Genomic DNA, 276,480 nt, shown 5'->3' on the forward strand with positions numbered 1-276,480 from the left:
AATTCAGGGGGATGAGAGGAGGGGGGAAGGCAGCACAATTTGTAGAAGTGCAGAATAGAGAATATAGAAAAGCAGGATTTTTATTTTTTTTGTAGTCTGACATCAGTGCATCCATAAGAGAAAAGTACACAAACCTCATGGCTGTGTAGCAGAAGAGTATTTATTTGGGTTGGTTTTTTGTTTGTTTGCTTGTTTTGTACTGTAATTATTGAGTAATTCTAATAATGTGTTTTAACATTTGGCTTGCCTTGAAATCCTTCATTATCTCTGCCTTATAGCACTAATGACATTTATGATAATTTTGCATAGGCTTAAAAATATGGTTTCTGAGCATTCTGGCTTTTTTTTTGGAGAGCTGGCAAAATATTCTATCTGGCTTGTTCTTTCCAGTAGTTTTACGGAAATGTGTTTAAAGGTGCACATTGACCTTAATGAAACACAAGAATCCACTTGTCTAGTTAAAAAGATTTGTGTCTGGCGTTACTAAAACTCCTACAGTGTAGTCTTTCATATACGTGCACAATTGTGGCGTCACTGCTCTCTGTAGGATACACCAATATTCTTTGGATTCCTACCATGCTTCTGCAGTATGTATACTTCTCAAATCATGCTCAGGTGCTCGTTCCCTGCACTTGGTTGATAATGCTAAATCTTAAGCAGATTTGAGGCTTGATTTGAACAAAACCAGTGTCATAAATCTTTTGAATAACAACAACAACACTACTACTAGTAATTATTTTTAATGGCATACTTGCAATATTTGCATATAGGAACAAAAGAGCTGAGAATGCTTATGATGAATGATGAGAACATGGACACTAGATGTGGGAAAAATGGGAAAGAGAAAAGGATTTGGAAGACCTATATATGGGGCTTGAATCTTAACTAACGTAGTGATCTTACCTTAGTTACTAGAGGCAAGCTCTGTGAAAGGACCTGAGAGGAACTTGGATGTCTAAGGCTGAAGACACAGTGTTTACCCAGTCTCTTAAGCTTGCATTTGTTTGGTGCTTGTGTCTAGAACAACTGCTGTTCTCCTGCCAAACACATTTGAAATCCAAAACTAAGCATCTGTATTTCTGAATTTAGTTGCTGGTTTGCATTAATAAACAGGTGTCCACTTTCTACATATTTTATGCAGTAACACTAACATTAGAGACTGAATCTCTTGGGAAATGCATACCAAGATGCAGTGCAGTCTTCGACAGTGTCATCCCAATAGCTCTTACTTTCTAGGAGACAAACATGTTGACAACCTAGAGGTAAGCCTCTGCTCTTGAAAACGAGGTGTCACCTTTTTGCATCTGTTTACTCCTTTGCCAGCTGACGATTCCTGTGCTTCTGAGGTATGTGGTGTAAAACTTGCTTTCAAAGTAAAGGCTAACTGGTCTTGTGAGTTTGAAGATAGATTCTGATGGATTAGATCTACCTCCAAATATGATCATCAGCATCTAAACCCTTCTACGAGAAGTCTCCTCGAGCCTGCCTGCTTTGGGTGAGATACTTAGCTGATCCATTTTAACAGCAGATTTGTTCAGAATCACCCCTGAACAAGGAACAAAACAAAACAAAATGAATTTGCTATACCAAATCTGCAATGTGCAAAAGCCATTCAAAATGTTAGATAATGAGCATTTCATGTGTGCCTATCAAATCAGAGTGGTTATACTCTACATAATATTAGTAGGTCTCAGAACCTATTATTAACAATAACATTAACAGTATTATCTTTTCCTTTTACTATACTCTTTTCTTCAGCTGTATTATTTTGCTAAAAAGTGGCAAAATCAGTTTTTAACTGCTGTACTGTTCCTACTCGGTGGAGTAAAGAAAATTTAGACACTGTGACATTAGCCCCAGATTTCAATTACAGTTCTAACAAGCTTGTAAAAATTCCCCTTAGCACATGTAAATGAATAGAACTTGGCTGCACTGTGCACCCACCACTAGTGCCCACATGGTTCGGGTTACATGGCCCAGAAGCCTTCTGATGTTTGCATCTAGTAGTCATTCAGATCAAAACCAATTCACAGCATATCCAAACACTGCTGCATTCTCATTTCAGAGTGGTGAGAACAGCCTGTACAGGAGTATAGAGAGTGGAAATTTGGCTGGCACATCAAGACAAAATACACTTCAATTACAAAGACAGAAAGAAAAATTGTCAGGATTTTAAAATATCTGTGCAGATGTTTTCTTGTCTCTCTTCTTGTCTCTGCTACCTTAGATAGAACCCCATTTCACAAACCAAATGGACTTTAATTCCTGGACTCCCCCAAACCTCTCCTTCCCCATCCCCCCCTTCCCAGAAAGGAAAGCAATATAATCCCTTAGAAATATCCAGATTCTTTGGCATTAGAACACATGGTTGGATTCTCAATTACTCCAAATCAGTGCTACTTCATTGATTTCATTAAACTTTGCTGGCATACACTGAATATGCCCCCTGCTGTTAAATACTGAAGGAAAATATCTGCCCTAAAGGAATGAATATGTTTGAAAGAAACTGAGCTGGATGATTTTCATACTTGTAAAATACAGAGCTATTCTGGCTGTGTTATGCTTCTCTCAAACATTTGTCCCACTGGTACAGCTGAGGCACTAGATCAGAGATGATGCCTTTTAGCAGCACTGCAAAGCATAGAAGACTTGCTCAGTTTTCAGTCAAACCTATAAATTTACAGATCCACAATTGCATAGTAGGCTTTGGTTTGCTAACAGCTGCTGGTCCCAAAATCTTTTGTGGTTAGTTGCTGCTGTATTTTCTCATGGTGTATCTGCAAATGCTTGGGAGAGAGGATGAGTCAGCAGCAGAATAACTTTAAAGTGGTCATCGACTTTGTTCTCCACAACAAGGGACGTGCCCTAGGTCAAATTTCTTATTTCAGCTGGTTGAACTTCTGAATAAGCTGAAGAATGTTAGCTCTAAAAAGTTTACAGTTCAAAGAATTTCTCTCCACTCCTCTGGTAGGCAGTCTTAGTGTGTCTTTTGAATACACACAGATCAGGGAAATCTCCTTATTTTCTTGCTTATCAAAGCGTTACTCTACGTTGCTATCCAGCTTCTAAGTTTATAATACACAAGTAACTATTTGCCCCTACAGTCACTGAAATTCTTTGCACTCAAAAATTCAAAATCTGTCATACACAATACGGCTTTTTTTTAAAGGGGAAAGTTTAATAGTTTTTAAAAATAAAGTACTACTGGGCTTTGTAAAGATCAACATTTTTAATGAAAGATAAGAACACATGCAAAGAGATAAACATTTTAAAAGTTTAAAAAAATGGGTACTCATCCTGCATAGGCAGCATGAGTATTCTTGATTCTTGATTACTTGCACCAAATGTGTATTTCTTAATACTGAATGCATTATTTCTGCCACAAACTGTTAAAATTCTCAAGAAACTGGAAAGTTTCTGTTGAGAATGTCTCCAGTAAATACAAAAAAGAAAGCAAGAATGAGATGGCCTTGGAATTCTGTCTGAAGAACCAGAGACCAGTTCAGGACCAAATTTTAAGTGGTGCAGTTGTACATACCACAACCATATCACTGTTTGGAGGTCTGCCATAGCTGCTCTCAAGAAAATGGCAGACAGTATTTCTCATTTGTTCTTTACCTTACCTAGAATATACCTTGTTAAGGAAATCCACATAACTTAGTGTCAAATGCAGATAAAATTTGGCCGCAGTGGCAAAACACAACAGTGCTCTTGTAATTTATTTCTCTGATTTGTCAGTGAACACTTAGCTGATCCAAGAAAAGTTAACTACTAAAATATAAAATTCTGTAGCTGATGTTTCTCAACACCACTTGCTGTTCTCTACAGTACAGGATCAGCAGGTTTGAGCATCAGTTTCTGAGTCTGGGAAAGTTACGCAGTTCTCTTTGTAAAGACTGACATGTCAGCAGTGAATGTGCCAGTGGGGAGTGGGTGGGAGGAGAAACAGCCCTATAATTACAGAGATCACTGAAACATTGTCTGGTCCAACTACAGCTGTTTTGGGGTTTTTATTTTACAATATGCTATTCCATAGTAAATGATGCTAACACTCCTCTCCCACAGTAGGTCAGGGAGGTTTGTAAGTGGATATGATCCAGGTGTTTGGATGTTGAGAGACGAGGACCACAACAGAACTTAGCTGGCTTCATGTCTGGGGTGGCTCTGGTGACAGCTATGTTGCCACAGCCCCCAAGTAAAGGCACAGCCAGGGTTGATGGCATGAAGTGCTGTCAGAGCTGCACGACAGCTCAGATGGTAAAGCCAAGCTGTGAGAGCTGTCACGTCTCTTCAGAGGCCACGCTGATGGGAAATGGTCAATCAGGAGGATGTGTCTCAGTGCTGGGCTGTGTTATATGCTGCCAAACCTTTGTTGTGTGGACCCCGTGTTGTGTGTTACTGATGAACGAGATGATGTGGGAATTGTTCCATCTGCTCTCTTCATACTTTTGCCAATCGGTGTAACAGGTTTGGTTTTGGCTATGAAGTATCACAGTGTTGTACCTCACAGTAATGGAGTGTACTCGTGCAGCTATGATTTCATTAGCCCACAGCCCTGTTTCTATTGAGTAATGGCTAAATCCACTAGTACTAGAAGTAGTTTTTGTCAAGTGCAGGAAGTAGTTTGAGGAAAAATTAGCAAACCTCTACTTTGGAGCTTCTTGGACTTTATTGTCAGATACTGCCATCAGAGGCTGGGACTCCTAGTTGTTTGTGTGTGTCTCAGGATCTGTCATGTACCTGTCTGCATGTTTTCTCGATTGTAATCCAGTCAAAAGCAAGAATTTTAAGGCAATATGTGGTTTTTCAAGGGCACATATTAGATTCTGGTCAACATCTGGTTAATGTTTGTTATTAAAAGCTTTTTTCTGTCTGGCATTAGAGAAGACACAAATAGAAAGCCCATGTTTTTGTAACTAAAAGCACTATGGACAACTTTACAAAAGCTTATACAGCTAGCTGGCTTATGTTGTGTTTCAGCTATATTTGGTAACACAGTAGAATGCTTTTGGAAGAGATATTAGATGCTGAAATAGTGATTCCAAATATAAATGAGGTCCCTGAGGCATGAATGTAATGTCTTCCTTATAACTTTAAATTGTTTTTTTATAGCTAAAACTAGTATGTCTAGTGGCTAATTATAATGTAGCCTGATGTTATGCCCAACCACCTCCTTTTCTGTCTTTTTCGCATGCACCACTTAACCTCCTAGGCCTTCATTTCATAACGGATTAAGTGCATTGGAGTATTACTAAACAAAAAACCCTAAAAACAAACAAAACAATCAAAAAAGAGCAAAAGCTTTGCATAACAGGAGTAGATTTTAACATGGTCTTAAATGTGTGATGAGGCATTTTGCTGAATCCTAATGTTTTTTCCTCTCTGGACCATCCTGGAAATATAATAATATGGTTCTAAGAAAAGAAAAAACCCAAGGTTACTTACAAAGAGAAGTTATTTATGCTTTTTCTAATTCAGCAAAAACAAATGAAATTAACATTTCAAGTCTGAAATTGATTTCTTGGATACTATGACACATAGGATGGAAAAGTACAGCACTTGGGAGAGTTTGGATGTGTTTTCTATATTCTAATTGGAGATACTGTTCCACTGGATTAAAAAAAAAATCTAACTAAAAAATAAGCCATTTTTACCTGATCAAACTAAATGGGAATTGTAGCACTTACCCTTTTAATCTGGTCTGGCTTTGTGAAGAATAGTGTTTAACACGTGTTGGAGTGATACTGAGATGGCCAGGCTGAAAAAGTCAATAACTGGCTGGTTCTTCTGCACTTTGGTGGAGGACAGATTGCCATCCAGTGAGTGTAAAAGGTGGGGGCATAAAAAATCTTGGAATGAGATTCAGGATTATTCTATGTTCACTTGAATCATGGTTTTAAAACGTTAAGATTTTTGCTAAGAGTAGAGGTAGTTTCCATGACCAAGACGTAAGTTAGGTAGGTAAATGGTAGGTTAATAATTACTAGATGCTTAGGCTAGAGCTAATTGGTATAATTATCTGCTATTATAAATGTACGTACAGAAGAACGTAAAATAAGTAAACCGTTAATCATGAAGCACGGGGCCTTGGATCGTGCCAGAGGGTCACCGAGTCCTGATGAAGACTCCCCTGACTTCATCCTTCGAGACCACTGACCCATTTCGAGACCACCAACCCAATTCAAGAGAAGAACTGTGCACGTGTGAAGGACTGATGGGCTCATTTTAATATGGGGTGGGGATGGGAGGTGCTGGGGTTATGCAGATGTATTGTATGTGAGATCTTGGGCAATAAATAGATGGCAAAGAACCTTGTTCAGGGCGGTCACACCTTTCAGAGGTGACTCCTGTGCCACCCGCCGGTGGATAAACATACCACTTTGTAACTTTAATTAGTTAGAGGGTCTTTGTCCGTGATTATACCGGTTTTTTCAACGATTCACACTAACTTGTGGGTGAGGAGAATAGGAAGGGCTCATTTGTTTCTTTCAAACAAAGTAGGGATCTGCAAGCTTCCATGAGAGATCTTTCTTCTCTATTTGGGATAAAACATGTAGTTCCATGCAGCATACAGAAAGAGTATCAATTAGTTTTGCAAAAACACTGCAAACATTTCAGTGGTGAGGGTAGGATGAGGTGGTTTGGCTGTTGCTGTCTTTTCTACCTGTTAAGATGGGAGCTATGAAAACACTGCTGATGGTAAAGGAGTCTGTCATTCTCAGAGAGGTTTTAAAGGAAACTGAGCTAAAAACATGAAGATTTTCAGCTTCATGAATGAGAATCTTTTGTCCTCATTTAGAAACCTCCTCAACCAGTGCTGTTCATGCAGGCACTCTGCTGATGTGCAGATTAGCTGTAGAATGTCTTGCTCAGGTTTTGGGGGACTTTATTTTTGGGTAACAGGATAACATATGACTGGACATTTGTAATCTACTTGGCAGCACAAATTGCATGGAATAATCAATTAGTGTAACAAGTGGTCTTGTTCTTTTAAACAACAAGAAGGAATATCTTCAGCTTGGTAGGTTTGTGAGTCACAGAATCATAGAATAGTTTGGATTGGGAGGGATCTTAAAGACCATCTTGTTCCAACCTCCTGCCATGGACACAGATATCTTCCACTAGACCAGGTTGCTCAAAGCCCCATCCAGTCTGGCCTGAATATCTACAATGACTTTGGTTATATCTCAGAACAGTATGAAAAAGAAAACAAGACTCTAATTTCCTCATATGTTCACAAAATTTATGCCTGTAGGGTGCAAATAAAAAATATCCTGAAAATATTAGCTTGTGTTGCTTTAAAAGCTTGACCCCTCCCTGGGCCCCATTTAATAGGCTCTATCTCTTCATTATTGGTTGCCTCCATCAGAGGCTTAACCAATACTCCTAATTAAGAAATCCATGGCCGACAAAATCCCACAGCTCTGAGATTAGTTCTGTGAATTCAAAGAAACAGTTAAAGCTATGAAGGATGTTGCAACTGGATGCAGCTTTACAGCCAAAAAGAGTTATAAAACATTTTACAGAGTACTGCTGCTAAAAATAGTTATGCATTGAGTTGAGAAAATGCAGAGAGACTGGATAAGGTCAGTAAGCACAACATTATGCAGTTCTTATAATGGAGGAAATTGACCTATCCTGCTGTCTTCTGGATGAGGCCTTTCTCGTTTTCTCCTTCTTATCACATTTAGTTATCTGTTGTGCTCCTTCCCTTTACTCCCTGGGCTCTTTTCTGTAGGATTGCAGCTTGTTCTTTCTCTTGCATCATTGTCATCAGGCAATGTGTTATAAGTAGAATTGCTTAACATGTCCTTATCAGCTTGTTTATTTACATATATTTTACAGCTTTTGAACATAAATGCACAGTACCACAAAAAATGCCTCTGTTTTTGCAAAGCACTTGCATATTCCAGCAAATGACAGTCTGGCTGTTTTTTGTAAATTTCAGTTAATTAATTTGAAAAATTACATGAAATACAGAGTTAATGTCAAACCTGGGTTTGTTTTGGGATTTTTTAAAATGAAACATTTACATCTTCTTGGAAACTCCCCCAACCTTTCCCAATCTACATCCTTTTAAGTTTCCCATGAACAAAATTATTGACAACTCCCCTAATAAAAGAGAATCCTGTTCCAGATGGGATTTAAATCCTGTATCTATCCAGCAATTCACTTTTTGCAGGTGCAGTCCTCTTTCTACTTTAGGGCCTAAAAGCGCTTCCACAGATGATGACAGTAACTATGTAGTAGGATGTAGTAGGAGATGTTTCCCTAGGAGTGTGCCAATATGGGAAGCTATTAACCTCCTTTAAAGATGGGAGACCTGACATTTGGAGGGGAAAAACTAAGTTATTTGGCAAGTCTTAAAAGAAACTTGTAGCATGTCCTCTGAATCTCAGTTCATGGGGGCACTCTTTCCCTGAGTAACCTAAATATTCTATGGCATTAGCACTCTATTCCCCTGCTAGATTTTTTTCTCCTTCTTCATTTCACTTGGAAAATAATCTTGGACCGAAAACTTTTGGGAACAGAAGCTGTCATCTCCCTTTATTCTCTGAAATGGCTGGCATGCTCTTAGTTGTAGGAAATTAAGGTTTAAACATATCCTTTTTTTCTTGTTTGTATAATGTCTAAATCCCTTTCCTTTCCTTTCCTTTCCTTTCCTTTCCTTTCCTTTCCTTTCCTTTCCTTTCCTTTCCTTTCCTTTCCTTTCCTTTCCTTTCCTTTCCTTTCCTTTCCTTTCCTTTCCTTTCCTTTCCTTTCCTTTCCTTTCCTTTCCTTTCCTTTCCTTTCCTTTCCTTTCCTTTCCTTTCCTTTCCTTTCCTTTCCTTTCCTTTCCTTTCCTTTCCTTTCCTTTCCTTTCCTTTCCTTTCCTTTCCTTTCCTTTCCTTTCCTTTCCTTTCCTTTCCTTTCCTTTCCTTTCCTTTCCTTTCCTTTCCTTTCCTTTCCTTTCCTTTCCTTTCCTTTCCTTTCCTTTCCTTTCCTTTCCTTTCCTTTCCTTTCCTTTCCTTTCCTTTCCTTTCCTTTCCTTTCCTTTCCTTTCCTCTCCTCTCCTCTCCTCTCCTCTCCTCTCCTCTCCTCTCCTCTCCTCTCCTCTCCTTTCTTCTTGTGGGCATCATGTGATGTTAGCATCCTTAAACATTCATATTCCAATGGATTTAATGAGTGCTTGGGAGCCAGATGGCATGCCATATTTTTTTTCAAAACGTTTTAAAGCACATGACAGACAATTCATGTTGACAGGAGTGCTTTGCTGAGGTGTCTGTAAAGCAAATGTGTTACTTGTTACTATTAGAGCAGAATAATTGTTTATGAAATGCACCCTCAAATTCAACAATGATTCAATGAAGTAAACAGAAATAAACTGTGCTATGTAAACACTGCATATTCTACAGAGATGTTACCCACTTGTCTAAGATAGTCTGAGTGACGCAGTGTGGTATTACACAACGATAGTTACTGGCATCCAAATTTAGGCAATTTTGTATGAAAATCTCCAGTCTGTGGGCAGTATTAAGGAAAAGACTATGGCTGGAGTTGATAAAGATTCCTCTTTTTCATGTTAGATGGTAAGAGAGATGCATTCTTCTTTTGTCTACTAGGAAGAGAGAAAACCACAAAGGCATTATCCATATAGAAGGAAAATAGATAAAAGCAATGGACTTTTCTATCCTAGTTAAAATTGGTTGAAGTTGTAGGTTCAGCTTAAAAAGTCATGTCTAATGATCTTCATGCTGCAGAAAGCCAGCCTGGAGTAGAAGCCAGATATCTGGTTTTTGGAATATAGCAAAGTCTTTGATAACTGCATGATCTTCATGTATCCATCTTTTCTGGTTTAGCAGCTATACTGTGAAAATTAGGCAGTAAATACTCACTGGAATACTCTGCACCTCTCGTTTTTTCTTTTAAAATTTGCTAAACATGGACAAATCTACTTCATTCCTGAATTTTATTCATTTTTTTTTTCAGTGCTTTCATAACTGACATTTCTGGCAAATGTAGAGTTCCCTAAGAAAACAAACTAGCCAACCAAATACAAAAAACCCAAAACAAAACCAAACCCAAAACAAACAAAACAAACAAACAATGGTATATGAGGTTTACATTCATCAAAAAAACTTGCATAGGGAGTGTTTCTTTTGTCAATAAAAAAGAACACGATGTGTAGAAACTGAATAAAGAGAAGCTGAATTGTGACTGGAAGGAGAGCTTGTGTACAGCAGGCTGGAGATAATCCACCCTTGTAATGTGCAGTATACAGTATATTCTCTATGTTCAGGATAGAAAAAGTACAGAAGGTTTAGGAAAGTACAGAGGATAAAACCATAGAAGTATATTTAATATATATATAGAAATTTATATATATATATATAAAGAAATCAAACCAGGCCCTTGTATCACCCCTACAGCTGTATCAGCCTGTATTGTATAGCTTTGAATCAGAATTTTTGTTCATCACTTTTGATGGTAAAATACACACGTTCTAGACTGATCTGAATTGCTCTTTTCCCCCTTCTTCAACTGTATTTCCCATAAAGTTAATGTATGGGATTAATAACAAAATTACCTTCTGGAGTTTAGGGATAGTAGCTTGTGCAATCCTGGGTTTCTGCAAACCACACTATTAACTGTGTGTTGCTAGGCAGGAGTGGGTATCAGACTTCCTATGGGGAGCTCAGAAAATGTTTGACTTCTAGTACAAATCTCTTCATAAACTCTGCTCTTACAAATCAAAACTTATATGAGGGTTGATTTTAAAAGCCCAGCTGTTGAAATAAGGTAGGTATGCATTTTATATAAGCAAACATTACTTATATGACAGTCTGGTGTGAACAATAGCTGATTTTTTCCAAGGATGCTAATCTCTCCTGATAATTATTGAAAGAAATTATTCACTGTGATAGATAAATTTAAAAATGATGTAAGCAATCATCTGAAAATACCTCTTTTCATCTTTAATTACCTAATTCTTACCTCATTAAGCCAGCTCATCGGGTATTATTATGATTGACTACTTTATTAGAAGGACACACAACAGTCAGGGCTTCTGTATGTCACAAGAAGATGAAGTCTTCAGCTGCACAGTTAAGTACATGAGTGAGATGAAAATGACAGCGAAGTATTTCCGCATTGTTTAGGACAATCTGATAAGGAAATTGAATGTTGGGAGTTCCTTGAAAACTGTAACAAGCTGTAAAGAATATTGGTTTTGACATTCTCTGAAGATAAAGGAGGTGAGCAGTCTATGAGATGTGAATGATTGTCACTAGCACTATCACAGTTGCCGTTTATTATGGAGTGTGTTCAGCAGTCATTGCTGGCAGATCATCAGCTGAAGTTTTGCCAGTGTAAGTCCTTATGTTTAGGATCACAGCTATTTGCAGTTATGGAGGGATGACTACACAGTCCCTTGACTTGCTGCTTTCTGTCACTAAGTGGATGTGCTACATTAAATTGGTATTCCTGGATTTGTGCCTCATTAGGGCTACCCTTGAAAACAGATTCACAGTCACATAATGAATTTATGCTAAAACAGGTGAGGCAATAAGAACAGCTAGTGCTTGTGGATTTGCCTGCAGTTTCCTGCTTTAAACAGCTTTTGGGTTCTTCATAAATGTTATGAATATCAAAATAGGTATTTGGGGGAATCACTGAAGTATTTCACTTCCATATATCTCAGATGTGTGCTGGGATCCTGGGTGCTAATTAGTGTCTTTATGAAAAAAAATTTTGCTTTGTTTTGCTTTCTATAAGTCCTTAGAACTTCTCATGAGAAGGGAGGTGAAGGATCAACTCTTGTTACTTATTAACTATGTTTTTCTATTCCTCCAACACAGGCCTTTAGCTGAATTTTCTTACCCTAATGAGTTCAGTCCAAATCACTCGGTCAAATGTTTGTCTTTATTCCCCTGCTTCTTTATGACACTTCTCCTAACATCCCACCTCCCTCCCCCTCCTCAGCAAAGCAAGGAATTTACTGACTGTAAATATGAGTAGATGCAGTAAATTTTCAGAAGATTGCATCACAGGACCAAAGTGGCAACAATTTGGATTTGCCCATACCATCGGTGAAAATTCAAAACCTGAGACTATGATTAGTGATGTACTATGGCAGGAAAAGCTTGACACTTGCTCCATCATAACAAGAAGGAAATTTTGTCTGATTAAATAAAACATTTTTTTCTGTTAATCCTAATGTTGAGAGCAGTTTTTTTGTATGTTTTGGAGCAAAAACCTTTGCTAATGAATACTTCTCAAAAATATGCTTTTTTTCCCACCAGCAATCGTGGTATTAGTTAAACAAATTTTTACAAGATAAATTAATTATTGAAATGATTTGCTGTGAATCTTACTTTGCAGCTCATATAAATGTGTAGTGAATGGGAATATGGATGAGATGATGAAAGGCACAATGGGGAAGTTAAGGACGTTGTTCATGTGTAAAATAAAAGCAAATTATGCAAGACCTTGAGTAGACGTTTATAAATGTTTTTTAGCTATTTTTAAGCGCTGTTCCCAAGACTACTTCATTTAACTACTGAGTATATTAGATATAATTAAAAGTAAATTGCCTCTAAGAGAACAGGGGGAGAGTTATTTACTCAGGAGTACCCAAACACTTCTGCAAAACTCTTGGATGTTATTGTACCAGACTACCAGTGATATTCTTAATGCTTATGAAATACGCAATACACCAAAAAAAATCCTTTCTACACAAAATGGTCTGTGAAGACTGCTAGGAGCAACATATTCTTCCATGGTGGTGTCAGTTTTGACTGTTTTCCAGATTGCCTTACTGGGAGAGGCTGACTGCTCTGTGTGATGCACTTTGCAGCTTGAAAAACTGTCTGTCGAAGAGGCGCTGTACAGAAAGTGGTGAGTTTATTCCCTGGATGGCTGAGCTGGTTATTTCTTCCCTGTTCCTAGTCCTGGTTTGGGGACTTAGGAGCTAAATGCTGATACAGTCTGTGGCATGTGGAATGGGATGCATGGAGGGAAGTAAGAAATTTCAGGACATGCTGAGATCCTAGATTTCACCTCTTTAGTCCAAAGTCCACTGATACACAGTAGGAGTGTCCAGCGTCTGTGATCAGACAGGAGTTGTGGACAGAGTCTGAATGTACGACAAATGTTTCTTGAAGATAGCTTTGCAGGGGTTGGTTGATGTCTGGATTGTTTCATTTTAACGTGTCAGGTGCCTCGGGGCAGCACTGGGAGTGAAGTGTTCCATTTTAGTAGTAGATGAAGCAGCAATAATACAGGCTCCTCTCTATTCCCTTCATGGTGTGCCTGACTTCTCACTGGGAGCAGCAGCAGTTCAGTGACCGTGCTAACTCAAACATGGGCCTCACACTGACGTGTGAAATAATCCTGGTTGTAGTGGGAAAACCTGTTCAGCCAGGAGGATATGAAAACATTAGGTAATTTGCCAAGGTTCTGATAACTTTGTTTTGTTCTGGGTTTTGGTGCTGTGTTTTGTTTTAGAGTTTTCACAGAGCTTTTATACTTTTCACAGAGGTACCAGGAAGAAATTTCTTAAGAGGAAGAAGTTTTCAATTTTTTGAAAAGGTACCTAACCTGTATAAAACCACTTCATGTTGGCATGATAAAAGTTCACTGTTATCACACAAGAACAAATATTGCAGAGACTTTGCACGGTCTAGAAAAACAAAACAGATTGCAGTGTCATAAAAAAAAATCACTTAAGAGCAATAGTGTGGCAATTTGGCCACTTAAGTATCTGAACTAGTGTGGTTGGGAAAAGTCTGCCAAGTGGCAAAATACTGGGAGGAGAGGGGTGGGTTTTTTTCTGTCATACAATTAGGCAGTTGGATTTTTCCTCGGCAGTTTATCTCAGCTTTATGTCACTTGCCTAGAAGGCTGAGGCCATATCAAAGGTATTTGGGAATTGCAACATAAAACTTGTTCTTAATTTATATATTGTGTATGTATGTATATAGCATATATATATATATATATATATATATATATATATGTATAAAATTAGTAACTAGACCAGATTTTTCCCAAGGTAAATGACAAGTGCATTCCTGAAGAAAGAGGAACAAAAAGAGACAGCAGCCCCAGTGCTGAGCTGTCCCGGAAAAGTGGAAAATGATGAGGAGCCCTGAGAGCTCACCTAAAACGAGGCACCTAGTCCACTTACACTCCTTTTTTACAGGAAGAAATGCATGGCAGTGTGCTGACCGTGTGACCTGCCACTGAGTTATCATTTGACCTGGAAAGAAGGAAACCTCTTAAGGTCTTCCCTGGCTTAATTCTGTTCTAAGCTTACGACTCTTGTATCCCAGATACATGCCCCCATCATCAGATTTGCTTAAGCTAGGGAGGAGGTCATGTTTAATACGCCAGTTGAAAAGCAAAATAGTTTCTTGAATGTTGATTTTAACTGATGCTTAATCCCCGAGGTTTTACATTTCTTGACAGTAATCATCCAACTCGAGTGTCAAATCTCCTTGGCCCACTTTAATTTTTTCTTCTTGTTCCTCTAAACTGAAACCACTTCAGACTGATGGCTATGACAAGCTTGTTCAGTGGTGAAAAAATGTAGTGACCATGTTTCCAGTAAGGGAGGAGACATGACAGCAGGTTTTCTTGGAGCCAAGTGCTCCAACCAGCAGGCTTCAGTTTAAAACAGGACTGAGCACATGTGCAGCTTGTTCTCCAGTTGCTTTGTCCCAGGCCTTACACAAAACCCACGTAATGTGGGAGGTATGCTTTCATAAGCAGTACAGGGAACAGTATGAAAATGCTGCTGGACATTAGAGCAGCATTGCTCTTTCATGTGTGACTCTTGGCAGAAATTTAAGAGGCCACAGATTCAGGCACCAGTGTGGTTAATGATTAACTCAAGTTCCTCTGTAAATCTTGCCTTAAATCAAAACCCTGGAGGAATTTTCAGGGGATCTGTTACAGTGGTCCCTGTTTTGTGCTATTCTGCTTTGACTTGTGTTTTGTGCTTTTAGATACATTAAATATCCTTTCCTCTTTGAGAATATTCTGTTTTTTCCCACAATAATAGAGAAATTCTTACTTGAAAGAAGTATCTTGGTTGTGTGGGAGAATGATTAAAAAATTAAGAAAGGAATAAATTACTAAATAAACTAACTAAATAAATAACTAAAAATAAATAATAAGGAAGAGTATTTTTAATGCCTGAATGCTTTAGGCTTGAGGAAACACAGCTGCATCATTTTGTACATTGTGGCCAGGTTCCAAATGTGTGCATATATGGTCACACAGACAGACATACAAGAACTATTATCTTATATTTTCACATTAATAGTAAGCCAGGCATAATAATGACCAGTACTGAACTAGCTGTTACAGATCTGGTCATGATAGATGGAACAGGTCTATCAGATCAAGTTCTTTTATCAGCTACTGTTCCCCCAAAAGGGGGATGATACTGATCTGTCTCTTGCACTCCACTAGCTTTAATGGGAAATCAGTGTGAATAAACTGGCTTAGATGAACTCTGGCTTAATCTGATCTCATGATTTAACCAGGCATCTGGAAAAAGAAGGCTAATGTCACTCTGGCCAATGAATGAACACATATCTTGTTTTAAACACTAAGTTAATGAACAAGAATTAAATAGAATCTTGTCTGAGCCTTTGAAAAGGATATTTTACTTTGTCAACTATAACACACTTTAAAACCCCCACTGAACTCATGCTTACTCTGTGTCAGCAAAATCCTAACAGTACAGGACAGATTAGCCTTTCTTCAACTTTCTTACAAGGGCAGGTCAGCTGTATGGATAAGGACACAGGTCAGAAACAGGTAAAGTTATAATTACTTACAAATTTTTTCACTTAAAATCTGCCTGCTGCCGTCCTTATACAATATGATCCTCATAGTTATTTTCTCTGTAGTATACACATCTTCAGAAAACATAACTAAGGATAATTTTTTTCCCTCTGTGTTACTTTGCTTCTAAGCTTCACTTGAAGAAAAAGCTATCCTGGTCCTTAATTATGCTAGGTACCAGAAGTCTTGGTCAGAGACTATTCTAAGTCTCATCTGTCAGTGCCTTTGCATCACTGGGACCTCCACACTTTCAGAATATGGCATGCTCTGAAATGGCATTGTATCACAAATCTCATTCACTCTTTTGAAAAGAGGCACTTGCAATCTAAATATATAAAAATTCTCATAACAGCTTTTTTTCAAAATTTTATTCTTCTTACAGACGCTCACCTGTTTGCCAGTGCCTAAATCTGCTTTTTCTTCTATATGCAAAGAATAATCTGTGGAAGAACAGTCCCACATGCATAGGACTAACGAAATTAAATGCTCTACAGCTCCCCAGAAACACTTATTCTGAAAAACACCTTTCAAGTCAAAAGCAGGAAGCGTATGAATTTACAATCCCACTCTCATAGAAACTCCAGCAGGATTTCAACATATAAGTCCATGGAAAATAATAATAACAATTAATAACAATAAAAACAATAGTAATTTTTCTCAAAAAAAAATCTGAAGTGTACTCTTGTATAAAATTGTGATAGCTTTTATTAATGCTCCTCAGGGGTTAAAATTTACTCAGTGTGTGACTTTTAATTAAGAGTCCACAGAAATCCCTCAAGCACATCATCAGACATAGATCATAGCTGTAAACAGCATTACTCTTAAACCAGAATAGGATTTTTTAATGTTAGTTTAATTGCATATCATGAAGTTTGCTTTGGTTCCTGATCAGGAATTCCCACACACGCTTCTGTATTTTGGGTTTATTTACCGTAACATGTTTGAAATTTAACTCTTCTGGTACAGTGATGCCTCATACAAATCCTTGGGATTTTGGGGCAAGGATACGTGAAAATGAGAGAAACAAAATCCTGATTCATCTAATTGTTTGTGTCTATATATGAAGCACCTTTTTGATCACGAAAGGGGGTAACAAGGGGAGGACTGAGGGCTTCAGCTCCAGGCCGGACGATGCGAAATGGAGTTTCCAGGCGGCAAGCGTAAGGTGAAAGCAGAGGGGCCTCCCGTGGGCGAGCGCAGAGGAGTCTGGTGGTAAGCGCGGGGCCTGAGCCCCCTCAGCAGCCCCGGGCCCGCCGCAGAGCCAGGGGAGCAGAGCCAGGGGAGCAGAGCCAGGGGAGCAGCCCCGGGCCCTCAGCAGCCCCGGGCCCGCCGCAGAGCCAGGGGAGCAGAGCCAGGGGAGCAGAGCCAGGGGAGCAGAGCCAGGGGAGCGGCCCCGGGCCCTCAGCAGCGGCCGCTGGCCCCGGCGGTGACGTCACGCGGCTCCCCGTGACGCCTGCGCTCAGCGCGGAGCGGAACCGGCCTGGCTGGGGAGGGAACCGCGCTCCGTGAGGGAAGCGAGGCAGCGGCCGGGAGGTACCGGAGCGCACGTGGAACACGCACGTTCTTCCGTTCTGCTCCTGTGCCCGCGGCGGGGCGGCAGCCCGCGCCTGGCGAGGGGGACACGCAGGGACAGCACGGAGCGGCCGCGCTGCCACCGTGGCACCCGCGGCGCGCTGCGCGTCCCCGCGTCCCTGGCGGGCGCGGCCTGCGCCGCTTCCCGCTGTCCGTGCTGAGGGCTCCACCTGCAGCCGGGCCCGAGCGGGAGCCCAGCTCGGCCGCGCCGCCGGCACGCACGGAGGACGGAAGGAGGGAGGCGCTGGGCTGGGCCGGGCACGGCTGCGGGAACCCCGCTCGCCCTTGTTTAAAGGGCTCTCCTTGGGCTGGCAGCCGAGCGCCGTGGGGCGGTGCCATTGGAGCCCCGGGGTCAGGCGTTGAAGAGTTGGCTCTGAAAGAAGAGCAATGGTGATATGGGTGTCTGCATGTGCCTCTTACTCCAGATATACCTGGTTTTCCCTTCCATTTTTATCCAGGGAACAGCGGGTCATTACTCCTGCTGCAGCTTTTTTCTCCCAAGTCCGTACAGCGTTTCTGTGTTAAAGCACCAAGGGTCTATTACTGCGTTGCAGGTAGGCCCTGTGTCCTACCTGTGAATGCCTGGTTAATGAACAAGGGGCTTTCTCTGCTTCGAAACTTGCCAGGGAAGGCAGACGCGTGGGTTGATTTTAGGCACTTGTGAATACTTTGTTAGGGGAAAGAACAGACCGCCTGCTTGTCCAAACTCTGTTACAGAAGAGCAAAATCATCATGCCACTCTATGAGTTGGTGGTGGCCTGGTACACTTAGTACCATGTGCTGTTGTGATTATCACTCATCCAGAAGGGTTTAATAGACTTCAGTGAGGCCAAAGGTAGGTCTGAGGACTCGGATCCTCTTCAGCGAGGTACTGAATAGCTTCCATATGTGTAGGAGTAACTGAATAGACCTGAAAGAGGATACAGGTAGAGAGTGAAACAGTAAGGGGAAGGTATGAGGAGAAATGCATAGAATTATCTAATCAGAAAGCAAATTAGGAACAAAAGGAAGTACTTTCCCACAAATAATAAAATTCGTTGCCTCAGGATGAAGACAGTGCAATTGGGTTCAAAAATGATTTATTCAAATGCATGGAAAAAAGATTCATTATTATTGCTTGAATTCTGTCTCTGTCTCCTCAGGAAATCCCAAAACAGCTGATTGGTTTCTAGAGCTTTCAGAATAAAAGATCATTCTACAGAAGTACTTTCTTTGTGTACTCTGTTCTAAACATCGAAGCTAGCTACTTCAGAATCATTTTGTATTTCAAAGACCTTTTTTTCCTCCTGCAAAAGCAGAAACAAGAAAACCCCAGACTAGTGGTAAAACACAGTCTGATAGTATTAAATCAGTATTAATACAAATTTCAAATTGCACTCTGTAACATTTGTACTGGTGGTGTCTGACACAGATGCTTTTGATGCAGCGAGACTTTGAGGCTAAATGACTTCAGCACAAGAATAGTGGTTGCAAGGACAGTATAATTACAAACAGTACATCAGCTTTGAATAAGCAGCTGAACAGTACATTATGTTCTGTAGGTGCATAAATCACATAATTCATCAATTGAGTAAGAGTTACCATAACTCTGGTATTGGAATGCTAGATGATCTGCATGATTTTTTTTTAACTAGTTCAGAAATATTTAAGAATTAACTTTCATTTGTAGAAGTGGTGTCTAATTTAGTTCAACTCTTTATTTTGAATAAGAAATTAATATAAATGAATAAAAACCAAATCACTAATTCTATAACCTGCTATTACAAACTGCTACAAACAAGTAAAGTCTGTGATGTTGACAAGAGCAGTAGTTAATGTCTTGCTGTACTGGATATGCAGTTGATGGTTTATTTTGCAATTTGTGAATTATTTTGAAGATGGGCAAGGTCTGTGCTGTTTTTGGAGGATCCCGGGGGATAGGCAGAGCTGTGGCAGAGCTCCTGGCAGAGAAGGGCTGCCGCCTGGCCATCATTGCTAGGAATCTGGACGTGGCGCAGAGCACTGCCCGTAACCTTGGTGGTACGTATGCTGCTGTGCAGTTACCTCCTCGCTGCTCCCTGCTTAGGTGACTTGTGAAAATAGCCAGCTGTTAAAAACCCCTCATTGTTTAACTAGATGAAAGGGAAAATAAAGGCTGAGATTATTAAAAAACAGCTATATTGGTACGATTTTGTTTTCTCAATAGTCATTGAGAAAGTAGGTTACCTGTTTTATGTGTGTGATGGGAATTTTAAGATGAATGGAATTGTTTGGGGTCACAACAGAGGTGGTGTGAATTGAGACATCCTCAACTCCTGCAAAAGCCCGAATTGAGACCAGTCTGCTCATGCTGAACTTCTGATTTCAAAAAGCAAAAAAATAAAACAAGGAATTGTCACATAACTAGTGAATACAACACTTGAAATTTGTCTTTATTTAATTGTCTGGGGATTAAATAGGTTCCTTAAATTATAACTAGTTCAACATATGTTTTGCAACTGAGTTGATACGTTCTGAAAAAGGTTTATGAATTAAATACAGCTTTTACTGTTTATTTTGACAATATATGTATTTCTTTACAGCAGGACATCTGGCACTTAGCTGTGATGTATCCAAGGAACAAGAAGTCCAAAGGACTTTTGAAGAGATGCAGAGGAATTTGGGTCCTATTAACTACTTGGTTAATGCAGCTGGGATCAACAGGTTGGTTACTCCTTACAAGACTGTAGGTAATTCTAGATGAAGGCAGCTCACTGTAAGGTGCTCTGGCCCTTTGTGCTTAGTAAGTGTTGTTAATGAGCACCTGAAAGCAATATTAAGTGCTTGCCAATATTTTGTTCCTGGTGGTAGTAGAATGCTAACAGATGATGCAGCTTTCACTGTAGTTTCTGCATTCTGAGTTTTGAGTTCCCCCTCTATTATTTCTTCCATTTTTTTCTCCCAGAATGGTCTAAAACAGTGCTTGATACCACTCTGCAAAAGAGGTTCTGTGGCCAGAAGCATGGCTAACATGTTTTTTGCTATGTGTAGTCCCTGCAGTGTTGTCATTTTGAATGCTCAAATGTATTGAGCCCCATTAATATTCTGTCCAGCGGTATTTTTTTTATGAATAAACACAATCAGGGGGTTGTTAAGTGAATTCTTTAGGTTTTTTTTTTGTTTGTCAGGGACGGTTTGTTAGTGAGAACCAAGACTGAAGATATGATAGCCCAGATTCACACTAACCTTTTGGGAACAATGTTGACATGCAAAGCTGCTGTAAAGGTCATGATTCAACAAAAGGGAGGTGCCATTGTCAATATAGGTAAGTTGCTTGTGTAAGCCAGTGGAGTTCTGTACTAGTGTTCTAGAAATGTTTAGCAGGTGTAACATATTACACTGCTTGCTACAATTTACTTAATTCCTTGTCTATGTATTTTGACATTTTATATTTAGCATTTCTTTATGAATAGTTATTCTTTTGTGTAATTTCTGCAACTTCTAGAGTAATATTAAACACCTCAGAGTTTATCTTTTATTGGAAAAATAACTTTGCTATTCTTAACCAATTCTTTCAATATCTAGATCTACCAGCTACTGCTATTAACTAAGAATTGATAGGTACAGTCAGTTCCTTCCTTCCTTCCTTCCTTCCTTCCTTCCTTCCTTCCTTCCTTCCTTCCTTCCTTCCTTCCTTCCTTCCTTCCTTCCTTCCTTCCTTCCTTCCTTCCTTCCTTCCTTCCTTCCTTCCTTCCTCTCCTGGTGCCTGTCAGTCAACATAGATACATGGATTGTACAAAAATCACAGCTAATTGGGAGATTTGCTTATCCTAGCAGGCTAAAGTGCATAAAGTTATGCATATTTTGCTCTTTTCTTGTGATTTCATTTTTCATTCCAAGTTTAAAATTAAAATGATAAAACTAGTACAACGTTTCAAGTTACCCATTTAACCTTCTCTTTGATGTTTCTTTATTTTAGGGAGTATTGTAGGACTTAAAGGCAACGCTGGTCAAAGTGTGTATAGTGCTACCAAAGCAGGATTAGTTGGATTTTCACGCTCTCTTGCTAAAGAAGTAGCAAAAAAGCAAATTCGAGTCAACGTTGTTGCTCCAGGTTAGTTTTATAGGAATTCCTGCATCCTTGATTGTTGCAATTCACTAAGACTGTGGATATTTTTTGTACTCGGAAAGTAGCTTAAGACAAATTTCTATTATTTTCTTCAGTTTGGTAAGTAAATATTTTTAATATCTTTTGTTGGTTTGTTTAAAGTATAATACATTCTTTTACAAAATCTTCAGGCTTTTTAAGGGAACAGTGAGAAATTTGGAAGAGTGAGTCTACCTATTCCTCTATTCATTATTACATAATAATTGTCTTTTTTTATTTTATTTCCTTCTTCAAAACTTGCCGTCCTTGCAGATGGAAGGATTAAATCTAATTAGAGATAAAGCTACCCTTGTCTCCGGCTAGAGAATGTTTGTTTGTTATTAGGGAAACATGACAGACCATGAGAAAGCTGTCAAAAAGCACCCCTGTCTCCCTGTAATAAAAGGAGGGAGTCCTGAAAGTTATTTCTGTGAGTAAAGGCAGTGATTTCGTAAGATAATCAAGTTCAAGTGAACTGCCACGCATAAGGAAAAATCCCTTCTGTATTTTCTGAATTTTTCCACTCATAATGGTGTGCACTGCTGCTCACCTTCTACTACCTCTGATGCCTTTCAGAGTTCTACATGAATCTGTTCAGCTTGTGAACTAGGCAGGAAAAATACTTTTATTCTTTAGTGAGTTGAGCAGCTCATCCACAACCATCATAAAAGGGCAGCGTTTTACAGTAGAAAGCAAAAGAGAGACTTTCCCTTCTTGATGGCAGCTAGAAAGCAGGTAAGATCAGCTCTTTATAAAGCTGCAGTGTGTGTAGAGTTGTGCAACAGTGGGAAAGCCAAATCTCAGATAATGGAAAATTGTTAAAAAAGGTCCTTTAAAAATGTCGAGCAATATTTTTCAAATTAGTGCCCTGATAGAAACTATAAATCGCTCCCCCCCATTTTGAATTTGGGAGCAGGGGAGGGACATTTTTTTCAGGTACTGCCAGAAGTTCTAAAATATAATGCAAACACTTTAAACTCTGAGAGGGATTCTTGCCAGACATTTTGTGCTCGTATTTTAATTGAGAACATTGTGGTGAAATGAGTATATTTTGTCTTTCAGAAAAGTGATACTAAATACAGTTTTTTGGACTGAATTTTGGTTACCTTTTCTTGTTTGAGTGTTTGGCTTTGTTTGGGTTTTTTTAATGGACTTCTATAGATCTCTGCATTTTGGTTATTGCATCATTGCTTCCAAAACAGAAAGGTATTTTCTTGGTTAGATGAAAAAGTGGTCTTGGCTATCAAATGATGTGGGCTGCTTTGGGAGACTTTGAAGAATGGTAGCTGGTGCTGAACCTGGTAATAGATTTCACTTTGTAAGATTCAGTGGGAAATCCACTCAATAAATTTAGTTGAAGATTAGGTAACTCTTCATATATCTCTCTGCTCTTAGGCTTTATTCACACAGAGATGACAGCTCATCTGGAAGAAGATCAGTTGAAGAAATCAATTCTCCTTGGAAGATTTGGAGAGCCTCATGAAGTTGCACAAGCTGTTGTTTTTCTTCTAGAATCCACATACGTTACAGGGAGTGTTTTGGTTGTAGATGGAGGCTTGCAGCTTATGCCCTAAGTACTACCTTGAATAAATGACTGCTTTAATGTCGTGATGGTAATATATAAATATATACTAAATAAAGGGAGAGGGTTGGAAATTGTTTGATGATTGATGTACATAATTGATTTGGTCTTGTTTAGTCACAGGAGAAATTCAGCAGCAGTGAAGTGCAACGTGTGTGTTTAGCTGCCTGAAAGAGTCTGTTTGGTATTACAAAGTCTGTGTATGAAACAATTTGAAAAAGATCTGGTTTTGATACGGTGATAGCTTTAGAAATGTGCTGATAAGTTTTTAAAGCACTGTATTTTTATAAAGTCTTGTTTTCTAATTTGGGATAGAATGAGAATTTATTTGAATTATCATGTTACACAAAGGTTAATAAAGTGCAGAGACATGTTTATTGGGTGGCAGGTATGATTGCATCAAGTTTTTCAAGTAGGGCAAAGATTGTGAACTGCATAGTTTTGTATTCTTATCAGTTAGTCCCTACAAAGTAGCAAGGAGTTTCTTTTGAGCTTTGTTTGTTTGTACCTAATACTACAAAGCTAGGAACTTCTAGATCTTCAGCATACCTGAATTGCCTTTAGAAGATTTAATTATATGCAATGTGTTTTTATAAAGACAAAGCCTGCTTGGTTCCATTACTGAATGTATGTACGGCACTCACTCAATCCAGTGGCTCTTATGTGTGCCCATTGAAGGACTGCTGCAGCACTGCAGCTGCTAATCCTGTCATATTCTCAGCTTGAGCTGCACATGCACCGCTGAACACTACAGCTGCAGACCTTGCTGTGTAAGACACTTTGCAAGGACTCAGTAGATGTTTAGAGCATTTATCACTTCCAGAGCAGGAAGTCAAGGTGTTTTGTGTTTTGCTCTGTATCTTCATGAACACTCGGTTCAGCTGTTAAGTTGATGCTCCCTCATATATATGTATAGTCAATGAAATAGCCATTTTATTTTGTTCCAAGCAAGTTTTGAAGCAGAGGAATTACTCTGCTGTAAATGATTCTGAGTGTTCCTGTCTTGCTGAAAACTTACCAAATGTTTGACCTCAGGCTTTTCTATTGAGTTCAAGTAACTTCTGGTAATTGATGTTTTTATTGTCTCTGAAGAAAACTATGAATGTGGTTCAGGACCTTCACTTCTTAGCTCTGTTGTTCATTGCATCATGATCCAGATGTTGATTCAGCTTTTGAAATTACTTCCCATCTTGGCACACACCACAGTAGAGAAAGAAGAGATCTTGCTGATGATAACTGAGTCTTTAAAGTTGAAGATTTTCTTCATTTGTGCAGCTGAGAAGTTTTGTCTTTATGCCAGTAAACAGTGCATGTTCAAGCTTCTTGCAGGTATGTATTGAGAAATAATACAAGGCGTACTTGTATGATCATGAGATTTTACAGTTGGTTGTGCTACTCACTTTGGAATTTAAAATGCTGCTTGAAGTAATCCTTCCAGGAGTCCTTGCCTTCCTATTATTGTTGTTAAGTGTCATATGTGTCTTTGCACCAAAAATATAATTGCTAATTATGTTTTTCCTTGATAGAAAGAGTTGGCTAGAGATTTTTTCCAAGTGATTTTTTTCCAAGGGCACTGAAGGTGAGGAAGGACAGCTGGTACATTTTCACTAGTCAAGTAGGAATATGTCAGTGACTTGGCTGCTGCCCATACCCGTCCTTGGTATTTTACAAACAAACCCTGTGTGACAGGTCTTGACTAAAAGCCAAACCTAAGAAACTAGAAATAATTCTCTTTTAGTGAGTTCTGACCCTAATTATTATTATTATACTTTTGTTTATTTGTTTGTTTTGTTTGTGTTTTGGTGAGGGACCTGTTAAGTAAGTTATTAGCAATATAATTTTTAGTTTACAATTGCAATTAAAACCTGAAATAAAGCTGTCAGAAGAATCTCAGCATACAACAAAGTAATTTCTTTAAAAAGTTCCAGTACATACTATGTTTTTATTATTGCTGTTGCCATAGGGGCAGACTGAAGTACCTTTAAATCATACTTTTAAAAAGCTTTTCCCCGCCTTTTCTTTGAACTGGTAAATTAGAACTGAAAACTGGTTAACATAATCCTGTTTCTGTCTGGCCTGTTATGATGTCTTGGACAGGGAAAGCAGAGAATGTGCAGGGTAGGCAACAGATCAGGTGTGTGTCCTTAGAAAACTCTGGTACTTCCAGCTGTTTGTGACTGGGATCTTTGAACCCACCAATGGGTAGCTCTGGCTGAGACCTGCAGGCACTAAAAACAGCCCTCTGGTGCTTTCTCTGTTTTGCTTTTGAATTTTTAGACCTCTATCTTATCCTGCCTGCCTTAATTGTTGCTGTTTTGTACTGAAGAGTCATATTTCTTTTAATTGCTTGCTACTGGAGAGCTCTTTTGTATCTTAAATTGTATTTGTTGAACTTCGCTTTGCTTTTCCAGTTTCTCAAGGAAGGAGCAACAGGTAAAACTTCTTGCAGAATTCACTGTGGATCTATTTTAAAAAATTTAATTGCTTTATGTTTTGTTCTATATTGTTTCCAAAAATGATGCCTAAGAGTTTTGCTTTTTCCTAACCTTTGCACTTCTATTTTCAGAACAATAACTCAGTCATGAGTAATTAATGGTCAACTTGGAGTCCATTGCCATATATATCTTCAAAAGTCTGAATTTTTGTATTTTTTTCAGCATAAATTTTTCTCAAATGTCTACAATGAGATTTAATTTGCTGGTTTTAACACCTATTTCCTCGGTGAAATGTTTCTGCAATTTTTAAATTCCTCAATGCCTTTGTTACTTTGTGTAACTTAATGTTACTCTGTGTATACACTGTGGCATTCAGAAACTGCTGCCTCAGAACCCTTAGAAATCAGTTGTACTTTTCTGCCCCAAGAGAGGAACTGAGGTGTTTTATTGGCACTGCACATCCCTAGGGGAGAACAATTGCTGATTCATACCCTTTGTCTTCTATCTTTAAACAAGTTACTGATATGACAACTTCTTTTGGCAGCACAACATCTTAATAGTTTTTGGCAAGTGAATGCCTTTTAGAATTTCAAGCATGCACCATTATTAGATCTCTGTACTCTCATCTCTTTTAAGTTATTCTTTAGAAGAACTCTAAAATGTTTATCAAACACAACTTTACTTTGCAAAAGCAACTCTGTATGTTTATCCTATCATTTTCTTGGCTTTAGAACAAATTCTGGCACTTTGATATGTACAGAAAAATATATTTAGTCTTTAGTTCCCTGGATCCCTCTGGAATCTCTTCTTAAAAAGCAAGAGATCTTCCACTCACTAAAATCACAAAAACTTACTGTCCCATTTGCCAGCTTCCAGTCACTTGATAATGAGGCAGGTTTCACTCAGAAGTTTCACAATGGAGTTCCTTGGTTTCTTTTAGAACAGTGGGGTGAAAGCCTCCATCATCCCCCCGTTTGTTGCTTTTTCCTCTATAACCTGTCCTGATGTTTTGCTCCGGGGAGGAAAACCTTCAACAAGTTGCCTATAAAGCTTCTCCTTGAGTTCCTGCATGGTACCAGACACTGATCATAGGGATTTGTTCAGAGTCTGGGGATTTTTTTCCTCAGTGATCTTTCCTTCCCTGAGCACTTTGCTTTTTACTTTGATAATCTGCTTGCCTTCTTCAGGCACGGTTCCTGTTTCTCAAGTGCTGGTCAGTGTCAATGCACTTTTACAGTTTATTCATCATTATTCACTCTGACTTGGCTGTAAATGTTACATTCAGTGACTGATTCCATTTGACTCCTAAAGCTAGATTGCTGGTTTGGCAAAGGTTAATGTTTAAATGCTAGGAGCTTCCCCCTCCCCACAAAAATAAGTTTAATTTGATGTATGTATGCTTCTTAATTTTGACTTGTCTTTTTGGCTTCATTTTAATATTTTCTTGTTATATGTTGCTTTTTTTAAATGAAAGTTTGTGGTAGTGGACTTCTGTCTTTATTAATAAAGTTGATCAATAGATTTGCAGAAATAAAAGTCACCGTTAAAAAAATCACTATTTGAAAATAGCATTTTGGCTCAGGCCTAATATGGTTGGGGTGACCTCAGCCAGAGCTGGGTGGCCCTGATTGGCTGCATGAAAAAGAATATATTAAAAAAATGATCTTGGCCTCTTCAGTGTGACATTTATCCGATGTACTCATGATTGCTGTCTGTCATCACAGTTACATTGCTGGCCTTAGATGTCATAGCTCTGGCCACCATCTTAGTGGTGTGAGTACCAATATCATCTTATAACAGAGTTTACCTTGCTAGGTTTGGAAATTAAATCCATATTTGATTGGATGATTTAAAACGTTGATATTTATGATTCTTCTGTATATTTTGTATCAATATCTTACTTTTTTATCTTACTTCCATCCTATTTCTGGTATGTCTGTTGTGTCCTTGATGAAAAGCAGACATTCAGGCTTTACATCTTGTGCTGCTGGCATTTATGCCAAGTTGCATATAAATGTTTGGGGTATTTTGCATATGGGTGTTTGTGAATCAGACTGTGCACTTGACTAACTTACAATGATTTTTCAATTGAATTTTGAAAACTTCAGTCCACTATCTTATTAGACATGGTTTCTGTGATTCCATTCCTGATGGAAGTGAATGTGCTCTTACCCATCTGTTGTTTCTTCACCCACTATATTGCTTAAAACTCTTCTATAAGCTCTTAAACACCAGCATCTTTTTGCCTTTTTTTTTCTCTTTAAGAGTAGAGTATTTATGGATTCCCACTACTCCATGTTTCTGCAGTTTCTAATGAATCTGTAGCTCTCTTCGTACAAATGTTTTTTCAGGCATGCATTGAAACTTTTCCTCATCCACCCAGTTTTGGGAGCATTTAAAGAAAGCTGCAGCACAAGTCTAATGTTTAACTTTGTGTTTTATTCCAGATCTTTTCTTGTGCCCCACCCCACGTCACTGGTTTTTACATGGCCTTTCACTACCACCACAGAATTTCTAAAGAGACTATCAAGGCATGTTTTGAGGGTGGCTGCTTTTGCAGCTGTCATTTAATTCAGCATGCAGTCCTGTTTTACAGCAATCCCCTTTCTGACTCACCCATAATGATTGCTTTGAGTTTTTACTGACCTGGTTCCTGCTTCAGAGATGATATCCTTGCTAAAAAAGGTTATGTACTGCAGTATTTACTCATTTCTGTGACCTGCCTTGTCACTGCCAAGTTAGGAAACCTAAATTGTTCCTCTGTTGGGTTTGAGTCAATTCAAAGTTCATAGGTAGTGTGATTTGCATATTCTGGGGTTTAGTTGAAGCACATTGTAGACCTAGAAAGTTAGTGGTTTTGTATGTCTTCTCTGCATTTTTCTAATGTTTGGGAAGATAATGGATTACTCTTGTTCATCTTTTGTCCTAGGTAGGTCGTTGGAGCCTTACTTCTGCTTATCTCTAAAGAAATATGTTTTTAACTTAGAATTTGTTGTAGTGAGCTTACTGTCTTAACACAAACAGTCTTCTTTTGCAACTGAGGCATCTGTTGCAATTGATGGGCTGGATGAGCTCTGAGCAACCTGGTCTAGAGTGACGTGTCCCTGCCCATGACAGGGGGCTTGGAACTGTACAATCTTTAGGGTTCCTTCCAACCCAAGCTATCTGTGATTCTGTGATTATGGTCAGTAAAAGTTTGTAGTAGGATGCATGAAATTTCATAAGATGGTTTGGGTTTGGGATTTTTAAAAAATATTGCATCTGTAAGGAGGAGCTCTGGTGGGGAACAGCTTTTGCAGACTATGGTAAGAGAAGTGTGCAGTGTTGGCTGAGTTGATGCATGCTGAGTGAGTTAGGGTTGTATCCCATGAAGAGATTTCACTGTGGCCTCCTGAGGGCAGTCTATCCTAAGGCATTATTGTGGTGGTAATGACTTGGTGAGTGAAACTGTATTGTTTTAGGGAAGCGGAGTTGCCTGTGTAGATGCAAAGATGATGGCTGGCATCCCTGTTACTGGTTTTGTAAAATCCTGTTCCATATATCCTGAGCTGCTGAGGGTTGTAAGGCATGATTTTTAAAGATGGGAAGGATTTCATACTGAGATTAGAAACTTGGATAGAAAGTGGATATCTTAGCCTGCAAAATCTTTGTTGTATTATTACCTGCAGTTAAAGCATTCATTGTAATGATTATTTATTGCTGTAAGACAAATTTTACTACTTTGATGTGTTGCACAGTGTGAGGTTGTATTGCTTGAACCCTGAAACGTATATTGCCTGTTGCAATTATGTGACTTTTTAATGAAGAAATGAACTCTTCAAGGCCAGGTGCACCCACTTGATTCAGTTAATCAATGTTTGAAAAGACAGGTCAAGTGTAGTTGTGGAGAGAAGTCACTAGGTGTGCTTAGTGCTTGAAAAAGTAAGAACTCTTCTAAGTCCCAAGTTATATTTGATTTTCACACACACATTGTGTTCAATTTCAGATCATATGCTAAAGGCTTTTTGCTAAAGATCCGTTTTTAAGTAAAAAAATTCTACCCGTGCACTTTGCCGGAAGTCTTTGGATCAGCATGACTGTAATCACAACTGTTTTGGTATTTTAATGTTTTTTATGTTAACAGCTAGTCTCTGTTAAGGTCTAGGGTATGTTTTTTTCATTGTATATAGCAAAACTGGCAGTTTGAACATGTCAGTATCAAACGCAGTGAAACAACACCCAAGTAAAAGCCACCAAAGCTTCCATGGTATCATTACACACACATTAGGGCAGTGTCAGTAGGAGCATGGGGGGCAGATGTCACTGAACAAGTGGTGTTGTGTAGATGTTCCTCAACATTTCCCAGGCCGCTGGCTGATGGTACTGAGGTGCCCTTGCATGTGTAGCGTGCTGATGGGTTTGAAATTGCTGCATGATCTTGAATAATTTGTTTAAGACTAACTGCAGACTGATTATATGGTATTGCTGAAGGTTGTTAGTGAAGCAGTTTGATGCTTTGTGAATTCTAACTTGCAGATCTCTTAGCTGGTATTTCTAATGCTGAATGCACTACATGCATGTTCTGCATGAACTTCGTGTTCCAGCTCTGTGCTGGAGGCTGTGCTGTCAACACCTGGATGCTGATGACCTGTTAAAAGCTCTCAGTTGCAGTGTTTTAATTCTGCTCCTCTCTATATGACCTTTTATCCTACTTTTTCAGACATTTGGTAAATTTCTACTGAAAACTTCCTGCAGCTTCAGAGAAAAGAAGGAATACAGTAATTTCTTGTGTTTTGTTCAGATGTCATTTAGTGTGCATGTATGATTTTTGATGGTGAGATGTCCCTGCCAGCAGCAGACTGGAACTGCATTTATTCTTTGCAGGCTCTTGTAGCTCTGTTGTTGGAATGCATATGTAGAACAGAGAGCAACTGTAATTTTTAAGAGTTCAACATAATTTTCAGGGCATCAATATGGAGATGTCCTTAATTTGCAATAGATTACAGGTGTGTTGCCTGTTGTATAGAAAGTCTTATTTTCAGCACCTTTTGCAGTAGCTCAGAAAGGTCCTTTTGGCAGTCTGGGTTTTCTACTCTCAGTTCTCTACAAATACTCTGTGATGTCTGGGCCAAGACTTGTCCAAAAAAGCTTGACAATATGTTTTCCTGAAACAGTTGTTAAACATACAGGAGAAAAATTTTACCATAATCCATTTGGTGTGTAGAGCTCCTTCTGTAGGTGTTGTAATCATTTTGTGCAATGGCCAGGTACTGTTATGTTTTTGTGCTTTCTTGTTCTGCAGCTGTTTCTGGAACATTTATGCTACTACAGAACTAGAAAGTAATAGCAGTTACAAGACTTGGCCAGTCCCCAGGGTTACCTATTACACTGCAGTTGCTCTATAAAGCACAAAATTTCTCCTTCTAGGTGGTGTTGAGCTGGAGTTCGTCTCCATCTGTGTGGCTGCTGAAATCATTGCTGTGCAGGTACTGCTGCTCGTTGTCTGGCTTCTTTGCTCTAGACGTGACTGAGCATTATGTTCCAAACACATTTTTACTAGAGATGCAGTGCAGTATTAGATTTTTTTATGAGTTAATCACTTCTGTTAAAGAATGCAAAGTGACTTAACTTTGAGTTAGAGTTGCAAGTTTTAAGACAAGTCAAAGATACTGTGTGCTGTCTGGAATACATTGTAAATTCTTCGGGGCAGGAACTGTATTTCCATCTGCCTGATATGTCTTATGGGTTCGTATTTCTGTTCAAACAGAAAATCTGTGCGGAGGCTGTTTCTTTTAGTTCAGGAGAATGAGATAAATGTCAGTAAATTCTACCCCTTGCATGTACATTTGAATGGTGAGGGAATGAATTAGCCGACCTGCGTAATCCAAGCAGGCATTTCTAGTCCATACACGAATATATCTGTAGTGCATGGTGTGGGTTTGGCAGCTGGGTCATGCAGTCAGAGAATGCAGCTCATCCCCTCAGCATCATGGCATGTTGGATAATGTGAGCTCATGAAGTACTTACATATGAAATCTGTTTGGGCTACTTGCAGAGGTGAGGATGTAGTGGTGCAGATGTGGGGGATCAAGGCATTTCTTAGCATACACCCTAAGTGAATTAAAATAGACTTTGAAAGCGGTGATACAGAATACAGTGAAGATTCAAGTTGGACTGGTTTTGATCCCCAACCACCAGTTAGCTGTGATGGAAGCAAATTGTGAATGTTTAATTGTTGCTGTTGCCTTAAAGCTGTAGGATAAGGGCACTGTGTGCTAAGGTACACCACCAGCTGAACAACCTTCATGCATGTGGAATTTTGCACCTCACTGTTGGTATTCTTCACAGAGCTTTCTGTCGTCACCCTGATCATTGTTGCATCGAGTCATTGATTGCTACGAATATGCTTGAACTGATCAGCTTCCTAAATAATTTGAAGTTTTCCCATACCTAAATTGGAAGTCTTGCAAAAAGTCAAGGCTCCTTTTTTTTAGTCTTAAAAAATGACAGAAGTACGCTCTCAGGTCACACTATCTATCTTTGGACTGTGTTGAAGGAGATTAAACTTCTGAAAGTTACTTTGGTGCTTCCAAGAATTTTTGCCTTCTGGCTTGAGAAGTTAATTTGCTTATTGCCACGCTTCTATCTCTGACTTTGTAAGCCCAAACAGTCCCAGTAACTAAGTAACAGCACAGCTGAATGTTTTCATAAAAACAATGTTGCTGCTTAGAGATGTGATTTACTACTTAAGTGTGTCTGTACATATATACAGAGGCAAAAAGTGATGATGACCTCATCTTCAACAAGCTCAAAAAGCAGTCTCGGTTTTTTAGTGCCAAAGCCAAAAGTACTGTGAGCAGACACAACTCCAGTGACTTCAGTTGCAATATAGCCATTAATGTCAGTGCTCACTTAATTGCTGACATAAGCCTGTTTGTAGTGATCAATGCCTTGAAATATAAACCCCAAAGAAAAAATGGATAACCATGCATCTTTCCTGGTATCTTCATATTAAAAAAAAAAGTAGGAGAAAGTGGTTAATAGTCAGGATTTTGTAAGTAAATCTGACTTTTTTTAAAAAAAATTCTGATATTGTCTTGTTATCAGGCTCTTATGTGAATTTAACAGTGCTCAGACCATGCCTTTTACTTAGAATCAGTTAAAAGTGGCAACATATTGCAATTATTAGAAATACAAAACAGACCTGCGTATTTTCTAACCTATGAAAAAAAAAGTATCTTCTAGTTCTTCTATTTGGCAAAAGTATCTCAGAATTTATGAGTAATGTTACTCTGTTCTGTTCAAACAAGATTCTAGGTCTGATAAATTCTAATAGTTTTTAGATGCTGCGTTTATGCCTTATTTAATCTGTATTCATAATATTTAAAATTTCCAAATCTTACACTTGAATGCTTGTACCAAAACAGTTATTAATCTTTACCAGAAAGAAAACTTTCTATTTGTGTAATATTTATTGATGTTAAACCCACATTATATCAGCACAACAGTCCAAAGTAATGATAATACATTTTTATAAATACAAATAAAAGGTGGCAAAATAATGCTAGTGAAGCTAAACAAAAAAGTAAATTAGCATGTCACAGTTGAGGAAAATTTGGCAAAAGATATGACATACTTCTAGAATAAAATCAGATTATTCCCACCTGACAGACTATGATGTTAATCTAGATCAACCATCCCCATTACTAGTCATATCCTGCACCAGAATAGTACTACCTTGTGTGCTAAAGTTTATTAGTCACTAAAAAACAAAACAAACTTCGTGTACTTACAAAGCAATACACGTATAGCAGTAATGCAATATATGGTGTACACAATTACAAAATTAAAAAAAAACAAACAACAAACCAACCCCTAAGTACAGGACTTCTGAATAAATGAACTGAGATAAAAGATTTCAACACTTTTATTATAAATAATGAAAGATGCCATATATGTGCTTCATATAAGGAATACAGTGTTTTCCTTTCCTAGCAAAGTATTGTAGCTCGTACCATCAAACACTCATTTTCCTTGTCAGGCCTAGTAATTCTTCCATCCATCCATTCTCCCTCCCTCCCCTTCAACTGAAATTCATTTGGTTCTATTTTAAAACTACCTAGTCAGGTGTGACTTAAGTGGGGCTCCACTTCCAAGTGGATTTGCCTTGTGTTCTGTAAATAGCCTTCAGGCTCTTCACCTATGGTGCACAGACTCTACCCCTCAAAAGAGTTGACATTTGCCTGCAGTCAGGAGAAGGAAAAAATAAAATCTACCAGAGATGTGTTATGTTAAGAAGACAAAGCAAAAAGCAAATTGGATTTTTTTGCCTATCTTCATTTTCTACTTCCTTGGATTTGCAAACCTATCGCCTGTGGTGTATACATGTCATTTATATCCATATTGCAGTTTCAACCCATTTTTCACTTACTATACATTTCTAAAATCCTCATACATATTACACAAGCTTTAAACAGTCAAACATCCCATACATACACTCCCTAGTTTTCAGCTCACCTTAGAATTTCAGAATCTTGAATGGGAGTATTACAAGATTACACACTGCTGTCCAGCAATCCAGAGAGTTTCAACCTCTTGCCCAGTCCCCCTCTCACCCCTTGCAGTAACTCACTGCAGTGGTTTATACCATCAGCATTTTTTCCCATCTAATTACCAATGTGTAATCTGGAGTAGATTGTTACTATGTGTCAACTCTTGGTTGTCCTGCAGAAATATAATTGCCTCTGCTTAGACTGCCATCGCTATATGTTTGTAAATAAGCCTCCTCTGAGATGGCAAAAAGGAAAAACACGAATTGAAAATTAGGGTGTCAATGTCCATACTAACAGCATTGAAAGAAAGATTTTTTTTTTCCATTGTTGAACAGAAAGCAGTTTGCAGAGATACAGCGTTTGCTTACATTTCTTTTTCTTGTCCCTTTCTGTTTTATTCTTATAGTATTGCACATGTTCATCATAGCTGTCAGAATGTGTAGCCATTTTGGAACTGCTGATAATCCTTGAAGAAAACATCTTGCACCATTAAGACTGTGTAGCATCTACTTACTGCTTGCAAAGGTATGTAGTGAAAAATCTTTCTCTCTGATGCATTTTGGCCTCTATGAAAAGGGTTATGAAGCAACATAGGTTAAGGAACTGGTGAGTGTGATTTGTTGTGCAATGTGTACATTTCTATTAATAATCTATCTATTATTCTAATTTGGTATAATGAATAAGGAATATACGGTTACTGTGTTTGTTGTTTATCTTTTGTACATGAAGGTGTCTGCCCTTGCATAAAGTGACATAGGAGTATCATTGGTCAAGGCAATGGCTTTCAGTGTTTCTGCTTTGAAAGAAAATGATGGAAGTGGCAGCTGAATCTACAGATCATCGCTCTCTACCAGGCCAGGCTGCATTGTCAGGTGGACTGGATTGGCTTCCGGCTGGAAAGCTGCTTTGATGTCTAGTCCTTGGTCACAGAGAGCAGCGTATCGGCTGGCTGAGGGCCGCACCTTCTTTGGCTTGGTCTGCTGAGGGGGTTGTTGCCACTGAGCTGTAGATTAAAAAGGAAAGAAAAAGTGTTAGCCTTCCTGAGCTGTGCACATAAGTGTGCCAGATGCTCAGTCAACCCTTTGTGAAGGAGACAGTAATTTCTGAGAAGCAGAAAGTCATTGTATCAAAGGTAAATTTGTTTAATTTCTTGGCATTGTTGTTTTGTTTCACCTTCAAATGTGGTAAGTAAATACTACAGTCTGTGTTACTTTTTGGCATTGTTTTCTACATTTCCTTGTGCCACTGAGAAAGGTGACAGCAAGGAGGTTGTTTCGGTGCACTCCTATTACAGTAACAGGCCCGTTCTAGGGTTAATTGTTGCATATAAAAGGAAATTATGTGGTTGCCTTTGCTGCCCCTTGTATGCTGAAGAATGCTGAGCCAAATCTCTTAATCACAATTCCCACTTCCAGCACCATCCCAGAAATCATCCTTTATCTCTCTCCCCTTCCCCCTCCCCCTTAATTCTTGCTATGAGAAGACTGGTAAGAGATACTTCTTTAAGTAAAGATTCACTATATATGGGGATGCTTTGGAACAAACTGAGTAATTAAGCAGAAAGCCATAAAAACACTCTACTACACTTCTGGTAGCTGTCACAGGTGTATTACAGACTAATGTACAAAAGAATCCAAAAGGTTAGGGAAGTGCCAACAAAACAATAGTAATAATGATCCACAAAAATCATATGATCATGCCGTTATCTGTTGTTAATTAGCTATATTTAATGTACTAAGCAAAAACAGAAAGCATGCAGGCTTGTTTTTCTTTAGGTATCTGAAAGATGATGAAATATACTTTGAGAGAGCATTTGTTGTCTTGAAGTGGATGCTTACTATTGAGGAGAAACTATAAACAAAAGAAAGAGAGACCAATGTAAACCATTCTGTGAATAACCCAAAACTTACAGAACTGTTGCTTTTGGGGGAATTAATATGATAATGAAAATTGAAACCACTTACTATAAACATCCAACCTGGCAGTGCAAGACACAATCCCAGCCTCATTTTTAGCTGAAACAGTGTACCAGCCAGCATCCTCCTTTGTAGCTCCCTGAATAAGCAGGCAAATGTAGCCGTAGTTATCCTGGTGCATGCTAATCAAAAGAAAAGTAGAAAATTACTATTTAAATCACAAGCCAGTGTAGGGTATTTTAAGGTGGCATTATAAACTGACCCAATTTTAGTTACAGATAGATTATAGTCTAACTTTAATTCAAATTTTAATTAAAATGGAACTTCCTCTGAAATTAGCAGGTAGAAAATAAAGCCTTGAACATGCTTGACAATTTGGCAGTTTAAAATCCCATATTCAAAACTAAAGAAAAAACACATGAAGTAACTTTTCTGTAATTATGGATTAAGACATCTGGAGTAGCAGGAACACCAGATCTTACCCAGACTTTTTGTGGAAAAGATAAAGAAACTCGAGGAAGATCTTAAAGTATAAAATACTGAATCTTAGTTGCTTAACTGTACAGCAGAATTATGAATCAGAATTTCTGCTGAAAAGCATGGAATGTTCCTTTGGAACCTTGATTTTCACTAGCAAATTTCTGTAGTCTTGATTCAGGCAGAGAAAAACTAGTTCTCTTGCTCAGAGTGCAAAGGTAGTTGTGTAGGTCTAATGATGGAAAACAAGTAACATTTAATTTCTGGTTCAGCCACCAGGCTGGCTGCAAGTTTGAGTAAATGTCATAAATTATTACAATCACTAGTTAATATTTATGAGATGCCCTTTACACAGAATGTTCATGTGACCTTTTAGGTTTTTATTTGTTTTACAGGATAAATCATCACTGAATTTACACATGGGGAGATTATTCTAAGTCAGTCTAACCTCACTCGGTCAGTGTTGTACGTGAGTGACTCATTCTCTTTCTTCCAAAATATCTGAGGAGATGGCTCCCCTGAGATTCGACACTCCAGTCTCACTGGGAATCCCTCAGTCACACCTGTGTTTTGTAGCTTCTCTATAAACACAGGTGCTTTTTGTATTTCCTTAGCTGTGAAAATAAAGATTGCAGTTATGTTGACATTTGTCTATGAGAACATAGCCTTTCTTTCAGCAGTGTGCTAAAAAACAATTACGAAAGACCTAAGTGGCAGGAAGTGTAAGTGTTGTCTTCATTAATCACAAAGTTCAGTCCTGGTTCCTCTGAAGAAAACAGTCCCATCATTATTTTAACAGGAGGAAAAGTGAGTGCTAAAAAGCTGATTTTTTTCCTAAAATAATTGAAATGTAGAGCATGACAACTAGATAAACTGGCTGCACTATGCTTGGTTAAAAGTGCTCCCCCCTGTTCCACAAACGTATGGACTTTTAACTGAAGAAGGAACTGCTGTACCAGAAGTCTGCAGTGGGATTAGCCTGATGTGCTGTGAAATCCACAAGGCATTCCCACTGGCTGCCCAGGGGTAGATGTGGGTCTGCAAAAATTGTCATTACAAAGCAACATCCAGGGCAGTAGTCTGGTTTGTGGCCTCAAGGTCAGCAGCCCCCTTTTCCTGACTGTGCACACAGGCATTACATGCCAGTCAGCTTCTGCCACAACATAACATGAATAGCTCACCTATAAATATACCATACTTCTGCCAGGTTTCCTTTTCTTACCCTCCACCCCCAACCTGTCATTTGACATCATTCATGTTTCCTTTTCTCATGCTATCCTGCCAGTGCTCAATCTGAAAGCTTAGCATGAAGATGTTACCTGCAACAGTGAGCTCCAGGCTGAATGAATTTTCACCAGCTCGATTGCTGGCAATGCACGTGTAGATTCCAGCATCTCTGCCTGTGACTGGTTCTATGATCAAGGAGTGCACCCCATTCTCACGCACCAACATTTTGTGAGAGCTGTCAGGGCGAATTGGTCTGCCATTAAGTTGCCAGCTTAAGTCTGGAGTAGGTAATCCACTGACCTTGAGTGTAAAGAGAACAGTGGGAAATTACTTTAGCCACATGAAACACTGGAGGAGTCCTGACTTGTTACTTCAGGGAAGTGTGGTTTGGTTTGCTACTGCAAGTGTACCTAAAGAGTTAAAGATCTATTTCTGTCCTGAGTTATACATTGAGTCAGTTGTAGTAATTTACTTACTTTCTGGCCAGCTCCCTGAATTCCATGATGTCTTATGGGCACAACTGAAAAAAGATCAGTGTGTAGATAGGCTAGAAGCTAAATAATAATATATTGCAAAACAAAAGGCAGGGTGACACCTTTTGTTTTCTTTCATTGCTTTCAGGTGGAATGAAGAGATACTCCTTTATAGATTAACTTTTTGTTGGAAAACTTGCAGACAAAAAGATGTTGGCTGACTAACTACTGACCTCCAAAGTTGCATTCCACTGAGGAGTGCCCTAGTGACTGCACCACCTACACTAGTTAATACTCGGTCTGTGTGGACAAGTACTGCACTCTTGAAAGCTGTACCACTTGCTGTGGGGACTGCTTCAGAGCAAACAGTTTCTCCCAAATAGGTCAGCATAAAGTAAACAGAAGTCACTCAAGCCTGAATTATTTCAGCAGAGTCATAAATCAGGTTTATAGTGTTTGAAACTTTTAACAGGAGTTCAAAACTCAAGTAGTAAAAGGACTTAAAATATAGAAACACATTGTCTTTACAGGGTGTGCTGCTTCCCTCCACACCCCAGCATAGTTGAATTCTATAAATCAGTTTACTGTGAGCTCTAAGATTTGCCCGAAGCACTTTCATTGAAGAGGAGGCAAACTCGTATTGTCCACTTACTCACTCTTAGGCAATGAGATAAATTACCCTACTAACAGGCTCCGAAACTGCCAATAGGCAAAATTGCTTTGAAAAGAAACCAATGTGGTTTTTGAGTCAGCTGATGTTATCAAAAGGCTGCTGCTACCCTTTGCATGACACTTGCCTTGCAGTCCATCCTGCATAGTTTTCCTTCTTGAACAGTCAGGTCTCCAGGAGCCTGCAGAAAATGAGGCCGGAAGAATCGTTCCTGAATTGGTTCATTTTCATCACCACTGTCCCTTGATCGAGATCGTGGTCTTAAAATAACATAAAATAAAGGTACATTATTTTTTTTCTCTGCTAAATCAGAATAACTATAATCACTTATAAGGCTAGTTTAAATTTTAAACCACTTCTTTGACCTACACTGTAATCACCCCATATTTACACACAAGTACTGGTAGCATTTGGCCCAGACCAAGTGAATTATGACACTGCAGTTACTTAATTACTTTCATTTAATTCACATGTTGTGACAAACTGTGACCTATAAAACAATATTGCTATAGAATAATAGCTTGTAATATTAATTAATTTTATGAATTATAGTATTTTGTTTAGTCTTTAAATCACTGAAATACAAATAAAACAAGTTGGCAGGCCTTGGCATGTAGCTTCAGTGCCCCATTTTTAATGTCCTGTGTATCTAATCCCCTCACTGCTGCTGATTACACCAGAAAGTACATGGACTGTTCATTAATCATGGCTCCCTTTCAGCAAATAACAGCAACTAAAAGCTAACTCATCTCAGTTGACAAGAGACCTTTCACATCAGACTTATCTTCTCCTGTTCTGCACTCATGAAGACTGTACAGAAAATTCTGGTATTGAATTGCTGTGAATATATTTATCCCTCATTTAACAGGTTTTGTGTATGAGATACTCTTGAATATTTTCAATGCCACCAAACTGTGGAATTGAAACAATGAGAATTTCAATTGTGAGCAATAGGAAGAATAACTTTGGTTGCTGGTTTTGGGTTTTTTTTGTTTAATAAAGACAAAAGAGTTACATAAATAATATAAAGGAAAGAAAAATATCTCCTGTCCCTATGCACAGTATCAATCACCTTAAGGCTTCCATGATATCATTATTCAATTTTCAGCATTGGCTATTCTTGCCTGTTAATTTAATCCATCATATCTTTTTCTAAGTGGTTCCTCATTTAACAAGATTTTTGTTTCCATTGAAATCAGATTGTTCCATTTGTGTGATTTAGTAATCAAAGAATCTTGAAACAAAATTTTATATCCATTTTTGTCCTTGCCTAATCAGCTCCAGTGGGTTCCATTCTGGAGCCAGCTGCTGCCTAACAGTAACATCCTGTGTAAAGAAGAGGAGCTACTCAAGTATCCTCCAAAGACCACTTTTATCAATGAGACATTACAATGAAATTCTCTTCTCAGAATCCCACATTCTGTTAACTTTTGTCAGTGTTTCTGATTTGGCCGCTGTTTGCAGTGTCCATGCTGCAGTGTAGGTGCCCATATGCATCTTCTACTGCCCAAGGTCACTTCTCCAGGTTAAAGTAATTTACAACAAAAAAGAGCAAAACCCTCAATAGTGACATTTGGAAAACAAGATGCTGTACTACTGAATGGAAGATAAACACTCCAGCTGCATCCTCTGCTCCTCTGAGGCTGCAGTTAATTAGAGTTGCTTGAGTTTGATTTATTTTTCTCTGCTCTGTTTTTGCCCTTTTCTCTGCTATTGCTGTGTTTGAATTGGCCAGGCATCACCTGTGCTACAGTATTCTCTCTTATTAATGGTTCACTGTTGACTTCTTAAGGATCATCACAGTTTTCTGGCAGCTTTAACTAGAGGCAAATGGGGGTCTGAGGGGGCTTGTGTAGATATCCAGTCCATACTGCTTAATAATGTAGGACTGGATATTGAAATGGGAAACACAGACTGACATCCCTGCACACACTAAGAGCTCATGTAACTCTTCAGGTGGCTTCATCCACGTCTGATGCACCTCACAGTTTTTGCCACTTGAACTAAAGCTGCTTCAGTAAGGTCCAACATTGCAGCTCATAAGCACCTCTGAGCTTTATCTAGTGAGCTCCTGATCAGTTTTGGAGACATAGGTGCCTTGTGCAGGTAGATGGGATGGAAAATGGAGAGCAGTAAGGAAAAAATGTACTGATAATCATTTGGTAATTAGTTCTGCAAGACCAAACTAGAAATTATGGTATCTTGTCAAGTGAGTGCTGTACAGTGCAAGCAACTTGGGCAAAATCTGCCTCCACATTATTGATAAGCATCCTGTTGATAAGATGCCAACAAAGTACAAGTAGCTGGTGCTTCATAAGGTTTTGTGAAGCTGAGCCAAACAGGTGAACTGGCACCACGGGAGTGTGAAAGGCACCATCTCATTGCTGCAGCTGCAGGAAAAGGCAGCACTGGTCAGAACTGGAAGGAGTGTGTGTGTGGGAATTTATGCTAAATAAAATGGAAAACAAAGAAGTTAAGAATTTGTGACCACAGATGTTGCATTTCTTTTTACCTATTTGTAGGTTTACCCTAAAATCAGACTTTTTTTAAGCCTCTGCCTTAAGAGGTGAAACGAGGGTAATTTCAATTCTAAAACATTTTGTGGTTTTAAACAAATAATGAAATGAGTAGAGCCAAGTAGCCTCACATGTCTAGGAATGACAAATTGCAACAGACTGGAATAACTCTTGGATTCATTGTGGGCTCTTTGGAGTTGCAATACGGACATCACATTGTGGAGATTCGTTTCAGCAGAAGTGACATCATGTACTAAACGTGGCCAGGGGAGACTCCACGGGTTGATACAGTACAATGCACTGGGAATTTCAGTGAGCAAGAAGATGAAGACTTTAGACTGACCATATGGTAATGATCACTAATTTGGAATAAAGGAGATTAAGTTGAAATTATTCCCCTAATTGAGAGCAGGGTGATAGGAATGTTTAACTTTTAAATCTTCTTTAAATCTCATGCATTTTAAGGTTTATTTGGGACTCTGGCTGTCATGCTTAGGTGACACAATATTTGTTGAAGACCTTGTCATCTAAGGGATTGAGTCCAAGCTTTGTACACATCAGAAAATTCAAAAGTGGCCACCCACATCAAGGATGCTAGGAAAGTGATGTTTTTCAGCTAAGCAAATTTCAGAAAAATACATTAAAATAGAACCCAAGAGTTCTGCCAGAACACATTTTTTAAGAGATTAAATATACTTCAGGAAAAAGCATGTCAACAGTAACAAGTCATAAAGTTCATTAAACTAATAATTACACTTGTAATAAAAGAAGCAAACAAACGGTTTTGTTACTGTCAAGCAGAAAAGCTTACAGAAATATTACTTATCAAAAGTCAATGGCAATAGACATGACAAATACGATAGTACATGGGGGAACAGTAATTTGGGATATTACATTAGAAAAGCCAATGGCAGCAGTCTGTCTTAGGAAGGTTTTATGTGCTCCCATTTCATCAGTCTCCAGTGGCAGGAGTGAGAACTCTCACTAAACAGGGATTCTGTGCTGAATGCTTACAGAAACTGCTCTTCCAGAGCAAAGATAATGGGATAAGCCCTTCATATGGTTATTTTACAGGAAATAAGAATCCCCAATAATTGCCCTAATTTTAATTAAACTGCTCTACAGAAATCCCTTATTTCTAATTCATTACCCACTGGACATCCAATCCAAAGCGTTAGCAGCTGCTTGAGTGCCTATCTCCATTAGAAAATAAAATACCAGCCAGAAGTGGCCTTGGACATTGTATGCATTTGGAAAGATTGAAAAGAGCCTCCTCCGTTATTACCCTAGGGTTCTGTCCATCACAGAAAGACAGACACACATATTTGGTCCTTCAGGAACTGCAGGAGCTGCTTGATGCTTTCACCCCTACCTACCTTCCCACTGTCTTTGCTTTTAAAGGTCTTTTTCCCCTTTGTCACCCTGTGTGCACTCACTTATTCAGCTGAAACCTGATTCTTCATGGCAGCTTTTCCCTTCAGGGGTTAACATGGACTTTCCATTTTTACCCATAATCTGAAGACCCTAAGTGCATTAATGACTGGACAGGCTACACCAGTTGGTCCCAGCCTTTTCTGTGCTATTCTCACAGTGCAGCCTGGCAGGATATTCCTCGCCAGAGGCACTCTGAGCTTTGGGCTTAACACAAAGAGTGACACACTGCAGAGGGAGCTAATGGCCATCTCACAGAAATGCTGGGAAAAGCTTTCAGGGTTGCAGTTTGTTCTGTGCAGGAATACGATTGGCAAGATCTTTTAACCAACCACCCTCACTTCCTAACACTTTATAGCTACCAGAAGGGAGAAGAGACCCTGTTTTACACGCAGTAGTTCTACATTACATACTAGTACCGGTACTAACTGTTACAGAAATCCTTTCCTGGTTTTACACTGACCATGTACTTTCATGTACTCTGTATATTAGTTGGGCAATATTGAGATTCTATGGCTGTTGGAACCATTAAGCAAAGCACATGCTTCATTATAGCAGAATCCAGGAAGCAGAGCCCTCACACTCCCAGAACTGAAAACAGTTCTGGTAACTAAAATCAATTTTTTGGTATCATCTAAGGCTGTCTAAGCTGTGCTAAACAGCCTCATAAATGCTTTGGACAAAGAAAAAGAAAATTATTTGAAGGGAAAATTCCCTTCTATGGTCCAAAAATATAACCCATAGCTTCATATGGGAATAATTGTAAACTCACCAAAGATAAGTTTAATACTTTATTTCTGACTCATAATTCCTTATAAGAACCTGAACTGAAATACTAAATACTGAAATACTAAAATATTTCTAATGTAAATCTGATAAACCTCTTTGGCATGCAGTTATTAAATGAACACTTACTAGAAGCTGCAGAAGATGGAGGTTCCTGGGAGAATCCTAATCACATGAAATATTTTTAAAAACCTACGTGACAAGAGCCTTCCCAACAGGTGATAGTGCAATTTGAGATACAGAGTAACTAGTGAACACCACAGAGAAAGGAGGAGGACACAGGGAAATTGAAAGAAATTTGAAAGTCACGTCATTTCAGGGGTTGCTTATACTTCTGAGTGTGCAAGTTCTGCAACAATTTTCAGACAGCAGAAGTCACATTTCTTCCTGAATGCCATGCTTTTAACTTATCTGCTTACCTCGCATTCTTTACCTTACCACAGTTATTTTTCAAAATTCATATTATTAAAAGAAAAAATAAAAGCATCAAATACCTTCTTATGTGAGGCTGACCTGAAGGTGACCAAGGACTGCGGCCTCTTTGATTTACAGCTTGAACCATCAGCCTGCCTGTGCAACTTACTCTGCCCTGTTAGGATGAGAGAAAGAAGGAACATTAAAAGACTTAAAATGTGTAATAATAAGTGTTCAACCTGATCTGTTGTTTTTGCCTACCCGTTTTATCAGCTTCCAATCTAACACAGAGCAGACTGGAATGACTGTGACTATAATACATTCATGGTTTTTGGGTTTTTTTGAAGACTATTAATACCACTGCCAGTCAAGTTCTTATTGACTGTTATTGATAGGGGCAGGAGGCGTCTCTGTGTGTGTCAAGGGGGCAGAATGACAAGTTCCAGGTCCTGCAGATGGCCCATGGTGAGTGTTGGCAGTTAACAACAGAGTTGTTGCGTCCAAAGTGGATTGATCTACTTGATCTGGTGGGCCCACAGCTCAAAAAACCCCTCATTAATGTGAAAGCCAAAAAGAATTTGACAGGTACTGAACAGGTCCTCTCTGCAGAGTGAATCTGGTTTGAGGAATTGCACTGAAAAGGCACAGCTGTGCTGGTGATATTGGTGGTTATTTTCAATGAATGGTAAGTTTAACATGGCTCTGGTGTATTTGGTCTCCTTTTTTCTTTAACTTTGTGTTTTAGAAGACAGGTTCTCCACCACAAACACTAGTCCTAACAGATGTGGAATGGGACTGCCCTGTAAGGGCTAAAAGCATCTGGTGGTCCTAATAAATAGCAGCTTTACCCCCTGGGCTGGTAGCAGTAAGGCAAAATCCACATCAGCTTTGAAGTGTATTTCAGCTGTAAGCTGTGAGCTCCACACACAAGTCTGTCAGCATAAAAAGTGACAAATATTTTTATCACCGTACTTGCAGGGTTGCAAATAGCAGTTCTTTAAGAACTATCCAAAGCCCATCAAAAACCAATTTCACCAGGCTTACAAGCAGCCTTCAAATAGCAACAACTTTTGTGTTCATTTAGAAATGAAGTTTGTGTCCTACTTCTATTCCCATGACCCATTTAGTCTGCAAGTAAAATCCCTGCACTAAAATAAGCCATTGTGCAAGACCCACAGCAATCCCTTATGTAAAAGCTTTATTTTTCCCCTTATGTTACAAGACTATTAAAGACATCTGGAACAAATGAATTTCTATTTTGGGTACCACTACATATTAATATTTTTCTGATGAATACACATAGTTTGAGATAATTTCTGCATATCTCAATACATGATGGTGGAAACACAAATGGAAACACAAAGGGCAATAAAGAACTTGGATAGGGAAGATTAAGCAGGAAGCCAAAGATTTTGGAAAAGTCACAGGATGAAGAGGAAGGAAGCAATGAGTGGGAAGTAATTAATGAGACAATGTCCTAGAAACTAAGGAGACTCCAGCCTGAGGACTGTGGGTGTGTAATGCAAAGAAGCAGAGAGAATGGAATAAAAAGAAAGAAGGTGAAAATTAGAACTTGATGCAAGCCCATACAGTTCATAGAAAGAGCTCAGTTAAGGGATATGACCTCTAACTAAAGGCCTAAATCAGGCAAGGTTTTGTGTTTGTCTAGGCCCAAGGTCCATTTGCTCTGGATTAACTTCTATGGCAAATTTTACAACAAACCCCAGTGGTGTGTCAGAACTTTAATTCCAGCTCGCTGCACTTTACACCATGGGCAATGGAGCCTGCCGTGTTAACTACCATGGATGATCTCCAGGCTCTGTCAACAAGGCCTTTTACACACATAAACCCTATTATGTTAGCCCAGGTCATGAGATGGCATAAACTGGCAGAGCTTTAATGAACTGAATCCTTTGCTTTAATAAAACCAATTTCTATCAGCTGAGAACATGCCTTTTACTTTAGAGTTTGGTGATTCCAATGGCAATGACCAAACACAGCAGCAACAAATATCTACCAGTCCATCAGAGCTCTGATGTCAGTTCCCTTATATTTACGTACTTTGCTTTCTTAAGGAAAGGTTGCCAAATTTGCCTAAGTTTGTGATAGCTTTGAGCCGTGGACAACTTTCCATTAGAATTGAGAAGACTTTGCCAAAATTATTTCCACTCAGGATGACTTAAAAGAATTGGAATCCAGATTTCTGAGTGTGAAAGGTTAGTACATTAACTCACAGCCCTTCTTTGCCTCCATTGTACTGTTAAATGCATAGTAAAAGCAAGCAAATAGTGGAATAGATAAGTATATTTGCTTGGGAATTACACTGTAAAAAGGAGGATGCTTCTGGTTCTTCTCCAAAGAGGGGAAAAAAGCACAAGCACAGAATTTTATCATTTAACAAAGCTGCTTTTTCAAGCTCCAACCTGGGAACCACCCAAACTCAGCTCATTTTAGTACATCCAAAAACCCACTAACAAAGTAGTGCCATCAATGACCAGAACTGGTAACCTGGGTCACTGTTGTGTCATTGATTGAGCATTATCCAGAGCAACAAATGTTCCAAAGTAGGCTGTAAATATTCAGGGACAGAGCACAGTGCCCAAACACAAAGGCAGTTTGTTCAAGTTCTCTAACACTTCAGATCACACAGTAACACTGCACAGTGAAACTCTGTGCATGCACTGAGACACTTAGAAGAAGATGAACAGGAACCATTTCTTACCTTGAGTATGCATATATTTTTAAACCTGTTGTGAAATTTCACAGTTTAAATGCTACCAATGTCATCTATGCGTAAAAGCTCCCAGCTTGAGCAATTCCAGGGCCTTATGCTGTTTCATTAGTATTTCTTTTACTTATATATGTAGAAATAATAATTAAACCACCTATGTTTAAACACTGCAGTTCGTAGACTCTACCCAAAAGCTGCTCTGTGTGTGCTCCCCATGTGTACAACCCCTTATATTCACAAGCCCTCTGCAGTATGAGCAGGACTGACAAGCTGAAGAGCGAGACAAAAAAGGCAGTGTCGTGCTGAGTAACTTAGCAACGTGCACAACAGAGCACAACACTCCTGCTTAGATTAAACTCGGCCTCCGTGATACAGTTTGTTACTCTGCAGTGTGATTCTGCTTGCAGGCCTAGTCTTGGCAAGATATTTGGCACTACAGAAGAGAATAATTCATTACATCCCAAAAGTTATGTTACTACTTTGGTTTCTCACATGCAACTCTTTCCCCTCAGTTTGCTGTGGTATAGGAAAAGTGAATTGAAAAAGCTACTTAAATGGGATGAGTGACCTGTAAATTTGGCTATGTCTAAAGAACTAGTGGGTTTCTGCTGTGTACCTCAACCCTTGTATTAAATCTGCAAAGAAAAAATGGCATTGCTAAACCAGTAACACTCTGTGTTTCAGAAAAGCACTGTTTAGAATCAACATAGGATACCATTCTGCTACATAATAATGCTAGATTTTTTTTGCCTTACAGACTTGCAATCTGCCTAATGTAAGCATGTCGAGGTGTAATATACTCCCACTCATTTCAAAAAATTGGCCTCAGTCAGTGAGTAGGGTAAACAAAAGAAAGTTAAATCACTGCACTGGATTACTTCTGCTGGTAAACTGGATTTTTTTCTCCCTTTATGTGCTATCCATGCTCAGTTACAATACTGAGATGCTATCAGCTGAAACAACTAGGGAAGATAAATTAAAAAATTACACCACTCCCCCCTGAAACCTCAAACCACAGGAAAAACACTGCTGTTGAGTTGCTAATCTCTTGGAGATAGAAAGGTTCCACCCTACTGATGCAAGATGAAAACAGAAATCTAACTTGCATACTTTACAGTGACTTCATCATTTAATTAAATCATGCATATGTGAGATGAGATAGTTTTCTGAAGATTTATGTCCAGAAGGATGTTTGCTCTGGAGCCAAACCTACCTGTGGGTTAGCAGCCATAATAGTGTAATTCCCATCATCATCCAGGGTGGAGGCTGCAGTATGCAGTGAGCAAGTTCCATCAGGTTCTCTTTGAATTCGGTAGTGATCACTTCGTTTAGAAATTTGCTTGCCATCTTTAAACCAATAAATCTGCAGGAAAAAAACATGGCACAGCTGGTAAGACGTGGGTGCCCATTGCCATAATTTCTCATTTAATAGCACTAATGAAATTAACTGCTGAAAAACCATCCAGTAAATAGTAAAACAAAACTGCTTTGATCAACTCCTCATTCTGTGAGCCACTTTCATTAACAGATACAAGAGTATCTGTGGACCAAAGAGAAATAACAGCCTGAACATTTTCCAACAAAACATACAGGTGCATAAGGGCTGAACATTTCAAGAACTGAAACTAAATGTCATTACAAAGAAAAGATTACTCATTTCAGAGATTACTGATTTTACATTTATTTTGCTTAAATCTGCAAAAGTTGCAGAAAAATTGGAGAATGCTTTTGCTCTCTATTCAGAAAATAAAAACAAAAAAACCGAGATAATGATAGGCTTAATTAATTCAATGATGAATAAAATAGAAGCTATGATCTCACTGTTGAAACACCCGTTTTGTCTCATATCTATTATGCTGACTGGACTGGACCAAACTGCCAGAGGGGATAGAGCTGCTCCCGCTGGCAGTGAGCAGCTGAGTGTGTGGAGGGGCCAGCTCAGTGTAATGACAGGATTTAAACAATGTCACCCAGGTGTGACAGGCCAGCTATGCAAGTGGACAGCTCTGCAAAGTAATAGGAAATGCTTCAAAGCAAAGCAGCACATCGACATCCGTTCATAACTGCATGCCAACACCAGCACAGAACAGTTACACTGGCCATCAAACAGAGGGCTTTTCCAGTACTTTTGATACATAATTTTATTCTCTGGCTGACCCAAGATATACTTTCAGTGAGCCAAAAAAATGATGTATGCAGGATAATATCTTACATGTAATCCATGAATTACACACAAAAAATTTGTATTTTTAGTGTCTCAAACTTGAAGGGGGAAAAAAATTGACCTAGCTTTCAGGACTTTTTTTTTATATTATAATAATAAAGTAAAATCCCAAACTGATATCTGCTGGATCAAAAGTAAATGTTGTATATTCATGAACACACACAGAGGAATATCTGAAAAATGTTATACTAGGAAGGCTGTACTCAGCTGCCCGAACCTATATTTAAGTAGAACATTATTTACTTGTCATTTCCAAAATGTGTACTACACAGAACATCAATTGTGTTCAGCATTTGAGACACTTGTGCAGGTACCCACACCATTTTTATGAGGCCAACTCCTTCAAAGTACAATTATATTTGTCCTGGTCCTGCTGGAACTATTTGGCATGAGGAAAACACACACATTTTGCTCAGCCTCATTCTTGAAGTGGGAATTTAGGTCTTAAGAGTGAGGAAAGGGTGCTGGCTCTCTAGTAAAAAATGAAGTGACAGAGCAATGTGCAATTCCATTCCTGATAGAGTTTAATCTGCTGGGTTCCTCATATGTGCCAACATTTCAAAGCTTGAATTCATTCACTAGGGGAAAAATTAAAGGTATACTTTCAAATTTCACAAAAAACAATGGAGATCCTTTTGGTGAAAATGAGTGGAAATTTTCCTTTAAAATTTATTACTGTGTATGATTTTTATATTAACAAGCATTATGCGTAAGTTGAAATGATTTCATTTCCTCAATAGCTGGTTATACTTGTTTCCCATTTTGTCTGTCAGCAGCCTTGCCGAGACTCTGTGGCCCGAACAAAAGATTTAGTCGTCTTCTTGTCTGCTGACAGAGCACTTACTGGAGATGGAAGAGATATTTGATCACTTATATACACATGCTAATGGGTGCTGAAACAACATTGCTGCAAAAAATGAGTTTTAACTTGCATGCTTTACATGTGTCATAATATTGCTTGGAAATCTACTGCATTAAGTAGTAACTATTTAGTAACAGTACACTTATCAGAAATATCAGGAGACATGCATGGAAATACACACAAATATTAACTGAACCAGCTATCCAAACATCATGTATATGTTGTCCAAAATTTATTTCAACTAAGTTTAAAAGCATTGGCATCCCGTATGAGCAGTAAATTCTTTATATTACCTTTATCTGACATGGAGTTAATAAGTAAAACACTACCACTGCAGAAGACAATGGCCCTTGCACTGAAGTATTTTCTTTCTAGGATAACTTTTAATAAATGTACCATTAACCTACATGAGCACTGAACACTGCATCTGGATTGTTTTTATTTGCACCAGATTTTCAGAAACCAGTGCGTAATAACTAGGAATACAATGGTATACATAGTACAAAGAGGAGTTTGATCTTGGGCAGCACAAGCATTTGTAATCACCAAGAATTATATTCAGCCAAGTGAAGAGTGAGCAGTATGAGATTTATGTAATATTTGTGTCTCAATTAACCTCTTGCATGGCATTGTCTTAATTCTGAAGAGAAATAATCCCTTAAAAAGAAGTCTTCCATAGTCCCTCCTGTAGCACCATAGGTTTTTCATTTTGATGAGAAAATAGTTTTACATTACACCGAAGGTTATAACAAAAAGTAGGCTTAGATTTAAAAAGTCATATATATGAAGCCAGATTTTGCACATCAGTATTCAATTTACATGGCATGTTCAGGGGAAAAAAATAATCAAGCCCATAACTCTGCTTAGGAAAATCCCTTGTAATGAATGCCAGATTTTAGAAACACTACAGTCCTTCCCAAAGCCATTCCTTGGCAGACCTGACAGAATACTTAGAAGGGAGGAGCTTCAAGTTAGTAAATTATTTCCAGCTTTTCGTTTGCCAAAGTAAAAAATGTATTCACAAGCAACACTTCCAGCTTCAACAAATTAGAGCAGAAGGGCAGCCCTCAGCCATTGAGCTTTTCAAAATTGTTGTCTTGGAATGCTCTGGCAGATGAGGGGGAGACACGGCCTTGGACATTTGTGAAGCCTGGCTAATAAGTAGCCCTACAACAGGACTGATATTGGTTCCATCCCAAGCAACTTAACAAATTACACAAAGCATCTGCAAGTGAATGGAAAAAAGAGCCAGAGCTCCAGGTGCAAGAGCAAATCACTTCTTAATGTGCACACTTTGACACTGCAGGAAAACAGAACATGGCTGTGATCCACAGGGCATTCACATCAGATGCTCCTCTGAAAGGGCAAGCTCTAGGGGAAGTACTGAGGGCAGCTTCTTGGCTCTGCAACCCTTATCACCCCACCGAGGTAAAGGAGACATCCCCTTTCATCTGTCTTAAATCAGACACTACACCTTAATTGGAAACTGTGGATATTAGGGGATGGTGAAGTTGACTAAGGCTGACTCATAATAGGTCATCTAGCAATTTAGTCATAAGCCCCAGGCAGAAAGAGTATCTCTGCAAACACTGTGCTTCTGTCAGCAACAAACCCATTTGCATTCCACCCGTGTTTAGTACAACAGACTCTTACCTATGGTCATCTCAGAATTAATGCTAGGCATGAAAAGTTTGGTTTCACTTAGACTGGGCTTATCTTCTCAGTGTGTGTGTGTCTTCAGTTTGAAGCAGGAATGCATTTTTGATATAAATATACTGATCAACCCCACTTACTTTGCAGCGGTTCACATCATGTTGTGCTCTTGGAGCACAGAACTGGATTCCTTTCAGATGAAACTAAGCCAGAAAATGTGCTCCAAGAACTCATCTAATGTGTGTCTGCTTCAGTCTGTGGGATGAGATTAGAGCTAGCCTGGAGTAAAACTTTCTGACATGTGTAGGGATGGATATCTCATTCTAGAAATTTTCTTCTTTTGGTCTGCACTCCTTGCTGAGGCAGACGTAGTCCTAGTTCTCTGCTGTTCTTCCTCTGCTACCTCATAAAGTCCTTTTTTTTTTAATTAACAGCTTGTACAGTATCATACACATATATCATTTGGCATGTAAAGTCACTTGCATTTATCTCTGTTTGAAATCTTAAGTACCCATAAAATTTACACTAGATGAGAGATTTGGATGTGAGTGCTTCCATGAAGGTCTTATGTAACACACAGGGCAGCTTTGACCTTGTCTAAGACAAGAGGCCCCGTCCACGAGAGGTCACTGTGAGAGCTGTGAGGACCTCACAGGGAAGACACTGGCTTTGGCAGGGGAGCTGAAGAAGCTGCTGCCGTTTGCCTGCTGCATAATCAGCCAGTTGATTGCCAAGCGATTTTTGAAATGGTTGTATGCAACCTATCCAAGTAGGGCATTCTTCCAGACTACTGACATCACGCAGCTGGTACTTTTATATTTGCTACAAGGAAATGCTTCCCAAGCCAAACCCACCCTCAGAAGTTCATCATTAAAACCTCACCATCATGTCTCATCTTGCTGTTGAGATATATGGGAGCTTATGGTATTTTATTACGCCTTCTTCTACATTCCAGTAAAATCTAGTCTTGTTAGTGTGTGTAGATGCTGAAGAATGAGATGATATGCTGAACTAGCTTCTGAACTAGAACCCACATATTTTTGCATTAGTATGCTGCCATGCCTGAACTAATTACCCATGCTAGCAAATGAGGTGGCTTTTGGGACTCCTATGCCAGCTCATGGGGGCTTTCTAGCATTGCACTGTATTGTGTACTACAGATGTGTCCTGGAGGTAACTCTGAAAATGACAGAAGCATTACTTGCAGGTAAAATAATTGAGAAGAAGCCTCAGGAGGGAGTAACTGAGAGCAGAAGCCGCATAGTTGCAATTTTTACTAGATTTTAACTGAATAACTCCAGTTATGCCAAAAGAGATTTGGCATTTTTTGCCAGATAGGAGTCTTTCTTGTCAAGTGTGAATATCTCCACTTCCTGTAAGATACAGCCCATAGAGTCCAGAGCCTGATGGTGAAGTACCAACACAGAACTCTTCAGAGAAATTCTAGAAATACTTACTGTCTTTTCTTACCTTTGGCTTTGGATTTCCTGCCACTTTGCATGTAAATGTAACTGGCATTCCTTCAAAGATTTTGAAGTGCTTCAGCTTTATCTCAAAATATGGTGACATACTGTTATCAATAGGTTCATCTCCATGTTGCACTTCATCATCTGATTCTTCCACAGGAGATCTTTCCAGCCTGTATTCAATTTCACTGATCAGTCTTTGCTCAAAGCTGGAGACTTTATATTCCTGTCAAACGAGAGGTAGATACTAGTGTTCAGCTTCAACACATTGCTCAGGAAGAAATGTTCTTAATGTTAGGATTTTTTAATTTTGCCAATCTTTAGCAATCCACTAAGTTTTTACACATAAAAGTAAACTGTATCTTGTTGAGGAAAAACACTATAATCCATGTCTCCAATAACTTCCCTATGAAACAATCGAGACATCTGGTATGAGGCAAAGACAGTATTTCATGTTGTCTTAAGGTCTAATTTATAAAGGGAAAGAAAGTCATTGGTTGCTTTCTTTCCATTTTTAAAAAAATCCTATAAGAATAAAAGTATTCTGAGGCAGTTCATAAAGACAAAAGGAACACACTAATATTTCCTTGAGGGTACAGACAGATTTAGGGTGGGTTTTGTTTCCAGATGGCTAGAAGACCATATGGTTCACATCTGCTATTTGCATAGAACTGTACCAGAGGCTGAACCAGAAGGATAAAATTATTTTGTTTACAGTTGCCTGTAAAAACGAGGAAAAAAATAAGAGAAAGTCACAACAGTGTCAGTCCGTGATAGTTGTTTCCCTTTACTCCTGTTGCTATGATGCCCTTTGTGTGGGACCCTCCTTTAAAAACAAAATTTACTGTAACAGTACTGAAGATACAGCAAGAAAAGCAGAAAGGTTCATCAAGTGTAAAACACTCTGACTTGCTTGAATTTGTTGATTTACATAACACTGTTATTTGCTTTCTTGAACTATCTACTCTGCAGTACAGAATTCCTGCTTGGAATCTTGCTGATAACATTGATAATGTCAGACTGTAAAATAGCTCAGAAGCAGGAAAAAATATTAGTCAATGCACTTCTAAGTCTGCAGAAATTCAGATACTCTTTCAAATTACCTTTGGCCATTGATTCTGACCCCTGTATTTAAGACAGAACATGCATCTCATGCAAAGCATCCTTTCACATCCCCATCCTCTGTTGCTGCCTCTGGTCTGAGAATGACGTTGACATCTTTCTACCATTGGTCACAGAGCTAATCGTAATCCTTGATAATTGCCAAAAAATGGAAGAGCAGAGGAATACCTTGTAAACTGCAGATAGTTTTAAAATTTTTTTGTTTCCTGAGGTGTACCATAAAAGTAAACCATGACACAGCATATCAGTGTATGTTATTATTCCAGCACAAAGATAGTGCAGCACACGATGTTTGCTGTTAAACTGTCTGCACTCACACAAGCTTCTAGAACAACTTGGACATCCTCATAAATGGAGTGAAACCCAATTCTCCACAGTTATTAATGCTAGATGACCTCTTGTTATTAACTAAGAACAGCAGAATGGAAAGGGGAAAGAAAAAAAAGACAAAAAAACAAGACAGGAAAAGGTGAAAATGTTAACCTTTTGAATATCCACGGGACTCACTACAGAAGCACCAACAGAGCGAGCTTCCTGCAAAGGTAGAAAAAAAGATCAAGAGGCAGAAAGAAGACCAAGAGATATCCATGACAGTTCTGCAGAGTTTTTATCAGGAGAGTGTATTTTGTGCAACACCATATGTAAATGAATGCTACATATTTCTGAATAGCAACTCTGGCATCTGAACAATGGAGAGTGTGTACCTGGCCTTTCAAGCAGACTTTCTGTTGTGGTTTTGGTCTGCACCCAAAAAGTGCCTATTACACAAATAAAGAGAAGATGGTTTCAAGATAGTAGATGTATTTTGTCTTGAGAGACTTAAAGGTCAGGACAGAATAGGATAAATGGAAGAGTTTAAAGCAGAAAGCAGATATTTGAGAAGTCTCAACCTTATGGAAAAACTGAGCAATAGACTGTGATCCTCCAGTTTATTTCACTAATAGATAACATATGACTTCTGTAATCACTAACTGTCTTATCTTGTGTATAATTATTGTCTTATGTAGGACTTTATTTTAATGACAATCATAGTCTATAAAAAGGAAAATCTGAAAGGCATTTTTTCCTATGAAATTGCAGAGTTATGTGGCACCTGTATAGCAGGATCTTCTTCTGGTTCCTGTATATTGAAGACAGTTGCAGCGCTGTCTGCTCCCAGTAATCGACGAGCCATTTTTTCCTCATATGTTAATCTCTGAACAAAAAATAAAAAGGAGATGAGGGTGGAGGCAAAAGAAAGAAAAGATATCATTTCTCCAACTACAAAGCAGTTCATAGTCAGCAATGCTTGAAGTAATGTTGATAAAAGAGAGTAGCAATATGTTTCTAACAGAAATTTTCTACCACGGTTTGTAATGCATTTTTTTAGTATTACAAGTAGCTCTTTTGGCTTAAGCAATCCTTGCACTGACTCTGCCATTTGTTTCCATCCTTGTGCCAGGAACTTGGGTAGGAATGAGCAATAGGAACTGCTTAAATCATGGCCATCAGAAGAGGGCATATCAAATCATCTCAAATCTTACTCCAAGTCATTCTGCTCAGATTTTACATTAGAACTACAAGGCAGAAAGCATTGCAAAAAATGATAAGGAGATTCTATTCTACTTGAATATTTTGTCCAAAATACAGAAAAATGTATTCTTTAAGATTTTAAAATTTCCATTTCTTCTTACTCTTTCAGAAATTGAGGAGACAGCTTATAAAAGACAATTTACACTGAGAAGAGAAAATTAGTTAAAGGAAAACCTTAATATATAAAACAATTATTTCATTATTAGTTTTCTTCCTGTGTTTACGAATGCATTTCAGACACTTTCTTATAAATTAACATTGCAAAAAAATGCAAGTTCCTGGAAGACAAACTCATTTCATTGTGAAACACCTCATTTAAAGAGAAAAATGAATGAAGAATGGAAATTGTAAACATAACTTCTAGTTCATGCTTGCTTTTTAAAAAAAGATAATTTAATTAATTTTTGTCTTAATATCATATTGCAGCTAAAACAGCAGACAAACTCAGGACAACTACGTAGCAGTGTTGTTTTGGCTATAAGTGTCTAAGAAAATAATGAACTTTTCTTCACTTATAAGTGCCCACAGCCATGATTACACATACAGAATTTACTCAAGACAGGAATCTGCAAGGCAAAAGCCTCCAGGCAAGCACCAAAGCAGAGTCTATTTAGTTCAAGCTCCCACATCATCTATTCACAATTGGTTTGGGTTTTTTTGTTGTTTTTTTTTCTTTTTTTTTTTTTACCTTGGGCCATGTGGGCATTCTCAGGACATTCCACTCATTTGCCCAGGCCAGACATCTCCCTCACTTTCCAAAACAGGCATTGACAGTCAATCTCAGCCCACCTCCCTGGAGAAAACAGAAACTAATACACTATGACAGTGATTTTGCTTAACTGCTACAGAAATCTGCCAAACAGTGTGCAGTCAATGGAGAAAAGTAACAGAAGCAGCAGACACTCTGAACATTCTCCCTACTTCACTCCATTGACCTTATTAAGAAACGAATTTGAGCAAATGTTGATAGACAGTCTGACTCAATGGGCTTACTTGAATTACACCACCACAGTTCACAGCTCAAACCTAGTAGTAAACTTCTGGGCATTGTCCTGAAAAATGTAAAATTCCACTTCCTTTCAAAGTGACACAAAGGCATCCCAAGGTATTCAGATGTTTTTAAAAACATTTTATTGACAAAAGAGGGGTGACAGTTTACATTTTTAAAATTACTTTCCTCTTAAAAGAAATTCCTGCTTCAAAGATAGTGTCTTAATAACTGTAAAAAATCTTAGGAAAGTTGCTTCTCATCAACTCTGAGCAGGAAGAATTCAGTATTTTACCTTTTATATGTATCTTAAGTGCATAAAAATGAACAGAGATCTTTGTGGCTGTGCATTTCCATTGCTTGATATGCTCATTTTACCTCATTTCTTGACTCCTTGAGTAGGTCATTAACTCTTAAGTCTCTAAGTTAGGACTATAAGTTATTTCTATTCAACTGGTCAAAATTCTATTGGTCAAAAGAAGCCCCCCAGCTGCAGAACCTAATGATGCCGGATTCCTACTGGGTTGTTTTTCATGATGAACTGTCTTGTCCTCCTCTGATGTCCAGTTACAATCTATTGCTTCCCCCATTATCCAGTGTCTGGACACAAGGTAGAATGAGCCTGGACTGAAAAAGATCTATGCCTGTTCATCCACTCAGTAGTGAACAGTTGAAAGCAAATGGCCCTTGAGGCTCAAAAACTCCTGGAGGTACAGACTGTGCAGCCTTCTTATGCAAATTCACAGTTTTTGCAAACTCCATTGTTTTGTTAACTCCAAGTAAAGTTATCAAACAGGAGAAGGAATGATAAAACAAATGTACACTATCATTCCTTTTGGAAATGCAGTTTTGAAAATTCAATTAAAAATTATAAATACATAAAAAGCAATCTACAACAATTATTTTATATGCAGCATATCTCAGAAATTACCAATGATGCCCACTCCCACCCACTCCTATTCTCCAGTAAAAAAGGGTATTTTATATTTTTATACCGGTTGCCCATTGTTCAAAAGGTCTTCTTTGAAGCGAAGTTTTCTCTCCAGGTCCTGAATTACAGCATCTTTTGACCCTTGAATCTCTTCATCTGATGCTATCCTAGCAGTTCTGCCTGTTTTCTTGGGAAATCCCCTGCAAAACAGTACAAAAAAAATAATGAGCTGTCCTGAAGTCATTCATATTTTGGAATGTATCTGGAATCACTGCTATTAATGAAGAAAACAACATCATGTCTTTGAAACGTTGAGGTCTGACTTTTTTTTTCTATAGTGTCCCTACTAACTCACACCACTGATGAAATGGTTAATTTAAGGACAAAGATGAAACTATCCTTTTTTTGTGCTTTAGTTAAAATAGCCCTCAGGATTGCTTGGCAATAGCTGTAAACACCATACACTCACAGATGAAACGGATGAGCAGTGACAATAAAGCAAAACAAGAAGAAACATGAAAGAGAAAGCATGACTAGATAAGTGGGGATGGAAGATAAACTAGGTTCCTATGAAGTACCAGATGAATAAAGATCAGGAAAATGTAAGACAAGGCAGTTAATTATTAATTTCTTATGTTATTTATTAACTAGTTCCTTCAACCAACTTTGCAATACATAGTGCATAACTTCATGTTTGTTCTTCATATCACTGTGAACACATACACATAAGGCAACATATAAATGTTGTTGCTCAAAGAAGAGCCATTCACAGAGTCTGGGTTACACTGGCAAAAGGAAAAATCATCCTTGTGAAGGAGTTCTCAGCAGCAAGATTTCCCAGTGGAACAGCAACCATTTAGCAGTTCACATTCACAATTTATTCCTCTTACCAGCCTACAGTTTAGGATTGCACTTGCAGCAATTTTCACTCCCATTTTCTTAAACAGTACTGGAAATTTTATTTTCCAGACTGCAATAATATTTAACACTTTTCAGTGATGTTATGATTGTTTTAGTGCTGGAAATGCCCAACATGGGTGGTTTCTACTGGAGATCAGCTGTTCTTAACACAGTTGTGGAGAAATCAGCATTGCTATCATGTTTGAAACTTGTAGCACACTCTGTTTCTCCAGTGAAGTCACACATGATCATTTAAAACACTGATAACTGGCTCAATATTAGTCTACAGGGTTTTTATACCTTTGTTGAGTAAATAGGGCTCAGCCCATTACATGGGAATGACATGGAAAACATGGGATTGAATCAGATAAATAGACAAACTCAGATGACAGAGAAAGAAAATAAGAATCAGATTAGCATGTAATTGTAAATTGATTTCCAATACACAACTTCATTTAATTACCAGCACCAAAATTCTAAACAAGAATCATACAGAGATATGAAATTTTCTTGGATATTATTCAATTCTATGTTTCTATGGTTTGAGAAGCTTCATTCTTCAGCAAGTGCTTTCAATGGTAATTTCTAGCATTAGAAAAAAAGAAAAAATACACATATACTGTCAAAATCCAAAAAAGAATTAACTGAATAGATGGAGAAGACAATAGTTGGAAACCTTCCTAAAACATTTCATATTCCGGTGCTGTAAGTAAATGCAAAATGTGGAAACAGTGAAGCTCTTGTATAAAGAACTGCATTTTTACATCAAATCACAGCAGAAGAGCAGACATTTGCCTGATTTCACAAAGAGACAGAGAACTACTTCCCTTGCCCTAGAAATATTGATTTGTTAGCTGGTGATCACCAAGTAAAATAATTCCCTCAGCTTTCAACTGGGGGTCTTCTCAGTCACAAATAAGTCACAAGCAAGTCTCCTCCACTCTGTTTTGGGGAAGAGATAGGAAAACTGTCCCATCTACAGGGAGGCAAGAGAATGCTAAGAGAAAGGGATAAGGTCTCTTCAAGAAAGAGGTGCCTGAATAACTCCAGAAATTTGTTACAGCAAATGTAAAGGAAGATATGGAAAGAAAATGGACAGGAGAAGGTGGAAGAGGGGATCAGAAGAGGATGCCCCTCAGGAAGGCTAGACCATCTGCTGGAAGGCTAATGGACAGGTGCCATCTGTTTCTCCCCTTACAGTCTTTCCCTTCACCTCCAGTCTGTAATTATCTAGGCTATCACTGCCATGAAACAAAATTTTGTCACTTTTTAGACTACCCCCACCCCCCCAAAAAAAAAATTAAAACCCCCAAACTAACAACAACATCCAAATAAACCAATCCGAACCCAAAAAAATCAGCCAACTTCAAGACAGCAGATTTCAAGTTTGGCTTCACCTTTGGCTTTACACCCTGTGCCAGCTTTTAATGGAGACATGCATCCTCCCTTGGAAATTCCAAGTGATACATTAAGAAACAGCTTTCATTTCTCATTCTCACAAATTTCATACTTGAATTCATAAACAGAGTTTTACTGGAAAAAGGCCTGCTTGTGCTTGGGACACAATAGGCTGTAAAGGTGAAATGTATAGCTCACCCAAGTAAGTCACAACAGATATGAAAAGAAGGATGAGCTACATGCTTGGGAGTGGATTTCAAGTAGTGGATTTTCAGAAGCATTATCTCTGAAAACAAAAAACCCCTAAGTAAATACACACATTTTTCACAGTGGAACGAGTACCCAGGGAATTACAAGTTGGTAAGTTCAAAATCCATACTACACACAGAAAAACAATATCACAGTCCATTTCTAAACAATGTAGGATAATAAGAAAATGAGAATTGAATCATGTCAAACCTCATGTTTATCTCTCTGTCAGGCTGAAGGGCATGGAAATAGGCAACAAGAAGCAGCTTTAATACACTTCAGTTTATGGCTTCTGAGTTAGTGCTCAGGAGCTGCAGTAAGTTCCCTAGTAAATCAGGGAAACAGAGTGTAGCTGAAATTTCTGTGATATGGCCGTGTAAAGCTATTCAGTCTGAAAAAGCTGTTCAGAGAGAACCAGTGATTTCTTTTTCTATCAAACTGAAATCATATACTCCAATGAGGCATTTCAAACAGCTCTGTGTACAAAATTGAGCACTTAAGATTTTGGCCTTATTTGGAATGTGAAATAGAGAAACGCAGTTCTCAAATAGGCTGATGACACTGAACTTGCAGAGGTTGCAATTCATTTTCAGGTAAAAATTGTCACTTACAATAATCTTCCTGATTAGTCTAGAGGTATTCTAATGATGAAACTGAGGAAAATGCTCAAAGCATTATAGCAATGCTAATGGAAAATTAGCATTAACACGTTAAGCATCTCTTGAGAATCTGTGAGATTACAACTTGGAAAATAACACTATTATTTCAAAAGAGAAAGACATATAATTCCAGGACATGTCAGCATAAAACATGAAACTGAGATGTTTTCCTTTATTCCTTGCTATTAGACGCTGAATCCGGTTTTACCACTACACTTAAAGAAAAATACCACAAATTGGAAAGTTTCAGAACAAGAAAACTACCACATGTTTTAAAATCATGGCTTTTCTGACAAACTATGTCACACACAGAGAGGCAAAATTTCTTCTTTATTTAGTCAGGAAATTAGGAGAATGAAGACAGGCAAATCAAATGAAATGTCAGAAATCAGACAACAGCTGACATCAGAAAATAGCTGGTATTTAATAATTCTTCATATCCTTTGAGGATGATAACTCACAATAACTTGAAGAAGAACAGGCCTAGCTTAGACACAAACAATGTAGAACTCTCCTTTCTCCACCCTACTACAGTGACATTTAAACCCTGGAGCAAGTTATGTAGCCAAGCTACATAGGAATTTTATTTAGAAACAAGGTATGCAAATATAATACAAATGGCCTGGGGATCCCTGGGTAATTTCTAACAGGAGAGGCAGACTCCTTAACAACCTTTCGGATCTCTGGTTTTGTGTAAGATAATCCTGAGCTCTGCACAGTCAGTGTGGAAATGTCACCCAAGACCTAGCCAAGGCAACTTGCCTGAAAGTAGATTATCTTCCCTTTATTAAGTATTTAACCAAGGAAGCAGTTGGTTGGAAAAATTATCTATAAAAGTGAGCATCAGTCAAAATTTCTTCAAATGCCTTTAGAGAGCTTCTCTCTTCCTCTATTTTAAATTTGGACAAAAAACCAAAGCAGTACATAAGGAAACATAGCTCTTCCTGCAGATGCTCTGTTTCCACCCCCTCCTCAGAATCTCTTTCTCTAAATATATACATTTTAAAAACTGTCCATATATATATATATATGCATGCATATATATGTACCCCCACAGCAACTTAACTCTTAAGACATACATTCCCGGGATGAATTTCAAAATGTCTACAAAGCAAAGACAACAAATAAAGGACTTTAGTAAATCTATCTTCCAAAGCACAGATCCTTTAAGCCTGAGTAATGGTTTACATGGCAAGACAGCCTGGCAGCAAACTTTCTTCAGCTGCTTTTGCAAATATTTTCCACCATCCTTACATGCCCATTTCTGGCTGCATTTAGGTCCAAAGATTTGTGCCCTCAGTGACGCATGAGCTTTCTTTCTGTGTTCTCTCAGGGAAAATATCAAACAAAAAAATTGCCAATTCATGTATGTATTCATATGTTCATTCTTTGCCCAATGCAAATTTCAGATTTACTGCATTAAGCTAGCAGGAGAAAGCATATTTCAGGCTATTGACAGCATCATTCTTAAGCACACAACCACCACCATAAAAGTGCAGAGAAACGAGCAGCCTTGGGAAGTAGGCTGCAACTCCTGTGGATTTTAGGCACCTCTGAAATACACATCACCTAAGTCAATGGAGGCCTGAATCCAGGAGTAGATAAAAGCACAATTGTCTGAATTCTTTTGGTCAGAAGGGGTGCAATGAAATTGCCAAATCTGTCATCTTAATTCACACAGTGATTTTGCACAGCAAAGATTTTTGCAGTCTCGGCTTGGCTCTCCTTAGTTTTGAATATTTGCCTTGACATTTGTTTAGAAAGGGGGCCAAACCAGCAGTACTTTTCATGTTTTAATTACATGGAGTGCATGCTGGATGCAATTCCCTCTTTTCCTATGTACCTTTTACAGTGTAAACAAGGGCAACAGGCTGGCTGTTGTTATCCTTCCAAGAATGAATTCCTGTTTGCAGCCAATATGGCCTGGTTTCACAGAAATCCAAATTAATTCTCTGGTACTGAGGTAATGAACAGTAACTTGGTTTTTTTTTCCTTTAAAATGAAAGCCTTCCAAAAATACAGCTAATTCCTGCTAACTTCACACATTTTTCACTTACTGTAAAAACAAAGTTACTACAAGCACTGTAACAGGTCACAGACTTTGAAGCTGCAGCTGCACAATAAAATTGGTTTAGTCTGATCTTGTCATACATGCTGTGGAAACCAAGAGCTTCAGCTCTGTCCAGTCATGGATGTTACATGCATCTGAATTAAGGGAATGCCTGAGGAACAGACCTGACTAGGGATGACTTCCAGTAAATGGAACAAATGTAACAAAAGTTCAATTATTTCTACCACTCAATGTTCTGAAACTGTAGTTGAAAAAAATAAAACATGTCTCAGCATTGGATAGGATATTGGATATATTGGATATATATTTCTGAGCATGTTTGATGCCTCTTAATGATTAGATAACAAAGAGTACAACTCACCAACAAAGTACATGACTACCACCAGTTTTTTTCTCAAAAGCTTATGTTTAAAAATGCATTTCCATTCATGAAAAGAAAAATTACTACTTTTTTATTCCCCTGTTCAGCTCCTTCCCCTCCTAGATATAGAGATTCCCCTCCTAGAGATAGAGCAAGCCATCTCTGCCTCATGCTGCACTGGTTGCCATAGCTACATTAGCACATTTGCCTTTCAAAAGATGTGCACATATTTCGATATCAAATTAAAAATCAAATGCCTATTTTGTAATCTGTATTCTTATCTGAATTGCTGAGTGTTACCAGCAGTATGCTAGAACTGATGGTCAAGAAGAAATAACTCAAACATGAACTGCTCCTGAATGTAGAAAAGGCTGGCACAATTCTCATAGTCCTGAAATCCTTAGAAGAACAGGTAACCGTGAGAAATATGTGAAGAAAAGCTATACTGGACTGGGAGAAGGTATTACATCCAAAATATGACCCAATTCCAGTCAATGTGGTGTTAGTGGTTAAGGTCTCTGCAACTATCAAGCATCGTAACTGGCTTTCACATTCACAGATGTTTTTGTGGCATTCAGATCTGTTTAAAATAAAGAAGTTATAAAATTAAGTCCTCTGAAAAGAAAAATCTGCGGCCCAAGTATCAAAGCCATGCTGTGAACAGCCTCTCTGACTTTTCAACAGGGAAATACATGTACTAATTCTCTTAGTTAAGTTCACTGCCATGTTCAATATTCTTTAGTATCTGCAAATACCCTTTTGAAGAAGAACTGGATAAAAATATCTTGAAAATTGATACTTGCAGATGCAATGATTGTCAGGATACTATTATTTTGGCTAATGTCTGTGTGTCTCCATGTTACATCCTTGATCTCTACTTTTGCACAGTTTTAATTGATTAGATCTGGGGCACAACCTGGATTTCTGAGTTCGAGTGGAACAAACAGGCATTCATCATATTTCAGAAAAGCTGATATAGATCTGTATTTTATGATAATCACATGCACATGCCTAATCAAAAAGATAAAAAACTGTGCAAAAACAAAGCCCCCAATATGAGCTGTTTCTTAGCACAACCAACAAGAATTGGTCTAATATCACAGCTAAACCCTTCATGTGTTGGTATAACAGCCACAAGTAGTATCCAAACTATGGGAAAAGAAAAATTTCAAGAAAAATGTAACAAAAATGGTTTAAAGGACAGGTGCAATAGCTTGAGAAAATTGGAGGTTGAGAATGAATGCAAACCTTTATATTTTAGTTCCTTGAATTTTTCCAGTTACAGCAATAGTTGTCTTTAGATGTTTTCCAAATACGTTATCTGGGAATACCTCCAGGTATGACTGAATAAGCAGCCAAGAGAGATGAAGTCTCTCTCTCTCAGCAGCAAGGAAACACCCTGACCTGTCTTCTCAGTTTGATGTTGGAGTTCTTAATCAAGGTACTTCCTCCTACATATCACGATTTTCACATCGATTGTGCTGTAGATAACCTCAATTTTTTACAATTGTGACAGGCATCACTTACAGAAACAGGAAAAGTGTAAGTCCCATCTACATAGGACAGCAATGCAGTTTACTCTAAAGTGAAAGCCAGCATTTGTACTGGGAGAGTGTTGAAGGCTGTAAGATAAAAAGAAAAGAGTATTTTGTCCTCAGAGTGGTCACCATCACTGCCAGTTGATTAAAGGAACATAATGGTTACTAAAATATTTGTTTCAATTCCATTTGAGACAGAATGCAATGGACAAGTCCCAGTACACAGGTGCAAGAACAGACCAACAGCTCTGATTCAAAGTGAAAAAAAGTGCAATATCTTTCTGATATTGCTTTTCTCATATTCCCACATAATCTCCTTTATGATTTGGATTTAATGTTCTAAAGGTCACTGAGACAGCACTTCAATTTTATATAGAATTATAAAAGAAGCAGCTTATTTAATTACCTTTTACAAGGTAATTTGGATAATCTTGCATTTAAATAATGCTTTGTTTTCCATTTTCCATCCTTTTCCAGAAAGTAGTAAATCGATATTCATGTTCTTTCACCAATTCTGTAGTCAATTTTTTTTCCTGTTTTTAACTAAGGTAGTATTACTGAAGATATCTACTTTAAGCAAAGATCTTAGAGTTTTCTTTAGGTAAAAAAGGAAAAAACTCAGATTCTTAAGAACAGTATTCAACAAACTTTCTCCAGCCAAGTTTTACCTCAGAAATTACTGACAAGTGCTCATAACTCCCTTAAGCATTTATTTAGCTATGCAATTCCACCAGCACTTCTCTTCTGCTTAATATCACAATGCTCTAGCAAGACACAAGTCTACCAGATCTACTCCATTAATAAAAAAAACAGCTTGTTCATCTAACATGATCATAGCCACAGCTTGAAAATGCTGGTGACTACAAAGTGTCTAGAGCTTACTGGAAAATTGAGATAAAATTTATTCAAGGGAAACACTCACCATATTGTTGCAAATAAATGTTTAAAATATTTAAAGATGAATTAGTGACACAAAGCTGCCTTCTGTTGTTTCAGATGTCCAAATAAAATGCAGTAAATTCACAAGTAGGTATTCCCATAATACGTGCAAGACTCTAAGACCACATGCTGTTAAAAAAGTCCAAAACAACCAAACCACAAAAAGCTCCATCCCAGACAAACTAACAATTCCCAGTGCAATGTTTCCAAATCTATCCAAATTTAACCAGAGAGAATATTCATTGGTTCAAACTGGTTTAGCTAATGCAGTCACTTCCACAGAATCTCAGGGTTCAAAACCAAGGAAAATGTTGAAATATTAGCATGGCATTTACTGTTCATGGGCCCACAGAATACAGGAATTGGAGAGGTTCAGAAATGTTTTTACAGAATCATAGAATATTCTGAGTTGGAAGGGACCCACAAGAAAAACTGAATCCAACTCCTGGCCCTACAAAGGACACCCCAAGAGTTACACCATGTGCTTGAGAGCATTATCCAAAGGCTCCTCGAACCCTGTCAGGCTTGGTGCTGTGGCCACTCCTCTGGGGAGCCTGTTCCAGTGCCAACCACCCTCTGGGTGTAGACTCTTGTCCTAGTATCCAACCTAAACCTGCCCTGACACAGCTGCAGGCCATTCCTTTTGGTCCATTCCCACTGGTCAGCACAGAAAATAGATCAGTGTCTGCCCATGCTCTTCCCCTCATAAGGAAGCTGCAGGAGGTTTCCCCTCAGTCTCCTCCAGGTTGAACAGACCAAGTGACCTCAGCTATTCCTCATATGGCTTCCCCTCAAGGCCCTTCACCATCCTCATTGCCCTCCTCTTGACTCTCTCTAATGGCTTAATATCTTTTTTATGTTGTGCACCCTAAACTGCCCCCAGGACTTGAGGTGAGGCTGCCCCAGAGCAGAGCAGAGCAGAGCAGGACAATCCCCTCCTTGCCCAGCCTGGTGATGCTGTGCCTGATGCCTGCCAAGGCACGCTTGGCCCTCCTGGCTGCCAGGGCACAATGATTCAAATTTAACTTGCCATCAATCAGGACTCCCAGGTCCCTTTCCAAATGGCTGCTCTCAAGCCTCTCATTCCCCAGTCCTCTTGTATACCCAGGGTTGTCCTGTCCCAGGTGCAAAATCTAGGACTTGCCTTCATTAGACTTCATAAGCTGGTGAGTGATTGCTCAACCCTCTAATTTGTCAAGATCTCTCTGTAGGGCCTCTTTGCTCTCGAGGTAGTTGACAGTGCCCCCCAATTTAGTATCAGCAGCAAACTTACTAAGTATTCCTTTGAGTTCTGTATCCAAGCCATTTACAAAGACCTTGAAGAGCACTGGCCCTACAGTGGAGCCATGTGGAACCCCACTAGTGATGCTCTGCCAGCCTGATGTAACATTACTTACTGGAATTCTTTGTGCCTGACTGGTGAGCCTGTTGCACACTCATCATGTGATGTGTTGATCCAGCTGAATGTTGGACATTTTGTCCAGAAAGACACCATGAAAGACAGTATTGAAAGCGCAGCTAAAGTCCAAAGAGACTACATGTACAGGCTTCCTTTGATCAGCTAGGTGGGTTACCTTGTCATAAATGGGAATTAAGCTAGTCAAACAGGACTTTCCCCTGATGAAGCCATTCTGGCTGATGACTGCATCATCCTTCAGGTGTTTTCAAATAATTCCAAGAGTAATCTTCTCTATAATTCTACCAGGCACTGAAATGAGACGGACAGACCCTTGGTTTCCTTTCTGCTGTTCTTGAAAACTAGGACAACATTAGCCAGCATCCAGTCAAGCGAGACCTCTCCCAAAGAGAGATTCCCAAAACAGTTCAAAAAGTCATTGAAAGGAGTTTTGAAATGACATCAGCCAGCTCTTTGAGGATTCTTGGATGAATCCCATCAGGCCCCAAAGACTTACAGGGATCCAGCTGGAGCAGTGATTCCTTCACAAGTTCAGAGTTGACTTAGAATCCTCGTCCTTCAGCTCAGGGCACTGGGACCCCCATAGCCCACGACTGGTGCTGAAGACTGAAGAGAGCATTAACCACCTCCACCTTGTCTATGTCCCTGTTCATACGGTGAACACCCTCATAATTTAACAGGTCGCTGTTATTTCTGGACTGCCTTTTGCTACTAGCATATTTTCAAAAGTCCTTTTTATTGTGCTACACAGTAGTGGCTGGCTTCAGCTGTAATTGAACTTTTGCCTCACAATTTTCTCCCCATGGAAGCAAGCAGCATATCTCTAGTCCTCTCATGTCATCTAACCTTGCTTCTGCTGGTCAAACATTTACCATTTTTGGCTTTACCTCTAGAAGAAGATCCCTGCCTAGCCAAGTTGGCCTTCTGCCTCACCTGCTTTTCCAACATTTTGAAATTGCCTGCTCCTGTGCCCTTAGGAGGTGGTGCTTAAAAAGTCATGAGCATTGATGAACCCCAGCACCATCAAAAACATTTTCCCAGGAGACCTTACTCATTAGTTCCCTGAGCAGTCTAAAGTTTTAAATCAAATTACTTCGTGGTCAAGACAAGGACCAATTTCTACTTCAGTCATGAGATCCTCTCTGTTAACGAGCAGCAGATCAAGGAGGGCATGTTACTGAGTTGGCTCCCTTAGTGTCTGCGCCATGTTGTGATCATCCAGGTGTTTAGGAACCTTCTGGACCTGTATTAGCTGTATGGTATTCCCAGTTAACATTTGCCAAGCTGAAGTCCCCCGTAAGGACAAGAGTGATTAACTTAGAGATGTCCCTTAGTTCCTTAAAGAAAAACTCATCAGCATCACCGTTCTGGATAGGAGGTCTTGGCAGACTCCCATGATGACATCTGCCATACTTGTTTGTCCCTTAATCCTTACCCAGAGGCGTTTGACCGTGCCATTGTCAGCTGAAAGCACCATTCATTCCAGACCATCCGTTATATACCAAACATTAATTACCAATTAATGCCAACCTCCCTGCCTCTCCTGCCCTGCCTATCCTTCCTGAAGAGCCTGTAACTATCCTTCACGGCACACCAGTCCCAGGACTCACTGCACCAATTTTTGCTTATGCCAATGATGTAATATCTCTGGGGCTGGGCCAAAGCTTTGAGCTCCTCTTGCTTTGTCCTGCGTATCCTTGGATTGATTTCTCTTTTAAGTAGAACAAATATGATACATGCATGGGAAAGGAAATGCCCAAAGAGAGCTGATGAAGGGAAGGTTTGACTCCATAAGGAGTAACAAAAACTACTGGTTTGTATACAGACACAGAGAATGATGCTGCCTTTGACCACTTCCAAAAATAACTGCCTCCACCTGCAATGTTTATTACTTTACCTTTATTCTGCTTCTACTACCACAACATGAAAACAAAAAAAAAAAATGATGTCTAGCCAGTTCGGCTTTTGAGAAGTAGATCTGTAGTTGTGCCAAGATTTAGCAATGACAAAGTCTTTGAAGATAAATGGCTTGACTGGGATTTCAGCTGCTGAGCAAAACTTTGAATGCTGCATTTTATATTCTTTGCACCCAGCCTGTAAAGCACACTGTCAGGAAGCAGTATCATTATTTTCAACCAATCGATCTTGGAGATCATGGCAAAATAGTGAGACTACAGGCTGAAGTTATGGAACACTGTGTGAAGCTCAGAAACTATGTCTCAGAAAGATAAATATGTTGAAGAGGACTTGTGAGGATGGAGTAAAAGACAAAGGAAAAGAAGCAAAAAGTGAAAGGGGCCAAAAAAAGAACTGAGGATATAGCACAAAGCAGAAGAGACCTAAAGCTGAGGCACAAATGGAGGCCATGGGAAAAATTGCTCAGCAGTGGTATGAGAATTTTGGGAAACAGTGATTTACTCAGCAAGACACACCAGACATTAACCTACACAGTAATACGAAAAAGGAAAAGCCAGGGAAAAATTGGCATCAAAGATACATAACAATAGATTATGGCTTTTCTGCACCACACAGTACGTATTTTACCATCTTTTAATGTTATAATTCAGATGACAAATGCTCACTGTGTATATACACACACATATATATATATACACACATAAATTTTACACACATACATTCAGTATAGTTAACACGATCCAGCTCCCATCTGGACTTTATTTCCTGAGGGAATGCAGAAAAACAGCCAACTACCTCATCCTCAGCTCAGACCCCGAGGTTGCTGCCTTGTCGGGGAGGGAGGAATATGGATAGACACACCATCATGTGCATACCCAGACTGGCTGCTGTGCCTGGGGAAGTGAGGGCCATGAGGAAGGGGGAAGAATCTTTGCAGAGTAGTTTCTCTGTCCAAAGATCAAAGGGAATGAGGAAGAACACAGCTAATGCTTCAAGTGAGAACATGTATCCATAAGCACAGCATAACAGGGAAAGGAGGACACAGCACAGGCTCAAGCTGCTGCTATTACCCTCACAGCATACAGAGGTGAACTCAAAAAAGAATCCAGTTCTTGTCACAACTGTACAGCTGGACTAGAGCATTTTCTTGGAAAACCAAGGGTAATAGCAGGCTTTGGTGGGCTGTGCTTACTGGTCAAGTTGTCAGTAAATTAATTATGCAATTTTCAATGCTCAGTATCAATAGTGAAACTCAGCCAGTGCAAAGGGCACAGTAAGACAGAAAATCACAACTATTATGGCTGCAAGGGCAAACTCCACTATTTATTAATTTTCTCCTAGAAAAGTTTTATGGCCAGACTCCATAGTGATCTGTATGACACAAATCAAGATAAAGAAATGCTTTTTAAAGCATATACATGACTTATTATTTTGATATCTGTCCTCTTTCTTCCTTCTCTTCATTTTCATATCTTAGACTGAAATAACAGAAGTTCCCACTGCAACAGTATGTAGCTGAGCAAGTCACCTAGATACTGTAGATATGTTTAGACAAACTTCTGGACAAAGTTATAAATAAGTCTTGGATACAGCTATTCTCATTTTTGTTCTTCAGCATGTCTCTTTGTTCTCTAAGGATGGAATGAGAGTCTAGTGCCAGTGGAAAGACAAACTGATCTATGATGAGAGCTGACATGCTCCAAAATACTATTTTGGCCTTTAGAGAAGACAAAAGGGGAAAATAATTGTGCAGAGTTGTTAGGGATAGGGATTCTGTTTTCATACACTGCTATTCTAAATCACTCTGTAAATACTTTCCCAAATTTCCTCAGAACAAAATTGCTAGCCAAAGCCAATGAATTGTTATGACCACTTTTATCAGATGCATACTTTAATACGTTGTATTTTCAGTATCACAAAGCTATAGGCACTTCTGAAAGATACTCTCTTTACTTGATATTGCTCTACTTGCATACGTAATAGGAATACAAACTGCAAATATCACTGAATATGTGACTTTAAAAGAACTGGGCCATGAGAAAGGTTTTTAGGATCTCCTTCCACTGCCCTGGGCCTGCAGAGCCTTTTGCTGCTGCTTTCATATTTTCTTAAACTCCAGTTTAAAGCTTCAGCTTCTCATCTTTTGTGTTCCTACTGTAGGTCTCTTTCAGAATCTCACTTCTGTGGGGGTTAAAAAAAACTATCTCACATCTCTAGCACAGAAGCATTTGCAATTTATTCACACATCTCTCCCTCTCAGATAACAGCTAACAGCAAAGGACCCTAGAAAAGTATAAAAGAAGGAAGTGCAATAATCTTCATTACAATCTTTGGTACATCAAGGAGCTCATCAGCTGATACTTACGGAGGCGTCACTCCTTTTGGGAGGCCTAAGGCGTTGACAGAAATGGGTGGTGGCTGGGATGGCAGCATGGAGCTGAGAAAAGCTGCTGGAGACTGGCTGGAATTAGGAAATCTTGGAGTTGGAGACAGGCTGTGGGAAGGTGAAGAAAGTGAAGGAAGAGGAGGGGGTGGAGGAGGTGGAAGTGGAAAGGAATCACACACTGGATATGTTGCTGTTGGACTAAAGACAGGTGGAGGTGGGGGTGGAGGGGATGGAGAAGAAGGAGACCAGGCATATTCCCCTTCAGGAGCAAACTGCTGAGAGAAGGGAGGAACTGGCACTCTCCCAAACTGTTTCTGAGAAGCAGTTGGAGACATAGGAGAAGGAAGACTGGATGTAGATGACCCAGAAGATGGAGTCACATAACCTGAAGCAGGGCTGATGTTCTGGGCAGCAATGAACTGCTTAGGCCGAGCATAGTTGAAGGAGCTGGAAGACTGCATGGTTGGGGAAGTATGAGAGTTAAGAATACTCATTGGCACAGGAGAGGTGGCAGACTGGCTGGACTCAAGCTCCTGGAAGGAGGGGGGAGGAGGAAAGGAAGGAGAAGAGGGAGGGTGCTGATGATCAGGTTGCTGTTGGTGACGATACCACTGTCCACTTTCTTGCTCCAGACGAATTTGGTTCTGCAGCTGCTGTATTTTTTGGGGGTCCCTGTGGGAAGGAAAAATAGACAAAAAGATGATCAGACATGCAGTGCTGGCTAGGGAGGAGATAAAAGTTCCACTGATCTATGGCCCAGGAAAATTGAAAGAGAGGGAGAGTTCAAAGCATTTAAATGTGTTGAATAGCCCCATTTCTTCAGCTACATTGCTACAAAAGTCCACTTTTTTGTCCTCAAGAGGAAGGAAAAAGAGTATGCATAATAGAATTTAATAGAACCATCAATTCTTGGAAAAGATAAATTATATGGCAACTTGAAGCACTCAGGATATTTTAAAAGAACAATCCAGATAACGGAATTAAAGGTAAAAGTAGTAAAATTCTTAACAAGGTTTCTTTTTTTTTCTTGTGCTTTTTATTCAATGGCACTGTTTAAATAATGAGACTGAAATATTTAACCAGTAAAAACTTCAGCTGTAGCTGAATTTCTGCTGTAACCTCTGTGGGCAAATCAGACTGACCTAATTACAGCCGTACTTTAAATGAGGCACTTGGATTCTGTATCAGAATCATCCACGTATGTAAATGTGCAAAGACTCCCGAGAAACATCTGTAACCTAGGGAAGCCGTGAACTGAGCTTCCCCAGGTCTTTAGTCTCACTTTTCCTCCCCAGTTTTATTTTCAACTGTATGTCCTGAGACAAATCTTAGAAGATACTTAATATGGTTCTGAGGCATTGCAGTACTATTAGCTCAAATGGAAGTAAGAATTTCATTTAGAAATGCATAAATTCACTGGAACAAGAATAGAGACTAAAAAAGTTAATATGCAGGAGCACGCAAAACTCTTAATTAAGGGGAAAAAAAGAAAGAAAAAAGTAAAATGTTCAGCAGTGAAGCAGATCAGAACTTTTTTTTTGTCTCAGTACAGTTGTTTGAAAGACATTAAGCTCAAAATGAACTGTGTGGTCTATCATGTGACAATACGTCAGACTGACTTGCTTAAAAATTGTCATTTTTCAGCTAGAAAACATAACTTTATCTCAATACTCCAGATCATCACAAAGTTACAGCATATTTACATATACCTTTTCTGTATATTTAATATATAGATTCTTTATAGTATACAAGTATGTCATTGTTTATATGTAATTTAGGTCATCTAAGCAGGAATTATAGAAGCAGTCTGCCTAATGCATGGCATATGAATGTATGATTCTGGCAAAACAATATACTTCTGTTGATAGCAACAAAATTAGAAATGGTAATAACATCATATTTTCCACTGGAAGATTAATTTTGATATTCCAACTATCTACATTTCCCAGAAAATGTTTTCTGACAATAATTGTGCTTATGATCGCAGGCCAAAGGAGATTGTCTAGATAAGAAAGGGGGAGCAAGCTGTTTTAGGGCAGAAAACTGAAAAAATCAGCTACTTATACTTAACAGTTGCCTTTCTTTGGTGGTGGTGTTGTAAAGATGGTTCAATTTTAGCAATGTCTCACTAACAATGCAAATTTCAGCACTTAAAAGGAGATTAACTTTTTCTTTTTCAGTTAAATTAGCAGCAAGAATATCTTAATATTACAGTTCACTTTGCAAATTTTATAATTCATTTTTTAATGTTGACAACAGAGACTCTAAATCTCTATCAGTTCAACTTTTCACTCCACAGGACGCAGCCTGAAACTTATTCTTCTATTTTTGTGAAATTATCAAGCAGTCGTCTTTATTTAAATTGGTTAAAACAACACAACTTTAATGCCCATCAGCATTCGACTTTCTTAGCTGATGACAGAAACAGTTCAGGTCACCTCTGACTTAGACAGAAAAAACCCTGTAAGATTATTATTTTCACCTCATTCTACATCTTTGGCCTGACTATTTGCAGACCTACTGTTCAATACCTCTAAAATTATTAGCAAATAATCGTTATTTTACTTTTCGTCGTAATTGCCCTCAATTTTTAAAATTTTTTACAGACAGACGAAGGTAAAACAACAAAAAAGGAGGAAACGTAGCACTGTAAATGAGGTGTTGAATAGAAAAGAAACTTAGCTGTCTCCGACACTCCTATGTTTATCCAATACGTGCTGAAAGCAAGTAGGAGTGTCATGTCTTGAGACCTTTTTATTTGCATTTGCCAAATCGTGGCGCTGCGCCCGGCCAGCAGCATCCCACAAATGCCCATCTATGGCCCTGTCAATGCAAGTGCAGCACTGCAGCACTGCGGCTGCACTGCTGCTGACCCCGCTAGGCAGAAGCAGAGACCACATTCAGGGTATGTGTACAAAAGGGTGACAGGCAAAAACGAGCTTGTTCGGCTCTCACACTAAGCTTGACTTGAGGTCGCGGGCATATGCATGCCTGTAAACCAGAGTTTGTTAGCCCAGGATGGTACTGATCTCGGCTGAACAGCTTTTGGTCAGCTTAGAATCTGCATAAATCAAGTGGGTTTTTTGCCTGAAAAATAACATGCAAACACAAGCATTATCACATCAGTCCACGGGGCAAAAAAAAATCACAAAGACTATCTTCGTGCAAATTTTCATTCCAGTTGTAAAAGTGCACAATCCTTGTCTGCAAAGGAATGTTCTCTACCTCAGAGCTATTCTTTTAACATCAGACACTGTTGCATTATTTTCTTGAGGAGAGGTATCCTAGAGATGTGTCATTAAAAAGAAGACAAGGAGAGGAAAGAACATCAATTCACCCGCGTCTCTTTGGAATGACACCATCAGTGGTGGAAGTTCTACAGAGGTAGGTCCCTGAAAGATAACGCTGCTGTGACAAAGACAGGGAGAACTCAGATGCCAAAATTATGAAAGGGCATCAGCCCTCATTACTTGGGAAACAAAGGAGGGAATTAAAAGAGGTTAGTTTTTGGATAAGATTACAAGAAAAAAACTAATTTAATTGTAATTACATCCTCTTTCCAATTAGCTGAAATATGTTTTGTAATTTTAAAGGGCACACATGCTTTCAGGGAACACATCAAGCTTGTCTAAACAATAGAGCATAAACTTATTTTCTCATGTGGAATTTTTTGTTTTGCCAAATAATTAATTATAACAATATAAGAATGAGATTTAAAAGTAATTTTTTAGCAAATTCAATCAGTAAATGGTAAAGGTAGGTAATTAAAAAAAAAAATCACAGCTAGGGTAAAATGAATATTGAACAATTTAATTAACTCACTGAAAAGCAGACCTAGTACTACATAAATATGAAGTCTATATAAATATTCAGAAGTTCTGTTTTAGAATTTGTGATGTTTTTTTCAATAAGAAACATTCTTAAATATTATATAATAAAATACATTTTCAGATTATCTAATAGGTATGCTAAAACACCTCAAAAATGCAAGCAACGAGATGGTAAGATGCTAATGAAAGCAGTTACAACAGAGGTGAGGCTCCTGACACATGTTGCCTGTAGGAGCAGCTTCATGCACAGGTCTGGTACCAGGAACCTGGAACGTGCTCACTAAGGGGACAACTTTCAGAGCTAAGGGCTAGCAAGAAACATTTGAAAACAGATGTTAAAAGCAAAGACTAGAGACAAGAGATTTTTAGGTTTCTTGGTGGACAACTATAGATGCCAGTACACATACCATAGTTTAATAGCTACTTGAGAAATCGTATTTTGAGGTATGCACTTGGTTTAAATTACTATAGGCTGGTTTATATTTTAATCCCACTTTCATAATGCTTTTTCTTCCTGATAATCTCTTTCTATCACACTGTTTTGAAAACAGAGCAGTCTGTGACTGAGAATTAAACTGATAACAACCCCCATCAGGAACTGTAACTCCAAGTGCCTGAACACAGTGGAGTCAAGGAGGGGACACAAAGGTAGTGGTTGTACATCTCTCTCAGAGTCTCAACAAGACCTCGCTACTGGATTGCAGAGAACATTACTGCAGAGGGCATTTTCAGGAACGCAATAAATCCTTCTTACCTAACTTCTCTCCCCATTCACATATACCCAGTATTAAGAGATGTACCAGCTTTACTTTTATCTTACATTACAAAGCTCATTTAGAGAAACAGTGTCCCTCTTCCAGGAAGTATCTTACTGTTTGCAGTTTAATCATCAACTTTGTGTGCCTTTGAACACAAAAGTTCATATGGAAGCACTTCTATCCAAACTACCTCTCTGGGAAGGGGGAGTTTTCCAAAGGTAGAGAAATGCTGGTCAAGCCTCGAAGCCTTTGGACAGGAAATGAAACCTACTGAGTTATGCCTACCACAAAGTATGCAAAGGCATTGAAATTTAGTCGGTGCTTTACAACACAGTATACAAAGTAAATGGAAATAAATAACCACAGGTAAAGAACCAAGATTAAGTGATGTTTTCTACAACTTTTTAAAATTCCCAATTCTGTCCCTCCTGATCTTAATAAAAGAAAAGGAGCAAATGGAAAGCAGACAACGAGAAACAATTTTTGTTTGAAAACATCCTATTTATCTCAGGTATGGAAGAATAATGAGCTCCCTTCTGTCTCAAGTAATTCCTGAGCAAAAGCAGACCCACCCCTTCACAATCCTACCAGTGACCTGCTCTTTGAGAAACAGATGGTGCAGTTCTACAGAAATATACAAAACATACCACTGAAATGAAGGCACAGGAATATTTTAAATGAAAAATAATCAGATTTAAACACAATTTTAAAAGGCTGAGCCATTTTTCCAAGTTAAAATTCAAAAACAATGCCAGAAAATGTCTCTATATTTGGGGTAACAACTACTCACCTCCACGAACTCTACTTTCCAATGAAGATCTAGTTCTAACTCAATAATATTTCTTCAGAATTATGCTGGAGCTCTACCAAGAGGGAGACAATCACTATCATACTGTATCAAATAGCAGGGGCTTTTCTCACTGAGTTCCATGTCAGCAGCTCTCTATGTATAGATGTATTTTTTACATGTGTACATTTAGATATACATCTCTCTAAACTTCGGTATTTATACAATAAAAGCCTGGATGACCTTTTTTCCCATAATTTTTAAATTTATTAAAATTGGAATGCATAATATATTTAGATCTCTCTAGCTCCTGGGCAGCCAAACTGGATACCTGCTTCTGCATCTGTGGCTCCCAGCAGCTGGCAGGACAGATCTGCCAGGTAGCTCTTAAAGACATTTAATTTGTTTTCTACAAGCACAACATGTACTTTACTGATACAGTAGCTGTTGAAAATTAGTAATTTTCTTAACTACTTCTGACAGTTATTATTTAAGAAACTAAAATATACATACCAGCTTATCCAAAATATGATATTAATCACTGATATCTGGAATTCTACTCTTGACAAAATTCCTAATACAATTTAAAATTTTCCACCAAACTTATCACTTACTGAGTTGTTAAAAATGAAAAAAAAACCAAAACCTAACTTAATCTGCCAGTGAATTAATTAACAGCTGTACTGAAAAGAAATGCTCAGAATACAAAAGTAGTTCCAACTGAAATATCCATGGAAGAAATGTTTGCTTATTTTTAGGAATGTTAGAAAAACTTATATATATGTCAAGACAAGAATGTGAAGTAAAGGGAAAATAGTTGCCTCTTTTAACAAAATCTGCCATGTATTCAACACACAGACAGCATCCAGGCTGTATCAATACAAATACATTTAGACAAGCTTTAGGTTTTCTGAGGCTGAACAGTCCCTTATATTAAAAAAAAAAAAAAAAAAAAAGGTGGACTGTTTTAAATGCTGCAAGAGTTCATATTTATGTAAGACTATAATTATCAGTCAAAATAAAAATGGAGGGGAGGAAGATGATGGAGGGGACAGGATGGGGGAATGACAGCAACGACACACAGAAACCAGCACCAACTGGGGATCTAGCATGAAAATATTCAGAGGTATATTTTGTCTACTCTAACAGATTACGGAGGATGCAGGTTGTCATTAAAATTTAAACCTCATGCTGGGTAACTGGAGAACTATAACTATGAATCATCTCCAGCAGCTGCAACCCTTTAACATTTTTATTATTTTCCCTTCAAAGCTTAACAATCTAAAAATGCAGATTCACTCAAATATTTTCCATATTTCAGGTTGATATACAGGAGCATTTATAATTACTTTCAATGTAACCTAACACAGTCCCAGAAGAGGAAATACGGTGCAAGAACTAACACAGGGATTGTTATGAAGATGAGCTTATCTTTTCATCTAATACACAGATGAGAAGTGTAAATCATCTGCATTGTTTGTGAACTGTCTCGTAAGGAAGTCCTGCTATAATTTGGCTGTTAAAACTTTTCTATCGATCCTAAAAAGTGGCAATTGTAGTCATGCCCATTTTCCATTCTGGTTTGATCATCTGTCAAACACATCAAGGTAATTTCTGTGCCAAGGAAACCAACAGTAGAGATAATGCCAGTATTCAGCAAACAAAAGCCATTCTTTTAGGGACAGGAACCATTTTTTACCCCTCAATACCACTGCGGGGACATTTTTTCAAAACATGCACCAGTGAGATAACACATTTTGCTTGGGTACAGAAAGAGAGGAAATGTGCTCTTGTGCACATTCATTGTTCCCAAAAGTCATAAAGATACAATACAGCTTTAGCAAAAGTGCTAAACTTCATATCTCTGGTAGGGTTAGATCATAAGAATTGGTCTGGTAGTCAAAAAAGTTTCATGGTATTAGGAGGTAAATTGTATTGAGACATTAATTACAATACAGGTTCCAATCTGCAGCTGCATTGGCCCAAAGTGTAGGAAATGATTACTCGGAATGCAGGAATGAACTGGCCTGCAAACATAAAATAGGTTTTCTGACTCTGATTATGCTATACTACGTAGACAGTTATGCTCTGTCTGATTGGTACATATTCAAAGAAAATACGGGGCAGAAAAAAATATATGAAAGTATGAATAACTGTGCTAGCCTAAAGCCAAAAGTGAACAGAAGAAAAAGACGTAGTACAATTCTGGAACAGTTTCTCACTGGAACAACACATGAAGAGTTAATTTTTAAAAATTTACATATTTATTTTAAATTTAATATATTTGATTAATAAGATGCTGTATAAATCATCACATTTCATCTACTACTTACCACCAGACTTAGGAGATTTGCTTATTTTTATACCCACTCAATAACTCTTACAGTGGGCTTAAAACTGGACCTTCAGCTCTTCAATATTAACATTCCAGTATCTGTCCAGTGTGTTCTTTGGGTTACATATAAAGATGACTGCTTTGTACTATTGAAAGAGATACTTTTTGTGAGGAAGAATGGATAATATATTAAAAAAGGAAAGAATTGAGTAGCTACTGGATGTCCTGACAGTAAAGGCAACACATAGTTGCTCTCAATGTGTTTTTAGGAAAATTAAAATTCCAACTCTCTATTGAAAATGCTCACAAAACTAAGGTAGGCTTTACAACCTAAGTTCTAGGCCCTTTTATCAGCTATTCTCTATTCACAAACAGTTCTGACATTTGAGCAGGTGTCTGCCTCATGTAAAGCTGGGATATTACCAGCTGACACATCATTAGTTTGTGCTACTGAAACTCAGTTGGAGGCACCCTATTCATAAACCACTATATGAAAAGGAACAACTGGAAAGGAAATAAATACATAAGAATTGGCATTTACATTAAATGATTATGTATTTTTGCAATTCTTTCATTACAACAATATGATAGACTTACTTTAGATATCAGCCCCATCTTAATGCCATAAAGGTTTAGCAGTATACCATTCTTCCTCAAGTCCTTCTGAGCACACAAAAAATAACCTCCTCAGCAACATACACTTTTATGGAAGGAGGAAAGAGAATCTTTCAGCCTGCTTGTCAGGAGCATTAGAAACTGAAAATAACACTGCAGCATTACTCACAACTTTTGTGACATTGATTCAACCAATACAATCCTAACAAAACTATAACTTAGGCTTGATACAGCAGAAGATGCTATATCTGCAAAAACAAAATAGTCTACAGGGCACTGTCACTCCTCATCTAGCCAGACTTGTACTTCAGAAATGTGAGTTTGGAGGTTGAATTTTTTTGTTTGTTTGCTTTTTAAAGGTGTCTTCCCCTATATATAAAGAGATGAGAAAAATTACGAGACCCAAAATGTTGCTAAAGCACCCTCAGATATGAATAGCTGCTACTTTTTGCAAGGGCATTATAAACATAATTTTCCCATTGCTTGCCTAAAACAAAAACACCAACAAAAAACCAAACTAAAATCCTTCAGCAGGATTACTAAGCAGAGGCAAAAATCTACCTACAGTACACAGATGTCACTGCAGTCAAAACCTGCTTTTAAGTAGTCAGAGTATATTATGCTCCTGAACATTTGAACAGACCTGACCAGAACTAATTACATTCCCTGTCATCACAAAGAGAAACAATGTATACTGGTGTTACACACATTTGGACTGACATACAAGCTGAATTAGCTTCTTAATGGGAAGACATAATTTTAAATAGAATTTTCCCCATAGATATATTGATGTAATGGTGACAATTTTTTTTTAACTGCTAGCTAAGTGTACAGTATATTGTTCTGGAAAGCTTAAATGGAGTACCTTATGCATAAAGGGCAGAGCAAATAATTTCTTTTGTCCTTTAGAGTAAAAATACATTCCATAAAGATGATTCACTTCAGGTACTATTTGTTTTTTACTATAGCAAACAACCTCGAGAATGGGAGACATATAGTAAGGACTTCTCTGATATAAATTGCACCTTAAGTGATATATAATCACATAAAAAAGAAGGAATCATACAGGCAAATGTGTAAAGATAAACACTTGTTACAGACAAATACTGTACCAATGAGTATGAATGGTTGGTTCCTTCTCTAAAATTGTTTTGAATTTTGCTTAGCTCTCAGTGAAAGCAGTCAGCCATCTTATACAGAGAAAACAAAAGGAACAAGTATATTTCATTTTTCCCAAATAAATCTGTGACCAACATGGTGACTAGCCAAAAACAGGAACCTGGCACTTTTCCTAAGGGAACAGTAAGGAGACACATCTGCATTTGGGTTTTTGCTTGGGTCAGAAATGTGCTTTTAAAACAAATTTCCAACCATTTCCCACTTCCTCTTTCTCTGATTTGCATCCATGAGAAGCCTCTCCAGAACATGAACTCCTTTCCTATCAGGTGAAATGAACTAACCTGACTTGAGCCACTAAGGAGCTTCAGTCCATGGAACAGACAGTCCAAAATGAAAAACCAAAACCCCAAGCTCAATGACCCCGAAGTGGCAGATACCACACCCTCAGCATGTTTCATCAATCTATGGAGCCATCCTTGTTTCTGTGTACTATTTGCTAATGTAGGCTATACACTGAATAAACTACCATGAAGTGGTAGCCAAACCATACAATCCAAGAGGCTTTTAAACTTAAGTGTGTATGCCACAAGATGTTCTGGATTTATATTTTGTGTGGCAATTTCTGCTAAGTCAAACACATCTCTTCCTAAACTAATACCCTGAAAATTAATTTATTTTATTTATAGGGTTTTCTTTATAAGATTTATTTATACTTTCAAAGTGTACCACGTACTGATGTGTAACATATGCCAAAAATAGATAAATATTATTTAATATTTACATATTCAGAGACCTATCCTAGTTAGCAATTTTACTGTTTCTATGTTGTAGTACAGATTTTCCTATGTGATTGCCTGCAGCTGACCTCCAGATTCCACTCCTCCCATCTGCCCTGCAGTAAAAACCTCCCAGACAAAACAAACATGTCTTTTTTTGCTTTCAGTCTGATCACAGAGTAGTTTGTAAAAAGCTAGCTACAAAGTGTTGTTCTCAGGATTTAAAACCATTTTTTTCTGGCAATTATGAAGATCCTCTCTTTATGGACCCATTATTTTGATGACTCATGCACCTTCTTAGCCTGAAGCTGGACACTCTCAGAGATAGAATATTAGAAACAGCACTTGTCTGATTTAAGTGTTCCAAGTTATATTTTTCTGTATCTATTAAGACAAGATCTATGCTAAAATCAACATTCCAGAATGGATGGCAAGAAGAGTGTTTTACCTACTGCTACAGTAAAGTTCATTTGGCTTATCTTGACCAACAGCAGCTGGTTTTGTCCTTACTGTCCCGATTGTAAAAGGTTTTTGCATTTAATTGTATAGGGACTTTATTCCTGCCCAAGTTCCTTGCCCACAGCAGCAAGGCTGGAACTAGATAGTCTTTAAGGTCCCCTGCAACCCAAACTGTTACATGATTCTATATAGAGATTGCTTCCTTAACATAAGTAGACTACTTAAATTACATTTGGAAACTATCAGTAAATCACTGTTAGTAAACTGAAATTAGAAAAAAATAATCCATGCTTTATTTCTATCACTGTATGTGCTAACAAGATGTAAAAGTTACAATGCATATCTTTCACAATGAAGCCAACATTAATTGTGTGTAAACCTTCTCTACAAGTATCACAACTTGGACTCCAAGTACCATTTACCTCAAAAACAGCTGAGATAGAGAAAGAGAAAAATCAGGCTGTGCTTTGATAAACAGCCAATAGTTCCATATCAAATATGTCATTTAGGAGCTCCAGGTTATTTCAAAGACAGAAGGATATTGACAATAACAATATTGGTAGCAGTAAAGTCAGTATCAGTGTTGATCATATACTTCTTCCTTTTTTCACTATGACCATGTGATCCTGCTCCTCTCAGCAATACTCAGATCATATAATACTGCTCTGCCTTCTCATCTGTCTCCCTGCCTCTTCCCTTGGGCTATCAGCACTCCTTCACCACCTCTTGTGAGCTTCAGAAGACCAAAAACCTAAGGTGTACCAAAATTCATCACTTTACCTTCTATCTCACTACATATGCTAGCTTCTCTGGAAAACCATGCTTCATTCATTGGAAAACTATGTTTCGTTCTCTGGAAAACACTGGTCTAAAATAACCTCGTCTACTACAGTTTTCTACTGTAAACTCAAGGAAAGTTATTTAAGGTGTTAGAACCTGCATGATCCTTGTGTCTCTGTGCCAGTTTTCTTAAGCTACTCTGTAGCCACCAATAAAATGCACACAGTATATTGATCCTGTTTCTTACTTGAAGGATCCTCCTATTCGTATTCTGTTTCAGGCAGAAACCTCAAGCACAGTACTCAACAAAAGTGTACACAATAACAAAAGCATTTGGATGATTTGAGGTCAGCTAATTGACATTTAAACAATTCATACAAAATCTGATAATAACTTACTGCAGAAAAATGAATGAGTAAAAAGCCTAAAAGCTAGAGAAACCAGAAAGAATTTTAAAATGTAGTAGTTTTTTGTCATAAAGGCACAAAATAAGGCAAGGACATTTAAGTTCTCCAACCAGTTGTGCTATATATCAGGGAAAGTGAGCACCCAGAATAGCAGAAAGACTTTGCTGCTTAGTATTTTTGTTTGGAGGAAAACAAATATATTCCCCTACAGTCATCCTCTTTCTTATGCCAAGACTGTAATGAGTCCATGCACTTAGACTTACTACACTAATTATGTTCTCACGCCCTAAAGGCAGTGTTGTTTGAAGCTGTCCATTTTTTAGTCATTTCATAAACCTTCAGAGACTGCAATTTTCCAAATGAATTTCAAGACTTCAGTATTAAAGTTACTTAAACAATCAGTAATCCACCAGGCCTTAGTTTAAAAAATGGGGAAACAAACTTTACTAAGCAAGAATTGATAGCACATAATTCTTGCTGTACACTGTCCAGGCACTACTTCACAGATTAGTTATGTCTGATCTTCTACGCTAAGGAGAACATTTGTCCTCAAGTGCCTAGTACTAGAAATGGTATCTCATGATTCAAGATTTTTAGTTTGGTTTAAATTTGTCTAATGTTTAAAATCTTACACTTGAAATTAAGAGGAATCAGTAAGGCCAAAGTCCTAGTATCATATAATTCATAATTGCAGGAAATGTTTTTCGACCCTTGGTTGACTCAAAATTTTTTCTCATGATTTTTAGCAGCATGATCTACTTCCCCAATGAATCACTCAGAATGAATGAGATCTGCATACTTGGAAACAGCAACAGAATCTCGCAATCATTTTCAAATCTTCTATATATTACACAGCTTTATATTTCCAAAATAAGCTCCAGACATATAAAACAGTAACACCTGATTTGTGATATGACTAAAAGATAATTTGCCTTTTTCTACTGGCCTTCAGTTTGATACCATGTTGCTCTAATTCTTCTAGTCAAAAGGACATACATAGAAAGGTTCTTATCACTCCTCTTTGGCATCTCACATAACTAGTAGTACAGCCTCCTAGAGAGTCAGGGAAACCTCCAGAGTGCAGTTCAGAGTGTGTAAATTTGATGCTGAATGTCAGAATGTATGAAGACTCCCTTAAAGAGTGTCTTTGTAAGTCATCCCAGTAAACCACAGGCTTCAAAATGAAGACAGACAACTCAGATTTGAGCAGAGAGCACATAAAATGTTCAACACATCCTCAGCAATGCAGATAAAAATAACACTACCCAAAATTCTTTCCCCCACCCACAACTTAGCAGCTCACAAGACAACAGAAGAACTCATAATACATCACATGGTTTCACAGTCACGCTAACTTAGCATTTAATTTATTAGAGTACCTTTTTTCATACACCGTATGAGTTGGTTAAGTAGTATGGCAGCTCTTTTTTATCAGTTAACAAACATATTCAGCTACTCTTGATGGGGAATATTCTTTTAGGTGGAATTAATATCAGGGAGGATCCATAGTTCCAACACTACCACACCCAGCTAGTGTCACCATGTAGGAGTAGAATTAATAGAAAAGGTCAAATTGTTTAACAGCATTATGAAGTAACATTGTTAGAGTCAGGAAGAAATCTTGTGATTATTTATCAACACCATCAGCTGTAGAACAAAGAGTTGAACAAAAGCCAGGGGAAAAAAAAATCTACTAATTTAAAAAGTCCTAAAGAAAGTCAGAGGTGGTGATGAACAAAGATATGCCAAACTGATTTTAAACATTGCCAAAAAATCACTGTATCGCACTGTATTCTGTATGAAGACGAATGTGAATATTTCAGACCAGAAAATCAGACTGGAACATGAATGGCGAGCTTGGTTTTAATTACACCAATCTTGCCAGTTGGTTAAAAGTGAGACATCTGCATTGCTTAGACTAAAAAGGCTCAGATCAACGTAATTAACTTTCTTATACTTTATGTTCCTTAAACAATCAGCAAAATAATTCAATAAAAATGTTAAACAATGTTTTCCAGCACAGAAATACATATCCTGGAAGTATAAATGTTAAAAATACCCTGTCTTTTTATGCACCAGGAGCAAATCTAACATTTACTTTTCCCAAGTTCAACCTCTTATTTCTGTAAGTTGCCCCCAAATCTTTATATAATTCTTTCAATTGCATATAAACATAATCTCCTGGTATTAGTATATTAGCTTGGCTAAATATAGAAAGGAGCACTCAGTCGTGTTTTATGGAGCATTTTCTTTGGTATGCAGCTAATATAAATAAAATGAGCAGAGAGAAGCTGGCAGTGTTCCACTGACATTACATCACTTTTCCTTAATAGGAAACCTCTCTGCAACTTAACATCTTGCTTTAAACACTCAGAAGTGTCCACAAAGTCTTCAGTGAGGATCATCATATAAGGCCAGCAGTTAGCTGCAAAGGGCTAGAACACGGAGCTGGATCTCCCAGTGCAACATCAAAAAGAAACTCCAGTGAAAACCACCTTTTAAATGTCACCAACCACAGAGCAAGGGAGTTGCATAATGTCTATGAAAAAACGTGTAAAATGTACATAAGTCCCATAAAAAGCAAAGGATAAAGCTCTAATTTCCATTATGCTACTTCCATAAACTTAGAAGTTCCTCTAGAAACCAACAAATTAAAACAGTGGCCTAATCCAGCAGATATAAACAGGAAAGAGACACAAGCATCTATCACAGTTTTATTTGCAGCTTACTCTTTGTGTTCCTCAAAAAGACAAAATCTTCTATTTTGAATAAATTAATTACTGTAAAATGTAATATGATATTTATTAAGAGACAGATGTTGCCACCCACATAGGTTGAGCTTTTCACCAAAACAATAGGACTTTTCAGCTGTACACAAGGAAAATAAATTCTATGTGCAGCAAAACCCAGTGGACCTAGAAGGTTCCTCTGAGAAAAAGACAAGTCCTTGCACAGAGTTTTTCTCATCCATTACTGAGATTGCTAGTTTTTATTGTGTCATATATTGAAGGATGAAAAGCAATCCACATAGTACATGAAGAAGGAAAGAACCCAGAGAAATTTATGTTCATGTTGTAATTAATATAAACATAAATTCTGGCTATTGTATTTCTAACATGCATATTGCTGAGCAAAAGTCCAATTCTCCTTCAAGTCTGCATGCTGCATTTGCTGGCATGGAATTTTATTGAGAACATAACTTATTGAGGCACTGTCACACAGACACACATGAACCCAAAAATGTATTTACCACAGTACAAAAAGTCATGGTAGGTCATTTTGTTCTCTGCTTGTTCCAAAGAAGTTTGAGAGAAGTTCACTGAGTGGCTCCTACTGCTTTTAGTTGCAGCTGTGCAGCAAACAATCTCAAAAAATTTACAGTAATTGCTGCCATGTTTACATCAGTGGCTCTCAGTAAAGAAAATACTAATCTAGTATAGGTATGCAAAAAATAAATGTTCTGAGCTACACTGAATATCACTGTGATTGCTCTCACTTAGAAACCACCTGGTCTTACAATACCATGAATTCTCTACCTCCCTTAGTAAGACATCTCTTAATACTTTCTATGTCCAACCCTGTTCTTTCACTTCTGTTTGTGATGGCACAACAGCTCAGGACCCTAGCAGAAAGGGCAAGTGAATTAAAAGTTGAAAGTCAACATAGAATTGGGTAAATTGATTATTTTGTTGGTTGGTTGGGGTTTTTGTGGCTTGGTTTTGGGTGATGAGTTGTTTTGTTTGTTTGTCTTTTAAAAGTCATGAGTCTGTTCACTCCTTCAGGCTAAAGAGCAGCCACCCGAGGGGTTCTGCTGGTGCAGCAGCGAAGTTGTGCCTGTCCAGGAACAAGCACCTGAAAGCTGAACCTCTCATAGCTCAAACTGCCAAGGCAGGGTTTGCAAAGCCTCTCTTCACTTGGCAATTGTGAAAGACAAGAATGAACTTCTATATGCATTCTTTTACAGATGACTTTGCTGTTTACTTTCTCAACGGCAATGACCAAATAAGATCTTGAAGTTTTGTTTCAGGTAAACATTTTTAATTCAACTGGCCCAAAAATGGATGAAGTCTTTAATGGAGGTAAAGCCAAAGTTTATTTTACAACAAGAGAAAAGTAATTTCAAACTGGTTAGTGTGCCCAATGAATAATTGGAGAAAATTTCACCTCCATTTCTAGAACTATCTAAAGATTTCATATTTCATTTGACCAGTTTCATCTTTGTGTATTTTTGTTGACCCATGAATTGGCTATTTACTAACTAGGTTTTCTTTTCTCAAAAAAAGTATTAGAATTATTAGCATCAGCCAGTATTCATTTTTTAAACTATCATTTTAGTGGTTTCAACAAATGCCTGATTTTGAGAAAACATCAGTAAAAGCAGATAAATGAAGTTAAAACAAAACTGAAAATAATATGTTACCTATATTTATCTAACAAAAATGGAATTTTATTACAATAAAGTTTCACCAAAACCAGCTGATTGGACAACAGAGTTCCTGCTAAGTAAGTTACTATAACTTCTGTGTTTCAACTGTCATACTGTGTTGCTGTGTCATTTTAGAATCAGAGAAAACATCTGCTAAAATTAGCTGTAATGGAAAAAAAATCAACTGCAAGTCTTTCGCTCATTCATCCCACCACTGCTATTATGCAAGTTACCCTACTGTATACAACAACTACAAGCAGAACTGATATGTTAGCTGGGCACACATATGTGGACTCCATTGTCCTTTTGCTTTATCACAGAAAAATCAAGCTAGAACTGCTTTCCAAACCTGTGCAAGTGAATTCGGGAATTCAAACCAGTAGCCTGTGTGTTCAAGCACATAAATGTACCATTGAAACCAACAGGAGCAATAGTAATTATAGCTCTGAAAATCAGGCAACTTTGATATGAATTTAACTTCATTCAAGTGAATTTGAAAATTTATGTTCAAAATCCTTCCATATATTGAAATACATTTTTAAAACATTAGGTTTTGGTCTCAAAGTAATATTTTTTTAAGAAGAATGAAGTATCTCAGTAATTTGCTGCTACTTAAATGGTATAGAAATAGTTGGAGATGTAAAGGTTTCAGACTCCAGTTCCAGGTTAAATCCTATCAGTAGCAACAGAAATGGAAAGTACCTGATCAGCATTTGGTAGCGTGACTGAAGTGAATTAGTCTCCGTGCTGAAAGTTTCTTTTCAGAAAACTTGTTATAATGTCTGAATATGCTACCTTTGGCGTCAACCTTTATTAGCATATTTAAGCAGTGAAAATGCAGAAATCTTTCTTTTGTGCCTGGAAGATGTCTCTATATATAAAGGAATATGAGAATTTTTTGGTGGATAATAACTCCCTGCTTTGGTGTCACTCTGGAGTTTTTTCCAAGATTTAATTAAATACTCAGATCACAAGGAAGGTTTATCATAGCATACAAATACAGGTAGTCTAAATAACAGTGGTGGATGTCATAATCTGCTTCAAAAATTGGAATAAGTGCTATGGCAGAATTTCTCACAAGCTCAGGAGAACTTTTTTTGTTAAATGACCAAGGTAGCAATGACATATAATTCTTACAGGCTCTAAACTGGAATAGGCTGCCCAGAGAAGTGGTGAAGTCACCATCCCTGGAAGTATTCAAGAAATGTGTGGATATGGCACCTGAGGACATTGTTTAATGGTGATGGTGTTGGGTTATGGTTGGATTTGATGACGTTAAAGGTCTTTTCTATACAATCTTAAGACAGCTCACACAGTGAAGTTTCAGAAGAAACACTAGTTGAATCCCAGTTTAAAATGCCTAGGAATGTATAAATCAGAAGGTATTTCAATACCATCTAATTATCACCTAGTTAACTTTGGCTTAGCAACCAGTTCTACTAATTCTATGCAGTACTTTTCTACAGTTTAGAAATGTTGCTTTTCCCTCTATTTTGAGCTAAGAAACAGGAAACTAGAGCTGAAGGATGCAGTTGGGCTGGTGAAATTATATCAGAAAATACTCCTACCACAATAGGTGCTCCAAACTACTTAGGTATACATCCTTATTATAGAATAGAAACAGCAAAGATGAGAGTTAATGAAACACAACTAAGTAAACTTGGCAGTTCCTAAAGACCTTTATGACTTTGAGTTATTCCCAGCCATTGCCTGACTTAGCCTGGATATGATGTACAACACTATTATTTCTGACAGCTTAGCTATCTTTCAGTATTTAGGCCAGTGTGTAAATTCACCAACAACAGTAAAAGTAAGCGTTATATAACTCGGGAACAAAAAACCCAAACATGCCACAGATAAATCCTAAGAATTAGCTTTTCAATGAGAATTTGAGTAGAAAGACAGTTATTCAAAAACACTGGACAATGTGTACTATAGTAGCAAAACTAATATTTTCTGAAAAAAGGCACTGAAATAGTTTCATTAAGCTAAAAGCATGAGTTTAGTTTAAACATGATGCTGTCCACACAACATGCCAATCTGCACATCAACATGCAATACTCATATGACTGGAGTCTGTGCAATGCAAGACCTGATCCCAGATAACGAGGCTATTAGGCACATTCAGCAATTTACAGGACAAACCATTAATTTAAACCTGAATAGATGCATACAAGAGCATCCAAGGAAAACTCTGAAACATTAAACTGCTTCTCAATAAGGAAAATATATTTTTCATGTCCCCAAGTATCCAAAAAAACTATTTCCCTGCCTTTTTTCTGTCCTTATTGCAGCATGTTGCAGTTACTTAGCTTACATAATTCTACAAACTTCACCATTGGCCAGTGGTTTTAGCAAACCCTAAAGTTTTCAAAACGAAGGGCAATTAATTGAGAAACTAATCATATAAGTATCTTCCTTGCTTTATAAGTCTCTCAACAAAGACACTTTCCAATTAATGTAAAACAGTGTACAACCTATAACACAACTTTTGAGGAATCTGAGGTATTTGAGAACAATTTTAAAAACCAACCACAGAGATTAACATCAGTTACTCGGGAAGCTTGACAGCAAATTTCCATGATTCTACCTTTATCAAGAAGACCATCAATGATAGAGAGAATTTCCATATCTCAGGAGAAGAGTAAGTATTATTTAATTACGAATTTGTGAAAAGTTTAATCTCTCAGACAAGCAGATTCTGTCTTTATCACTCTTTATATGGGGCCCTGGCCTTTCCATTAATTAAAAATGTACTATTCACACGTTTTAAAAATCTCTCCCAAACATCCCAGTTTCACTCTGATTAGTCAATCCTCCATTACTCTGCACAATCAACTTTGCTCTGCCAGTATTGGAAATTTTGGCAGACATAATAAATCTTTTTGGAGAAAAGAGAGGCTACTAAGCAAAAAAAATGAACATCACAGGGCTTTGTATGTTCATACAAATTCACTCAACTCGCCCAGCTTTCATTTACTGCTGACCAGCTTCCAGCTTAAAAGCATTCCAATTCTATTCTGTTCTGTTCGTTATCAATGAGCATGCTCCTTCAAATATTAGCATTGCAAACAGTTCCTCTGATTCAGTACTCTTGCAAGAATTCACTCAGTAAACAGGGCCTATCTCTTGCATTTGTAGACAGTAATGCTTAAAGCACAAACATCTGTCTTCTTAATCCAAAAAAGGACATAATGCAAGAGCTGTGTTTTAGTTACAAACTGACATTAGTCTCAGTGGTCAACAGAGCTTTCTTGTCATTTATTATAATTAAGTGTCCCTAGGTCACTCCTCTTTTCTAGTTACAGTCTACCACAAAAAAAGTCCAAAGTTTGTACCCAGCAGGAATGTTAACTTTATAAAGTTGCAAAACAGTTTCAGATACTGTTAAAAGTGAGGATGCAATAGCCCTGTCTGGCAACATGTAGAAGGAGCAAACTGCAGCTAGAAGAGGATGAAATCAGAGGTATTTTGTTGCCTTTTTGGAAAACAACGTGTTAAATCTAACATTAAAGATTTCAATACCTTTTCTGAACCAAACATTTCAGCACACAGAGCCATGCCCACAGCCAATAATCAGATCTGCTAAAGAAGTGCACAAATGGCTTACTTTAACTCAAGACCTGGATACCAAAAGAACCTGCAACTAATTCATAACATTTGTGCTCACATGTTAATACCCTCATTTATAACTGCAGCCTGTAACAAACAGAACATCCCCAACTTTTTGTGTGTTTCTGAGGTCTAAATTTCTTGTTACTTCTGGGGTCCTGCAGAACTCTGGGATCGTTTGTTGAAGAAAACTTCAGTGATATATCACATGCCATCTGGATATGCTGAAGCTTAGACAGCATAAGGGGACCTTGCTCCTTTAAGATATCAGCTCCTGCTCCAAAAAGCACTGCTTCCCTCCTTAAAAGATTCCTCAGAGTTGAAACCAAGTCCTTGGTTTTGGGCTAACTGCAACACATGTGGTCAGTGCTAAGCATCACCACCCTGGGAATGGCTCCACTGCGCCAGTCCGCACACCACACGATGTGCCTGTGACATCAACACCAGATTGGTGCAATATGTTCCAGCAAGGGCTGCAGAGAAGGCTGACGTGCTGCTCGCAGCTGGTTGCTGATGGCAGCCATAGAACTGGTAGGAGAGCAAGGGAAACCTGGCAGAGATCCTGATCCTGGGCCCCCTGCTCCTTTTTCTGGGTATTTCATGTGATTCTGATAAATATCATTATTTATATTAATTTTCTCTGTTTATCTATCCATCAAAATGACCGTTAACTTTTAAAAGGATGAGAGACATGGGAACCTAGAGTTTCAGAATCAGTGTATAATTTTTATTTCTGAAATTGCAGAAACTCTTGAAGCTGCTGTGGTTTATGGGTCAGAGACAACTGTAGACGTAACCTCAGAGTCAATAGCTGAAAGTTCATCCTTTGTTTTAGAAAATGTTGACATATCATTTTGATTTTATCTTAACAGACACTCCTTTTTTCTCTTCATCTATGTGGAAAATGTGCATGCAACAGTCATCTAATTCAGTTCCATATCCATGAGAGCGGCATCTAAGCATAAGTGTTTCTGAAATACAACTGACAGGATTTTTTTTCTCTTTCTTAAAAGCAAAACAAACAAACAAAAAACCCACCAAAACCCAAAAGAACAACAAAAAAGAAAACAAACAAACAAACAAAACCAAAAAACCAAAATAAAAAAAAAACCCCAAAACCAACAAACCAAAAAAGAGGCTTAGGTATTTTAATACAAAGCAGAAAACAGAAGTAATAATTTTCCAGAAATTCCTGATGAACCACTTAAGAAAATTATTAAACGGTTAATAACTGCAAAATCTCTACCAGAAACTCCAAAACTCACTAAAGATAAAGGAATGGAAACCAGATGTAACATTCTAGAGACTCATAAGAGAACACAATGTACTTTCAATATAGTGTGAACTTCCATAGTCTCACCTTAAGGATTTATATGCCTAGAGACATATAGACATATGAAAAGAGGTGTCTCTCTTTTTTACATCACATACAGATCTCCAGATTTTGAAAAAGATAGGAAAACTACGAAGTTTTATAGGAAATCAAGACTTTGTCCTAGAGCACAGTCAAGCAATACGGCAATCTATTTACTGCCTGAAAAAACTGCCTACAAATGTTATATGTGAAAAAATAAGCATTATCCAGCAAGGACACTGAACTCATGCATGTGAGAATTTCCATAGATATATAAAAATTATCAGGTAGCATTGGAAACAGAAAAAGGGTGTAATTTGGCCATGTCAGATGAGGAAGATGTATTGTGGAAAAGAAAATCTGCAATTTATACAGAAAAATACATCCTGGTAGTTTGTCACCTGAGAAATACAGATGAACACTTCTGAAACCCAGGCAGTTTTTCATGAAAATGTCCAAAAGACATTTGCTGATACGCACGACATCTGTAGGCGTGGATATCAATTTTCCCTTTAAATATTCTTTATCTAATTCTGGTTTTAAGCACCTCAGATTTGTACAGAAATAAGTGGCATCATCTTGCAACAGACTCCCCATCAGTAACGTAATACTAAGTAACTCATGACTTTAATAAACTCCCTAGAAATTTTAACAGGAAGCATGAAAATACCCTGTCCACAAAATATTATGATCATCCCTGGGATTTTCAAAGCTTCACTTGTACCAAAAATTTCACTAGATCTTGGGTCAAAACAAAAATAACCAAAAATTAGGTTGCCCTCCTGAAACCTTCAAATGCTGCAAAGCAAGGCTTTATGTTTCAGAGCCAAAGTAAGTAGAATGAGGTGGGCTAAAAGAAATACAGCACCACTGGGTTTCTGAGCGAGGAAACTCTACTTTCATTTGTGCAAAACTTTCTATGTTACCTTGGTGAATCTCCTTGCTGGCCAAAGTTGGCTATTAAAATTGTTTTCCACTTTAATAGCTGCTTTAAACAAAGCACACCCATAAGTCAGATAGAGATTTTATGTTGTGTAAGGACACACACACATATATGCATATATTCACATACCAATGGATTCATATGCATACGAAAATAGACTTGCATTATCTTCTCTCATTAAAAGTTATACATAATCTGTTCTTTGAAGTTAGAAACATTTTACACACATCTGATGTACATACACACATGGCACTTAGAACTGAAAGAAACAATTATGTTTCTGGTGAGTGCTTTCATACTGTGATTCAGCCTATTCAGAAGAATGAATTCAGCCATAGAATAAAAATTTAAAAACACTTCAAAATCCCACTACAGAAAAATAATTACGTTATTTTAAGGATAAGTCTTCCAATTGTAAGTAAGGTGCAAAAATGGTTAGGAACAAACTCAGCTGAAAGCTTGGCCTAAACCCAGCAGGTTGGCTCTCCTGAGAAAAGTTGCTATAACACATGTGGGTCTTGATTTAAACCAGATTTCTGTATTCAGTGTGGCTGGAGAAATGGGGTCATACTTTTAAATGAAGCTGTAGTAGAAGAGGTACAAAAAAATCTAAATATTCCATTCTCTTTTTCTATTCACTAGAGCCCAGGCAGGACCTCCTAATGGAGTTTCTCCAGTCTACCAGACAGTGCCTGCATGGGTTTCTTGCTCTCTGATGTACATTTCTTTCCATCAGATACGAGGAATTCATTTGCAATTTAATTTGCAATTTAAAAATTAAATCCAGCTGACTGAATCTTTATCACAATTCAATATTTCGGAAGAGACCATTAAGATCATCAAGTCCAACCATCAACCCAGCACTACCACTGTAATTTCTAAACCACTAAAACATATAAATTTTTTTTCCCATGATATCTAATCAGAATCTCCCCCTTCTCAGCCTGAGGCCATTATCTCTGATCCTCTTACTGCAGGTATGGTAGAAGAGACTGACCCCCACCTCAACACGACCTCATTTCAGGCACTTGTAGAGAGCAATAAGGTCTCCCTGAGCCTCTTCCAGGCTAAACATCCCCAGCTCCCTCAGCCAATCCTCATGTTCACCGTCCTTTCACAAGCCTCGCTGCCCTTCTCTGGGCACTCTGAAGCATCAAAATGTCATTTTTAAGGTGAGGGGCCCAAAACTGAGTGCAATACTCAAGGTGTGGCCTCAGCAGTGCAGAGCACAGGGGAATATTGACAACCCTGGTCCTGCTGCTACAGGCCAGGATGTCATTGGCCTTCTTTACCTCCTGCTTTAGAACAAACAGAAATTTTGTAAATGCTAAGATTGAAACAAATCCACTTGAGATTGTAAAAGCTAAATGTTAATGTTGTAAATATAATACCCTGTGTTTTCCCTTTATTTCCACACATACCTCAGGTTCTGTATTGTCATAATGGGTACAGTAGCATACAAAACAAGTATCAGTCTTTACTGTGAATTCAATGGGGTAATATGGTTGGTATAAACGTTAACACCACTAAAACAGTTTTTTTGTGTGCTAATCTATTTTTCCACTTAAGCCTGGAAAAAAAATATTACCATGCTGCCAATGAAAACCAAAAAAAAATCTTTTCCTGTACATTTCAGCTGTCTGACACATCATGTCTGCAAATAATAGTCTTTTTCTAAAAAACCCTTTACTTTACACAATCCCAAATGAACAAATAAGATATGTGCCATCTTATGAACATTTACCAGAACTTGGATGCTTTGGCAATGCAGTATAGATTCTCCTGATGCATAGACTCAACTCTTCAACTGCATAACTATTACATATTATTAAGGCTGAGGTAGGAACTCAACCCCACATTGCTACTTTCTGCCTGAAATAAACTACAGTGAACTGTGATATAAGATTAGTTTCTCAAAGAGAATAATTAGAAGAATTTTTTTTCTTATCCTGTGTTATATTCTAGCGCATATAATGCAGATCACCTTCTGAAATTGGTAACAAACAAAATTTGAAGCCCATTTAAAAAGAAATTTCAACAGGAACATATTTTGCTGATGTGAATGAATACAATTTCCCAGGCTCAGAAGAATGTCCTGGGAAGGACATTCTGGAAAGAATTCTGAGTAACTGCTACAAACAATGGTTTAAGATAATCTAAGGTAATCAAAGATTTCTTACTCAAATTATCACTGGAGAGATATGCACACTATGAAAACTAGGGAAAGCAGATTCAGTTACTTCTTGGCTCACCTCACACAGGTGCATAAGGCAGAAAAATCCCAGCAAGAAATTGAGCCCACTATATTTATTTATTTATATAAAAATAAGTGCTGTTTATCTTAAAATTCCTTCCCTTTGTGGAAGGGGGGAAGTGCTGGGGAGTGCCATACACAATACACTAATTACAATCACTTTCTGCTTCAATAAAGGAAATACAAACTTCCTGCCTTGGCAAAGGCTAGAATGTCTCAAGCAGGTGGGAAAAGGACCATGTAAGTGTCTAGACAGAAATGTGGAGGAAAAGTACTTCCTAAATTTTCTATTTATGTGCTAATCCAGAAAGTGGATTATACATGTAAAAGTAACTGCCTTAATTATTGGTTCTTCTTCTATGATAATTATATTTTTAATTATGATAATTATATTTTAATTATATGAATACCAAAACGTTAAATGATCTGTAATGTTCAAAAAAGTTCTGACACTCCTGGTTACAAGAGTTTTCACCTTCTGAGGGTAAGAGGTTGAAATTAGTCTTCTAGGCATACTATCATTTGGTTAGTTATTACTCTGTGCCTATTCTTCCTTATTCTTCCAAATGCATCCATTATCACTGTGAAATCATTGCTGAGTATTGCTATTACTGAGTGGGCACTTGACTCCAAAGAGAACTTTATTACTTAATCTAGCACTGAAATGCTATCTGTTATGAAAGCAGGAATGTTTCCAAGATGGAAGATGATACATGAATACAAAAGTCCATAGGCATATTTTGATTAAATAATATTCCCAGGATAAAAGATTTCCAGTCAATTATTATGTTCTCGATAATATATCTGGGACTATCAGTCAATTTATATTTTACTTGATTCTGAAATTTTTACTGGGAAAACAAAACATTAGGGCCACCAACTCTTCGCAGAAGAGTAAAGGTCCAGTACAACCCCCAAATACTTGAAGACTCCTTTCTTGGACAGTAAACAGCAAATGCAAAACCACACAGCAATAACATAAACTATTTTATATTGAAATTATGCAACTAATGTTGCATATGCTATCTTCACCTTTCAGACAGTTTCTTTGCACTGCACTCTATGCACTTATTTACACATTTTCAGATTAGAAACTCAGCTTTTTAAAACCAAAGGTCTTTATCTTCATGCTTTTCAGGTGTAGTCTCTACAAATATTCATTATCTACAGGAAATGATGCTATACACACAGAGAAAACCTACATATATGTCATCACACTCACTGACAGTCGACTCTTCTCCCAGGCACATGGATCCACACGAATGTTGGCATGAATAAAACTGCAAAGCAGCTAATTTAAGTAGAACTGGATATGAAATTAGGTTGCTGTTTGAGGAATACAATATGTTCCATCAACTACATGATTTTACAAGTATGACTGGTTTACTCTGCCGAGCTGAAAACCAGGGAAGTTCAATAAGGTAAGTCTCTCATGGATCATTTTGAAACAGAGTAATAGAAAAATTTTGTAAAGGGAAAAAACTTCTCCATATAAGAGGGCTGACCAGCATCTCAAAGGTCAATTCCAGGCAGACTGCTTCCTTGATCTTCCAATGCCTGAAGCCCAACAGCTGAACACTACTCATCATATTTACCACTGTGTCCTTACAAAAAAGGAGGCATGCTGTTCTAACATAGCTATTAGAAATGGCTGCTGCAGTCACACAGACCACAAAGTGGATGACAAAACTGCAACCACGCTCCTGCTTGTAGAGCGGTTAGACTATCGTGGCTCCACAACCATCATATAAGCTCAAAAAATACTGCAGTGCAAAGTTTTACGTGTTGCAATCATCACACAGTTTTTGCAAAGAGAAAACAGTAGACTCAGGCTAGTCAATAGGCCCACAATAATTGGTGCATGAGACTCCAGCAAGATGAGTTTTGCCAGTAGAAAAAAAAAAAAAAAAAAAAAGAAGAAAGAAACTTAAGAACACTTTGAAGATAATATAGAATTTTCTAGGGTTTCAGTAAGTGTAGCAGCATAAAAACATTTATCTTACATCAGTGGTTTTTAATTGTTGGTTAAAACACACTCCGAATTTTCAGGACAGCTTTTTACTGAGAAAAAATGCTCTTCTCTCAGAAAGCTACAAGCAAAGTTATGTGACATATATCCATCAACTGCTAATAAACCTTTGCCACATATCCACCGTTGCAATTTTAGGAAAACTGCTACGTCAGATTGCAGTGTGTGATAACTTAGTAAATTCTGACTTTGTGATTATCAGATTTCCAGTATATCAAAGATGAGAGAAATCTCATCTCAAAGATGAGATCCACTATCAGATTTCCACTACCTCAAAGACGAAGATGTGTTTTATCCAAATGAGACACTCCTAATTCCAACAACATCTACCTGCATAATCCTACGTGTTTCAGAATTGCAGGAACATCTGTATATCTCCTACCCCACACTTCCACTTTTATTCAAACTCTTATCCCTCTGCTCCCACATTTTCCCACAGGCTTTCTCCTTCTGGCCAGGAAAATTAGTACAAGAACATCATTTCACAGACAGTTCTTTCAGGTTTTGTTCCCCAACCAAAAGCAGGATGCAACACAATCTCTCTCAGCATCTTTTTCTCACAAGTATTTGCCCCATTTTCATAGTGAAGTGGTTTAGATACAATCAGTGGACATATGCTGAGAGCCATTTAACGTTTTCTGTGGGTTTTTTTTCCATTCTCTTGTTATCATTTCAATATCTTAATCCTTTTATGTCTGGTATGCATTGTGAATCACAGACCAGCTCTAGATGTCTGGAAACTGCTGGGATTTCTTAAAGAACATCATCATAACTTTTCCCACCCCAGAACGCCAGTGTACCTCTGTGCACACAAACTCGTGAGTGAACATAAAACTTTCTACACAGTATGCAATACATCTTATGAAGTTAATTTCAGAAATACAAGGTTTGTTCACAGGAATCATGGTTTCAGTTCAGTACAGCCACAGAATACCATGGAAAAACAGTTTCTTGACCTCAAAGCCTAATGAAACATTGACTGTGTCCACTCCTATTTTTAGATGTGTGCTCTGCAGTGCCATATTCCTTAATATAAAGCTGACCCAAATGTTCCAATAGCAGACGTTGGTTTCTCTTTGATAGCCAATGCATATCTCTGCTTTCCAACTTTCTGTAAACACATCATTATAAAGAAGGCCAGTCTTACTTTTCCCAGCCTTCTTTCTAATTACGTGCCTACTGCCAGGAAACTTTTTTTTTGTCTTCAGTACTAAAATTTAAACAAACGTCTGATTTGCACTGCAGAAGAAGGAAAAAGAAAGAAAAGAAGAAAAAAGTCCCCTCAAAGCTGTTACTGTTATAAGTTACAAAGTTACTAAGTAACACCAAATTCCTTTCAACACACAGTGATAAACATTAGGCAAAAAAATGTAGCTACAAGAGTACATTAAGTGCTAGATCACCAAATATGTCTTCCTTATAGACGTCCGAATTCCACAGAACAACCCAAAATTCCAATGTTTGCTTTAATTTTGGTAAGAAGCTGTAGTAAGTCTTGTAAAAGATCAAGTCTCCTGCCCACTACCAACTCTCTTCATCCAGAACTATCACTGGGTTCCTACAGAAGTCTCGTACAAAGAAGGCTGGGAAAGCACTCATAGTTTACTGCTCTATCATATTTGTTAAGGACTGATTTAGCAAGTCTTTGGCTACAGAGATGCACAGAGCCGCTGCCGCCACAAAAGCATCTTTTCTGCTTTTGGAAACACCAAGGGGACGGCCGGGCTCAGCAAATAAAGTGCATCAGCCAAACTCGAATGCGACTACAGACGATGAGGCAAACTAAAAGAGCAAGAAAGAGCAGACCAAAAGTAGAAATTACTCGAAAGAAAGGCGATCAGCCGGGTCCGATTACAGCATGATTTCATGTGCCCTGACCTTTCGCCTCCCATCACCGCTTCTGCCGTGCGTTCACCTCATCCGGAGAAGACACGTCACTGCCAATTCCTGAAAGCACCCTGCTGCCTTACCTGCGGAGCGGGCAGCTCTCACATACCCGAGCGCGGGTTCCCGGGGAGGCGGCGAGCGGAGCGGGGCCCGCAGGTACCCGTGGCAATCTCTCTATATAGGGCGGGCCCGGGGCGCAGCTCCGCGCCGTGACTCACCCGGGAGCCGCCGCCGCCGGCGCGTCCCACTCCGGCAGCTTCACGTTAAGAGTCCCGCGGCCGCCCCGGGCGGCCCGATGCGTGCGGGAGGCGGAACCAGGCTGCCGGGAACGGCTGGGAGACGTGGGTTTCCCGCAGCGAGTCCCATCGGGATGTTTCTATCCCCTGCCGCAGCCTAAGTTTTAGCTACTCTCCCTCCGAGCTGCAAGGACTGTAACTCTGGTACGCTTTTTGCCGAACAATGCTCGGGTCCCAGGCTGGAAGTTCACTTTTTTCCCCCTCCAGCAATATCCACAGCCAGCAGGAAAACTTGAGAAGGCGCTGCAACAGCCTAGAGAAACATCCCAGGCTCTTCCATATTGCCATACAGCTGCACAAGGTGTTGCTACGAGAATTTACATCAGCTCTTCTGCGAGGCAAAAGTTTCCACGATTGCCACATCATTTTTGTCTGCATGACAGAGTGGGTGGGATGGCTACATGTTTAATGTAAAACCACAGAAGTGATGTCTCAAGTTGTTCTTCTAAGCCCTATAATACTTCTGTGCTCTTTTAAAATAACACTTCTGCCACTACTCATCACGACCAAGAGCCCAAGTATTCAGAGTAAACTGAATTTAAAACTGTCTTCAGAAAAAAAAAAAGTATGTTATTGCACTGTAGTCATCTGTTCTACAAATAGTCTCCTGTGCCTTCTTCACCTGCCAAAGAATAGCATCAGTGATCAGAAAAAAATTACTAAATGATATAAAAATCTAGTTGTTTTGTGACCTAATTATGCAAAACTTCCAGAGTGTCTTACTTATTCTAAATACATTAATTACTAACTACTACATATTCCACTAAGGCATTCATTCATTCATTTGAAGGTAGGTAATTCTTTGCTTTTCCTTGTTTCTTCTTTTTTTCCACAAGGATATAAAGAGTGTCAGATTTATGTTGTTGTTCATACCCTTCTAACTATAAGCCACCTCGTCCGGATCCAGTGCTTTCTTACAGGTTACATGCCAATATCAGTTTTATAAGCAATCACTAAGCATCAACTTAAACACCTGCTTAAAACAAGATAGATAATCTCAAAAGATACATCTATAAAATCACTATTCTCAATTCATGCTTAGCTCATGGAGGTGATCAGCAGAATCACTTGCATTTTCTACTTCATGAGCAGCAAGTAAGTGTATGAACATGCTGCCTTTTATCTCTCTGTTCAACATCCTGGACAACTGTTAAAAGATTTTAGGGCAGATGAAATCAAGGGTTATCCTCTTTCTTCTCTGAGCTCCAGTTTCCAATCAGTGTGTATCATAGCTCAGCTTTGGATTCCTGGAAATCTGTTTGGTTTACAAGAACATCACCATAACTATTTCCCCCCAACTGGTATGAACCTCCAAAGCAAAACCTCTACCTGAGAAATTTCATTCCACAGTGGACAATGCAGAACAAGGTAGCACTGAAAATTTCTCTAGCTTACTCAACCCCTTTCACACCTTTTCACCATTAAGCCCTCTTCAGGCCTCAGAACTCACTCCACATCACTCAATCACCCCAGAATATAACAGGAAGAACAGAGGAATGCTGCCAAATACAAAAACGGGTAGGGAAAATAAAGCACCTACCCACTGTTAGAACAGAACGGCATGCCAGAACCTGGCAGTGAGAAGGCTGGCACTGCTCTAATTCTGGTACATGACTCTGGAGAAGAAGCATGGTAGCTCAGACAAATAGTATTAAGATAGTACAAAGATAAAAGGAGTATCACTCGTGGCTGATGAGGTCTCTCTATGATTTTTGGTAGGTATGCTTATTGAGAATAGTATTTTATCTAAAAAGCAGAGCACAGTTCTGTTACGGCCTATAACAGGTGCAGATAATGTAACACACAAAACAAAAAGCAGACTGATGTACAGAAGGAAAACTCAAGTACCTGGACTTCACATCTCTTGACTGCACCTTCTCCTTTTTATTTCATTATAACAGATTGAGATAGTACTGCATCCAGGACATGCATTAAGAAGTTATCCAACATTTCTTCTGCCACAGCTCTTAAAATTTTTTGTGCAAAGGAATTTTATGTCTGTGTGTGTATGCTTGTGTTCAGTTCATGGGGATGGAAGATGAAAGCAGACAGCTTGTGCACATCAGCTTACTTGAAGACACTTGCTTTTCTCTGACTCCATTTTCCATGCATATTCGGGCATGGAAAGTGAAAATGAAGCTCAGCTTACTAGGAAACAAGCATGAGGCACATTGTAAGATAAAAGATCCAAAGAGAAAAGAAGCAAAACCATATGCTTGACTTAATATGATCTGTGATTCTTTCTTGTAAACAACTTTGCCTATAATTCCAGTCCCAGAAACATTTGTTTCTGGTTTAAGGAGTTTCCAACTATATCTACAGTATGACTGGAAAACCTAAAGGAGGGAAACTAATTTACATGTAAAAAGACAATTGCCTACAACTCCAATTAAGTCCTAATATTTGAAAGAAATAATTAAAACGTAATTATAATGATAACAAACAGCTTTTGGAAAAATGCAGTAAAAGAGCCCAACAATTAATTTCTGTGGACCAGGGAAGATAATGGTAGATGTCACTAGCAAAGCAGGCAAACACCAAACTGCCTGAAGTTTTCTTGCTACCATTTGTTCAAACTTTGAGAAGCTTCACAAAATTAAGATTTACTTTCCAAATCACCCCATAAATAAAATGCAATCAGTATTGTTTGAAGTAAAAAAATTAAAAAGGATGCCTTCAGGAAAGAAAAGCTGAAAATGCAGAGAAAACCTTACACAAAGGAATCACATCCTCAGCAATGAAGAAAAACAAATGAAAATAACTCAATGGACTTCATGAGAGAGTCTTTCGAATTGTTAAACTATTACAGAATAATTTGTAGCATTTAAATATAATGTTTTTGCCTGCAGTGTATCTTCAGTGAAGGAAGTGTATTTTAATAGTGTACATATATTTTTATTCACAATAGCTGTTTTCCAGGTCTACTATAATACAAAAAACGACACACTACTGTTTCCTTTCTTATTTTTGCCTTCATTGTAGCTATTGACTTAACTGAGACATTTAAAGCTATACTGGAGTGTCCAATTCTGATCACACTAGTTAAGACCAAAACTCTCAAATTTTTAAAATCAAAACAGAATGTTTTGAAAAAGAAAAAAACCAAAAAATAAAACTAAAAAAAATCTGAGATCTAGGAAGAAGTTGTGATTGAGATTCAAATGAAGTTTCCTAATGAGGGAGACACACGACACGAGATCCTTCTGGTTTTAAATACTGGAAATCAATGCAAGGATATAGGCATGTCTGTAAATCAACCCAAATAGCCACAATGCAGCTTTGCATCATATTACAGTTCAAACATCTTTAAACTCAGATGGAAATGTCAATAAAAATAGACCCCGAAAGACTGACCAGAAGAGGGAATTGAAAGAGTTTACAAGCTTCCAAACTGATTCATATGCAGCTTACTGAATTCAATGATCTGTGGAGGCCAGTTCAGCAATCTCCCTGTTTTTCCTACATAAGGGAAATGCATCCTGTTTAAACTAGCTGTGCAAAATAAGCTTTGGTATGTCAACCATTGCAGATTTTAATTTTTTTATTTAAAACACAAAAAAGTATCTCCATAAAACTACATCACATCCCACACCGTAGTTGACAAAAAAGTCAGAGCTTTTCTGCATAGCTTTGAGTGTGGATTCCTAAGCCAGGAACAGACACTGATTTTCTTGGAATGTGTGAGAGTTTGAGATTTCTTTAGAAGGCCAGAATGCAAAGTTAGGATTCCCCAAAACCAAAAGTGACTGACTCTGAAATGGTAGTTGCCAAACATGTGCCAGTCCAAGGCAATTAGCACTATTTCAAGTGTCCTGTACTACCTAACTCTGCTGGTGTTGGCAGACACTGAGGTAGTAACTGTAAATTGCTTTGTCTGGTACTATTTCTGTTTGGTGAAATTCACAATTGTCTGAACTAAAAGTACCAAGCTGTTTGTGGCTTTTGTTGTTCTTAGCACTTCTGGAAAAGAAAAGATCACATGTTTGTTGCAAGAAAGAATATTTAGGCAAACATTTCCCATCACTTTCAATTCTGCAAATACACAAAAGTAAAGTTATGTGCTTTATAAAAAGGAAAAAAACAGCTAGGGTGAACACTTGATAGCAAATCATACTGCAATCTCTGATCTATGAAAACATGATTCAACAACGATGACAATAGTTTTGTCCAAACTTCTAATAATACCAACAGAAAAACAAAAATTAGAAGTTGCTATTGCTGAGACAATTTTGATAAGGCAGCAGTTACCATTTTTGTGGAACTATATGTATACTCGCATGTGTGTGAATATCCATGGTGATGAAGTGACTCACACTTAAGTCTTTGTTATACCACTATTTCACCTCTCAGACTAAAATAGCAAAGGTCCTCAAGGTAAAAGAATTAAATTATATTGATTAGACTTACTGTGCAACCTCCATGACAGCACATGTGGGTCTACTATGTAGGCACTTCTAATAAGGAACTGGAGCAGCTGATGGTTGAACAACAAGTATATGGAGAAGTCAAGTATCCCAAAGACTTCCTTAAAGTTCCTAGATCCTTCAGTTCCACGTGATTGGTCTGTTTTATCCATGACTAATCCATGAGATTTCCTGGCCTGCAAAACTACTGATACAGTAATGTGTGAGAGCTCTGGATATTAACCTAGGAAAAAATAACCTAGGAAAACAACCTAGGAAGAATACCCAAAACATTCACTGCTTAGGCTTTACTTCATAGTAAACCTGACATAACACTTTTCATCTGTGATACTGAAATTCAGTTTTACAAGAATTGCCATGGATTTATGAGAGGTCTGCCTGCACTTCAGATGCTAAAATTATTAGAAGGCTTATAAAAAGTCACAGATGATTACAGCAATTTGAATGTCACCTGTAAGTCCTTCCCAGTTCTGAACTCAAATCTCAACAATACATTCCCTTCTTTAATAGCCCTGAAAACGGCAATAGTGAGTGTGTTGTATCTTTCAATTAGCTACACTTCAGTAACTTACAGCTGCTGTAATTGTGAGGCCTGTCAGGAAAGATAAAGAAGCTGTTTCTTCTGAGCCAGGCTTCCCTACAGTATTTAAAATGTTTTTCAGTAGCTGTTTATGAGCTGATCTTGACACAACTTCAAGATCAAGGCATAACTTACTTCCTTTCATCAGGATGTCAAGCTCACAGTGCATGTAATTGTTTGCTATAAAGGCTGTGACTTTAGGACACATTCTGTTGCTAACGTTTTGAAACCAGAGCAAACCAGGCCAGTATGTTAAACGTTACTGCTCAAGCTTGTGCCCACAGCTATTTAGTTTTCTCTGTTCTAGGTTTCACTCACTCAGCAGAGATTATAACTCTTCCTTCTGAATATTTGCTGTGTGGATTCTTCCTGCTTTTAGTGAGTCTGAAGTGAAAAAGTGAATGGTGTTCCATGTGTTTTTCCACCAGGAATAAGACCTTTTAACTTCAGCCCATATAAGTAGGTAAAACAACATCCCAAGAACACTGGATCACAGGGCATGAATTTTACACCTATGTTTAAACCAGTACCTAACTTGTATTTCTGAAATCCCGTAACATTTTTCCATGTTTTATGTTGTTATGAAATGCTTTTCTATCTGAATTGTCAGGACAGTTTCGGGGTTTTCTAATACCTATTTTCCTTCTTTTCTCTTTCTCTACTACTGTTTTTAACTGCAAAGTCACCTCTGACTCTCAGGGGTGCCTGTGTACCCTTTCTAGATGAATTTCTAAGTTTTCATTAGAACGCTACAGTAGACAAAAACTTCTATTATGTTTTTGCAATGCTTGAAATTATCTGCAACGGGATTCTTCTTTCTCCCTGGCAAAGGATGACTCATTTATCTTCAGTCTGCTAACAACGGGGCTGCCAAAGACCCCTCCTTTCTAAACAAAAATCTGTAGAGAGCTTTCAGAAACATGAGAAAATATGACAAACACAGCTTGCCTTCTTAACTTTGCTGGCTGCAGATCACAGAAGGATACGGACAAGTCCGCCAGCCTCGATCCCCTGCATTCACCACTCCTCTGGTAACAACAGAGAGCAGCTCCCTGCACGCAGACCGCTTCCCCGGCTTCCCTGGCATCTCCCCCTCTGCTCCTATTCTGAAATCCTCCAGCTCCCACTTCCTTATTTGGTTGCCGGGACTGTTCTTTGTCTGGCTGAGCCCCCCGGGCCGCGCCGCCCCCGGCTGGGCCCGGCCCGGCTCCAGCGGGCCACCCCGCCCGGGCCCCGGGCGAGCCGCGGCCATGCCCATGTAAGGAGCAGCTGCCCGGGCCGGGCGGGCCGCGGCTCCGGCCGGGAGCTTGGGGAGCGCTCAGCCCTGCAGCAGCCCCGGCTCCAACGCGGTTCCCTAGTCCTGCAGCAGCCCCGGCTCCCTGCGCTCAGTCCTGCAGCAGCCACGGCTCCCTGCGCTCAGCCCTGCAGCAGCCCCGGCTCCACCGCGCCTCCCCGAGCTGCAGCGCTCCCCGAGCCGCCCCAGCTGCGTCTGCAAACCACTGGCAACCAGACAAAGGAAAATGAAGCTATGAAGTTCCAGTGTAAAAACTCACAGATTCCTGTCGTGTTTTCCGTTGTTCTTTAGAACAGGTTACAGCGTGTCCTGTGGGGATTTCACTGGTGCTTTCTGCAAAGGAAACCCTCAACACTGCTACCTACTTTTTAAAAAGTTACTATTCTGTTATGCTACGCGAAAAAAGACGGCGAGACTAGTTTTTCTCTCAAAATACCCCAAAACTTTTAAAAAGTAACTTTTATAAAGAGCAGCTAACCTGCAGGAAGACAGTAAAATTTGCTACGGGGACACTCTTTACTGCTGCTACTGTTGCTTGATAGTTAGTTTTAGTAGCACTTCAGGTACTCCACAAGAAAGAATTGACAGTCAAACTGTACATGGCTAGATAAGAGCCAGAGCAAGCAAGGAAGAACACTTAATCAGAAAACAACAAGAAAAACCCAACCAAAACCCAGTCCTGCTAGTCACTGTATTCTTTTGTTTACATCTTTTAGATTTAGTCTTTTTAAGTCGATTTATGTGATAGCTCTTTTAACAAAGATCATGGAATCCTGTAGGAAGTGATTTATTTCTTTAAATTTATATGAGAAAATGACAACAGTTGAGGAGAATATATACTGAATATGTCCACACTGACAGCTGAAACAAAAGTTGATCCACAGAGATCTAGTTATCTCACTAAGGAGCTTACTGAGCTGTTACTCCTTAAAAGGAATACCCTTAAGAAAGAAGTGATTTAAAATTAGTAAAAGCCTTCTGAGTCCTTTCATGCCGTGTGACAAGAAACAACATTTTGGAAAAAAATCAAAGAAGAAAGTATAGCTAAATTTCAAACTTTCTAATTCTATCTGGGAACCTGGAAGCATTTCTGTATTTCTCAATATGGTTCCTTAGTATTAAGTTAAGAAAATAAGTCCTTAAATAATGCTAACACTCCTTCCATTGTTGCAAGCTCCTGTGGATGTTGGGTGAAGCAGAAAACAAGTAATAAACTGGAACAGAGAGCACTTCTTTAAGTTACTAATGTACAGGGCAATAGTGACTGCTCCTGGGCACAAGTGTATGAAAGAAAAGATTATAGAGAATACAAAGGTGCATTTATAACCACCTTCCTATAAGAATCCAGCTGTACCCAAGTCAGTTGTACTTTCAGATCAACAGAAAACTGACTCTGGTATTTTTATACCACATTCTTGCCCTCAACAGAGGCCTGAACAAATCTGTTTACTTGTTAGAAACTCTCAAACTAGAAAAACCTAAGGAAACAGCTTAATAAAATAACAGAAGAATAAATATATTGATGACATCATAATTACATTACATATTTAAGTTAGCATGCCAAAATTCACCTCAGAAAAAACCCCAAACAAACCAATTTCAGCAAAATAAGAAACATAGGAATAATTTAGGAGAATTTATGCCCAGAAAGATCAGGTTTCAAGTTGTCTGTTTCAAGATAAATGTAAATGGCACATTCCTAACTGACAAAGAAAATGCTAAAATAAAAGTCAAAAATACAGACATTCTTTAAGAATAAATTAAACTAAGGCCACAAAGATACAGCATTGTCAAACTTAAAACAAAATGCGGTATCTTATGGAGCTCATCCTTTCTACTACTAAAGGCTACAGAAGTACCAGTTTATTTCAGAACTACTCCATCATCTTCAGCAGGTGTTCAGGCTACTGACAAATAACTCACTGCTGATTCTGCAAGCAATTTACTGTCCAGGCCCTGTCATCTGAATGGAACAAATGACACCACAAGTGACATGGTCAGGGTAGAGGACACATCCTTCAACCTTTGACACGCTATTCTACATTTGCTCTTCTGCAAGTAGCAGTATGGCTCTGCTGCAACAGAAACTGGCAATGCTCTCAAGAAAGCTATCTAAAAATCTAAGATAAAAGCGTATGAAAGCTTAGTTTTCTACTCTTACAGAAAGGGTGACCTCCCAGAGGTCTGGAAGTTACTACTCAACTGACTTTCAATGAAAGTTCCAGTCCTCTCTCTGCCTGGTCAAACAGGTTTCAGAGTACAGGTTTTCTCTCTTTAAATATTCCAGATAGCTAAATTGCTGCCCTTGACCCCAGTGGCAATCTTTCATGTACAAGTATATTTCCATGCAAGTAGAGCATATCTGCTTCCCATGCCATCTTCTCATTTCAGTACCTGCCAGTCTGTGCTTCCTTCACCTCCCCCAGTAAACTCCCCTGTTGCCCTTGTATTCAGCCTTCTGATTGTTGACAAATAATTTCTTGCAGTTTCTCACACTGTTCTTATAAACAATGAATGTTTTGCATTCCTCTTTGGAGGAAGAGAGAATTGATGGACTATTGATGGGACCTATGGAGTCAGGAGGTAGGATCCTCACTGTCCAATCCATGGTCGCTGTTGGAATTCTATAAATAGATATGAAATGTAAATAAAGTGGTTCTTTTCCTGCTTGATTCCTCAGAGTCACTGAGTGTGAGTATCTTTCCTTCTGTATCATTTGGTAACACCTCCCCACTCCAAATACTCCACAGCTCACAGTGAATCTACAGTTGCAACTAGTCTGAGCCATGACAGCTTCTTTCTCACAGGTTTGCAGCACTGCCCTCACATATCCACAGAGAACCACACCATATCCTGTCTCTCCTTCACTTCTGCCAGAGTGCCCTCATGCTGTCCAGCCCCACATCCATGATATGGCAGTTTCAGGTAGTCAAAAAACTAGAAGGCTCTGCATGAGCAGTGGAACATATGTGTGCCATAAAAGACCACATCATTAACCCAACAGACCTGAGTAGTTTTATCATCTGAATATCAAAGTATTTGGCACCAGTACACAGCCACTTACCAAGGTTAGAGTACTGGCAACAACCGTTTCAACCTGCTGCTCGGAAACACTGAATTCAAAAATTAAAAAATCCTTACTATTATTAAAGGAATTACAAAAACAATGAGAAAACCCTCAGCATTTTATCAGTAAATTAAAACTGATTTTCTGTGCTAATGTTCAGCTTGTAATATAAGCTATTGGCATTGTAGCATACACACTAAAACATTTAGTGATACTGCAAAACATATTCCATAACACATAATCATATTTCTCAGACTAAACATCTTAACAGATTCTGGATGTATACACACTGAGTGTACACACTGATAATGACACATTTTAATACAGATCTTCCAAAAATTCCCTGCCAAAGTATGAGACTACATTGACTTAGCTGCACAGTGTCGGCCCATTGTACCCTAGCCAGGGTGTTCACTAGCACAATTGTCCAACAATAATTACTACACATCAGTTTATAGTTTCAACTGAATTGCCATTTAATCTTAATCCATGTTTTTCTGATTATAGACCCATGAAAGCAACATTAATTATATAAGAAACCCACATGTATTCATATCAAAATAATATTGTCAGAATTTTCAGTGCAGAAGTACTAAAACTTATCCTGGCAGAGACCTCTATGAAAGCTACTCTGAAATGTAAAGTGGTTATGAGTGGTCAAAAGTGATGCATTGACTTATATTTAGGGCAGCAGTCAAACACAATGCACATGTCTGAGAGAGCTGGGCACAAATTCGTGGGGAGAGGAATCACTATTCTCCATATACATAGCTGGCAATCCCCATTACATTTAGATCTCGAAAATATTTGCCAACATGTTTTTGTCAAAATGGAGGAAATACATAGAACAGCAGCAGAGACCACTGTCAACTGCAAGTAGATGACCATTTCCCAGTCTGGTTTTATAAAGAAATATATAATGCATGACTTTGTTAAATGATAACTTGTGATATCTGCAAGTGGTAAATAGTAAATAAGCACAGACTGCTGTGAGGAGCAGAGTTAAATGAAGAAATGAAAAATTGGAGCTGACTATAAATGGAAAACTTCCTAGTCTTATTCTATAGTTTGACTCATCTCAGTTTGTTGGGCAAAATAGAAGATCCACAGATCAGACAGAGCTAAACAGAGAATAAAGCAGCATTATAATAAAATAAACTCAACAATACAAAACAATTTTAGCTCTCTTGGTGCAGTGTTCTAGTGAGATCTTCTTCCTTTGTATAGTCATGTTTGTTGGATGCTCACTAGCTGAACAGAACTTTGAGGAACACAAATCCACCATAATGTGTAACAAAAAGACACGAACCATGAAGACTGGGGCTGTCAAAGCACAACATGCTAAAGACTTAATTTTGTCATTTAGAAACCAAGTTTCTTCTCCCTAGACATTAAAACATAAAAAAACCCAAACCAAACCAGCCCCAAAAAAATTTAAATAGTAATTTGCAATAACTGATTTTATGGGTAATGTACTCCTTGTGGGAGTTCAGAATTACTTAGAAGATTTGTAGACAAGATTTTTATGCCCTGTTTACATTTTCTGGAAGCTTAAGAGAAAACAGTCTGAAATAAGCTGTAGCTAACACGCTACAGGAAATGAAGGAAGAGAACCAGACTTCTCAAGAAAGATTTACATTTCTATAATGATGATGGCTATATTTTGGCTTAGAAAAAGGAATGCAATTGTTATAAAATACACAGAAAAGCTGTTGACTAGTGTTACTCCTTACTTAGTGGATCATGAACCACTCCAACACTGCAACAAAATGCTTTTTAAGAGAGCTCTTTCACCATTGCATGATACATTGTTTACAGACCAAAATATCTTGCATCAGCAATTCCTCTCTGTATGGCAACCAAAGCGACACTAAGCCAGCATAACCCTCACCTATGCCAAATGTATTGGTACAAAGCCTACCAGGACATTTTCCATGGTTTCCATGGAGTAAACATTCAGTCCGTTCGTAAGCAGTAATCTGTTCTTGGAAGTATAACATCATCTTTTATGAAAGATGTCCACACCACATTGCAATCAGCTTCTCACCACTTTGTAAAATTTCCATTTGTGAGAATCAGGTGCCTTTGAAACTGAAGTTTAGAAGTTGAAATTAATTAAAGGGGAATGTGCCTATTACATCCTAAGGACACTATAGCATACAAGCACTTCTGTACAGAAGTAATTTATTTGACAAATGATCTGAATAGTGCCAGAAATAAGAACTTTTTCTCTACACTAAACTGTGCCTATATTTGGCTTGATCACAAGCTCTTTTATTTAAAAAGAGCTACCAAAAATTCAGCTTTGCACATATTCAGTGTGACGTCATCATTTCAGCCAGATTTTTTTCCATTGCGTCAGAAGTCCATGAATCACACACACAGAGTGGCCTGCGTGAGATCTTTGGACTGTTCCTGCCTTAGTAGGATGTTTCTAGACATCTTATTCTGACTCACAGATAAAAGGCATAAGAACTGAAAGCAAGGAGTTTATCTTCATTCCTAAGTTTGCCTTCATTCCTAACGCTTGGTCAAGATGATAACAGGGCAACTTAATGAGATGATGTACGGTGAGAGAACAGAGATTAAAGGAACTCAGAGAAGACTAAGAAAATAACTTCTTGTACGTGACTTTATAAACTCATTTTCATGTCATTTTTGCGTTTGGGTAGAAATGGATGAACAAACTTGTCCAAATTAATTTTAACTTTGGCTTGACCCAGTCTTACATGTACAACTTCCACGGAAATCCTTTGAGAGAGTTTGCACCAGACATCTCTTTCTGGGCTTCTTACTCGTGTATTTGGGAAACATCAAGTTTTGCATGCATCAGCTGTTCAGCTGAGATGAAAATAAACTGCAAAGGGGTATAGTATCATAAAACTTCATTTCAAGAAAGTACTGTAAGGCAAATGTGTTTATACTGCAGTATGCCCGAATATTAAAATACTACATTTCACTCAAGCAGGATTATTGGAACAATTTGGCAAAATCTTTGAAGGGTGACATAAGCCTGAAGGTTTTGAGCCTCCCTAAGATGTATTCTTCTTAATCTAAATTACTTCACATTAATCACATCATTTTTGCTATCTAGTTTCCAGTGAATGCTGGGCATTTTTTCCCATTTCTTTCTTTACCATGACCAGAAATGGTAAAAATATTGTGTACATTTAAGCATTTCTGCTGTTTCATCTTGAATTTTGATTAAAACTTGCTATGAAATTCTATTTTTAAAAGGCGATTTTCACTTTAAACTCTATTAAAACATGAAATAAAATGTCCACACTTCTGTTGTAGGACAGAAATATTAACCTGCAGATACCCAGAAGATTTTGAAGTATTCTACATATATTTCTTCTCTAAAAGAGTATTTTTGATTGTTAAAACAAAAATTTAAATAAAAACAAAACTGGAAGCATCTTTAAAAACAAGATTGAACAAGGCATCATGGGGTATCCTGTGGTAAAATATTCTGAAAAGTCAATGAAGAAACAGATACGTAGAGTTTCTTTAAAGCACTGAAATTCTATTTATCTGTATAGGTTTTATAGGTGCAACTTTGCAAGTATGCTGTTTCCATGGCTTAAAAGACCGTGCTCTGTAAAAAACCAAAAATTACAATTTTGGCAGTTTGTTGGTTTTTTTTGTCTTATATGAGTTGTTATGAATGATATTTTGCTTTCACATGGTTTTATTAATTTTTAAGATAGTACTTGAATTTCTAACTAGGCTTTAAAATTATAGGAGACTAATAGGGGGATGGAGTAGATAATGTAGGTGCTAAGTTGCTTTGATATTTTCCTTTCTGTAGTGTTAGGCCATGAAAGAGAGACCTCTCTTTGATAAAGCTAAACATCATGTAACAGCTGTTTTCAGAACATGACAAAGACTGATGTGAGGTTTCATTGAGGAGTAATTCATGCTCAAGGATGCTGTATCTCAACTAAAACTTTTAAAGGTCAAAGTTCCTTTGAGAAGATATACCCCAAAAGGAGTACTGCAGACCAGAGCCCAGAGATGCTGAAAGTTTCATGAACTTCTACGAGTACCTACTGTGAAGGCAAGTGCAGCAGCCATTCTGAAGCAGCAAATTCAATTCATGGTATCACAGCTATCCTGGTGAATAATTATTTACAGATCCCCATTCTACTGACATCAACAGGTACAAACAACAAAATAAACTATGTTTAAACAACTCCAGAAACAGAAACCACACCAAAATGAGTCTTGTCTTTTCAATGACTAAAGGAGCAAAGCTGAGCATGGACCTCTGAACTATTTGCTGCACACAGACTCCCCTTATTGCTGGCAGGCCTTTTCACTGACACACAAGGAAGTCAGTATCTCTATTACCCTAAATTACTTGCTCTTCCTTGCACCTTATGTTTTAGGATTTTTTGTCTCCCTCAGTCCACCTTAAAGAACTGCAATTATTTTTTTGATTTTGGATACAGTCAGCTAGGTAACCACACCAGCTCACTCTTCAAAACCATGCCTGTCTGATTGATTTATTTGCATCACTATTTCCTGGCTTGTTCTTTTAAGAAATACTGTATAGCTTCCTTTACTCAAGTACACATTCCAGAGAATACAACACGCAGTGAAGTGAGGAAACAGTCCCACATGTATGTAGAAGGCAATACAATATTTTAATTTCTTTTTTAATTTCCCAGTAAGCAATGAGAAAAAACATGCCCTAAATAATACTGCCAGGAGAATGGTATTATCAATAGTATGGTGTGATACATGATCTGGGATGCGATTCTTAAAAAATAAAAGAAGTCTAATAAGTCTAATCATTAAATATACTTTCTTATCATACTTTATTCAGATATTGCCTGGACAGTATCCCATACATTCTGCAATAAAATAACATATCAGTAAAGGTCTGGGCTTTTGAAACAAGGAGCTGCAATTCTGGTCAATGGTCTGGGAAACTAAAACATGAATCATTTCAGAGAATGGTAAAAAACCCCAAAACTCCAATAGCCACCAAATAAAAGATGAATCATTTCAGAAAAATGGTAAAAGGAAAAAAAAAAAACAACCCAACAAACCCAAACAAAAAAAAAAAAAAGCCCAACTCACACTTCAGTAAAGCTTATAGGAATCAACTGGCTTCAGACCAAAAATGCTAATGCAATGCTAATAGATTACCTAAGAAGAAGTGAAATAAGTTTCCAAGAGCCATGGAAGTTCTTCAAGACAATACTCATTGTACAGGGAAAAGAAAGCAATTCCACTGGACCATTTTCCAAATGCCTGATCTTGCACTCCTTGCACAGCCCAACTCCCTTTAAAGTTATGAGTTTAGGTTACGTGTTGGGGTTATGTAACTATGTTTTAAAAGGCAAATGTAAAGTAGTACAAAGCAAAATTATACACAAACCCAGTATTAGGGAAAAAGCCCCATAGCTAGACAAAAACCTAGAAATTTGGAAAGAAAACCCCAATGAAAATAGCTAGAGGTGAGGTGTATTTCTAATCCCTTTCCCTGGAACTGGAAAAATATTGAGGAGGAAGAAATTCAGAGTAAAGGGGGTGAAACTGTGAAAGTTAAACAGTCTTGACAACAAGAGAAATATTTGAGTAACATTTCCTAAACTACTTTAAAAGGGAGTAAACTAACCAAATGCCATCTGAAATTGGCTGTATGCCCACCACTTTGGTTGACTTTAGGGTCAGTAAGGCAGAGGACAGACATAAGCTAGCATAGCTGAAAAATCAATACAAATATAGCTAAACCACAGATGGAATTCATTATAGAGCAGCTGGAAATGAGAATTCTGTGGATCTATACTGATAATTTAACTTTGAAAAATATTCTCCAAGTTCAAAAGTGCTTTATAAAACAAACAACTTTAAGAAGTGGTGTTAAACATAGTCAGACTATAGAAAACAATCTGTTCTACTCTGAATGCCTGAGATAATATTTCTGATTGGTTTAATAATGTTACCATTCAAATCACTCCAGACTTGCTAATGAAGATCAATAAATCCTTCACATGATAATATAACGTGTGTATGACAAAATCTACGAATCGGACAGAAAACAACTGCACAAAATAAAATGGGAAATTTTAAGTGGTTTCTTTCCCCCTTGATTTTCTTCTAATATATATTCTGGTTAAATTTTCAGGTATTTTTCAGCTTTAAAGAATTCCTGTAAACCTTTCAAGACATTCATCAACATCAAGATTTTTATTCAGCAGGGAGCCATGTCAGAATCAACACAATAAATGTTACCACGAAGTATTGCTAGTGAATTGTTGTTCAAGAAAGTTTCCCAAGGTACCACTGCACAGGACAGTCAATGATATCTTGTAAGTTTTATATATCACAAACCCCTGTTCTAAAATACTCTGTATCAAGAGCAACATGTAAAAGATTTTTGTTAAGGACATATTGAAGCCACCTTCCACACTAAAAATGCAGTGTAGTCCCACTGTTGTTTTGGGCCAATACTGGAAGAGTAGTGATCTGGCAAAAAAAAAAAAAAACAACCTTTTTTTTTGCTTACTTTTCAACTATATAAGCTACTAAATTGATCTAGTCATGTGGCTGCACGATTGCTGGCGCCTTTGCAAGGGGAGAAGTTGTAAGGTGGGGGTTGAGGAATACATGTTTATCCTTTTTGTGGCAAAGTATGGCCCTTGGCACAGCATAAGCCAGACAAAAAACTATCCACTGCAAACAAGACGAAGGAACTAAATTCTGCCATGTATCTCCTTAAGGTGTATGTGGCGTCTGAGACTTCAGATGAAGAGAATAAAAAGCTGTAAACCTTCCCACTTAGTGACTGCACAAACAATGCAAAAATAATATATAAAATACTTCTTAGAGAAAACTATGAAACTCAAAGGATAGTAAGTTGGCTGACAAGCAGGTTACAGGTATTTTATTGAGAGGAACTCCACCTACTTAAGAATGCCATGTCATTTCTGAACCAGAGTGTGCTTTTATTACCCTTTTTTGTTTCTATTGAGACAAATTCCTTCTGATCCTACTTTGCAAAGTTAAAAAAGCCCATCTGACAGCAATGGCACACAATGCTACATGAGATCTTGCAGTCCCCCAGATATGGTGTAGAATGGTTTACTAAATAAACATTACAGGTTACTAAACATACGTTGAGTTCTCAGATCAAAACTGGAGAGGCAGATAATCTTTTTTGGATGCTGACATGAAAGTTGATATTGGTAAGAATTAAGAAGAAAACAACAGAGCATATTAAGATTACAACAGCACATGTAACACTTGGGAGACAGATATGAACAGTATTTGAATACATACATCAATTTAAGCAATACTGTTTTCTATAAACTGCTTCTCCCGTGAATTAATATGGGTGACTGTCATTCTTTAATAACAGTAGGCAGTACATTTCAAATTCTTTGTATGGATTAAAAAAAGGGCCATGATGTTAACATATATTACTTCTCTGCTGTTGTTTCTCCAAAACATCTGTGGGATATTACGTATGTGGGCAGTAAAAAGACCCATTCCCTTTTTAATCCTGCAACAAACAGTTCAAGAAGCTGAAGTAGATTCCTGCTTGGCAAAACTGCTTGGTTTCTGCATTTCTGTTGCTTGAGGGAGAGGTAATTGACACTACCCTACTTACTCGAGCAGACTTTCCTCACTGACAATGATATTCACCTTGGGAATTCACTGATAACTATACTACTGCTCCTTCTATCCCCCATCATCACCAGCTCTGCTCCTCTGCAGTCCCATTGAAAGGTCTGGCAACATCAGCTGCATAAGGCAACCACAGGTTCCATCTACTATTGAGCATCTGGTGTCTATAATTCATCCTTACTGAATACAGTAATGAATTAAAACATACAATTGTTTCTCAAAGTGTTCATCTCAAAAAAATATTACTCAGTTATGTATCTAAATTAATTTGTGTGCAGTGGCCTTAAATCTAAACCACAGTTACTTCAGCTTCAAGTCACTGGACCAAGAGATCTGTAGAGCAGTCTGTCTGGCTACATTTCCATGAGACAGATTACATCTCACTGCAAGGCAAGGGAGGAAAGGAAGCTATCTTGAAACATTTTCAAGAACTTCTCTAAGCCTTTCCAACTACTTAGCAACTAACCCTTCAGGATACACTAAGACTAAACTGTAATGCTGGGACAATTCATGAGAGTAATTCTAACCACAAATAAATTTCAGGAATATTGCTTCATACTTAGTCCAGAACATAGATTGATGTGATGTCGGTCTTGATATTTTGCAGGACACTGTCAAACAGTTGTCCTGTTTCAATCCTTCTTTTGGGAGCTTCATCTCCTGACTTGGATTTGTCTGTCTGATGTAAGCTAAAACTCTCCTCTCCTCCCACCTCATGGTTGAGGTACATCACTCCAAAATGTTTGTTGGTTTTGGGGTTTTTTAAACAATGAAAACAAACTGAAGGAGATTTAATAATTATTATATGTGGTGGAAAATGGGTCTGGATGAATAATTTTCAGTCTGAACCATTTCTTGATCCCTAGGATAGAGAACAAGTTTGGGTAAAAATTAAAAGGGAAGTACATGAAAAGAAATCTAATGTTACACAGGTTATATTAGCGAGACTGTTGTGGCCCAGAAAATGAACAGCCATAGCACAGAGCAGAAAATTCTCATGGCATGTTATGGTTACAACTGCCATTTTAAAGAAAAATCTACAGTTTCTGTGTAAACTGTTAATAAATCAAAATGTGGAGGTCATTAAAAATTGTGTTATTCCCTAGTTCCCTATTTAATCAATTTTATCAGTCAGTATTTTGGCATTGTTCCTTATTAAAAACTACCAGCTTTTATAATCTACTAGATAGTGGGTGAAAGTGAATGACTGTGATTCCATTACTGCCTTTACTGAAAAGCAAATTCTCCCCAAGATTTAAAAATGTCTGCCAATATATTTTCACAGCCCTAGAAAGCAAACAGCCTTGCTTTAAATCTTTATGCAAATATATGAGCAGACATCCACAATTAACCAAGATAGGCACCAGCTTCCCTTTGAATGTATAAGTCAGATTAATTAGAAAATAAAAATAAATAAGCAAAAAGAGTGGAACTGTTATTCTAGTTACCTGATACATTTTTCACATAATAGAAGGAGAGCTTTAAGTGAAGAGGGTATATTCCTAAATACTCAGTATACCCTTGAAAGAGCATACAGCAGGACACTTTCCTTATTATGGAAAATGTGATTACATATTCATTATTTTCAGCAATATTTTTGGCTTTTGACATGAAGGAGCTGTATAAGCTATGCTGAAGTTGTTTGTATTGGTATTTTGGTTTTCAATTCAGAGTTCTACTAGTGGGAGCTATAAGCAACCTACCCGAGAAATTAGCAAATGTCCAATAGCATTGACTTACAAAGCCATAATAGAAGAAAACGAAAAAAAAATCAGTTTTCTTAGATGGTGAAATAAAATTTGAGGAGAGACAATAGTGCACCCTGAGTCTTTTCACAAGATAAAAATCAAAACATGGATTGATGGGGCAGCTGGACACTGAAGTGCTCTCAGGCTCTGCAGATCAAGAATCAAAACAACCACTGTAAGAACTTGCCTCCTTACAACATCAGTGATGTGTGAGCAGGCTCCTAATATAGCTTTCTTTGTGTGCACTGAGCAGCGGGAACAACCCGTACGCCTTTGCAAGCAACCTCTTGCAGAGGGACTGGTAAGCATTTGCTTTATGTCAAACGCTGGAACAGTTTTTCCGGTCACAAGGAAAGAGAATTCCAGCAGTTTGTCAGTAGCTGTATTTGCTCCGTATGCTTGCTAGATAGACCTGTACCCTGTGAAGTACCATGGTTAATATCGGATCTAACTTGATTTTAAGGCCATAAGGTCATAACTTTAACAAACCAGTAAGTTCTTTCATGAGAAGATAGCTATTAAAATATTAAATGTAGAAAGTGAGCTGTTAGTTTAAGAACTTTTAATTCTGGAAGCATTTGAATTTGTTGCTGAAGTCCTAGCAATCAGATTAAGTCAGAAGTCATGAATGAAAATAAAGAAGTAAAATAGCCTGACAGTCAAGAAACTACAAGCAAGAGTTTCCTGAAATACTTCCTATAGGGAGCTTGAACTAGGAGACAGGGAGTTATAGTATGCTTCACTGTTAAACTGGATCATGGAATTATCTAAAGGAAAGATGAACTAGCAACTCACACTGTGTGAAAATCAGTGGGAGGAAGCGCCTTTACAGCCTCTTCCTGGTTTACAGTAAGTGGCTACACTCTTCCCTAAGATGCTTTTTTCCCCTAATACAATAACAAAAAAAGTTCCATTCAGATTCTTCTCTAAAAGGCAATGCATGAATGTTCTCATTCTGTTTCCAAGCAGATTGATAAATATATGCAAACAAATACATGCCTACAGGGAGAAGAGTCTGGTTCAGCAAGTTAGTATAATTCATTCTGAAACGCACAGTTGTTCTCTCTGGAGCACCCAGTGTTTTTAATCTTCCCAGGAAAATCCTTCTTCACATTGTCACTTCAGCAAAAGAAAGCCATTGTAGAAGCCTATTTAGAGTTATACTTTTTTTCTTTGTGGAAATAGTTTTAGAGTCATATCTTTAAAATGAGAAAAACCAGCTGCAGCATACCGTTCATATCAATGCACAGGGGTCCATGCTGCAGCCATTCACAAATCCCAAACACAGATACTCTACAACCATTTTCACTGATGTTTAGACTAAGTGCTACTATAAACACTACATGCAATTGTACATTTACTTTTTTAAAAAATTGTTTCCTTTGTTATTCTCCAAAAGCAGAGCTATGAACAGAAAAACACAGATACAGACCCATTTTCAACATTGATCTCAAAAGCTCAGAATATTACATACTGGTGTCTGACATTAAAAGGAAAAAGTCCTTTGGTGATGGAATTTTGACAGCAAACCAAAAAAAGCTCCAAACATATTTGCATGTGGACCAGGCTTTAGATAAGAAGCTGGCATGACTGCATCCTAATTTATCTGATCTAGTTTACTTTTCTCTAATTCTGAGAAAAACACTCAACTGCAAACATTAGTTGTAGAAAAAGAACTGTAACCATAAAATACAAATTATCTACTTGTCGGGAAATACAATTTGCCATATTTTCTGACTGCTTGAACTATTTTACCTCAGATTATACTGTTTGATGCAATTTTTGCTTTACAGTCTGATGCCTTATAGAATTCTGTGAAGTGTCTCTATAGCTCTAAAATCATCATAATTCTGTATGAATTATTATGGTGTCCATAGAAGAGAAATATTTTCATTACATTGTAAAGAGATTTCAATGTCTCAGACATGCACAGCTGGTTTTGGCACAATCTGATGGGGACCAACATGTAGCTGGGGACAAAGAGTGGAAATGTTAAGTGGAACAGAAACATTTTCTATCACTAATTTCTGGAATTTGAGCATTCCCCTCTTATTCAGTTACTTCATCAACTCTCTAGGCACCATTGCTACAGTTTCCCACCTCTCTGTTGATACAATTGTTTGTGCAATTTGACTGCCATGTAACATAATATTTCTAATAAATGATTATGATTTATTTCTGTCACCCCAGAGACATACAGTGTATTTTTATTCTTCTCTCTCAAATCAATTACTATTTGACCTAAGAAACAAAATTCACAGTTGCATTGCATACCTTCGGGAAAACATAACTGTTACTGAAAGTGCAAGATGCAAGATTCCCAGTAGCATTAACATTGTACAACAGCAGGAAAGACAAGCTTACCCTGAAGAGGACCTGCATTTGGTAATTTTCATAGTTAGGGTGCTTCTCTGGCATTGAGTAAATGGCAGAAAAATGGAAGGAATTTGGACAGAGGCTACCGTATTTGAAGATACAAGAATTGAGGGGTGGGAGACAGGATGGGGGCTGGGAAGGAAAAGGAAAAAGAACAACAAAATAAGTGGAAAGGAACAGTGCTTTACACTCGTCTTTCCCTATGGAAATTTCTGCAACTCTCCAAATGAGCAACCATTCCCTCGAACTTTTCTGAAGCCTAGGGTGAAACTCACTAACAGAGAGTATAAATCAGTTGCAGGTGTTTCTTTGGAGTCTGATTATCTAGGATACCTCAGTTTTATCTTTTCAGTTACTAAACCTCAAGGGACTGTAAATCCTCATTGAGAAACAAAAATCGAGCAGATGAACTCATGGATAAAAATCCTGGCCCAGAAATCCTTGCTGTTAAACTAAAAACTATTTATACTGCACTGTCATGAAACAGAAAAATAAAAATAACAAAACAGAACACCCCAAGAGCAACAATAACGTTTCTTCCAGTAGAATCAGTGAGCAGGAGAGCATCATTACTGGAATGGCAGGACTTCTGAAGTCACAGCTTCACACAGAGATTTTTAAAGGTGTCATTGTTATTCAGAACCTACTGCCCACTACTTCCACCCTACTGCCAGAACAAGCATTTATGTAGGCATCTGCTGCATTTACTGCTTTTCACCTGGCACAGCACCACTGGATTACTCATTATCTGATCCAAGCAAAGAAGATCCATGGAACCAGCCTGGCAGAGGGAAAGCCAGAACACGGTGATGGCAGCTTTGACATATGCTTGTTGAAAGTGCATACATGAGACTACAGCCTGAACTAATCCTCTCACATCTTTCTGTACTGGTATGTTGAAAGTAGGCCAAAGCAGAAGAGGCCTCCTAGAATGGGTATCACTAACACTATCTACTACTAAGAATCCATAAAAAAAACTATGAAAGGAAAAGCAATATAAGCTACAGAAGACTGGAAATATTTCAGACTCTCATCCATCTAAGAAAACTATGCTTGCTACAGCAAGTTTAAAATACCTCATTCACTTGCTATGACTATGACTTGCTATGAAATGATTCTTAGCATTAAAAGTTCTTTGAAAGATCAAAGCTATACAGTACACTATAAAAACGTTCTTCAAACAGAATATGTTTTCTAAGGTTTCCATGGAATATTTGTGTCATTTGGTTATTACCACCACCCACTAAAACAGTAACCCAAAGTGTGTAATTAATTGGTCTAGAAACAACTGCTGTCTTTCCTCCTTCCCAGAGCACGTTTGCAGTGATTTGGAGTTAACCTGCCATGTTTTGGCAGGCTGTCTCTGACTGAGCTGAACAAACCAGTTTTAAAGAATCAGCTTCATTCTACATGAAACATCATCTGGATTTTGGTAAAACAAGAGTGTATCAAATGTAGTTTGCATTTAGAGCTACAGATGTTTTGTTTCATTTAAAGATAGTCACATATAAAAATCACCTTGCAACTATGTACTGTCAAGAAACTCAAATTTTAATTGCACTATCACAGTTTTACATTTTGTGTGCTGCTTTAGCAGCCTTATTTTGTCATAAATAATACTTATCTACATATAAAAGGTGACTTACATACAAAGTTGACTCCAGTTCCAGCAAACTGAGATCATATACCTAAAACCTGATTTCTAACAGATTGCATGAAGTCTGCATGGAGACTGACCTCTAAATGAATATGTGAAATGAGCCTCACCAGTGAGACTCATACTCTACCCCACTGGAGAGATAGTGGGTTCTTCAGATTTGCTTCTGAAAGACAATGATGTAGAGAAGGTAGTTGTAGACACAGTTCTCAGCAATCAAAGCCAAGACAGAACAGTCCAGTCTCAATAAGTTTGAATCTGTGAAGAATTAGAAGTGTGCAACATCCTAATACTCTTGGACCAGCAATATGCTGTATCTGTTCCATCAATAAACATGGAACTAGCTTGAGGGATGCATCTTCAGCACAACTGTCAAATAGGGAAAAACCAAAAGCAACAGCCAAAAAATCTTTAACAAAACTAAAATGAACGCAGAAGTATTTTCCAGGAAAATCAAAAGTGAACTCACATTTAGCACACCTTATGCCTAGCACAATGACTATCACACAATTTCTAAATTGGCGAGATTGAGGTTTCCTCTTGAGTACCAGAAAATATTTTTAAGTAAAGGAATCTTCAAAAAGGATTCTCATAGGAATACACACACACACATACACTACTACCTAATATCATAACTGTAGACCTACCCAAATTACATTTTAGATAATTTTAATTCATAGGAGGATCTGGTAAACCTATTATTTCCACATTCTACAAGATGTGTGTAACATCATTGCTCTGAGAACTGGTAAAGAGTATAGCTGGATTCTTCTCCAAGCAGCACCAGACTAAACCATCTTTTGGGAGCTTAGAACTTACAGAAATTTACAATGGTTTGCAAGTATTCAGAAGAGATTAAATTATTAGTATCTAAAAAACTTGTTCTCCTTACTTTCATGTTAATAAATACAGTTTATTTCAAAGGATCTTGTAGAAATCTATACCTTTAAAAAAAAAAAGAAAATAAAAAGTATTATTTACTTGTATCAAACAAGAACAAAATCCATGGAAATTTCTGGCTAAAATAAACTACAATATTACTGGGTTTTTAGATCTCTTTCCAAGAATCTCCATGTACATAGGGTATTAAGTAGATACTCCAGTAAAGCCAAAGAAAATTAGGGTAAAGTCATTACAAATTAAAATGAGGGTCTGAAAGTTTATGGTTTTGATATTTGTGAAGTTTGAATTGATTACTAAAATAAAATTACAAAAATACCTTTGGCTTCTCAAAATTGTTTTGGCATTTATATCAGATGTTTTATGTCTATAAAACTTCTTTCTCATTTTAGAGAAAATATTTCTTTCTTTCACTTTTTCTGAAGTTTAAGGGAATAACCTTTCCTTCTAACCACAAATTAAAGCTGTAAAATACTTGGGCTGAAAACCAACTGCTTTCTGACAGCTTCTGAGAAATCCTTTGACCATATCTAGAAAGAGATTCTGATTCATGGAGGATACTAGGTGGTATACAGCAATAAGTAGAACTGGCTATGATGTTTAAAGGTATATGGATTTCCACACAAATAAGAGCAAATGGGTACAGAGAACTCATAGAATTTGTGCTTATTTTCAACAAGGTCAACAACCAACATTCAAAGCTGATAGAGTTACAGTCTGAAATCTGGACTTCTAAAAATGGTATTCTGTCCTTAAATAATGCTGTACTGCATTTTCCATTGGCAAAAAGTTGATATAGTTTCCCAATGTTTTCTCTGAAACATTCCATGGGTGAGTAAACATGAAATATACAAGTGGTATGCAACAAATTGAGTATAAACAGCTATTTCCTATCCCTAATATTTCCTTTAATAAGTTATATTTATGTTGTCCAAATCCCCAGTCATTGATTTCACAATGTTTTCACTAAAATCATACTTATCTGTTATTACATATTAACCTCTATCTGAAAGCTTTACAGAATGTCATTATCCACAGCACTGTTTCTAAATGTTTCAATCCAAATATTGCCTGGTCAGGCTTGGGAATCCAGTGCTTGCTCTTTCACTGTTTGAGTATAAAATAGGATTTAGATGTGGCTTCAGCAGGGGTTCTTGCCATGTGCATTCCTTTTCAGAAGAATTAGATTTAATCTTTCAAAACTGTTCTTTTTGTCCTCATTTTTTTAACAAAAGACATACTATACCAATATTTATTACAGAGAGGTAAATGTTTTCTAAGAAATTACTTTTATGCCATTACTGATACCAGGATTAATTTGATGGTTGTAGTAAAAGAATATGAAGAAACACATTCATGTACATTCATGATTTTAGCAGAAAAAATGGCTGTTCTTCAGTTATAAAATCTTATGAATTGCTGAATTAATATTTTCAATATTTTTCCAGAAAAACTAAAGGATGATTTGTGAAATTATCATTTGTTCTAGTAACTTGAAACTTTGCTATTTATTTTGATTGTCCTTATCTCATTTTGGAAAAAATGCCATCGTTTATTTAATGGCTTAAATCGATATCTATTGTTAGAAGCACAATTTCAGTGAGCTATAATCTCTTTCTCAACTCACATAACTTTGTACTTTTCTTAAATAAGGGTTAACCTTGTCTTGCTTTACTAAGGCTGGCTCTCTGGAAGAAATCAGAGAGGCTTGTTTAGAAAAGGATTTGACATGCATGCTCTGTCCTGGTCAGAACTGGCAGAACAAACCTAATATAAAAAGCCAGCTACATCAAAGCCTCGGAAGCTCATCCACTTGTATATTTAGCTTACTTTAAAACAAAACCAAACCAAACCCCTTTTCTTTGTCCTTTGGCTATTTTTGATGAACTATACTTTATGTCCCATTGCATTTCTTGCAGACTATTCAGTTAGTTACCAAGCAAAACACCTATGTGTCTGTATTTTCTCTAAGTTCCCATACTCATATTCAAAAGAATGTCTTAAATCCAAAGTTTCAAGCATTCTGAGTTTCAGTTTGACAAATTTATGTAAAGCAACTAGATACCCTAAACAAAGACAATTGAATTCTGTCTTTCACAACTTTGTGTCAGTAACTTTCTAGTAATAACTCACTTTTCATTCTGGCACTAGAACAACACACAGCAAGGCTATTTAGAGACTCTGTGCATGTCTTCTTTTTAATATTTACAGAGAATTGGGAGGTATATTTAAAATATCTCTTTACCAATCAGTACAGAGGATTATCCTGTTTTGGATAACTTCTCTCCCTGACTCAGGTTAAACTGAAATATTTTCCTGAAAGTCACATATGACTTTTTCTAATGAGATCATCCTGTCATTTGTATATTGATAACTTGTTAGAAATTCATGTGTATCAAGGTTAAAACAATTATCCTATAATGATTTCTTCATAACAGTCTTCTCTCCACAGAGAGAAGCAGTCTTAAATGAGGTGTTAGTAGCAACATTATAGGAGGATTCTGATAAAAAATGGAATCCACTGCCAGACTGCCTACAAGAATGTGATAGCAAACAACATGGAGATTTGAAAATTGCTTGTTTATAAATGCCACGGGAGATGCAATATTCTGAGTGTAAGAAAAATCTGGACTATTAATTGTTTCTTTCATAGTTTTTTCCACTAATGAAACACAGAATCATTAGAATTTAAGTAATCATCCTAGCCATGTGGAAAAACTTAAGCAACTGATGATAAATTATCAGCATCTCCAATAACCTACTTTAGCTGTTTCAACACTTACTAAGAAGAGAGAAGCTGTTTCTCTCCAATCTTCCTGATTCTCGGAATATTGTGAGAATAGTATTTACCACTTGTACTGGGGTGATTTTATGATGCTTGCATCTCCAATTGTCTGTTCTGTTTACGCTGGATATTGAGTTCTGCACCTTGAGGACTGTTCCGAGAGCGAAGGGGGGAGAAGAAGGGCGCAGTTTGTTTTCAGGAGCTGCACTCACTGCTCCGCATTTCTTCTCTGGGGCTGTGCTGTCTGCAGCACACACAGACAGCGGGAGAGAGCTCTCCTTTGCTTTTTGTTAGTTTTTTTTTTTTTCATTTAGCTGAGGCCATAAGTTTTTTGGAACTGTTCGATCCGGGAAGACCAGGACTATCATCGGCGGGGGGCGGGGGGAGGCCAAGCTGCACTGCAGCCGGGACAGCGGAGCCGAGCTCTGGATAGCCCGAAAGAGACCCGACCCAGCAGCTAAACCAGACTGAGCCTCAGGCTGTGGCTCCTACCACGGGAGGCAGCAAACACACAACCAAAACCTATCGGCCAGCTCGGGGATGATCCGGGGGAAGGAGCCTCAAAGCCAGCTCCAGCAACTGACTCAAAGTCACAAGTCACTATTGAGTACTTGTCACTAAAAGACCTTCGTGGCCTAAAAAAGAATTACACTCAATGACCTGATGAATCTATAATTAATTGGTTAATCCATCTTTGGGATGCTGCAGACGAGGCCACAATTCTGGACGGTACTGAAGTGAGGCATTTGGGATCCCTGTCACACGATCCGGTTATTGACCAAGGAATGATGAGGGGGGCTAATCCTCAGAGTCTCCGGGCACAGATCTTAAGAAGGGTGTGCAAACGATCTCCATTGCAGCAACTACCAATTCATGATGTAATGAAATTATAAAATATGTTTGGGGAACATAAAATTTTAAAAAATGTATCTGTAGCCTTCTCCAATAAAACACATTACTGCAACTACAGTCAATTATGAAGCCCTATGAGCTAGTGATAGAAAAACTCAGATTCTCTTGTGCCTCTTGTCTTTCTACCGTAAGAGAAGAGTATTCACATAGGAAAAATAAACTGGACAGAGCAAAATATACCCATCAGCATCAAAACTGTAGAGTCTTGTCTCAGGGACTTTCACATTTGTACCATGCTGCCTTTAATTAAATTAGCAATTCTTTGTCTTTCATTTACACAAACACATAGAAAGAAAAAAAGAAGAACATAATATTTACCTATACTACAGCCATAGCCAGGCTGGACATTTGTAATTCTGGACATTTATAAAGGCTTTTTTTTGCCCCCACCCCCTGAATATTTTGTTTTGACTCAGTGGTTCTGTAGGCAGGACATATACAGACCCCTGCTGTGACATGCCATCCAATCCTTCTGTGTCTTTAATAAAGCAAGGAGGAGGCTCATTACATAATCCCAATGGCTGTGGATGCCGAAAGGGTGCTTCTGACACTGAGTATATTTTACACACATTTCTAGGGTGTTTGCTGATAACCAGCATCATGTTATGTGTTTTAGTGGAAGCTGAAGGCACACAGCTCTGCCTTCAGGGGCTGACTTGGCAACTTCGCTCAGACAAGAATTTACTAGATAACAAAGTCTGGAAATATTACTAAAGTCCATTTCAGACTGTGTTGAGAGTTAAGTAAACATGATTAGCAAGGAAACCAAAAGGGCAGTTGTGAATTTCTGTTTCTGACAGAAAGCACTGCTTATCTTACATTACTTCAGGGAGGAAGAGTTAATTCCCAGTGAGCATTATAAAAAGTAAACAAAAGTTGAAGTGTATCCAAAACTCAAAATTCTAAGCAATTTCAGCAACTGAATAACATCTAAGCCAATATGATAACTATTTCCCTAAGTATTTAAAATACTACAGATATTAATTTTAAAAAAGGAAAAAATGAAGCACTTCACAGGACTTCTCACTTCTATATAATCTCCAATGACAATTTTATCCTGTAAGCAGTTATGAAAATTCATGAATTTTAAAGATGTAATTAATGTGCACGTTGGAGCAATTAGTTATTAGAAAATAAAATCAGACTTTTCCAGTAATGTCTCCCATTTTATATGTTTTGAATATTTAATCATAAAATAAAAAACATTTTTCTCAAAAGAAACACAACAGAAAACGTTACTAGTGAATTCTGAAAGCTGGAAAACAAAGATGCCTCCATCGTTTAGGTAAAATCAGAAGCAAACTGCTGCAATAAAGCTGTTGTCACTTGCGACTGCTTGAGTTTCTCTCTGTGAGTATTAACAGGTCATTTTCTCAAAGGAAGGGTGCTATTTAGAAGACATTAAACTTTCCCTATACTACAACAGCAGCAATCTATTCCATTATGCTTTACTTTTTGGAATGTGCTGTTGATGCTTCAATTTATTCACCTATCAGGGAGAATACACTGCTACTGAACCACAAAATTGCATTCTTTGACCAGATCACCACTTGCATACCTATTCCTATTCTTGAAACCTGGAGAGATTCTGCAGAGATACAAGGTTTGCTTACACAATTCCTATCACAGAAGCTGAACTAGCAAGAGTACTGCATTCAAGTACTCTGAATGCAGGTTCTCACTAGGATTCTATAGGCTTTAAGCTTAGTTTAACTCACTTCCCTCATTCTCCTCCAAACTGAAAAAATAACAACATTGCATTGTACTTGCCAGCACAAATAAAAAACAAACAAATCTTTAGTTTAAGAAATCAGTTACAGGGAGAAATTAAAAAGGAAACAAGTACAGATAGGGAAGGTGAAAAAATGCCAAGGGACTTGCACAATGCATTTACCAGCAAAGTACTTTATGAAAGTCCAGGAGATAAATTTAGATAAATTGCCATAAGATCACTACCTGTTAATGTTTGGCACATATACTGCACACACACAACACTATAGAAGAACATTTACTTCCAGGTTCTATATCAGTCTCCAACACCAACAGAATAAGCAGAAAATTATATAATGAGAAAGTATCCTTCTGCAATCAGCGAGAAAGTTTAAATATTATCCCACATACCATTTGGAGGTTCAGATATGCTTTTTTCTATTTCATTTAGATACATTTAGAACCAAGGTTTAGAATGTTAAACTCACATCTGCCACATTCACAAATTATCATCAGATTCTAATTTGCACGGCAGGTCCTTGGGTAAAACAGCTGGTTTATCAATAAGAAAATACCTTGCCTAGCAATTGATGAAATAGGAACTCGAGGTTCCTATACACACACATACTTTTGTGTGTGCACATTGAGATCATACCCATTTCTGCATGCAATGGAGAGGAAGTTCTGCTTTCAACAAAATCTTAATTGCTATATGTCCAAGAAGGGAGTAGAGTTTATAAGTGCTATATGATGGTTTTCATATTCGGAAGCTGTAACAGATTATAAGAGATTCCACAGCTACACATACAGGCTTGGTTTTTTTTAAGATGATCAACACACTAACTGTTTCACAGGCATATATATTGAAAATGTAATATTAAGACAGAGAGAAATTACAAGCACTTGCACAAACTGAGAAAATCAGAACAACAAATCAGAAAAACAAATCAGAACATGATTATGGAAGAACACCGTAGTTCGGATTAATAAAGAATCACAATGTATTTTTCACTTAAATAGGTAAGAAAATAATTATTCTCTAAGCATACTGTTAACACAGTCATTCCTAGAAAACTAAATACAGGGCCTTGTAATGTCAGTTCTATTAAAGCAAACCAGTAAAAACATTTAATATTACAAAGAACTTACTAGTTCTCTAAAGTCATTTTCCATAGTGTCTTTAATGAAACCTCTTTAAACAGAATTTTCACATTAAAAATTTAGGCTTCTACCCTGCCTTTCTCACCCACTGAGAACTTAAGCCATTTGATCCTCATTTTATACATCTGTCAGGATCATGCAAGTATTTAATTCCTCCAAGCAGGAAAATGAATGCAGCAACTCAACAAAACTCACAGAAAAGGAATTTCTACAGTAACTCTGACATTATTGTATTTGAAATGGAAAATATGAGTTTTTCCTCTGACTCTGCTAAGAACCCTTTGAGGCCTTGTGATAGTGCAATAAACGCAAAACAGTCCTTATCCTGAACTGGTGAAGCTTATGCTAACAGTGGTTCATCTGTATGAATTGTGAAGATTTTAATTGTGAAGACTTTCCATGAGAATGAAAGAAAGAGAGGGAGAGAGGAGTGAGAGCATGGTGAAAGCATGTAGAAGAAAACATGAGCAACGTGAGGAAAAGGGAATGAAGGAAAAGCTACTTCAAGCTCTACTTTAACTGCTTTTTTTCTATTACAATTATTTTAACAAAAGCTTTCGGAAAAGAGAAATTTAGGAAAGTCTTTCCTTTAATTGCACTTCTCAAATCCAAGAAAATAATAACAATTCTGAGGGAAAATTTCTCTAGGTCCCATTTCCATTTTGCACTGCAGAAATATATCAACTGCAACACGATTTGAGTAAACTACTACCACTTGTACTAAATTGACTTTAATGAAATGAATAACAGTGAGAAAATAGAAAATAACTGTCAATTTTCAGTACTGCTGCGCTGAAAATGGTGAGAATTTCAATCATTGTGAACATCACCATTTTAACCGAGTAAGCGTCTTCGCTCAGTCTAAAATGCTTCTGATTTGTTAAATATGTTTCCTATCCTTCAATTTTTTATGGATTTGGAAAATTCTGTGATACAGGTGTAAGAGATGTAACAGAAAATGTTAAATAGGCTTTAATGCTGTTCTACCCACTTTCCTAAATAGATTTTTTCAGCTACCAGCATCATTCTCTGGATCAAATCAGCTTGTCATGGACTGATATTTATCAGCTATATAAAACAGACAAAAATACAGACATCATCCCATAGAGAACTGGGGATTAAAACAAAGAAAAGGTTATTTTAATTGTATTTCCATTTGCCCACATGTTTTTCTCATCTGATTTCTTATATTTTCCTTATTGCATTTCCTACTATTTCTTAGGTTGTAAACTTATAGACAATCTTCAGATTTCTGAGAAATCCAGACAGTTAGTGAAAACCCTCAATAAAATTATTTAAAACTATTTTCTGACATACAATTGTAGCTGCCAGTCACTTTACAGAAAACTCACTTTGTCCAAAATGCAACATTTAATTAAATTCACATACCACACTAGTTGTCTAACTGCAATTAAAACAAAACAAAACAAACAAACAAAAAAGCTTAGGTATTCTAAAAGACTTGAACTGAACAATCCTGCATCTATTACTTAAAGGATTTACCACAGAAAGGTGAGAAGGTGAGACAGAGGGATGGCATGCAAAATCTTGATAGAAAAGCTCTTGCACTTGAATAAAACATGAAAAAAAAGTCCACATATATTTCTTTAAAAGTATACAGAAACAGAAAGAAGATAAAAGTAGAAACATTACAGTGGTTAAAAACTGTTATATGGAGGGAGAAAGAAAGGGAGAAGGAGAGAAAAAAGAAAATTGGCAACTGTGTCTTTCAAATAAATGTAGAAGGACATGAAAAGTGTTTTCAAGGATAAGTCCATACAGATGAATTCCAGAATCAGGATAATGGTGATAAGAGAAAAAAATTTCAAAGAACATGCAAGAAACTAATACTTTGCCTGTGTGAAGGGATGTGTAGTATGTCACATAATAGGTAATACAGATAAATATATAGAAATCCACTTGTACTGAGTCGATGCTTCACATTTTTGAAAACTAAAGATATTTTATACGTATAACCAAATATCACAAAGATCTGCTTGACTAAGTCTCTGATGAGCAGTAACAATTAATCAAAATAAACAAAATGCAGTGCCTTTGAGAGGTTATTAAGAGGGTTGCCAAGATCTTATCCTGGAAGCAAAATTCTCAGTGTTTACTAGGTGTCCAATTCCATTAGCTTCATATATGCTAATTACTTTTCATACTAAAAGCACTGCAGAGTTTGGCAAGGATATCTAAAGGCCTGACACAAGGTAACAGGCAGGAATTCTAGAACATTCCAGATATCAATCAAGTTAGAGTTTCATGAGTAGTTGTTTTTCAGACAAGCACTACATATATACTACATATTATCAAGTCTCCTAAAAGATAAGAGGTTGATTATATTTCTACTAAACAACTAAGGCCAACGCTTTATCAGCCCCTGGAGACATTTCCTACACCAGTGGTGGAACTATTGTTGTAAATACAGCTATCCTGGCCTCCAGCTTTGGGGTCTTTTCTGCCTTCCCTACAACTAATTTCAAACCAAATACAGAACTTCTCCTCTGCAGCCAAATTATAGACTTGTGCTTCCAATTTGGCATTTCTTCTAGCATATAAACAAAGCCTCCGAAAGTGGTCCAGCTGCTGTCTCTTACATGGTTTTGTCAGCGTTCTAAAAAGTATCAATTTGTTTCCTTGACAGACATCTAATCGAGCAATACCGCTCCCTCCACTGGATAAGCCTTTTCCATTCTTACTTCCATAAAACCTCTAAGAGAGCAGCAAGGCTTCTTAGGACAGGAATAAGGCTGACAAAGCAGGACCTGAAGCACCTGCTCAATTCTTAGGTCTTCTTTGGTATACTTAGCTACCTCTATTGATTCTGTTTATGACCAAAAAAATCGCATATGGAAATTCTGTAGCTAAGTTTCACAGCATGTCCACTGAACCAGAAAAAAGCAAATGCCACTGAGTTCCAACCTCTTGTTTTTGTCACCAGAAAACACTTCTTAACACAGAAAACTTAAACACAGTTAATGTAAGTAAATGCAACAGATAATGGCAGATATACCTGAGAACTTGATGAATTTGAAATGACATACAAGAAAAATTTAGTAGTACAATAACAGATGGAAGAAGCATGGAAACCATCAGAAAATTGCATCACTTAAATAAAAAGAAATAACCTGGCATATGTTCAGAGGGAAGAGAAAAATAATAAAATCAAATAGCTATATAACTATGGGAGTTTATGATTAAACTTCCTGAGCTAGCACCCTGTTCAGCAAGTCTCCTTACTCAAGGATGGGTTCACACTTCTGCAGAGCTTTTTTTAAAGCATGGGCCACTACCAACTGCAGATAGATGGGCAGGACTAATTGCAGGTGGCTTTTATGATACGGTAAGTTGGAAGAACAAGTTTACTAAAGAGTAGGCACTGGGAGTTTGAGAGTAGCCAGCACCTGAACTTCGTTTAACAACTTCAGCTTGTGTTTAGATAGTTTAGTTACTTTTTTGGCTATATATTAAAAAGCATGCAGTAAATTAGCTATTTAGAAATTATCCTTGCTAAAAACGTCCTCAAATTGCCCTTTTGTTTTGTTTTTTTTTTTTTTTTTAATTTCCTGAAGGAAAGAATAATCAAACAATTACTAATCAGTCCTCATATTGTTGAAGATTTCAAGCTGAAGTCATGTAGCTTTGAAGTCCCATTCAAATATAATAACTATTTAATCCAACTACAATTCACATAATTATGCTTGTCTGTCATATAGAACTGTAGTGTCCATAATACTTCAAAGTTCATGTTATCAAAAAGAACTTTATATTTATTTATCCAGATTCTACCAAACACGTTTGCCAAAGAAAATGAAGATTGGCAGAACAAGCTTTGGCCAGTGCCTCTCTCTGTCTCATAAAAGATCTACCAATATCAGTTTATTTCAATTTGCTGCCTAGTTGAACATGATAAAAAGTACTGTCAAAACCTGTACAAAAGGGACAAGCAGATTTTCTAAAATAAATATTGTATTTTTCAATATTAATCAATTTCCATGTCATGTCTCAGTTGAGATTTTGAGGATTTCCAGTCTCTCATTTTGATTAGAATACTAAGTGCTGTATGTAGAAATTTTTTTCATTTCTCAACAGACCCGGGTGCCAAAGGAAGTGACAGTGCAAACTTCTGTTGTATTAGTTAAAAGCTCTTTGCCTGAATCAGATGGGACCTTTCTCTAGGAAGTCACTCAGAAGGCAAAGAGGACAAATATACTCTTATTGAGACTTTAAAATTTAGTTTTTCCTGAAAACCAAACCCAAAATTGTGAACACCATCTCTTTCAGTTTTTCAGCTTCATCTTCTACCTTCTACAGCTGAAGTGAGCAGTCCTGGCAAATAGGTTTAGCTGTACCAAGACAGAGTAAACAAAGGTGGTTCAAAACAAAAACTATATCCCTTCTGACCTACCTTGTGCCTCATAATCAGCATCAGATGATATACATAAAATTTCAAAATTATGTGTAGATTGGATATTTACATGGTCAGGGATGAAAGAAGACCAAGGGAAATGTGGTTGCATGTCATATTCAAAGCCATGTAAAAATTAAGTACATATGATGATTAAACTGCGAGGATTAGCATGCAGGAAAGCATTTAATAATTTTGAGATTTCTGTCCTGTCATACCAAGAGAATCCTTGAACATTTCTGCAGGAATTCCCTATCCAAAAGCACACAGAGAACAACATCTCAGAAGATGCTGCATTTTAGAAGAATTGGCCACTTGGATTTCCTTTGCTTGATAATTTCCAATTATTAAATCCACTCAGTTATACAGGTGAGAAGAAAAGAAACAACAACAAAAAAAATCAACATAAATGTTTAAAAAATCAGTATGTTTCATTTCAGTGCTTTTAGTTCCTGATTGCCAGAAAATGATCCATAAACTGTTTGCAGATGGATAGTACAACATTTCCTGCTATATTTTCTGGTTCAAAGGTGCGTCATAAACTGTTGTGTAGTATTCTACTCAACCTTGTTATAGAAAAACAAACTGCCTTAAATACACAATCCACCTCCCACCCCCAACTTTGCTATCCTTTTCTTAGAAAAAAGCCCACTCTTGGTACCTTGAGGAACTGGTGGTGACAGCTGGTAACAAAGGTATGAGACAGGCAACAGAGCTATAAAGCAACACTCAGGCAGAAAAGAAAAGGAGGACACTCCTGGAGGCACTAAAGATTTTTACAAGTTTAAAGCATGTGTTTAACTGAAAGCTTAAAGTGCACAGGCTCAAGCAAGTGGCTGAACTTGTGCACTTATAGCCCAGAAGACCAACCATACCCTAGGCAGCACCAAAAGAACCATGACCTGCAGCTTGATAAAGCTTACTCTGCCTCTCCTGGTCCACTCTTGTGAGCCCCCACCTGCAGTGCTGCATCCAGCTCTGGGGTCCCCAGTATGGATCTGTATGAGAAAGTCCAGAGAAGAACAAAGATGCTCAGAGGGGCTGGAGCACCTCTGCTATGAAGATGGACTGAGAAAGCCAGGGCTGTTCAGCCTGGAGAAGAAAATGTTCTTGGGGGGACCTTAGAGCAGCCCTTCCAGTAACTCAAGACGGCCTATGGAAATCTTGAGCAGATAGGACATATAGTGATAGGACAAGGAATAATGGCTTTAAACTGGAAGAGGGGAGGTTTAGATTAGATATTAGGAAGAAATTCTTCACTGTGAGGATGGTGAGGCACTGGAAAAGGTTGCCCAGAGAAGCTGTTGCATGCACCACCCCTTGAAGCATTCAAGGCCAGGCTGGATGGGGCTTTGAGCAGCCTGGTGTAGTGGAATGTGTCCCTGTCCATTCCAGGGGGGCTGGAACTAGATAATCCTTAAAGATCCTTCCAACTGAAACCATTCTATGATTCTATTAATTTCCCTCATGCCCTTGCTTGTCCTATAAACTGGATTACTTTCAGTGTTAAAGCACAAATCTGAAAAAATACCAAAGTCCTGTGTGCATACACCATGATGGTGGCACACACGGTACATGTATTTCATGACTGTTCCAAGGATATTTTCTGATTAAAAAACTGATTAGCTTTTATGCAGGCAAGGATGTACACTTAGGTGTCTCCACCTACTTGGGTCAGAAAACATCAGTGCCAGAAGGAGAAAAAAACTAAAAAATAAATGTATCACCTTTAACCTCTCTTGTTTTTCACATCTATTGTTAGAAAGAGATTCAGACTTCTATTGCTGCAGATTTTAAAAGGCTCAAAGTTCATTTGTGATTACCCTTGACACTATGTTAACAAAGATACAATTAACTGACAAAGACACAAGCAAAAAGGAAATTTCTCAGCAATAACTGTTTTTGGGTCATGTTATTCCTTGATCCAAAACAGGCAATGAAATGTGACTTTCAACCTACATTTCATAACACTTCCTATTTCCTCTCCTCTGTCTTCCAGTGGTCTCAGAGATTTTCACAGTGATCCAGGATCACCAAAAAACCCCCAAACTAATGCCTTGCTTCAAATTCACTATTATCTACTGCATTCAGTCCACAGATGTGCCAGGAGACATTATAACACTTTTCATCCCTTTTCAGGATTTGCAACTTTTGCATAAGAAATGAGTCTGAGAAAATTGGGAAAAAAACTATTTCTTAGTATATTCTCTCATAAAGCCTCCCCTATTTTCATATATTACTTGTTATTAATACATTATAAACCCTAGTCCAAATGTCTGTTGATCACTGAAATGGAAATGCTGCCACAAAACTTTTTCTTGTTTTAACTCAATTTCTGTTAAAAATGTATTGATACAGAATGAGGAAAAAAAAGCATTACAAATGAAACATCCATATATTAACTGTGCAAACAGATGCAGCAAATGCTCTGGACTTGTACTATTATCAAGGGATTAACTTTATGTGCAGTTATCCTGTTTTACATTTTAGCGAACTTACTCAGCATTAGTTATTTCTACTACAGTAGAAAATATGTGTAGATCAAGATTTTATTGAGGGTAGATTTTACAGCAAAATAAAGATCCAAAGGTCCTTATAACCTTGAAAGAGCACAGCAGATGAAACAAAATAAATGGATATGGATGGACCTTTGCTCATGAATGTAAAGTTACATGAATCATTGAACTGTTGCCTATCCTCACATATTATTTTCCTATCCAGCTCTTCTCAGTATATTCTAAACAGTTTCTTACTGCTTAGATATATAGATATCGAATACAATTATTATGGAAATAATAAATTCCCTTTAAGCTTATACTTTTTGTGGCCATTGTATATGACAAACTTGGCTAACACTCCAACACAAAGAGGCTGAACATGAGACAACTGCAGAGAAGCTCTCTGGTCAGGAAGCTCTGGCACCACGTTGTAGTTCCACTGAGCCGATGAACTTTATAGTGACAGCTTGTTACAAAGCCAGCAAACATCACACAGGTACATCCACTAACCATCCACTATCTTTTTTTCTCTTTCTGTTTTAACAGACACATGGAAAAATAATAGTAATACCAAGACACTTGAATGGAAGTTCTTCAACTGAAACCATGGACATGTTATATACAGTGGTACAAGACAGTGTTGTGGTTTTTTTGTAGACGTTCACACTGAGAATTATAAGGGGTATAAGGCACAACCTTCATACATAGACTTCATACTGAATTTAATATTAACATAATTTACCTTATTTTAAGAGATACAAAATATATTAAGATTACAAACATTGCTGGGGATCTTCTGAAACCTCATCTGTGCTTTACATCTGTGCATTACATCTGTGCATTATGGACCAGAAAAGTCCAAGGCACAGTAATAGCTCAACCTCCTCAAATAAGTCACTGCAGCAGAGATCAGAATCACAGAAATCAGGGGTTTCTGTCTCAGTTCAACAGTCCTTCCACTTTAGAGAAACTCATGTTGCAAACAAGACATCATGAAATATTGTGCCTTTTAACCATATTTAGAATTAGTGAATCTTCTAGATTTCACTTTAGCAAAATATCTGTTATTGACTACTTCCGCAATTACTTCTATGTATCTTTTTCCTAGAATTTTTTATTTTGTAATATAAATATTTTACATATTCTTAGCACCAGACTGAAGCAACAACTAATGATGCCTTAAGGATTATTAAAGTGTCTGTAACCACAATCTGAATGTTTTCTAGGACTTTAAAACACTTTTCAAGCCTGAAAACAACTACAGTAACTCTCTGTAGCATGTCCGCTCTTGCATTAGACTGAACTGTGATAAATCATTATTTATAGGTGTTGGTTACATTGCCAAGATGCAAATGTATTTCATACTTCAAGAAGGTACTCAGTCTCTCCTTCATGTTAAATGAAAAATAATAATAAACACAAAACCAAAACCAGCCTATAATTCCCAAACTCTCTGCAATTACTTTCAGTGTTGGCTGAAGAAACTGTTTTCAGAGACTTCACAGATAAACCTGTTAAATAATTTGCAATTTAAGACAAACTTGAAAACAAAATATTATTTTGGAAATTTAAAACCAGTCTTCCTGGAAAATAAACCTATTAATGATATTCAGAAGCTTAAAGCTCTCTCCATAGTTAACAATTTAGAAGTTTAAATAACTTTTAAAGAAAGTTATAAGTTTGCTTGCTCTTATTCACTGCTAGTATATGCTGATTCTGTCATCTAATACCTCACGGACAGATACAATTCAATAGAGGAGTTCTTTTCAAGAGAGATCATTCTCATGGTTGAGACAGCTACTTTACTACTTAGCTAATTTTAATGTCACTATTTTGTTCACTTTTACTAGGGAAGCAGTTTTCCAAATGCTGAAAGCTGATTTCAAGTCTCAGCAGTCAGACATTTCTTTTTCTCCTCTTGTTGGCACTCTTTCCCTTCCTTACGCTATCATTGTGCTTGGGATCAAAATATTTGGCTGAGGAGAAGGCAAGATTTCAATTTGTGACAGCAGCGCAGACTTACACTGTCTTTGGCCAAGCAAAACATGTATCTTGACTGCAATCAAGATCAGTCTCTTGTGCATCAAGTGTTGTTAATTGCAAATATAGGAATCAAGTGTAATTACACTAGGGATTCCAAGGTCATCAATTTGGACATCAGCAACTGAAGGGACTTTTGCAATAGCATCCCTCTCACATTACTGTATTTTATGTTAACTCTATGTTTAAAAACAAAACAAATTTTGCACACATAGCAGTGAACACACAATGAGAAGTCTTTTACACTGCATTCTTTCCTTTATCTCAGGCAACCTTGCTTCTCGGAAAGAAACTTCTGGGGTGAAATTTCTTCTTTACTGCTCTGCTGGAGCCACTATCTCCCTTCTTCATGAGTGGGTCTTCAACAGATATGCTAGGTACAGGACCACCTGGCTTACTCCATATCTGATATCATCTGCAAGTTGCCATTCTCAGCAGCCTCCCTCTCATACATGCAACCACCACCATATATGCTGTTATTTCACCTCTCTGTCTTTCTAGTTCTTCCACTCCTCCTTCCCTTCTACAGTTGCCAGAGACGGCTTAGAATGAAAAAGAGCAACTGAAAGAAAAAGTGGTGTGTAGAAAGGGAATGCTGTTGGCTTGCTGCCTCAAATGTGATTTTGTGCTTTTAAATTCAACATAAATGCTAAAAGAACAGCATTTTTATATTTGCAAGTTTCCTGTGAAAACACAGAATAAAGTAAATGACCTTGCTAGCCTTGAAGACCATGTTTCATGCCTCTTCTTAAACATATTTTTATAATTTACAATTCCTTCTGACTATTGATGCAAATGAAATAAAGTAGCATTTTAGTTCATCACACTCCAAATATCCTTGAGGGAGATGGAAAAGAGGAGTCTGGACAATGTAAAAATCAAACTAAAAGTTAACAGGGAGTATAACCACTTATGCATAAGGTATCACCATTAACAAAAGGTAAAAATGTTACTGCAACTTTTTTACCACTCATTTCTCTTTCCTTTCCTAGAACTTTGCCTTCTCATATTTTTAGCTGTAAGAAAGCTATTGTAATCTGGCTGCAAGCAGAAGGAGATATGTGTTATAAATAAACATAAAAATAATAAAAACATTACACACCTGAATATCCACTGACTACACAAACCCAAGCACATGCGGATTAAAAAAACCCAACCAGTGCTGAAACACAAATAGCTCCAAAAATCTCAGGCCACTGTGATCTATGATCTTGACTAGGGGAAAAAAAGGCACAGAGCAGCATCCACTACAATATTTCTCTGTTTGTGACTTTATCTTAAACCTCACTAAAGGCATTGCAATATGGAATGTATTTCCCTTTGACGTAGCACTATGTAAAGGAAACAAGAGTCTCCTGTATTCAGCTCGTTGGCCCATAAATCACAGCAGCAGGAAGACTCTTCAAGGGACAGGCACAGTGACTGTCGATTTGTCTAATGCTAAATAGCTTCAGGCAAAAATTTGCTGTCAACAAATATCAAGTTTATAGGAAAAAAACCCGCCCAAACAAAAATACTTACAGCTTTGGTTTGGCAAGCACTGGTGGTGGCTCCTTTGTGGGTGAAAGCAAGACAGCTGAAGGTGGGATGGATTTATCACCATTTGGCTTGCTGTTAATCATTCCATTTATTCCATGAACAGGATGAATGCCATTTGATTTTTCCTCAGATGAACTGAGCTGTTGTTGAAGGTCTATCACACCAGGTCTCAATTCAGCATTGTTTGCTTGGTGGGTATCTGCATGTTTCTTAGAAGGAAGCTCAAGAGAGCTAATTTCAACTGGAGGAAGTGGTGGGAAATGATGGAAATCATCACTAGAGCATTCTAAGTTGGCTAAAAGAAATCAAAAAGAACGTCTCTTCAACAGGTCATATGCAAAGTACACGGTAAATACAAGGTGTATTTTCAATTTTTTAGAGGTGAAATATCTTTGATTTTATGAAGGTATTTTTCTAGTCCTCCTATTGATAATTTATGCTGAATTAGATACATGAGTGGCTATTCATTTTCTGAGTTTGCCCCATGCAGAAGGCACAACTAAAAACCTTATGGATCCCTCTAAATCTATTTCAGAAATCAAGGCACTAACTGAGATTGGCAAGTATGGACAACAACAGCTAAAACAGAACTTCCTGGAGTTTCAGGATCACTGAGGAACAAATAATTTAAAAATGTTGAAGAACACATGTATATATGCCAAGTTTGCATTGGCAGCTGGGTTAGTGCATCCCATGACAATATATACAGAAACATATCACAAAACTAAACATACCATCACCAAAACTAAACATACTCACAGTGCTTTATTTTACATAAGGCCACCTTTAGTAGCATAATTCCATCTCTTTAATTTTGTCTCTGCTGCCATCTAGTCTTGAACCCTAATGCTTAAGATATGCCAGGCTTGTAGCAGAACTTTAAAAACGTATTTCACATTAAAAAAAATATTAAACCAGGAAATGACCAGAAGAAGCATTCAATTTTCTATATATGAATGCACTGAGGTTGACAAACCCCATGTCTTACAGCAGCCATTTTCCACAAAGAAACCAGACTGACAATTTCACAGGTAAATTAATTATGTAAGATTTATGACTAAAAGCTCCTCTTTCTCTTTGTCACATACCTGAGCAGACAGTTAGCTGTGCACTGCTTGTTACTGAGCCATGTTCATTTGTTGCTGTGCAGGTGAAAATTCCTGAATCTTCAGGGAAAGTTTCTGCTATTACAAGTGTACATATCTCTTCTGGAAATAAACAGAAAAATAAAGTGCATCATAAACTATTTAAAGTACCGTGTAGTGCTTTTGCACTTTATGTTTAAAGGACACCAGAAAGTAGACTTTTACAAAGAAATACTGGGAGAACTGCTGAAGAGATTCCAACATAAATGGCTTTAAGGAAAATCACTTTGCATCTGAAGGAAGTAAATTGATCAAGCTAAGTTTTCAAAACTGACTTGAAAGTAATTTTGCAGGTACAAGTCTCTGCAGTAATTTTACACACATAACGTTTTTGTAATGCAGGATAGTACTAATTAATACAAATGAATGTAATGATTTCCAGAAACAATTATCTTTGCAAGCTCTTTTTAAAATAACACCATCAGTACAAATGTCATATAATTATTTTTTCTTTCTCTGAACTTTTTTCTGTATTTAATGCAACATCCAATTCAAATCCCATTCCCAGTAAAACTAGAAAACATTTTATCATCACTTCCAGTTAGCTCTTCCATATATACTAACCAGAATTAAAAACTCCAGATGCAAAAATACTCCATTTTGCAGAATTTGGGAAAATAATTTCTGTCTCTGTCTGCACAGAGGAGGGATACATTAAAAATATAATAAAAAATACTATCCACAAAAACTTTTAGAATGCAGTGACAGACATATTCTGTAGCTTTTTAAAATTTGTTTAATCTACTTTGATAAGCCATGGTATATGCTTTGATTATACCAGAGCTTCTGTCAGAAAACTTGTGTGAAGGATATTAGGCTGAGTCTTACAGCAATTTTTACTAAATCAATTCTATCAATTTATAATGGGCACATTTAACTGTTTAGGCATTTTTTTTCCCAGTTTCTTCAAAGAAGTCAGTTTATTCTATCTCTACTTGTAATGGTACTCTGTTTTTTTAAAGATGTCACAGTACAGATGATTTAAATAGTCCTACTATTTACACAACATACAGATATAATTTTATACCTGGACAACACTACATTGTGTGTCTCCTTAATTAATTCAGAGTTTCTTTTGTTTATGCTGATTTTTTGGTCTCAAAACCAAAGCAGAGAAGTTTCATAACATTCAGTTTAATTTATAAAGAAAGCAAAATGCACTTTGAAATTTGTATACTTACACACAATCCCATATATTATCAAAAAATCAGTTAATAAAAGCATACTGTAAAATGAGGAAAAGTACTTTAGAATCTAATAATTTCCATATGAAAATTATTCTGTAGAAGAGGTTCAGTAAGGTCAACTGCACTTCTTATAGTTCAAATAAGGAAAACATTTTCAACTAGTGGTTGTTTGGTTTTTTCCCCCTGTGGAATGACAGACCACTGTCTCATTTAGACAGTTAACAAAAAAGTTATGAAATTTTTCCATTTATAAATAACAATGTATTCAAAACCTTCCTGTACTGGAAATGGGCTAAAAATGAATGACTGACTAAATATTTGGCTCAGAGTTGTTTTTCAGACAGCAGAACATGCCTCTTTTTTTGGCAACGCAAACCAGTCATTCTGTTTAGCTGCAAGAGTAATGTCTGCTAATACTGTAGTATGTTGGATCTTATCTAACACAGATGAAGATTAATGACTCATGAAAGGTCTTATCAGGAAAGTAATGGGTAACACAAGCTAGTTTTTTAACTACTGAGATCAGCTTTTTTTAGAGCCTTGGTGTGTCATAAGCAGTTGAAGTTGCATTGTTAACCACACGTGCGTACTCCTGGACTGAACTGACCCTGGGGATGTAATCTTATACAGGCAGCATTCTAGTTTCCTGTTCATTTAAGAGCAGAATGCTGAAAGCTGTGTATTTCAGGACTGCAAAAGAAGATCACTCTACCAGGCTGAGAACTGCTCTCTGAATGAGGGCAAAGGCACTATAAAACATAGCAACCAGCGGAAGACCTATTTTTCAAACAACAGAGCTAATTAATACTTAACATTCTTCCAGCTTTCTAAGTGTGTAAAATGATCACATGAGAAGAGCTGACCTTCACTCTTCAGTGACAAAAGAATTCTGATGGATTCTACAATGATGTGCTTTGTTTGCTGAGGAGGTGTTTTAAAATTATATATGGTAGATGGCAGCAATCTTTGTAAAGAAATTTCAAAGCAAATTAATGATGAAAATAATCAGAGATTAAAATTTAGTTTTTTCAACCAGATGAACAAACTGCAACGCGTTTGTGATCAATCGTAAGAAAACTGGCTAAACTGAAGACATGAAAATCCCAAGAACAAATCAAAGGCAGCACGGGCAAAAAGCATGTGTGAACAACAGACTGCCATGTTCTTTATTGATTTTTTTTTTCCAAGCCAAGAATCACTCACCTCCAGGTCCTTGCCAAAAGGCTTACTACTGTGGAACACATTTAAATGAAATACTAATTTGGCAAAAGAAAAGTTCTTTCAAGATTTCCATAACACACTCTGGATATACTCAGTGTTCTGAGTATTTTTCTACCTTTACATCCTGATTTACATAATTATTTTACTTTCTGGTACTGTGCTAAGCAGAATTGGAAGATTTGAGGGAAATAATGTCTGTTCTACTTCCCGGCGATCATCAGCTGACAAATAACTTCATCACAGAAATGTGTTCCAGAAAGCAGCTCTGAAATGCTGTTCTCGGGGCCTTAAAACATATTTAACACTTGACTAAATGAATACAAAAGCATTTTGTTCACTGAAACATGTAAAATGCTTAGGCATGCAAGTACTTGACTGTTTTGTCAGTTATTTAGAAAGAAAGATTACATTTTACAGAGCAATTCTTTCCCTTTATGGTTCATGAGTCCATTAGGAAGAATAAACTTTGGTTTTGGTAAGAGAGAAAACTGTTGCATTTTAACAAATTTTATTACTGGAAATGTGTTTACTTCAGAATGTTTCTCTGTATTACTCTTATATCTGCAACTTCCATAGCTGTAGGTTCAAAGCCGTAAGTTTTCTGATACACAGAGACAGTGGGAAATCACACTTGTGGTTTCCTGGTAAAAATTCAACAAAACAGAACTCTGCCAACTTCTAGACCATTTGTGTCTTATTCTCCCTCACGTTCAACAAGTGTTTAACTCCAGTTTAACTCAAAGCAATAGGCCCACTGGATTACTTCTCATCTAAGTACCTGTGCATCTTTTATATAAAGAGAATAGATGTGTGAAAATAGAGAAGAATATGCAGAGTAGCATAATAAATGGTAGTATAGCAGACCTGTAGATGCCTTAGCTTGCAATAGCGTAACAAAAAAATGTATTCAATTTGCCTGTTTCTGATGATCTCTATCGTATATACCTTTACCCTGTCAGACAGCAGTTCCGGCTTATTTAATAGGTTTTATGTCACTCAAGGAACAAAGAATAAAGTTTTTAGAAGATGCACAAAACTGACTATGTTTGAAGATATTTAAACAGCACTTACAAAAGACTGATAAGAAAACTGAACAACAGCAAATGTGATTGCAAGGAATAAAATGTAGTTTTAGGATGGAGAGCCTAGGTTACACGACATGTAATCAATAACCAAGACATCTGCTATCTAGCCAGATTGGGTACAATAAATACATTGCCATGGCAAGAAAAACTTTAGCCCTTAAAATATTGTTCAGGTTTGAGGAGAAATTAATCCATTTATCACTGTCAAGGAAAATTTCATGCTAAAGCATACCCTAAGGCAGTTAGGATACTGTAGATATCTCAACCACCTAGTTTGAAGTTAAGTTAGGTACATACATCAAGGCTGGAATGAATGCATTCAGCAACATAGCTGTGAATATTACTGCACTCCAAAAAGCTTTAAATATTTACAATCAGAGACGAATGACAGCATTTTTTTTCTTTAAATCACATAGTACAAAACAGATCAGATGTTTACTTTGAATTTGGAAGCATCAACAAGTGAGGATAGTTGTAGCAGTCAGACTTAAGATGAGGTCACTGACAGGAACAGAATTCTGTAGGTATCTTGAGAGTACAGAGTACAACTGAAAATTTAATTGAAAGCAATAACATGTAAGTTGATCAGACCAACTTCAATGAAGGGAAATTGTAGCCTATTTTCAGATTTTCTCTTAATCTAGTTTCTTGGGATATGGCTCATAGAAGATTGCTTTCTCCAAGCTCTTGGTGCTTCTCAGCAGTGAGAGATCAGTTGTAATTCTCTTGTTTTCACTAAAAAGTGCAAGGATCTGGCATGCATGCTAACCTACTAAGGCTTCTATCTTTTGAATTTCATCAGCTACCAGAAAGGTGATTTTCTTGGTGCAGGGAAGCAGTAAGGATTTCTGTAACATTTGCCATATATTTTCAGTTTCAAATGTTATGTAGAAGTAGGGGGGAATTTCTAAAGGAGTTACTTAACTAGAGTGGGGACTCTGGAACATAGCAGTTAAACAGGAAACAAGAAAGCACAATCCAAGAGAAGTGATGACTATCTTTTGAGAAGTGTTTTGTGAACATACACAGTATTGTGTTTAGTTAAAAAAAAACATGTATATGTGGCAATTCCCTGGCAACTTAAGCAAAATTACTTCATACAGTTTTCTTCTTACATGCTGTTAGACAATCGTTCTAATGTAATTCAATACAGTTTGTGGCTGTCTCCAGACAGCTGAGTAATGGTCAAAATATCAACAGCTGGCAAGTGATTCCACGGGATTTTTCATTCTCAGGCAGCTTGTTTTTGAAGGATTCAATCAGTATAAAGTCAAAATGTCCAAGAAAGAAGTACAGAACAGGTAATTTGACAAACTGTGATGTTGGCTTTGAGTAATCCGACTACCTATTAATTCACAAGGCAGTCTGGAGGGATTTGCAATGCAAACTGATTTCTGTCTAGACAGAAAAAGGAGTGCAAAACACATTAGAGTAGATAGAGTGTAACAAAAAATTGTAGCCAAAATCTCCCTTTGCTTCCTAATTTCTTACCTTTTTGAGTTCATGGAATATCTTTCCTTTAATCGTTAGTACTAAGCTATCAAAGGACAGATTGTATTGAGTGCTATAAAGTGTTTATTGATGGTTGGATTTTGGTTGACAACCAGCAATTAAAGTCACATTACAACTTGTTACAATTTATGTAAAATTCCATGGATGTTTTACACTTTGAAAAATTGTTAGAAAACATGTCCATCTTTCAAAATTCTGAATACTTATCTAGCATATCCATGTTTCCCTGTCAATCTTGCATATGTATTAACCATCTGTATTGAATAGCAGTTATGTGTTTGCTCATGAAAAATTTCCTCTGAAGGCATTGTTTAGTCTGGCTTCTAAGAGTTTGAATTACATCACAAACCAGTGCTGTATCTATTACATTTCTGATACCCATATCCAGCTTCCTGTTGTACAAATTTTAAGATTCCTCATGACATCCTAAAACACCGTGTTACTTATTATCAGTGGTACTACTAAAACATTGCTCATTATTTATGCCAAAATGAAATATTTACATTTTGCCCGAACTTTATTTACATTCCCTTTGCACGCACAGTGACAATTCCTACACAAATAAGCTACTACGTCTACTGTCATTAATTTTTGTAGTATGTTAGACACTGTTTTATTTAAAATACTACATTTATTTAATAGGGCTTAGTAGGAAAAGATAAGTGCACAGATCTTAAGGGATAGTATAGTACTTAACTCGATGAATCCAGGGAGAATAAAATACCAAACTGAAATTCTTTCACAGACTGAAAGCACAGGAAGGTGCTCATAAATATATATTGCAACATAATTACAAGCATGAAAAAATAAATAATCCAACAACAAACTAGCCAGACTGCAATCAGGCATTCACTACTGTTACGTCTATAAAACTGCAACAATACAGATACCAAAACTGTTTTGAGATGTCTTCCTATTCTTGTCTTGCCAACTCCCTTGAGAATGGTATGTGATACCTCGACATTAAATAACTTCTCTGTACTTGAGGAGACTCAAGAAATGCACCTAAGAATCCATTCCCTAGTACCCTTTAGAAGACTTAAGCTATCTTCTCTCAGGTTCTGCAAGCTACCCAGAAATGGGAAGGAGAATATTCAGCACGTACAACTTGATAGTGCAGTTATGTGAGAGGGCTGGCAAAGTGCTTATCTCTGGACTCAGAATCTCACCTTCTATTTCCTATTTCAGGCAGCGGTTATGAAAGCAAGTTGATAGTTTTGTGAATTAATATCAACATTCTTACTTCTTCTACAGCAATAACTGTCAGGGAGGCTATACAAACCTTGTAACTAACAATATGAAAATTAGCTGTTCATGAAAAAAAATCTAGCACTCAACTATTCACACAAAGGAAACCTTTTCTTTCTAATAAAAAATTGCTTCTCCTTTCAACTAGATGATGCTCCATTCCTACTCTGAAATATTTAGTTCATCTAGCAATATACACACAAGGTTTATTAAAGAGGGTGAAAGGGTAAAAAAAATTACCAAAACGAAGCAAACGTTCATGACTATGAGTTTGGACATAAGAGTCCTAAATTGGATATTAAAAAGAAAAACTCTAAGAGAGGCTGGTAAATTTGTACTTCTTAGAAACTTTTGCATAAAATGTCACTCCTTTCAGATACTATTTATTATGTTAAAGGATGAATTGAACACAGTTCAAGTGATTTTGTAGAAAAGAAGCTCCTAGTTAGAACGAACCAGATACACCAGGTATGATTCTGATAATGTTGATAGATTAATCCAGAAAAGATTTTGCTACTTTGACAGAACAAATGTTCCTGTGAGAAGGGGAAAAAAAGTCAACTTATTGATCAGATTGCTTTTTCTTTTTAAAATATCAAGAGAAGAGCTAAACTGGGAGACTTATTCTGTAATATGTATTACAGGAGAATGTTCTAAGAAAGATACAGAATTAAATATCTTTAATCACAAACATTGTTGTTTATTTATTTTCATATCCAAACGCTTGAGATGGTATTGAAACTCTCTTCAAACTGTTTTGTACTCTAACTACAATATTTAAACCTTAAAGTTTGTGTTATGATTATAAAATACTAATAGCCCACTGCTAGCACTCGGACATGTTTTAATTCCTCATTAGAAGTTAATTTGGTTTTCCAATACTGTTTTTTCCTTCACATATCAAATCATTCAGTCACATGCACTCAGGGCATCAGCTAATACTAGAGCTGATGATGTTGCACACCACGATTAACAGTATTAACTGAGCATGCACACGTGTGTGAAATCTATATATGTAATGAACATGAGGCAAAATAGGTATGTAATAATTTTGTGAAGTAGCAAGAAAATTAGTGAATAGCTGACAAAGAAAATATTTCTCCCTCTTTCCTTCTTCTCATTTCCATGAAAATGAAAGGAAAGCTGCATTTTTCCTAGTTTGTATCCTCATAGTCACAGTGCTACTTTACAAATATCTCTCAGGTGCTAAGTCTGTACTCCCTGTCAATTCAGCCCCTCAGAGTTTAAAACATCTTCCCACTGCTAACATCTTTCAGAGACACTCTTTGGAAATACTCAGATCCTAGATAGAAAACTCTTCTTTTTTTTTTCAGTGTCATAATTATAACTCTCTCCAAATTCAAGAATATTCAAGCACAACTGTCCATCTTCTTAAGGTAAAGTTCAGACTGTATTGCTGTCTTCACTTCTACATGTTTGACAAGAACATTCTCAGTCTTTTAGCATCCACTTCCTATTAAAGAATCTTCCCCAGTATATAATGAGGTATAATGGGAAAATGAAACAGAGACAGAAAATCTGCAGCCGGAAGAACACTTTTTACTTGTTGAAATCTAGGGCTTTTATCTTACGAATAGGCTAGAAAAAATCAGCCAGTGACTTTTTTTTTTTTTTTTTAGGATCAGGTTTTACTTGTGTTTAAGACACATTGCATCTAACAAGCTGGATTGGTAAAACTAGCACTTAGTGGTTGGGTATGTAATTCTTAAATTCTTATGAGCACCATTTGGGTAATAGAATTTTGTGGGACTTGTTCTTTTTCCCTCAGTAGCATGCAAGCCATTTACTCTCCTTGCTGGTCTAAATGGAATTTACTGTTTAACTAATAAAGGAATTGATGTAAAGGACAGAGTACAGTATGGGAGGTGTGATAAAGCAGTATTGTCTTTAAGGGGGTTTCAATTTACCAATGTTCAGCAGAAACACTTTTCTATTTATGGCTTCAGTAAAAACTCAAAGAGCTAGTGAATCAAGAGATTATTTTTTCATATGATTCTTACCAGGTTCAGTTGCAGATCGTGGCTCTGCATATCACATCATAAGGAGGGAAAACAAACAAGAAAAAATATATTAGAGATTACATTAATAAATATCAGTGTACTGAATGACAATATTATACTGAAATCCTGTAAATAAGTAGAGAACCTGTGCAAACATTATGAAATCAACAAGATTTAAATTGTTTGTCAGTAGTAGAAGTTCAATTATTATTTCTAGCCATTAGCACTGAAATGGGAAGAGGAAAGGACTCTGTCCAAAACTGAATCCTGACAGACTAATTTCATGATCTTTTTCCATCCTGAATTAAAAGCAGCCACTTCAGATTATTCCCTGAGCTGGTTTTGGCTGCGTGCAGCTGTGCCAGATGTGCTAGACCTTCAGTATGAACTGTATGAACTGGAGTCAAAGGCAGCGAAGTGGGATGCCACAGCTGGCATCATTAATGTCTTTTTCTCAATCCCTTCGGCAGCAGAGTTTAGGCCAAGTTGGTTTTCACTTGGAATGGTGTCCAGTACATCTGGAATTGACTGAGGTGAGGACAGCCAGAACCCCTGTTGCTAGCCAGGCTAGAAACAAGGAGAAGAGTTAATTGCAACGTTAAACCCAATGCTAGGGGCCAGTGGGACCATGGGTGAAGATCGTAATGGTAATACCTTTACATTGTTGTAACCTGTGTAGGAATTACTATACCAGGAACAACATGAAACAATCAGGCAGAAGCCCTTACAAGAAGCAGTGCAAGGGCAGTGATGACCTGGCCTGGGCTGGCCTTTGGTGCTCACTAAGTCCATGAAACAGATCACCTCTCCTGTTCTGAGTAGCTTCATAACAGATGGAGCCCAAAGACATGGACTAACTGAACTCAAAGTAGGTTTTGTGAAATTTTACAGGATAATGCATAGACTAAGGGAATGATATCTTTGTATTAGACCAAAGGATGAGAAAGGGTGGCTCATGAAGATGTCTTGGCTAGTGTGGCACCTGAGCATGCACATAAATAGTATGGAATAAGGGTGTGTAAAATGTCCTGGCTTTAAGTGGGATAGAGTTAATTTTCTTCGCAGTAGCTGGTATTGGGCTGTGTATAAGATCTGTGCTTAAAACAGTGTTGGTCTGGTAATATAGACTTTTTTTATAAAAGCCTCTTCTGCTACTTTTATCTTGCTGATAGAGAGGAGGCTGGGGATGCACAAAGAATTGGGAGGGAACACAGCCAGGACAAACATATTGCACTGATCAAAGTGATATTCCATACCATATGACGTCATGCTCAGCACATAGAAGAAGGAGGAGAGGTAACATTCAGAGTTAGGACGTTTGTCTTCCCAAGGAACTTACAGGCAATGGAATCTTTCTTTCCTCAGAATGGCTAAACACCTGCCTGCCCATGGGAAGGGGTGAAAAGATTCCTTCTTTTGCTTTCCCTATTAAATTGTATCTCAACCCATGAGTTTTCTCACTCTTACTTTTCCAATTCACTTCCCCACGGAGGGAATGAGGATCTATGTGATCCTCAACTGCTGGCTGAAGTTAAACATGACATTGCCTTACTTTTTTGGAGAATTCTGAAGTCTGGAGAATCTTGAATTTCAATGCCCTGTCGAAACCACTTAACATGAATAGGAGGGGGTCCTCTGACCCTGCATTCCAATACCACGACTTGTCCTTCAGATGCTGTGGCATTTTGTAGCTCCTGAAATGTAAACATCACAATTCAAATAAACCAGGAGCACTTTACATTCTTAAAAATAGTCTTTTCTTCCCTTGGTAATTCAACTTGATGTTATTGTGTCATTACATTTTTGCAATAGACATTTTCTTTCATTCTGATTGAATTTAATTCATCTATATAGTTAAAAATTATTGAATAGTTTATTTACAAATACATTCTTAAAAAGACCAAAGATGGGGAAAGTACAGAAGTACTTAATTCCTCAAATTAATACAAGCAGATCACTGCAGTTTGAGCTTTTTGTTTTTATTCTTCTTCCACAAGCTGAAATGAAAATTCTGGAACTAACTACACATTGACTGACTTAATCCTGAGAGAGTAGCTGACCTGCTTTCGAGTCCATCTCTAAAATGTTTTCTGAAAGCTGAGCTGCTTTTCATCTGAGCTATATATAACAAACCAATCAAAATTAGATGACACCAATATGATTAGGATATATTAACTTCGCTTATATTAACTACTGGTAGCTTCTAAGACAGTACTCTGGTTGTAATAAATCCTTGTACATATGAAAAATTTCAGAAAAGTTTAGATCTTTAATGAAGAGTTGCAGTGAGAGGGAAACACGATATTTTAAATAACAGAACTGACAGGTGATAGACACTATTTTTACCTCTGTTATCTATCTTAAGATTATAAATCAAAGAGTCTTTTTTTTTCTCTGCAGTGGTTGTCTCATTTCCTTTGCAATTTATTGACAAAGTTTTAGACCTTAATACAGCAAAGCACTTGAAGTTAGGCCTAAGCTCAGAGTTATTCCTAGTTTTTATTCATAGATGTCTAATTAATTAAATACGTAAGAATTTTGTTACATGGAAACCTAAAAATCTTTGAGCTGTTCCTAGAACTTTATATGGAGAGAAATTTATGTCAGGAAGCTGGATTAAGTATATATTTTGTTGTTCATATCTGGTTTGTTTCTTCTGTAATTAGGTTTTTTGGTTTGGTATGTCCCAGCTGTCTTAAGCAAGTTAATGATGAATTTTGGGGACAAGAGATACAAGCATTAGGAAGAAACAGCAGAGTTATGATTGCTTTGGTAGTTTCTGGATGGGGGAATGGACTTCTGTTTACCACTCTTGCTTGGAAATTTTCTGCCTCCCAACCTTGCAGTAAACACATTCTCTTATCTCTTGCACCTCCAATATTCACCCTCCTGTGGCACCTGCAGCATGGGTGCAGAATTATGAGGGACAGAATGAGACCTTTCTTGACATGAGACAGGAATACGATGGAGCCAAGCTAGACAGCTGTAGAGAGCAGGGCTTACTCTTACTCTGATCTCTAGACAAAACTATTTGCTGTTCCATATCAATTTTTAATCAAATGTTTTCCTGAAGTAATAACCAAAAATACTTAATTTTGGCTTCAACGAGTAGTGATTAAATAATAATTACTACTATGGAAATCATTGTTTGAGGCAAAATTAAATAATATTTTCAATTGAAGTTGTATTTTATAGGTCAGGGAAGCATGTCATTCTTCTTTTTGCTGCTACCTAATTCCCGCTTCTTAAGTTTAATTTGGGATGAATATGAAGACAAATATTTACTTAAGTAATTACCGAAAAAATACTGAATAGAATTTTCTGAATAGAATCTTCTCTTCTAAAAAGTATGATCAGCAGGACTAGAGAAAGGACTGGCTTCTGTTCTCAGTACTGGTGAGGCTGCATTTTGAATCCTGTGCTCAGTTTTGGCCCCCTCAGGAAAAACATTGAGGTGTTGGAGTGTGTTCAAAGAAGAGCAACAAAGCTAGAAAAGGGTTTAGATCACAAATCCTATGTGGAGCAGCTGAGAGAACTGGAGTTGTTTAGTCATGAGAAACAGAGGCTTGGGGGGGATAGTATTGCTTTCTATAACTACCTGAAAGGAATTTGCAATCAAGTGGGGGTTGGGGTCTTCCCACAAGTAACATGAAATTGGACAAGAGGAAATGGCCTCAGGGTGTGACAGGGGAGATTTAGATTGGATATTGGGCAAATTGTTTTCAGAGAAGAGGTTTGTAAGTACTGGCTGCCCAGGGAAGTGGTTGAATTACCATCTGCAGAGGTATTTAAAAGCCATGTAGATGTGGCACTTATCAACATGGTTTAGCAGTGGGCTTGGTCGTGCTGGGTTAATGGTAGGGCTTGATCATCTTAAAGGTCTTTTCCAACCTAAGTGGTTCTATGATTTTTACCTTACAATTTTTTTTCTAGATCAGAGTTAAAAAGCCTGAGCTACTTGCTCTTATTAGTAGACAAACTATTGTGAATGAGGCTTTCTCATGACTATCATATGTAATTGGTGCTTACCTTGCTATATTTCACAAAGATTTCTCAATGGAGAACAGTCATGGGCAGCAGACAAACTCATACAGAATATTTATTTAAATCCACTAGTAGAATGCATAAGAATTTAGTTGCTGAGGTGGAAAAGTATTTTCTTAGAAAGTCATTGATACTGAAAAGTTTGAACATGATCAAACCTTCCTGCATTAGGATACATGATTTCCATATTTTATTTTGGACTATAAGAGTATGATATAAAAATCATGATGGATGAAACATACCTTCGTAAAAATAGGTGCAGAATATATAGGCTTGGATCCATCCAGATGGTGCAGGTATGAAGTTGGGCTTTGTATCTGCAAAGCAAGGCAACAATGCTATAAAATGGAAAGAAGACCAGTTTCAATGATATGGCCCCCATATATATGCAAAAATGCAAACTCTCACATGTGCAGTCTTATTGGGTGTTCTCTTTCTACCCTACGTCTTGGGAGACATCAGTATTTCACATCTGCTATATTACTGAAATCAAAATGCAAGCTTTCAAGGCTTCTATACTTCTAATGAAAATTTTGTATCCAATTGTCTTTTCCTAAAAGTATTTTGAGAATTTTACTCCTGTTAATAATTTGAGTAAATCCTTTGCACTGAAGCATTTTTGCTTCTTCTGCTACTACATCTCTTTACTGATGCAGTGATAAATAAATTCAGGTATCTAAAAGCTTATTAAGGTTAGCCTAAGGGACAGAAAAGAATTTACCATGTACAGGCTGAAAGAGATTATAATTTTGTTTGTATTTTATGATTTATAAACCAACCATTTACTTAGAGGTAAACTCTAAGTCAGCCACAGTGGCATTAAAGACTTTGTACAAATGAACAAACAATGATTTTCTATATGTAACATCTAGATAGTAAAATTTATTTTTCTCTAAAAGGCCCAAAGAAATGACAGCAATATTAAATTTTATAACTAAATTTAAAACTTTTTCTAGAAAATATTGCAGGCATTCATTTGTAGTACATTCTTCTGGGAGTAGAACAAGTCACTATTAAATGATAAACTCTAACTTTCATCATCACCAGATCTGTCTGCTGCTCAAATACTGTGTTTATACACATTGTGTAAGAATCCATATGTATATTTATTTTTATGTCCCATTCAGTGGATAAATACTTAATTTTTAAAAATAGTAATTCATAACAGAGTAATATAAGTTTATAGTTTAACAGTGTAATTCCTCAAAATGACATAATTATTCAGGAGTTGGAATCTTGGAAGAAAATTTGAAATAGTTTACTGATTTAAAAATTGGTGTCAAAAAATACCTGCTGACTGGGCACAGAAATAGGTTGAATTACAGCTGTGGTCACTCCTGATTTTGGTGTAGAAGATCCTATTGTCAAGGAAACAGAAGTGCTTTTCTTTTGGGCCCTGAAAAATAAAAAGCCAGGAAGAGCTTTATAGGATCTGAACTGAGAATGTGTTAGCTTTTAATGCATATGCCACCTTGTATTTTCTACATATTTAAATATGTCATTATCAGCTGAAAAGATCAATATGAATGATGAAGATCAAGATGGAGAGATGAAGCTTGAGTAGAACACAACCTTTGGCTAATTTGCACTTCCTCACACAATAAAAAGTACTGATCTAAGATGAAACAATAATGCATTTTGTTTCTTTAATTTTAGTCCTCTTTGGACTACAAATATTTTGACAAATATTTCTTTGGGGGCACTGGATTGGGTGACTACAAGTGAAAACTTGGTTAACTTAAACTTACTTCTGAATATGAAAAGTTTGTATCAATACATATGTTGTCAGGGTAAGGCCAGCCTTCTCTGACAGAATAAGCAAATTGATACAATTTACAGTTATAGTATCACACATTTATATCACATGAGAGAAACAGAAAAGACAAGGCATACACAAGTGTATCCCAGATGCTTACTCATATTGTAAAACTACCAAAGATTTTCCAGTATCTCTTATTAAGAACATTTACACAATATTGGTACTGCTTTACACACTTACTGTGGCATAGCTCCAGATTTTAATTTGAAAATTAAACTTTCACTCTCTGAATCTGTAGAACTGGCACCTGGAAAAGAAAGTTTTTTCAATAATCTCACATCTTTTATGGATTTATTTCATGTTTAAATTCCAAAGAAAAAACTGTGATACTTTTGTATTTCACTTCAAGAATTGAGAACTCCCTGAAACAAACTATGGCAGGTTTTTTTTAATCTGATAAAGATTGTAACTATGTACTTTAGACAGTTACAGAAATCATAACCATGCCAATTTAATTGCACACTGCTTTCCCTTGGCTCCTAGCTGTCTCCCTTCTTATTGAAACAAATATGGACAAGACAGAAAAAAAAATGCTGAGTACTATTGCTCTATGGGAAATATATAATTTTATTTACCTAAATTTAAAATTTGAAGCTTAAGCAAACATACAGCTTATACACAGATAACAAAACTTCAGACTTAATTAAGAGCAACTCAGTATACCAAGACATTTTTAGACTAAACTTGCTGCCCATGATGTCCACATTTCAGACTATTTACATTAACCTACACATAACATTTACGTACTGCTATTTCTTGCCAGTGGAAGTCTTGATATAATGTATGTGTTTGGCAATACCCTGAGCTTACTTAAAGAAAAAAATAGGAAACCATTTATTCCCTTTGTTGTAATTTTTCCTAACAACAGATACTTCACACATTTATTCTAGACATTTATGCAATCATATTGTTCCTCAAGGAATTTGTGCATGTATATGGATAGCTGTATATTTAATATAAACCATAAGCACCTCATAACCAATATCCATAGTATAGCATAGACAGATTCCAATGAAACAATGCTGGGACTAAAATACCCAAGTACCCTATTGATTTACAAAGTTTATGTTATAAAAAAAATAAAAGCAATAAGTAGCACAGAACAGACGAGAAGAAAGAAGCAAATGTCCAGTCATCAAAGTGGGTCTACATGCAAGGATTTCTTAAGAACACACAATAACCAGGTGTTGCATGGCTGGGCCTGCTGCACAAAAGAAAGTATGATGCATCAGTGTCATCAAGTCTATTAATGTATAAAGCAATGCTTGTGTGTCAATCTGTTTCCCTTAAAAATGACAGGAGCTGACTAATGACTTGCACAAGTCTCTCTCTTTCAAAGCAACATGTTATAAAACTTCAAGATAGGACTTCCATATAGCAAGACTGGCAGATGTCAAAGAATGAATTGTTTTATTCACAGCGTCTCTCTACCTAGGTGTTTCTTCTTTTGCTGTTGCTTTTGTCCTTATAACTTCACACAGCAATATATATTTGTACTACATCTGCGTATTTTCATAATTACTTTTGTACACAAAACTCCTACTAGAATCTGTGAGATTCAGAAGAGTCTTGGGGGTTTTGTTATTATATCCCAATCGGGTATTAAAAAGTTCTGCGAATAAAGAGCATAATGAAAGAAATCCTATAAAGTCATATACGTAATGATTTAGCTAATTAAGAGTGAAAGGTTTTTTTTTTTTTGTTAATCAAAAGCTATTTAATAATTTTGGTGTGTCATTATTCAGATTTCTTATAACTATTTCTTATGTCAATTTCTTTTATGCTTTCAAGTGACCATTTAAATTAATTTTAAGGAGTTACAAAACTGGTAAAAGAATATATAGTACCCAGTTTTTTGGGAGACATATGAATTAAAATAAAAATCAGTATTCAGTTAAGATAATCCTGCCTGAAATACAGTTCCATGCTAAATAATAACTTAGTAATTTTATTCATGTTAATCATTAACTTTTCTCAGAGAAAATAATACTTGAACTATGACTAATTTTGCAGTCAGGAAATATTTTGACAATAACTAGCGGCTGTTTCTGGACAAAACCAGTATGACTGACTGAAATTTGACTTAAAATCAGTACACCAAAAATAATGGATCATAGTACATTTACACTTGACTAAAGAAGATTCATTTGGAGCAGCCACATTTATTTGCACAGGGAGCCAGTTCCAAACTGAGACGGGGATTACTGGTATCAGGAAAATCAGTATTGCTATCACTAGTCAAATCTTTAACTGGTGATTTGCAGAGGTACTGCTTAAAAGCTAATGATATGCCACAGTTTTTGTTAGTTCCTTCTATTTCGCTCTTTATCTTTTTTCTACCCTAAATAAAAAGCAATCTAATCAGTGATTCCTGATATATTCCTTGAAATATCAGCATTAATATGATGTGATGCTCAATATGTATTGTATTAGAGAAAAGCAGTGGAATACCATTAAAATACCACCATATTGAATGCAAAGTTAAAATAAAGAACCAAAAGTAAACTTCAGCTTAGTTATCTTTTCTTATATGCATCAAGTATTTTATTATTTTATCTCTTACCTTCAATGAATATTTCAGCTGATGTGCTATCTGAACCAAAAGAATTTGAAGCCAGACAAGTATAGCGTCCAGTGTCGTCTTCAAAGGCTTCTACTATAATTAGTGAATGAAGTCCTCCACTTTCAGAATGGATTTGAATGTCAGGGGAATTCTGGAGTTCTTTTCCTTCACAGAACCATCTGCAGCCCACACACATTTAGAAAGACAAAAAAAAAAAGAATATAAAGGATTGGTTCAGGCTCATCGCACACAAGAAGACATTACACTCTCCTGCAAAAATCTAAATTGCTACTGAAATCAGCACATGGTGCTTTGAAGTGTTTAACAAAGAAAGTATTTCACAAAGAAATAACTTGTTAGAATAAACTTTGTTTAAAAGATAGGGAGACATTTCTGAATACTAAGAAAATTATACACAACACACCTACATTTTAAAACTATCTCCTATCCCGGTTCTGTAAATGAGGTTTTCCTGCATTACTTGTGTATTGGCTTGTTTTGACCACAGTCTAATCCATTTCAAGATAATTTATCACTGCCATCTACCTAAAACCCACTGATTCTGCACACAATAGATCTGAATTTGTAATCAGTGGCACAGGGTCTAGCTGGTGGCCTGTCACTAGTGGTGTCCCCCAAAGGTCGATATTTGGCCTAGTATTATTCATCAATGGCTTGGCTGGATGAGAAGGTGTCTTCTCAGCAAGTTGGCTAACACAAAGCTGGGAGAAGTGGCCAATACTCCAGAGTGCTGTGCAGCCCTTCAGAGGGACCTTGGCAGGTTGGAGAGATGGGCAGAGAGGAACCAGCTGAAATTCAACAAAGGCACTGCAGGGTCCTGCAGCTGGGGAGGAATAACCCCAGGCACCAGACAGGCTGAGGCTGATCTGCTGGGAAGCAGCTTGTGGAGAAGGACATGGGGATCCTGATGGACACCAAGCTGTCCATGAGCCAGCAGTGTGACCCTGTGGCCAAGAGGCCAATGGTGACCTGGGGTGTATTAGGAGGAACATTCCAGCAGGGCAAGAGAGGTGATCCTGCACCTCTGCCCAGCCCTGGTAAGGACAGATCTGGAATGCTGTGCCCAGTTCTGGGCTCCTCAGAACAAGAGAGACATGGAGCTTATGGAGCTCCTGTTGAGAAGGCAACAAAGATAATTAAGGGACTTGAGCATCTCTCATATAAAAATAGGAGATGGGCCTATTCAGACTTGAGACGAGACAACTAAGACAGGACCTCATGAATGTATGTAAATATCTGAAGGAAGGGTATCGAAAGGATGGATCCAGGTTCTGCTCAGTGGTGTCAAGCAATAGGACAAGAGGCAACTCATTCACAGAAAGTTCCACCAGAATATTAGGAAAAACTTTACTGTGCAGATGACTGTGCACCAGAAGAGACTGCATAGAAAGGGTGTGGAGTCTCCCACACTGGAGATACTCAAGAATTGTCTGGACACGTTCCTGTGTCATGTGCCCTGCTTAAGCAGGGAGGCTGGGCCAGATGACCCACTGTGGTCCCTTCCAACCTGACCCATTCATTCTGTGATTCTGTGATTTTTGTCCATCTTGCCCAGTCAACCTGACATAATCCCATGACACAGGTTTCATATCGGAAAGCTTTAAATAGGTTTACTCTTGCTTTAGATCAAGAACATAAACTGGTTTCCTAGTGGATTTTTATGTAAGTAATACATCTTCTACTACCAAAAACGAACACCCCAACAAAAGGGCTGGGTTTAGGTGCAGACAAAACAGACACTTTCTAGGGTGATTTATAAGTAGGTAAAAGCACAGCATAATTTTTCTTTACGTCAGGCCAATCAAACATTTGCCAATGTAAGCTAGTCTATGTTCTCAGCCTGTACTGCTGACATGAAAGTACTGCTTCCTACTTTTTTCTGTTCGATGCCCTCATATCAGGTAGTCCTATTACCCATGGCTATGCCCTGATTTATCTCTATCTCTGGCAGCCCAGCAAGTATGACAAGTAGGTAACCCTTGGTTTATAGTGCCTGCTGTGCATTTTTGCAGGGAGGGGAGGCAGATTGGAGAGTCATTAAGGGAAAATCACTTGTGACCAGCCATCCTTCTGTTCTCAAATTGTACCTATATCCTGAAAATAACATTTTCCAAGTCTTGCCCTTCTCACCCCATAATCCTAATCTGTATTTTTCCATGTCCTCTCCCTTCCCTCCTTTCCCTCTTCTTCCTCTGCCACCCCAATATTCAAATCTTGCAAGAATAAAAAAGAATAAAGACAAAGTGAGCAATTCTTGACAGCAAGCTTCAAAAGGGATCTTCCTGCCCCAAACATTAAATTTTCTGCTCTACTATGTTTTTTTTTTAATTAACAATTATAACCTCAGAAATTTATGGATAGTCAATGCAAAGTAAAAGATGACTGAAATTTTCAAAATAATTTTTAAATATTTAAAATTTGCCACAAAAAATGGTAATTTTTCCTTTAATTTGTACGTGTTGATGAGAGAATTTTTACAGTTACATCCCATTCACACTTCAAAATTAAACAACTTTTTTCTCTCTCAGATGACTTCCCATTACCCCCAAAAACCAAAATAACCCCAAAGAGTTACAGAACTCTTCCAACCTATTTAGGAAAAGCATGCAACACTACAGGACGACAGACACTAAAATAACTATCAGTGAGGAGTCTTTACAACTGAACTGCCTCACTTTTATTATTCTTTTTAATTACAAACTTCATGCAATTAACATAAATAAAAAAAGTTTTAAAATATCCTTCTGAAAATACTACATTGTAAAACTTGAAATGTCCCACTTATTTCAGAATGCAGAGTTAAGAAACCTACCAGGTTTACACATAACACAATTCCCCTTAATAACACCATAATTGTGGGCAAGCTCTCTGTGTTTGTGAACAATAGATGTTTTATTCCTGAAGGCAAAACCCTTGTAGTTGGTAGCAGCATTAAAGCGATATGCAATTGTCTTCAGTAATTAAAAGACTAACAAGTTCCTTTTCTGTATTCTGTTGCCTAGATAGTGCACACAGAAAGTAACATTTTTGGAAAGAACTAACAAACTTCCATTTGTTTACTCAGCAGACCCCTTTGGCCTACTTTTACAACTATTTGCCTTAGAGACAAATCCATTCTGTCAGCTCTACTGCCAAAATTAACATTTTTCTTACCCCTCTTCCCCTCCTTTCCTCTTGTCACAAGTCGTCCCTTCTACCAGTGTGAGGACCTCTGCTACTATTTCTGATTATTAGACCTTCAGAGTCCTAACCTCTGTGTAGCCTTTCCTAATCTACATTTTAAACAATATGCACAAGGGAGAGGTTAATTCAATTTCTAGACAATCACAGACAAGAGCCTGTAATATGAGGCCCTACATAACCATTTTTTCTATTTTTCTTTCCTTTCCAGAAACATCCTGCAAAGGAAAACCTCTCCTCAAGCCTAATTATTTTCTCAGACAGATCCTGTTTTAGTTTCATACAAGCTGCACGGCTTTCTATTGTTTCCTAAATTCCATGTTCACAAAATGTTTAAGAAATTGTCATAAACATAAGAACCTAAAAAAAAAAAAATCCATTAGTATATTTTTGTCAGATAACATTTAATAAGCAAACTATTTTCTTAGAAGGACAAATTCTACATTGTCCCTTGACTTTGTGCATACACAAGGTGAGTCTCAAATAGTGGGAGCTATTCCTCAGCACTAGCTGGGATTAAGACCTGTTGCATCACATCAGTGTCATACTGAAAACGAGTCCTGACCTGCTACATCAGACACTGTCTGCCCCAGAAGAAAGCACATAAGTAAGCAATTCAATACCAAATTACCTCAGCTATCATTAAGGCAATGTTTGATGCATGGGAAACACACCTGGTGTGGGACTCCACTGTTTATTGTGGAAAGAAGAATTCACCTTCCCAATTGGCAAGAGCACAGGTATTTGAAATGACGAACACGGGAAGAGGCTTAGTTGCACTCTCCTTTTCTAATTGCATTTTTTTTTCTGTGTACATATTGATAAAAGAGGAGGATTATTTGTCATGAATTTTTTTGGTGATTACATCAGGATTAGGTGAATAAGAAAATAATAAATTTAAATACTTATTCAGCAAGAATTTGCCAGTTGCCAGTTCAGTTCAAGAAGTTTGTGAATTCAAAAAAGGGTCATCAAATAAAAATAAGTAAAGCATTTTTTTCACAAACACAGACTGAATTCCACTTTTTTATCTTTTATATATATATATATATATATATATATATTTGTGCAGTCAGCCTTACTGCATTACAATCAGAATAATCATGAAAGAGAATTTTCTGCTTCTAAGGACTGAAAAAGATTCAAAAATAAATCTCTTAAGCATTCCCTCTTTCTGCAGAGGGATCACTAAAGCAAGCAACAAATCACTATGAAAAGGAAACTGAGCCAAAGAAACCAGGACTCATAGCTAGACACAGAAAAGTAGCCACAAAGCAAGTCTTACAAGAAAATTCCAGTTTCATGTTAACTAGGGCAGCATTAACTCATGTCCCGTCTATTCCAGCCTACTGATCCCCTTGGGGATAAGAGGATTATTTTCTAGCTGTGAGAAGGCAGCAATACTTCTGGAGAGTTAAAAGACCCCAACCAAACCCAACCCAAAAGACAACAAAAATAACACAGAGGAACAATGCATGGCAGATGCTTTGAGAAAAAGAAAATTCTCTATGTAGAGACCAATGCTTTAAAAAGACACCTTTTTCACAACATTTAGATACCAAGTTTAAAAACATCAATTCAATTCCCTATCCCTTTGTTGCAGGTTCTCAGTATTGCATTAAGTGTGCAAATAGAAACAAAGCAGGCAGAGACAACAACGAGAGGGTTTGCAGATATGTGTGCATATCAGTCTACAGAATGTCTTCCAGCTTGCACCTTGGGTGCATTCCTGCAGGCCATGCTACTGTTCATGTAATTTGTAGAGAAATGTCCCCTTGAAAAAGAACAGAAACTACTGTAAGATGTCAGATAATGGCTGATCAATAATTTTTTTTTTAAATGAACATATATTTTATATAGCTGAAATCAGTTTTATTAGTCACTCTGTATCTTGCCAAATTTCAAATTACCATTCTCCACCATTTCTCTTCTTGTGTGTATTTCCACTCTTTGTCTTGCATTTTCTTCAACCATGTTTAGTTTACACCTACATTGTATCTCCTGTATATTAAAATTATAGCAATTAAATATTTAATGTAGACAGTGAAACAATCACTAGACTGGAAAGTCAACAGACAAGGAAGAGACATTTTGGTAGCAGGGGAACAATGATTAGGTACTCATTTTTCATGCTTCAAACCCTCTTTGCTTTTCCTGGCTACACTGCAGCAAAACCAGAACAGCAAAAAAAAACGGACAGTCAAATGCCAGGTGAGCAGCAGTTCATGCACACTGACACCAAGTAGCAAACCACACAATATGCCTTTCTACTCACTCGTCTTTTCTTTATGCCCTCACAATCGTCCATGCATGGAAATACATAGGAGCATGTGTGTCTGGGATTTTAATGACCCTGAACAAAATATAAACAGAGTTGAACAGTACACTGACTAAGTAAGCACAAGGGTCCTAAGAAAAACAGTTCAAGGTTCTCTCTAATGCATAATCCTGCTGGAACTTATGTTTTTTGAGAGTCACTGAGGAATAGAGAGGTTTTCCTCTCTGCACACTCTTAAAGTTAATTTAAAATGGCAGCTGAAGTGAAACTTTAAGATATAGCCTTAGGGAGAAATTATAATAGGGAACTCTGACCACTACAGAAAGTGCAGAGAGATAAGTTGTAAATTAAAAAGTAATTTTATCCTTAGTGGTGTTAAGTACGTCCAGCAAGAAAAGTCAAAATGAAATACTTTGACATTCCCGTATACTGGCAGAGTCAGCATTTCCATCACGATACTGTATAACTCCCATTCTGCTTTTCTCCATTGAAACTAAGCAGTCCAACACTTCCAGACTATAAAACATTACTACCTGAAGAACTTAACCTGATTTTTAAAATATATCAGCTTTGTCATAAAAGAGCACACTGCAGGAATCAAATGATTCAGATGCTTATAATCCTCTACACACTGCCCAATTTTTGTGCAATAGATATTTCATTATTTGTATAGGTAATTCATAAGAGAGTTACAAATAAAAACATACATATTTTTATGTTTATACTCTGCAATCCTTAAAAAAAAAAAAAAAAATCTGAATATAAATTCTGGTGCTTTGCCTGAACCTTCAGTTAAGCAATTAAAAAATTCTCTATATAATGAAATCCATAGAAGACAATTTTATAATAAAAAGTGTGTAACATTATAAGCAGTTTACATTAATTTAACTGATATAACTGATTCTTCAGATGCTGCACAGTGTTCTTCCAGCTCTCACAAATTTCAGTGAGGACTTCACATCCAGCTGAGTAAGATGCACAATTAGGTACTTGGAGACCAAAACTGTCCTCCTAAAGTGCCAAAGAAATGTTAAGAGAATACCAAAATCATTGTATTTTCAAGACACACATCAACATTTTAGTCTGCCATTTCCTACAGGTTAACTCTGCTTCCTCCGAAGAGAAGCTTTGCATCATGTTTTGTGCAAGGATGCATAGTGGAGGGGTACAGAAGCAACAGATGAGACCAGCTGAGCCATGGACTACAAAGCTTCTGAGAACAGTGAGCAACAGCCTCTGTCATTGACTGCAACCTGCAGTAACTCCAAAAACAATTTTTTTATCTTATTCCTGTCATTAGGAAAATTTCTTCCCAAAATTCTTGTGCAGGTTTTCCAAGCCTCTTTCAGTTCACCTTACCCATGGAACAAGAATTCTTCTCTGTTTCAGCTGGGGAAATAATCTGAGAGTTATCTTGAGATTTTGATAGCTTTGGACAAGACCTGTAGCTCAGGTCATTCTCTCTGGGTACTGCAATGTTCCACAGCATTACATAGATGTGTACAGCTAATTACAAAAGAAAGACAGAATTGTCAGACTTGATTAAAAACTAATTGTTCTGTCTTCAAATTACGGAATCAGCTTAAAAATTCTTATTTTTTTTTCAAGATTGCATTTTGTGCTTGACTCTACAATTGTTTGCCTCACTTTGTAGCCTTTAAGTATAGAAATTTTAAAGAAGATATTTTGATGGAAGCTTTTACTTACCTGAATGATAGAGATACTCACACAAGAAAACACAAAATCAGTGCTAAAAAGTATGAAAACTGAACACAACACTAAACAAAGCAAAGATTCCTAACTGTATTACTTTCCATATACCAAACCTTTCAGAGAACATTTCTTTTACTTTTTGGATTAAGTGAATTTTAAATTATTTCCTCAACAGTTACCACTGGGTTTTTTGCATTTCTCTGACAGTGGTATAATGCATGCTACTGATTTCAATTGTGCTACTGCTAAACTATTCTTAGGCACAATAAGAATTTTTGATATAAAATATTTTTTTCTTAAGTTGCTGAATGTACTGAAATTCATCCCTATACATTTGCAACTGGGGCAACTGTCTCTTGTTTCCTCAGGTCCTTCTGTTTTATCTCACTTCCTGTTATATTTTTAAAGGAGCATCATAGTCAAAACTACTGTGAGCATTATAATACAAGCTGAAATACAAATTGGTATTTTTTATTAATCACTCTTAAAAGGAATGTTTATAGCTATATTTAGATTCAACTTGGTTTTGGGGGTATTTTTGAGAGTTTAAAAGTAGTTGCCTTGGTGTAAGAGAAGCACAAACAGTAATTGAAGTAAATAAACTGACTTTTCTTTACATTAATCATAATTTATGTATTATGAAAAATTAAAGAAAAGAATGAGTTCATAAAACAAACAAATTCTAATTTAGTAAAATTTTATTGCTATAATTGCACTACTCTGTGTTAATCCTGCAGTGTTAGAAAAGTTGAAGATATGCATGCTGTGATGCAGTAATGAAATACCTGGATATAAAGGGAAAAATGATGAGATTTAATGAATAAAACTGAATTACACATCATGCCTATAATGCAGAAGTTTAATGTTAATCTTTTCTGTACATAACCAGAGATATTATATCATGTAGGAAAGAGGTACCTGCTGTATGACTTACATGCAATCCAAACTTATTGACATCTGATTAATACACATTTCTGTAATAATAAGCTGTGTAGGAAGTTAAAGTAATGTTCATTACTTTCTATTTATTTCTTGCAGAGTAGCTTTATAAAACTGGATATGCTCACTATTTTTTAAGAACTCTGATTATAAGGAAGATACAGAAATATTTAACATAAAAACAACAAAAAGTATCTAGCAACTTTGTTGTTGTTCTGGCTTCAAAGTCTCACAGATACATTTATGCCATGCAGCAAAGAAAGCAGGGAAGTGACTCCTGTTGTTGACTTCCCTGTGGGGTTGGTGCAAATGATATTTTGCAAACGTATCAATGGTATCCAAATGAGATACCACATTTCAGGTAATCCTGTTTCATCATGCGGATCAAAGACATCTGTGCAGCTGTTTTTATTCAACAAGAACAGCAGGGATATCACATTTCTTCTACTGGCCAAAAAGCAGTCAATATTAAAGGAAAAATCTGTACTCTTACTTCTCTAACCAGAATGAGCAAATATATCTTCAAGAAGTTTCTTCTAAAACAATATTGTTTGTGTTATAGTCAACCTTCTGAGATAACAGAATACTAAGATGCATGAAGCCCAAAGCTTAAACCCTACCTCACATCCTATTTTGATCTACCTGAGCCGTTTGCTGCAAAGATTTATCTTTTTTCCCATATCTTTGCCCATCAGCAAAACACAAAATATTTATTATTCTTGATTTTAGCTACACATTTTCTGAAGACAAAAGCATTGTCCAGGTGTAGGTGCAACCTACAGATTTCACATTTCAGAAACCCTTCACAGAACTCTCTTTTCCTTCTTTGCCCACAAGCCTGTGCTATAAAAGTGTCACTTTCAGAAGCTGCAATTTAATTGACAAATAGATGTAGGTAGATAATTCACTTTCTTCTATATTTTTGCAATCATCAGAACAAGAAAGGGTGAAAAATCTATGCAACTGAAAGACCACTTATGTCTTATGAACTGCAAACCACCTTTTTTACAACAAATATATTGATTATTTGTGACGCATAAACTACTTATTCAAAAATAATTCATTTCATTGAGCAATTTCTGTAACTAGTGAATTTGGACATATATATATAAATGTAAAAGCAACAAGACCATGTTCACAAATGTGAATAAAAAGCATGAATTAAAAATCCAGGAATAAATTATATGCCACTTAAGATATGAAGTTTTCAACACTTCTATTTGTAAGACATTTTCAAGGGCTGTTGGATTCAATAGATAACTGGAAGATAATTTAGTGAGATTCTTTACATCAGTCATTTTCTTCAGAATATTCATAAAACTTATTGCATTACAAGTCATTAACAATATTTAATGTATCCATTTCCCTACATCATCTCTTCTTGGACAATTTATTCTCACTTCATTTTCTGGACCACTGTTTTGGACCGGATATCTAAATATTTATAGAAGAATATTTTATATAATCTGTTTGACTAAACCTGAGTTCCTGCCACATGTATAGATACTACCACCACTTACAACTCAGCCATACATTTGGGATAAATCTAAAAAGAGGTTTTGAGATCCAGTGCAGTCTGGGCAAACATAGCTAGAGCCTCTTTGTGAGTGCCTAAGCAATAACTCTGCTGTCTTCCAAGTTAGCTACACTGAAGAAGGATAACTCAGAAAAACTGAAAACTGCTACTCTCCTGAAAATTCAGAATCGGCACTTTCTGGAACAGCTGAAGAGTATAAACAACTCTTTGCTTCACTCTAATTACAATTCTCTATTTCAATAATGAACGTAATCACTCAACAACTTGCATGGCTGCGCTAGACAATATTTACTTTTTTTCAAGCTCTCATTACATGTTGAAACTGAAATAAATTTCCTTCTGAACAAAGCCAATATTGTGTCACAACAAAATACTTTCAACTTTAGGTGGCTAAATTCCCTTCACTGAAATTTGTTCTCCTCAGCTATAAGACCCCAACATTTAATTATAAAAGCCTGCAAATATCAGCAGGAAAAAGATATTGCATTGGAAATACCTCCAAATAGCAATAAGTCAACAGTTTAATAGATGAATATATATATGAAGATATAGATATAAATATAGATTATCTATATATATCAAGAGATATCTATCTATATAGCTCCACAATGTATAACACAATACCTTTTTTTCAATATTATTAAATAAAAGTTACAGCAAAATCATTACATAGTTGCAAATTTCCATTTGTTCTTAGTCCCAAATGATACCATTTACTTTTGGAATATGTTTGATTGCTTCATAAATACAGTAGTAAAAATATCTGTAACCTCTCTGGATTTCATTGGTTTTAGATGCAAAAAAAAAAAAAAAAAAAAAAAAAAAAAAAGAAAAGAAAAAGAAAAAACCAAAAAAAATTATGAACTAAGACCTGTGGATTCTAAGGAGTTATAATCTGGTCTACAATTTCCAAAATTAATTAAAATGCATTGAAAAGGAAAATTCTTTGGTCTTCTAACATATCTACAAATGCAATTCTCTATTATGACGCAGTAAAAACAAAAAAGCAAACGAGCAGAAGAAAGATACAGAAGAAAAATGCTCCCACAGAAGTTTTGTGATACATTTATCTGTATTTCAGAACACTTTACACTAAAGTCGGTAGGTGATATGAGCAGGAAATGACAGAAAGAATTAAGTGGTGTAAAAGATCAACTTACATTCATTTATAACCTTAACATTCCATGTAGCTTTCTCATTTCTCATATTTCACAGCAAGTTTTTTTTTCTTTTGAAATATCTTCTACATTTTGATCTCCACTGCAACAGCTTGCCTCCAATGCCAATAAACCTGGAAGCTGTTTCCATATGTCAGAGCACAAATACAGAACAATTTATAAATCTGAATGATGAATGAGCAAGTACAGTCATAAAGTTTGATGATAGTTGATAATGGCTGGCTCTGCAGTTCTGTGCTTAATATTACTGTAGATGCTTTTACTAATTTTTTAATGTAATTCAAGTTTAAATGATTACCAGATAAAGCCATTCATTTACCACCCTGTGAGAGTCTCATACTTTCAGAGGATTGTCACAGAACTATGAAACATGTCATACAGAAGAATTAAGCACTGAACAGAAGAAAACCTCCAGCACCTGAAAGATGCACTTTTTGCATCTTTCAACTAGCTACTACACAGGAGCTCCTATAGTTTTAGGGCATGAAAAGCCAGACACTGAGCAATAATTTGTTTCATTCTGACAGGTAATTAAATTGACTGGTTTTGAACAACTTCCTTCTGGGCCCTGGAACATCTTAGCCTGAAGTCAAAGTGTGGTATACATTATCTGCATTTCAGATTTTTCCACTAATTCATTTGTCAGTAAGTCAAGCAGACCCCTTCTGCTTGTGTCTGTAGTTGTGCCAGCAAAAAAATTGATTTATCTGCTGTTCTGTTTTATGCAAAGATTATCATCTCTTCCCCCAAAAATCAAAATGTTAGATTTCCAAAGTAGAGATGCTGCTCTGTATTTTTCATCCAGTAGCTAAAGGATTTTGCTTTACATGGAAATACACAGACACAAATCTCTCCAAAATGGACTTGAAAGTTAATCCAGGAAATTCTGCCTGGTTTATGTGCCATGAAGCATCCTCAAATATTTGTTTAAACAAAGTTACAGAAAGATATTCCAAACATATTAAAAAGTAGTCCTCAAATGCATCCATTCCTGTACTGAGAGTAGAGTAGCAGTGCACAAAGTATATGAGAACAGAATTGAAGTTTAATGCTTCAGAGAAAACACATATACAGTATTAGAGACAACATTCCTGGTTCCATTCAGATTGTTCTCGGTTTCAGAGCATGCTGGAAGAGCCCACTAGAGCAGCATATCAGGCCTCCCTCATTTTATTCCACCATTTCCTCCCCCAAACATTTTTCCCATTCAGTTAGGTTGGGCATACCCTTACATGTAAGAACATCCACCATAATTTTCCATAGTGTCTAGCACATGGCACATCTTATTGAATATAAGCATTGGACTACCTGTTAACAATAGTCTAGACAGAATCTAATTGCACAATGAATGTTCTTGTGTCTTCAGGAGATGAGTAACAGCGTTTCTCTAAAGAAAAGCTCAGTGAATAGATCTTTAAGCACAGAAACATGAATTGGATATGAGATAATTAGATATGTTTTACTATTGAGAAACTGAGGTTAAGCAACTTTGTTCATTGTGTCCCAAGAAAGGTAAGAGCCATTTCATAACTCAATTTCCACTGTCTTAACTCAAAGGCCACCTTCTATGTGCAGATCACGTCTCTAAAACAAGAGCAGATTCTGACCTTGCATTACCAGATGTACTGCTAGCTATAAAATTATTCAGTCCTTTTAGAAGCTAGCATATTGGCATGAAGAGATGGATACAAGTTATTATACAGCCCTGCATGCCAATGAAATAATGGAATTTAATTCTTAGGGGTCTGTTTGCCGGTTGCAGAAGGATTTTATGTGGCCACCTTCCATGAAGTCTGAAGGCAGTCATGCACCTAAGGTGCAGTAAATAGCTGCAACTTTGTTCGCTTAAGATTGAACATATCATAACTTGGCTTATGCAGTAGACCTATGCTCACATGAAGTTACCACTTTTGGCATTTGATAGGAAATTAAGAAGACCATGGAAAGGAAGGAAAAGAAAAAAAAATAAAAGCAGTGAAGATGGCTAGAGCAGGTTAAAAAAACAAAAAAAGGGCATTTAATAATCCCGTGTGAAATGCTGAACATTTTTCAGACACAAAGAACTGTTAAGGCTTGTAGGATTAACATGATTCCTTGTCTAGCTGAAATGGAATGCAGAGTGCCTGTAACTGAAATGCCGCTCTTAGCTATCACTTATACTCCTTCGGCCAGAAACAGATTTTCAAAGAGCATGCTCACATTATTTTGCCTTTGTGGAGAAGGGTACCTATTGCGGAATTGCCAGGCATAATCTTCCAGTGAAATAACATTTTTAACTTTGAGGGAAGGACTGTAAAGAATTAAAAGCAAGAAAAAAGATGTAAAGTTATAAGGATGAAATTGCATTTATGCAATTTGAATTCTACACATAAGGTAGATTGCGTTTAATATGATAGTGGCAAGTTAGTCAGTGGCAACTCAAGACTGACAACACATATGTCAGATGAAGAAGTAATACTTCTTCTCAAAACCATAATACTTAAAAAGAGGAAGAAGATGAAAACTGTTTGAGACCAACCACTCTAATCCACAGAAAATAAACCAACAATATTAAATTATGAAACCTTAATAACTTGCAAATCAACAATAAGTAAAAGGAAACCTCCATTCAGGATGTATAGTCTTGTTTATACTGAACACATGGAAGTGATAACCATGGAACTTGTTGGTTTACCCTGAAAACTGGCAAACATCTTTGGATGTTTGGAAAAGTAGAAAGCTATTGCATCAACTGTGATGTATGGCCATCTCTATGCTTTTTTATAGGCACAATTAAACGATGCCTATAGAAGACAGTTACCTACATGATAGTAGGTGAATAAACAAACTTTCAATTGGCCCCTGCAACATTAGCTAAACTAGATCAAATTAAATGCAAAATGAAACCCTACATAGTCAATAGAAAAGAGTTCAATTTTTATATGGGCACTACTCCTACTATCATCTCCCTTTTCCTCCTCTATTATTTCTAAGCTAGAGACAGTTGGTATAAGTTTGTTGAGCAGAAGCTAAAATACTTGATTCATTTGGGTCAGGTCAGCAACTTAGTAACGGAAAACAAAGCAAGGAAGCTGTCAGCAGTTTTTGTCAGTGCCTTGCATTAAGTATGACAGTAGTTAAATTTACTCAGTGAGACAGCCTGCAGAGATTGGCATCACTCTGCAGAGTGCCACAGGATGTAGAGAACAAGACCCTCAGTCCTGCTCAGACAACAGTTTTCAATATTGGCAACAGGTCTTGGAAAGCTGGGGTATCAATGGAGGAAACTGTCATCATCAAATAAGATTAGGATGCCCTATATTCACAGACATTTGCAATATTTGTGTTTATTTCATGTATTCACAGAAAGAAAAATCACCGTTTTAACAAGTTAGTTTCTACGCCTCCTGGCCTGTAGGAAACTGGAAGCATTCTGATTTAATTTCCAACATTAACTATCAAAACAGTACTGATAATACTTGCTCTGATTCATAATGTAATATTATCAAAGAACCTTCACAGTTGCTCATGGAAAAAAGAGGCTTGACCTCTATGTAAATTGCTGTCATATTTACAAGTAACAGTACTTTTCTGTAGCATGCTATTTTCTTATATCTTACCTCACAGGCAAATAGAATCACAGATATAGCAAAATATTACCTATTAAAAGAGGTAAAATAAGATTCAATACTTTGGACTCTGGGATAACATCTGTCATGTCCTAGGACAGACTGTGTGCTGTATAAAAAGGTCTAGTTGAGATGGCAGATAATAGGAAGAAAAGGGTGGGGAACGAAAATTTGCCTGTCTTTGGAACCTCATTTCATAAGTTCTTCCAAAACTTATGCCACTTTTTCCTCAGCATCCTTCACATAGCATTTCTTCACTGAAATTATGTTCCATAGGCAAAATCTGACTGATTTGCTCAGTTTATACAATGAGATACCTGTCATTAGGTTAATAGCTGCAGTTCCGTGCATTTTACAACCCACAAGCAATCTTCCTTAGGGGAAGATTACATTTGCTTCCTAAGCCAGGTCTGAGGACTAGCATCACCTTTCTCTAAAAAATAATGGCTAACTTATGCTATCTGTTCAGTTATCAGTTGAAGTGCCTTTACACACAACACTAGCTGCACGACACAGCCCAGCTCTCACTTCAGTCTTTTCCTTCAGCTTTATCATTCAAGCTTACTTCTACGTTTGACAGCTGTCAATATGGTACTGATGATCCTAGAGCATGCCTGTATCCATGCTTTATGGTTTGGTGACTATTTGCAGAAATACGACTAGTGCCTGCTTGCTCCAAACATTAATTTCAAGATTATTTTCAAATTTTCAAGATTCTTTCTACCTACTGACATACACCAGCCTAGCCAGCCATAGCTCAAAGAATACCATATGTATTCTTCACAAGCATTATGAAACCTGAAATATGAAACAATACCAAGAGCAGGTTTTAGTGGAAAATCAAAAATTCCCTAGGAATCCAACAGGTTGAGGGTCAATACTCAAGACTGCTTTGAGGTCTACTACTCTTTGCAATGACTCAAGTTTATACATGCTTGCTATGACCCCTGTAAATCCTGGAATTCCTTGATCCTTATTTCCTTTCCCAATGTGTCTCTCTCCATTGTTTGAAAAGGACTAAAGAGAGCGTGTCTGTTTTACATATGCACAGTGCAATGTAGACTGCAGCAACACTACAGTCAGAAAACAAATGTAAGTAGTCACTGTTTAGGAAGGATGACAACTTTCAATCTAGTAACAGATGAACAACTGAATACAGTTACATGTAAATGTATATGTACATACCCCTAAAAGCTGGCCTAAAGATGTCTCAAAGAACAGGATATTCTGGTATATATGTGAAGACACAGGAATATTCCCACCTATACAACACAGCAGAATCTGGTCACCTTTGCTTCACTTGATCTGTAAAGCACTGAGGGGCTCTGGAATTTGTCAAGGCCTTCAGGCACAAGATATGTCTTTTAAGACTGGGCATCTTAAAGGCCATGATTGCTTGTGTATTTGTAGAAAAACTGTACTATTTTATTCACAGTACAATTAGGATTGTGTAGTATAAAACAAATCCAGTTGATTCTATGTATTTTATATGCATTAACTCAGTAAAATTGAACACTGACACGTTAACATACCACAGGAAGGAATGTCAAGGCACTGTAGTATACACTGTGACCTCTGATTAATTCTTACAGCAGTTATTCAGAAATAATAATAGCTTTCCCACCTGCACTACGCACTTCAATGTCACGAAAATCTGCAAAAAACTTTTAAACATTTACACTGTAGTTTATGTGAGGCAGAAATTAACTAAAAGTGATTCATGAACTCGGGTTAATGTTTGGTTGGGGTTTTTTTTGTTTTTGTTTTTTTGGTTTTTTTAGTTTTCAGCCTTTTTTAAAGTTAAGAACAAAGTTCATGCATGGTCTGTAAATTTGAGAGAGATGTAATGTTAAGCAAGAAACTAGTTGAAAGGGATGTGCACAGCTACATGGCTGATATTTTCTTCTTTTTTCCCATTTTCCCCTAGCTAAATTTGCCATCCCAATCCTTAAAGACAGGAAAAAACTCATAACTATTGTTTATTCGGTTTCCTGCTGTAGAATACTACTTCTGTATTATTTCTAGATAAATTACGGTGAATTAGTGTAAGAATTGCCTTTCATCATTACTTCATCTTCCAAACAGAGGCAACAATAAATAGTGTTTTTCAATGCTGTAACTTTTGATCTGCATTCTATATTTGAAACTCCTTCGACTTTTTTACTCATTTCAAAAGTACACATATAAATTAACATTCATAATCTAATATTCTCATTTGAGAGAAATTTGGATGAAAGTTTTATATCAAAGCTATGCACCAGTTTATGGGAGAAATGTTATAATTGAAAAGAAGTTAGAGCACTGAGGGAAGAACAAGATTTTATTAAGAGTATTTCAGAATAAGGAAAATACATTGAAAGAATATAGATTATTACAATTTCATTCTTCATAGTAGGGATGTACTGTATGTAGATAGTTCACAACAATTTAAAAATAGTTTGGTTATATAAACTTTTCAACCCTCTTAAGAGCAGCACAAAATGCTGAGAGTGAGCAATTAAATTGTATGCAATAAAAAAGGTCTTTCCTTTTTACCTTTGGTATTTTCCACAATATATTTGGAGTGGAACATATTTACCGTGATTTATGACAGGGAGATCTTCCTTATCTCTATCCTTCTCACTCTCAAAACAGGTCACCAATTACCCTGTAATGTCCAAAAGAATTCCTGAGATACATTTGCTCTCTTTTAAGAGAAGCATGTTTTCATCCCATGCAAAATATTCAAAGAAGCTATTTTTCATTTATTCAAAGAACACTAAAAACTATTTGTTTTGACCCTGACCTTACCATTAAATGCTATGACCCAAACTCTCAGCCTCTAGGCAATTAAAAAAAAATAAATCGTTTGAGTACATCCAGCCAATGATTTTCATGCTAAAAAAAGTCTAAGTTGGAGCCATGTGGTCTCAATCAGGCAGTAAAACCTCTCTGTATTTTCTTAAATGCACAACTGCAGTATGCCCATAACCTCTCTTTTAAATCATCTTAACCAGATCTGAATCACTCTCACCACAAATGATTTGGTGGCCCTGGAATGTGCTGGGGTAGACAGAGTTGCTCTGCAGTGAACATTGAGATATTTCCCACTTTCCTAGTGTTAAGAGAATAGTCTGCAGAAAAAAAAATCTAAAAGGTTAAAGCCAAGACAAAAAGTGACATCATAGTTCAATCATTCAAGAAAAAGAGAAAAAAATGCATCTACTGCCTAATAAATCAGTGTTGTGTGCCACAAAGCACAGTGAGCCAATACAGCCTAAGAACAGCTTTTCTTGTTGAGGCAGGGATACCACAAGCAGCTGGCAGATGCATATGTAATTGTATTCACAAAAAGCCACTAAATCCATTAAGCTAGCCAAAGTAGGAGAAGCTGATCAATTAAAAAAGCAGAATACACACCATTTCAGCAGCAATCTCTGCAGCCTCCTACACCATGTTAGAGTATGTCTTACCACAGGCCACCACAATTTTTTGCAGTTTAGTATATACATACATGGCACTTTCTTAAGAGCTTATAGGTAGATCACTTAGGATCAAAAACCGTTTTGAGGTATCTGCATTACCTGAATGTATGCTGCTAGCTTTCTTCACCAGTCTCCTTGAGCAAATAGAAAGGACAGGCACAAAACCACCTTAGCTTCCTCAGCACATCTCAGGAGTTCCAAAATATTACTTACATCTAAAGTTATAAGAGAGGAAAGGGAATGTAGGTCCTTGGGGGCTCCTAAAAGTCACATTTAAACAGCAAATGAGCAAGCTTTGCTTAAATAACTGTAAGATTCTTAAATGCCATTTCCTCTTTAAAACTGTGTCTGGAGCCTGAAAGATTTCTTTCAGTCTTAATCACCTCAAAAAACAATTTAAACATGTGGCCAAAGCAATGTGCATTTAAAACAGGAATAGACCAGAGCCAAGACATTTGGATCCAGTTATTAACCTTCTTCTACTTCATGGATGTAGGAATCCAGGGATTTTGGTACAGGCCATCTCTGAACTCAACACTCATTGCCAAACCTCACAGTCAATAGAAAATATGCTTTAACATATCAAAGCAGGAAAAACAGCATAAAGATGTCAGATTTTTCCACCACATCAATGAGAAAAAATGTCATTATAGCACCCATGTAAATTGTGAAACTGAAAGCAGCTGCTGAGGCAACCTGACATGGTGCCATTGGCAGAGGGGGGTCCAACTGAGGAAAACAATATTCCACTTTTAGCTCTGAAGAAGAATCTTTGCTAGTTCTAGTATGTGATTCCCATTCAGTGAATAACTTGCCATAAATAGAGCTAGTAACTACTACAGAAAGAAATGCCTTAGTACCTGGCAAGCAAAGTGTACTAAACATCCCCAACATCCCAACTAATTGTACACTGTGCTGCTGAGCACTGTTTCACAGTCAATCGATAGAAACATAATTTAGCAGATCATTTTTAACAATTACCACACCAAACTAAGTATTCTCCCAAAAGAAGGGTGAAAGTCAGAATGACAAAGCTTTGGTTTTGAGTTTCTAAATTAGAAAAAATAAACATACAGACTTCAAACAGTTAATTGACTGTGACTGCTATATTTTGCACCATCATACATTTGCTCATTCAGCATATTTTTCATGTGACTAGATTCACCTTCACAAATACTTTATCACCAGCAGTTAATAACTGGGTAGAGGGAACACTCACTCTGTCAACAAAAAATATTTGAATAACTACTTGAAGTTACTGGTGAAGCCAGAGTTAAGGCAAGGGAAAGGAATTTTTCCCGTTTGCAGGTCTATTGTCCCAGTAAGGTTTCCTTGGTCTTTTTGTTTTAAAAGTACATAAGTACATTCAGTCACCTGGTCTTTCCCCCTTTGTCAAATTTATTATATAGTTGACTTTCTGGATTTCAAGGGTTTCTTATTTATCACTTTATTAAGATAACCCACAGAGCAAGACAAAATAGCATGCTGATAGCAGGGCTTATCTGTACTTTTAAAACAAATGGGTCCCTGCAGTGAACTTCCTTTGACAGCTAGATGGCATTTCTGAAAGCAATGCATTTGGATTAACCTGCCTCTGTTCTGACCATTATAAAACTTTTCCTAAAGACAGTACTGAGAGATTAAAAAAAAAAATAAAATCTTTGTAACAAATGAAACAATTTTGCTAGTAAACTTAAAAGGCAGCAGTCTTAACACTTTGAAAAACAAGAACAGCTAAATCATTTTGCATATGGAAAGAAAGCATTAACTTTTGCAGGACTCCTGTCCTCTCTCAGTCATTTATTCAAGCCTACACTCTTTTTACACTGTACTAAAACAGTAGACTCTCAAAGCTTTTTGTTTTTAAAGAGAGATTCACTTTGCTCTTAATAGAGGGGAAAGGAAGGGGGAGGGGATGTGGTCTGAATGAATGCCAGTCATTTAAAACAAACTTATTTTGGGTGCCTATAAACTAGTCCTGGGATGCATATCATCCCTTTACACTTCCCATCCTCCTGAATCTTAGTTCTACTCACATCCTCTGTGATGGAACACCTTTACTTCCCAGGTTCAGCTCTTGCACTTTAAACAAATGAATTACTCTGCCAGTTAAAGTTACCCTGTACTACACATGGTTCAAAACAAAATAGGTTTGCAGAAAACCTAATAATAAAGCCATTTTGGAAAGCTTTCCAAAACTGTATAGACACTTACGAATTTTTTAAAAATCGATACATTCTTACAAAGGTTTTTGGAAATGGAAGAATGAGGAACGTTTTACTGCTAGGCACTGTTCCAAGACCACTGTAACAGCACACTGAATGATTCACTCACGTTCTTTCCCCGTCTCCTATTGTAGGAAGCTAAAGCACCTTATAGTTTCCTGCACCTTTATATACATTTAATGCTGGCACTTACCGTTGTGGCACAGAGGGACCCCACCCCCGCAAAGAGGCTGAGAGCTGATGGTCTCCGGGTCCTTGATTTCTTGACTAGCCCCGGCTCTTACTTTTGCTGCTCTAAATTCAGCCTAGTCCGCAGAGGAGCACAGAAAAATTTAATGGACAGCTGAGCTGCCAAATTCCAACCACCACGACCGGCAAGGAAGACGTTCTCCCTCGTTCTGGCTGAGTCCAAAGAACAAAGCCTGCTGGCAATGAGGAAGCGGAGTTTAAGTCCTCTGGCTGCAGTCCAAGTGCTGCTCTTGCTGTTGCTGCAGAGTACGTGAGAGTGTTTGCATGAGCTTGTAACGCGTGCAAGAGATGGGGGCTGGGGGAGAAGAGGGTGTGTGTGTAAGGGGAGGAATGCTAGTCATATCCAAAAATAACACGAAGGAAGTCAAGTAGTGATCCGTCTCCCCTCATTCTCTCTCTTATCGCATGTACTGAGAGAGTCTCTACCCCTAAGATTGTGATCTCAAGAGTAGGTAGAGAAAAAATTCCATTGTGACTTGCAGCTCATATGATTGCGCTTTTAAATTGTAACTGGGGAGCTGTACACTTAGAAGAATACGTCACAAAATGCATGATTTAGTAGCAATCTACTTGAGGATACTGCATCCAGCGTGCATTTCATACTGTGCATTTGTTTGCAAGCTGGAGAGAAAAAACAGAAACTACTAACGAAGTTTACTACACACCAGAAAAAACAGTGTCACGTTCGCCTGTCCAGAAGTTCCTAAATTCCAGTCCTAGGTATTCCCAGATACTGCTTAGTATTGATTTTCAAAATAGCAAATTTTGCAAGTTTATAATATAATACAGAAACAGGGATATAAAAATCTTTATATAGTTTAAATTTTCCCTGGTTTTTTACAATTATTGAAAACAAATTCCACATACAGAAGAGTATTGTGTCAAAGAGAAAACCAACACGTATGACACAACACAAAAAAAACCTCAGCTATAAAAATAAAAATTCCTTCCTGAATAATCAGCAAGCTGTAATGTAACTATTGTGACTTTTCTTATTCTGTTAAAACCCTTAGAATATTGATTTCAATAATTGTGGTCTTTCAAAAATCTTAAAAATAGCGATTTACAAATGAAGAACAAATGTAAGGAACAATAATAACCCATTAATCACAGAATCTTCTGAGTTGGAAGGGTCATCAAGTCCAACTCTGAAGTGAATGGCCCATAGAGGGAACGAACCCACAATCTTGGCATCATTAGCACCATGCTCTGATCAACTGAGCTCATCTTGTAATAGCCCCAATATTATTTTTAGTACTTGGTTTCTGTAAATCAACCTGAGGACCTCTAAAACTCTTTACAAACTCAGGAACAGTCTCTATGTTTAGTTAACATTTCTGAATAATCTTTCTCAATCTAGTAGGACTTCAGTCTCAAGTTTTGAAGGAACTCCCTTCAAAATACTGTAAGATAACACAATGCAAGTCATACTTTTATTGTGATACTCTCTGTGAAGCTTTTAATTAAGTTTTAATTTAAACATTACAATATAAAGAAAGGTCAAAGCAATTTTGGCTTTAACTTAATCTCATGCAGATTAGTTTCTGAGGTGTTTGATGTGGTTATAGGTATTTAAGAAAAGCAAAACTTGTAGACTTCAACGATGAATGGTTTTGAAATACCAATTTTCACAACAGAAATAACAGTGGGAAAGAAGACAAAAACTAGTTAGAAAATAGACTTCAGTACGTTGGTTTCAACAATGATTGCAGAAACGAGCCACCTGTTTACACAAAACTTTGTTCCTCAAGATGAGAGACAGTGAAGCCCAGGCATAGCAATTTCCATATCCTGGGTCAGCATTTGTTTTATCCTTTAGTAAAAATAATGAAGTTTTGGATAGGATCTTAGGTTTTATAGAACAGATATAATACATTTCTCTTAATTCTCATTACATTAAAGAAATGACAGTGCTTTTCCAAAGCTACTAGCAGAGAATTTTTTATAATAAATTTTAAAACTACAAATACACTCTATGTTGAAGGCAAATCTCAGAAGCCTATAGAAAGCATCTGGAATGTAAGGAAGTTATGAAGATTTAAGTTTGCCTTCCTGCATATTCACTAGAGACTGAATTTCAATATATTAGAAGGCCATAAAAGTTACAGTAAATCCAGGTTCTGTATCAGGAAGTTCAGTCCTACTGTGTGACGTACATTTCTATGGGTACTCGGTAGCATTACAAAGCTTGGCTTCCTTTGTTGTCTTGAAGTTTGCCAGCCAAAATTTAACCTGACAAATTTCATACATAAGGAAAGATCAAGAACAGATAAGATTACCTGAGGCCTTTTAGTCTACACCTCGTCCTATCTTGAACATCAGCTGCATTGAATTTGCTGAATTGGCTAATTACAGTTCTAACTTGAAAAACACTCTTCAAGTGGACCACAATAAGCCCGCATTTAGTTAGCTATGCAATCTAGTCTCCATACAAAAGACATCAGTCCAAAACCCAGTTTTAGTCCAGACATTTGTTTTTATTTTGCTATTACGCAAAAGCACAGGCCTGAAGAATATGAATTCAGCAAAATTACACAACAAAAAGACAAAAAAGCAAGCAAACAAAAGAACAATGGAGGGCTGACACCTCTTTTTCCTGTTGTCATAACCAGACGCAAAGCTGTTTTCTGGAGAATTTGAATTCAGACAACCCAAAACTCCAATATTATATGCTAAATTAAGGTTGAGTGTTTCAGCAGCTGACACTCCAAAATGTTTATCTATCTAAATCATTACTAGCATACATTCTTGTTATTCTCCCATGTCTACATAGATGAAAGACATGCAATACATAAAAAAGCCCCAAACCTTGGGTTTATTTCTTACTGGGTAACTAATGAACAAGAAGATTGAATTTTTTGGAGGTCTAGTTGCATAAACTATTAAAACACTAATATTATTGTTATTTAACTCAAATATAAGGCAATCCTGCGACATTTAGGAAATTTACAATAACTATATTTGGTAATTGGCAGCTGATCTGCTCCAAGTAAGGTCTTATTTTCTGCCTACAAACAATTTATCTGCAAGCTTCAAGTACTGATGAAGATCTATCAGAATTCAGCTTGTTCTCATTTCTAGTTAAAGAAGGAAGGAAAAAGAAAATATATATATATTAAAAATTCTTTGATTGAAATGTCATTCTTGTTACATGCAGAAATGAGATACTTTGTGTTAGAAATGCTTTGACCAGTAGGATAGAGCCATCATAAATTGATTGGTGCTCAGACTATATGCCTGTAGTTATTTTTGAAGCATTAAATGAGTGCAACTAAATAATAATCAGCTAAAAAAAGAGTGGATTTTAAAAAGTCTTTAAGTGTGATCACCATGTTCTAAGTAAAGTATGAACTGACTACCGGCAGTAGCTTTTAAAAAATCAAGATTTTCTCATATTACTGTTTGGGAAAGTCCATTTAGAAAGGTTATGGCAGACACTGCGGGACAATTTGCATCAAGAAGCCATCTTATTTTATTTTTTTGGTCTCCCAAGAATAACAGTACAATAAAATAGTAGCCATGTATTTAGAGGAAAGAACCCATTTTACTCTCTTCTTTTGATCACTTATTAGACATATACTCTGGTAAATAGGGCAATTTAACAACTCCAGTGTCATGTACTCTGCACACACCAATAAATGTGTTTCCACTATAGCCTATGCAAATTTGGCATTCAGCAGTAAAGGTCACACACTGTTTGGATGTAGGGAGCACTTGCAAGACAAGGGCTATCTAATAAAAGAGACTAATAATCTAATAAAAGAGTGGTGAAAAATGCAAAAAGATAGAAGACCGAGGTCAGACAATCTGTATTTTCCTAATTCAAACATTTTCCTTTTAATATCTACATACCTAAATTGTTTAAATGATGACTCAGGCTGAATTGATCTCTGATTATAAAACATTTAAAGGTTTTGCTTTTTCTATCCATACATCCTTTTCATCATCTCTGTGGTTACTGACCCCAAGCCTGCTTTTTCATCATCTCTATTCCTCCTAAAGACTTGTGCTCTTTTAAAAAGTGAAAGTGGTTTTGTGGCATAGGTTTTTGGAGGAATTTTTTCTCTGTAAAGATAACATATTAATTATTTGCGTGTTCTGAAATTATTTAATGTTGACATTTCATTCTCCAAAACTAAAAAAGCCTAAAGCACATTTAGGTTTTTTGAAAGTTAGACTTACTGTGTATTTTTAAAGTATTTTTTTTTGCCTCAGGTGTAACTTAAGTTAGCTTTTATTTCAGGTAAATATAACTTCCCTCCTCCCCCAATTTTTTTCAATAAACTTTCACAGAAAAAGTGATTTAAATCAGAGGAAAACAAAATTTTCATAATGTTTTCCTTGTATGAATATTTTCTTATTTTAAAGACAAAGGAATATACACAATTCTGTCATTGCAAATAGTGTTTCTATTTATAAACATTGTTAATTCACTTATAAGCTGTAGAGATGGAGAAGAACAAGGTATTAGAAGCAACTGTATAAGCTATGTATCAGAAGGCATGGAGTCAGGTATCTCGGGGTAAGTTAAATAATGAGATTTCTTCCACACAATCCAAGGTCAGAATTAACGCCACACCTAAATGGAGGTTTTGAAGAAATCACAAGATTTTCCAAGTCAGTAACTATTAAAACGAATGGTAGCTATAAGCAAAATGCTCTCCAACATTGTATCTATATCACACTGACAATATATGGTCAGACAAGCTTGGTTTTCCAAATGCTCTTTAGTTGCACCATAACATAAAATGAGAGAAATTTTCTACAATTACACAAATAAAAATCTTCCTCATCTGTACTTAGGCCTGAATGTCAGTCAAATAACATGACTGATATTTCAGAGGAAGAGAAGAATGTAGGAATCTGTCATTTAAATGACAACAGGAATTCCCCAAAGATCAAAATGCCCACGAACTGTTTTATTATCCACTAACGATTACTCACCAAACCAGAAGCTATATCTGATTTTAATGGAAATTAATTTACATTTAAGGAGGATATATGCAGGCATCCCAAGCCCAAACAAGTCAAATGGCTGAAGTATTTGTTCCCAGAACCATCTACTTATTTTTCTTGTTTATGGAATCTATTGTAATCCCAGGATAAGTATATAATAATTAGCCCTGAAATAGATTAAATTTTAATTGCTTAGTGATTAAATAAAAGCACTTTAAAAGGATGCATGGACTGGGATAATGGTAAGGTGGAGATGGGGGAACCAAACACTACCAAAACTCAACTCATCTACTTGATTAATTCATGCACTGTCCATATGATTTATAGAATTCAGATATTCTGCTTGAGGTTATTGCTCATAGGAATTATTCTTTTACTTGCTAGCTAGTCTGAGAATCTTATGCCTTCCCTGCTTCTATTTATCTGCAGTTTTAATTTCACCTTCGTTCTCGTATTGAGAGAAAATACAAACCTAGAGTCTGGAAACTGGTAAAGCTTCTCCATCATATTCTGTCAGAAAATAAAGAACTGAACTATATCTTTCTGGATAGGGCACATATTCTCAGTTAGAACTGAAGATTTTCACAAATAAGTGACTACTTTAAAAGATGTTTAAGAAAATTATATTCCTCCTTTCATAAGAAATTATAAACCCAGTATATAGGTAGAAAAAAGGCATCAGCTTTCGTTGTAATAAATAAGGAGCTACACCTAAAAATTGTTTCTAATCTTACAATATAATTTGCAGTATGAATGCTCCCTATTTTTGTCCCTATTCCATTCTTTTTCTTGCCCCTTAATCTAATTTTCTGCCATTATCTGCTACTATTTACTAACAAAAATCTATGAAGAATAACAGACAAAAATACTGAACAGAATGTAGAAAATCCATGATCACATTACTAAAGAAACTGGAACCACAGGCATTTCACAGTCTTTCTTTCCAGGCTGACAAGGCAAATGGTTGGGACAACTGACCACACTCCAAGAAACATCAATGCAACTCTTGTGTTCTGTGGAAGCTGAGAAACTGCTATCAGTTCTTAAAACAAGGCTTCCAACACTACTAGTACATCCTTCTCTATGCAAACTGATGTCAGCAGATGATGCTGCTGCCACCTGACCACCAAATCCATTTTAGCTAAGAAACAAGTGGTCAAAGTAAGAAGAAGCTCATAAAAATTTCTTTGAGTTTAAACTAAGAGAAAGTAGTTTTCCTTAAAGTAACAAAATCCTCACTAAATCCTCTACAACATATTCTTTTCCTCCCATTCATTTGCAATTCTAAGAATATTTGAAGAACACAGTCTGTTAGGGAAAACAATTTATATTAGTTCTTAGCATAGTTTCTGAGGTCTTTTTAATGTGTTTTTTCTTTGTTTTTAATATGAGCAATGCCAAAATCATTATCTTATGATCTAGTAACTATCAGGAGTTTAATAAAATGTAGCAATAAAGCAAGAGGTATGTGAGAACCAAAGCCTTCCATGCACCACATATCTCCTATTCTGAAGGTGGGATTTTTTGTTTGCTGGTTTATTTTTAAAATCACAGTTCTTTTCAAAAGTACAGGAATAATTTTATCCCATTCTAATTGGTCCTTCAAAGAATGCGTTTCTGCAGCCTCTGCTAGTGAAAGAAATAGTAAATGAAAAAATCCAGCAATTGCTGCCTTTCTATTTAAATAAAAGTATATTTAACATTGAAACAACAAGCATTTTGTAAAAAACAGAATTAAACAAAGTGTAGCTGAAGCAGGAAAACAACCCTCCTATTTTTTTCATGTCCTAAAGGTTGATTTCTTGAACTGTGATCAAGGCTTTAACTGACAGCAAGCCATCTGCCATCCCCTGAAAGTCATATAACACCTATTAAAAAATAAGTTGCATTATTTACCACAAACCCATGCAAAATTATAACCATCCTGCCCCTCTCACCATAAAATAATAAATCATTCTATTCTCAGCAAAGAGCATGTTGAGAACCAGCAACCAAAAAGCTTTTAAATGGGAAGAACAACCTCCTTTTAATGAGACACAGTGATTAGCTTAAGCCAAGTAAAAAATATTGCATTTTTTCAAGATGTGTTTACTAAGCAGTAGAAGCATTTAACAGATTTGATGGTTAGCCAGCATTTATAAATTGCCATAAAGCAAGCAGATAAATTGAAGAAAAAAAAAGCCTTTATTGGGTACTGATGTTAAATTTAATCAGTACTCGAGGAGTTCTTATAGCCAGAAGAGCAAGACTTAGATTTAAAAAACCCCAATGATTATTGGGTTTACTTGTAACAGAAAACATCAATTATTTGTACAAATGCTTTTTTGTTAGACAAGAGTTGAAGTAAGTAAGCAAAAAATCCATGTCCAGCTGCTATGGCAAAAGCAGTATACGTATCTACTTATGTAAAAAGAGAACTATCACTACTGGTCTTTTAAAAGCAAATTACAAAGTTGCCACAATTTTTCCTTCTCACAGTTTTTGTAAGGCATTATATTTTGAGACATATTATATTAAAAAGTTATATTTCCCTTTAAGGTTGGAATATTTTCTATGTCAAGGAAACAAAAAAAACACCCAGAAATTACCTTTAGATATAGAGAATAAGGACTAGAAATAATTTAGGAAGTAACATTTGGCATAAAGGAAGCATTGATATCAGCAGAAAATGAAATTAAAAGTAAATTTAAATAATATTTCAAAAGTATACCCTATTAATAAAAAAATTTAAAAATAAAATCTCATTCTTTGCATATTCACTTTGGAGTTGATGCATAACTTTTAAAACAAACTATTTAATGTCTCAAAGGATGATTTCCAGAAAAGATATTTGGCACAAACACTGAGGATTAGGCTGAGTGGGGGAAAAACCTCCCAATAGATCACCTAGCAGAGACTGCTGATGGGATCGTAAAGGGGTCCCAGTTCATGCATCGCCTGGAACAAACCTCATTTGAACATCAATCAATACTTTTTATATAGATTCAAGCTTGCTTTGGCTGTTTGAATAGCTGTGGAGTGAAGGCTGAGTTTTACCAGGCTGCTTGCTTCACCTACTTCTGGTATAAATCCACTTTCATGATTTGAAAAAATCTTAAAAATGCTATTCAGATGGATTAACCATGCAGCAGTAATTCTTCAAAAGTAACTTGAGGTAAACCACATATTTCTATTCCTAAGTTCAGGGGAAAATGAGTTCAGGAAATGAACTCATAGGTAAATTGAAAAATAAAATTAACTCCCCCCCAAGAAAAAAATCATACTGAACACATGATGCTGTTTCCCTTCTAATGCATAGTTTAAACATTGAAGAAAAGGATTTTTGGTAAATGAATGCTGATATCTGGATTTGATAGTGTTTCTAGCCAGTAGTAGCCAAAGCTGTACTCGAGACTTTTTTGCTTTTTTTTGCTTTTGTTAATGAGATTTTAAAATTAAGGGGTTTTTTTCTGTAGTCCGTCAGTATGGCACGAGCACCAGTAACCAGGATCCAGAAATAAAAGCAGAGACTGCATGGTAGAACCTGGTCACATTTCACATCATTCTGCTATAAAAGTTCTGAACTAATTGCACAGCAAATACGATTTATGGTGAAAAATGGATACTCCATTCTTACACTATCACAAATTTTGTAACCAGCAGATATCCTGCTGCTCTACAGTGCAGTATCTGTGATCTTTGCATACCTTCAACAATAGCCTCACAAACTGGAGGGCAAACTGCCCAAGCAGTTCTGGAAACACATTCTTAGAGTTTCCCTCTTGCAGCATGGCCAGCTGTTCTATAGCAGCTGATGAACAAATGCAGAAAACATCCACAAAGCATTCGAACACTCCCAAACACTCCTTGCTCTCTCACAGCTTCACTGTGCACAAAAGGGTTAAGCTGGGCTGAAAGGACTAATGAGTAATGCAGCTGGCAAGACTGTTCTCCTTCCCCTCTCACTGAAAAACTGGCTTTTGTTCCTGCCTTCAGTGAATGAACTCATGCAGCAATACCTATTGGCAAATCGAGGCTTGTTGTATTGTTAAGATACAGACAATGCTGCCAAGTCCTTGATGTCTTCACAGATCTTTGCTACACAGATTGCTGTGCCAGGGACTCATCAGATGACCAAGCCCACACAGTGCCAGAAGTAACATCCAATTGCTACATACCAGTCAGAGCTCTCAGGACACAGACAGATCATCTCCTCTGTATATTCACAGACTCCCCTACAGATACCACTAAAAATGCCAAATTGTCATTTAAAATGAAAAAATAATTATTTTATGCATGTAGTGAATTAATGGAAAACTTCTAATTCCTTTTCTTTCTTTTCCCCCCTTACTATGCTGAACATAGATATCATTAATATTGATTTCTCACTACTTGTTGCAGCAGATGAATTAGAATAAATTTACACTTACTTGCTTATATATTTACACAATTACAAACACTGGGGCCCTTGACTTGGTGAAGTCAGAAAGATACTGCTATGCACTAGCCTTACAAAGAAATTAAAGTTGTTAGGTAATTGTGGTCCATTTTCTATAGGCAGTTTACCCACTTTCAAAATAGCCAAAAAGCACATTAACCAAGTTAAGTCTGCATGTGCCACTGTGATTCCATCAGCAGCTTTTCTGTTCCAAGGGCAGCTGTCTGTAGGAGAACTCACACAGTAAGTGCCTTTCAACAAAAGTGTCTTTGGAAGGAAACCTGGGCATTTCTAAACCTGTAAAGTGTGTAGCGTGCTGAAATGAATTCACCCTTCTAGTCGGGGGAAGAAGGGATGAGCCTGGCTGGTTCAGAGACAGCCACTTTGTATTCCCTTTTATTTTACGGCTTTTTGGAAGAGTAGCAAGCTGCTGAATGACAAGGAGAGTCAAGTGAATGTTGCTCCAAATACAAGTTACTGGGGATAATAACAAGTAATATTCTAATATAAGGGGCAAGCTAGTCAATACACATAAGCATGAACAATATTTTCATTAAAATTTTAGTACATATATGAAAGTATTTATATTAAAATGCATGCATTTCAAAATGCAACACTGAATAAAAATATGATCATGACTTGTAAAACTGAAGTACTGGACAAGACTATAAAGACTTTGAACTACTTAGACCTCATGATGTGATTCATGTAAAGCACCTCAAACTGCACAGTCTCAATTTTGCCAGCATTATATTATCTCTGTACTAAAATATGGAAGACCTTCCCTGTAAATATGTTTTCAAAACCAAGAAACTTTTCTGGCTTCCTTTTCATGCTCATGAAATCTGAAAAGTGAGAAAAAACCCAGAAGCAGATGCCAGCCAATAGCTAAGATAAATAGTCCACATCCATTATTAAACTCATCTCATGAAGTCAGAGGTTCAAGAACTTGCTTCTCTATAACAAATTCCTGGTAGCAGGTCATAGTTAATGCTGCACTGCTTTTTAAAAGGAGGAGGAGACTTTTCCTTTAGATATATGTATACATTTTAAAATTGCACATAAGATTGAAATATTTCTAAGAAATAAAAGTTATTTGCTTTCTGCTCAAATTGCTTATCAAAAAACAAAGCTTAAAGAATTTTCCTGTTGAGAATTTCAGCTTTTTTCCTTCTGCAATCCCATCTTTTGCTACCTGAAAAAAAAATTAGTTAGAACACAGAAATGTTCTGAAGTGTCCACTAGAGAAAAAGACAGGTTTAATTAAGATTTGGTTTACTTTTTTAACAACTATTTGTATTGTAGACAGAATTTATTACATACATAGGAACCTGAGTGATTGACACAAAACTATCTCCATCAGAAGAGATAACTTTTCTTTAGATTTTGCACCCCTTGTGTAATATGGATTCTCATGCAAATGCTCTGGATATCCCAGATCAACCACCACAAAGCATATCTAAGCACCATTGGCACCATTCCCTAGTGAAAGAAATGCAAAGATAAGCTACCCAAAGGTCAGATCCTTTTTAAGCACCTAAGTACAGGAAACGTTAACTCAAAGTTAAGCAGGGAAATACTGAAATATTCTTCCAGGTAACTCATTCTGAAAAGCTGCATTAGATCCCTGAAAGCATCAGCACACAACTGAAAGTAGGCAGTTTGACGTTCCATTTGTTAACATAAGGTCACGAAAACGCCTTTTCAATAGATGGCAAATCTCAAAGTAGGAAGCAAAACGCAGAATATTACATTTTGCTTTAGTGTTTGTTATTTTGTATCGAAAACCAGGAGGGAAAGTGTGGGACACATATTGAGAAAGTAAGAAAATTACAGCCTGAAAAATATTCCAGGCTGGAGTTTTTCAGCTCTGTTCCCAGCCAATATGCTGGTTCAGCTCAAGGCTAGGGAGAATTTCTCCCAAAGTAATAATTTAGTCAAAATAAAAAGGAATTAATAACAAGATAAAACACCTGTTGTAGTACGTGACCAAGCCCTGGAAATGAAGAGTCGTCTCTCTAGACCAATCATCTTTTCTCTACTCTTGGAGCTGCGAGTCATGCTATAAAACCAAGTGTGTTTCTGAATAAACTTGTCTCTTTCTTCCTGTCATAAAAGACGACCATGTAGCTGTGCATCTTATTTCCGCCGCACTTAAAGGGTTAAAACCCCTTTCCACAGCTACAGGAAAGAAACACCTTTAGACATCCAACAGTCATTAGAATTTTGGGAGTATTGTGTGTTCGCATAGGATGGGGGAATCTCCAGACGATGCACTAGAGTGCAGTAGAGAGGCGTCTGAGGGAGCGTCTGTCCTGCTGCTGACAAGGACAGTGTGGAATGAAGATGTTACGAGTACTTCGTTACTTCGAGTACTTTAATCTGGCAAAATCGTATGTATCAGCAAGTCTCTGAAAGTCAAGTGATACTGAAAAAAGGGACTAGGTATAACAACAGTATGTCTACAGATCTATTACACAGATCACAAAACGCAGGCTGTAAGGAGCATAAGCATCTGCAAAGGGCTGACAATCCTTCTGCCAAAGACATCCTTTTATAAGTATCCAAGATGAGACGTCCTACAATTGACTTGCAGCTTTCCTTTCTAAGAATGTTTATTTTACATAATATTACCTAATGGCAGTGATAATGCTAGAGATTGAACCAGCGAGAAGACAGGCTGATACCACACCAGCTAGGATAGTCACATGAAATGTGACATTACATAATTTTTCCCTCAATACAAGGTGATGGAACCTATATCTATTAATTAGCATATTGTACAAGTTTCAGTCTAACATGTGGACTAAACACCAACAGTTTCCTCCATCATTCTTGAAGTAGTCCTTAAAATGGGTGCTGTAATTGTTTAAGAATGAGTAGCAATCTGAGGCTTGCTAGGGTCAATATGTAGTCAACCAAAGATGTAAGCATTGCGAAAGACTTGTCTAACAAATTATTTAGCTCAAATCGGAATGCTACATGCACCTGCTGTTCTTACACCAAAAATGCTAATTCTACAGCAAGCTGATTTGTCCCTGATGTAAACACTCTTCATAAAATGAGACTCTAAGGTGTCACCTTGAAGTATTTGGAACACTGATCATTCTAGAAACTGTATAGTATTTGCCCTCCCTGGCTGCAGTGGTGTGTAACATGGAGTTAGTGGTACAGTCAGATGTTTAAGTTCTTTTCCTTTACTGCAAGACCATTCCTGCAGAAGACAGTGCATCAAATTAACACTTTTTTCCAGCTTTCTATTTTTTGTGGGATGAAATTTCAATATAATTATCTAGCTGTGCATACTTAAAATTAAATTCTTCCCTCATAATTTTTAGGTAGATGCATAGAAAAGTGGTATAACAAATCTATGCAAAACCTTACAGAAGATAAAATAGCATTTGCAGTGTCTCCAGGTAATTTGATTTTACCTACACAGTCATTCCGTTGTAGCTTCCATCCACTCTTGATAGAACATATACTCTCACACCCACATATTTACAAGAAGCAAAACATGTATTTAGTGGTCTGGCCAGGATCACTCTTATGCAACGTAAAAACAAGGGATGCTGGCTATCAGGCTCTTGTGTTTTCTTGAAGTTTCTTCTTGATCAGCTTTTTTTTTTTTTTTTTTTTTTTTTAATGGAAAGTCTTTTGCTATAAGGTTTCTTCTTTCTTCGGCAAACAGAAAAAGAAAAATCATATACTATAGTCGTGTTCCCACCCCTCCGTTGTCAAAATGCACAGTCTTCCAATGACAAAATGTTAAGACTTATTGAAGATTTTTTGGGTTATGACAGAAGTAACACAACATTTCATATGATCAACAGGGAATTATGTTCTTCACTATCATTTGAGGCTGTTCTTTTAACACTTATGCTGTTTCTTCTGGTGCTTATATACACATTTTTATTCATGCTTCATTCACAGCAATCTTAAAATTTGATGAGATTCTCTACAAAAGTTATTTCTGTACTGATAATGCCAAGTCCCTACCACCTCTGACCCCTTGAGAAGATCCCAGTGCTACATTGCAGAGACCTTTGCCTAGTAGGATTGGAAAAACAAAAACAAAATTTGCTTTCAAAGTCCTATGGGTATGGTTACTGCAGACTGATAAGTTTCCCAACCAGTCTGTGCAGTATATTTTGAAAACACTTCTAGCCTTCATTGCCAGGGCAGGATCAGGAATGTAACAGATATCCCATCTGACAACTTACTGTATATAAAGGTACTTACCAGACCAACTTATACACATATCCATACAAAGGAGCACCTAGTTTACTATTAATACATAATGCAAAAGTAAGTAACTCCTGCCTAGTACCTGATTACCAAATCACCACTATGCCTTACTCCTTGTACTCCTATAGAATGTGATATGGCCTTTCCTCCTTGATGGCTTTCTGAAGGCAGAGCTCTAAAAAGTCCCTCAGGCCCAGGACTTCCAATACTCTCTGGAAAAAAGAGGGATGTATTTATGGAGTGCACATTGAAAAGCTAAATAGAAAATAGATAATACTCAGTAGAGACTACTGATGTTGATTGCATCTCTTCTCAATTAATGTAGACACTTCTAGGAATAAAATCATGGGAGCTCACTAGCACCTGCTACTATTCTAATTTAGAGGGGATATCCAGGAATAATAATAGCTATCTGCCAATTTGCTTTCAAGTTCAAAAACTGCTTCCCTTGTACTTTCAAATATGGCAGTATGATACATGCTCAAATCATCAAAATGCCCATAGCTCCAAAAGACAAGTTGAATTCAAGTATGCTGATCTTATTTACTGCAACTGGTTCAGCTGAATTAGCTTATAAAAACATAAGCATTTAGAATTTTCATTTTGTACATCTTTCCCAAGACTGAAATAGTTAGTAGTTTCTCCTGAGCCTAGGGTAGATGTTAATTTGTAATAGATAACTACCATTGTAAAAGCTGAATCAAATCTTAATTATGCAGTCCTGCAAGCCCTATGGAACTTAGAAAAAAGCAGATAAGAATGTTTTGTCTAAAAAAAAGAGAAACAAAAAGGAAAGAAAGAAGACTTTAGGTGAAATATTTAGGTATACAATCACACTCGCCCTTTTTAGTTTCAGTAGCATTTAAGCTTTCCACAGCTATGAAGCTAAAATGGTCCACAACAAGTAAAAAATCTAAGTTCCCAATACATCCAAATCCAGAGGTAAACAATAGCTTAAAAGAAATACTATGGAAGTTTGTTATTAAGATCTTTAATCTAGGAACATTCCATGATCAAATTCCTTTCTTCTTTTGTAACATTCAGGCTTAATAAAAACAGAAGTTTGTCTACCTTTTAATCTTATTTTATCACTCTGCTGGTATGTTAATCTGTCATCAAGATGTGGAAATCAGAGACTACAAATGTTAATTAAAATAACATAATTCAGTTTGGATCCAAAGGAAGCCATATAACTCAGGGCTTGAATTTCTCTAAGTGTTCTATGGGAAGGTCAAGATCAAACATGTATAAATGCAATATATAATGACATCATTTTGGTGTTGCTATAGTGAAGAGGGGGAGAATTACTGCTGTAAGATGACACACATTTCATATGAAAGGAAGCTCTTGTTATCTTGCTACCACACAGACTAAATCTATTTTGTCTCCTAATATGAGATATTTCAAACAAAATTTGTCTTACAGGGACCATATTTATGCAATTCTGGTACAAGTAACCTGCAGCATGATGATCCTTATAGGGTTGAGTTCCTCCAGGAAAGAGCATAAAAACAAAATGCTTTATGACCAGTGTTTTTACTCTAAATGCAAGGAAGCTTACTGATTCCTTTTCTACATATTCTTAATTTTCATAGTCTTCACTCATATCACCTGTTTGTCTCTACAAAGTCAAGATCATCATGGGGAAACTTATGATGGAGAATTAATTCAATCTAATGATGGAATTGTCATAAATAGCAAGCATAAATGTTAGAACTTAATAACCCTACATTTTCTGCCAGCTTTGTTTTCTCATTCAAAAATGCCTCAATCTATGATCTCTTACACAGAAGACATAATATTGCTGGCAAGCCTTGCAACAAAGGTCTTCTGGATAAGGTAAACATTAATTCACTTTAAATTCAGGAGTAGAACCAACAGAGGCAGAAACCATAGTGTAATGATAAAACTTCAGGGAAGTATTCAAGGCAAGATATTCAAGTAACATCAGTGTATTCCTATGCTGAGAAACATTTTCTACTGAAAAATCTGTTTAATATTCCTTTTCAGCAGTACAGCATGGACATTGGAATTTCAGACTTTTAGATCCCAACCAATTTTAAATATAACTATGCAACTCACATTTAAGGACTGTGAGCAGAAACCATTATATCACTGAGCTTTCTGGCCTTCAGATTAAGTTGACTGATTCTTTTAAGTGACCTACTGAAATCATTATGAAATATACCAAACCAGCAGGAGTCAGAACAAGAACATGCTCTATACACAATGCATGCCTTTATGGCATAATAAATTATTTTGTATTAAAAATTTGCATGAAAAATAATCTTTGTATGGACACTGCACATTCAAACAACTGTTCTTTCTGACTTCAAGAAAAAGAATCTGATAGAACATACCTCCACAGTACTCATTGAAAGGGGTCCACAGAAGATAGCTTTTGAGAACATCCAAATCAGTAAGATTGGATACATGTATGAAAAGTGGCAGGTTTTATTTAATGAATTTGAAGTCAGACAGCTACACTGAATGCTAAAAAAATTAACTTCAAGTAACTCTTTAGATTCAAAAATATTTTCTCTGGTTAAAATCTGAGTTTGAGATGTTGGAAAAAGCATTACTTTTGTATTTTTGATATTTTTTGATATATTTTAGATACGTTTATTTACTATTGGCATATACAATCTAATTTTACCTCTCTCCTCAAGTCAGAAACAGTATCTTTAAAACATGAAATAATCATATTTCTAAAAGAAAAATTAAACTAAAAATGAAGGTAGCATTTTCCCTATTAGCCCCAAAGGACTTAAAACCTAGATTCCCTACCATATATGCAAAAAGTACAAGATATTATTCTTTATCCTATTCATTGGTGTAAAACATACCTATTAAAACTCCTTCTCAAAAATCTAATAATACTGGTTTTAAGCTAAACTGAAGATGGAAGTATCTATAATAGAAACCGTTTTTATATAGAAAACACCATTAAATGATAGACACCTATAAAAAACACTCATGTTAAATGTTCCAAATACTTTTTGACTTATTTGATTCATCTCTTTGGATATATTAAATATTTCCTTTATAAAGATGTATATTCCATATTAAGAAAATATAAAAAGAAAAGCAGGCAATATAGTATTTCACAGTTTATTCTTCTATCAAAAGTGAAGTAAGGTCATTTCAGCGACAAAATGAAGACTTTCAGAACAAAATGAAAGAGGTGTTACTAGGTGGCAGATGTTAAAATCTTATAAAAGTGAAAAGATTTCTTTTTTTTCCCAGTCACTGCCTGTTTATGAACAATAAAAGCAGCTGAGTGCAATTCCATTAAGAGGCCCTAAGGACAACGAGGATTTGCAAACACTAAATACTGCACACACAAACTCTTACTGAAATTAGGGATAAGTTAGCATAACTACGTTTTTTGGTAAATATTTGTAAGTCATTAACAACAGAAAATTAAAATTGCTTCCTCCCTAAATTCTTCACGAAACAAGCCTCAGTACTTTGTAATACTTTCCTGTCATAAAAGTGCCAGGTATTTGAGATTTTTAGATGAGATTATACTAAAAAATGTTCACATCCGTGAAGTGGGGAGGGGGTTGTTGGGAGGAGGAATTGCAGCTCAGTGCTTATGGGCATGAGTCAAGCTGCCCCAGAGTGCCCCGCCTCTCACTGGCTGCTCTGGACCACTGGAACAATATTTGCTGGTTGCTATGTAGACAGAAGTCATTGCCAATTCATCCCATTAACAAGACTGAACCTGGTTCTGGTTGATAAGAACAGGTATTGTTTGAATAAAATGTGTTGATAAAATACTCCCCACAGGTAAAACTGGTCATTTTTATGTGCTTGGAGAATGTTAAATTCATGCCTCACAACGATGCATTTAGTAGAAACTTTTATTTTCATACCATTGTTGTTGGCCCTTCTTTTTAGCAGATTTGGAGGAATGATACATGTTTTTTCAAAAGGCACATAGAATTTATAGTGTACTTTAATCTTCTCAAACCACAGGTTAAACAACCATTCTAAAATAATTTTTCAGTTTATTATTTTTTTAAAAAGTCAGCTGGAGCAGCTGTATATTTGACAAGCTGACTTTGTGCATCTCATGAGTAATGACAGAGGGTTCTGAGCTTTCAGTATTATATTTGGAAAGAAAAGGCGTTGCATACAAGACTAGTGCATTAAAAAGCATTGCTAAGAGGTTAAGCACTCAGATGCTAGGAAATGCCAAATAGCAAACACATACTCTGGAGAGAATTAGCTGAGCAGATAATGGTGTTTGGGAGAGGACAGGATGGGACTGTTCGTTACCAGGTTTTTTTCCAACATATACTAATAGCACAGGAAGGACAAGAATAAAGATCTGAGGGACTGAAATGAGCCTGTTCTCTCTCCTTTTGTCCTTAACTTTACACATCCATGCCTATTCCTGTTCCATCTCCTTCAGAACCTTGGTTTCATCAAACAACATTTGGACTTCTTTGTTAAATAATATCTTTGCTATATTTGCTATATAACATCTACCTACTTTTAAAACTATTATTAGTATTTGTTGTCTTTTTATTTCTCTTTACATGAACAATTCATAAGCCACTTCTTTTCAGAATTAACAATGAGATAAGAAGTGTTATCACTGCTTAGCAAAGGGGATTGCAAAATTCAATTTGAAATATTTAGGAGCTGGTTTATTCAGAAAATAAATAATGCTGTATGTATTTAGAGCAGAATTTCTATTAGTTTCAGTTGCAGCTGAAAACACTGACCTCGTTACCTGGAATAGCATGTGTAATTTTCAGTATTCATTTCTTAACTATGTATATTCATTCAATACCTAGTTTTCCAGCTCCAGCAACAACAACAAAAAAAGATAAGAATCCCACAAAACTCCTTTCTTGATTTTATCCCTCTACTGTATCTGCTGAATAAGATTATGGAGGGGGAGCAAATGTGATTATATAACTACATAATGTAGTGTACTGTTTGAGTGAAACTTGGTTTTCCACATTTTGAGTAATTAACTTTCAAACTTCAATAGTTATTTAGAACTGAAGACATTTTTGTGCTTCTTGGAACAAGCCAACAAGAACAGAAGTTTTATCATACAACATTACAAAAAGCATGGAATTACATCAGAATGTTTTAATCTACCGTGAGAAATTCTCACTAAACAGCAAGTGAGAATTGAATGCTTTTGTCCTCACCACCCATCTGGTCCCATTCCTTATATGTCTATATCTTTTTGTATAGGCAGCCCTAAACCATGTACTTCACATTTCCTAGCACAGCCTCCTGACCTCTCATTCTTTGTTTTCCATCTTCTTCCATTTACCGTTACTGGACTGCAATTCCAGCATTCTTAACCAGGCACTCTGTCCTTCCCTCCTGCCCTGGTTTTCAAGAGCTTTTATCTGGTCCAGCTCCCAGCTTGTTCACAGCTCCTGACAGTTGCCTCTTATGTCATTCAGTGCTGATCTTTAGTGCACCCTACACTCCTGGCCAAAGCTTCTCTTCAAACTGTCCCAGTCTCTTTAGCCTAATGGAGAGCATAGAAATCCAGCAGCTTTAAGCTGCTTGGATTGGGTTCTGAGATGAACATAGAAAGTAAAATACATAATCTTTGCTTTAGGGCAAAATTCCCCAATCATGGAACTACATATAAATCCAGAAAGAACTGCAGGTTGTAACTTGGCCAGCTCTGAGTGGATTTTCATAGGAGTGGCAAAAGGCACATCTCTAGCACAAAGGTTGCCCTGTATCAAATTTCAAAATATGCCCTAAAGAACTGGCAGGATAATATATGTATTACTGGGCACCATTTTCTTTTAATTCAGGCAAACTAAACACCTAATTTTCTGCTCATTCCTCTCTTAAAAAGAAAAAACCTAAAAATCCCACACCCTTAGCAGTCACAAAATCCTTCCCAGAACCTTTTAATTGGTTGGGACTTTTGAAGTTAAGGGATAATGAAGCTGTAATCAGCAGGTCTTCAAAGGATAGAAACAATTAAGGGAGGTGTGGATGCCCCCAAAGAAATAATTTATGATGTGATGTCATTACAGTATCTGGCAGTATGAAGCAGAATGCACGCAGCACTAACAGGACTGATGCTGATTCTCCCATGCTAACCATGGTAGAACTCCTGCATGAGACTGATAAAGAAGGAATCTCACATTCTCTGCAAGACACTTTCTGTTGCAACATCCATCCTACTTGAGCAAGAGGGGATCAGGCTGCACTGATGGAATAGAATGTTTGTGTCTAAGTCTTAACTCTCTCTACTCCACCAGGTCCTACTCATGCTTTTTAAAGTTACATGGATATTGTGTTTTTTCAATTATTCACTGAGACAAAAAATAATCACTATCACAATTCATATAGAAAATGTAATACAGGAAGTGACATTTCAAAAGCATTATAAACTGGTGTACTTTCTGAAACACAGCTTTTTTAGTACATGATAAGATATTGTGGTAGTTTTGTCCCCAAAAGTACAATAGTAGTCAACAATTTGCAACTGTCTTGAGCAAAACCCTATTTCACTGTTCAAATTTTAGCAGCATGCAGTTTTCTGTACAATAAATAACAGTTCTTTTCAAGATTCAATCAGTAATCAAAATCCTTTCAAGACTGAGCTGAAATCCCTCCAACCATCTACAGCCTTCCCCTTTGTCCCCACTCTTTCTCCTGTCTTAGTCCTGTATAGACTCTCTCATGCAATGGTCTTGCCATAAAGACTTTTTTAAAAAAAGTGAACAAACTCATTTAGTACAACAAAGAGTAGAAGCAGAACATAATTGCAGGACCCATCACTGCACTTTTCAGGATTTATTGCTGACACAGACTGTGCCAAGAGTCAGTTCTGTTAAGTGAAACACTACAAATATGGTATTTTAGTGTTTGACTTTATGATGACACATTTGTATAGTCATGAATAATACATGCTGCTCTCTAGTATATTTCCTAGTATATTGCTATTCACTAGTAATAAAGGTTCTTACTAAAACAATGGTATTCTGTAGTTTCCCCCTCTTTCCTATCCAATTAAAGCATATTTTAAATAAATACAGAAAAAGAGTTAGACTGCAGTCGACTTTTCAAACAAGAAGTCTGTTCTTTAAGGTGACAATCTAATTCTAGAAAGCAGTGTGAAATGAAGTTAGTGTCTTTAAAAATATATTACTTTTCAAGTTACTTGATACCTTCACTCTCCCAGAGAAAATTTCCTGCTCTGGCTGATGGCCAAAGAGATTATATAGTAAGAGGCCATATCCTTTTGCCTTTCATTATTTAGGCAATATTTCATACTACTACAATGTAATCAAAACACTTCCTTTCTAGCCAATATTTGGCCTTAACACAGAACAACATTTTTTCCGTTGGTATTTTTTAGTAGCTGCTCTGAAGAAAAACATCATTAAATCACAGCATTTCTTCATTTTGCCTTCATGCTGTGATAAATATCAAAAGTATTCTGTTAGATCTATGATGACTACACTCAAAGAGTTCTCAGGCTATAAGGTTTCATGAAACATAAAATTAGAAAAGTGAAAGGGATTCAAATATTAAGTGAAAGGATAGTTTTTTTTCTCTAAATCCAAAATCTAGAAGAGGCGCTTATAGAAATAATATAATCACATGCAAATAAAAAAAAATGAGATACATTTAAATAACTTGCAACAACTGTCATTTGTTTTTCTCACATCAAGTTCCTTTCCTGATTCCTGCAGAAAAGCAACAAAAAAAGCAGTGTTGTTTTCAAACCAAGACAAGAGAATCTCTACAGAACTTACTGGGTGTGCTGAAATTACACAGAACACCTCTGATTTGTATTCCTGGAAGAAATGGAGTGTTTGATCATCAGGTAGCCAATACGGAGGCTTACATGAGAGACACAGTGTATTGTGAAAGCATGGTAGACTATAATATTTTTATAACAGTGTCTGTTTGTCTATATATGGAACAGACTTCAGCAGGTACAGGCAGATTTATTAATAAGGAGTAGAATAAAGGCATCTAAACTCTAATGATAGGTCTGGAATGGGACGTGATGCTGTGGTTACAACCACCACAGCCTTGTCATAGTCATTCTCTACAACAGAGTGACTTAATGCAATTCTATATCCCAGGTGAGAGGTGGCTATAGTTAGGGTGCATTACGGCTACAAAAATGCAGTAAAACTCAAGCTCAGTGAAGACTGCAACGCTCTCACAAGATTAGGAGAAGTAAGAATAATAATAACAACAATAATAATATTGCAAGCCCCAAGCTCCATCCAACCAGCTATGCCTTATGCTTACAGGCCTGAGTGATACTTGCCTTTCTTGCATCGTGTGATATCTTTGTGGTCCATGAGGAGAGTAACTTAAGGGACCATGAGGTCTGTTGTTCTTCAGATTTCTTTAGTTCTGTAAGCTCGTTCCATCAGATAGAAAGCAAAACTTTTCTGTTCACTAGCTTGAGCTGCCCCATAGTTATCTCTCACTGGTGCCCATGTTTCATTACAAGAGTTTAAGACTTGAGAAATAGGTGGAAAGTACATTAATCTGTAAGACTCTTGAAATCAGTCTCCTAGCTTTTTGTTTACAACAAAACTTGCTTATGATAAAGGGTATTTTGAAATTGGAACTAATTGCGCAACATGCTTGCTTTGTTGAAGCTTTAAAGTATGAAAGATTTTTAAAATATTGAAATAAGTCAGGAGCCTTCCTGTCTCTTGCTTGCTCTCTTTAAACACTGGTAGACCTCAAAATCAATCTATCATGCAACTCCCTCTTGCTTTCCTTAACTACCAAATGAGAACTGGACACGTGCAAGACATTGCAAAATATGACTGCAGACTTACCATTAGCCTGAAACAAGTCTCTTTGCAATGGAGTCCTTTTCTACATATTGTGTGCTTTTCTGTTTATTCAGAACATTGGGTTTAAGAGAGCTCTTTAGTATAAGAGCTTGCATTAAAGGCAGTGCTGAAATAGTGATCTTTCCTCCCCTCCCTGCCAAACCATGAATAATTACCAATATCAGGAATAATTTAAAACTTTCCCACAGCTATTATATAGAGGGACTGCATCTGTCAGAAATTGATCTCCCTCCAGCCTAAGTAACCTAAAGTCTCAAAGATTTTGTCATTCCATTCTTCAGCAAGCCAAGAAAAGGTTCAGTTTTATTCTATAAGATTCACTAAATAAACCTAGAAGAATATCTGATATAATTGATCTTATAGCTGAAGCTATCCTGCTTCAGAATATGCAAGAGGGATTAATTTTAGAATACCAGCTGCCTGCAGTATTGTAGAAGCCTCAGAAATTCTCCTCCTCCTATTCCCTTTGGCCCAAAATACAAGGTTTTCTTGGAAGTCAAGATGATATGTGCCAGCTTGAATATTTGTTACTGTGTGTTAAATAGGCCTTTTTTAAAAAATACAAAACTACACAGTAGTTCTTTAAACTGTCTCATAGGACTTCAAATAGACGACAATCTCATTTGCACTTATTCATACATTTTGTTTTGCAGGCATAAAGTTCAAATAATACTGGTGATACACTAAGCAAAATATGAAAACTACATTCACTGCAATAAACATGGAAAATGACTAATTAAAGTCTTCACAGAAACATCTAGTTTTAAAACTGAATAAATAGCATCTTCTTAAAATGGATTACAAATATGCACATGTATGTCAACAACTACTCCTTTATTTTAATTTCCAGTGTGTTTGTTTCAGTAATCTTCAGTATGACATCAATTTCATGTCACTGGTGGGGTTTTTGGGGTCCCTTTGGGATCCCTGAGACTGCTTCTGCAGCCCTCAGTGACGGAGCACTTTCCCGAGCGTTGCCCAGATAGAATTTTGGCTCGTGGTGAGCTCTCAGACCAGCGAGGTATAGAGACCAGCATATGCAGTGAGGCACAGATCCATAGTTTATTCAATGAAGGCATCCTATCTAGCATATACCAATGGCCATTGTTTTACAGGGGTTTTTATACCTTTTAAGGGTTTTACAATTTGCACCAATTACCAAGGGAATTCTACTTTCTGACCAATCCCTGAGGGATTTTACATTCAAAGCTGGCCTATAGATACTAAAAGAAAATGAACCACTAATGTTGAAGATAGATAAGAGGGTCTTCCAAGCTGGGGAAGCTAAATTCCTTTTGTATTCATCATTTCACAAGCCATTTCTTGTCGCTAAGCTATGGTTTTCCAAGGAGCTTGTTCTGAGGATGCAGGGAAACTTTCTTCTGTGTTTACTGCTCCCTCCACAATTTCATTGTTTCTGGGTTTCATTGTTGGCTTTTTGTAGGTTTTTTTCTGGGGGGAAGCGTCATTGTTTGGTGGGGGTTTTTTTTTGTTTGTTTGGGTTTTGGTGTGTTGTTGTTGCTTTAATTTCTATTAAAGTAAGGAAAAGCAAAGCACAGTTTTTTATGGTAAAATAAGTGAATTTCCCTGAGATTCACAGTCATGTGTCTTCCTCCTAAGAAGATTATGTCAGGCCTTGGAACACTGCAGAACAAGGAACCAACATAGAAACACCACATTTTAAATAACCTGCTCCCACTCTAAACAAAGGTGCAAAGGTTATTTTATAGCAAAGATTACATGTGTCACCACTGAAATCCCTTCTACTTCAGATGGCAGATGCTCAGAATTATCATTGCACTTTTCAAGACTTGAATGAAAAGTTCAATGCCATGTTTACACCTAAAAGATACATGTCTAATATATATATATGGAATGGGTAATGGAATAGTGTTAAAAAACACTCACTAACTCCCATGCTCCAGGATCTTTGAGATTTGATTTCACATATTCAAAGTTCTCGATGCTTCCATTCTTAATGTCCACATGGATCTTTTAATCTTTACTGATTTTTAAATCAGCTGTGGATTTAGTCACTGTTTTTTAATGACCAATGAGGGAAAAAAGCATTTCTGTTCAAAGACTATTATTAGATGCCTCCTATATAACCAACTATTTTGAGAGAGCTTATATAACTAACTAGATGGTTTCCATTTTGAGTACAGGGAAAGGTGCTGCTCACTAGGAGTAAAGGAGCAAACAAGAAAATAGAACTAATATAATATGGAAGGCAAAAGTAAAATGGTGTGCAGATATGCCCTGTGCACTACTTGCCAAACAGCAATCAAGAAAGAATTCAAAGGTTAAAAACTTACTAAGAAACTAAAAGAAACAGAGTTCTTCTAAAGAACAACAGAAGAGCATTTTGATGAAAGTCTTAACACATTTCACATATCAAGAACTTCATACTGAGGGCGGACTTGTTCTATTTGTGGGAAGACAAGAAAAATCAGCATCACTCTATGGAAATGGAGGACAGCTTACGTTAGATGTAACTAAATGTACCAGCTCAGCTGAGGCAGTTAAAAAGAAAAAAATACAGCAAGATGCTAAGTGCTAAACTAGAGGTACAACTACTTAAAAGTCTTAATTGTATTATAATTGGAGTAGAATAAGCATCTTACTAACACATGATGGAGCTGCTTTGCTCTAACCAACAAACCTGCAGCTGAGTTTCCATAGCCTGCTTTGATCTCCAAATTATACTTAAAAATCAGACCTAATCTGAGGAAGAAATATCCCCAGATTTAGATTCTGGATCCTATGCATGAGTGGAACTATTTTATACTGTGAAAATCTTCTGAATATGTAAAGGAAAAAGTAGGGAGAGATGAAGACTCTTGGTAGATAGACATAAAAGGTTATGAAAGCACTTAATTTCTCAGAGATAATTCCCCTTCCAAGAAAAGAAATTGCTGTTATTTGAAATACAGGTTTTAGGATAGGCACAGATACTAGTATTAAATGCTCTTCCACCAAAAAACCATTTTTTTTTCTTGCCAATTACTAAAATCAATTTCTAAAGCAGAATACTCCATTAGTAATATAGACAAAAAGTATACAATAAAACACTAGGAACTTCATCTGTTCTGTTTATGTATCTTATAATGTTCATTTGCAGTTTAATTAGTAGAAATAAGTAAAAGATATTTCTATTGAAAGAAAACGTTACTGGCAGAAGAGGAGTAAGATTGTGGTATTCCTTCTAAATCTGCTCGCAGTAACCTCAGCTTCATCACTTATGAGCAGGAGGTAAGATTTTTGATGATAGCAGTGGGAGTCCTAAAAGAGATGTCAAAACCAGATGGTACTAGCAAAGAAAAAGTTTCAGTAAAGGCTGTGCCTTAGGCCTCTCTCTAGCATTCCTAAGTAGTGGCCGTTTCTTCAGTTCTTTAATTTCATTTGCATGTAGTGTAGTTTTTTTGCACTGCCAATTCACAGAATGCCTTAGTCATATATGGGAAGAGACACGCATAGGGTCTGTGGTTCCTCATATCTCCCACTGTTAGACATTTGCATTTCAAGAATCTTTATTAGCTGTGTGGAGAGCCTTTCTAAGGAATCAGTTGCTTATTTCGTCTTTGACATTCCTTATCTAATGAAGCTATTGCATAGGTAAGCACAGATAGCTGCCAAAAGTGCAGCTACAGTGTTGCCAGTCACCACTATACAAATTTCAGTAAATATTAAAAGCAGACATTTCACTTTGAATTGCAGTAAAATGCATAGATTGTTCTAATCTACGTACCTTGGTATCAGCCCTACAATCCTTCAGGCAGCAAAGGGCAATCTATTTACAGAACAATGGCTTTTCCTTCAGCCTGTTTCTCAAAAATCCTGTGGACTGGAAAAGCAAACTCAAAAGTAAACTGGGTGTAAACAGAACTTTAACATAAGTGATGACTTCTGTTTCTAGACTACTATGCTTTTGTTTGTCCATGCTTCTTGCAACTGTATAAACCCTATTACAACATTGAGTCAAGCTTCAGGTTGTAATAATCCCTACTGCAAATGTTAAGATTAGTAAGATTAATTTTTTTAAAAAAGAAAAAAAATAAAAGAAAAAGAAGAAACATACTTAGGTCTACTGAGATTATTGCAACTGCTAGTTTCATTGATGGTGGAGGGCAAGGGGATCTGGCAAGGCTCTGCACAAAAGGGAGTCAAGAATAGATTTATCAGGCAATGTGTTTCAGTTGGAAAAACTAATTCAGTTTGATAGGAGGTTCATAACATGTACTATAAAATTGCCTGAACATGGGTCTTTCCCAAAAAACAGAACTGAATTTGGTATTCACAAAGGTTAGGCTAAATTCTCTTAGTCGCACTTCAAAATGGAGTCTAGATTGAATAACTTGCTCTAAGAGCAATGTGCTCACATTCTCCGTGATATTAAAGAAAGTTTATAATTAGCAATAGGTGCCCATCAGTTGTACTATAAATGAGAGATGGATTCTATTTGTCTAAACTTTTTCCCTTGGCCACCAGAAAAACACTTTATCAAATAAGAGGAGATGAAGAAAAGCTGTTCACCTATTATACAAACTGTTTATAAAGCACTGAAATGCTCACGTGAAAGGCACTGCATAACTGCAAAGTAAGCTATTTTTATAATGTTAATGTATGCATGAATTTCAAGTACATAATATTAATAACATGAAACAATGAATCACTTTGATTTGAAGCAGCATGTTAGCTTTAGACTAAAAGAAACATAACAGATATGTCTTCATAACAGATTTGTTGCAGAAAAATTTTAGTCTCCTAAAATCTATCCTGAATCTAATCCTAAATCTCCTAGTCTCTGTTTTGACCTGCAGGTAGCTTAAAAAAAAATAACCCCAGTGTTGGGGGTTGAATGCTTTGCTTTTCTTTCTGTGGAATTTCTCCCATTGTTATGCTAAGTAATTGTGGCTACACCTTAAAACGACAGATAATGTTCTCTCGTAGGGGGGTGGCTGGAGGGAGGGGGGGGGGGGGGGAACCGGAAAAGGAAAGGTGGGATAGGGGGGTCTGGAGCGGGGGACTGGCTCTCGCTTGGCTCCTGGAGTGGGAAGAGAACCTGGGCTCTGCTCTGGCATCTTCCCCTGCCATCCCAGCACTGAGATCCACGCTCCCTGCCTTTGGACATCGCTCTGCTGCTCTCCCAGCTCACCCTACTACCTCCGGACACTCTGCTGAGCACCACGACCGACACCGTGAGGGGGAGTAACTTTCCCCATCCCCTCTCACCCCTGGGCCGCGGCCGCCATCACCCAGCCCTCTTCAACTGCGCGGGACCTGCCCTGCCCCCACAGCACCGGTAACAGCACAGGGAGACGGCCTGCGGCCAGAAGGGACTGGAGCGGAGCTAGACTGTTTCTGTTGCCAATTTTTATAGCTGTTGTTGTTTTTTTCTGCTTTGTTAAATACCAGTAAAGAACTGTTATTCTCATCCCCATATCTCCTGCCTGAAGGTGTCTGAATTGGACCTAAAATAATTAAAAGGGAGGGGGATTGCACTCTGCATCGCAGAAAAGGGGCTCCTGCCTTTCCTTAGACCATACCTGTCTTTCAAACCGAGACAGATTTTGGCGCCCAACGTGGGGCATTGCCTGAGGGCACTGAGAGAGGGGTAGAAAAGGGGATAACAGTTCTTAAATTACCCAAGCTTGTGGTAGGTGACACCATGCTGTCCAGCTTACCCTGGATTGGCCTCCATGTGGTCACTGCTATATCTCTCCCATTTGCAAGCCCTTTTTTAAACATGAGTTTCATAACCAAGGTTACTGTGGCTATTATCCAGTTTATTATGTGGGTTGATCAGTTGAGGAATTCATGGATTTTTAATTTTCTCTGGAAGATGGCCACATGGATTCAGAGCTATCACACTCTAAGTGTGTTTCTGGGGCTACTTCAATAATGGTACTTACTGTGAGGAAGTGGCAGCAGGTGAAATTTTTTCTCAACCCATCACAGGGTTTTTGAAGTTCACCCCACCAGTCTTCAAGGGGTTCCAATCCACTTTAAATGCTAATGACATTATATTGTGGCTAGTGTTGCTTATATCCCTGTTAAACCTGTTCTATCTAACATTCAGAGATAAGGGGAGATTGACTTGGATAACAACCCTGATACCTACCCGAGGAAATAGTGATGTTACCCCAGAGCCTGATCCTATCCCAGAGACTAGGGATATTACCCCAGAGTTTGACCCTGCTCCACAGCCCACCTCGGAAAGGAACCACCCAGAATGGGTGGGGGTGCTAGCAAAGGAGATACGTGAGATGGGCCAGATGCTGAAGGAGTACCTCTCCCCAGCTGGTGAGAAACCCTCCCCCTGCCTTAAAGAGGGAGACTCTGGTGGTGCAGCAGTGGGACCCACAGATGTTACATCTGTCCAGGTTCCAGCTGAACTGCAAGGGCACTCACAGCCAGCAGCAGTTGCCCCTGTGGAAACTAGGAAGTCTAAGATGAAAACAAGGCACCTAGATAATAAGGGTCAGGAAGGGGGCCCCTCACAACCAGCAGGGGAGCCAGAAGTTGAGATCATCACCGAGTCCCTGTCATACGAGAGTCTCCGTAACCTGCGAAAAGACATTGTACGGTGGGGCCGTGAGGCTTTTACAACCTGGTTACTGCGGGTCTGGGACCTTATGGGTACAGGTGTGCAACTGGATGGTACTGAGGCAAGGAATTTGGGAGCCTTGACCCAGGACTCAGGTGTGGACCAGGTATTTGTAAGGGAGACAGGTCTCCTTTCCCTCTGGGAGCGACTTTTAATGAGTGTGAGAGAGAGATTTGTCCACAGGGAAAGAATGCAGGAGTACCACCAGAGAACACGTTGGAATACCCTTGAGGAAGGGATCCAAAAGCTGAGAGAAGTGGCAGTACTGGAGGTGCTCTTTGGGAGGGATGGACAGCATGACAATGACCCTGACAAGGTCAGGTGCACAGGGCAGATGTTGTGGAATCTGGCAAACCTGGGCCCATCTCAATATACCCCCTTTATTGCAATGATTGATGCTGATACCAACCAAGTGACAGTGGGTTCTGTTGCCAACAGGCTCAGGAATTATCAGAGTATGATGGCTGGCCCAGTGCAGGCTCATGTCTCTGCTGTGGCTAAGGACCTCAGAGAGGAGTTTAAGGAGGAGATGAAGGAGATAAGGGAAGAGGTGAGGAAGATCAGTGCAGCACCAGTGAGAGTCATGGACCCCAAAAGTAGAGCCCAACGCCCCCCAGCTAGGGAGAGAGGGTACACCCCACGTGCTGACCTGTGGTTTTTTCTACGTGACCACGGGGAAGACATGAGAAGGTGGGATGGGAAACCCACTTCTGTCCTGGCAGCACGGGTGCGCCAAATCAGGGAGGGGAACACCAACAGAGGGAACTCCACTAAAGTGAGGGTAGCCTCAGCCTCCCATGGAGGTGCAGGGTATTACAGAAGGGAGGATGATCTGTCAGATCCCCTTGAAGGAACCTCCAGTATGTATGCCCAGGAGAGAAATAATAACCAGGGCTAGAGGGGCCCTGCCTCTAGCCAGGGAGAGGCACGGGAAAACCGGATCTTTTGGACGGTGTGGATCCGATGGCCTGGCACATCAGAGCCACAGGAACACAGAGCATTGGTTGACACTGGTTCACAATGTACATTAATACCATCAGGACATGTCGGAAAGGAACCTGTTTCAATTGCTGGGGTTACAGGGGGATCTCAGGAATTGACTCTGCTGGAGGCTGAGGTGAGCCTGACTGGGAAAGAGTGGCAGAAACATCCAATTGTGACTGGCCCAGAGGCACCATGTATCCTAGGCATAGACTTCCTCAGGAATGGCTATTACAAAGACCCAAAGGGACTCAGGTGGGCTTTTGGAATAGCTGCTGTGGCAGCAGAGGGCATTAAGCAGTTGAACACCCTGCCTGGGCTATCAGAAAACCCATCTGCAGTGGGACTCCTCAGGGTGAAAGAGCAACAGGTGCCAATTGCTACCTCAACAGTGCACCGCCGGCAGTACCGGACGAATCGAGATGCCGTGATCCCCATCCACAAGATGATCCGTGAGCTGGAGAGCCAAGGGGTGGTCAGCAAAACCCACTCACCCTTCAACAGCCCCATCTGGCCTGTGCGTAAATCGGAAGGAGAATGGAGATTGACAGTGGACTATCGTGCACTGAATGAGGTGACTCCACCGCTGAGCGCTGCCGTGCCGGACATGCTGGAACTGCAGTACGAGCTGGAGTCCAAGGCAGCAAAGTGGTACGCCACCATTGACATCGCCAATGCATTCTTCTCCATTCCTCTGGCAGCAGAGTGCAGGCCTCAGTTCGCTTTCACCTGGAGGGGTGTGCAATACATGTGGAACCGACTGCCCCAGGGGTGGAAACACAGCCCCACCATCTGTCATGGGCTGATCCAGGCTACACTGGAGAAGGGTGGAGCTCCAGAACATCTGCAGTACATTGATGACATCATTGTGTGGGGGGATACGGCAATGGAAGTATTTCAGAAAGGAGAAAAGATCATTGAGATTCTGCTGGGAGCCGGCTTCGCCATTAAAAAGAGCAAAGTCAAAGGGCCTGCCCAAGAGATCCAGTTCCTGGGAGTAAAGTGGCAAGATGGACGGCGCCAGATCCCCAGTGAGGTCATCAATAAGATCACTGCAATGTCTCCACCAACCAGCAAGAAGGAAACACAAGCCTTCCTAGGTGCCATAGGCTTTTGGAGAATGCACATTCCTGAGTACAGCCAGATTGTGAGCCCTCTTTACCTGGTCACCCGCAAGAAGAACGATTTCCACTGGGGCCCTGAGCAGCAGCAAGCCTTTGCCCAGATCAAGCAGGAGATTGCTCATGCAGTAGCCCTTGGCCCAGTCAGGACGGGACCAGATGTGAAGAACGTGCTCTACTCTGCAGCCGGGAACCATGGTCTGTCCTGGAGCCTTTGGCAGAAGGTGCCTGGTGAGACGCGAGGCCGACCACTGGGGTTCTGGAGCCGAAGCTACAGAGGGTCCGAGGCCAACTACACTCCGACGGAGAGGGAGATCTTGGCCGCCTATGAAGGGGTCCAAGCAGCCTCAGAGGTGGTTGGCACAGAAACACAACTCCTCCTGGCACCCCGACTGCCAGTGCTGGGCTGGATGTTTAAAGGAAAGGTTCCCTCAACCCACCATGCCACTGACGCCACATGGAGTAAATGGATTGCCCTCATCACACAACGTGCCCGTATTGGAAACCCGAATCGCCCTGGGATTTTGGAGATAATTACCAACTGGCCGGAAGGGGAAGACTTTGGCCTTGCCGACGAAGAGGAACAGGAACAGGTGACCCGGGCCGAAGAAGCCCCACCATATAACCAACTGCCAGCAGATGAAACATGCTATGCTCTTTTCACTGATGGTTCCTGCCGCATCGTGGGGATGAACCGGAAGTGGAAAGCAGCCGTATGGAGCCCCACACGACAGGTTGCACAAGCTACCGAAGGAGAAGGTGGATCGAGTCAACTTGCTGAACTCAAAGCTGTTCAGCTGGCCCTGGACATTGCTGAAAGAGAGAAGTGGCCAAAACTCTACCTTTACACTGATTCATGGATGGTAGCCAATGCTCTGTGGGGATGGCTGGAAAGGTGGAAAAAGGCTAACTGGCAACGTAGGGGAAAACCAATCTGGGCTGCCAATGAATGGAAAGACATTGCCACCCGGGTAGAGAAGTTGCCTGTGAAAGTCCGTCACGTAGATGCCCATGTCCCCAAGAGTCGGGCTAATGAGGAACACCGACACAATGAGCAGGTAGATCAGGCTGCACAGATAGAGGTGTCGCAAATAGATTTAGACTGGCAGCACAAGGGAGAGGTGTTCCTGGCTCGATGGGCCCATGATGCCTCAGGTCATCAGGGCAGAGATGCCACATATAAGTGGGCACGAGACCGAGGGGTGGATCTAACCATGGACAGTATTTCTCAAGTTATCCATGACTGTGAGACATGCGCTGCCATCAAGCAAGCCAAGCGGGTGAAGCCCCTCTGGTATGGGGGGCGATGGTCCAAATATAAGTATGGAGAGGCCTGGCAGATTGACTACATCACACTGCCTCAAACCCGCCAGGGCAAGCGCTATGTACTGACCATGGTGGAAGCCACCACTGGATGGTTGGAGACCTACCCTGTGCCTCATGCCACTGCTCGGAATACCATCCTGGGCCTGGAAAAACAAGTTCTTTGGAGGCATGGTACCCCTGAGAGAATTGAGTCAGACAATGGGACTCATTTCAAGAACAGCCTTATAAACACCTGGGCTAGAGAACACGGCATTGAGTGGGTGTACCATATCCCCTACCATGCACCAGCTGCAGGGAAAGTTGAACGGTGCAATGGCCTGCTTAAAACCACCTTGAAGGCACTGGGTGGGGGAACTTTCAAGAACTGGGAGATTAATCTACCAAAGGCCACCTGGTTAGTGAACACCCGAGGTTCCACTAACCGAGCAGGCCCTGCCCAATCTGAGCCCTTGGGAATATCGAATGGAGATAAGGTTCCAGTGGTACACATGAGAGGTATGCTAGGAAAAACTGTTTGGGTGAATCCTGCCTCCAGCAAAGACAATCCCATCCATGGAGTTGTATTCGCTCAAGGACCAGGTTGCACCTGGTGGGTAATGCAAAAGAATGGAGAGACCAGATGCATACCCCAAGGAGACCTTGTTTTAGGGTGAAATACCTATAGTACTGTGCCTATGTCTCTAACTGCATGTATGTATATATAATGTAACAGTTTAATTTGATATAGCATATTAGTATGGGAGAAATTCAGGGGTGGATAATGTTGGGGGTTGAATGCTTTGCTTTTCTTTCTGTGGAATTTCTCCCATTGTTATGCTAAGTAATTGTGGCTACACCTTAAAACGACAGATAATGTTCTCTCGTAGGGGGGTGGCTGGAGGGAGGGGGGGGGGGGGGGGGAACCGGAAAAGGAAAGGTGGGATAGGGGGGTCTGGAGCGGGGGACTGGCTCTCGCTTGGCTCCTGGAGTGGGAAGAGAACCTGGGCTCTGCTCTGGCATCTTCCCCTGTCATCCCAGCGCTGAGATCCACGCTCCCTGCCTTTGGACATCGCTCTGCTGCTCTCCCAGCTCACCCTACTACCTCCGGACACTCTGCTGAGCACCACGACCGACACCGTGAGGGGGGAGTAACTTTCCCCATCCTCTCTCTCCCCTGGGCCGCGGCCGCCATCACCCAGCCCTCTTCAACTGCGCGGGACCTGCCCTGCCCCCACAGCACCGGTAACAGCACAGGGAGACGGCCTGCGGCCAGAAGGGACTGGAGCGGAGCTAGACTGTTTCTGTTGCCAATTTTTATAGCTGTTGTTGTTTTTTTCTGCTTTGTTAAATACCAGTAAAGAACTGTTATTCTCATCCCCATATCTCCTGCCTGAAGGTGTCTGAATTGGACCTAAAATAATTAAAAGGGAGGGGGATTGCACTCTGCATCGCAGAAAAGGGGCTCCTGCCTTTCCTTAGACCATACCTGTCTTTCAAACCGAGACACCCAGTATTTCAGGAGTTATTCTACCTGTTAATTACCTCCAAACCACAGGCATTTTAACTTATTTCCCTATCCCACAGGAAGTTATATCTATTCAAGTTCACACTACTCCCAGTCTTAAGTTTTGTACTCATCTGTGCTGAGTAGTAACACATCAACTGGTAGCACACTACTTGAAGGAAATAAGGTTCTTGGAGACAGGTCAATAACAAACACTTTGAACATGCAGGAATTCAGTACATCAGATGAGACACTTCTGTACAGGTGTTTGGCCCTTCTGCAACTTTACCTTTGTAAAAGCAGGTGAAATTATCTAGTTTAATTATTCCTCTTCATTTATTTAATAAAATAGCATCTCTTCTCTACCCAGATTACCTATTTATTTAAGAAGTATGTTAATTTCCTGATTTATAGAAAGATGCCACACGGATATTGATTCAAGTTTTCAATAATTAAACAAGTCACTCACTGTTTCAGTTGTTTGCAATTTTTTCATATTCCTACTGATGAGTTCCCCTTTTCTAAGTCACTTCAAATAAGGCAACTTACAGAGGCAAAGAAATAGAAATTAATTAAATTTCTTAAATTAATATATATGAAAAATTTTCCTGAGGAGAAAAGCTAAGAAACACACTAATCTCTAAGGGCACAATACCTTAGTAAAGATTTAGTCTGTACAAAGCTAAGCTTCCAAATTTTGTTCATTCTGCTATCTTAAAGGAAATTCTATCTCCTCACTACATAACTACATAATTTTTAAATATCCCAAAGTGTAAAAACCCCCAAATAATCTTTTAATCTTCACCTTTTTTCTAAAGCATGTGGAATGTGAAAACTCATGGCAACATAAAATGTCTACCTGCTGCTCTTCTCCCTACACACAGCTCAAAATGTGAACAAAATTGTACAAGGTATAAAAACCTCCATAGCTAACTCCTTAACATTCCTGCTTTCTTTATATCTTTGTGCTCAGGGAGGAAAATACGGATTCTATGAGAAGGACTTGAACTTGGATGATTGTCATGGGCCCCTTCCAACTCAGGATATTCTATGATTCTATGATGTACTTGTTTGTTTTCCTATGTTACAGTGAACAGGAGGGCCAGAGAATTTCTTTTAATCCTTCCTTTACCATTGCATGGACTGGAAAAGCAAGTCCATTTACTAGTAGAGCAGAGAAGTCCTATTTGTTTGATTTCATTATCCATATCTTTAAAGGTAGCTTTCACATTGCCAAGAATGCCTTTACAGAGCATATTTCAGGCATGACAGTTTTTTATTAGAAACAATTTTTAAAGCATCAAGTTTCAGAGTTATACTTCTATTTACTTAATTTATATTTATAAAGCACTCTATTGTGTTTTAAAAAGATATGTCCTGTTTAAGTAACATTAACAAACTGCTATAATTGCCCTTAAGAACCTTAATCCAAGATGTGGTACTGCCTTTAGGCAAATGAGCAAACATGTCAAAGTGTATTAAGCATGATATTTTAAACAGGATTTGGAATAGCACTTCATACCTGTTGAACATTGACAAGTAATGATGCCAGAATTACTTACTCCAAACACTTCTCTGTGAAAAGCCTCACTGCTCTTTTCTTCTCTTCTAGTACAAGTAAAATAGGCCTAAATCATGTAGGTTCATTCCCACCTCTATTCTACTTAGCCTCTGCATTTAGTTTTAATTTTCACAGATCACTTTCAATTAGTCCACGACAAGCAGATTGCTGATGTATTTCCCCACTGTCACACTTCTTGGCTGTTCACACTTTGCACAATACTGGAAAGGCCCAGAGACAGCATATATAAGATTTATACAAATAAATTCTGAAACATGAAGTAAAAGCAGCCTCTTGGAATTCTGCCTCTGGCACTGTTTCAGCACCACTTTCGTGGGAAATCTGTATTTTAAAACTACTTCAATTAAACTTTGTTTTTAAACTAAAAATGTTTTACATAGATAAAGCTTGTGTAGTGAAAGAGCTTTCTGAAGACATGTGGTGCCACATTATTTTAAAGTTCATCCAAGTCTCATCCAATTCCTATGTAAATAGAAGGCAAAAGTCCTGTTTGTGTTTTTCACTATGTAGATAGCAGCATAACTTTTTATTACTTTACTTTTAAGCTTTTCATGTTAGACACCAACTATTTTGATAACATTTTCATCTAATCTTTGAGTCCTTTTATAAATACTAGTCTGTATGTTATTTATTTTGGGAGCATTAGCAAGGAACTTTAGATCTACATTCTTTTACTGAGAGGTAGAAAAAGAAGAGTAAAAAAATAAAGAAGTAAACTGAGATTTTTTTAAAGTTTCAGTAATGCAATCAGAAAAACTAAAGCAGAGACACTGGCATTCACAAACAGCAAAATAAGGTACCTGAGCTGGATTTCTCTTCCTTATTTCAATTTAAGGGAGTAATTCTAGTCCCAATAACTATCCCTTTGTTTTTACAATTGCCTCTTGCAGCACTCTTGGTGCACTCATGCACCTAACAGGCTTCAATCTTCCAATTTTCAGTATGAAAAAAACCACACACAAAAACCAAAACTAAAGTATGAAACTCAAGCCCCAAAATTTACAAGAGCTATTTCCACATTCCTGAAAAATGACAGCTCCAAAGAAAGAGAGCCTGGTGATGCACAGAGCCTGTATGACAAAGATGAGGAAATGCTTACACCATGTAGTCAAAACTATTCTCGAGTGACAATAAATAAATAAAACATAAGAATAACCTCAGTGTCCAGAATCTACAGATCCTCCTTGGGGCTTTTACAAAACCCAACAAGTAAAGAGTTTGTATCCCCATAGACCACCTTTCTCCATAGGCCACCTTCCCAACCACATCCACATATTCTTTTAGATCCTTGAATATTCATTTTGTAACATCAGTGGATTGCTCTGTTTTGTTTATTTTATAGGACCTATATAAATTATCTTGTTATCACAATCTGAACTTTGTAAAGATAATTTCACATTGGAAAGAGCTTTCTTTCCAATGTGAAATGTGCTTTCCAGGTACCTATTTTAAATGCTGTACTCTGTGGTGTTAGGCAAGCAAGAAAAAGACACCCCATCCTTTAAACAAAACATTTGTTTATCATTATTGTGGGTTAACTCCAGGAGGAAATTAAACCCTAAATAAGCCACGACCCTTTCCCCTGCCCTTTCTGGTGAGGGAGGGACAAAAGCAGAGCCCATGGGTTAAGATAACAATTTAGTGAAAAATGGTTTTCTTAACACCTAAAGAGAATCCAAAATTCTCAAAATCTTTTATAGCACACCTGAAGGAGGAGAAGAGGGGTAGAAGGCTGGGAAAATCCTCCTCCTCTGTTCCTCCTATAGGCTGCGTATGATTATTAATGAATACCCAGAGGTATCAGACAAGACCAGGTCAGGTGAACAACACTAAATATATATCCCTAATGATGCTCATTGCCCTTGACATTACTATGTAATAAACCAATATAATGCAGTACATCAACAAAGCAGTCCTAATCCCTCTCCCTACTTTGAAAAGCATCTTCACCAGCAGTGCATATGGCTACCTACACTGGCTTAGGTACCACACTCCCATGAACTGACTGAGAAAGGTGGTAGCCATCATTCCTATAGAGTAACAACCCAGCTACACCCACACAGCATTAAGCTCTGCCCCCTCTCTGCAACCAGAACACCATACACAACAGGAGTCTCCCAAGTGCTGCTCTTAAGGACCCCATGGCAAATCTTTCCAAGTGGTTCTAAGGTAAAAGAACTGTTACTTACAAGTTAAGAAAACCAATGCACTACTAGCATTGCTCAGATAGGCTACATTGATTTTAAAGCAGGTGACTACATGACCTAGACAGGCCTTAACTCCACTGTATGTTTTCCTCAGATGCAGAAAGGACACCTAGAATGGTCAAGAATGTCCCATTATCACACATACATAAATAACTATTAATATTTGATAAAAATAAGTAGTACTAAAGCCTTGCCATTACAGAATTAGTAGAACATCTCTATTTCCCACCAAGGCACTGGTGTTTCATTACAACTACAAAATTTATCTCATAAGAGAGTTCAAGAAACAAAATTAAATTCTGTCTCTAAACCACAGATTTTCTTACCTCAAATCAAGTCCAGCAAAGAAGAAGAAACTACATCTGTGACACCTCTTACATTTCTAGGACTTAAAAGTGCCAACTGCTGTGGAGGTAGTTTAATCACTGTTGTCCTGTACACCTGGGTTTTTACACAGCTGTGTAGGTTTGTGTTAAGCATGAATTAATCTGATGTTCAATTTTCTTTGCAACTGTGCCTGATGGGAGGACTGTGGTGGTGACATAGTTTATTGCATGTTTTTAGTCTTCAAAGCCTTTAAAGATTGTAAAACAGGATAAGATTTTGAAGCTGTAAAAGCATAATTTGGTTTTATTATAACTTTAAGTATTATACTTTGTACTTGTTTCTGTATTTTCTAAGAACAGTTCTGGATTACATGCATGTAATGTTTCTAGGGATTTTAGGTATTTGTTTCAGTCAAATCTAGACAAACAGCACTTACAAGAATAAAAGGACTGTAATGAGAGCAAATTATTTCCTTAAAGCAAAGAAACGCTGTTCTTGTCATATAGTATTTGGAAAGTGCCTTATTTTTAATTTTGATTTGGATTACTTTTGTGTCAATTTGCTGTGGAAAAAGGGAAATAATATATTTTGCATGAAAAATTTAATACTTCTTGTACTACAGAAACTGGGTGAATATCTGTAAATATTTTAATCACAGCTTACAGCTCAGGGTATACCTCAGAAAATACTTTAATCACGTCTTACAGCTCCAGGCAGACCTCAGAAGCAATTAAATATTCAGGTGGTGAGGCAAATGCTGAAGATGTCACGCCCAGCTGGGATTTGCTTTAGCTAGCTCAAGGCTAATAGGAGTATTTTAAACGCTGCATTGCTGATGCACTTTGAAGGACAGCTACTGACTGATAAAATGGTTTTGAGAGTAACAGAAATTTTTTTTCAACTTATATTTTATATGTTTTACACCTTCTTTAGAAGGCAGATATCCTAAAACTTTTCAAATAATTCTGTACCTTCCTAGGTCTTAGGCTGGAATTTGGGTTACTCAGAAATGTAAGAATTTTTCTGATCAGTGACAAAATATTCATTGTAAGAAATCTTATTTTCTCCTAGTAGAACTAGTAAGTTAGACATTGAACTTTTAAAAGAAATTTAATGATTCTTGAAGTGTAACTGATTATTTTCTTTTGGATTTCAACACTAAGATTCTAGTTGTAAGTTCTTCTGTCAAAACATACTTTTTTCCTATTTCGAATAGTTTTGTAGAACAAAACTACTTTGTTTCAGGTTTGTCACTTAAACCATAACACTTACTGTTTTATTTTCAGCTGTGTATGGCTATGAACATCTACGGAACTTAAAATTTAAGAAGCTAGACAAATAATCTTAAAATATACACCTTGTCCTTACAGTACATTTGATGGTTTCTTTAATTACACTAAGATTTGGCAACACTTTTATCTTTATCCTCATAAGAAAAGTAGCAGGATAAAGAAGGATTCTAGCTCAACTTTGCATAGGCTGAGGACTTTGAAAGTTTAGCTATGAAAAGGGAAGAAAGCCAGTTATAAAGATTACTTGGATCCAGGATAAAATGTGAGGGAGGCATAGAAAAGCAGTAACATGCTAAAAGATCAGAAAAGCCTAGGTAGATTCTTTTGAAGGCCTTTTGCTCTGATGTCAATTGGATGACTTCACAGTTACCAGTGCTTGATTCTGCTTAAATATCAGCTGTATTCATTATTATGCTGGACAATTTTTGAGCTTTTTGAGTGCCCGGCAAAATAAGAACTTAGTGATTTTCTTGTCATCATTAAACTACTTTTACTTCCTTATGAATTTAGGAAATGTGGTTTCTGGTTTTCTTCCCAACTGAGGCAAAAAAAACAACCAACCAAACAAAAACCCGCCACAGTAATCCTAACTGCTTTATACTTTAGTCACACTTATCACACAGGGTTCCAAAAACAGCCTTTGCAGGGGCTATATTATTGAAACTGGGTTTTCTGGGGAAAATCAGAACTGAACTTGGTTTCTACAGATTTTATTGTTCTGTGCAAATGTACAGACTATGGCAGCCCTGGCTCATGCCCTTGTCTGTATCTCCTCTTCAGCATGTGTCAAATGGCTAGCTCTTACACTTCTCACACCAGGTAACTGTTCAGCTTGTTCCATTGCCCTTCTTTTGGCAATGCAATACAATACTTTCTTAATATCCATTTCTACCTTCTACCTATTCAGAAATCTTCACAAAAAGTTCAGTATCTTTTACACTTTTTTTTTTTTTCCTGGCCAGTTTCTTCAGAAAACTGTAAATATTTTGAACTCATATGATTATGGTCTGAAGATTGTTTTCTATATAAGTTACAAACCAGAAATCCAGCCTAATGAAACAATTGTCTAAGTAAAGTGCTTTAGAAAACGGGATTATTTTCATTACCAAGAATGGTAAACTACTATTGTATCATTGATGTTTTGCTTTATTTCTAAACCATATAAAACTCTCATTTACAGAAAATATTTCTGAAAGTAGCACAGACATTCTTCATTTGCTCTGCAATATGTGGGTGGTTTTAAACAGGCTTGCCTTTTTCCACTGCAGCAAATTAATTGGATATATATCTAGGATATACCATAAAACTCCTTTTCTTATCCAGAAAGAAGGACACTGATGTGCCTAGATGATACTGTAAAACTGTTTAGAAGTTCCCAGTAATGCTACTATAGATAAAAATCCACTACTATATTTTTCTGCATGCTTTCTCATCTGGAAAGAAACCTCTCCTTTCCCCAAGATTCAGACTCTGGAGTCTCACCCAAACATCTCTCAAGTGTTTGCTGTCTCTTAACCCCTGAGCGAGCCTTGGTTTTTTGCTCTCTTGGCTCCACAGCATCACTCGAGGGCTCTGTGCCGCCCGTGCTGTGTGTGAGTGACCTCTTCAGCCAAGTCGGTGTCACTACAGAAAGGACATGCAAAAAAGAGGCGCGTCGAATTAAGAAATGAGTAGTTTTTGAGGTGCAGCTGCCGTGTTTTTCCTCTCTTGAAAATCCATAATGAAATAGAGATGAAGGGAAATAGAGATGAAGGAAGAAATTTTTTTTCGTGGAAACTTTAAAAAGTAATGTTTCTTAGTAACTGATATGTTTTCTTTCAGTTGGCAGATGGAGAATAAGTAATAATTATTAAATAAAACTGAGAATAAAATCGAGAGTGGACCATGAAAGTGTATTAATTTGACTGTCAGGGAGCTTTGCAAGAGATCGAAAAGTTCGCATGAATCATATCTGCCACAATGCAGTAATGGCTGTATCTACAGACATAGCACAGTTATGTGTGTCAAAAGGGAAATAAGACAGAAGTTACAAATTAATTTATACTGATGTGATTACTTAAAAGTACACTTGATTTACAATAATCTACTATTATATTAGCAATGTTTCTCATTAATTATTTTGCCCAGTCATTAAGAGCCTCTTATTTTATGATTCTGAGTTAAGATTCAGAAAAGCAGTTTTCGTGGATCTTGGAGACATTCTAATTAATCAGCAATAAAAAACTGTATCATCTTCTTGAGATAATACTCTCTAGGGGCAAGTTGTGTCTTCTTTTGGATTAATGAATTAACAATCACACAGAATGTTGCTAGAGCCAATTCTGCTTCTAATTCTGCCGTGTGGCTCTTAAATCAACCAGAATTTATTTTCCCAAGCAAGTAGAGTGAAACATTCTAATGAAATAAAGACGTTAGAATGTGCTATATTTTGTGCTTTGAAAAACTGCAAAAACTTTGACTCCTCATGTGATTGTTTCTAAGCAGGTCACTGTCATACCTGTCCTTAGGTATCTTCCACAATCAGGTGATACCTGACGACAGCCCTTACCTGACATCAGGGACTGGGTTGCCAGCAACTCTGCACTCCAGCAATACTTTGTTTCCTTCAGCAACTTCCTGGCTCCGGAGCTTCTGAGTGAATAGAGGTGGTGAAAGTTCGTGCTCTTCCATGTTGATGAAGGGACGGCACAGGACCATTTTGCTCTCCATGATGCTCCCCCTTCCGGAATAGTGTTCTCCATTCAGATGAACTCCAGGTAATTTTTCCTCAGGTTCAGTCTCTTGATGTGGTTTGTCAAACTCCTGGTTCACTAAGGTACTTAAAGCTGGTTGTTTCTTATTAGGAGACAGGTATCCACTGTCTGGAGAAGAAGAGTCCCCATCAGGACTACGGCCTCTTGTCTTCGCTGCCTGTCTAAATATAGATGATAACTCCTCTATGAATGTGGCAGCTTTGTCACACAGCTTGTTCCTGAAAGGAGCTTCTCCCTGGGATGTCGATTCAGAGTTTGGGCTTGTCTTAGTCATAAATGGACCACCTTTTTCTGAAAATTTCAGGCTTCTGACAAAGCTGGGACTAGCAGGTAGAAAAGGTGAGGTGCTTGCTTGTCTCCTTGAAACTGTGACAAAACTGTCTTCTGTATCAGGTGCATTGGATTCCTCTTTCTGATTTCTTGGGAGAACATGACTTGCAGCAGATGAAGTCCAACTGCTTCCTTCAGGTGTCTGTAAAGCATCTTGCTCATGTATGTTGGTGTCCCTGAAAGAAGGTTCTTCTGAAGGGCTAGAAGGAGAGGTGTTGAGATAATGAGTAAAGTCTGGTGGTGTGCTCTCATCTTCGTCCATGGAATTGGCAATGGCTTCTCGAGCTATGTCAAGGCTCTTACTTATCTCCTCCTGGGTAAGGAAGGCAGAAAGTTCATTTGAAAATTCACCATTCTGTGCATCTGACAGGGAATCACAGAAAAAGTCATGGTAAGATGAAGCTTCTGACATATTTTCAGGATATCCTTTACTGCTTCCTCTCTCTGGAGAGTAAGTCTCCTTCAGCATTAAAGAAAGAGGCAATGCCTGCTCACAGCTTCTGTCTTGCATCCTAGAAGACACAAGAACAATTCCTTAATGAAAAAGGTTATATCCTAGTTCCCATAAGCTAGACACAAAGCTGGAAGATAAGCAGAACCTCATAGTGCATTATATACCATAAACCTTGGTTTCTGTTAGAATGAGCCAGGACTGCAAATAGTCTAGGTGGAAATGGGAGCACTTAGGAGTCATTTTTCTCATCAATCTTCCCTCAGAAATACGAAGACATCCTTTGTCTGTATATTGTCTAGCACAATCTCAATTCCACTGCATCAATATGGATATATGTTGTTATTTCACATCTGATTAGTTATTTTACATCAATTTTATTATACTTCTTTTTTTCCCTGGTTTTAGCCTTATGAAGATTTTGGGAATATGTTTACTTTTCACTTCTCCATAGCATTGCCTTCCAGACACTAAACCATCAAATTCTGAGAGAAGTTTTCAAGCTGAAACCGTTATAAGAATACATACAAGGACATTTGGATTAGAAGTTCTAAGATATCCTTTCTGTTTAATGTTGTTAATGCGTTTAATATTATTTTACTTATTGTTCTAACATTTTTAACTTTTTACCAATTTAGTAGCACTTTCCTCAACACTGAAAAATGAAATATCAAGCTACCATATGCTAAAAGTAAAGCACTGAAGAAATAGATTTCACAACCTATATATCATTCTGCACAATGGAAGCGTATAATGTATATTTTGTACCAGTTTCACAAAGCAGAGAAGCATTTATACCTCTCCAGTTTGCCAACATTACTTCAGAATTAGGATGCGCATTCTCTTTAAAGTCAGCAAGAAACAAGACATCAGGGAAATCACACTTTTCCCAAGGGATAGACTGGCCTGAAAAATCTCCTTGCTGAAATGTATTTGTCTAACTGGTCACTAGATTGTAGCTGATGTGATCTGAAACGTAATTATTGTTTCTGCAGAGCATCTAATTAAGCTGAACATCGGTGGTTTTAATTACCCTGGAAAATTCTTTTCTTCTAATGATAATTTCTACAAGAAAAAAATTTATATAAGAAATATTTTCCTTTAATTCTCTACTGATGGTAGAGAAATGGCTTGACAATCATGCAATGCAGTCGGATGTATTTTACATCAGCTTGTGCAGGCTCCAATTACCTTTAGTCACTAAACCAGGGCTTACCCAGCATGTAGTCATTAAATGACTGATAGATTATTGGAATTCTTGGCTTAGTATATGCATCTCTTGATACTCTTGTTTATCTTGCCAACAGATTACAACTCAATGCATAAAAGAGAAGTATAAGAAACCCAAAGCATTTAGGATTTGATATCTATTTTTATAGAATTCAGTGACAAGTTTATTATTTGCTGGGATTATATCTTCCTTTCCTGTTATCTGTGTTTACAGGGCAACAAATTTAGCAACCATGCCAATCTCTTGTCAACAAAATCTAAAAAAGTATATACAGTATAACTGACTGCCACGTAGCAGCTTTAAAGAAAGAATCTGAGAAGCCCAGCAAACAGTTGGTCTAGAGGCTCAGCTGTTCAGGCATAAACTGGATGAATGCCAGGGAAACAAGGGTTAAACCTGCAGAGTTTCTGCCTATTTAATCTTAGTTATTTTAAAAAACTTTTTATTCAAATGAACAAAGGTGCTATTTAGACAAGATGTAAATATCCATGCTTCAAATGATATCTTTATTTAAATCTGACACACACTGGTTCCTAGCTTGTTCACATCTCAAAGTGACATATTACATATTCAGATAAACTTCCCTGACTTCCAACACCAGGCTGCTCTAATGTTTCAATGGGCTGTTTCATGGGTAGGACAAGTAGGTTTACTTATTAGCTACCCAACATGATGATTAAAATTAATGCATTATGAATTAACATATTAACATTCCAATACTCAACTTTGTCATTAGAAAAATATAACGGCCACGTACATTGTAATTTTCGAAGCCTGGTGCCTAAACTTAGGCGAATCAGTTTATACCTGGACATTTAGATAAAGCTGATGGATTTAAACGTGCTGGTTTACTGGCAATTTCTAGTGCTTGCTGATAAGCCTTCTTGGTGAGAAGGTGCCTGAAAATGCATTCATATGTCTAGCTTTAGGGAGCTGAATGGAAGCTTCCAGGAGAAAGACTTTTTTCAGCCATACTGTAATACACAAACTCGCTATTCTTTTAGTGTAACTTGTAACCACAGTGAACTGGAGGTGAAGTATCACTAACCCTATCAAGTAGCTTATAAGATCATAATTAGAAATTTTGAATGCTATTTCTAGCTTCCCCACGTTAGACTACAATGTATTTATAACATATTTCATCATCATTACTCATTAGGTAACCTGCAAAGCCATATACTGTATCATTTAAAGACGCAAACATAAAGTACAAAGTTGCATGCAGATCAGTGTTTACCTGTGCTTTCAACATTATTACATACAGACTATTTATGGAGTCCTACTCGTATATATTTAGAAATTATGCCCAAGTAAAACCACATTTTTTTAATCACACAGTTTAAATACTTATTCAAAACCCAATACAGATGCTCTAAAGAATAATATGGTAAATATTAAATTTGAAATGTACTGGTTTACTGTAATTTCAGAAAAAAATCAAGTAGCTAATCAAATTAAGGTTTTGAAGATACATATAGAAAAATATGGAAAAACATAGAAAATAAAAGGACTCATTTCAAGAAAAGTATAAACATCCCGAATTTGCAGAACCTGCCACATAAGAAATTACTACTTAACATGACCCAAAGCCTATCTCTTCAATAGAATAGTATGAAGGATGAAACGTATCCAGTAAGATTTTTTAAAACAAAAAGGGCACATAGTTTTTCTCTGTATTTTGAAATCCTGCAAAATTACTCCACAAATACAACAATTACGTTTAGCAGAAAATATAAAACAGATCTTACAATGAGCAGGGCAATATGAAGAGTTCAAGTATTATTAATAGTAGGTAAAGTTGTTTTTCTCCTTTTCTATCTGAATAGGCTTAAAGTTGCTCCAGTTCTTCAGTAAAGCTTGCTTGGTCCTTAGTTGAGAAGACTGTGGCCTGTGGGTTACATCCGTCCTCTGTGCCTATGAAATTCGTACCCCACTCATCTATATTTGGTAACTGAACTCATGTTTCAGCAGACTGCCACTATCTGGAATTCCAACAGAAGCAACGTTAGGCCTGGAAGTGGCACAAAGTTCTGTGTGCTTACTACTCAGAAATTCAGAGAACTTAGCCATTCCCTTTCTATACTGTTTTACGGTAATAATAGATTTTTAATTTTTTAAACCAACATTATTTTCATGATAATAATGAAATAATTTCCTTCTTCTATTAAGAACAGTTTAAAATCAATAGCTTCCCTGTGTACCTTAAAATCGTGTAGAAAAGAAAAAATTAGAATCACTTAGGTTGTAAAAGACCCTTAACATTTTTTAAGTTATGAATAAAAATACAGCAACTTTCTGTAATATTTGATAGTTATTAATCTGTAACCATATACTACATTGTATAAATAAATTAGCCTACTGAATTTTCACATCTCAAGTGAAATAATGCTAGAATCAGAAAAGAAGTATCTCCCTCAGGAAAGACACAAAAACTCCCTGGAAACATATGTTTTAAAAATACCCTCCCAACTTTCACACATGTATTAACATTGAAACAATCAAGATACATTTTAGATGTCTATGGAGTTATAGAGCATAATGTGTAACAGAGTCAATTCTCCCTTACTGTCTCTGCTAAGGAAGTACTTTCACCTCATTAAAACTCCTGTGAGAATTTAGTCCCAGGGAAAAAAAATCTGTCCAAAATCACTTTTTCGAGCAAAAAATTTCTGTTAAAACTCAGTGAAAGGAAGAAGTAAACATGAAGACTGCTGGTTTAATCTACAGATTTCATCACACAGTTTCCAGAAATAAAAGCAATGTGTGGGCAACGTGGTTTCTGCCAGATTGCAACCTATTGGGAGTCACATGCTTCAGGGGGGTAGGAGAAATTATAGCTCCAAAGAGATGTTACAGAGCTCATCCCTTCTGCCAGCATCCATTATATCTGCTCTCAGATTTGAAATAATTTTGTACACCGACATTTGCTCTTAGCTCAAGGTCTTCTACATACTGCCTTGCATTTTTTACTAAAATTTGTTCCTTGGCAACAATGGAAGTGCGTAGATGTACTGTTGTGATGGAAGTGCACAAGAGACTCAGAGTTCCCTACAAGATCCAGAGCATCTTTGTGTACTAACAAGTGCCAGTACCACACATTATATTTCAGTGGTTGATAGAGAATTTTGGCATCTTCATACAGGCAATTACTGTGCCCTAATCACAGCTTGAACAGATTCACTGCTGGACTGGGAGTACTTCACAATGTATACAAACTTCATTTTTACAGCTTGAGATCCTTACCATGTAATGAAATTAGTTAAAAGGATTTTATTTCAGTAATTTTATAGTGATTTCAGTGTGTCAAATAAGAACGGAACCATGATTCTAAAAATTTCAAGCTGAAAACTGTGCACAAAGAAGGAGCTGGCCATCCAAGAGTTAACCACTGTATGCCTAATTTTTAAGCAGTCACCCCACAAAGTAAAATCAAGGTCCTTTTTCCAGCACTCAGCATCTCCACTAAACACATAAGACTTTGCCACCTTGGAATGGGAGTCAAAAATAGCCTGCATATAAACAGCAACAAGCTGCCTTGGGCTATCTTCAGCATTTTCTACAGGGAGTGGGTGGATGAAATCCTGGTTCTTGCAATTGCGTGTTTAAATTTTCACTTCTGGGAAGAAAATATATCTGCCTGTAGATACCTGCAGAGATATTTTAAAAGAAATTTAGATTTTTGAATACAAATAAAGTATTGTTTTGTGTAAGTCAAGTATGCCCAATACTTTTTGTACAGCATGACAGAAACATTTTCCCAGAAAACGAAAGATTTGTGTTCAATTAATTCCTCTTCAACTGCTAATGAAATACTCTTCATAACTTGAAAATTTAATAGGGAAAGGAGGGAAAGGTTTTATACAGCTCTATTAAGCCATGAATAAATTTTCCCAACATTGTTCTTCTATGATTTAGGGAATACTTATATCCTTAGATCTGTACTGAATATTTTGGAATCAAGACCTTCCATTTTTATTGCAAAAATAATGCGTATTCTCCTTTATAAAAATAGTAAAGGCAGTAAATCACTATAAACAAATGGCAAACAGACTAAAACTTTTAAACAGTTACATATTTTGCAAGATAAACATGCATTAATATGCAATGATATAACAATTTAGCATTTGCATATAATATTTTAAAATTAATAATAGCATCAAACAAGATTAGAGATACACAGCTAATATGCTCACTCCATTCCTATTGCAGTATTATGGAAAATTCAGCTGATGAACAGAGCTCCACGGAGATAACAGTTTTCACTACCAATAGACTTGATGGAACACAGCTGCAGTTTTCCTGAAACCTTAATAATAGTTTCTAACACTAGTCAGCTCAAGTCATTCCAAATTTCATGCCAAAAACCATAAAATTATTCTGGTTGTACAAATTTTCCATTCTGTCTGATGAAGATGTTACATAATGCAAAAGATTTTCATCATTAGTTGTGTAAAACCAAAATACAGTGATAAGCTCTTTACCCTAATGATTAATGTACTTACCTGAGAAAGCAGAACACCTCTGTTATGGTCCTTGTTCTTTTGTATCTTACTTTAAATAACAACAAGATAAAATGCAAGTAGATAGGCAATCTCCTTTCCAAGACCTGAAGTCAAATACCAGTATGCAAACTTCAAATAGAAATCTCTAAGAACTGCTTCTACTTTAAGCAGCAGAGAAAGATACAACCTCCTTTACCAGTTGCCACAGAAACCTCCAGTTATTTTGAGTTACTAACAGACATTTTTTTCCACCTCTGAAAGAGCAGAAAAATAATCTAGTCTCCTGTGCTTAAACAGACTGGGTCAATGTCTTGCTGTAGTTTGACGCCATACATAGCTTTGTTCTTTAGTTTTCCCTCAGTATGCAAAAATCATTTAATTTTGCTTGTAAATATATAGTAAATGGATTTTTTTTACATAGCTAGAGATAATCTATATTTTCATAGAGTGCGTTGGAAATAACCTATCTGTCACGTATGTATGAAAGTGTCAAATGTAGCAAGCAGTGTCAATGGTACTCAAATACAATTTTTCCAAGTTTCTCTGAGGATTTTCTTAGGAGTGCAGTGAGAAAGCTTATACACCTTCAGCTTTTGCTAGCAGTTGTATCAGTAATTGGACTGGAAGAAATACAGCAATTGTCAAAATTAAACTAATAACAGAACAGTAATAATAACTCCCGTTCTTTTACAGAATATTTCATCAACAAAGAGATTGAGGGACTGCAAGCAACTACACATCAATAAATTTGAAAATAGTACAGCTTTCTAGAATTACCACAGCTGTGAATAGGAAAGGAAACCATAAAACAGAAAGGAAGGCTGAGTAACTCACAGAGAACTAATACCATTCTGTAAACTGGGAAAGAGATGAAAACTTCTCAATCCAAGATTTATAGTCTATCTAAGGTCTTGATGAGGCAAACTACCTCATACTGAGAAACTTGTCATTCTGCTTCCCTTACCTCAAGACTACTAGAACACTTGTGATATCATTCTGTCTCAAGATGCCATCTACTTTAACTTTTATTAGCCAGACAGGTAATAATGGAACACATGTACAAACAGCTACTTGACCGCTGAGCGCCCCCAGCATCCCTTAAAATTTGGAAGGAATTTTGTTAAGTGTTTGCACTCCTGTGCACTGTGATTAATTCACTTTTGTATCTGCGGCTGTGAAGCACATTGTGCTCTCTTGGATTTATCACAAAGGTGAAGACACATGGGGCAAAGTTGTTTGATCCTTGCCAATAAACGCTGTGCCCGGGGATGTCTCTGTCCACATTACCTGAGAGCAGGCAGCGCCCTGGGAAAGGCGGTGCTGTCTGAGCCTGCCTCTCGCCAGGCCCTGTTCACCACACTGCCTTCAGGGCCGTGCCACCGTGACACGCTGGCTTCTGAGCCTGCCTCGCTCCCTGGCCACACTCTCCGCTCACAGCTCCGCGCACGCTCTGCTGTAGGAGGCGCTGAGGGGAAAAAGGGGACGGGGTCCGGGTTTGGAGAAGCGAGTGGGCGCCGGTGAACGGCGACGGTGCTGGAGGTGAAGAGGTGCCGGTCACACCCGGCGAGAGAGGCGGCTCAGCCGGGACAGGCAGGGTGAGACTCTGCGAGGAGGGGCAGGGAGCGTGGAGCTTGCCGGTCTGCGCGGCTGTGGCGGCAGCAGGTGCCCACGGGCCGAGCACGGCCTGCGGGATGTGCTGCTGTGCAGTGCGCCATGGAGCCGCGGCCACACCGCCCCGGCGGAGCTCACAGCCGTGCCGTGGAGCCGCGGCCACACCGCACCTGAGGAGCTCACAGCCGTGCCGTGGAGCCGCGGCCACACCGCCCCGGTGGAGCTCACCGCTGTGAGATGGCCTTTCCACTGCCCAGGTCTATTGAAATATTTGAGGCGTGTTATCTAGTGGTGTAAAAGAAAAGAAATGAGGTGTCAACAAACTCTCAATTGACGGTCTTCTGCGGTTCAAGTAGAAAGGCTGTTCCACATTTTAGCATTAGGGAATGTATACCAATAAGAATTTAAGCAAGCCTGTGTTACTTCTGATTTTAGTACAAAAACTTAAGAAATCAATTTCATGTTGAATTAAGAAGCAAGAGGGAAATGAGTGAAAGTTGAAAAAGGCAGGACAGATGCAAGCTCGTAAGGGTAGAGAAAGCAAGGATAGCATTTGTCAGTGTAGCACATGGCAATCGAGATTGTATAGTCTAGCATGTAAAGGTTTCAAATTATACGATTAATTTAAGAAATCTAAGCTGTATCAGCTCAGTGTAGTCGTAAGTAATTTTCTAAAGAAAAGAAGGGTAATAATTTAGAGTTAAAACACTCTAGTGGAAAATCTGTATCACAAATGTAACACTAATGGGCTGCTTTTCTTTATTCAAACAGCTTAAGTTAGATAGCTAATTTTTGTCTCTGAAAAGCAGAGTTAACACTAGTCTCTTTCTTAAAATTAAGTTTTCTTTTAAGAAGCCCATATACAAGACCCTAACTCTAATTTTGTCCAGTTTTGTTTAACTTAAATGCTTTAAGTGTTACTCTTCTTCTCTCAGTTGATTTTGTCCCGTATGCTGTACATGTTAGTCATATTCATTATGGCTTTACCAATTCTTTTGCTTTTAAACGAATTACACTTGTTAACTACCTGTGCTATATCTGAAAAGTTACGCCTCCCTCTATGCTCTGTAAAGTATGGAACTGCTTAATTTCTAAGTGCTGAAGTCCTGTTCATATTAGATATTACGTGTACCTCTGTAAGGATTGTATTTCAAACAGAGCTGATTTTTTTAGAATATAAAAACTACTTGCACTTATGCATATCATAAAATCCCCATAGCTGGGCAGTGAGAAAAATGCTTTATAGCCTCACATGTCATCCTTTAATGTTATACGTGCTAAGATTTAGACTTTCCTCTTCATGAGGAAAATGATCTCTATTAGATCAATTTTAGCTGCAAGCCTATAGTGCATATTTTACATGTTTATATTCACAGCCAGTCATGTATTTGGATTCCTTCTTAGCATGTGAAACGTGTTTGATCTGATCAGACACAGACAGTGCTGAAGTTCAATACCAGATAAAAGCTTCTTTCTTTACAAGGGGATTAACTCTGAAAAAGGAATGTGCTTCTTTCAACAAAATGTGAGGTGTTAGGAAAATAATATTTACTTTCTCCTTTTATCATAATACAGCTTTACATTGTTTTGCCTTTGTAACAGCTATTGCACATTGTCTTTTGATTATGCCAAACATATTCCTATGGCCCGTAGGAAGACTCCACCTGCCACCTAAAAACATGTCTGATGCCAGATAGGGGTAGACAGCTGTGTATTGCTGCCAGAAGCCATAGCACAAACAAAGACAAATGTGCAAGAATGTGACATCCATACTTCTGGAAAGAGGAATGAATGTTGAAGGAGGAACATGGAACAGCTGATTACTTCTGCTGTTAGCTTCAGTAGAACTAAATTTAAAAAAAAGTTAAAACACAGCTGGCTATTTAGAATGAACTGCTGAGAGATTTGTCAGTCAGTAGCTCCTATTAGGGAGACACTTAGCTTGGGGATATTTTTGGAAAGAGTTTCCCTTCGGTTGGAGATACTTGAGGCCTTTTGCTTTTTTCTGATTGGCCAACAGACAGGTGCTGAAAAAGGTGGTGGCAGAAATATTGCAGACATGGTGAATATCACACAGACAACCAACAGCGACTTCTTGTTTTATAATAGGCTGTACCATGTAAAAAATATAACAGAATTTTTCCTTTCTCTCTTTCTGTTTTGAAATGAAAAGAGATCAGACAAAGGACTGATTCACGTTGGTAGAAAATACAACTGTCTGTGTTTAGAGTTTTGGAGTGGTGTGTTCTACCATAGCAAATGTTTAATGCTTTAAAACTAAAACCATGTGGGTTTTATTTCCAGGATGAAATGCTCTATGTACTTCTGATTTACAAATAAAGATGTTGTGTTTAAAGAGTCTGTGTCCTTCAAACAGAAATATTGCATTATATATTAATAATTTCCTTTTTTGAGAGAAATCATGTAGCACACAAACTATTTTTAAAAACAGGTGCTTTTAGGAATGACACAAAGTAGGCCTCCGAGCTTGTGAGAGAAGGAGCCTTTCAGTGGCAATGGCAACCTGTGTGGGCTGCACTGAGAATGTTTGTATTTCTTCATTTTGGAGTAAATTTCTCGAGCTTGGACCTCGAAATTGAATCCACTGGTTCCATCAAAGGCAAGAATTAGAATTTTGACAGAGTAGTGATCTTGTACTGTTAAGTCCATCTCTTTCTCTAGGCATTATAGCTTCGGAGCCAATGACTAAATATTGATGGGGTACAATCCTGATACTTTGGCATTGATGGATTGGAAAAATTGACAGTCAGAATCTTTAAAGTTAAACAAGCTGTTAAACATGGTCTCTATTTAGACAGGATCCAGCTTTTTCTTCTTCCTAAAGACTGATTATTTCTGGTGAAAAAAAAATTGCAGAGTCAAATTGAGTACATTTAGAAGGCAGTGAAGAAAAAATGTTTTAAAATGTAATTCAGACAAAACATGATAAGTTTCTACTCACCATCAAACATGAAAAGTGCGTTATAAGATGTGCATACCTCCTTTCTGTCCTGTTTGATATCTTGATTAGAATCAAGATAAAGAAGCAAAGTATGCAGTTATTCAAAGATATGTTTTTCCATAAAATTCTCCAGCATCAGATGTGGACCTGGTATTAGTTTTTCTGTATCAAAGAAGGAATAATTAATTGTAAATTCACAGTTGTTCAATGAGATGTCATTTGAGTTTCAGTGGTTCTCTATACAGGAATTTTCTGGTCCTTACATGAGCCTGGTGGTATTAGTCTAGAAAAGGGAGTCAGACTGATTGATCAGTGAATTAATGAATTATCTTTAAAAAGTGAAATGTCACTGATAATCATGCAAAATATTCAGCAAGACAGAGAAAGAATGCAGATCTGGGAGGAAGCAGCCTAGAGAGCCAAGACAACCACCCTTTAATGATGATGCAAGTATGCATTTGAGAGTTAAAAGCATGAGTGAGACAGCTGAGAGAGCCACTGAAACAATGATTTATCTAAATGGATTACTGGAAACACCACTTTCAGACTGTTTGGAATACAATTTCTGGCTTTGCCATCAAAACCTGACTAAATCCAAAGAACCTGGCAGATGAAAGAGGAGGTTTTTGTAATGCTATCATAAAAGACTCTAAAATTCTAAGATGCTATATGAGCAATCTAGTACATATATTATTTTCTTTGAAATTTGGGCAATGGTAAAACCTGGCTATAACCCAGAGAATTTAGGCAATAAATCTGTTGCTGAAAAGCTTTTTGCAAAAGCATTAACTGTACTGTTGCACATGTGGTACAGATAGAAATAGAGACATATCTGGTGTGCAAGATTAGGATCCAACAGAACCAATCTAGGTTTTTCTTTACATAACAAGAGAGAAAGAAGGTGGTCTTACTAGAACAAACCAAACAAGCTGTTTAATTCCCTTTGTTGCCACTCTCAGATCCAAACAGTCCAGAGAGTTAGTTTGTGTTGATATAAGCAGGTTCAGAAAAGGTGTTAGATATATTTTATATGGAATTGGAATAATAATTTTTACATAATACATGTATTATAGATATAATATAATTGAAAAATATAAACACATATACAGCTAAAATATGTAAATACACAGTATTCAGGAATTAGCAAACAAAAATTTTATTATTTTGACATAATTGCACTTACTGTATGAGAATATATGGCACAGTTTTGTGATAGTCGATACACCATATCTATATAAACAAACCAATACATCATTCTTATCTCTATTTTTCATAGCATTTTCCTAGAGTATGCATTTTAAATCCTAAATTGAAACCAGTCTTGTGAGTGAGTCTCAGGAATCATAAACATCTAAAGCTTTGCCTTGGGAAATGCCGTCTGTGAGTTTTTAAACACAGAGATGATTACCTCAAAAGCCCATAGAAGTTCGTACCTCTTCTTTGAAAACATTTACCTGTGTTTGACCAAGATCTCTTTCCTTACCTTTGTTCTACGAATTGAATGGATGGTGTAACATTCCCACAAGCAGTGCAGGGGTTCCAGCCCCAAGGGTTTTCAGCATAGCCCGTTCTGGTGCTCTTCATTTTTCTGTGCACTTGTACCAGTATAAGTGAATAAGTGAGTGAGTGAGTGAGTGAGTGAGTGAGTGAGTGAGTGAGTTTGCAGTTTTGGGAATTGCACAGAAGAGATGCCAGAAACTATGCTTAGGGTTGTTGCTGTCCATTGACTTCAAACCCTTATGAAGTAAATTAGTAAATATAATGTAACAAAACTTTTAAAAATAGTTAGCTGCCGTCTTTTAAAGTTCATTGGCTTAATGTATAAAGTTATTTACTAATAAAGCTCATGAGCTTTTTTTTCTTTACAAATATACAGAAAATGTAATATGTGGAGATAAATCACTCCTTCTAAAAATCCTATATGAATTGAGAGGTGACAGTGATGGCATCTACAGTTTGTTTCCAATATGGAAATGATAATAATAATGATAATGATAATCTCAGTTTAAAGTTGTAAGTAAAATTAGTATCTTTTGAGGATCATGGTAAAAATAAAAGTGCAGAGAATTTTCTAATACATTTTCTTGGTGAGGAAATAAAGCAGCTATTGACAGTCAGTGAGTTTCACAAAAAAACCCCAAACAATCAGAAATCCAGGAAGGAAGCTAATTCTCTTTTGTCTGTATTAAGCTTTCATACGGTTTGAGGAAGGTCCTTTAATCTAAAGTATATTTTGGGTAATGTTTATTATAGAGCTTTTATTCTAAGTATTTCACTATTATTTGAGCAGACATCATTGTTTTGATACTTTGCCAGCATTCTACAGGGAAAGGTAACTTTGGAAATATTTTTAACCAAATACGTTAAATTTTGGTCAGTTGTAAGTCAAGTAGAAGCAAATCCCTTTCTAGTATACACTTCAGTCCTTTCACAGGTCTTTCAAGTTCCTAAATGTAACAGCTTTGAAAGCAGACAACATTATTATTATTATTATTATTATTATTATTATTATTATTATTATTATTATTATTATTATTATTATTATGCAAATGAGTGGTTAATATTTTTTATTTTTAAATGGCTGTTTATTCTAAATATTGTATTTTTATAGTAATTGATACAGAGTGAAAACATATAAACTTGTTTTTAAAACTTTGAATAACATAATAGAAAAAGTATTTTAGACTGAATATGTGAGGTAATCAGAATATCACTGCTGCTTTTTGTGGGTTTTTATTACTCCAGTCATATGGTAAAGTACATTTGTGTCCTTTTACTTAGAACAAAAATCAATGAGTTCTCAAAGCCTTAATATCACTTTATCTTTGGACATGTTTTCTTCATGGTGTATGGATATGTTTCATTACCACTGGGTTACTACTGATGCTATATGCACTATGATTTTTTAAATTAATATTTTATATGAGAGAAAATGGAAAACATAAATCAGGTTTATAAAGCAATGAACTTGGAATTTATGGAAAACATTCAGCATTTCTTAGCTAAATTGTATAAATACTTAATATGTAATTAGACTAATCAATAGAATTCAAAAGCAAAATCATTTAACAAAATAAAAAAGGATAAAAGATGAATAGGGGAAAAAAGTGGGAACAACTGAAAAAGCTTTGCATTGACAACCAAATTAAACACAATTTTAGGTCTGCAATAAATAAGGTAAAACTTTTCCTGGAAACGTGCCAAAGTAATTCTGTTACGTCCTGCAGAAAAGTCTGGTTTCAGCTGTGGAAAGAACAATCCCTAGATAAAGGTAAATGTACATAACTTTCTAGTTTGTTTGGAGGGGATGGCAGAAATTAACTGTGAAGATTAGAGAACATACTAATAAACTTTATCTACTGTATTGGTGGTGTTTGCAGACTAAGAGTTTTGTGTGCAGCTCAGATGACTTCAAGGAAATTGGTTTGTGAAAGAGACATATGCTGTATCTGAGTTTTCTAGGCATAACAGAATTCATCAGCTTGACATCAATTAAGATTTGTAAGTTATTTTTCACTATAGGTCTATTGTAGATTATGTTGGGCAGGCTGAGTAGCAGAAGAGGAAAGAATGCTTCAACATGCTAAGGTACACAATAAACGTGCTAAGGTACACAATAGATGCATATTGTGCTTTTTGAGGGTGTATTTATTATGTCAAGCTTGCACATTTCAGTACATTCTGTTTCTACAAAATTCCTAGCAATGATGATGAACATACATCCTTCACAGGATGAACAATAAGGTCTAAAAAGGTCCCTGATTGAAACATGCATCCACTGTGTATGATGGCCTCTCTTCTGCCCAGTAATCCCCCTCAGCAGTCAGCCAAGGAGTGTAGAACCTGGTGCAGGTGATGCATTGCTGTTTTGTGATTGTCCAGACCCCCCAGGCCATTCAGTTCAAGGCTGTTGAAGCTGCTCCATTTCAGCAATTTTGATGATCCTACTGATACATTGTCTAAGAATGAAAGGGAATTATAAACAAGTTGCAGGAGCCTTTGATTTTACCTTTTCATAATTTCTGCTTTTCTGCATACTAACTTCTTGCAGCTCTTTTTCCCCAAGCTCTATCACCTAATAGATAAAGTTTAGCATATCATCAGTTAGTGCAGAATACCTGGGACAGTTACACCTAATCACTAACTACAGCTAGTTACATCTGAAGCAATGACTGACTTAAGGGTGGATTGGCATCAGTTCAGCAGGTGCCTAAGATTTATAGGACTGGAGGCCTACAATGATGTGGGAGGTCATAGGAAAATGCATGCTGGACTTTTGCAGAGAGGACAAGCATGCATTTTCATTTTCAAGTACGCCTGTAATGTATGCTGATTTCTGTACACATTGGGACATCTGTGAGAATCACAGATTTTTGAGAGTTTCTTCCATTAGGGGAATATTAAAAGTAAAATTAATGAATGTGACAGTCATTATGGCTGTTGGTTTTTGTTTATTTGTCTTTTTTCCCTCAAGGCAGAAGAACAAAAGATCTGAGAATAACTACTGAAATATGAGAAGAATCCATTCTCTACTGGATAAATAGCATGATTTACTGGAGACAGCAGATAGAGGATTGCCAAATGCTTTAGAATTTAGGATTTGAGAATTTGACAAACAGTCTGATTTATTCACAGATTATCATAATATAATAATTACATTTTTCCATTTTTCCTACATATATTTATTGCTGCATAGTTGGAATTGTTTTTCTCAAAATCTGAAAGCAACAACGTTTGAAAACCCTGATAGAGGCATACATACATTGCAAAATCAAGAACTGTAAAGTTCAGAGATCCACTATTTATAATTGCCTGTAGTTCTGATGGATAAAGGTTTTTGCTTTTTATATATCTGTAGCTTTATAGATTATAATGCATAGCTGTATATTTTCTAACACTTTGTCACGTTAGCATAGTTAGTTGCACTTTCTCGTGTATTATGCTACCTTCTAATTCTGTATAGTTTTGCTTTTTAGTCTAGCAAGGACACTTTGTTTTGCATCATACATCATAGACATAATAAAATGTAGGGCTAAAAGATCAGAGTAGAGGGTCTCCAATGGGGCAAGATCCAGGCGGGAATTACTTAACCAACTTCTCTTGTGATTGGACAATATTTGTTAGATATAGTAATTAATTAACTTTATAAAAACCTGCAGAAATATAGTATCACATGTGCATATAGTCATATTGTGCACCAAAAGCTTTCAATTAAGGGCTTGCTTTTATATTATCATTCTATGACATTGCTGCCTTTTGCAGGTGCTTTAAAATGCCTAGCACAGCAGGGGTGAGTGCATATCAGATAGTGGTGCTCAAGAAGCACTTTCCCTGTTAAGTGTGTAAGTTTTTTTTCAGTGTCCTCCAGCAGTTTATTCAAATTTAAATGACTCTCCAGCAATCTCATTCACTTCCACATTATGATGTCAATAATATTCTCTCTAAATTATGCTTCTTTTTCTTTTCGGAAGAGCATATACTGCTTAGCAGATCAACAGTGATTTTCTTTATTGCCCAATTAAATCTGCTCCATATATGGGATTATTATATGCCACCTGCATTGTATTGTAATTGAGATGGAATACCCTGGTAATCAGCTATTTGAGGTCAGTTTTGAGATGATTGATCATCTAATCTGTCCTGGGGTACAATGCAAAAATGTGTATTCTATCACCATCTGTTGAAATGTGGGAGGGGTGGTGATCCTTATCTCTGTGGGAGATACCCTCTGCTGATGTGCCATCTGATAAAATCGGGGGATGATCATCGTTATCTTTTCACAACCCACCCTTCCTCCAGAAGATATATTCTGTTAATGGGCCATTAAGTCCTATTGTGTGACTGATAAGATTACATCATCCCATTGGGAGATGCCCCAGCCAGGGGCAGGAGCCAAGCCTTTCCTACCTAGATAAAAAACTGGGGTTTGGGACGCTCGAAGGCAGACCTTTCCACTGGATCCCAGAGGGAAGTCGGACCATTTCCACATCATCACTGGACCTTCGGAGGAGAACTGCACCTTCTACAGGAGCACTGCTTCAACTGAACCACATCCGTCATCCAGGAGAACTGCAGCCACCATTTAATGGGACTGCTACCAACACCCTGACTGACAGGGTGTCAGGTTGAATTTCTGACTTTGTCGGTGGTTGTTTCTTTTATATTGTTGCATGTATTTTATTTTTTCTCTTTTCTCCTATTAAATTGTATTACTGACTTGGAGTCTCGCACTGGTTTTACTTTCAAACCAACACATAATCTTATCATTAGAGGCTTCCATTTAAGAGGGAAGTTTTTCTTGTCCCTTTTAGCTTACAAGGATGTAAGTTTTTATGTAAATTTGTCTGTAAATATCTTTCAGCTCCCCTAATGGCTTTTTGAGTTGAAGGCTAGTTTGAAGTTCCAAAAATTGTACTCATTTTGAATTACTTTGTGTTTTGTATGTCCACCTCCCTAAAGAGCACAGGGCTTTGAATCCATATTTGGGAAAAGTACAAAGCTTGTGTGCTGAAATCCTTAACTGAATATCAGATAATTTCTGAATATTGGTATGTTTTTTATGTTGTCGCCACATCTTGTTCTTTTATCAATTCAATTTATGCAGCTATTTTTAAAAACTTTTCTTAACTTTTCTTACACTGATATCTGAATAATTTGCATGGCATTTCTCCAAATAGGCTGTTAGTTTTCTCATGCTGGGATGTACTTTGCTTGGACAGAACCCAGAACACATTCAAACAGATCTCACATTTTCTGTTGTTGTGGGAGTAGCTCAATTTCTTCTGAAGCACAAGGCCATTTCCCATTTTGAGAAGAGAGGATGAGAGAGATGCCAGGGTTCAAAATTCCTACTCAGATACATGGAAGGTAATAGCATATACTGTGAATTTTATTTAATGCATTTATGTTTATGGGTGTGCACATGAACATGTTGGCATGTTCAAGAAAGAAATGAAGTTCAAAGATAACCTTGAGTGTGGGCTAAGTCTGAGAGTGAGGATTATATCAAGATGTACAGCGAGATTCCCGAACCCAGGGACACATGAACAGCAGCCCCAAGCATGACCCCAACCTGGAAGCCCTTGGCAGCTAATCAGGCACAAAGGGGGCATTGGCAGAAGCTCCTTAGGAGATTTAAACCTCTCTAAATACCCTGGATGTACACATAGACTGAGGAATAAGAGCCTGGAGAGCAGCACTGTGGAAAGGGACCTGGGATCCTGGCTGATGGTAAAGTTGAACCTGAGTCATTGTGCCCTGGCAGCCAGGAGGGCCAACTGGGATCCATCAGGCACAGCATCACCAGCCAAGCAAGGGAGGGGATTGTCCTGCATTGGACGGTCTCACATTGAGCATTGTGTGCAGCTGTGGGTGCCACAATATAAAAACAGACATTAGGCCATTAGAGAGAGTCAGAAGGAGGGCAACATAGATGGTGAAGGGTCTGGAGGGGAAGCCATACAAGTAGCTGATGTCAGCCTGGAGGAGATTGAGGGGAGACCTCATTGAAGGGTACAGCCTCCTTGTTCAGGGGCAGGCACTGATCTCTTCTACGTGGTGACCAGTGACAGGACTCAAGGAAACACCATGAAGCTGAGTCAGGGCAGGCTTAGGTTGGATATTAGGAAAAGGTTCCACACCTGGAAGTGGCTGGGCACTGGAACAGGCTTCTCAGGGAAGGGGTCACAGCACCAAGCCTTGTCTGGACAATGCTCTCAGGCACATGGTGTGATTCTTGGAGTGTCCTGCACAGGGCAAGGAGTTGGACACAAATTACATAAATGAGGAAAACTCTTGTGTCCATAGCAGGCCATTTACATGCTGTTAGCCTTCTGCTGCCCAGTGGCTGTCAGACAAATGAAAATAAGAATTGTGTTTCTTAGTGGCATAACATCACTCTTTGACCTGTGGATTCTGCACTAGTTCTTGTTGCCATTTTGAATAGTTTCCAAGTTTGTATAACTATATAGAAAATATATAGTTATACTATATAACTATAGTTATATAGTTAGAAAACTAATACAACGTATTATATTCTAGTTTTTTTAGATCCTTACTACAGTAAAGAGATAGTGGCAACATGCTGAGAGGAAAGACGAAGGAATCTCCAATTCACTGTCAGATTCCAAAGGAAGGAAGGAGAAAACAGAAAATACCAACAAAGTAGATAATACTTACAGTGTTAGACCGAATAGGGGAAACTAAACAGCTTTAATTCAACTATTAGTATATTTTGAAGTTATATTAAACATACAGTTGTTTCTAAATATTGGCATCTAAGTTTAGGCACTTAATTCTGTATTTGAAATTTCATGTCATGTTTGTCTGCATCCTCAGTCTTTACAGTTACCATTGTTATAAACAGGAAAGTAAGCATCTTTGCAAATATTTTTTTTCTGAAGATTTATGAAGAGTACCATCAGAGACTCTGAGCCAAGACATTCTAACAGTTTGCTGGAGCAAGAAAGGGTGACCCTAGTTTTGTTTGTCTCCTTCTCCATTCTCTTTCCTCTCCTGTACCAGCTGTGTGAGCTGCCCCATCTCATGCTGGCTCTGGTACTTGTCTGGCTTCACAGTGAGTGAATTTATGAAGACATTGCAGGAGAGAACTAACCCAAGAAAGATGTGAATAGTTTTCTACCATCTTAGTGAGTTGAATCAGCAAATGAGTGAGAGAAACAAAACTAAAAAAGGGATGATGGTGTGTAGTTGAGAGTGAGAAACATATAGAAAAGGAGTGAAAGAGGTATTTTAAAAATGAAATATTCCTAACAGCTGCAATGAACTGTCATCAGCTCACATGTCACAGTAACTTGTACTTCACTATCAAATGCACTGTATGCAGTGGGGAAGATAGATTGCAACTCTTCCTCCCTCTGCTGCTCATCAGCTGCAAGTGTATATGGAGTTGAACTGATGCTTCTATTGGTACAGAAGTATAGGGATGGAACATTGGCATGATCCAGGCTGAAAACAATCGTATCCTTTTGGCTGCTTCTATTTATTTCTGTATTGCTCAGTGATCCAGGTCAGAGCAAAGACCAAAACATTGTTGCATTTTTTCCTTTGGAAAGTAGATTGAAAATATGATTTCCCTTCAGACCTGGTTTTATCACCACAAGAAATTCTTATTACACAATGATAGAAGTCAGGAAAAACCGGCCAAGGGACCAAATAAGCAGACATTGCTATTATTGCTACAGCTGCTGATTTCTTTGTTCTGGAAAGATATTCCCCAGTGGAGACTGTGCACAGGGGCCGGACAGGCTGCCCACAGGGGCTGTTAGGGTGAGGCACAGGCTGTGTGTGTTCCCTTCTGGCCAGTGCTCCTGGAACTGGGCAAGGGCGTGGGAAAGCCCCAAGAGCCAAACAACTGCTGGTTCTGAAGGTGAGGGGAGTGGCCTGGGAGGCAGCACTAAACTGAGGGATTGGGAAGTCTCTTCTGACCTGGAAGAATCCGTGACTTAGGGATTGCACTGACACAGGTTCAGCACTTGGCACCTGGCTTTGTGGAACTTCATGAAGTTCTCATCCCACTTCCCAAGCTTGTCCAGGTGCCTCTGGATGATGCCATCATTCCGTGGTGCTCCTCCCCACTCAGCTTTCTGTCCCCTGCAATTGGGATGCTCGGTACCCCTGGGTGTCAATGATGAAGGCACCGACAAGCCCTGGTCCCAAGGCAGAGCCCTGAGAGACACCCCTCGTCCCAGCATAGTGGAAGATGTCCATGGCCACAGCAGGGGAGTCGAGACTACAGAGTTCTGTAAGGAACTCTAGCTTGGAAGGAACCTTAAAGATTGTCTTTTTTCAACCCCTTTGCCATAAGCAGGGACATCTCCCACTAGACCAGGTTGCTCAAAGCCCCATCCAACCTAGCCTTGAAGATTTTCAGGGACTGGGCATCCTCCACTTCTCTGGATATCCTGTTCCCGTGCATTTCTCCCTAATCAAAATCTATAATTTGCAGTTTGAAGCCATTCCCCCTTGTCCATCACTACATTTCCTGACAGCATCCCTCTCCAGCTTCCCTGTAGGCCTCCTTCAGATACTGGAAATTTGCTATGGGGTCTCCCTGTGACTTTATCTTCTCCAAGCTGAACAGACACAACTTTCTCAGCCTGGCTTTATAGGGGAGGTGATTCACTCCACTTAACAACTTCATGGCCCTTCTTTGGATTTGTTCCAACAGTTCCATGTCCTTATCCTACTGGGGACACCAGAGCTGGAAGCTCTGCTGTAGGTGGGGACTCACAAGAGCAGAGTTGAAGAGGACAATCAGCTCCCTCAACCTGCTGGCCACACTTCCCTTGATTCAGCCCAGGATTCCCTTAGCCTTCTGGACTGTAAGTGCACATTGCTGGCTTGTGTTGAGTTTTTCATCAACCATCATTCCCCCAAGTGCTTCTCTGCAGGGCTCAATCCATTTTGTGCTCAGCCTGAATTTGTGCCTAAGACTGCACCAACCCAGGTGACTGACTGGATGGCCTTTAAGGTCCTTTCAAACCCAAAACCTTCTATAATGCCAGTATTTCAACAAAAAACTGCAAAAAACAGGTGGTATTTTTCATTATTAGGAACTAAATTTATTAAGTTCCATTTCAGTCATCAGTGGTCCTTTTTGCAAAACATAGGGTCTTCATCATTGAGAGAAAGCTCACACAATTGCCTGCTCAATTTAGCCAGCAGATTTGTCTGCAGTGTTCCAGTTTAGCTTGCAACAGGTTATTCAAAGAGTTGATATCATGTTCTCAATATAATATTAATAAATTATCTTTTCTAATACTACTAATGAGTCTTATATGCTCAATATAATTATAGAAACATGAGCCTCTGCAGCATAAGTAGTTTAAGCTTATAGCTGGTCTGCAGTGATCCCAGAGAACTAATGTATCAGTATTTAAGGTCATGCCAAATGTTCTCTGCATCCTCACCCCACATACACAACAAGGTTTATTAACAATAAAACAATTCCAGTGCATATCTATTTGATTTTTTCTTTCTTGAGGTTAAATGAAGATGCTTACTCCACATTCAAGGATTTTACACTCCTTATTAAATCTATTTGATGTGATAAATTAGTGCATTTTAGAATACAATATATACTTCATTTTTAAAGTAACTTAAAAGGGAACAATGCTCCCTTTTTTTTTATTAAACCAGAACAAGTCTGAGTAAACTGTGATGGTCCAAATAATGGTCTTGTGGCATTTAAATAGCTGGAAGAAAACTACGAAGAGAATCTGAAGTATGTTACCTGAAGAACAAAAACCAATCAAAGCACCAGTCCTTAACACCCTTACCACACAGATCAGCAGTCTTTAAGTTAGAAAGGTACTAGATTTATCAAATACAATTTCAGAATAAAGCTTTAGTTAATAACCCATAATACAATAATAAACAAACCAAAAATACAAAATAACGCAAGTTTCCTTTATGAAGTTAACCTTTACAAATTGACATTTAAACAGCTCTAATATCAACCGAATTTTTTAAAAAATAAATTGTAATTTTTTAAATAGTTACAAAACGGAATAATTGTACTTTATTTTTCAGTTGCACTTTTTCTCCAGGCAGTGACATGTATGTTAGTATAGCTCTCAGGTATATATTGAGCAAACAACACAGTTCTGACAGCTGGAGAGATTAGCCTCTCAGTAGAAACTTTCAGCACTAGAAACTTGTAGCTCCTTTGTGAAGTATGTTCAACAAGTACAATAAAATAAATTGTTTTAGCTGTTTTCCAAGGTTTCTATTAAATCATGAAGTAGTACCTTCATGAACCACTATAAAAGCTTTCAAACTGGCCTGCAGATTTAGTTTACAAATATGCTATATATAGAGGGCTTTATACAACAGTTGAATAATAAAATTTTCCAAACATATGTAGAATTGCTTCATTTTTTACTTCTTCTGTCTTAAGGAATAAGAAAGTACAGGACTGTGTAAAACAAATTACTGAGTTTAGTAAAATATGCTATTTCCTTGGTGCTTTGAGAATTTTTTGTTCTGTTTTAGTTTTTGTTTGGGGGTTTTGGGGGGGAAGAGCAAAGTTCTCAGCAGTATTTTCAGAAAAATGCTTCACATTAACGCTGCCTTTTTGTTTACCTGTAATCTGAAATATATACACATACACTTAAGTTTAGATAACCTAGGAAAGCGAGGCTTTGACATCAGTCCTCACCACCACACAGAATTTTATGATGATGACCGAGATAGTGGTGTAAGTTATTCTCTATGGATAATAAGCAAAATATGCATTAAGGACAACCCTGAATCCCATTTCTTTGAATCAGCTCTGGTGTTCATTCAAGATCACTGACTGTCCTGCTTCCAGCCAGGACAGGGTGAATTTTTACAGTAGCCAGGAGAAGGCATGCTTAAGACCCAGATATTATATTTTATACCTCACATCATTTTCAGAAAACAGAGAAAGGGCTCCCTTCTGGGTCAGTGTAGCATGGCCAAGGGAGTGGGCAAGTATTTTGTTGTTGGGGATTTCTGTGCGAATCTTAGCTGCCCTGTAAAACCTGAATGCTGAGCTATAAGGCACTTGGACAACCATGATTAAAAAGCAGCCCTAGGACTGTAGCAAACCCCCCCACCCACAACTTCTACTTTCAAAGTAGCATATAGTAGCCTATTTGCTTTGAGTCTATGATGGTGTCTTTTCACTAAGAGACAAAGTACTTGCATGGAATTTTAACTTTATCAAACTCTCATGAAATAACAGAAATTAAAAGAAGACAGGTTGAAAATATATAAGCTTCAGTAACTTTTAACCCTAACTCATTAAGAATATTTTTGTCACTGTAGAAGAAAATAAACATTTTCTGCAACTTTCTGGCAAAGAATTTTACAAGTGCCTCATCTGACTCTAAAATTGTTCAATTTCTCTTGCTTTTATTAAAGACCAACCTCCACGTGTGACACTCTCTACCATTATCATCTCTCTCAGCCTTTGTCTTCCAGTGATTTGAATTAACATTTCTCTCCTACACATCCAGAATATGACAAGAATGTCTAGAGATAACAGCAGAAAAAAATCTTAGGAGAAAATTGAAATACAGCAAGACTTAAGAAATTAACATAAAGAACTAAAAGACTAACCATAAAGAGGATTTTCAGCACCCTCCTTACTATAATGCAGATAGAAAAGTAGTATTATTAATTGTTATAAATACTAGAAACTATTTTCCAGCAAATTTTATAAAGGAATGCACTGGCACAGAACAATTAAGATCAAGAACTGAACACAAATGAAATTAGGTCAACACTTCCTGAAACAAGAATAGTTTCTCTAAGAATTATGTCACAGTAAGTATATTAGTAAGTATTGCAGAGATTTAAATTTAAGTAACGTTTTTCTTACAGAGAGTTACAGAGGTAATTTGCAGATTATTGATTTTTTCTAGTTATCAGTGAAAAGTTCTGAATAAATATTCTGCATTTTGATTTAATACTTGCCAGTTGACACATGTCATACAGAATTAATTTCTTTAAAGCCTAGCATCAGCTTTTTCTGAAGCATGAATAGTAAAAAACCCCCAGAGCTTTATTCTGAAACAGTACTACTGTCTGTGTATTTCAATAACTAAAGCAGTTATCTCTTGGATCCACAAAATGACCAGCAAGTAGAAATGACAGTCTTTTTATCCTAACTTCGTATAGATTTTCAGACTAAAAATTCCACAAGTACTAAATCATTAATACATCGTGCTGTTTTCCTTCATTCTTGTCATTACACACCGATTTTAAATGATTTTTTTTTTAAAAGCTAAGTTCACCAAAAGCTTTCAATAACATAGCAAGTTCATCTGTCCAAGTATTCCCAAACTGTTGCTAAAAAACTGAAATTTAACTGTGATGTTTCTATTTCCTGAAGGCAGCACTTCAGAAGTGTAGCTGACACCCTTGTGCAGTGTGTAACAAGAACACTGATACGATGCTTCCATTTCAAAAGCGCAAGAAATTATATAAAAAATTATTGAAATTACACTTGAACTTATACCTTCAACATACATGAAACGCATCACAGAAAAGGAATCAGCCACAGGGAGATAAACAAGACAATTTTTAGTAACGCCTTCAATATCCTTTATTTTTGTTGGGGCTCTCCTCCCTCCCTGCCTGTGAGGTGAATGCTCTTGGCTGTTCTCTTACCCATTTAAGTGCAAGTGCTGCTGTACACAGACAGCAATTTACTGCCTCCTGCCACTGAAGTTTTGCCCAACTCGCTTTCTAGGACACCTTAGTTCCCCATCCCCCAAATATATCCCAAGCATTCTTGAAGATGCACCATCTATGGCTATGCTTTGGTCCTGAGCTGGACACGACCTGTTTGGTTGTTTCTTGAGTTTGTGACTATACTATAACTATCACTTCATTGCATTGTACTGTTCATAAGCAGTTAAGTTTCCAACACAGAGATGCCTTGATTGGCAAGAAGTGGGGAGAAGAACAGATGCAGAGTCACAAGTATCCCCACCTTTTAATGTGTTAAGTAGCATTTATTTAATTTCAGCTTACTTTCCTTTTCAGTCTCTCTTCACATCTGATTTTCTTCTACCAGACATTTTGTCTTCAACAGAAAAACATTCTGATGCATGGCTGGTATCAGTAGAGACAGATGTTTGACTTAGCTCTTAAGTATCAGAAGAGCTGTCTCTTAGCATTCCTCCTGTCTCACTCACTGCAAGCACAAAACCTCCTGAAGAGGGATCACTGCATGTGCCAGGAGTGTTCTGAAACTGTCCAGCTTCAGGTTCATCCTCCCTTCTAGGGCTCACACAGTTGTTTTCAACAACAGTTTCTTCATCTTTTACCTTTCTTTGTTGTTGTGTTGCTGTGGTGAGTTGAGTGGAAGATGCATTCTCATATTCAATAGGAAGGACTCCTGAACATAAAGGTTGACAAGGAGTGTTACCATCACCAAGCCTTTCTGCACTTTCAGTGTTTTTAGATGAGTTCATAGACAAACATGAGCCTTCACATTTTGGATTACTCTGAAGAGAAGCAGGCTCTGCACACTCTGTAGACACAGGTTTCCCTAGATTTAGAATTGTTTTGTCAGGAGATTTCATCTTCTCCTTATCCATTTTTTCTGTTCTGTTTCCAGAAAAAAACATGGAAGAAGTCAGCAAATCAGAGGTATTTCTGACAATGCCTCCAAATGAAAATACTGGTGAAGGCAAAGGAAAGTTACCTTTGAAAGAAAATGCACAGTTACTGGTCGTTAGGGGGGTTTTGGAGACACCACTCACCCCAGCTCCAGTGTTGGTTTCTGAAGTACCACAAGCTACAGTTGTGCTAGATTCTGAGGTGTGAGGTTTTTGTTCCCCTAAGACAGATGGTTTCTGGGTACTATACACTGCAGGTTCCTCTGCACAAGGTGTTTTTTCCCTCATGTGAGATAATGGTTTTTTGTCAGATGTCTCCTCAGATTGGCTAAAAAATGAGGATGATGGTAACACCTTACATGTATTGCTAACTTCCGGTCCTGCAAACCCATTTCTTTCTGAATTGCCAAAGGGAAACAAAATGTGTTGTTTCTCGCTTTCTGCTGAGTCTAAATTAGGACTTGAAGCACCACAAACTGTGCTTTTGGTTTCAGGATCATATTTATCCTGGTTATTGGTTTTATCCACCTTATCACATCTCCCTAAATAAAACTGAGGGAAACTACATCTCTTGTCTTGTTTTTTAAAGGAAAATGTACCTCTATCTTTACTAAATCTTGGTAATGAATGGTTAGATGCACTGAAAGTAAAAGGTACACCTGAAGGTCTCTCTGCTGAAGCATCTACAGATTCTGAATTTGAAACAGTAACAGCCACTGTTTCTGCTGGCTTTAAACTGAATGAAGTGCTAGAATTTGAGTTCATTTCGCTGGAAACAGTGTCTGCTGATGCCTGTCTTGGCCATTTTTCTTTAGTTAACAAGTCTGGAGAGGTTTCTGACAAGGCTGGAGTGGATACTTCTTGGCCACTTCTCTCATTAAATAATTTTAAGTCACCATTTGTTTCAGAAAAGATCATACTTGTGGATGGGATGCTATGAGCACTACTTCCAGAAAAGTTTCTTTTGTCTAAGCCACCTCCTCTTCGCAGGGTTCCCGTTTTCATTTTATCTGTGTTATTTGTTTTGCTAGGTGAAGATATAAAAGAAGTTCCTGAGGAGTTACCCTTGGAGGCCTCAGCAGTTACAAATTTATACTTTTTGTTTGCAGGGAAATTCTGAGTCTTAAATACAGTGGTGAGCTTCTGAAGTTCCATATAGTATTTATAACGTAACTCCTGTAATTACAGCAAGAAAAGAAAAATCATGTTAGATAAACATAGCATTTGTGGATTTAGAGGTTATAAAACTCCCATACTAAGACTAAAGAGAAGTTTTCCGATATTCTAGAGAATTTATAATGTATTTTTCCATTGCTTCTGGAAGGCAACAGGACACAAGTCATTACAGAAAAAAGTGCTTTAAAGACAATTGAACAAGATACACATAGAACCTTGATGACAAAGTAGGTTTTGAAAGAGAAGACTACAGAAAAATGTATTTAAAGTCACTATCAAAACCAAAAATAGATTAAAACAATGACTTAGATATTAAGCAACAAATTCTCAATCAAATTCTCACGAAAATTAGCCTTAACTGAAATTAAGTGAGATGGTGGGGTTTTTGTTCTTTTTTGTTATTATATATAATTGCATTTTTAATGGCAATAGAAAATAGGTATTTTCCAAAACAATTCAGAAAAAAGATAATTCTATATTTAAAGGACCTAAGCAACTTTTAAATTCAATCATCTGCCACTGATATTCTTAGATCATGCATAATGTTATTCACTGCCAGCCATACTTCACTAACTGCAATCATTCTGTACAGAAGAATACTCAGCCACCCACATGGAACTGCTTGTAAGTAAAAAAATATTTTAAAATCTAGTTGTATAACTGCATCATTCAAAATGAAACAAAAAAGACTGAATTCAGTTTCATGTCAAATTATTATGTGGTCTTACAAGATGGAACTCTATTCTTCAGAAAATAGAATACAGGCACATGATTTCCTCTTCAAATATACACTAGGGAAGTTTATTCAGATTAGAAAGCTACAGATGTGTCTCAAAAAGCCACACTAAATATAAAAATAAATATATGAAGTCAGTTGTAAGATTAAGATTCAGCTTTCTAAAGGCAAAAAAAAAACCAGTAAAATTCTGACAGCTTTAATACCTAGTCAGATTTCATTCTAGAATTGGAAGGGCTACTTAGGAAATTGAAAAACATTCTAAAAGCTTATTTAGAAAGTCGCATCACAACAAATAATAATTTAGCCATACTTACAACTGATGTTCAGTCATACCTCATGGCTCATATTTTGAAATGCTGACATTTCTGATATTGACATAAAGCGAGTAGGGACCCTGCTGCCATCTGCTTCATCCTGTCCTGGTACAGGCTGAAAAATATTTTGCAGCAGACATTATATTTTATTTTGATAAGCCAAAACAGACAAAATAGTACCATGCTGAAGACCACATAGGCAATAACTTACAAGAAATATGCTGGGTGTATTCTGCTTTAAGATATCTTTAAGTAGAGTTGAGCTTTCATTTCCTTCATAAGACACCTCTATAAGAAAGAGCACAAGGATAGTGATGGACAATATATTAAATACAGAAAACACTGAATGGTTCCTGTGCATCTAAACAGATTCCATTTAAGAACAAAAATATAGTGCCCTAAGTGAGACCCCAGCCCTTGTTGAATTTTATGTGATATAAACCAAGAAGCCTGGGTAAAACATAAATGCTGGAAATGTCTGGCCTTGTAGAAAACATAACACCTCCTCCTGTGAGATAAAGGCACTTAATGTGAGCATAGCTAACACTTGCATGACACTACAACAAAGGCCCATCTAATTCAGCACCACACTTCTGACACTGGTGCTATTGGTTAGATATGAAAAGTATGGTTCTGCAGATTCCAATAATACAGCCTAGGAACTTCCTAGAGAAAGTACATTCATAAAACACATTAAAAAAACCCTCATGATTTTATCATTCATTTAATTTGCTCAGATGCTTTCTTGCATGTGGTTGTCATGAAGATTGTTTATTAGCAATTTCTTCCACAAGTTTCAGGTTTCTAGACTTCCCAAATCTTGTTTTAATTAAGTCCTTCCCCACCTTGAACAATGCCTGCATCAACAGGTGTTAACTCCAATGCTAAGATTTCATTAACCACAGACTTGATATCTATCTTCTTTGGCATATACACTGGTGGTTTTTCTAAGTTGGATGCTATATTCATCACATCAAGCTGAGTTTTCATTCTGGAAAAGGAAAAAAAAAAAAAACCAGCCAAAAATTAACTAACTTAAAACATTTTTCTTCATGCTTACATGCTAGCTAAATTATACCTGCCTAATATAAAAACATATTTTATAAAGAAATCACTAGAAAGGAGAAGGAATCAGAAAAAATATGTTTACAATAAAATTTTAAATTCTCTAGATTTTTTTTTTTCCTTAGAACTTGTTCACTTGAATTAGGTTTCATAATCAATGAAAACTCCAAGAAGTAGTACTGGTAGATCAGGAAAATCTACCCCCTTCACTTTTCTTAGTGTATATTGCCCGAATCTAAATTATACTCCTCCTTAAGAGGACATTGTATTTTAGACTAACATTAGTAATGTATTTTAAAGAACACCATTTCCAATATTCTTTCTTAAATACAGGTTAAAAGGTTCTAAGAAATGTAATTAACAAACTTTTAGAAGACATTACAAGGTATGTGCACTACCAACACAAAAACAATGATACTGCAGAATCTCCACACATTCTCTTACACTGAAATACTTCTGTAAAAGCTTCAAGCATGTTTCAGTGTTCCTGAGTTTAAATATATATTAAATATATTTAATTTAAATATTATTTTATATTTAATTTAACCATATATTCAAATATTAATATATCGTTAGATATCTTAAAATATCCAATCACCAAGTATTAATGAATTTCTAGATTTGCTTTTTATTAGGGAGACAATTCAAAAGTTTGATTATCTCTAATCCCAGACACTACCTCACTCCAATTTTAAATTTCCTAAAATTTGGAATATTAGGCATCTAAAACTCTGAAAGTATTATAATCTCTTAATTACTCAATACTATTTTCATCTTAAATTGCTTATCTGATGATATTCAATGTAGCTACTTTTTTTTGTTTTTAATCTTAAAAATCTAAAAGAAAACTAGAGAACTAACAAAACGTGAAAAAATATACCTTGTATTCAAGTCACAGGCAACCTATAAATAAAACAAGAAATCTGTAAGATATAAGCATTTCTCCAACTATCAGGAAGTTATTGCTTTATGAAAATACTTGAGAGACTAAATTCCCTGCCTTCATTTCACAGAACTATAGAAAATAAAGCTGTTAACATTTAGAAAACCAACCAAATAGACAAAAAGAAACCCCAACCTAAACAAGTATGTCTGTAACAATTATTTATCTTGTAATATTTTGTAATAAATACAAAAAGAATTCCTTCAGACCCAAAGGAAAGCATTCAAATCATGGCCCATATGGGCACCTGACCAGTTTCAGAAGTTCAGATACTTGTAAACATTCAAATGAAGGACTACTTTGTATTTCTTGGAGAGGAAAGCCTCTGCTATGGGCTCTCAATATGCTACTATACTATTACAAAAGCTGTCTTTTAGTTTTAAATGAGACAGATAATGGTGGTAAGAAGTGCAGTGCGCTGCACTGTGGTCACAGGAGACTTCTCAAAGAACATGTAATGAAAAATAAAAAACCTGACTGGATTAGAGCTGCTTCCCTATAAAAACCTGGTGATCTCACTGTACTGGATCTTTATACAACAAAATCAATGTACTGTTATGGAGGGCAGGCAGGGAGATGCTAAGTTAATGAGAAAGAAAACAAATAGCAGAGAGAGGAAGTAGATGAACAGGAGGAATGGGAGGAAAAAGATGATTAAGAAGGAATCAACGGTGAAAATGGAGGAAGAACAGAAGGAACAGGAAGAATATGAAGCAAACCAGGAGACATAGGAGGAAGATGATGAAAGCAGGATAGGGAATGACAAAAAAAGAGGGGGATATCTAAAATAAAAGGCCATCACCTCTAGGAAACACTGAGGATCACACTCATGGACAAGCTTTTCACAATCCTTCAAAAAATTCTCAATGGTCTTCTTGTGAGTTTCTTTCATTTTCTTCCAAATCTGAAACTCTTTCTCTTTTTTACCTCTTTGATTTTCAACATCTTCTAGCAACTGCTGTTTTTTCATTTCTAGAGTTTTGAAAATTTCTCCAAATTTCAGCTCAATTATCTCCACATCATTTTTCAGCATCATCTAGAAGCATAAGAACAGATGTAAATGCAATAGCAATGTCCACACAGAGTCACTAAGTAAGCTCAGAGCACATCTATGCCACAAGGAGTATACTCCAGGTCATGAATAAACTACAGAATAACTACTTCTCTTTGAGAAGAGAAACAAAGACACACACACACACATAGAATATCCAGCATTTGTAACTCACATATGCATCATTCGGTCGTTTTGAGATCTCATTTACCAGCTTCTCATTTATTATCCTCATTTGTTTCAGAGTGCTAAAGAAGGTTAACTGCAAGACAATTGAAACACTTATTACAACTTTATCCATTCCATAAAATAAATATATTTCAGTGCTTGTCTAGAATCAGATCAAAACAAACAAGGAGCTACTGGAGAGGGTCCAGTGGATAATCACAAGGATGACCAGGGGTCTGAAACATCTCTCTTATGAGGAGAGACTGCAGGAGCTGGGCCTGTTTAGTCTGGAGAAGACTGAAAAGTATCTCATTGACATATATAAATATCTCAAAGGCAGGTGCCAAAAGTAGGGTGCCAGACTCTTTTCACTGGTGCACACTGAAAAGACAGGACAACGAGCAGTAGCCATAAACTAAACCACAGGAAGTTTCAACTCAACGTGAGGAAGAACTTCTTTACATTGAGGGTGGAAGAGCTCCGCAAAAGGCTGCCGAAGGAGGTTGTGGAGTCTCACTCTCTGGAGCCATTCAAACCCCACCTGGTCACAATTCTGTGTCACGTGCTCCAGGTGACCCTGCCTTAGTAGGGGTTTGGACTGGATGATCTCCAGAGGTTCCTTCCAACCCTATAAATTCTGTGATATTCTGAACAATATAGTAAAAAAAGCTTGTGATTCAAAACATCACTTAATAACATTTAATGCTTTCCTGGATCAGTACAGCAGAAGAAAGTTTCTGCTTCTCAAAGTAATGTTCTTAGGCTCATTGTTTTCCTCAGGCCTTTTTAACCCCTCCCCTCGCACACATCTATCACAATATAAGTTTTAATGGTGTTACTCCAGTTTGGCAAAAAAACTGTGAAACTCACTTTTTCTTTTTAGGCCTCCAACTGTTAAAATAGAAAGCTGTTCATACTCAAGATACTTCTGTCTGAGTTTAAACGAAAATTATTACTGAATCTTCCTCCTTTATTTCTCTACAGTATCACTACTTTACATTAGTAGTATGTATAGTACAAAGGCTATTTTCCCCTGGTTTCCCAAGTCACTTATAACGGGTGATGGAAAAGGCAGGAGGAAAATCAGAGTAAAAGCAACTTTTGTCTTAAAGACTAGTCAGTGCTGTATTTAAACTTTTATACTTGTACTTTTCATCACTGCCCTGCCACCCTGCACTCAATTTGCACAGGGCATGGAAAGCTCATTCTACTCAAATAGTCTCTATTTTTAAAAAATCCCAACTTTTACAACCAGACAACCAACCATTATGACAGGCAGTTGCCTTCTTATGCAGACTGTAAAGCATCTTGTTTATACATTTATTATTACTCACCCAAACTATCTATCCCTAAATGTGCAATTATCTGTGACCCAAATTACCTATCGCAGCTAGAGAGCCTATAAACAAGGCATCTGTGGGTGGGTTTTTTGAGTTGTTAGATCTTCCTGAACTTGGAGAAACAAAACCAACAAAACCAAACACCAACACCCCTCCCCCCCGAGTCAAAGAAAAAAACCCCGACACCACCCCAAAATCAACTTTCCAGGTTCTTCGCTAAGCTGGGTTTAGATCTGTGGATACTGAAATACCGCCTGGTTCCCTGTGTGCGTTGAATGCAGTCTGAAGGCAGCCCGGAAAGGCACAACCCGGCAGCCCACAAACAACTCCTTATTGCCCCAAAGCAGCACAAGCCTTCTGCCTCGCTCCTGCTCGCCACGCCGCGGTTTTTCCTGTGTTTCTGAGTAAAAACAACCCGTGCCCGGTGGGATCTCCAGTGCACAGCCCGACACCCCAGCCACATCCCTGGAGCGGAGGGGGAACGCCGCGCTTACTTTTTCTTCCTGATACACCGTGTCTATGAGGTTGACAGAGTGGAAGATGCCCTGATGCTCCTCGGAGACGCACTGCCCGCATCCCGCCTGCCGGCACATGCGGCAGTACAGCTGCACCAGCCGGCTCGGGTGTTTCTGGCAGCTTCCCCCGAACGCGTGCAGGGAGAGCAGGTCGGATCCCGGCTTCGGCCCCAGCGCCGCCTCCCCGCCCGTGGCGGCGCCCGCCGCGCCGGACCGGTAGAGCTTGACCACCTCGGCCAGGGTGGTGTTGACGGGCAGGGCTGCGACGCCGCCGCGGGGCAGCAGGCACAGCTTCCTGCACAACGGACAAGGCACTCGGGCGCATGACGGGCCCGGGCCCGGCGCCCCGCGGCCGAGACGGGCCTGCCCCGGGCTCCGCTGCAGCTGCTGCAGGCGGGCGGCCTCGGCTGAGGCCAGGCACTCCAGCACGCAGCTCCGGCAGAAGTTGTGCGAGCACAGCGGCAGCGTCACCGGCTCCTCCAACAGCGACAGGCACACGGCGCACGTCAGGCTCGCCTCCATCGGCGACGGCAAGTGGTCGAACGGCCGCTGCTTCTGCTGATGCTGCTCTGGGCCCCGCTGGTCCCGCTGCCCCACCACTTCCAACTCGACGACACCGGGGCGCTGCGGCCGGACTGCCACAGGACCCGGTAACGCCGCGCTCCGAACGCAGCTTCCAGCCGTCAACTTCCCAAGAAGTGGCGCCCGGCGCGGGGGGCGGAGCGAGGAGAGGAGCGTTGGCGATAGGCGGAGGCTCGAGATTGACATGGCCGTTATCCAATAAAAGTAGGAAAAGGTAAGGGGGCGGGGCTGAGGATTTTAGGGTCCGCCTCCTGCCTGGCGCGTGAGTGCCCGCGCGCCGCGGCGCCTGCGGGGTCCTAGTGCCGCCGCCATTTTGTGACGGGCTCTGGGCGGAACTCCGGCCTCACGTGCTGGGAGCTCGGGAAGCGCTGGGAGCTCAGCGCGTTTGCAATAGAGGGAAGTGTCGTTGTTCCTTGCTGCAAACCTGCAGAGTTCAAACGAAGTGTCTCCGCAGTGCCCAGGTACAGCTGTTGGGAGCTACCTCTAGCTACACTTGCAAAATCAGAACATAACTTCGGCTTAGAATTATGTTAATGCTGAGCAATTGAGACAGTGCTCTGCTTTTTAATTTTTTTATTTTTTATTTTTTCCTTTTTATTTTTACTCCCAGAGCAGTTCCTCCCAAAGTTCTGGCTTAACAATTTTAGTATCCGCCCTAAGTGTTTGGACGTAAGTCAAGCTCAAGAGAGATTCGAAAGAAATTATAAGTTTGTTATAAATCAATATATTTGTAACACGGTGCCAGTATTTGCAAAGAAGCCAGATACGCTGTAATTAGTGTTATTTCCAGAGGCTGCAGGAAGCAAACGGCACAAAAGCAACCGCGTATTTGTGCCTTTCTGCAGCAGTGCTTTATTCACGGACTGCACCTGCAGAAAGCACCTCTCTAAAAACATCCATCCACAAGGTCTGTGTCCAGTTGGACACCTTGTGGCGGCGGGAGAAAAGCCACGGGCAGATACCGTGGTGAACATTACCACACTTTCCCTACTTTTGTTTCCCTTGGCTGACAGGAGGTCCACGGCCCCGGCTGGGAAGTCTCGGGTAGGCTGCCCTGAGCACACCCGGGCTATTTAAACCCCGCCTTGCGTTTGTCGCGTTTGTCCCTGGTTCGAGGACTCCAGGCGGGGCTCTGCCTTTCCTCGCTGCTCTGGGAGCTGCGGTCTCAGACTGTTCGCGCCTGTTCCAGGGAGCGCCGCATCCTTCGGCCCCGCTGGGAGGTGCGATGTTACCCGCTAGGAGTCAATTCTTGAACTGTGCCACCTAGGGCATCCTGGATATACCTCCGTGCTCTGAAGGTCAACATTCAATTAATGGTTAAAATGAGACGGGTAAAAATGGAATTCAGAGTTTAATCCTCTGGAACTTCTCTGCTTAAAGCTAAGTAGTGCTTCGTCTTCCAAGTTTCCCAGCGCATGGCACTGGAATAGATGGAGTACTTGATTCTAAGTTTTACTTTTGTTTCAAGTAGAATAGGGGAAAGGCCGTTAAGTATGTGAGCTAAGTAAGAGAATAACAAAAGCCTGGTGAGTGACTGATAAGAGATGGGGGGAGATGCTTAGTCTGATAGTAACTAAAACAATAATGTTCAAGAGCATAAATTATGAGATATAAGAAGTAGGAAAGAGAATAAAAAACATCCTTAAAGGAAGAAATCCTCTTGCTAAAAGAAAATAAAGCAAAATATTTTTTTTCTCTCCAGTGTGGAAGTGAACAAATCCTTCCACAGCATGTTGATAAATGTTTGGGATGTTGTGACAAGTGCTTACATGGAGCAATTTTACCACTTGCTCCATTAATTTACATTAATCATAAAAACAGAAATATTAATTAGAACTAGGGATAAAACCATGTTCGTGCCAACATTATTTCCTGTCTCGAGAAAGATTTAATATTAGCAAATGTACATTACAAATTTGGCTGTTCTGTTACGTAAAATAGGGATCTCTTACAGTTAGTGCATTGCATATAGCTTCAATTTCTATTTAAAATAGGTTTGCACAGCCTTCAGAGTCCATCTTCTTAATAATCTTCTGTATCACCAGCACAGATAGCAAGTAAAGCACTCTCATAATGTCCTGAAGCAAAATGCTGGAAGAAAAAAAAAAAGGTAAACTTTTCTGTGACTATACATTTTCTGAATTTTTTTTTTCTTAGTGTGTGACAAGGACTAGACTATTGTAAGGTTTTGTAAAACATTACACTGTTTTCATAAGGATTCTAGGCTGAGATTTTTAAAATTTCACTTGCCATGGCCTTTGGTTGCTTGGGCACCTAGAAACAATTACATTTGAAAGGCTGGATCCAATCTGTTTATTAATTCTCACATTCAATACCAAAAATTCATGAGTGATTTCATAAAGTTGCTGCACATCTTGCAGTTGGATTATAGTAACATAAAAAAGCTAGTGTCTTAGCAAGAGACATTTCTTTGTACAATTAAACAGATTCAAAATTTTGTTTTAAGAAATAGACCAGGAATCAAGAGGAACAAGGTTTGTGAAGGTACTTCTGAAGCACAGGGATAAAACCAGATATTGACTTCAATTTTGCACAGAAGTGGTACCAGCCTAGCCTTACAGATCAGCATGAGATGTTATCAATTAATGTAGAAACCATTCACACAAACTCTTATTCAGCACACACAGTCATGCCTTGTTTATGCACACATCTTGCATTGGGGGAGGGATAAAATCACGGAGAATGAGTTGAGAATTAATTGCTAATTTATGCAAATCAAACTGAAGCACTGAAAATATGCTATTGTTTTTACACCTTGCTTTTTTGTTTGTTTTATTTTAAACCAAATGGTTAACCAGAGTGGTACAGCCTGTGTGATACCAGTGCTGAATATACGCATAAGTTTGTAAGAACTTACTTTAATGTCATGGAAGAGTGATTTCCCATATCTCTCTTTGTATCGCTGGCGTATGTTCATCAAGTCTATCTCACTCCTGGCAATGAGAATCCTAATAACTGTTTTATTGTGAAACCCAAAGTCCTAAAATGAAAAAGGAAAATGAAAGGAAACTTGATAGTTGGACAACATGTTTGCCCATATGCGTATGCTCATATAAATGTTGAATAGATAAAGATATACCCATATAGGATATATGAGTACATAATGTATAAAAGATACACCCGTAAAGGTGTCCTAGATGTTAAAAGAGTCTTTATCCTACAGTTTTCATGTACTCAAATAATAGAATACATGTGACTGATTAACAGGGGGTCCTCATATGCCAGTGATTTATCCATGCACTGCAAGTTTTAAGAAAGGAAAATGTGACAAACTTTTGTCAGTATTCTTAGAAATTCAGTTTGTGAGTAGCAGTTGGGCCTGTTGTTGTGGAGTCCGTTCAAACTATAATGAGGCCAGTAATCTATTTCACAAAAACTGCTGCCTCATGTGAATTCTGTGAGATTTTTAACCATAGCTTTAGAATTTACATAGCTTGTGTTCAGATGTGTTTTATTTTAACCGTTTCTAAATAAATTTTTTTAATGTAATTGTGTGAAGAATGGGGACATCTAGTGGCACTAAAAAGTCAAAAGAAGTTAGCACTTACACAAAAGATAAAAGAATCTGCATGAAATCCTACAAAGGAATATGACCATTTGTCTTTATGTAACATTAATTTATTATTTAAGTTTTAGCCATACTTATTAAATCTCTAAAGACAAAAAAGTTACATAGTAAGAGTAATGCATATTGAGTTCTGCATAGTAGGGGGAGTTACCACGAATAGAGAAAAAGTCTTCAATTAAAAAAAAATTGACAGTTACCAGACAGATAATTTTTTAAGGTATCTAAATACTTAACCTTTTACTTCTACTGCTTAGGCACTTTTACTGCTTAGTGACTTAGGCACTACTGCTTTGAAATTTATGTAGGTAGCCATAGTTTTAAAACACACAATCACAACTTAAAGATTAAAGAGACTGATTTGTCAGTACTTGTTTAAGAAAAATAAAAAAAAACCAAAGAAACAAAATAGGGAAGCTTCTTTTTATGACATGAAGTAGAGTGACTACTTACATGAATTGCATTATGAAGCCTGTAAGCAAAGTAGGAAGGCTTGTCACGAATGCAGAGAACTAGGAGGGAAGAGTTGCAACAGGTTAACAGGAGATTGTTATAAAATAATTTCTTTAGGCTTTGGGCTCCTTGAAATATAAAGCTGTTCATGCCTCAGGTTAAAATTAAGCTACCAATATTCAATAATACAACTGTATTTATAATTTTGAAAGTTTGGTGGTGGGTCCTCATTGCTGTTGCATCAAAGGGCCTATTAAATATCAGTGAATACACTCACCTGTCTTATTTGTTGAAATATTTTTGTTCTTACTCTATAAATGAAAGATAAATGTACATTAAATTTGAAACTTATTTTTATACCACCAGAGTCTTGAAAACTTAGCTGGTTAATTAATATGTGTAAAATCTGTTGGAAATGCAGTTATCATTGATCACACAAAATTTATTATCAAATAGATACTAGTTCTGCTCAGTCAGAAGCTAGTGCTGCAAAGATACATTTTTAGATTTACACAAACATGGGAAAGTAGTTAAAATATTATTTTCTAATTTTCTCTGAAAATTTAATTGCACAATATAGAAGAAGGAAGTGGATAAAATATCAGAAAAATAATATTCTTGATGCACAAGCGATAATATACTAGAAATTATTAAGAGATTACTGCTAGTAAAAATAATGTTTTTACGTTACCTATTGCAACCAGTAATTCTTGAAAGTATCCATCGTAACATTCATTAATGGCATCTACTATGTCTTGCCCAGAGATATTTTGGAACTCCTGGAAAACTTGGGGAGGGGGAGAGGTGGAAAAAAATTCTTGTTTTATTCTAGTTCATCAATAATGATCAACTTGCCTTTTTCTTTCCCCCCCCTTGCCTCTCCTCAGTACTGCAACTATTGAGTTTATTTTTTACTGTTATTATTCTCAGTGTTTCATTATGTTTATGTTGCCCAGGTGAGGCAGCCTAAATGAGTAGCCTGAAACCTGGCTTCTAGGACATTTTCCCCCTGGATTCTTCAGCCTACAGTCTAAAATGAATGTATGCCACAACGTCTGTTTATGACACGTGTAAGAATGTCCAGCTACTAAGACAACTTCTTTGGCTTGTCTAAAACTGGCAAGATTCATGGATTGTGGCAAGGAGCCAGGACTTGTATGACGTGCACATTTGCTGCAAGATGCAGATACGCAGACACGCAAATATCCAGTGTGCTTTCTCTATTAGGGAAGGAGGAAAATTCTTTTTCTGCTGACTACAAAACTTGTGGAGGCTTACAGTACAGGCAGGGCCCTCATATCTCAGGAAGAGAGCAGAGCACAGAGCAGGTGTGTTAATCCTTTCATCATCAGCTGAATGAATTTGTTGATTCATGATAGCAAAGTAGTTCTAAGCTACTGTTGGAAGCTGACGTAAGAAATACAGCTGGCTACCCAGTGATAAACTTGTCAGCAGACAGACTGTTTTTCTACTGCAGAGCAGAAGCTCAAACTTGTCACTGGATAAAATAGGTTTATTTTCTACAATGGAAGATTTGGGTAACTCGGGTAAATTTAGCTCATGTAAATTTCCTGCAATCTGTAGCTACGTCTGATTTTCTATTTTTAATAAAAATTGCCCTTATGTTTCTGTGTTTATGTTAATTATGGGAGAGCAGATGTGAACACTGAAGTGCGCCCATCAAAAACTTCTATGAAACTTCTGGGAAAAAGCTTCAACACTTTGTGAAGCAATGTGTATTCACATGCAAGCATGTGCTGAAAATAATCCATCCAGCTCTGCCAAGGTGTTTTCCCTCATAAGGGTTGCTTAGGAAAAATGAATAAAATAGTTAAGAAAAATCTCCCTCATCCTGTTGTGTCATGTGTAGACTCAGTGCAGCTGTAGAATTTGCATTTCTTTGGTCATGCATTCTTCTCTGGGTTATTAGGTATCCTGATGCCTGTCTGTTCTGTCTACAGCTGTCAGTGGTCATTGGACAAAGTTCAGTTTTGCATTTCTTCCAAATTCCTATTAACATCAGTGGGAGTCAGAGTTCCAACAGTTCACACTTGGTTTCAGGCTAATGTCCTGCTTCACACTGACTATCTTGGTATGCAAAGCATGGCTTTCTTAGCGAGTCACATTTTCCCTTTCCACTCTGCATTCAAACAGCTGAACTGTGAATTACCCATCCACAACTGCTGGTGACTCCTGTTGCAGAGAATCATTTGCAGCATGTTTTTGTGTTCGCCTGTCTTCTGCTGACATGCCTCCCATAGAATCTAATATATCAGAAAAAGGGGAAAAAAAAGTATCTTAAGTATGTCCCAAATAACTTTTCAGCATTTGGTGGGGGTTTTTTTTGTTTGTTTTTTAGTTTGTTTGTTTTTTATTTTTTTTCACATCTGAGCCTATTTACCATTGCATCCTGAGCAGCTGTAGAAGGGTCTGCATATCCTTCCATCCTTGTTCCCTGAAGGAAAAAAAGAGATACATATTCTTCAAAAGTTAAATCCTAAACCAATGTAGAAATATAAAGTTCTCTGTATATGAAGCTATGTTGAATTTCTTGAGATAATATATATAGGCTTTTAGGTTGGATCAGTATATTGCATGGTTGAATTTGTAAATGTGGACAATATCTTCAAGTTGTCACATTGTGTCTTAATTTTCTTTAAAAAGAGGAATTCTAGAATAACAGTCTTGTGAAAAGAAAAAGTGAGTGAAGTGGATAAACCCATCCCGCTTTTAGTCCTATTTTAAATAAGCTTTTACCTGACCACCACAATCCCACCACCATTTTCAGAATTACAGATGTTATATTGTTTACTGTAATATGTAACTCTGAGGGGAAAACAAGTATAGGAGTAAAATTTGCCATTCACTGATTAGTTCTTATCAATATGCATATTACCAGAAAAATCTTTCTCAATATATTTTTCTTTCTGCACAAACCATAGAAGCAAGCTCATCAAATAATGGAGATTTTGCTTGCTCATAATCATTGTCTAAAATTAAGATCCCATACTAGGAAATTGTTTGACAACTTTGATGCACAAACCCAAAAATACATTTAATAGCCTTTCAGTTACACAAACCAAGCTAAATTCTTTAGTAAACACACTATGATCTGAATTACATAGTCAGAAAAAGAGAAGAGCACACTACTTTTGGAATTGCTTTTTTAACCATAGTCATCTTTTAAGGATCAAATCAGCCTTATTTGCAGAACTCTTAAGAATCTGAAGCTCATGTAATTACTGCCTTAATAATATGTGCTTGAAGCAATTTAGTTTAAAATTTACAGTCATGTTACTTTATATGTGAAGGGGAGGATTAAAATTAGGTATTGGCTGTCAGCTTGTAGAATGACTTATTTGTAGTTGTTTTTTGTTAAAAATGTTAACTTGCATGTTAATGAAATGGTGCGAATTTCACACAGTGAAATTTTTAGTAGTAAGATAAATTATCTGAAGTGAATTATGATGGAATGGCTGCATAAAATTACATACATAAGAAAACAACGGAATTAAGACGGAGCAGTGAACAATAAAATGACTTTAATAATGCTCTGCATGAGTCAAATGCCCACTTTCTCCAGTAACATTTGTAGAATTATGTTTTAAATAGTAGAAAACGATCATATATCAATTAATGCCCAAGAAAGAGGATTAGAATGCCATCTGTTTGTCTCAGATTAGAATATTAATTAGCCTGAATTTGAAACTATTTTAACTCTGTTAATTTCTTTAGGAAGGAGACTATAACCTTTAACTTCTAATCTGCCTCAGGCTGAACATGAAAACCATAAATACAATACTATAGCGATTGAATAGTTTGTTCTGCATATGTGGAATATGTTTGCTTCTCTCAGTAGTCTGATTTAATAAAAATCAAAGCAGAGGCTTTCTGCAAAGAAAAGCATTAAAGGATGTAAATGCTGCACGGTTATAGAACTAGAAAGGGTATGTTTTAATGAAACATCACTGAGTTTTAATATAAATGATATGCAGGCATGAGTGATTTGACTAACAATCTTCAGAAATATACAGTATAACTGAGTCAAGCTGAAATTTCCTGCAACTCTTCCTTATCCTGATTGAAATAGCAGATCTTGTTAGCCATAAAATTGCTGATTTTAGGCCTCTTTATCAGTACCTGTTGGACTAGTAATGTGTAATCTGAGATTATTTTAAATTTGGTTCATTTGATGGGTAAAGTATGTCCCATGGTTTTAATAATTACAAGAAGTGAGGTTGCTTAATTTCTAGCTCTTCATTTTTAAGCAAGGAAGAATTTTCATTATTAGGGAAAAAAACATTCAGCATAAGAAAAAAATATTTCCTGTTTATAGCTTCTACTTTCGAAAATTCTGTCTTTTTTACTTCAATGAAGCCAGCCTACTGTTATTTCAAATTTGTGTAAGAAGTTTTTTCCCAGACATGCATGTATATAAAAGTACAGATACACATTATGTATGCTATTATCCCATGTCAGTCCTTCATTATTTGTTACTCTGGTTTACAAAAGATTTTGAAGATAATAAACAGAGTGACTACAATGAGAATGACAAGAACGACCACTTTGTTGTATAAACTGGTAAAACTGTAAAGTTGGTATGTAAGTGATACTTCCTTTGCCTCTGTGCAAGCATTTTTTGATTTAGCATATGCAACAGTGCAGAGAGCATTATATTTTAAACAGTGAACACTTTATTTCTTTATTTCTTAGTGAAATGTGAATCTATCTCTATTTCCACATAATGTTTGACTGGTTTGTGATATATTCTGATAATGGAGAAAATACATGCTTTTGAAAATGACAATCATATTTGTACATGCAAGTAGACTCCTTTTGAGCTGAGACAGGTGGAGCAAAGGGTCAGCAGTTGAATACCAATGGGGCTTTATAAAATAATCTGTTTACCTTTGCTTCCATCTGATATCTAAAGTCTGATTAAATTAAGGAATTCAGTTTCTCTTCCTTATCAGCTTCCCTCATGTCTCTTGTTTAAAAGTGCAGCCCTATTGAACTAGCTTTAATCACAGTCACCTTAAAATGTAAAACTTATCAAATACTATTGAAAGTCATTTTGCATTTTTTAGAAATGTAAGACATAGTTCTTGTTTTTACAGTACCTGAGCAAGGTTCATGAGTGTATCTCTGAAGTGACCTGAAGTCTCAGAATCGATATCTTGTTGAAGATCAGTGTTATATTCTAGGTTAAACCAAAACCATATAATCTAAATCACAAATGAGCATGGACTGAATAGTATTAATGAAGATTATCAAATAAAGAATAAATGGGCATATTCTATTCCAGCATGACCTGGCTGTGGAGCTGGCACATCTGTCTGGCCCTGCTAGGGGCCCTCAGCCACTGTCCCCATGGGCCTGCCCTCCCACCACATTGCTCCAGCCTTTTGTATATAGTTATGGGAGAGGATGTGGGAAGGGAACCAGTCTGTACTGAGGAATCATTTTTGTAGTTCTGTTCCTTTGTGTGTTCTAATACCTCCATAGCACACATAGCACAGCTGCTACTCTGCACTTGGTGAAAAAGCTTACGCATTAGGTAGGCTTCTTTAATCTGGAAGATCTCCATATTTGATCTTGAGGATAATATGTCAATTAGACATTTTTCTTCTGTGTCTACTCCCTGTATGGAAAGAAATAAATATGAAAAGATGTTGTGTACAATGCTGTCCTTATCAGAATTAACAAAATAATAGCAGTTTCTGAAGTGTACTTTTGTATAATATACCTGTTTAAATTACTTTAATAGTAAAACCCTGTATTTCACATATATTTCTAAATCTGATTTTCAGCATGTACATTAGCAAGTGGGAAATGAAGCAAGACTAGTGTTGACAGAAACATTATGGGAATAATTTTAGAGCTTTAGTAAGAAAGGAAATCAGATGCAAAGATCCCTAGACAGTGTTCAGGAAATCTGAAGTAGACATGAGCATAGGTGTTATGCTCTATTATCTTCTTATCATCTTCCTTTTTTTTTTAGTTTGTTTTTTTAATGTATTTAGGTATGCTACAGTCTGTAATATCTAGCATAGATCTTGGTATTAAAGAAGTACATAATGGAGTACATCTAGAGCTGCAGATCACTGTATTTTCCCACAGGGTTTGAATTAATTTTATAAACTTCAATTGGCATAAGGTATGATGCATATATGCTTTTGATATGCACATGGATAGTGTTAATGGTATTCTGTCTTTGGGATGAAGGGAGAACGTTGGAGCCCATAGATAGACATGGGCTGTTTTTTTTTACTTTGGCCATAAGAATATAGGTCAAGTTAGAATACTGTAAGAAAGTTCAAGTTTGATCCACATTTAGGAAAAAATTAATTTTGTCAATAGTGTTAATGAAAGACACGATTTCTTTGTTAGCAATGCTATTTCACAATCCTTTTAATGACAACTATAATATAGACATTCTAGTAGATCTAAAAATTGATTTCAATGTCTGAAGAACAAGAAAAAACTCTTAACTCTTTTTTTTTTGGGGTGGCAGAATTCTCAAAATTGGCAAGATAAATCATGTAATCTGTGTCTTGCTTGTGACAACATACAGTAGCAAATATTCATACAAAGAAAAGGAAAACAGTGTTGAACTCTGATATGCCTTCCTGTCTTTTAGAAGTTGGTAATTCAGGAATTTCTTGAGAAGAATTATTATTTTCAATATCCAACAGTCAGCCTGGTTTCAAAGAATATATTGAAGTCCCCTGTGAACTAAGTTGTGCTTTTGGTCTCCACAATGCCCTATAGGAATGAATTTCACAGTTTAATGACCTGGTATTTAAGAAAATGTTTTTGTTTTTTTCAAAACTTCAGTTGTGTGAGGATTGCAGTCTCAGATCCAGAGAAGAAAAGGAAATACTTTCTTCAAAATGGGAAATCAGTTCTGTTTCAGTGGAGTTACCATTGCTTTGTTACAGAGTAATTTGTAAGTGTTTATGCAAAGACATGTTCTGCTAAAGGAGTGTTGGTCTTTAGAAGACGTGGAGCCTTAGTGCACGGCACTGGCTGTGGAAATAAATTTGGTTTGTAACATACATAAATGCTTGCAAAAACAGCACCTTACATTTCCCTGTATAAATATTTCTTCATCTTCTGAGTTTACCTTGGGTGTTAAATTGGTTGTATTTGTTTCATGACAGGGATACTATTTATGCTGGTTTTAGCATACCAATGAATAAACTTGAAATAGCACTGTATTTCTGATGACTAGTGGACTAGGTGATAGTACACTACTCTGGTGTACTAACTTTCAGGAATTTATCAACCAGTGAAATGTAAAAAAAAATAATTTAGCGTATATTCAGTACTGTAATTAATGACTGCAACTCTAAGCAATTCTGACTATGAAGATTACCTTCAAGGCATGCCAAAGCTCGTGGGCATCATAGGAGGCAGGTGGATACATCAAGCCAACCATAACGTCTTTAAAGTGATGAGAGAGATTCTCTTTTAGGTCTGTTATCAGATCCTTGAAAAGAAAAAGAAAGTGCACAGACAGGATTATCTCTATAGGCACACTTTATTAAGACACCTTAAAAAATTATTAGTGATTTTCTCTGTAAACGATTAAGGATGAACTGTCAAAGACTAATTCTGGCTAAGATTAAGTAAAAAAATACTCTTTTAAATAGTACATGCTTGTTCTACTAGTATGAGCAAGATGAGAATAGGTGCACAGCCCAGTAGGCCACAATGGATTGTTGGTTTTTGGTTCATTAGAATAGAGAAGAAAATGCAGATGTTTAAGTGCAACTGTTACTTAAAATCTTGGAAATCTGAATATCACAGCAGACCATCTGCAGCTTCCCTTAACATATTCCCTGTGCGAATCCAAGAGAGGTAAGCACCTTTGGAAGATGAATCTCATAAAACACCGGTGGTTTATTTTGAATTTTTCAGTGTTGCTATGTGAATAATTTAAGAAAAATCATCTGTATTACTCCTAGTACATAAAAATATCAGCTTTGTATAGCTGGAAGGTTATGTGCTTCAATTCAGTTATATTTTACATTCAAACTGAATTTACTACTTTTGATAGATACTGGATTAACAACATGAAATCCCCCTTTTCCTCCTCATATTTCTCAGTTCTTTCTTGCCAGATAGCTGAGTAATGGATCACAGTTTCCTTTCCATTCTCCCCATTCCTAGTAGCATCCTTTAAAACACTGCAAATGCCAAAAGCTTGTTAACTTACTGTTGATGTTTCCTGTTTCTGATTGAGGACACTTGTACAGTATTTTTTTTTTTGTATTTTGTGTGCAGCTCTAGACACCTGTAAGATATGTTCTAATCTATGTCTGAATTCAAAGGCATGCCAGAAACAGTTCCCATTATATAAACTATGTATGTATGTATGTAGTATGTTTCCAGAGCTGTATTTTTTTTCAGGCCTGATACATTTCTGAATAAAATTAATTAATAGCTAGAGTAGCAATGAAGGACGCCATATGCATATTAAAAATTAAATTTATGACAAAGAAACATACAAAGTCTTCAGAGAATGTACTTTAGATTCATTTGACAACCACTAAATCACACATGGAGTAGAAATTAATTCATTAAGACATTTTACTTCTGACAACATGCCTGTGGGAAAATGGATTAAAAATACAAATGGATACTACTTAAAAATTACTCCTGCAATTAGAACTAAGGGAAATATTGGAAATAAGAAAAGACAACTCTTAAGTTGTCATTATTTTAATTTCCTAATCATCTTTGCTGTAAGAAATCCTTGAAGGCTAATTGTGAGAAGGAATCTTAAAACTTGTCTGTATGTCTGAATCGTGCAGCTAGTTCAGGAGTTCAGGTATTTTTTTTTTTTCTTTTTTAAAATATTTCTCTCCTTCTAATGTGTCTCAGTCTATATTTGTCTAATGAATAGGCATAGTGGCTACCATATTGAGCAGACTGAAGTGAAATAAAGAGGGAAAAGGATTGGACCAACAGGTTTACCATAAATTGAACTGAGAAGGTTAAAACTGCTATTACCTTTCCATGTCTCTTCTCTGTCCTGCAGTGTTTACCACTCATAAACTGGGATTGTCAAATGGTGCATTTGCTCAATGCAATATAACCAGTGGGTCAAATTACAGCCAGGGAAGTGCAATGTGTGCTAAATTATCTTTCAAAGCACAAACTGGAGCAATTTAAGGCAAGATACGTCACATTCTTGGTGGGGTTTTTTTAGAAATTGTCAAGAGTATCATTGGTGAATCTTGCACTGTAATGTGTACCCAGTGCTTAATGAATTCATTTGAATTAAAAATGTGGGTGTATTGGAGTATGTTCCATGATTTTTAAAATATTCTGTAGCCCATTGCTGGAATATGAAAACAGTTTTCTTGCCTTTCCCTTCTATTATTATTCATAGATTTAGAGACTGAGATTCTTAAAAAGGACATCTGAGGTTTTTTTTGGCATTTTTCTTTCTTCTAGGTCTTTAGTTCTGTGTCCACTGGCTTTAGAGCAATTCATGTTGACTCATATGGTTGAAAGAGGTATGAATTTAAAGGTGTTATGTTTCATAGAGACTTACTGATTTTTTTATATTTTTATTTTTGATTTGAAAAGAAAAGCCAATTAGATTAGTGGTAAGCAAGTCAATAATTGTTCTCTGTGAATATGAAATAACTGCATTCCTGAAGGACATTTGTCAATTCTTTATTGTGATACTGTGTAATCTCTAGACCATCTTCATGTATCAGAGAGCAGAAATTAAAGATAAAAACACGAAGTTTTAAAATATTTTCTCTTATTAAAGTGATGGGTCCAGTTGATACACTGTAGAGAAAAGGTTAAAACAAACCAGCCAGCTATGGATGGAGTAGAGAAGGACTGTCTCGTGATGAAGGAGATAAATGAACATTTGGAAAAAATGGGCTTGGGTTCTTCATGTCACAGGCACCTCTGGGTAACTTGACATACTTTCGTTTTCTATAAATAACATTAAAACTCAGTGGGGAATACTGAACAGATAAATGCTGAACTTGGGTGGTTTGCATGTGTGATGGTAACCTAAGAAATACCTCATAATGAGAAAGCATGTTTAGAAATTTAGGTGCATTGATTTCAATCCTTGTCACAGTCTTTGGAAGGTGGATAGCTGCAATTCAGTTATTGTTTTTTATGGTCTCTATAAAAAATACTTATTCGTTCAAGGCTACATCTAAAATATCACTTATTGTGTGTTTCATTTTTTCTAACAGTCCAAATAAAGTCATTGATCTCCTGGAGAGGAGTAGCAACACAAAATCAACCCACTACACTAATTAAATCCACCTCTTTTTACTTAATTTCTAGGATAGTAAATGGGTGTTTGAGCTTATTCAGGGGTCAGTGGTTTTGGGGTATTTTAGTATAGAGTTTGTGCAAAGGTTGTCTCCAGAAAACTTGGCTGCCCAAAGGAAAAAAATACACTGTTCTGCTGGTAAATGAACTGGTGGTGTAAAAGCACCAGATAATGTGGAGTTTTTGAATGAACCATTTCTAGTTAACTCTAATGAAGAGAGATGGCTCTGTGGTAGCATTTGTGCAAACTCATTGTTCTCACTCTTGCTGATGGATTCAATGGCAAGCAGACACTGGCCTTCAAGGAATTTTCCAGTGAGCCCTTAGTTTTACAGGCTTCAGGAAATGAAGAAAACTGGATTTTGTTATATTTGTCTGGCTTCTTTCAGCGGAAGGGCGTGTTTAGTCAATTTAATCAAATAGTATCTAGTTTCACACTGCACTCTCACAGGAATTTTGCAAAAGGTGTTACTATTCTTTTTGTCCTTATATAGCTGTAGCAACTAAGAAAAATGCAGGCATTGCAACTTTCCCAAAGTTAGTTGGTTAGAAACAGTAGATCTGGAAATAGAATATCTATCTCTCTGCATGTTTAAGAACTCAGATAACAAAAATTACATTATTATATACCGTAAGTATAGATAAAATACATTTTTTAAAAGTAACTTTTTATGTCTTAACATTTTTTTAAATACCTTTCAAAGATTCGTAACTTTCACATTAAGCAGCTCAGAAGAGTACTGTGCTTTGTGTATAGATGGGATAACATGGAATGAGGCTTGAGAATGTCAGTGTTTGAGATGTGAACATTAATCATTGCATAAGACAGAAAGCCTGCAACTCTTTGTATGGTGTTATTCTTTGGTTATAATACTACAAAAACTTGAAAAACATATTTCAGAACCCCCAAAATCACGTAAAGGAAGAAATAAGTCTGTTCAGATATTTTAGGTTGGTCAGTAGAGAAGATGAACTGTGGAAGAAGGAACTTTTCCTGTCCTTTTCTGTCTCTGTGTGTGGCAGACAATACTTCTGCTGTAGAAATGACCTAATAATATCAGAGGTATCGATAGCCAATGAGCAAGTTTTGTGCCAACCTGTTGTGCCAGCCAGCTGTCTGACAGGCTTGTGGTTCCAGTGACTGACCTGAGAGAAGGGCTGACATTGCACAGGAGACAGGAGAGAAAGAAGTAATGAAAGTACAAAGTGTTTCTGTCGTACCCTGCCGTACATGTCTCTGTACGCCTCAGCAATCATGAGCCGCTGGGAGTTGCAACGCTGAGTTAGGATGTCAATCAACACATCTTTTTCACAGCCTGAAAAGGAAAGGACATAGCCTCTAAATTAACAAACTGGTGTTAATTATTTATATTTGTGATTATTTGAGTTTCATTTAAGAACATTATACTAACTTTTCGAAAAAATTGATCAAGAGACTGATATCCCACTAATATTTACCAACATCAGTTATATTTACTTTGCTTGTGTATCTTGCACTTCTTGGTGTAATACCATCAAAAAGTGAAGCAGTCTGTTATTACCAGATGCATCATCACTTCTTACAAGCTCAATGGATTTGAAAGCATCAATAAAACAGATAGCGGCTTTAATGGATTCAGAATTAGGCCTAGTAGCAGGATTTGTGGCTGAGCCTTGAAAGTCATACTTGTGTGTTCTGTTGATGTTGCAGCCCATGTTTGTCTTATTTTATTCAGTTTATTGTTATAGTGGTTTGTTCCTATGTTCCCCTATGTTCTCCCCAGTTGGTCTGTCCCCAAGTTATAGCTACCCTTGAAACTACCTTATGTGGCATTCCCCGCCCCTTGTCCATCATTGTAACCTTGCCCCTTGTTCCAGCTCTTTCCTTGTCCATCATTGTAACCCCGCCCCCTTTTCCAGCACCTTCTTTGTGAGTCTTACCCTGGGCCAATCCATAGTTGTTCCACCCCTTTGGAAACTCCACGTCCGGTTGGTTCAGGTGACCTTTTCTTCTCCCCCGGCTTCCCTCATTGCTGTAACCCTGCCAGGCCCTGCCCTCCACTCCTCCCGGGAAGACCCATCACTGGTCCATTGTTTGTACCCACCCCCTGATCTGCCCCCCACCGAGCACTGCCCTGCTTGGGGCTCTTTGACTCTCCGACTGGAGTGGGCTGTGTGGAACTTCAGAAGCAGAGAGCCTCCCTTGCTTCCTTTACTTAATCCTTGACATGGACCACACTGAAGAGCTGATAGCTTTTAAGGTTCTGCTTCCAGGAAATTTCACCCTGGGGCAGTTCCCCACACCTGGCACGGTGCTGGTGCCGGTGTGCCTCAAAGAGCTAGCTTGGACTCCGACAGCCTGTGTCATTGTCCTGGGGTACAATGCAAAAATGTGTATTCTATCACCATCTGTTGAAATGTGGGAGGGGTGGTGATCCTTATCTATGTGGGAGATATCCTCTGCTGATGTGCCATCTGATAAAATCAGGGGGATGATCATCGTCATCTTTTCACAACCAATCCTTCCTCCAGAAGATATCTTCTGTTAATGGGCCATTAAGTCCTATTGTGTGACTGATAAGATTACATCATCCCATTGGGAGATGCTCCAGCCAGGGGCAGGAGCCAAGCCTTTCCCACCTAGATAAAAAACTGGGCTTTGGGACGCGAAGGGAGACCTTTCCACTGGATCCCAGAGGGAAGTCAGACCTTTTCCACATCATCGCTGGATCTTCGGAGGAAAACTGCACCTTCTACAGGAGCACTGCTTCAACAGAACCACATCTGTCATCCAGGAGGACTGCAGCCACCATTTATACGGACTGCTACCAACACCCTGACTGACAGGGTGTCAGGTTGTATTTCTGACTTTGTCGGTGGTTTTTCTTTTGTATTATTGCATGTGTTTAATTTTTTCTCTTTTCTCCTATTAAATTGTATTACTGACTTGGAGCCTTGAACTGGTTTTGCTTTCAAACCAATACAGTCATGTTGATATTGATTAAATTGTCATTTAAGAATTAGGGATCTCTTTTATGGGGATGACAGATTGCTGTTAGACCATTTGTTGAAAAACTCAAAGTTATAATTTAGGTATAAAGTAAGTTATGAAGCTTTACAGTATTTTATTTAATTTCCAAAGGGCATTTTATTGAAGGTTATCTATGATGGTTTGCTTGATATGTAGAACATACTAGTAAACTTCTATAATGAATCAGTGTTACTACTTGTGAAAAATAATAATATTAGCATATTCAGAAAATTATTTTGGAGTTTTAAAATTGTTTTTGCATCCTAAGGGTTGGGATGCTGTACAAAAAGGTTTCTTTTTACTCTTCAGAGAAAGTAATTACTAGGGATCTTTACAGCTTACATAGGCTCTCTAATAAAAACTGAGAAGGATCCAGATATAGGAAATACTATAAAACATAGGTATAAAACTTTATTCACTTGTGTAGTACCACTGGTATCAGTGGGGCAGCCGAGGTGACTGAACATCCTCATAAGAACGAATGCCATGTTCAGGATTGAGGGCCAGTGTGTCAGTCTCCATAAGGGATATGGTAGCATTACCTCCTCGGAAGAAGAACTATTTATTTTGTCAATTGTCCTTTAAATTACAGCTTTGTTCCATGTACTTTGATAGGAAGATTAAAATTAAGGCTAATGTACTTAGCGTAATAAGTGAAGAATATAATCTCTATATTTTCTTGTTAGCAACATAGCCTTAAAAGTACCGTTTGAAGTGTAGGGAGATGTTTAAAACTTTTCATCTATAGCCAATATGGTCATAAAGATACTTCAGATGCCCCTTGATGAATAATACTTACTGTGGTCCATTCGATATTAAATCGTCACATTTTCATTAAAGAAATTGAAAACAACATGCAAGATTAGGTTCTGTACAATTTTGTGAAAAGCCCAAGGGGTATAAAAGTTCTGATACAAAAAACAGTTTTAAAGTGAGGAAAACATTTCAGATTTAAAAAAAAGTAGGTCAATGTTTTGACTCTCAGCAATACCAACAACGTTCAATAGGAAAATACAGAAATCTGAACTGAGAAAAATGCTTTTGTGAGCAAAAGTTTTTTTGGAACAAACACTGAAAGCAAAAACTGCAAAGATAATGAATTTTTAAACTTCTCCATTTATTTTTATTTCTTACGACTGGCTAAGAGACTTAGCAGGCCTTGGTAGCACTTAATTGTTGAAGTTACAACTAAAATCCTTCCATTTCTTGGCCCTCACTCTAGTAATGTAACACAGAATTCTGTTTTTCTTGTTTTCTCAATGAAGTGTTCATTACTGTAAGTGTTGGTATGGATTTTAGCTTAATCTTGATCAACTCTGAGTTCCTGTAAATGCAAGTTATTTATTTGGACATCGTCAGGGTTTCTTATTGTGATTCCTTGAAGAATCTGCAGATCGGTGGTGACAATTTTATAAGTTTATATTTTGCCTAATTCTTTATGAGAGCTTTCTGAAAAACAGGAAATTGGCATTAGAATCAGTCAAGATACTCACTAATTCCCTGTAGGGCTCCTCCTAGCAACTGAGCATCCATTATAGGGTTAAAATTTGGAGCGGGAAGAATCGTTCCTTGTGTCTACAGAAGGAGAAAGCAGACTTTAACATTGTATTCAACATTTTTAACATGATACACATAATTCTGTTGCAAACCAACAATCATAACTTTTAATTTTCTTTGCTTAATGGAGAGCAGGACTTTTCGTTTTTTATTTATAAAACAGAACTTAAACTTGCAGTTAAGCATAGGAAGTCAGTCCATATTGGAGGAAGTTGCCCCTAGCATGAGTTAGGCCTGAATAGGAAAAAAAAGTGGTGAGGATTTGCATTAAAATGTAAATCCCTTTGCCAACCTTTTAAAAAATATTATTTTATATTTCAAAGTTAATCTGTGGTATCCCTGACAGTCTTCAGTATTTATTCCTTATGGTTTTTCTAATTTGAAAGGACTAATGGGAAAATGATGAATGAGATCCATAGGTTGCTTATAAACCTGGTGATTTATTAAAGCAGTGATGTTGCTGCCAAGTGTGAGATAGTTTTGAGATTGCCATATAAAATACAACACATTTTTTCTAGTCACTTTGTAACTGATTTAATTATTGTCAGCTCATTCTTAGTGATATTTTATTGAATGTATTTTTTCTTATTCTTTCTAGGAAATATGTGAATAATAAACAGAACTAATTTTAATAGAATCACAGACCAGTACAAACAGAAGAAAATAACTGGGGTGGATGGATACTTAGCTCTGCCTCCTGGTTAACCTTTCAGTTCACCTGAGAATTCTATCTGCTTTACCCGATGTACCAAATGTAAAGGTTCTCTTTTTGATGATTTCTCAGTAGATTTTAATCAGTACATCTGATTAAAATGACACCATTAACTTTGCATTTACATTTCAAAGAAAAATGGGATGTATTTTATAAGTATGAAAGGGGTATTTTTACAAATACTTCCTAGAATCAGGGCTTGCATGGATTATACTCATTAATTTGTTTGTTTGCTTGCTTGCTTTACATACACTTGAAAGTCTTTTGGACATTGTGCCTTCACACATGATGACATACACACAAGTTTTGTGCATGGCCTCTAATCATTCTTGCCTGGCTTGAAATCTAAGCAGAGGAATTAAAAGGCACCAAACAAGAATTGTGTATTTTAGCTGAGAAGGAAGACACAGTTTCTTGATACATTTGATCATTACTTTGAACCCACCAAGCAAATTGTCTGTGGTTAAGTGAGAAAAAGTGCATTGTCAGAAACTTCAGATTTTTGGAGGAGTTACTTTAAAAGGCACTAATAGACCAGCAAGGCTGTACACAAAAAAGTATTTATTGGTAGATTGGTAGGCATCCTTCTGCAGTTTGTTCATCATGTAAATACAAGGTCCAACTTTTACAGCTGAACATAAAGTATGTAGGGCCTTTTTACTAATAAACGAATTGGGAAAATGCTGAGGAAAAAAGGGTTTTGGAAATAGGGACACAAATATTTGCCATAGAGGACACAGTGACACTTAAGCTAATTTTTTTAGATTGATATATGTTGTTGTATCTAAAATGAATTGCAGACTCATCCTTAAGATATGCTCTGTCCCATCTTCCTTTTCATTGTGACAATTGTCTGTGTACCCTGGGCCTCGCTTGGCACTTAATGCATATGTAGAATAGGGATCCACAGGTAATCGCTTCAGAAATTGAGTGCTCATAACAGTGCTTGCTGGTCAGAAGAGTGGAGGTGAGGAAAAGAGAAAATGTAGGATGTGTGCATTTATTTGAACTAATTTAAAAGACTCTTCATCTCTTCATCAGCGAGTTCTTGTAAAGATTAGTTATCTCAAAGTGTTTCCTTTCACACATCCAGGTTTGTGGTGTCACAAAATGAACAGCTAAATCTCTGATCTTTTCAGTGTTGATGATTAACTTAGTGAATGTTTTTAGGGTGGATTCCTGCACCCTTAAAATATTCACTAAGTATTTGAAGTCAAACATTGGCAAAAGTGGTTTTCAAAGCATATATTACCTCTCAGTCTGAATGGAGGTAAGTATTTATAATTTCTGAATATATATCTTTATTCATGAAACAGTCAAATGAGTAAAGGATTTTGCATGAATACATAATTGCTAAAATATACTGGATGAACTGATCATAGAAAAGACAGTTTTGAATATACAGATTTGCAGACTTGTAAATTTTTGACCAAAAAAGGCAACACAGCATTTGTGATTTATCTTTCAGGCAAACTAATGGATTTTTGAATGTTCTGTATTTTCCCTTGATTCAGTAGAGTTGCTGAACACCTCTTTGATAAACTATTCACTGTCTTATGATTTGAGGCTCACCATCAGTAGATTAAACCTTATCCAGTAAATGCCTATCTCTTATCCA

At 37.5% G+C, this 276,480-nt stretch overlaps 4 protein-coding genes across 16 annotated transcripts; 1 reads left to right on the forward strand and 3 right to left on the reverse strand.

The window, feature by feature from the left end:
- The first annotated feature begins 17,285 nt into the window (after positions 1–17,285).
- CBR4 (carbonyl reductase 4) lies at positions 17,286–57,607 on the forward strand. Of its 6 annotated transcripts, none has more exons than XR_015803166.1 (9): positions 17,725–17,960; positions 19,284–19,425; positions 19,968–20,088; positions 20,553–20,689; positions 21,344–21,478; positions 22,907–23,124; positions 24,251–24,422; positions 27,976–30,993; positions 34,466–35,269. XR_015803166.1 is itself a non-coding variant. In XM_088163623.1 (7 exons), exons 3-7 carry the CDS (start codon positions 19,284–19,286, stop codon positions 23,083–23,085), a joined length of 714 nt encoding a protein of 237 aa, XP_088019749.1. In that variant the 5' UTR covers positions 17,325–17,367; positions 17,865–17,960; the 3' UTR covers positions 23,086–24,214. The 6 variants fall into 6 exon arrangements, 3 of the variants coding, with proteins under 3 accessions (XP_014734016.2, XP_088019749.1, XP_014734015.2); XR_015803165.1 differs by adding an exon at positions 38,301–57,607 and having other exon boundaries at positions 17,726–17,960; positions 22,907–24,422; positions 34,466–35,191; XR_015803167.1 differs by adding an exon at positions 38,301–57,607 and having other exon boundaries at positions 17,726–17,960; positions 22,907–24,422; positions 34,466–34,584.
- PALLD (palladin, cytoskeletal associated protein) lies at positions 32,961–227,803 on the reverse strand. 7 transcript variants are annotated; one of them, XM_088163616.1, is made up of 22 exons: positions 227,646–227,803; positions 220,927–221,973; positions 158,609–158,787; positions 156,226–156,292; positions 155,517–155,622; positions 154,469–154,543; positions 151,735–151,876; positions 150,183–150,206; positions 141,852–141,971; positions 140,746–141,058; positions 71,333–72,025; positions 57,583–57,718; positions 55,121–55,222; positions 54,511–54,561; positions 52,910–53,131; positions 47,914–48,063; positions 44,050–44,144; positions 38,957–39,082; positions 37,772–37,986; positions 36,901–37,066; positions 36,024–36,157; positions 32,961–35,062 (listed from the first exon to the last, which is right to left on the reverse strand). In XM_088163616.1, the coding sequence occupies exons 2-22, from the start codon at positions 221,970–221,972 to the stop codon at positions 34,890–34,892; spliced, it is 4,335 nt and encodes a 1,444-aa protein (XP_088019742.1). In that variant the 5' UTR covers position 221,973; positions 227,646–227,803; the 3' UTR covers positions 32,961–34,889. The 7 variants fall into 7 exon arrangements, with proteins under 7 accessions (XP_088019742.1, XP_088019743.1, XP_088019744.1 ...); XM_088163617.1 differs by lacking the exon at positions 54,511–54,561; XM_088163618.1 differs by lacking the exons at positions 220,927–221,973; positions 227,646–227,803 and adding an exon at positions 178,945–179,146.
- Positions 227,804–242,776: 14,973 nt separating this feature from the next.
- LOC106854550 (uncharacterized) lies at positions 242,777–255,343 on the reverse strand. Of its 2 annotated transcripts, XM_088163624.1 has the most exons (9): positions 254,625–255,343; positions 252,798–252,884; positions 252,374–252,607; positions 251,509–251,531; positions 250,409–250,554; positions 249,775–249,851; positions 249,583–249,678; positions 247,421–248,510; positions 247,145–247,323 (listed from the first exon to the last, which is right to left on the reverse strand). In XM_088163624.1, exons 1-9 carry the CDS (start codon positions 255,165–255,167, stop codon positions 247,295–247,297), a joined length of 2,325 nt encoding a protein of 774 aa, XP_088019750.1. In that variant the 5' UTR covers positions 255,168–255,343; the 3' UTR covers positions 247,145–247,294. The 2 variants fall into 2 exon arrangements, with proteins under 2 accessions (XP_014734054.2, XP_088019750.1); XM_014878568.2 differs by having other exon boundaries at positions 242,777–248,510; positions 254,625–255,338.
- A 1,752-nt stretch (positions 255,344–257,095) lies between these two features.
- ANXA10 (annexin A10) lies at positions 257,096–271,278 on the reverse strand. The gene is made up of 11 exons (XM_088164415.1): positions 271,125–271,278; positions 270,805–270,899; positions 266,645–266,758; positions 264,817–264,907; positions 264,387–264,466; positions 261,668–261,721; positions 261,437–261,530; positions 259,958–260,053; positions 259,267–259,325; positions 258,106–258,228; positions 257,096–257,318 (listed from the first exon to the last, which is right to left on the reverse strand). The coding sequence occupies exons 1-11, from the start codon at positions 271,276–271,278 to the stop codon at positions 257,250–257,252; spliced, it is 1,029 nt and encodes a 342-aa protein (XP_088020541.1). The 3' UTR covers positions 257,096–257,249.
- Between the last annotated feature and the right edge of the window lie 5,202 nt (positions 271,279–276,480).

The sequence above is a fragment of the Sturnus vulgaris genome, chromosome 4 (assembly GCF_052056855.1).
Source record: "Sturnus vulgaris isolate bStuVul1 chromosome 4, bStuVul1.hap1, whole genome shotgun sequence".
In the NCBI taxonomy this organism is placed as follows: Eukaryota; Metazoa; Chordata; class Aves; order Passeriformes; family Sturnidae; genus Sturnus; species Sturnus vulgaris.

Coding starts and splice junctions, on each gene's coding strand:
- CBR4 (XM_014878529.2), top strand. CDS start 17,802: ATGGGTGTCTGCATGTGCCTCTTACTCCAGATATACCTGGTTTTCCCT. Junction 19,426..19,967: donor CACTGCCCGTAACCTTGGTG/GTACGTATGCTG, acceptor ATTTCTTTACAG/CAGGACATCTGGCACTTAGC. Junction 21,479..22,906: donor AGTCAACGTTGTTGCTCCAG/GTTAGTTTTATA, acceptor CTCTGCTCTTAG/GCTTTATTCACACAGAGATG.
- PALLD (XM_088163616.1), bottom strand. CDS start 221,972: ATGCAAGACAGAAGCTGTGAGCAGGCATTGCCTCTTTCTTTAATGCTG. Junction 141,059..141,851: donor ACAGCTAACTGTCTGCTCAG/GTATGTGACAAA, acceptor GATTTCTTTTAG/CCAACTTAGAATGCTCTAGT. Junction 37,067..37,771: donor CCTGGAGCTCACTGTTGCAG/GTAACATCTTCA, acceptor TTATTTTCACAG/CTAAGGAAATACAAAAAGCA.
- LOC106854550 (XM_014878568.2), bottom strand. CDS start 255,167: ATGGAGGCGAGCCTGACGTGCGCCGTGTGCCTGTCGCTGTTGGAGGAG. Junction 252,885..254,624: donor CGGTGTATCAGGAAGAAAAA/GTAAGCGCGGCG, acceptor ATTGTCTTGCAG/TTAACCTTCTTTAGCACTCT. Junction 251,532..252,373: donor ATCCTCAGTGTTTCCTAGAG/GTGATGGCCTTT, acceptor TTTTATTTATAG/GTTGCCTGTGACTTGAATAC.
- ANXA10 (XM_088164415.1), bottom strand. CDS start 271,278: ATGGGCTGCAACATCAACAGAACACACAAGTATGACTTTCAAGGCTCA. Junction 266,759..270,804: donor ACAGAGACATGTACGGCAGG/GTACGACAGAAA, acceptor TTTCTTTTCAAG/GATCTGATAACAGACCTAAA. Junction 264,908..266,644: donor AGCTTTGGCATGCCTTGAAG/GTAATCTTCATA, acceptor CTTTCCATACAG/GGAGTAGACACAGAAGAAAA.